Genomic DNA, 254613 nt, shown 5'->3' on the forward strand with positions numbered 1-254613 from the left:
AGATCCTGACAGAGCGGGACTAACAAAGACGGAAGAGAATCTTTCAACGTGACAGAAGTGCAGCCCTTCCGCAAATTGCTGCAGATTTCAATTCTGGGTCACCAACAAGTGTCAGCGTGTGAACCATTCAGCGATACATCATCGATATGGGCTCTCGGGAACCGAAGGCCCGCCCGTGTACCCTTGATGACTGCACGACAAAGATTTGTGTCTCCCCTGGGCCCTTCAACACCGACATTGGACTGTTGATGATTGGAAACGTGTTGCCTGGTCGGACGAGTCTCGTTTCAGTTGGACGTGTATGGTCTGGAGACAGCCTTATGAATCAATGGACCCTGCTTGTCGCCAGAGGACTTTTCAAGTTGGTGGAGGTTCTGTAATGGTGTGGGGCGTATGCAATTGGAGTGATAAGGGATCCCTGATACGTTTGGATATAACTCCGGTAGTTGACACGTACATAAGCATCCTGTCTGATCACCTGCATCCATTCATGTCAATTGTGCATCCCGACGGACTTGGGCAATTCCAGCAGGACAATGCGACACCCCACACGTACAGAATTGCTACAGAGTGGCTCCAGGAATACTCTTCTGAGTTTAAACACTTCCGCTGGCCACCAAACTCCCCAGACGTGAACATTATTGAGCATATCTGGGATGCCTTGCAACGTACTGTGCAGAAGAGATCTCCACCCTTCGTAATCTTACGGGTTTATGGACAGACCTGTAGGATTCATGGCGTCAATTCCCTCCAGCATGACTTCAGACATTAGTCGGGTCCATGCTACGTCGTGTAGCGGCACTTCTGCGTGCTCGCGGGGTACCTACACAGTATTAGCCAGGGGTGCCAGTTTCTTTGGGTTTTCAGTGTAGGTAACACACCCGCATCCCGGACGGACTAGCGTAGTCCACTGGTATCCCTTGTATTTGTACGTAATGGGGGTATCCTGCCTGTACCTCAGGCGTAAGTCGTCTGTAGATCTGATACAATTAAATTGTCCTTGAGACATATGACTCTCAACTTTATCTACAATAACGATAGAAATTGAAGAGGCGAATTCTCGTTACATTTTCTAGTTACTTGATTTTAGTTACGTTTTTGCTGTGGTAAATCAACAGCAAGTGAATTAAAAAACTACTGTTACATTAAGGCAAAGGAATTTCTCCATGCGTCTTTCACGGCGGTGGCAACACATTTTATATTTAAAATCACTTGTACAGTGACAGCTCATTTCCGGTACTAATATCGGTTTCCCGCTAGTGGTCTGTAGCTGTCGCTCTTTTTGCTCAGCTAGTTCCGTTGCTTCTCACGTCATTACTTCAAGTACGCCTTACTCGGGGCCAGCTATCTGAACAGCAGTGCCTGGGAAACACTTTTTGAGCACCGCCAGAGAACGCTTTCACACGAGGCCGCCTAGACGTGCCTCTGTGCAGCGCACCGACTGCTTACCCACTCCAAGCGGCTCCTCTGTTGTCGGAGACCGCCCCGCTGCTGTCACTTCCGCGATGCAGAGACTTATCGCAGAAGTTTTTTTACCTTAGCTCTTGCCTTGGCACTTTTTTTCCCCTGCCCTTCAAACCGCTACCCTTCGTTCGACTTCGACCCAATCTATCTCCAGATGAGCGCGTATTATTGGTTAACCTTAACCAGACGTACGCAAACATCGCACTGTCCACATCCTGCGACATCTCACTCTTGTGAAAACTCACTCTTATACAGAAATGGCAGTAGACCTTTTGAGTTCGCCATCATGCCGGTGTAGGCGTGGAGGGGCTCCACCTCCTTTTTTTACAAAAAAAATCCCTCCGTGCAGCCATATGGAGGATGCCTTTCTTTCGCTTATTCTACTGAACAAGAAGGCCAGGAAGAGCAAACTTAAAACAAGATTCTCGGCGCATCTTTTTCTACATTTCTAGAAGGAAGTATAGTTAAAGGTTTATTAAGACGGCAGCCATCAGGTTGGCAGCTATAGCTGATAAACATGCACGTGTCGTCAAGACAGCCGACAGTGGGTCGCTCTGTTAACAACTTCAAAACCTTTTTCCCCATATTAGTGCTGACCATGCGTGATTCCCACTACAGATTCATGTTTATTGATGTTGGTGCATATGGAATACTGTCAAACTCAATTGTGTTCAAGAATTCATTGCTTTAACATGAAGTTAATTGGGGGCGAAATCAAATTTTCTCGAAGCAGGCACTTGTGTGAAGCCTCTGATTATCTTCCTTTTAGAATCGTTGTGATGCAAGTTTCAGTATGTCACCGTCCTTATTGTGTCCAAAAGGGATACTGACGATTTTTGCCCGTTATCGACATTGATACTGGCAAGATGCCGGTGGATAACAAATCGCAAAAAATTTTTTCTTTCTCTGATATAATTGCAAATTAACAATTGGCTATTTTTTTCCCCTTTTCTTAAGGTATGAAAATTTTGTTCTTGCCAAATGTTTTGATGTGTGAGTTTTAAAGTGTCAAAATATGTGACATAAATAGCCGTATCTTTTGGCTGAACTGACTTAGAAGCTAACGTTTATTGTACCTCCAAGGGACCATAGTATTAGTACGTGACATAAATTTCACTTAGATACGTCAATGTATTCAATAGATAAAGGGTTCGTAACAGACGGACAGATAAACAACCGGATGTATATTCGTGTTATATAGTTACAAATTAACAATTTGCGCATTTTTCCTTTCATTCCACTTTGAAACCATGCTTATTCGCAAATTTCATGATTGTAGGTCGACGGGAAGTACCCTTTAGGTTTGATGAGTGAGTCTGCGAGTGTCAAAGTATGTGACACAAATTGCCATATCTTTTGATTTATTATACTCCAACGGACCGTAGACCTTAAAAATGTCATATAAATTTCAAGTTGATACATCCATCCGTTCCTGAGAGAAATTACTGTGCGAGACAAAAAAAATCTCATTTGAATTAAGTCGTTTTTGTTCTCAACCGCCTAATAAAAATGAAAACGTAGTACATGTCTTTTTAGTTTACCACTGTTGTCGTGACACTCACTCTTCTCTGAAGCACTTTTGCCTAACAAAGACCGGTGACTGCCTCCCTTGCTTTACCTGCTCTTCCGTTTCTCTGGATATTCCTCACACTCTGTTGCATATTATTGGATGTTTTCAACTTCGCAGATGAAATCTTCTGTACCGACGTTCATCTCTAGCTAACGGTGTGACCAATAGGATCGTACTTCCAAATAACGATGAGCAACAATCCCAGCACCAGCGAGTGACGTCATGTGAAGGCCGCGACTGGAAACAATGTTCTGCCAGTGGTGGCAGGCAGTGGTGCTTCTGCGCCACTGGTGGTGGCAGTCCACTGCTAAGCACCACGGACGCCACAGAGCCCCCACACATGACCCCATTGAGAAGCGCTGCTCGGTGGTGCTTCCGCTGGCGAAGCACTGATTTAAATGGGTGCCTTCAGACGTACAGCACCGCTGCGCTTCGGTGACGCGCAGTGGCGGACTATCGCCACCGGTGGCGCATAAGCAACGCTGCGCCACTTCCAGTCGTTCTTTGCGTAGACAGTTCGATCAGCTGGCAACCAAAGCTCGTTATTACTGTTGTTGTTGCGGTCTTCAGTCCTGAGACTGGTTTGATGCAGCTCTCCATGCTAATCTATCCTGTGCAAGCTGCTTCATCTCCCAGTACCTACTGCAACCTACATCCTTCTGAATCTGTTTAGTGTATTCGTCTCTTGGTCTCCCTCTACGATTTTTACCCTCCACGCTGCCCTCTAATACTAAATTGGTGATCCCTTGATGCCTCAGATCATGTCCTACCAACCGATCCCTTCTTCTAGTCAAGTTGTGTCACAAACTCCTCTTCTCCCCAACCCTGTTCAATACCTCCTCATTAGTTATGTGATCTACCCATCTAATCTTCAGCATTCTTCTGTAGCACCACATTTCGAAAGCTTCTATTCTCTTCTTGTCCAAACTATTTACCGTCCATGTTTCACTTCCATACATGGCTACACTCCATACAAATACTTTCAGAAACGACTCCCTGACACTTAAATCTATACTCGATGTTAACAAATTTCTCTTCTTCAGAAACGCTTTCCTTGCCATTGCTAGTCTATATTTTATATCCTACTTCGACCATCATCAGTTATTTTGCTCCCCAAATAGCAAAACTCCTTCACTACTTTAAGTGTCTCATTTCCTAATCTAATTCCCTCAGCATCATCTGACTTAATTCGACTACATTCCATTATCCTCGTTTTGCTTTTGTTGATGTTCATCTTATATCCTCCCTTCAAGACATTGTCCATTCCGTCCAACTGCTCTTCCCAGTCCTTTGCTGTCTCTGACAGAATCACAATGTCATCGACGAACCTCAAAGTTTTTATTTCTTCTCCATGAATTTTAATACCTACTCCGTATTTTTCTTTTGTTTCCTTTACTGCTTGCTCAATATACAGACTGAATACCATCGGGGATAGGCTACAACTCTGTCTCACTCCCTTCTCGTCCACTGCTTCCCTTTCATGCCCCTTGACTCTTATAAATACCCCCTGGTTTCAGTACAAATTGTAAAAGCCTTTCGCTCCGTTTATTTGACCCCGGTCGCTTCAGCATTTGAAAGAGAGTCAACAAATGCTAGAAATATAGGTTTGCCTTTCCTTAACCCATCATCTAAGATAAGTTGTAGAGTCAGTATTGCCTCGCGTGTTCCGGCATTTCTACGGAATCCAAACTGATCTTCCTCGAGGTCGGCTTCTACCAGTTTTTCCATTTTCGCGTTAGTATTTTGCAGCCGTGACTTATTAAACTGATAGTTCGGTAATTTTCACATCTGTCAACGCCTGCTTTCTTTGGGGTTGGAATTATTATATTCTTCTTGAAGTCTGAGGGTATTGAGGGTATTGCGCCTGTCTCATACATTTTGCTCAGCAGATGGTAGAGTTTTGTTATGACTGGCTCCTCCAAGGCTGTCAGTAGTTCTAATGGAATGTTGTGTACTCCCGGGGCATTGTTTCGACTTAGGTCTTTCAGTGCTCTATCAAACTCTTCACGCAGTATCGTATCTCCCATTTCATCTTCATCTACATCCTCTTCCCTTTCTATAACATTGCCCTCAAGTACATCGCCCTTGTATAGTCCCTCTATATACTCCTTCCACCTTTCTGCTTTCCCTTCTTTGCTTAGAACTGGGTTTCCATCTGAGCTCTTGATATTCATACAAGTAGTTCTTTTTTCCCCAAAGGTCTCTTTAATTTTCCTGTAGGCAGTATCTATCTTACCCCTAGTGAGATAAGCCTCTACATCCTTACATTTGTCCTCTAGCCATGCCTGCTTAGCCTTTTTGCACTTCCTGTCGATCTCATTTTTGAGACGTTTGTATTCCTTTCAGCTTGCTTCATTTACTGCATTTTTATGTTTTCTCCTTTCATCAATTATATTCAGTATTTCTTCTGTCACCCAAGGATTTCTACTAGCCCTCGTCTTTTTACCTACTTGATCCTCTGCTGCGTTCACTGGTTCATCCCTCAAAGCTACCCATTCTTCTTCTACTCTATTTCTTTCCCCCGTTCTTGCCAATTGTTCCCTTCTGCTGTCCCTGAAACTCTGTACAACCTCTGGTTTAGTCAGTTTGTCCAGGTCCCATCTCCTTAAATTCTCGTTATTAAAGTCTCTAAAATTACCTTAAAAGTATAGCTGGCCATGACACGAAACTTCCATTGTTCTCTAGCAAGAAACCACATTTCTCCTTCGAACGTACACCACGGACAGAACTATTTACAAATTTCAATCCAATAGGCCAGCTGCCTAAATGAGTTACCCGCAGATTAACAACGAGGGAAGTTGGAGGTTGTGCGCAGCCCACGGTACAAACCTCGCGAAGAGCCTGCTTCCTCTTTGTGGTCTCCTAGACGTGAGTAACCATGGGGGCACCAGTTCCCGCACATCAGCCACTTCCATTTCGATTATCCTGCTTCATCGCGCTGACGTAGTCCCAAGAAGGGAAGCGGCTCCCGTTAGCTGCTGTCTCATGCGCTATTCGTATACTGTAAGGCGTCACCCACATCGAATTCAATGTAAAATTTAAGGAGCAGCATCTCCACGACTGTTAACTGGAATGGATGAGTCAATAAGGACAGCAACCACTCACTAATTATTGCCATATACAGGGTGTTACAAAAAGGTACGGCCAAACTTTCAGGAAACATTCCTCATATACAAATAAAGAAAAGATGTTATGTGGACACGTGTCCAGAAACGCTTAATTTCCATGTTAGAGCTCCTCTTAGTTTCGTCAGTATGTACTGTACTTCCTCGATTCACCGCCAGTTGGCCCAATTGAAGAAAGGTAATGTTGACTTCGGTGCTTGTGTTGACATGTGACTCATTGTTCTACAGTACTAGCATCAAGCACATCAGTACGTAGCACCAACAGGTTAGTGTTCATCACGAACGTGGTTTTGCAGTCAGTGCAATGTTTACAAATGCGGAGTTGGCAGATGCCCATTTGATGTATGGATTAGCACGGGGCAATATCTGTGGCACGGTACGTTTGTATCGAGACAGATTTCCAGAACGAAAGTGTCCCGACAGGAAGACGTTCGAAGCAATTGATCGGCGTCTTAGGGAGCACGGAACATTCCAGCCTATGACTCGCGACTGGGGAAGACCTAGAACGACGAGGACACCTGCAATGGACGAGGCAAATCTTCGTGCAGTTGACGATAACCCTAGTGTCAGCGTCAGAGAAGTTGCTGCTGTACAAGGTAACGTTGACGACGTCACTGTATGGAGAGTGCTACGGGAGAACCAGTTGTTTCCGTACCATGTGCAGCGTGTGCAGGCACTATCAGCAGCTGATTGGTCTCCACGGGTACACTTCTGCGAATGGTTCATCCAACAATGTGTCAATCCTCATTTCAGTGCAAATGTTCTCTTTACGGATGAGGCTTCATTCCAACGTGATCAAATTGTAAATTTTCACAATCAACATGTGTGGGCTGACGAGAATCCGCACGCAATTGCGCAATCACGTCATCAACACAGATTTTCTGTGAACGTTTGGGCAGGCACTGTTGGTGATGTCTTGATTGGGCCCCATGTTCTTCCACCTACGCCCAATGGAGCACGTTATCATGATTTCATAGGGGATACTCTACTTGTGCTGCTAGAATATGTGCCTTTACAAGAACGACACAACATGTGGTTCATGCACGATGGAGCTCCTGCACATTTCAGTCGAAGTGTTCGTACGCTTCTCAACAACTGATTCGGTGACCGATGGATTGGTAGAGGCGGACCAATTCCATGGCCTCCACGCTCTCCTGACCTCAACCCTCTTGACTTTCATTTATGAGGGCATTTGAAAGCTCTTGTCTACGCAACCCCGGTACCAAATGTAGAGACTCTTCGTGCTCGTATTGTGGACTGCTGTGATACAGTACGCCATTCTCCAGGACTGCATCAGCGCATCAGGGATTACATGCGACGGAGGGTGGATGCATGTATCTTCGCTAACGGAGGACATTTTGAACATTTCCTGTAACAAAGTATTTGAAGTCACGCTGGTACGTTCTGTTGCTGTGTGTTTCCATTCCATGATTAATGTGATTTGAAGAGAAGTAATAAAATGAGCTCTAACATGGAAAGTAAGCGTTTCCGGATACATGTCCACATAACATATTTTCTTTCTTTGTGTGTGAGGAATGTTTCCTGAAAGTTTGGCCGTACCTTTTTGTAACACCCTGTATTTGTAACATTTTCTTTCGCTACGAAATAAGCGTAGTGATTTCTTTCTCTGACTGGATGACAGCACCGAGTAAACATGCTACCCGTTTGCTGCACTTTTCCAAGTTCCTAGAAATGAATCACATACTATGTATATCGCTAAAATTGGGTTGCATCTCAAGACTGTTTGTCGAAAGAAAATAAGCGATTATGAGTGTCAAGTTTATGACATCAGCTACGGTGATAAAACTCATCTTTAAATACTTCTTCAGTAGCGTAAGAAATTAAATAATGAAGTCAGGTTAAAATTTAACGTGTAGATCGCTAGAGATGCAGGCAGCACACGAATCAGTGCCACGAAGATGGATGAGAGACACACACAGAGCTGCAGCATTTAAAATCCATTGGTTGTTCCTCCAGTCGTCGTTTAGGCTCTATTCTTTTCTAATTAATTTGTCTGTCCTCACAGCTCTCTGTTTCTGAAACGGAGTATGTTTTTCTTTTTTTTTCAGCCAAATTCCAGAGATATGGAATTATGCCAGGTTGCTTCCCAAGTGGGAATATTTGAGGATGGACTTCCAGTTCCTTCCACCCAAGAGAAGTCTCCTGAAAACCGTAGTCGGAACCTGGGACTAGGAATTATTTTTAATTGATTTCTAGCACAATATCTCCCACACACTCCCCTCAGTGTTTGTGAGTGCGGATCTATGAGTGTGTATAACACTAATATGGTCACTGGTGATTGAACATTGAAATTTCAGATCAACGGCCAGTGACATTAGTCTTTAGCTTACAGATGAGTTCCACGTAATTTCTGCGTTGGAAGTATAATAAGGGCAGACGGTACTACATACATACGCTGTACGTTGCTTTGAAGCCGCCGCCGTCATGTTAGATGCTCCAAAACATCAACAGATGAGTATTTACGGTTGATTCCTGTTCTTAATTTCTGTCTTGTGCAATTAACATTTGTTTCAAATAAAAATATTTCAGTGCTTTCGTGAATGACACAGCATAAGGGAGACATTTTCAGGTGTTTTGTGGTTTTATATGTGTATGGTCCAATACTACGACATATTTCGCCTTGTCATTGAAACTTTCTTTCTTTTGTACGTTTCGAGTAATCAAGATCAGAATACTGTGATGTGGAAAGCGTGCTTTCTTAATCCAGCATTTTCCTTGATATGGACTGATGAAACTGATGTTCCGCCTATGTCCTCTTCCCGAAAATGCTGTGTTTGGTCGGTTTCCAATCTTTTCTACTCAGAGCGTTCACCCAGAGAGTTTTTCGAGATGGACTATAGAAAATCTAAAGTCAAATGACAGAAATAGAACCGCTACAATGCAAGTGAACAGCGCAACCTAAATACACGCACAAAAAGGAACTTATCGCTAGAACGAGTTCACAAAGGAATGAAATGTGATTCCTTTACAATGTAAACTATAATCAAAGTGATTATTACACACGCAGATGACGCAAACTAGAAATTTTGTGCAAGACACTTCCACCAGAAGCTAATGTTTGCAGCAATTAACATGGCGGACGTCGGCTTCAAGTTTGTGACGTCATGACAACTCTCCTTATTATACCTCCATGATTTCTACACATCTCTGTCACATCCATCATCTGACGTCAGTCTAATGACGAGGCAGAAACGAAATGTGATTTCTTCCTGCCGCATTGCAGACCTACCACGTTCACTGATCACTGCTTATACAAAGACGATGGGTTGCCTGCCCCATTGTCGTTGTTGTAAAATTGGCCTAGTTTGCGTAAGGATGTCATTCATGATGGAGAAATTAGTCACGCGCAACCCCACGTACTGATAAGAGATGTAGCCGGAGAGGGATGAGGTAAACTGTTTGGTGTACTCAGTGAGTAGGGGAAGATCTTACACCCAATAATGTACTTTGGTAGCAGAAAGCCACTGATACGACAACTACTGATGGACAAGGAGCTTGAGAACTACCATCTGAAGCCTGAGTTTCGGACTCTGTTGCATCAAGAAACTTGTAGTCTGCATAGGTCCTATGCCAGGCCGGCTGTACCCACATACTGAAGAGGACTCCACACGTATCTTCATCACTTGCATTAATCAGTGTGATGCCACAGATGCTATACTGCAAGATATACAAAATAGAAACTGCCCACATCCTTACTGATGGAAGACTACGAGATGTGCAGACTCTTTTACTCGTAGTATTCGAAGACGAATATTTCACTCTGCAGTGGAGTGTGCACTGTTTTGAAGTTTCCTGGTACATTTAAACTGTGTCAGGCTGGGACAAAAATTCAGAACTTTATCTTCTGCAAGCAAGCTCTCACCGGCTAAGCTGCACTGTTTGGATAGTTCAGTTGGTAAGAGCACGGCCTGCAGAAGACAAGGTTCTGGGTTCGATCCCCGTTCCGTCAAAAAGTTTTAATCAGCTAGCATGTTCCTCATACTGATGTCGAAGTGCATGCGGTTAATAAAATCTTGTTATTTAGAAGGGGCGTCACTTCGAGTAAAACATTCAGGCTTTCAATGGTTGTCTCCATTATCATCGTCGGGAGTAATAAACTGCCAACTCTCAGGGCTCAGACGGTATTTCACTGATAAAGGCGCTATTGGAGCGTATGAAACGTTCCATGAGAGCCGAAATGACGCATGCGCGGGAAGGCGAGCTGAAGAGCTTACAGGAGGTTCGGGTCGCCGCCGTACCGGTGGAGTCAAGTGGCGTTAGGGACCGGCGCCACGTTTGAAACTGTCGCATCCACTTGCCTACAAGCGTCAAGCTTCCGTCTCTCCTTCTTCTCGATTTATTCGAACTGATACGGTTTGTATACCGAGAAGATTTTAATCATGTCTGCCACTGCGAAAGACTCCTAGGACACAAGTGTATACGATGTTGTGTAAAGCTGGAATCAAATTGTAAACTGTTTATTTGTTTGCTTTGTACAATTAATTATCAAAATAACTCTAAGAAATTGTTTCAGATAACAAATAAAAGAACGAGACCGTGTCCTAAGAAGTGTACTATCTTCTCGAGTATTTCGTGAGTTGTGTTTCTTACCGACAATTTATTGAGTTTCAGTGTCTCAGTGACAAGGTCATAAATTATGAATCCTAAGGTGTGGGGTTCAACCCCACAGTCAACCGGAGTATTTCATGTGCTATTTAACGCCACTTTCACCTTTGCAAATTCCTTCTCAGTTGCTGCTGTCCGCCTCTGGAACAAACTACCCTGAACTCTGCGCGCAGTTATACGGCATGTTGCTTTTAGGAAGACGCGGAAATCTTTCTTCTCTTATCCTCATAACGGTTCCTGAAAATTATCATGTAATAACATTTTTGCCTCTTTAAAATAATAAATCAAGCGCTTCAGATTCGTAGCCATCACCTATTCATTGAGGCACTGAAGGTCAAAAATTTCTCGATACGAAGCATAGCTCTCCGAGTTCCACTTCTTTCTCTTGTCATTTCTCGGCAATGGCACTTTCTTCTCCCCTTTATTCATTACCCTTTCTCTCCCTTTTCTACCCCTTCTTTCATGTACATTGTTGCTAGCATTCATAATTTTAACCGACTTTCCTGTAATTTGTGTTTATCGTTGTGCTGCTCATGAGCACTGCCTTGTTTTCTGCACTACAGTAATTTCTAAATGCTGTATACTATATTACATGCAACTTAAAACGTGCTTATCGTAATGAACATCACATGAGCTATGTAAAAGGTTTGGTTTGACGTAGTGGGGCTCCTGATGGCCCTAAACTTGCCAGGATAAATAAATCAATAGATATAAATACCGATATGAAAAACATAAAGTCGTAAAGTGTGACAGAGTCCACGCTAATTTGCAGATACGCTTGTAAATGGCTGGGCGCAAACGTTTAATGTGGGTGCTACTTCTTATCCTGGCATGGATAGCCAAGAATAACGTGGGTACTGTGTTTCATCCTGTCCGCCTTAACCAAGTATAACTTTCCGTTTCGTTGTTATTGTTCTTCTGGTCTTCAGTCCAGAAACTGGTGTGATGCAGCTCTCCATGCTACTCTATCCTGTGCAAGCTTCTTCATCTCCGAGTAACTACTGCAACCTACATTCTTCTGAATCTGCATAGTGTATTCATCTATTGGTCTCCTTCTACGATTTTTAGCCTCTACGCTGCCCTGCAATACTAAATTGGTGATCCCTTGATGCCTCAGGACGTGTCCTACCAGCCGATCCCTTCTTTTAGTCAAGCTGTGCCACAAATTCCACTTCTCTCCAGCTCTGTTCAGTACCTCCTCATTAGTTACGTGATCTACCCATCTAATCTTCCAGGTCCTTTGCTGCCTCTGACACAAGTACAATGTTTTCGACAAACCTCAAAGTTTTCTTCTCCATGGATTTTAATTCCTACCGCAAAATTTTCTTTTGCTCAATATGCAGATTGAATAACATCGGGGATAGGCTACAACTCTGTCTCACTCCCTTCTCGTCCACTGCTTCCCTTTCATGCCCCTTGACTCTTATAAATACCCTCTGGTTTCAGTACAAATTGTAAAAGCCTTTCGCTCCGTTTATTTGACCCCGGTCGCTTCAGCATTTGAAAGAGAGTCAACAAATGCTAGAAACATAGGTTTGCCTTTCCTTAACCTATCATCTAAGATAAGTTGTAGAGTCAGTATTGCCTCGCGTGTTCCGGCATTTCTACGGAATCCAAACTGATCTTCCACGAGGTCGGCTTCTACCAGTTTTTCCATTCGTCTGTACAGGATTCGTGTTAGTATTTTGCAGCCGTGACTTATTAAGCTGATAGTTCGGAAATTTTCACACCTCTCACCACCTGCATTCTTCGGGATTGGAATTATTATATTCTTCTGGAAGTCTAAGGGCATTTCGCCTGTCTCATACATCTTACTCACCAGGTGGTAAAGTTTTGTCATGGCTGGCTCTCCCAAGGATGTCAGTAGTTGCCCCGCGGAGTGACAGCGCGGTTTGAAGCGCCTTGTCATGGATTGAACGGCCCTTCCCGCCGGAAGTTCAAGTCCTACCTTGGGCATGGATGTGTACGTTTCTATTACTATAAGTTAGTTTAAGTAGTGTGCAAGTCTAGGGACCGATGACCTCAGCAGTTTGATCCCTTAGATATTCACACACATTTGAATATTTGTCAGTAGTTCTAATGGAATGTTGTCTACTCCCAGGGCTTTGTTTTGACTTAGTCTTTCAGTGCTGTGTCCAATTCTTCACGCAGTATCATATCTCCCATTTCATCTTCATCTACGCCCTCTTCCATTTCCATAATATTGTCCTCAAGTACATTGTCCTTGTATAGACACTTCATATACTTCTCCACCTTTCTGCTTTCCCTTCTTTGCTTAGCACTTTTTGCTATGGCAAGTCAAGTAAACTTGTAACTTCCTGGAAAAAATGCTAATGTCCAACAGAGTTTATGTGTCTGTCTCTATTACGGAACGTGACTGCTTTTATGGATTAAATTTGACTGCAAGAGATTGTGCGGCATGCAGAACCCGTGGGCCTTCCCAAGTCGTTCTCTTGAGAATCTTCTTCGTCTGAAGAACTATGCTGCAACTGATGCAATAAAATTCGGTTCTGTGTTAAATTAAGAGGGGTTGAGCTACGATGGAGTTCTTCATCCTTTCTTGAGGTAAATTTGTAGACAAATGATTTATCCAAATAAGAGAAACTTACACTCATTCCTTTTGCCTCATCACTTATTATTTCCTCTGTTATGTTACCACACCAACTGTTATTTATTGCGCCACACGATTTAATTCTGCTGCACTATGTCAAAAATAAACTTGTTAGAGTATTTTTATATTCAGTATTCAGAAGTATTCCCCCCCTCAATATTCTGACTCAAAACTGTTAACTCCGTGACTATTTCTTCATGTAATTCGACCAAACTCCCCAATGTCGACTTATGATGTGTGATCCGAACCTCCTCTCTTCCCCAACTGCCGTCAACTGCTCTGCTTGCACCACTCTCCAAACTTATATCTTCTCGGCTGCTGCCAGTGGGTGGTGTCCTTCCGTCATACGTAATGATTTCTTCTTATTAAAACATACATCTTCACATGATTTAACGATGAATGCAATACTCTTTCAATAATTTCGATTTCTGAGTGGTGCTTTCTCCTAATAAAACTGTAACTTACTCCAGGATTTGAGTTCAGGGTTCATTAACATGTTACTTTACATAGGCAAAATTTTATTTGTTTGTCACTGGATGGAAAAAAAGGTGGCGTCGGAGATTTCCACAGATATCGTCAACTTCCAAAAGTTCGAAAGCCAGAGGAAGTCAACGAGATACCATCTGAAATACACTAAGGTGACAAAAGCCGTGGGATACCTCCCAATATCGTGTCGGATCTCCTTGTTTCTTTAGCGCAGCAACTCGACGTGGTATGGACTCAACAAGTCGTCAGAAGTCTTCTGCACAAACATTGAGCCAAGCTTCCTCTGTAGCCGACCATAATTGCGAAAGTGTTGCTGGTGCAGGAGTATCAGCACGAACTGGCCTCTCGATAAAAAAAAAATGGTTCAAATGGCTCTGAGCACTATGGGACTTAACAGCTATGGTCATCAGTCCCCTAGAACTTAGAACTACTTAAACCTAACTAACCTAAGGACATCACACAACATCCAGTCATCACGAGGCAGAGCCTCTAGATCACGTCCCATAAATGTTCGATGGGATTCGTGTGGGAGATCTGGGTGGCCAAATCATTAACTCGAATTGTGGAAAATGTTCTTGAAACCAGTCTCGAACAATTGTGGCCCCGTGACATGGAACACTGTCACCCATAAACATTCCGTGGTTGTTTGGGAACAAATGGTCTCCAGGTAACCCAACATAACCATTTCCAGTCAACGATCGGTTCAGCTGGACCAGAGGACCCAATCTGTAGCACGTAAGCACAGCCCACACCATTATGAAGCCACAGTGCCTTGTTGACAACCTGGGTCCATGGCATCATGGGATTTGCGCCACAGTATAATCCTACCATCACCCTTTACCTCCTGAAATCGGGGCTCATCTGACCAGAAAACGGTTTTCCAGCCGTCTAGGTTCCTACCGATGTGCTCACGAGCCCGAGGGAGGTGCTGTCAGCAATGGCACTCGAGTCGGTCGTCTTTTGCCAAAGGCCATTAACGCGAAATTTCGCCACACTGTCCTAACGGATAAGTTGGTCGCCCATCCCACCTTGATTTCTGCCGATATTTCATGCAGTGTTGCTTGTCTGTTAGCACCGACAACTCTACACAAACGCTGCTGCTCTCGGTCGTTAAGCGAAGGTCATCGGTCGCTGCGTTGTCCGTGGTCAGAGGTAATGCTTGAAATGTGGCATTATTGGCACACTCTTGACACTGTGGGTCTCGGGATATTGAAATTCCTGACGATTTCCGAAATGGAATGTCTCGTGCGTCTGGCTCCAAGTACCATTCAGCGTGCAGAGTCTGTTAATTCCCGTCGTGCGGCCGTAATCACGTCAGAAACCTTTTCATATGAATCACCTGACTACAAATGAGGGCTCCGCCAGTGCACTGCCCCTTTATACTTTGTGTGCGTGATACTAGCGCCGTCTGTGTGTGAACGTATCGCTATCCCTACACTGGTGTTCAAAACGATCCCTGGTTCGATTACAACTTTATTTCCTCAATGTCCCTAAACTTAAGTGTATTGTTACGGAGTGGCGGAGACTAGTCTCAATTAAAAGCTCTCAGCGAGGTCCATCGATGAGGCAGATGGTACTGACTAAGGAGGAGATAAGCTACGTACTGAACGAGGCAAAGGTGTAGCAACCGGGACGCATTCGACGACAGAAGGCAGTGGCGAAACCAGATGAGCGAATGCTAGGGGGCTGAGACTCGGTGTGGGGCCATGTTTGAGGGGAAGACAGAGGTAATGACCGCGCAGCTGGGAGTGGCTGGAAAGGAGAAGAATGAGGAAAATGGCGCAACCCGCGGCGAGAAGACGAGGAAGCAGGATGAGTCGCCTCGCCGGTGGGGCTGCTCTCTCGTATGTTTCGGCCGGTTTTGCGAGTCACGCGACTCCAGATGGAGGCAGGTCGCGGAGTAACGGGAGCAGTGCTCGAGGACCCGCGCTCGTCCTTTTGCCGTGCTCTGGTCTGCTCAGTGACGCGTAACAGGATGGCGTGGGGCCACGCCACTTCCTGCCGCATACCACGCAAAAACTCTGCCTGAGGGGTCGCCGGTCCCAAGGGCCGTTAACGTCGACTCACTCTGGATGCCAACGAAACGCAAACGATGGTGTGTTGTTATTGGAAGTAACGTCAACACAACGACGCTTCACTCAGCCCAGTACGAGAAGGCGACCGTCAGATTACTACATATCATCAACAAGCGATTGTGCCTAGTTAGATGACAGAAACAGCCAGGTTCTAGAGGAAGGGCTGGGAAAAACATTAAACATGGTTCAAATGGCTCTGAGCACTATGGGACTTAACTTCTGAGGTCATCAGTCCTCTAGAACTTAGAACTACTTAAACCTAACTAACCTAAGGACATCACACACATCCATGCCCAAGGCAGGATTCGAACCTGCGACCGTAGCGGTCGCGCGGTTCCAGACTGTAGCGCCTAGAACCGCTCGGCCGGCTGTTAAAGATCATTTTGAAGAAAAATTATTAAACTCAAAATGCCAAATGTTAAACAGGTTGGACATGATTCATAATTTCGAAAGGATAATAAAAGATCAAACACATTAATAAAGTGATAACCACTATTTTAGAGGGATTGGTCTTTAATAAATCAGAACTGAACAACCCGACGTCATATCGGGCCACTAGACCGAGCGAGGTGGCGCAGTGGTTAGCACACTGGACTCGCATTCGGGAGGACGACGGTTCAATCCCGTCTCCGGCCATCCTGATTTAGGTTTTCCGTGATTTCCCTACATCATTTCAGGCAAATGCCGGGATGGTTCCTTTGAAAGGGCACGGCCGATTTCCTTCCCAATCCTTCCCTAACCCGAGCTTGCGCTCCGTCTCTAATGACCTAGTTGTCGACGGGACGTTAAACACTAACCACCACCACCACCATCGGGCCACTAGCCCGCTGGTGGCTCAACAGAATCCAGGCGTAGACGTAGGGCACTGGACCCCCGGCGACAACAAGACAAACCAGAGTGAGTAGACCGCAACGACATGTGGAGCGAACACTCTTAAACAGTGAAAGGGTGAAACAAAATTAAAGCCTTTGGCCCTGCTCTAAAAGATATCACACTGAGAGCGGGTAAGAACTCTGGAAAATGCAAGATTCATAAATTAATTATTCTTTAAATTAATTATTCTTTTGACAAATGCAAAAGCCGCTTTCAAGTTAGTATCCACAACTCAAAAGGTTCCTTAACCCTGACTGGCTTTTTAAGTACTTCCTTCGGGTGTACAATTTCATGTGTGATTCAACAAAGATAAGCTCAGTTTGAATACCATATAAAACATTCCACTAATTCTGCTAAAGAGTAGTTGTGTGTGTGTGAGGAGGGAGATGCAGTTGGCTACAATAACCAAGTCACGGCCACTGACTAAAGTGAATCCCTTTTCTTGAGTTGAACAAAGTGGCAAGATGAAATCTAAAAGTAAAATTGAGCACAAGCCCCAAGGCCTTAAACTCAAAATCACAAGCAAAGAACAGTCTGAACTGTTACTTAAAATCGGGCGCCCGAATTCTTTTAGAAAATATACTCTAAACAGATAAGAGAATTGCCATGTGGTGAGGGGGAGGGGGAGAGGCGAGATGAGCCCATGCCAGACGCCCCTTCAAATAATCACCAATTAAATGTAAAATGCAGGGGGACGCAGCACAAACTGAAGTTGAAAAACAAGCGGAAGGCATGCTGCTTCAGACAAACTGCAGGCAAGGCAGAGAAGTTTCTGCCGAACATTACAAATGACGCTCACCAATGAACAGAAGGAGACAGTACGTGGCTCTATCCTCGACCAGAGAGGAAAAAAAAAAGTTGACTCGGTGTGCGGCAAAATCCCACGATGAAGGCATTCTGAGCGAACAGGACAGACCGGGGCACGATTCGTGGACTTCTGCAGGAGGAAACCACGCGAACTAGCACGGCCGGAACAGGGGATAGCATCGCCAACCCCGCCACGTCAACAACCGCCCCGTCTAGTACAGTAAACGCCGGCTCATGACTCTCGCACCAGAAAATCCGTACGCCAGCAATTTTAGCCAGTTGTTCACCATGAAGGACGTTCACTCCGCCGGACTCCACTGCCAACAACCATCCGTCTCGCCATCTCTCTCTCTCCCTCTCCACTCCTTCCTTCCTACCAACGAGAAAGATCAAAGATACTCGAACCGGCAAAGAAGGTACTCAACTCACCGTAGCGCACTATCCACCTCGTAGCACCGTTCAATCGCATCATAGTTAAGAAACTAGGATGGGTATAGCTTTCAATGTTTGTTTTCTGTGCAAGATGTGGTCAGTAAAGAAAGAGTTGTAACTATTGTTTGAAACAATAAATTTTGTTATGTCTAACTCTGTTTTGTAATCTTCTTTGAATTGGAACAGCACACTATTGAGTGGAAAGCTACATGTTGGTATGTTACTGGGTCTTGTGAGCATAAAGATTTTATTGTGTCTGTAGGTGTAGTTTTTCCATAAATTCTGAAACAATGTGTCTGTATATTGATGTCAATGTTTCGATTGAGCAAATTTATGGATTCGTTGCCAGTTTCCATTTCGAACTAAATATTTTTATGTTGAATGTATAAACTTTGAAAAAATTTGTTGACCTGCCTATAGTGCCTGTCCACATATATAGTACATCATGTACGTATGGGACCTATATTTAATATTTGCACTCAAAGGTTCTTTATTAAAACATCTTGTCCAAACTTTTTTGCGAATATTTAGGCCAAAAGTGCACTTACAGTGGACCCCATAGCTGATCCATCTAACTACACTACTGCCCATTAAAGTTCCTACAACAAGAACATGACGTGCCACAGACGCGAAATTTAACCGTCAGGAAGAAGAATGCTGTGATATGCAAATGATTAGCTTTTCAGAGCATTCACACAAGATTGGCGCCGGTGGTGACACCTACAACGAGCTGACATGAGGAAAGTTTCCAACCGATTTCTCATACACAAACAGCAGTTGACCGACGTTGCCTGGTGAAACGTTGTTGGGATACCTCGTGTAAGGAGGAGAAATGCGTACCATCACGTTTCCGACTTTGATAAAGGTCGGATTGTAGCCTATCGCGATTGCACTTTATCCTATCGCGACATTGCTGCTCGCGTTGGTCGAGATCCAATGACTGTTAGCAGAATATGGAATCGGTGGGTTCAGGAGGGAAATACGGAACGCCGTGCTGGATCCCGACGGCCTCGTATCACTAGCAGTCGAGATGACAGGCATCTTATACGCATGGCTGTAACGGATCGTGCAGCCACGTCTCGATCCCTGAGTTAACAGATGGGGACGTTTGCAAGACAACAACCCTCTGCACGAACAGTTCGACGACGTGTGCAGCAGCATGGACTATCAGTTCGGAGACCATGGCTGCGGTTACCCTTGACGCTGCATCACAGACAGGAGCACCTGCAATGGTGTACTCGACGACGAACCTGAATGCACGAATGGCAAAACGTCGTTTTTTCGGATGAATCCAGATCCTGTTTACAGCATCATGATAGTCGCATCCGTGTTTGGCGACATGGCGGTGAACGCACATTGGAAGCGTGTATTCGTCATCGCCATACTGACGTATCACGCGGCGTGATGGTATGGGGTGCCATTGGTTACACGTCTCGGTCACCTCTAGTTCGCACTGACGGCACTTTGAACAGTAGACGTTACATTTCAGATGTGTTACGACCCGTGGCTCTACCCTTCATTCGATCCCTGCGAAACCCTACATTTCAGCAGGATAATGCACGACCGCAAGTTGCAGGTCCTGTACGGGCCTTTGTGGATACAGAAAATGTTCGACTGCTGCCCTGGCCAGTACATTCTCCAGATCTCTCACCAATTGAAAACGTCTGATCAGTGGTGGCCGAGCAACTGGCTCGTCACTATACGCCAGTTACTACTCTTGATGAACTGTGGTATGGTGTTGAAGCTGCATGGGGACTGTACCTGTACACGCCATCCAAGCTCTGTTTGACTCAATGCCCAGGCGTATCAAGGCCGTTATTATGACCAGAGGTGGTTGTTCTGTGTACTGATTTCTCAGGATCTATGCACCCAAATTGCGTGAAAATGTAATCACATGTTAGTTCTAGTATACTATAGTTGTCCAATGAATACCCGTTTATGATCAGCATTTCTTCTTGGTGTATCAATTTTAACGGCCAGTAGTGTACTAATACTTAGTCCCTTGGCACTGGAAAGAGTTTTCTGCTAAGCATGTCTGAGTGGCCAGTCACAAATCATTCATTTCCACAGAGTTGAAGTTAGATTTGTAGACCAACTCTGTTAGAATATCATGACATTCTCTTCCAATAGCTTGGAAAATAAATTGGAGAATCAAAGGATACCGATTCAGCACTTTGTAAAATAGACAGAAAGATCTCTTATCTTATTTACAGGCCCACTGAGTTTGAAATACCAAGCTCTGATTTAAATTTTGTCTTACTTTAAATGAAAGTGTCGAGTTTACTAGCCAGTTCGTAATGTGAAACAGTGAATGACGATGCAGCTGAACTTAGGAGTCAACCTTACTTATATAGGTTTGGAAGCTCACACTGTCTAGGAAGCTCATACTTATGTTTCTGTTTAAGTTCACCATAGATTTTCTTTCTGCTATTTAATTTTTTGATTCGCGATATCTGGTCTCTTTTGTGGAAGAACACTCGTGGAAAAAATATCCGAGTCGTCATGGGATATTTTCAGTGTGTAGCGAGAACAAAGCAAACGATAAAGACTGATAAGATAGAAAAGAATAAAATACACTGCCATAACAGTAGTTAACACGGAGAGAATAGGTTTAAATTCCGATGCTAGCAGATGTCACAGCCGTCCACTCATCAACACCAACGTAAAAACTTCCTACACTAGAAATCCTGACGCTGACGTCCCGTTTCGTTGACTGTCTGTGTGAATGTCGCCATTTGATGAATGTTGTGGAATGTTTTGATGTTCTGTTCCCTTTAGCGTGAATAGCGCTTTGCCTGCCACCAGAGCGCGTGCCGTGCCTTGTGTCTCCAATGCCGCTGACGTCCGTATGTTGCAGGATCTTAATCCTAGAGCACTTTCTAAGTGCAAATATTATGACATTACTATTATATGTGTGATGTCTGTTCTTTCAGACTTTTCGGATAGTGCAGATGCACCCTAGGTCTGCCTCTTGTAGGAACCACGCGAGATGATGCGAGCAATGAGGAAAATGGACAGGGGGTCGCTACGGAGGTAGTGTACGATAAGTTGGGAGGCGTGCTCATATAGTCGAAGTGCTTAAGGCGAGCGTTCGTATCAAGTGAAAAATCCAGGTTTGAGTCCTGGTCGACTATAAATTTTCAATTGTCGCCACTGAATTACTTCAGCGCACTCATGTGTCTGATGTCAGTACGTCCCTTTCAACATTATGACGTTGTTGGAGGTAAACAAGCATCTCTCTAATAACAGCACAGATTCAGGAAATACAACTCACTTACATTACGTGCAAATGGTGTCGTGCAAACAGTCGATAGGGGCGAACAGGTGGATCCCATATGCATAGGTTTCCGAAAGGAGATCCATGGTATCATCATCATCATCATCATCATCAGTTATCTGCTATATTAGCAGGTCCTTTGCCTCTCCATTTTCTGCGATCCATTGCTTCCTTCTTAAGGCTGCTGTATGTTGTACGGTCCATCATGTCATCCAGTATCTGGAATCTCTTCCTTCCTCGCTTCCTTTTCCCTTCTACATAACCTTCTAAAACTGTTTTTATCAGTCCGTCATTCTTTCTTAATATATGCCCAATCCAATTTCTTTTTCTTCTCTTTATTACATCTAGTAACTGTCTTTTCTCTCCCACTCTTCTCAGTACCTCTTCATTTTTTACTCTGTCCATCCAACTTATTCTTTCCATCTTCCGCCATGTCCAGATCTCAAAAGCCTCCAGCCTTTCTCTGTCTTTTTTCCTCATAGTCCATGTTTCAGCGCCATATAGAAGAACACTCCATACAAGACATTTTATGAGTCTCTTTCTGAGTTCTCTGTCCAGACCGCTGCAGAAGATTCTCCTTTTCTTGTAAAACGCCTCTTTTGCCATTGCTATCCTTGTTTTAATTTCTGTGGTGCACTTCCAGTCGGTGTCTATCCTGCTTCCAAGTTACTTAAAATTTTGCACCTGTTCTAGTGTTTCTCCATTCAGCACAATTTTTATTTCCTTATTTCCTCCTATTGCCAATACTTTTGTTTTATTTGTGTTAATTTTCATTCCATATTTTTTTTCCGTTAGTTGCAATGGTGTCCACCAAATCCTGTAATTATTTTTCCCCTGTGGCTAGAAGGACCATGTCATCAGCAAATCTCAAGCACCCTACTCTTCTTCCTCCAATTTCTACTCCTTTGTCATCTAATGAGCATTGGTCAATCATATTTTCCAAGTACAGGTCGAAAAGAGTAGGTGATAAACAGCATCCTTGTCTTACTCCTTTCCCTAGTCTGATCCAGTTTGTACTTTCTCCTCTCACTTTAACTGAAACTTTTTGATTAAGGTATAATGAGTTTATAAGTCTTTTGGTTTTACAGTCTACTCTCTTTTCCCTCATAATAGTCGCCAGCTTGTCCCAAACCACATTGTCAAATGCCTTTTCTAAATCGATGAAGCACATATATAGGTCTCTTCCTTTTTCAATAAACCTTTCTCCCAAGATTCGTAGGAGCCCTATTGCATCTCTGGTGCCCGTATTCCGTCTAAAGCCAAACTGCTCCTCGCCGAGATTCTCCTCTATTACTTTTTCAAGTCTTTTATTAATTATTCTTAACATCACTTTGGCTGCATGTGAAATGAGGCTGATTGTCCTGTGCTCGCTGCATTTCTTGGTTCCTTGTTTTTTCGGTAATGGAATCATTACTGTTGTCAAAAAGTCCTCAGGCCATCCATGGTATACGAGGCAGAATGGTCTATAATTCTATATTTATAACTGGCTATTCCGGTGCATGGTTTATGGTTCATGGTTTGTGGCTCACAGTTCCAATTGCAGGTTATTCCAACCAAAAATTTGATTTTCAATATTCCACGTTATTACTGACCGAATCTAAAAATTTAAAATGCTGTCATAATGTACTCATTAAGAGGCAAAATCTTACATTAAAGGTTTACGACACAAGACAAATATTACTCTTAGACACAGTGTATACGTCTTAAGGCAGTGTAACTCGCCGCTCGCACATACCCAGGTTAAATTCTTCGAGTATTAAACAATGAGAGCACTTTATGACTGAAAACAAACTTTATACATAATTTGAAACCTATAAGGGACTTTCTCTGATTGACACCTCGTCACAAAATGACGAAAGGAAAAAAGTTTGTAGCTTACTACATTTTCGATCTTCGTGCAGTAAAACTGCCACGTGAGGTAATACGATATAATTTATTACTTCTTTGTACGAACACTATTCACACCACATTTTGTAGACAAAATCCGCACATAATGCTTAATGAACCTACGAAATTATATAACTGTACAACTTATGGTTGATGGGATGCGTTGAAAACTAGCTTTCGCTAAAAATGGAACGTAAACTACCCAGACTATATTCATCCAGCGTTTAGTAATTGGAGCACTTGGCAACAACAAGCTTGAAACGTGATTTCAAACCTTTAATAAACTTCTTGCAGCATGCGTGCGTAACATCAACTATTTAACATATCAACTGATCTGTAACTTAATCAGAGGTTTGAAGCTGTTTTATACAAGGGATTTCGATTCTTTAATATATCTGGGGTTTACTGATTAAAACTACGATCATGCGGAGTATATTGACAGATATGCGATTGCCTCGATGCATTTTAAACGACCAGGACCCACTATCTTAAAATGGACCGCAAACGTTTAATAGAAACAACGTAAAGCGTGCCTGAACGGATTATAATGGGGCATACGTAAATGGTTTAGCAGATAGCGCCAGCAACGCTAACGGACTGTTGCCTAATAGAAAATACACCTTCGCTCGGAAATTCCAGAATGAGAAAACACAGAGCCACAACAACTGCATTACTTGATCAATTCAAGATAGGTGCTTTCGGTCCCCTCCCCCGAACCAACCAACCAAGACAGGTATACACTAGTCAACCGATCACAGAAGAAGAAACGATAGTGCAGAAATAATAAGCTTAAATCCTTATAGTATAAGAAGTTAAAAGAAGTAATTTATGATGATGAATCCAACTGTTGAATGTCAAATAATTATCTGGTTTTGTAAATATGTAGCCGGCCAGTGTGGCCGAGCGGTTCTAGGAGCTTCAGTCTGGAACCGCGCTGCCGCTACGGTCGCAGGTTCGAATCCTGCCTCGGGCATGGATGTGTGTGATGTCCTTAGGTTGGTTAGGTTTAAGTAGTTCTAAGTTCTAGGGGACTGATGACTACAGGTGTTAAGTCCCATAGTGCTCAGAGCCATTTTTTATAAAATGTTGTGGCTATTGTGGTCTTCAGTCCGAAACGTGGTTTCATCCAACTGTCCATGCTAGTCTATCCTGTGCAAGGCTCTTCATCTCTAATTGCTACTAGTGGCTATATCCATTTGAACCTGCTTACTGTATTCAGTATTGGTCTACAGCTACAGTTTTAACCACCCACACTTTCCCCCACTATCAAACTGACGGTTTCTCCAAGCCTACCAATTCGATTCATTTCCATCTGATTACTTATTCGATCTACCGTCTAATCTTCAGCATTCTCCTTTAGCAGCGTATTTCAAAAACATCTGACCCCCTTTTTTTTTTTTTGCTACCAGTCCTCTGGCTGGTTTGATGCGGCCCACCACGAACTCCTCTCCTGTGCCAACCTTTCCATCTCCGAGTATCACTTGCAACATACGTCCTCAATTTTCTGTTGCATGTATCCCAATCCCAATCTCTGTCTTCCTCTGTCGTTTTTACCCTCTACAACTCCCTCTAGCACCATGGAAGTTAATCCCTGATGCCTTAACAGCTGCCTTATCACCCTGTCTCGTCTTGTTGTCACTGTCTACCATATATTACTTTCCTTGCCGATTCTGCAGAGAACCTCCTCATTCCTTGCCTTACCAGTCCAACTAATTTTCGACATTGGTTCAAATGGTTCAAATGGCTCTGAGCACTATGGGACTCAACTGCTGAGGTCATTAGTCCCCTAGAACTTAGAACTAGTTAAACCTAACTAACCTAAGGACATCACAAACATCCATGCCCGAGGCAGGATTCGAATCTGCGACCGTAGCGGTCTTGCGGTTCCAGACTGCAGCGCCTTTAACCGCACGGCCACTTTGGCCGGCAATTTTCGACATTCCTCTGTAGCATCACATCTCACAAGCTTCTATTCTCTTCCGTCCCCGGTTTGCTACAGCCCATGTCTCACTGCCGTACAATGCTGTCCTCCAAACGTATATTCTAGAAATTTATTTCTCAAATTAAGATCTATGTTTCATACTACTAGTCTTCTCTTGGCCCGGAATGCCCTTTTCGCCACTGTTAGTCTGCTTTTGATGGCCTACTTGCTCCGTCCGTCATGGCTTATTTTCCTGGCTAGGTAGCAGAGTTCATTAACTTCTCGATCACCAAATCCGATGTTAAGTTTCTCGCTGTTCTCATTTGCTACTTCTTATTACTTTCGCCTTTCTTCCTTTTACTCTTAACATGTATTTTGTACTCATTAGTCCATTCCATTCAACATTATCCTGTAATTCTTCTTCACTTTCACTGAATACAGCAGTGTCACCGGCGAATCTTAATAGTCATATCATTTCACTTGAATTTTAATCTGATTCTTGAACCTATTTGTCTGAAATGTTTACCGTACTCGTTTAACTTAACTTCCATATAATACTACGCTCCACATACATAACTTGTAAAACGACTTCCCAACACAAAATTCTATAAGACGTTAAAAAATTCCCGTTCTTAGAAATGATTTCTTGTCGTAGCCATTCTATATTTTACACTTTAAAGAAAAAATAAAACACCCTGCTCACCACAAACGAGTTATGCAAATGGGTCACAAGCTGATATTCTGCAGGTATCGACGGAAAATGCAAAATTGTAAACTTTGACGGTCGAGGGATGAATGTATGATCCTGCAGCGCAGTTTCCTGCGCTGACACATCGCTCCAGGAAAACTCAGCCGAAAGCAGAATACAAGAAAACCGTTACTCTTTCCCACACGCGTTTGCAGTTCTACTGCTTTCCCGGAACTGGTACCACTAAGTGGTTCGGAGAGCCTGAAACTGTAAATTAGCATAGTTATGCCACATGCGTGAATCATAATTAATGATTCTTGGAACAACTTCTTTGAGAAGTACGTAGTCCGCGGAAGAGATGCAGTTTGTCAAGCATGTGAAGAATGCGAACGTCTCATTTATTCGTACAATGAACCCGCTATTAAGTAACAGTGGAATTACGAGTCGCGGTACTTCTGACGTGGAACGAAGACGTCCATAAGCCAACTGTCTATCCACTACTTATTCATTTATATTTGCGGCCAGAAAGATGGAATATTCTACCGTGCCAGTTCTCTTGTATACAAGATTTGTCTGTCAGTGGTATGCAGCTCATAAGAGAGTTTCAGATCCTCAGACTGAGCATAGTTAATAATTCTAATGGTGAACTCGATTTTAAAGAAGCGCGGTAGAAATCTTCGTGCAGATTTCCTAAATTAGGCTTTTCTAAATCACATGGGTAGGGCGCCGGTATGTTTCCACAAGCTAGAGCGCCACCAGTTTCTTCCCCATTCTTGTCCAATCCAGTCGTCGTCGTCGTAGTCGTTAAACTCTACCCTCCGTCACTGCAGAGCATATGACAGTGAGCAGCCGCCTTTTCATTCTACATATGCATTTATATACATACCCCGAAAACTACCGTGAAATGCTTGACAGCTATCAACTTTAACTCGATGATATTTCTCTTCAACACATACACTCCTGGAAATTGAAATAAGAACACCGTGAATTCATTGTCCCAGGAAGGGGAAACTTTATTGACACATTCCTGGGGTCAGATACATCACATGATCACACTGACAGAACCACAGGCACATAGACACAGGCAACAGAGCATGCACAATGTCGGCACTAGTACAGTGTATATCCACCTTTCGCAGCAATGCAGGCTGCTATTCTCCCATGGAGACGATCGTAGAGATGCTGGATGTAGTCCTGTGGAACGGCTTGCCATGCCATTTCCACCTGGCGCCTCAGTTCGACCAGCGTTCGTGCTGGACGTGCAGACCGCGTGAGACGACCCTTCATCCAGTCCCAAACATGCTCAATGGGGGACAGATCCGGAGATCTTGCTGGCCAGGGTAGTTGACTTACACCTTCTAGAGCACGTTGGGTGGCACGGGATACATGCGAACGTGCATTGTCCTGTTGGAACAGCAAGTTCCCTTGCCGGTCTAGGAATGGTAGAACGATGGGTTCGATGACGGTTTGGATGTACCGTGCACTATTCAGTGTCCCCTCGACGATCACCAGTGGTGTACGGCCAGTGTAGGAGATCGCTCCCCACACCATGATGCCGGGTGTTGGCCCTGTGTGCCTCGGTCGTATGCAGTCCTGATTGTGGCGCTCACCTGCACGGCGCCAAACACGCATACGACCATCATTGGCACCAAGGCAGAAGCGACTCTCATCGCTGAAGACGACACGTCTCCATTCGTCCCTCCATTCACGCCTGTCGCGACACCACTGGATGATGATGATGATGATGTTTGGTTTGTGGGGCGCTCAACTGCGTGGTTATCAGCGCCCGTACAATTTCCCAACCTTTGCTCAGTCCAATTTCGCCACTTTCTTGGATGATGATGAAATGATGAGGACAACACAAACACCCAGTCATCTCGAGGCAGGTGAAAATCCCTGACCCCGCCGGGAATCGAACCCGGGACCCCGTGCTCGGGAAGCGAGAACGCTACCGGACACCACTGGAGGCGGGCTGCACGATGTTGGGGCGTGAGCGGAAGACGGCCTAACGGTGTGCGGGACCGTAGCCCAGCTTCATGGAGACGGTTGCGAATGGTCCTCGCCGATACCCCAGGAGCAACAGTGTCCCTAATTTGCTGGGAAGTGGCGGTGCAGTCCCCTACGGCACTGCGTAGGATCCTACGGTCTTGGCGTGCATCCGTGCGTCGCTGCGGTCCGGTCCCAGGTCGACGGGCACGTGCACCTTCCGCCGACCACTGGCGACAACATCGATGTACTGTGGAGACCTCACGCCCCACGTGTTGAGCAATTCGGCGGTACGTCCACCCGGCCTCCCGCATGCCCACTATACGCCCTCGCTCAAAGTCCGTCAACTGCACATACGGTTCACGTCCACGCTGTCGCGGTATGCTACCAGTGTTAAAGACTGCGATGGAGCTCCGTATGCCACGGCAAACTGGCTGACAATGACGGCGGCGGTGCACAAATGCTGCGCAGCTAGCGCCATTCGACGGCCAACACCGCGGTTCCTGGTGTGTCCGCTGTGCCGTGCGTGTGATCATTGCTTGTACAGCCCTCTCGCAGTGTCCGGAGCAAGTATGGTGGGTCTGACACACCGGTGTCAATGTGTTCTTTTTTCCATTTCCAGGAGTGTATTATTCTTCCTTACCAGTACTGGTTTCGAACACTTTTTTTCATCAGATGGTTGCATTGTAATTACAATGAAATGATTACACTTAGCTGCATACAGGCGTTGATATAAATCAACGGGGACAGTTGAAAATGTGTCCCCGGACCGGGACTCCAACGCGGGATCTCCTGCTTACATGGCAGACGCTCTATCGACCTGAGCCACCGAGGACACAGACGATAGTGCGACTGCAGGGACTTATCTCTGGCACGCCTCCCGTGAGACCCACATTCGCAACTTACTGTCCCGAACTATATTCATAGTTCCCCTGCCCATCATACTCATTATATATATATATATATATATATATATATGATTACATTGTGTTTGGAGAAAGAATAATCAAATAGCTGCTGAGAGCTAAAAATGCCATGGCTCCACTGAATGTGTCCTAGTTGCTCGAACGTTTGCATTTTCTTGTGCAGCTCGAAACATGGTTCAAATGGCTCTGAGCACTATGGGACTTAACTTCTGAGGTCATCAGTCCCCTAAAACTTAAAACTACTTAAACCTAACTAACCTAAGGACATCAGACACATCCATACCCGAGGAAGGATTCGAACCTGCGTCCGTAGCGGTCGCGCGGTTCCAGACTGTAGCGCCTAGAACCGCTCGGCCACTCCGGCCGGCGCAGCCCGAAATATTGTATTGATGGCGTCTCGCACAACACTATACACTGTTATTTTTTTAAAAAGTTTATTCGTGATCTTGAAAGTAATGGTTAATTTACACAAACGGCTTTTGAGTTACCTATTCTTCTCCAGAACACACCGTTTTCAGTGAAGAAAATAATGCAAATCACAAATCATTTCCGTTAGATCACACAAACCTGTATTTAAGTGTCGTAGCTTGTTAAAATTACTGTCGTCAGTCTCATTGGAAAATATTTTTAATGAATAAAGGAATCATAGTAACTGATCCCAAAATTTCAATGAACAATTACCTGTCTGCAATTACTATATAATGAGAGAGCAGTTGAATAAACTTTTACGCTAAATATTGACTACATACACTGAAATGCCAAACGTCATGGAATAGCGATATGCACATTTACAAATGGCGAGGCCGCGCGGGATTAGCCGAGCGGTCTTGGGCGCTGCAGTCATGGACTGTGGGGCTGGTCCCGGCGGAGGTTCGAGTCCTCCCTCGGGTATGGGTGTGTGTGTTTGTCCTTAGGATAATTTAGGTTAAGTAGTGTGTAAGCTTAGGGACTGATGACCTTAGCAGTTAAGTCCCATAAGATTTCACACACATTTTTTTTACAAATGGCGATAGTTTCGCGTACACAAAGTATAAAAGGTCTGTGTGTTGGCGGAGCTGTCATTTGTACTCACGTGATTCATGTGATAAGGTTTCTTACTTGACTGTGGCCGCATGACGGAAATTAACAGACTTTGCACGCGGAATGGTAGTTGGAGATAGACGCATGGGACATTCCAAGTCGTTAGGGAATTCAATATTCCGAGATACGCAGTGTCAAGAGTGTGCCGTGAATATCAAATTTCAGGCGTCGCTTCTGACCACGGACAACGCAGTGACTGATGACCTACACTTAACGACCGAGAGCAGCGGCGTTTGCATTGAGTTGTCAGTGCTAACAGGCAAGCAACACTGCGTGAAATAACCGCAGAAATCAATGTGGGACGTACGACGAATGTATCCGTTAGGGCAGTGCGGCGAAATCCGGCGTTAATGTGAGTTTCTTTGCCAACAGCACGACATCGTCTGCAACGACTCTCCTGAGCCCGTAACCATATCGGTTGGACCCTAGACAACTAGAAAACCCTGACCTGGTCAGTTGATTCCTGATTTCAGTTGGTAAGAGCTGATGGTAGGGATCGTGTGTGGCGCAGACCTCACGAAGCCATGGACCCAAGTTGTCAACAAGGCACTATGAAAGCTGGTGGTGGCTCCTTAATGATGTGGACCGTGTTTACATGGAATGGACTGGATCTTCTGGTCCAACTGAACACAGCAAGTTGTTCTCAATGGAGAGACGTCTACAGACGTTAAAGTAACCTCTGGCATGCCACAGGGGAGTGTTATGGGACCATTGCTTTTCACAATATATATAAATGACCTAGTAGATAGTGTCGGAAGTTCCATGCGGCTTTTCGCGGATGATGCTGTAGTATACAGAGAAGTTGCGGCATTAGAAAATTGTAGTGAAATGCTGGAAGATCTGCAGCGGATAGGCACTTGGTGCAGGGAGTGGAAACTGACCCTTAACATAGACAAATGTAATGTATTGCGAATACATAGAAAGAAGGATCCTTTATTGTATGATTATATGATAGCGGAACAAACACTGGTAGCAGTTACTTCTGTAAAATATCTGGGAGTATGCGTGCGGAACGATTTGAAGTGGAATGATCATATAAAATTAATTGTTGGCAAGGCGGGTACCAGGTTGAGATTCATTGGGAGAGTCCTTAGAAAATGTAGTCCATCAACAAAGGAGGTGGCTTACAAAACACTCGTTCGACCTATACTTGAGTGGGACCCGTACCAGATCGGGTTGACGGAGGAGATAGAGAAGATCCAAAGAAGAGCGGCGCGTTTCGTCACAGGGTTATTTGGTAACCGTGATAGCGTTACGGAGATGTTTAACAAACTCAAGTGGCAGACTCTGCAAGAGAGGCGTTCTGCATCGCGGTGTAGCTTGCTCGCCAGGTTTCGAGAGGGTGCGTTTCTGGATGAGGTATCGAATATATTGCTTCCCCCTACTTATACCTCCCGAGGAGATCACGAATGTAAAATTAGAGAGAATAGAGCGCGCACAGAGGCTTTCAGACAATCGTTCTTCCCGCGAACCATACGCGACTGGAACAGAAAAGGGAGGTAATGACAGTGGCACGTAAAGTGCCCTCCGCCACACACCGTTGGGTGGCTTGCGGAGTATAAATGTAGATGTAGATGTAGATCGTTGACTGCAAGCGGTTATGTTCGGCAACTTGGAGACCTTTTGCAGGCATTTATGGACTTCATGTTCCCAAACAACGATATAATGACAGCGGGTCACAATTGTTCGCGACTGGTTTGGAGACAATTTTGAAGAATTCGAGCTATTGATTTGGCCACCCAGATCGCTCGACTAATCCCATCGACCATTAATGGGACATAATTGAGAGGACAGTACGCGCACAAAGTCCTGCACTGGCAACACTTTTGCAATTATGGACGGGTATGGAGGCAGGGTGGCTTAATATTTCTGCAAGGGACTTGAAGCGCCATGTTAAGTCCATGCCACGTCGAGTTGCCGCACTCGCAGGGCAAAAGGAGGTCCGACACGATATTAGGAGCTATTCCATGACTTTATTCACCACAGTGTACTTCACTATGGGACACTAATTAAGCTGCAGGTTACGAAAATTTTCTATATGATCTGGTGTTAAGTAATGTCGAAAGTAATAAAGGAAATTAATCTTCAGCTCTACTATCCTTACTTAGATGTCCCATAGGTTTTCATAAAGGAACATGCACCTCTCATACTTTGCATACAATGAAATGCTTAAAAATAGTTTACCTTGGATGTTTGTTGAACAATCTTGTCAGAATAAAATCGCTTTGAGACTATTGGTTGACTTCTCATGAAAATCTGATTCCGTTACAACATTATACAAAAGACAGATTTGAAGGCCTTTCTAACTAAACCAAACTGTCAAATTGTTTTCGAAGATAATACAAATTTCTGATAGTCTTTTTTAATGAAATAGGACAGTTTAAATAATTACGACACTAAGGTAAATTTTGAGATTGGGGCCAGAAACCTACCACAGGCAGCGTGACAAGAGTCATAACGGTCTGTAAGTACACATTAATTAAACTACACTCTAATAAAAAAAAACGACGCACTATAAAAATTTTCCCGAGTGGAATGGAAATTAGTAGACTGAGTTACAGGTACATACAAAAAAAATGATAACAATGTCAGGAAAATTTAGTGATATATTCAAAAGAAAGAGCTTCGCTAATTCCGCAAGTCAATAATTCGTTAGTCCGCCTTTGGCTCTTTCGCAAACAGTTATTCGCTCTTATATTGATTCACAGAGTTTTTGAATGTACTCCCACGGGACATCGTGTCAAATCCTGTCCAACTGGCGCCTTAGATCGTCAAAATCTGTAGCTGCTCGGAAGGACCGGCGGATGATATTCCAAACGTTCTCATTTGGGGAGAGATCCAGCGACATTGCTGGCCAAGGTGGGTTTGACAAGCACGAAGAGAAGCAGTGGAAGCTTTCGCTGTGTGCGGGCGGCCATTATCTTGCTGGAATTTAAGCGCAAAATGGCTTGCCACGATGGGCAACAAAACACAGCGTAGAATATCGACGGCGTTCCACTGTGCTATAAAGGTGTCGCGGATGACAATCAAACGAGTCCTACTATGAAAAGATATGGTACCCACAACATCACTCCTGAATGAGATTTTCACTCTGAAGCGGAGTGTGCGCTGATATGAAACTTCCTGGCAGATTAAAACTGTGTGCCGGACCGAGACTCGAACTCGGGTCCCAAGTTCGAGTCTCGGTCCGGCACACAGATTTAATCTGCCAGGAAGTCAAACATCACTCCTGGTTGTCGGGCTATATAGCGGGCGACAGTCAGGTTGGTATGCTACAACTGTCCTGTGTGTCTCCAGACACGTCTTCGGCCAGGAATCTCATTCACTGGAGTAGAATTGTCTTCAGTGATGAGTCCCGCTTCGAACTGAGCCCCGACGACCAGAGAAGACGTGTTTGGAGACGAAACGGACGGCGGTGGGGTGCCAAAGCGACTGTGGCCCGCCTTACGGCCCGACAGCCAGGAGTGATCGTCTCAGGTCCCATTTCTTTTTATAGCAGGAACCATTTGGCTGTCATCCGTGCACCCTTTCAGCACGTGGTACATCGATGGCATTCTACGTCCCATTTTGTTGCTCTTCATAGCAACTCACCTGGGACTCACATTTCAGCAAGATAACACGCGCCGCACACGGCGAGAATTTCTACTGCTTGTCTTCGTGCTTGCCAAAGTCCGTTTTGGACGGCAAGGTCGCCGGGTCTCTCCCCAACTGAGAACTTTTGGAGAATTATGGGCAGGGCCCTCCAACCTGCTCCGGTTTTTTTCACCTGACGAGCAAATGGGGCACTATTTTTTCACGATATTCCTCAATAGGACATATACCAACTCTATGAATGAACGTCCGGCCGAATATCTGCTTATGTAAGGACAAAATGGAAATGAGCGTTTGGCGTCATTGGCCGGGAGGCCCCTTGCGGGGCAGGTCCGGCCGCCTTGGTGCAGGTCTTGGCACATGCGACGCCACGTTAGGCGACCTGCGCGCCGGAGGGAGATGAAATGATGATGAAGACAACCCAACACCCCGTCCCTGAACGGAGAAAATCTCCGGCCCAACCGGGAATCGAAGCTGGGTCCGTAGGACGGCAATCCGTCACGCTGACCACTCAGCTATCGGGGCGGACATGTAAGGACAAGAGACGGACCAACACGTTGTTGACTTGGTGTGTTTGTGATGCTCTTCCTCTTGAACAAATTATGCGATTTTTGCTGAAATTGTAATAATTTCTTTGTACGCACTTGCAAGTCACATCTACGGATTTCCGTTACATTTGAATAATTCCATCTCGGTACTTTGGTTTTCTTTTCTCTTTTTTTTCCCTTGGAGTGTATATTAATAAAAGGACGCACAATAAATACGGGCCCATGTGATTTACAATGCTAAGAAGAACAGTGCACTGCCTGTAGGCGAAAATGTGAAGCACTTCGTCGGCTTTTGAATATTATGAATTTTAAGACTCAGCGTTTACAAGGCTCACAGATCGCTCGTCTTATACTCAAACATTCCACATCTTTACTATCGGAGCCTTCCTACACAATATTTCCAAGTAACATAGATCTTAGCCTCTACTCAGTCAGCTTGCTTATTATAATAATAGTCGTCTTTCTCCTGCATGGCTCTATGTCACATTTATGTTATTGAAATTAAAACATTCTCAAAAACCTTGGAATCCCTGGGATCGACACCTTGCCGGTATCAATAACAGACAAAACTGGTCGAGATTCTCGAATGGATTATCTGTCTGTATACACAATTAAGTTCGTGCGGAACCCTCAGTGTGAGGGTGCTGCTCGTACCTGGCCAACTGTTTCATTAACACTTTTTTTATTAGGTCGTTTTCTTGTCTGTTTGTTCGGTGCATAATAGGCAACTGATTTTAAACTAATTTCCCAAAGAGTTGGAGGACTTTCAACATAGCTCAGAACTGAAGACGACGCAATAGGAACTCCCTTTGTTATCTGGTGTATGGTGGAGAGTACTTTGTGTGCCGCTGCTTTTTCCCCGTTTCCCTGTTCCAGACGAGAGTTTTTCGCGATAAAAAGGATTGCTGATAAGCCTCCATGTGAGATCGATTCTAGCCAATTTTTACCTTCGTGATCTTTTCGCGAGATAGACTCAGGAGGAAGGAGTATACTGATTGATTCAATTGAAGAGAAACTGCAGTAATCCTGACATTTACCTCATGTCTCTACATGTCTCCGTTGTTATAACTTCAAACTGTTCGGAATCGGTTAAAAAATTTTATACATAGGAGCAAAAACCAGAAATTAATTATTTAAATAAAAACTTTTTAATACAACACGCAATTAAAACAGAGTAAAAAGTAAAAAGTAATTCATCCCAGCCCCATACAGATTCCTACCACCATTCAGATATTCCTGAAAATTTGTGCTTGTGAATTTTTAATAGCTATGACAGTACTTATAACATGTATTTCACCTACGTCACTTGCAATGGTATGAACCGTTATGTGATTTTTCTCAACAGCAGCTATCTTTACACTCCTTGCTATCTTGTATTATTTTCGGTATGCTGAATTTGTTCCACCTAATTGCGCCTATACGACGGTAGGGGGTCGGCGGGGGCTGGGGGGAGGGCTATACCTGGGGGTAAGAAGTATTTTTAATATTTTAGAATTGTAAGTAGCCACAAAAATTTCCGGTTTCGACTGTGTTATAAACTTGCGTAATACCGAATTCCAAATCATTTTCATCAAAGAAAAACGCTTGTCTACTTTATATTTTTTTTTCTTTTCCTGAGTGCTAAGGGGAGGTTTGGCTGCGGCCTCCATTGCCCCCGCGTATGGGCGTCCTTGGTTCCTCCTATGATCATTTCCTTTTCGGTGTCTTCACATTTTGCCTGTAAGTATTTCGTTCTAACTGTCCTACCGTTACTATTCTACTTATTTCATTCGTGACTTACATTGCTGTGTTCCTTGCTTTTCCTAAACATTTGTATGTTTCCTTCTTTGATCGACCAAATGAGGTATACGTTCTATCGTGCATGGAGTTTTTTACACAGTGGCCTTCATTTTACCTATTCGGAGTGAATCACTTAATATTTGCACTCCAAATTCTACTGAAATAGAATGTACTATTGATGTGCTGTTTTCCACAGATATGGAGTTTGACCAAGAGCATAAAATTACAGATTTCATTCAGATTGTTATAACCATCAACATTTTTATTTCTTGTAGAAAGTCGCATTTTTGAAATGGACCAATGCCTCAGTTATTGAGATTAACAAAATAAAACTAGGGCAAATTAGGATGTGAGCAGAGCGTTTCCAGGGTGGCTTATCCAGCCCATAGTGCACGATATATTGCAGCTTTTGTTCCCCGATTGTTTGCAAATCGTTTGAGACGATACGTACCACTGCTCCCTGCGCTGAAATGTCCGATGAAATGGTACAACGTGTGCAACAGTCATAAGGTGCGAGAAGCTGGTGGTCGGCGTTTTGAATACCACCGCTGAAGACAAATTCTCATCTTCTTCTGATTCCCAGATTTATTTATTCACTTGTTTTCCTTGAGTTAGCGCTGACATACAGAGGAGAGAATTACCGGTATTTACAGTTCTCAAACTCCGGTCTCTCATGATTTACTTGTAACAGAATATTGAAAAAAGAAGAAAAGACCATTGATTTTCTCATTTAATTTATTTTCATTTTTTAATTAAAAGAAATGTGACTTTCCAGAAGAAGTATACATTCTAGAGATTATTAAAATCTATGTGCAATTGTGGACCCTTGGTTACTCTTCATTTATGAGGGAACAGCATATCAACAGCATCTTCCATTTCAAAGATGGCTGGGGTGCAGTTTTTGAATGATTCACCATGTATACCTCTGTCCAACTTCTTTTATCGTCTTTTTAGGGATGTTCTTTCTTCTTCAACTGAACTACCTGCCGAGGTGTTCAGTACCGCAATATTTACAGTTTCAAACAACTTCAGGAGCACATCATAATCCCACAACAGTTCATTATCTCACCTCCTCACACATTGTTTCTTCCAGACAATGTCCTTAAACTTTAGTCTGTATCTGCTCTTGGGTACGCCTTACAATTCAATATCTGACTGCAGAATCTCTGTCTGACTATGATGCTGGAATTTTCCCGTCACTCGGGTTCTTTTCCAAGTATACCTCCTCCTATTGTGATTTTTGAACAGTGTATTCGCTATTACTGGCTGAAATTTATTTCAGAACTGAAAGTCTTTCTCGTCTCTCATTGCTAATATCGAGCTCCTATACTTCCATACCTCTGTCTTCTATTTTTTCGCCGGCTATTGCGTTTCAATTACGCACGATTTTTTAGGATTTCATTTCTCTTTTCTTTCTGAGTTACTCTTTCAGTTCCCTCATATACTCTATCTCTTCATCTTCTGTTTTTTTCATCGGCCTCTATATCTGCAGTATTGTTGTTGAAGTTGGTTTTCTCTCTTTTCTAATGAAAACAATAACTTATCCTTCTCTCCACCTCGTAACAAAGCTTTCCCCCTTTATATCATTTTCTGCCACTGTTGATATTACTCTATATTTATTTCTCAAGGGATACTTACCATGTTCCCATTTCACGTTATTGACTCCTACTATATCCAGATTGAGTCTTTACGTTCCCTCTTCAGATTTTCTAGCATCCCTACCGTATTCAGACTTTTGATATTCCACCGTCAGATGTTTAGTATGTTTGCGAAATGCCGCTCGGCCCCGCGTAGGAGACGGGTGCCTTTATGACGAATTAAAGCATAGAAATCATTGTCTTAGTCACATATTACAAGGTGTACAACTTTGTTTCCGCCGTTTGCCGATAGGTGGTGACAACGGTAAGTAGCAGTTGAAAAAAACAGATCGAAGACGTCAGGCAGTTAGCTTGGACCTCGGTCAACATAACCTCATTCAAACATTGGTCGATTTGTGTCTGTATCATAAAGTTGTTCTTGGTTGAATATGTCAGTGTACGAGCCTAATTCTCGTCATTTGCTGGAGGTGTTACTGTTTTGTTTCAATATGAGGAAAACAGCGGCTGAGTCTCATCGAATGCTCTCAAGTACGTATGGTAAGGACGTTGTTAGTGAAAGAACCTGTCGTGAGTGGTTTCAACGCTTCAAGAACGGTGATTTTAACGTCTAGGCCGGCATAGTGGTGGAGAGAGAATGTTTCCGAAGATACAGAATTGGAGACATTGCTGAGTGAAGACTCGCGCCAGACTCAAGAAGAGTTGGCACGATTAGTGGGAGTGCCACAGCAAGACATTTCAAAACGTCTCAAGGCTATGGGCATGATTCAGAAATAATGAACTTGGGTCGCGTGTGAGGTGAAACCAAGAGACGTTGAATTGGGTTTGTGTGTTTGTGAACAGTTGCTTCAGAGGCAAAAACGGAAGGGATTTCTGCATCGCATTGAGACCGGGGACGAAAAGTGGGTTCATTACGATAACCCTCAACGAAAAAATCATGGGCCAAACCGAATATTCACGGATCCAAGATCATGCTCTGCATTTGGTGGGACCAGCTCGGCGTCGTGTACTATGAGGTGTTAAAACCAAGTGAAACAATAACAGATGCTCGTTATAGAACGCAATTAATGCGTCTGAGCAGAGCATTAAAAGACAAACGGCGCAAGTAAAGCGAGAGGCACGATAAAGTGCAACACGAGAACGCTCGACCTCACATTGCAAAAGAGGTCAAAACGTACTTGGAAACGTTAAAATTGGAAGTCCTACCCCACCCACCGTATTCTCCAGACATTGCTCCCTCTGACTATCGCCTGTTTAGATCAATGGCGCATGGCCTGGCTGACCAACACTTCCGATCTCATGAAGAAGTCATAAATTGGATCGATTCGTGGATCGCTTCAAAAGATGAACAATTTTTTCGACGCGGGATCGTACACTGACCGAAAGATGGGCGAAAGTAGTGGCCAGCGATGGAAAATACTTTGAATGACACATGTGTAACCAATTTGTTTCCTTAAAGCCTCAAATGTTGGGGAAAAAACGACGGACGCAAAGTTGTACACCTTGTAGTTTCTTAAAATTCACGACTGTTTTCGGCTTCGCAGCTGTCGTCACATCAAGTGAGCATAACAGCGACACGTAGCTATGCAGGCAACATGTACTGAATTTTAATAAACTAATATGTGACAAGTTCATTCATGATTTCTATAATTCTGTAACTTAATGTGTGTAATTTATTTTTTATTTATTTATTTTTTTTTTTTTGTCTTTTCTCACAATCGCCTCGGCTTGGCATTTCCCACCCGGAAATACAAACGGTGAAATAATTTTTAGTTTATTTTTTTAGTTTATTGTCAATTTCGGAATCACTTTTCAACTATAGGTCACATTATACGTCTTTAATACAGTGGTTTCCATTGGCCTCTGTACCATCATACCGTTGATCATGGCTTATTCTTCTGTCTTCAGGTACTGTTCCCTACCCCAAGGACAAGAGGGTATCCTGAACCTCTACCCGCTTCTCCACTCTCTTTGAAAAGGCCTTTGGGCAACTGCTTACACGTAAGTCTTCGGGCACCATTGCTGGTTACTTTTATTCAAAATCCCAGCAGTGACTGGGTTCGAACTCGGAACCGAGGACGTTTCTACTGTTACTCAAAGACACTGTCTGTACACCATAAAAACCTATGATCTGTCGGTTCAGCTGACTTTGCTCTCAGTCCTGACTTATGCTACTGTCAATACGTTCCGTGCCGATCTGAATTAGATAGTGTCAGTACCCTGTCATCCTAATCTTAGTTTTGTATCTTCGCCTCTACGAATTCTAGTTGTGTACTACTGTATTTCGTAGTAAAGTGGCTGCTTATTCGTCTCCGGGTGAGTTATTCATCTGACGTCTTTGTGATACAAACTCAAGCTTTCTGCCGGGGACTAGCTACTTAACTAAAAACTGACTCTCCGAAATGAGTACGTAGAGCCTTGCCACATATTCTGTGTGTTTCTTAAAGCACGGGTTCATATTTCCAGAAACTAGTGTGAAATTTGCTTTTATGGGAAGTTTATGCAGCGGACTGATGTCTTCCGTTTTTATTGCCACCCGCCACTCAGCCTCGAAAAATAAGCTATTTGCAGTCGCGTCTGACAAAGAAGGCAGAAGAAGTCGTCTCATCCCAAAATTTGTCGACCCAGGAAAGTTCGTTACTCGATTACCATTCCTTTCTCCATTACCACCCATCCTGGGAGGCATTTCCCTATTGACCACTGGCAGAAGAGCCCAGTTAGGGACTAACACATTCACACACGCACATAAACATGAGCATCGAGTCGAGGAAAATCTTTGATAATGTCGGGTGGTTGCAATTAAACCTTCCGTATTTAACTTGTTATAACACGGAAACTAATTACCGTACGAGGACCAAAATTGGTAGCATTAATGTCAAGGACGTAGGGAATAGAAATAATGCAGAATCAGTTCAACTGAATCACTTTTAATGTGCTGCTACGGTACATCATAAAGTTTGCTGCTACAAAATGGGCTCAATATGGTGCCCATCAGTGTCCAGAGGAGTCTGAAAGCACAGGATTGCATTCTGCACAGCAGAACGAAGCATGTCCGCAGGTATGCTGGCTACCTCTCTTGATATGCTACGCTTCAGATCAGCGCACGTGTGAATGTTCCCCTGTCCTTCAGGTAGCCCCACCAAGCATTTGGAAACGATAGGCTTTAATTCGATAATTTTCAAATGTGTTTCGGAGAAGCAGGTGAACTTCACGATCAATGTGCGTTGGGGCCCATCTTGCATGAAAACAGTTGAGTTCTCTCTGTAGGGCGGGTATAGCATGCTGGCGAATCATATCGTAGTAACGCTGGGCAGTCGCATCTACATCTATATCATACTCTGCAAGCCACCGAATGGTGTGTGGCGGAGTGTACTTTCGGTACCACTATCTGATCCCTCCAGCCCTGTTCCACTCGCGAATAGTACGCGGGAAGAATGATTGTCGCTAAGCCACTGCACTGGCTACAGTTTCTCGAATTTTCTCCTCGTGGTAAATACGCGAGATGTATGTGGGGGGAACTAATATCTTGCCTGAATCCTCCTGAAAAGTGCTGTCCCGAAATTTCAGTAGTAAATCTCTCCGTGATGCACGACGTCTCTCTTGTAACGCCTGCCAGTGGAGTTTGTTTGGCATCTCCGTAACGCTCTCTCGCCAGCTAAACGAACCCGTGACGGAACGCGCTGCTCTTCGTTGGATCTTCTCTGTCTCCTCTATCAGCCCTTCCTGATAGGGATCCCAGATAGATGAACAGTACTCAAGAATCGGGCGAACAAGCGCTTTATAAGCCACTTCTTTCGTGGATGAGTTACATTTCCTTGAGATTCTTCCGATGGATCTGAGTCATGTGTCTGCTTTTCCCACAATCCGCTTTATATGGCCGTTCCACTTAAGGTCGCTCTGGATAGTTACACCTACATATTTTACGGCAGTCGCTGTCCCCAGCTGTTTGCCATCAATAATGTAGCTGTACAGCAGTGGATTTCTTTTGCTATGTATGCGCAATATGTTACATTTATTTACATTCAGGGTCAACTGCCAGACTGCACCATTCATCAATTCTCTGCAGGTCGTTCTGCAAATTCTTACTATCTTCTGGCGTTGCTACTTTGGTACAAACAACTGTATCATGTGCATCCGACGCTTTCTACTAGGTCATTTATATATACTGTGAACAGCAAAGGTCCTATCACACTTCGCTGAGGTACTCCGAATATTACCTTTACATCTGTCGATTTTGTTCCGTTAAGAGCGACGTGTTGAATTCTACCTGCAAGAAGGTCTTGAGTTCAATCGCAGGTCTGCTCCGATACTCCGTAACCTCGTATTTTTTTCATTAAACGGCAATGTGGTACGGTGTCAAATGCCTTACTGAAATCAAGGAACACGGCATCAGCCTGACCGTCGTTGTCCACTGTGCTGCGGATCTCATGGAGGAACCGAGCGAGCTGAGTTTCGCAGGATCTCTGTTTGCAGATTTCATGTTGATTTTTATAGAGGAGCTGTTCTTTTTCCAAGAACGCCATAATTCTTGAGCATTAAACATGTTCCATAATTCTGCAACAGACTGTCGTCAAAGATATAGGTCTATAATTGTGTGGATCTGTCTTACGGCCTTTCTGAAAAACGGGAATGACCTGCGCTTTTTTCCAGTCGTTGGGTAGCTTAGGTACCTTTCGTTGCTCAGGCGCCCTGCGATAATTTACGGCTAGAAGGGGAGCAAGTTCTTTCTCATAATCTTTATAGAATCTTATAGGTATCCCATCTGGTCCCGAAGCCTTTCCGCTACTAAGCGATTGTAGCTGCTTTTCAGTTCCGCGGTCGGTTAGCTCAGTATCTACCATTTCGACGCACGCACGACGGTTGAAAGGAGGAACAGTGTTACGATCTTTCGCGGTGAAACAACTTCGGAAGACCGAATTTAGTATTTCGGCCTTTTCTCTGTTCTCTTTCGTTTCGGTGCCGGTGTGGTCGCTGAGAGGATGAATAGATGATTTGACCCACTTACTGATTTTACATACGACCAAAATCTCTTAGGGTTTTTAATCAGGTCGGTTCACAAAGTCTTACTTTCGAAATTATTGAACGCTTCTCTCATTGCTCTCCTTGCACTCATTTTCGCTTCTTTCAGCTTTTGTTTGTCAGCTAGGTTTTTACTTCCCTTGAATCTGAGATGAAGTGCTCTGTTTACGTAGCGCTTTTCTAACACAGCTATTAAACCGTGGTGGATCTTTCCCATCCCTTAAAACCTTTCTCGGAACATACTTGTCTTGGGAATATTGAACGATGCATTTTTTTCCATTTGTTCTCCACAGCTTCGTCCTCATCACAGAATATTTAATACTGACTTCTGAGATATTCTGAAAATTGTATCCTGTCACCCTTGCTGAGCAAATGTATCTTCCTACTTTTCTTAACAGTCCTTGTAGGACCCGCCGTCATAGATGCTGTCACCGCCTTATGATCACTGATACCTTCCTCTGCGTTAACTGATTAGTTCAAGTTCAAGTCTGTTTGTTGCCAGGAGGTCTAAGACGTTACCCTCATGAGTTGGTTCTGTAACTATCTGCTCAAGGTAATTTTCGGACCAGACATCCAGAAGAATGCCAAACGATTTCCTGTCTCTGGCACCAGTTTTGATGCTGTAACACTCCCAATCTATACCTGGTAAGTTGAAGTCACCCCCTATTACAACGGCATGATCAGGAAAATTACTAATGATATTCTGCAAGCTCTGTCTGAAGCGCTCTACAATTACAAAAATGGTTCAAATGGCTCTGAGCACTATGGGACTTTACATCTGAGGTCATCAGTCCCCTAGAACTTAAAACCACTAAACCTAACTAACCTAAGGACACCACACACATCCATGCCCGAGGCAGGATTCGAACCTGTGACCGTAGCGGTCGCTCGGTTCCAAACTGAAGCGCCTAGAACCGCTCGGCCACTCCAGCCGGCCTCTACAATTACAGATCCTGACCCAGGTAGTCTATAAAAGCATTCGATCGCCATTTTTGACCGTTCTTTGATACTCAATTTCACCCAGATTAATTCACATTCGGAATCCGTCATAACCTCGCTAGATTTTATCGAATTTTTTACTGCAATAAACACGCCGCCACCATTGGCGACTAACCTATCCTTACGATAAACATTCCAGTTGAACTTAGGATTTCGTTGTCAATGACGTCTGGCTTGAACCAGCTTTCTGTTCCGAATACTACCTGTGCATTATAACTTTCAATAAGTGATACTAATTCTGCGACTTCTATGTCCACACTATAACACAACAAATATTCCGTGATAACCAAATTTATTTGACCTTCTGTCACTCAAAACAAAACTTAGGTTCGACTACACAACACTTCGCTGGCTGTAGCGCCAAGGAGAAATCAGAGTCACTAGTAGAGAATACAAGTCCAATCCACTGCCAACCAGTCGATACGGAGGCGTCGCAAGTTTCCAGCCAGGGAGGCCACAGTACGGTTCGGTCGTCGTGAATCCAGCAGCCGGGTAGTGACACAGTCATCGGCGAATATTGAACTGGTTCAACGGGCTCAGGGAGCTCGCTTAAATCCGCAGGTCCAGCCAATCAGAGTGTTGGTAGATGGCGCCCTTATACGGTTGCTCACTCTGTTGGCCAGGGCAGCGCCGCCAGGGTAATCCGTATCGATAGTGGTGTGTACGCTGCCACTAACCCCGCGACGACGCGTTCACTGGCGCCAGTTGTTGACATCGTGTGCGGCGCCAGCGGTACTCGCCAGCGTGTTGTAGCACGCCGCGCCGAGTTGACGGCTGCTGTGCGGCGGCCGATACGACAGGGACCTTTCCTTGGATGCTCCTACAGTTTACTAAAATCATATTAATCTTTTCTATCTCTGATCTGCGAGGATCAAGATTCTCTGAGGTCGCTGTGGCTGATTTAACAGGCAAATCGTGTTTGCTCCCAAGGGAGGGGTCCTGTAACCTAAAAAAAGCCCCATGTCTACGCCACACGTACTCCGCTACCGCAGTAGCCGCTTCCTGCGTGTAGTGCACGCCTGACCTATTAAGAGGAACCCTACAATTCTGCACCCGATAGCGGAGGTCGAGAAATTCGCAACCGATACCGTCGCACAGACGTCTGATCCTCTGGTTTAGACCTTCCACTCTGCTCCAAATCAGAGGACCCTGTGTACGATACTTAGCCTGCACCCCGCGTCCGTTGCTAGTTGCCTTCACCAAATCAGCCAGGTGCACGCCTTTGGTCCTTGAGCGCCAATCTGTTCAAAAAAGTACGAGCCAATGATGAAGGAAGATGGTGACACGTTCATCATACAGAGGAACTTCATGCACAGTTTCAAGAGTTGAAGATCACCACACTCGGCAACTCTGTGTGTTCACCTCACCCGTCAGAGGAAATGAGCTTCGTCTGTCCATAGGATGATCCAGGGCCAGCCCTCGTCAACTTCAGTCCTTGGGAGAAAATGGAGAGCGAAGTCAACACGTCGTTGTGCGTCCTGTGGAGCAAGCTATTGTACGATATGGATCTTGTACGGATACCTTTTGAGAATGGTTCGAAACACCTTCCGTACAGTGAACCACGAGATGTTCAACTGTCGTGACACAGCATGCGCACTGCCTGACGAAGGGGAACTGCACGCAGCGTTGTCCGCCATGGCAACAGCGATTTCATCAGCCACCTGTGGTGCGACCGTTCGTCGGCGTCTTCCCGGAGCGACGCCAAGTTCTCCAGTTGATTCGATACCTTTTGAGAATGGTTCGAAACACCTTCCGTACAGTGAACCACGAGATGTTCAACTGTCGTGACACAGCATGCGCACTGCCTGACGAAGGGGAACTGCACGCAGCGTTGTCTGCCATGGCAACAGCGATTTCATCAGCCACCTGTGGTGCGACCGTTCGTCGGCGTCTTCCCGGAGCGACGCCAAGTTCTCCAGTTGATTCGATACCTTTTGAGAATGGTTCGAAACACCTTCCGTACAGTGAACCACGAGATGTTCAACTGTCGTGACACAGCATGCGCACTGCCTGACGAAGGGGAACTGCACGCAGCGTTGTCCGCCATGGCAACAGCGATTTCATCAGCCACCTGTGGTGCGACCGTTCGTCGGCGTCTTCCCGGAGCGACGCCAAGTTCTCCAGTTGATTCGATACCTTTTGAGAATGGTTCGAAACACCTTCCGTACAGTGAACCACGAGATGTTCAACTGTCGTGACACAGCATGCGCACTGCCTGACGAAGGGGAACTGCACGCAGCGTTGTCCGCCATGGCAACAGCGATTTCATCAGCCACCTGTGGTGCGACCGTTCGTCGGCGTCTTCCCGGAGCGACGCCAAGTTCTCCAGTTGATTCGATACCTTTTGAGAATGGTTCGAAACACCTTCCGTACAGTGAACCACGAGATGTTCAACTGTCGTGACACAGCATGCGCACTGCCTGACGAAGGGGAACTGCGCGCAGCGTTGTCTGCCATGGCAACAGCGATTTCATCAGCCACCTGTGGTGCGACCGTTCGTCGGCGTCTTCCCGGAGCGACGCCAAGTTCTCCAGTTGATTCGAACTTCTTCATCGTGCTCCGCACAGCGGGTGGAGAAAGAGGACCCTCCCGTCATCTTTTCAGCCGGCGATATTCTCGAACTGCAGCTGCAGCGTTACTGTTGTTTTGATAGTATAGCTTCGCCAGTAATGCCCTGCCCCTTTTGTCCAAGATCATATTGACACGTCAGGAAGAGCATTGCGGCTGGTCAGGTGGGTGAGACTACGAATCACGGTGGTGGCCATATTTGGAACCGGACGGTGGTGCTATGACACTTGGAAATCATGCACCCCATACTTTGGACATTAATGCTACCAAGTTTGGTACTCGTTCGGTAGTTAGTTTCCGTGTTATAACGTGTTAAATAATTTAGTTACAACCACCCAGTATTTGGAATGGCGTGTGGTACTCTATCGACGTTAGAGGCAAATGGAATGCGGGAGTAGGGGAGAGTTACCAGAGCTAGCAGCAACAAAAGGGGGAAAATGACGAGACCTTGAAGAAATAGAAGAAAGTAAGACAAGTCTTCAAGAAAACGGTTGTTTGCAGATTCCGCTGTCGTTTATCGACTAATAAAGTCATCAGAAGATCAAAACAAACTGCAAAACGATTTAGAAAAGATATCTGAATGATGCGAAAAGTGGCAGTTGACCTTAAATAACGAAAAGTGTGAGGTCATCCACATGAGTGCTAAAAGGAACTCGTTAAACTTCGGTTACACGATAAATCAGTCTAATCTAAAAGCCGTAAATTCAACTAAATACCTAGATATTACAACTACGAACAACTTAAATTGGAAGGAACACATAGAAAATGTTGTGGGGAAGGCTAACCAAAGACTGCGTTTTATTGGCAGGACACTTAGAAAACGTAACAGACCTACTAAGGAGACTGCCTGCACTACGCTTGTCCGACCTCTTTTAGAATACTGCTGCGCGGTGTGGGATCCGTACCAGATAGGACTGACGGAGTACATCGAAAAAGTTCAAAGAAAGGCAGCACGTTTTGTATTATCGCGAAATATGGGAGAGAGTGTCACAGAAATGATACAGGATTTGGGATGGACATCATTAATAGAAAGGTGTTTTCCGTTGCGACGGGATCTTCTCACGACATTCCAATCACCAACTTTCTCCTCCGAATGCGAAAATATTTTGTTGACACCGACCTACATAGATAGGAACGATCACCACGATAAAATAAGGGAGATCAGAGCCCGCACGGGAAGATATAGGTGTTCCTTCTCTCCGCGCGGTATACGAGATTGGTATAATAGAGGATTGTGGAGGCGGTTCAATGGTTCAAATGGCTCTGAGCACTATGGGACTTAACTTCTAAGGTCCTCAGTCCCTTAGAACTTAGAACTAGTTAAACCTAACTAACCTAAGGACATCACACACATCCATGCCCGAGGCAGGATTCGAACCTGCGACCGTAGCGGTCGCGCGGTTCCGGACTGTAGCGCCTCGAACCGCTCGGCCACTCCGGCCGGCGAGAAGGCGGTTCGATGAACCCTCTGCCAGGCACTTAAATGTGATTTGCAGAGTATCCACGTAGATGTAGAAGTAGATGAATACTTGTTAGTGATAAACTGAAACCACATTAACGCGTAACTAAACTTTTTGGTGGCAAAGTTCTAGAGAGAAGTGACAAAAGTAGAAATGGTTCAAATGGTTCTGAGCACTATGGGACTTAACATCTATGGTCAACAGTCCCCTAGAACTTAGAACTACTTAAACCTAACTAACCTAAGGACAACACACAACACCCAGTCATCACGAGGCAGAGAAAATCCCTAACCCCGCCGGGAATCGAACCCGGGAACCCGGTCGTGGGAAGCGAGAACGCTACCGCACGACCTCGAGCTGAACAAAAGTACACGAAGATACTGAAACTTTGAAGTGATGATAGGCTGCACAGGAGGCAGAAGAAAGTGGCTTATCCTACAGAAAATGAATTATGATTTGTGGAACTGGCCGAAATGATCAATATTTGTTTGACCATTCGTAGTGGCCTCATTTAAATTCGCCATTAGTGCAGCCTGTTATGAGTGAAGCAGAATTACTTGTTATTCTGACTAAAACCGTACAAAAATGTCAAATATTTTCTCTTTCTTGAACGACATTAATTTTCCCGATATCATAACAATGAAACAAAACCTTTTACTTGTTTTAATTACAACTGTAATATTTGATTGGTATATATGATATAACAAAGCGCTGCTGCTTCAAGTTATTGTGTGACGTGGCTGACTCTCGATACCATACAGTACTATATGGTAAAACTATCACAAGTTTACTTTTAGTTAGTTTAATTAAGATCTAGAGAAAAATCATTCTTTTTTAACTGCTGAGCATAATAAGAGTTCCATTAGGGACGAATGCGCTGTTTGCGACCAAATGAGCGGAAACGTGCGGAAAATTCTTGCACATAGTCACAATGCTCTGAGATTTAGTGATAGTGCTACACAACCTAGTTGCAGTTTTGTTCTCTGCAAACTGCATCACGAAGCGTGAAAGCAAGGCCAAGCCAGTACAGGGAAAAGAAACTTTATGCTAATAGAAAGGACAGGATTTTGCAGCAACGAGTAGCAAACGTTTTCAGAAGGTAAGAGAATGCGGAAACCTTGACGGTTACGTGTGTTCTAACAAGTACATTGAGTTTAATAGCACTACGCCCGTGCAGCGGGTACGATGTTGGACAAAAAACTGTACATTGTGCACTTGAGGTCTCCGCTCTTATCGTTTTGCGTGGGGAATGAATGTAGGAAATTTCTATGAAGAGCTGTCAGTCGCATCATGACTGTCCATCAGTTAGCAGATTTCATGAACTGGGAAGCAGATACATAGTAGTGTCCGGATACTTTTGATCAGCTGGTGTATAGTAATATCAGAGCACTTAAGTCTATATTACATTCTTTGGCTGATTACTGAGTACTAAGCACGGAAGTCCAAGTGCGCATGGAAGGTGTGTGTATAACATCTTCATCCCAGACAATTCAGTGTAAACATAGATTTATCGCAAAAATCTCACTACAATCAAATTCACGTTTTTGCCAGCTTTTTGTACCTTATATTGAATGAATCCCGCTATTTTTAGAGTGCTCCAAGCTCTGGGACTTTGGTGGGTGGATTTCTTCGAAACTCCTGGACTCCATCATCGAAAACGTTACATAATTGTATATAGGCTAAAGTAATTTCGGAAACGTTTCTTACAGAAGAACAAAATGGGTTTAGTATAGGAAGACCTATCGTAGACAGTGTTTTCCCAGTCCGCGTAATTATTGAAGAACACAAAGAATACAGTAATCCCAGATACATAGCCTTTTTGAGTACGAGGGAACTTTTGATAAAGTTAGCAGAGTTAAATTATGGGAAATTTTGGAACAGAATGGTATACCCCAGCAGCTAGTAATTGTAATTCATAGTATGTATATACACAACAAAATCAAAATACAAAAAGGAAGCCCGTCTGCGAGAAGCATCCCACAAGGACTGAGAGAAAAGTGTCCTTTATCACCCACATTATTTAATATATATATAGACGACGTCACAAAGGCATGGCAGAATAATGTAGTGCACCATTATAAGCTTAATAATAAAGCTATAAATACACTCCTGTTCGTAAATGATTAAATAACCTTAGCGCCGCGCCGGATTAGCCGAGCGGTCTCAGGCGCTGCAGTCATGGGCTGTGCAGCTAGTCCCGGCGGAGGTTCGAGTCCTCCCTCGGGCATGGGTGTGTGTGTGTGTCCTTAGGATAATTTAGGCTAAGTAGTGTGTAAGCTTAGGGACTGATGACCTTAGCAGTTAAGTCCCATAAGATTTCACACACATCTGAACATTTGAACAAATAACCTTAGCGGACTCAGTAGTTAAATTACAGACAGAAATATCGTCCTTGCACATGGTAGCAAATGATTATGATATGACAGTATCTAAATGTAAAACTAAGATGATGATATTCCGTTGTAAGGAGTATTTAAGAGCAAAAATAATTATTGATGATAAGCCGCTAGAATAAATAAATACTATTAAATACTTGGTATGTGAGAACTCATATATTACAGGCAGTGATCAAGAATACAAACTCCAAATATTCCAACAGTTGATAGCTACTATAACTCGCAGATTCATCAAAAAGAACAGGAAAGAGACAGTACTAAAATTTTGTAATTTTATGATAGTACCAGTTCTAATGGATGGGCGAGAGACTTGGAATCTAAACACCAATTAAAAGAAGAGGACTGAGGCAGCAGAGATATTCCTAAGACCTATAACTTGCTACAAACTCATAGATCGGATACAAAATAGTGAAATAAGGAATGAACCGAGTGTAAAAAGGATACTTCAGAAAATATAGGAGTAAGAAAGAAATGGCACGAGCACATTCAAAGGATCTCAGAAGAACGAATACCTAAATTAATATGCAAATATACATCTCAAGGAAAAAGGGATGTTGGGCGCCCTAAGAAGAGATGCAAATATTAGCTGTATCGTACTTTAAATTGCAACAGGCAAGGATGCCTAAACCAAAACCAGATATGATAATGATGATTGACGCTGGGGTAATCACACGTTACTTGGCTACATACACTGATGAATCAACTTCATATCTTTCAAAGACATTCTAAGACTGAAAATTCAAATCCTTTCTCTGGATACGTGTTTGCATGATTTTTTGTATGTTGCGTTATCATTCCTACATTTTAGCGAGGTTTTATCATATGCATACTGTTTTGAGATATCGTAATATATTACATTTTCCTTATTTTTTAGAAACTAATCTATATTACTAGGCGACTATGGTCCAAATGGCTCTGAGCACTATGCGACTTAACTTCTGAGGTCATCAGTCGCCTAGAACTTAGAACCACTTAAACCTAACTAACCTAAGGACATAACGCACATCGATGCCCGAGGCAGGATTCGAACCTGCGACCGTAGCGGTCGCTCGGTACCAGACTGTAGCGCCTAGAACCGCACGGCCACTTGGTGACTATCCTGGGATCCAGTACCATTTGCAGGTTGCCTATCTAATGGTTTCCAGGAACAAGAAAAATTTTATTGTTTTGCGTAATTACTGACCGGGTTAAAAAAATTAAGATGTCGCCATAATCTATTCATTAAGAGGTAGAATCTTACGCAAAAAGTTTAGCACTCTAAGACAAGTATTACAGTTAGAAACTGTCTGTTTGTCTTGAGGCAGTGTAAATGAAGGCGCACAAATACCCGGATTTTGCTTATCCATTATTTGAGAATGACTACACTAAGTGACGTCCAACAAACTTCACACATAATTTCAAAGATTTACGAAACCTATTCTCGCTGATACCTCCCACAAAATGAGGAATGCAAAAAAGTTTATTGTTTACTACATTTTCGCTGTTCGTGCTGTAAATATTTAGGGGCCAGGCATGAGTTTTTAATTTATCACTTCTTTACTTCGCAATCTATTCGCAACACACTTTGCTGACAGTATCTACATATAGTATTGAACGTACCTGAAAAATTTTATCATTCTACGACACGTAGTTCAGGACATATTACGCAACAGACATTGAGAGGCATGAAAAACATGCTTTCGCTTAAAATGGAGTGCGAAATACCCGGGGCTATGTTCACCCACTGTTTCATAACGAGATCATTTACCTACTTACAACAAACTTTAAGCATAGTTTCAAACCTTTTCTATGCTTTTCCACGCTTACATGCTTAACGTCAAATATTTAACATATTAACTCATTTATAATGTAATCAGAGCTTGAAGGTGTTTTCTACGTGGGAGTTCAATTTTTTAGGGAATCGGGGGCTTACTGATGAATATTCTATTTTGTATTAATGGAATGTAACTGGACCATCTTCGTTTTGCTGACTGCATTGGCCCGGTTGGTTATGGAGCAAGCAGACTTCGCCCGCTAATGGAGGAACCATAGAGCAGGTTTGAAAGTTGGCGGAAAATCAATTACGGCTACAGTAAGATTAAAATAAAATACAGATTTGTTAATAAGTACCTCCAGGATTTCAGAAGACGACCACACGAACACTGTGACAAGTATTAGTAGACAGTGTATCTCCCCTGTTCTAAGTATCAAATGGTTCAAATGGCTCTGAGGACTATGGGACTCAACATCTTAGGTCATAAGTCCCCTAGAACTTAGAACTACTTAAACCTAACTAACCTAAGGACATCACACACACCCATGCCCGAGGCAGGATTCGAACCTGCGACCGTAGCAGTCCCGCGGTTCCGGACTGCAGCGCCATAACCGCTAGACCACCGCGGCCGGCTGTTCGAAGTATCGATTCGTAATATACAGGGTGTCCCATTTACCTTGACCACTCTAAATAACTGTTTGTCCAGATGAAATTACAAAATGTTTCAAGCAAATGTTCTTCAGCCGTCAGGGGGACATCAATCAGCATGAGTGCCTTCGTTGTAGCTTTGTTTTTTACAAAGATATGAACAGCGGTATGACTTTTTTAAATGGCACCCTGTAATTTTTATTCGGTAATTCATTTCCTCTCCTAAATACCTATTCAAAAATGTATCACAGTGTACCATTCACTGAAACACAACGTTATTAATTACATAACACAACAGTGACGTTGACGCTCCCAGCGCTCAGTGCAGATACTCGGGGTAATGGAACACATCCACATGCTGACGTTGACAAAGGACAAATGTAATTATAAGTAGAATGCACACCAGTCATTCCGTCAGTTGAAGAGTTGTGTGAGTAGAATGTACACCAACGAAGAGAAGGCAGAAATGCTACTCATCTCTGGGGAATGTAAGTTGGCAGAACAGCAATTGCAATACTGTTTTGTTTTGTACGGGTACATTTAGTAAATACTATTGTGTAGACTAGGCATACAGTAAAGGCTGTCCTTCCTACAAACTGCATCGACATAACGTTTCTTCTATTGTTGCAGTTGTTGAAGGTAGGCGAAATGCTCCGCAGGCAGCGGAACTATACAGAGAGCGGTATCCTGATAAGAACCCATCTTCCCGACGGTTGTTTTCTCGTCTTGTTGCGACGTTTCAGGCAACGGGAAGTTTCAACCCACGACAACGTAATCGTCGTAGCACTCGCACAGACGAAGCTGCTGAAGTTGCTGTTCTCGCTTCCGTTGCTGTGAATCCACATGTGAGCACACGACAGCTTGAACACGAATTGGCATTCCTAAAACCAGTGTACATCGTATTCTTACACGTCACCGTTTCCATCATTACCACGTACACCTACATCAAGAATTGCATGACAATGATTTCCTGAAACGTGTACAGTTCTGTCATTGGGCACAGTAGCAAATCCTCTCCAACCCGAACTTCTTCTCTGATGTTCTATTTACCGATGAATGTTCCTTCTCAAACAAAGGACAGGTAAATACAAGGAACATGTATTATTGGTCCAGTGGCAACCCACGACGGTTTAGACAGGTGGAGAGTTAACGTCCGGTGTGGGATGCTTGGTACTACAATTATTGGTCCTTATTTCATCAATGGTAGTCTAAACGGCACAGTGTACGCCAACTTCCTCGGGGAAATTCTCCATACTCTTCTGGATGAATTGCCTCTAACAACCTGAATGCTTATGTGGGATCAACACGATGGATGTCCAGCACATAATGCCTTGCGTGCACATCGTCTTCTGAACCGAAGGTATCCTGCCAGATGGATTGATCGAGGAGGAACAGTTACTTGGCCTGATTTAAATCCTCTGGACTTTTTTCTATGGGGATACATTGAAGACGTTGTTTATTGCAATATTCCAACAACTCCAGAGGACATGCAGGAACGTATCGTGCTTGCTTGTCATTTTCTTCAGCAAGGAACACTGGAAGCAGTAAATAATTCTTTCATTCAACGAGTGTACCAGTGTATCGGTGTCCAGGGATACCACTTTGAGCACCTTTGAATGTTCTACTCCTGGGTAATGGTATAGGAGAGTCAAAGTCAATTCTGTGTTATCAAGTGGGCGAGTTTGTGATCACGGGCTCAGAGTCAATGTTGTGTTATGTAATTAATAACGTTGTGTTTCAGTGAATGGTACACTGTGATACATTTTTGAATAGGTCTTTAGGACAGGAAATGAATTACCGACTAAAAAGTTCAGGGTGCCATTTAAAAAAAATCATACCGCTGTTCATATTGTTGTAAAAAACAAAGCTACAACGAAAGCAATCATGCTGATTGATGCCCCCGTCATGACTGAAAAACATTTGCTTGAATCATTTTGTAATTTGCTTCTGGACAAACAGTTATTTAGGGTGATAAAAGATAAATGGGACACCCTGTATATCGCAACATAGTTGAAGAGCGAACCACTTGAGGGCTCCCATTCAATTAGCTCGCTCTAGCAGATACGCAACCAAATAAACGGACTGCCAAAAAGGGCTTCTGTCATTGCGTCTACTGCGACAGCGGAAGGAAGGAAGATTAGGATATAACGTTCCGTCAACTTAGAGGTCATTGGAGACGGAGCACAAGTTCGGAATGTTTCAAGGATGGGAAAGGAAATCGATCCTGGAATCTGTAAAAAGGAAGAAGGAACGTATGTCAGCTGCTCCTAGCATGGATGATACAGCTGCAAGGAGATCGAGGAAAGCATTCCCGTGGAAGTCGGAGAAATGTAGTTGGTACTTAGGGTTCTTTACAACTATACAATGTCGGTCGTTAAAGTATTGCCAGAAATCGAGGACTGGTCTGTCACTGCCGCCAAGCAGGTACTGGACGGTGTGCCCGTTAATCAACGTTACTGAGTGGGTCTTCGCTAGCGGGAACCAGTCCGCGTCCGGGAAGAGAAGCATTTGTGAGGTGATGCTGTGAGAAGTCGTGCGTAGGATGAACGTCAAAATCTGGCGGACCAAACGCCGAATATCGTTCGGCGCGTCGCAGACAAGTCGGTGGTCATCGACGTCTTGCACGCCACACATGGTACAAAATGGCGGTGCCGCCAGATGTAACCGGTGGAGACGCGACTGGTAACGTGCTTCCCATTGACCGCCACGTAGCAGGTGGCCTGCATCTGACGCAAGAATAGGGGCGCGCACTGTCCGCTACACGGCATTCCACCGGACCAAACGGTGTTTCTCTTCAATCACATTCGGCGGAAGCCGCGACTGCAGCGTGGCATACACTGTCTTGGCCTCGCCAGACGTGGAGAAAGAAGCGCGGTTCATATGTGGCTGTATTACAGAAAGAAATAGCTCAAGTAAAAAAAAAAGGGAGCTGGTTGTCCGTCAGAGGCACTGGCGCAACGAGCGAGCTCGGGCTACGGGCCCTCATCAATAGGCTGGTGAAGCAAGTAGGAGTACGCCATCCTTTCAAAGGAACCGTACCGGCGTTTTCAAGTCACAAATGGTGCTCAATCTGAGTACCTGAAATGTTATTTAAAAACTTGGAGAGGTGTTCCATCCACTGACGTCTGTTTATTTTCGATAAGTCTTGTCGTTTTCGCGCAGTATTCTTCTGAAACCTAGAAGGTAGCTACACTGAGGCGACTAAAGACATGAGGTACCTCCTAATATCGTATCGAACCTCATTTTGCCCAGCGTAGTGCAGTGCCATGGACTCAACCAAGTCGTTGGAAGCCCCCGCCAGAAATATTGAGCCATACAGGCTCTTGCAACACCTACAACGCCTCTCGGTGTTAATAAACCAAAATAGCTCCCAAATTAGCTCCCATGCCCTCTACATATAAATTCAGAAAATGTCCCAAGCCCCTCCACAAGTAGTAATTTACGAAATAGAAACAAGAGACAAATAGAGGGAAATCTATAGTAGAAAAAGAAAAGAATTTTAATCATAAATTTTGGAAACATGGGAGGGGGGGGGGGGGGAACGATAAAATGGTTAAATTATTAGTTATTCTTATATATGAGAAAATCAATATTATAGTCACAGAACGTAGGTCTTGAACACCAAAGATAGCGTTTACTGAAGTATAAATAGACGTACAATGCAATTATGATACTCCAGTCTCTATCCTCTAGTGCGTTCAAAGTCAATTAGGACGTACAACTTTAGGAAGCAACAATAGGAGCTCTATTAAACCAAGGCGCAAGAATAAATCGCGACGAGATTGTTTTTTGGGAAGCATTAATTGCAGAACAGGATTAGAACTTTTGTCATATTAGAGGAACGGGGAGGTGACTTTAACGTCACTTCGTGTGAAGATTTAAATATTTTACGGAATTAACGATTTTTGGACAGATTCGGACTTTGTATTGTGATAGTGGAAAAGCTTTACTTCACGCGACAAGTGATCATAGTTCGTGACAGTTTATGGATATTATACGAGAACAATCTTTTTACCGAAAGTGACAGAACATTGTTTAGTATCTCTGATATTGACGGGATTCCATATTAGATACTTATTCAAAGAAACCCTTTGAATGCGATCGTGTGAATGAACTCATTTATTAATAATTATTGTTAAATAAAATAACGTGTTAATTTGAAACTGACTATTCGTCTTGAACTTTACTTCGATTTAGGTTCATAAATAATTAGGTTACGTGATTTTCACCAAGAATAAACTGCAGACTAGTAACTGAAACAAGTGAACGAGAATCTATTGAAAACACTAGTATTAATTTACTTATGGTTTTTTCCTTCAGAACTGGGAAGACAATACGTGTAGTGACTCACTGGGGTTAGTTTAAGAACTAGCCGGGATAAAACAAAACCCCTCAATACCAATCAATGTGTAGATAAATTAACATTCCTACTTACATGCAAGATACGGAAGTCGCGATAGAAAAAAGGGTCGCTACACTCTGTAGCCCTCCATAATTGCGGAGGCGTTGTTGGAGCAGAATTTCATACACGAACTGACCGCTCGATTATTTCCCATAAATGGTCGATGCGATGCGACGGGTGTCGGGCGATCTGAGTGGCCAAATTATTCGCTCTAATTATCCAGAATGTTCTTCAAACCAGTTGTGAACAATTGGTGACTTGTCGCATTATCATCCATAAAAATTTCATCGTTGTTTGGGAACATGAAGTCCATGAATGGCTGCAAATGGTATCCAAGTAGCCGAACGTAAACTTTTCCAATCAATGACCGGTTCATATTGACCAGAGGGCACAGTACACTCCATGCAAACACAGCCCACACCATTATGGAGTCACCACTACCTTGCACAGTTCCTTTATTGACAACTTGGGTCCACGGCTTCATGAGGTCTGCTCCACACTCGAACGCTACCATCAGCTCTTACCAACTGAAATCGCGATTCATCTGAACAGTCGTCTACGTTCCAACCGACGTGGTCACAAGCCCAAGAGAGACGGTGGAGGCGATTTCGTGCTGTTAGGAAAGGCACTCGCGCCAGTCGTCTGCTGCTATAGCCCATTAACGCCCAGTTTCGCCGGCCAGTCCTAACGTATACGTTCGTAGTACGTCCCACATTGATTTCTGCGCTTATTTCATGCAGTGTTGCTTGTCTGTTAGCACTGACAAGTCTACGCAATCGCCGTTGCTCTCGGTCGTTAAGTGAACGCCGTCGGGCACTGCCTTCAGATAATGCCTGAAATTTGATATTTTCGGCATACCTTCGACACTGTGGATCTCGCAATACTGATTTCCGAAGAAGAATGTCCCGTGCGTCTAGCTCCTACTCCTACTCCGCGTTCAAAGTCTGTTAATTCTCATCGTGCTGCTATTATCACGTCGGAAACCTTTTCGCATGAATCACCTGAGTATAAATGACAGCTTCGCCAATGCACTGCTCTTTTTCCATTGTGTACGTGGTATTACCGACATTGGTATTGTGCATACCACTATGGCATGACTTTAGTCGCGTCAGTGAATTCATAAACCAGTGTAATCAACATATGGAAAAGAGTATCGTACACCATAACAACGAAGCTGTAGAATGGGTTGAAGTGCACATACAATAGTAATATCTTCGCCTTCACGGCATTTCATGGTATCTTCAGTGTGGATGTACCCTACCTCCGAATAGTTGCGTGAATCAAGCGAGATGCTGCGAGTATGGTGGAAAATGAACAGGGGGGTTAGTATATCGAGAGGTTGTAACAATGGAAATTGTAGTCAAATGCAGGAGGATCTGCAACGAATTGACGCATGGTGCAGGGAATGGCAATTGAATCTCATTGTGGGCAAGTGTAATGTGGTGCGAATACATAGAAAGAAAGATCCTTACCATTTAGCTACAACATAGCAGGTCAGCAACTGGAAGCACTTAATTCCATAAATTATCTGGGAGTAGCCATTAGGAGTGATTTAAAATGGAATGACCATACAAAATTAATCATCAGTAAAGCAGATGCCAGACTGAGATTCATTGAAAGAATCCTAAGGAAATGCAGTCGAAAATAAAGGAAGTACGTTACAGTACACTTGTTCGCCCACTGCTTGTATACTGCTCATCGGTGTGTGATCCGTAACAGATAGGGAAGATAGAGAAGATCCAACGGAGAGCAGCGCGCTTCGTTACAGGGCCATTCAGTAATCGCGAAAGCGTTACGGAGATGATAGATAAACTCCAGTGGAAGACTCTGCAAGAGAGACGCTCAGTAGCTCGGTACGGGCTTTTGTTGAAGTTTAGAGAACATACCTTCACCCAGGAGTCAAGCATTATATTGCTTCCTCCTACGTATATCTCGCGAAGAGACCATGAGGATAAAATCAGAGAGATTAGAGCCCACACGGAGGCATACCGACAATCCTTCTTTCCACGAACAATACGAGACTGGAATAGAAGGGAGAACCGATAGAGGTACTCAAGGTACCCTTCGCTACACACCGTCAGGTGGCTTGCGGAGTATGGATGTAGATGTAGATGTACAGAAGTAGTGTGAGGGATGTTGGGAATTTGGGTAGGACGTGAAGTGTTTTCGGATAACGGAAGCGATTAAAGCGACCGCTCGCCTAAAGCGGGAGATCCGGGTTCGAGTTTCGGCCCGGCACAAATTTTCACTTGCAGCTATTGAATTATTTCATTGGCCTCATGCGGTTGACGTCAATATTTCTTTTTCAACAAGTTGATGAGTATTTCATTTGGGAAAGTTGAAGACAGCAGCTCGATGGACAGCAGAAGAATTAAGCAGAAATCTAACAATGGCCTGGAAAGCATCTGGTAATCTATGCTGAATCTTCAAATCTAAGTTGCGAAGTGTTTTTAAGGGTTTTATTTACAATCAGTGTATGTTACCAGTTGGACTTACAGTAAAGAGACAGCCTAAATGTGGAAGTCATTGAATTACTGAGGTCTGCTAGGTGAGCAACGGGGAGATCTATCATGGGAGTTACCAGGAGAGACAGGAAGACCAACAGAAAGATGAAAGAAAAGACTGCAGTGGAAGATGTAATCACGATTGTAACCACAATGAAATGGAGTTGGGCAAGGAACGCGCACAAAGAAGTTCCTTAGAGAATTCAAAGAGAGAAGACCAAGATGACTACCTGAAGGCAGGTGGGTAATTGACACTTTAAAACAAAGAAGTATCTTAACCACGAAGTCTCTTGTAGCGTACCTATTATATCAAATGTTCTTTGTGCGCTTGTCTCGTCAGTTCTCTGTGAAAATCTGATCTTACGACCAAATTCACCATTGCCTTCGTCACTGACTATCGAAGAAGAAACGAAATCACACAGATGTAAATGATGTGGTACTACTGCCCAGTGCGACCGGAGATTAGATTGATGCCAACTATGAGACGTCACGAGCAATGTCTATGTTTGTATCACGAAGTATAATAAGGGGCGCACTGCTTAAAAAAAAATGTCGTTATTCGTGAGACTGTGCACGGTGACAGCAAATTTTTCCACATTTGTGGACTTGATACACCTCTGATGTTCGGTATAGTGGTAGGAAATGGTTCGATTAGACAATCCCATGTAGCTACTGCCACATTCAGGTATAATATTGGAATATAAACACTGGGACTCTGATGCTCTTCTTCGACAGTCGGTTTTTTCCATGGAGACATTGGTGGATATTGTTGAAAGCTCAGAGTTTGATAGGGAATTAACGTAACCGCTACACCGAGTTAACACAAAAAAGAAGAAACGTGGATACGCTGAAGTTTGTAACGCATGGGAAAGAGTAGATCAGTGTATTTGAATGGCTGATAATGAGGGCGAAGACGATGGTGGTGATGATCATGATGATGATGATGATGATGATGATACTGGCGTGAATTATCTTTTGCGACAAAGCGTGGTATCTCGTGTGATTCCCTATTTCTGTTCTCAATGAGTAGCCGATAGCTAATGGCAGGTCATACTGAGTCACTCCAACGACTGTCTTCCAGCACCATCACCTGCAGGCGTATAAGAGGCGTTGGCTTCAGTTGAAGCGGCTTTCGCTGCGCCGTGCTGCAGTTCCTTGACCTTAGACATGCTCTTTAGCGGACTCCCTCCACCGTGTCGGCCATGTCCTTGTTGGGCCCTTGCCAATTACCTCCCTGTGTGCGCAGCGCCCATACGATGCTAGCGACCTCTGCGGGCACAGTGTGTGAAACAAGAAGCGTGGTGACCACCCGTATAGTTACAAAGGACTGTCAGCGCGTTTCCTGTGCCACATCCTTACGTAAATGCTGTAACTGTCAAATACAATCTACGGTGCAGGTCTTTTTCTTCCAGATGAGACTGTGGCGCCTTGGAGAAGCTTGGGCACCACTGTCGGTTGGGACTGGTCCCCATGTGACTCTTATCACACCGGTATGAGTCAAGCTATAGTGGGCTTTGAACTACATCGTCTTATGGTCACAACTATCGGTGAAACATACCATGAACCATCTCCGCTTTGATCTTTCGTTGGACTAGTTGCCTTTAGCGCCTCTAGTAATGCGATATACATGTAGGTCTACGTATACATACATTATCTACTCAAAAGTATCCGGACAGCCGTGTGTAATGCGGAACTGACCACTGCATGTCACGAGAGACGGACCCGCAAGTATCAGAGGAGGCGGGATGTATTGCGTTCTCAGTAGAGAAGCGTAAACAACAGAATGGGTTGTTCAGGGGGCACAGTGACTTATAACGAGGATCAGTCATTGAATCAAAAGTTGTAGATATCGATTATTTATGTACCTGTCGATGGCTCTGTGAGCCACGGGCTGAGTGCTCCAGAACAGAAATGGCCGTTTAAAGAGACTACAGGGCTTCCTGTAACGCATCAGACTGTTAGCAGACATTGGCATGATGCAAATATTCATTACCGAAGACCATGGCAAGCACCACGTCGGACACCGCAAGACCATGGACTCCGTTACAGATGGGTAAAAAACCATGCGAAATGGATGTCTAGGGATTGGCGCTGAGTGTTGTTTACGGATAAAATTCGGATCTGTTTGCACCCTGATAATCGCAAATAACGTGTTTCGAGATAATGCTGTAAAACCGAATGCCTCAAACACTGTGTCCCAGATGTGCAACAAGGTGGCGATGGAGTGATGTTCTGTGCAGGCATTATATCAGACCGCAGTACAGCTCTCGTGGTCGCTATCGGCAGTCTTGCTGCTCTACGGTGCAGGGATGAGATTCCGAAACAACAGACTATATCATTAACATTTTGGTGACAATTTTATTTTCATGGAAGGAAATTTACGTGTTCAGGACTCTTTTCTCACGAACACGGTCCTTGAACATGCTAGGATCACCAGAATGGAGTGGCCTGGCTGATTCCGGACACGAACGCAATCGAACGCATGTGAGATAGATTGAAACGAGCTGTTTTTGGACGACGAGAGCTACCACACATTATGTAGAAATGCCATTGGAGAGTGGGACAGTTTGGACTAGGGCTGGCTTGACGATCTCATCGATGGTATGCCATGACAGTGTCAAGCCTGCATTCGAGCAAGGGGCCGTTCCACCAAGTACTGACGTTGCTTAGGTGTGCTGCGAAAGCTCCGCCATGAGAAACAGACGATTCCGCCGTTACAAAAATGTTTGTTTTTTGATTTGGTTATATGGTCACATTGCAGAGTCAGTTTTTGTTTTTCGTGACATTAATTTCGAAATAAAGGTGTGATGCAAAACTTTTGCTGCTACGTGTACCTCAGTGTGGTCTATTCCGATCTGGCCGGCCGCGGTGGTCTCGCGGTTCTAGGCGCGCAGTCCGGAACCGCGCGACTGCTACGGTCGCAGGTTCGAATCCTGCCTCGGGCATGGATGTGTGTGATGTCTTCAGGTTAGTTAGCTTTAAGCAGTTCTAAGTTCTAGGGGACTGATGACCACAGCTGTTAAGTCCCATAGTGCTCAGAGCCATTTGAACCATTTTATTCCGAACTATTACGATCCTAGCAGCGCGTGTCTGAATTCGTGCGATGTCTGTTGTCGTGTCTACCACGGAAAATAGCTATTCAACGATCTAAAGAAATTCATCTCATCATTGTTTGATTTGGTTACTCAAATTCTGCATTTACTTCGTCATCTTAATTCCCATGAGCAATTGTGGCAAACCCCACCAGCACAATCTTCAATGTAAAAGCGTTGGCGATTAATCGTAAGCTTTCACCCACAGAAAAATGTAATACACAAAATGAAAGCAAAGAAATACTAATAAATGCAAAGAATACTTCTAGTTGGCGTAACGCTGTAATACTTAAAAGTGCGTCAGTTATGAAACTTGAAAAGAAGAATGAAGAATACTTACAATTTTATGATAGTCATAGATTATTTTTGTAAGACTTACATTCTCTTCACATGTTTTGCCGCTGAAGGATGTTGCGTAATATTTCTCACCAGGTGCCTTCGTCCTTCACCAAGAGACGTGCTATGCTCGAACTTACGCAATAGAGGAAAAAATATATTGTGGTCCTGGCGATTCTTATGACTAAGTTTTACGTTCATAGCATTTTTTGGATTTGAATAGCTGTTCCAGGTCGCATCATAATTTGAAAAGTAGTTTTTTGATGCTGTTTAGAAAGGATTTGGTGAAGAATATGATTGATCCCGTCGCGATTAAGCCAAATGGCAAAATTTATGACCAATCTCCTTTCGTTTGCTAACGAAGCTCTATGATAAGCCGTTGTCACCACTGCGTTTGTTTTAATGACTAATCTGTGAGGCAGTCATACATGTTCTTTGTTTTCTGTTCAGTTCCACTAATCGATGCTTATTCTCACGCGTAAAACGACACACCTGCACAAATTACCGACAAAGAAGCGAAATGATCGCTATAGCATTTTTTTTAAATACAGTAACAGACCTCCAAATTCTAAGTCGTGCTTGAGACTGCAAATATCCAGTATCTTGGCAGCGCAACGTTCCTCAAATTTTCTTGCAGAAAGTGATGCAAATTTCATACCCAAACAACCTAAGCTATTGTATATTTCGTTTTGAGTTCGGAAAGTATTTTTTATCTGATTCCGTCCATAGACGCATCATAATCTAATTACGATCGGTCACAGTTAACAGGGTGTGTAACATATGAATTCAACTTGACCATGGTGGTGACTTTTCTGGAAAACCTGGGGAATCTTAAGTTCTCAGGACATTGAATTTGTTGGAAAAGTTGAGGAAATTTGAAAGACTCATAAAAGGCTGAGAAACCCTATGGGTTGTTTAACTGTTCGCTAATAAAAATAAATATTTTGAGTTATTTTGTTACTAATCACGTTCAGGTTCTTCTTCAGGAACAATCGGTTTTTGGGTCAGATAATTATGTGTGGTATCTCAGACTCCATGCCCACTTCATACGTCACAATTTGAAGTAAAACGGAATACGTATTTGTCATCTAAACTGTAAATTCGTCGTCACAAAAAGCAAAAATGGGTTTTAATGTTCTTTTATAATATATTACAGATCTATATCTCAACACGCATGCTTTACAGACCAACTCTGAATAATGAGGATTGGGTTCTTTTTTTTTAGTAACTGCTATGCAAAGTAGTACTTTGCCGACTTCATCGCAGTGTCATGTTTCAAGTCAACAATGGCCAAAGTGAGATGAAAGCTCAATTTGAAACACTCTGATTCATTATAATGTGGATTGATATTACGTTCCAGTGACAACATTTCGAAGTTGGTTTCTACGAGGATTTTTCATGTGAGACTCCACGGCAGGGACTGGTGACGGACGCTGGAAATAAGGAATTTCCAGGACAGCAGGACCTTATAAATCATAGAATTGTAGATAAAACTGTAAATCTAGCTGAATTTGGAATAATCACTAATGCGTGACGGTGCAACGCAACAAATTACTTTTGCAGCCAGAAAACTAAAGACGTTGAATTAGCTCTCACATACAACAGAAATTTACTCAGGGAAATTTGAAATTTCAACCTGGAACAACCTGGAAAACTCAGAAAAATTATTTGATCGAGCCAAGTCACCAGCCTGTTTTCTTGTATGGGGCTACTGACTAAGGACGTTAATGATATTCCAATAGTGTATTAGATCTTGATGTCTGCTGTACTAAAGAGATTTGGGGCAGATGGGAAAGGTGGTGAAGCTAAAGGAATGTTGTTATTAATCATAAGACAGTACTCTTAAAATCATGGATAACTAATTTTTATTTGACGTCATACCTATCCTAACTTTTACATTGCGCCATTTTACCAGAAAATGGCGATAAAATTGATGCATCATGTGTGGTTAAACAGCGTATTGTAACGTGTTTCATTTTTTACTTTATATAGTTTCGTTGACTTCTTAATTTAATTTTAGCTTTCTAACTGATTGGAATTAGGCTTAATCTAAAAGTAGGACACATCAAAGTGAACTGTAGAAATTAAGTCCAGTGTTGAATAAATTCAATCAGAACTTGAGAAATTCGCTGTTTGCAGAAGCATAGATTTCGAATTCATCACGCACTAAAAAAACTTATCTTTTCGAATAAGCATCCGTACCATCTATCTAGTTCAATGTCGTCACAAAAGTTAGTCAAGCCTATCTCTGATTCAGATTCAGATGTTGAAAATTCGAGATTTCTCTTATAATCTGAAAGTGTGTCTTTGCAAGACCTGCTCTCTTCTTCGCAATTTTTGTTGCTTGCGATCTTCGCACTTTCCTTCATCTTGCGTTCCACTTCTTTTGTTTTCAACAGCTGTTTGTGTGGCGTAGTCGTTAAAATTATGGCTTGTTGCTTTTTTCTGGTTGTCTTTCTAGACGTGTTACTATATTTGTAAGCGTACATTCATAATAAAAATACACATATAATACTGTTGGTTTATGTGACGCATTTGGAGTCCTGGGCACCATATTACTCCAGCGTATATTGTTTTACTAAATACATTACAAAGAATAAGTATCAGACCTGATTATCCGTTTTACCCATGCATTTAGTAACAAATTACACAGCTGGCTTTACCTGTTAAAATTCACAGTAGAACAATTACAACAAACGGTGACAAACACGTATCTTTCTCTACACCAAAACACCGGCGACTAATAGCGTTTACATCCTGTTGAGTGAGTTATATGATCAGCCAGTAGCGACTAGAGTGTAGCACCCTTCAGGAGGTAAGTACCTGCTTCCTCAGCCGAGGTAGCCAACACTCGCCTGTGCGGTGGCGCTCAATTTGGAGATAAGGCAGTTACAATCCTAATGATGGGTGAAATTTTCACCGCCAGTGTTCGGCGGACAGTGGGATGAGAGGTGATGGCGTTAAGTTTCTGACACCAATCATTCCGCCAATGTCCTGGACGGAGTTCCAAACCTCTCGGCAGTGCCTCATGAGGTGAGCGCATGAGACACTGTTGATGGTGGTCCGCCTGTTGGTTGAGGACGTCAAACTCGGCTGGTCCTTGATGTATTCGAGAGGTGTAGGCTATGTGACGGCGCCGGGTTTCACCCTTCTCTCGTCGTCATCACACAACACAAACACAACATTACACTCTACAAATACACGCACGACACAACTCTCACGTATCACAAAAAAGAGGAAGAGCAACATTCTTTTTGACATTAGGCTGAACCCAATCTGTGGGATCTCGCACCCAACGGTGTCATTCGCCATTTACATACTGCAAACATAGAAAGACCGTCCGAACAGGCCTTGAAGGCCAAACGGTACTGACCGGCCGCCGTATCACCCTCAGCTTAGGCATCACGGGATGCAGATATGATGGGGCATTTGGTCAGCACACTGCTCTCCAGGCTGTTGTCAGTTTTAATGACTGGTGCCGCTACTTCTCAGTCCAGTAGCTCCTCAATTGGCCTCACAAGGGCTGAGTGAACCCCTCTTCCCAACAGCACTCGGCAGACCCGGACGGTGACCCATCCAAGTACTAGCCAAGCCCGACAGAGCTTAACTTCGGTGATCTGACGGGAACCGGTGTTACCACTGCGGCCAGGCCGTTGGCGCCATTTATACACTGAAGGAAAAAATCGCAACACCAAGAAGAAGTTGTGCGACATAATGGAAGATGGTAGGCGTGGTTCTACATCTGGAAGATGATGTCTATCCAAATTTCTCGCCTGTCACGAAAGGGTTGCGTTAGTAGCGCTATTATGAGAATGCACTCAGGTTTCTTTTGATTACACGTTGTAACGATCGTGAGCTTTAGTTACCTTTGAGAAACGACATAATGAGTTGATGTTATGAAGGATGCCTTTAGGGGGACAAAGACGCCACTATCAATGCCTCACTGACTTTGAGCGAGGCCATGTAATAGAGCTACGATAATCTGGATGTTCCTTCTGAGATATTGCAGAAAAACTTGGCAGGAATGTAGCCACTGTACATGATTGTTGGCAGCGGTGGTCACGAGAATGTACGGTCGCAAGAATACCAGACCCCTGAAGGCCGCGTGGCTCTAAAGAGAGGGAACCATCGTGTTCGGTGTACGGCTCTGGCGCATCGAACTGCATCTCCAGCAGCAATTTTAGTAGCTGTTGGGAGGTCAATGACTCAAAGAACTGTTACAAATCGGTTACTTCAAGCACAGCTCCGAGCCAGACGCACTGTATCGTGCATTCCACTGTCACCAAAACCACCGCCATTTCTGGCTTCACTAGTGTCAAGCGAGAGCTCGTTGGATGGCAGGGTGGATGTCTGTTACGTGTTTTGACTGAAGCTGCTTCTACCTCGCTGCCAATGATGGGCGCGTGTTGGTTAGGAGCAGGCCAATTCAGGGCCTGCAATTAACCAATCTACTTGCTAGAAATACTGGACCTACATCTGAAGTTATGGTCTGGAGTGGGATTTCATATGACAGATGGAGCACTCTCGTGGTCATCCTACGTACTCTGACTGCAAATTTGAATTTCAGTCTGGCGATTCGAGCTGTTTGACATTAGTGAACAGCATTTCAGGAGGTGTTTTCCAATCTGTCGAGCACGTATGGGATATCATCTGACGACAGCTCCAACGTCATCCGTCCATGTGTTGATCGATCGTGTGCAACAGGCATGGAACCCCATTCCGCAAACTGTCATCCGTCACCTGTACAACACAACGCACGCACGTTTGCATGCTTGCATTAAACAGTTTGGCCGTTACACCGGTTATGAATGTACCAACATTTCACATTTGCAATGACGAATCTCGTTCTTATATTAACCTATCATCTTGCAATGTTAATCTCTTAAATATGTCACCTATGCAAATGAATTCTCGAAATTTCAGTGCTTTAAATTTATCGTTGTTTGGTACTGGGATCTTTTTCAAAAAATGGCTCTAAGCACTACGAGACTTCACATCTGAGGTCATCAGTCCCCTAGACTTACAACTACTTAAACCTTACTAACCGAAGAACATCACACACACCCATACCCGAGGCAGGATTCGAACCTGCGACCGTAGCAGCAGCACGGATCCGGTCTGATGCCCCTAGAACCGCCCAGCCACAGCGGCCGGCGGATCTTTTTCAGTCAGTGTATTTGTATATGTGGGGGTAGGGGGGACAGAAATATGGAATCACCGCGACAAATGCGCGCTAGAACATAAATAACATAAATGCAGATGCTAGCCAAGCCTGTAGGTTGCACTCTTGTGTTTCACGAAGAACAGTACTTGTGCAATGTTCTCAATACTTTCCAATGTCAGTCGCGGTTAGAACAGCGTTCTGTGTTATTGTGAGTGCATCATGCTATCATATAGTGGGTGCCTTCGTTAGCATGACAGGCGATGTAATTGTGTTTCAAGAGACACAATATCGAAGATTTATACCGCCTACAGGCAAAACAGAAAAACACCATCTGCTAAGTCGCAACGTGGACGAAGTATGTGGTTGAATGTTCGTGACGTATGGTGATTGAAAAGGCTTGTGATGAAAAATAAGGTACAACATCTGCAAAACTAACTGCAGAATTGAATGTCACACTCGTGAAACACATCAGCACCAAAACAACGCGAACGGAGCTCCATAAGCTGGGAATTACAGGACGAGTTGTAATGAGAAAATCACTAATCAGTAAAGCAAATGACCGAGCGAGGTGGCGCAGTGGCTAGCACACTGGACTCGCATTCGGGAGGACGACGGTTCAATCCCGCGTCCGGCCATCCTGATTTAGGTTTTCCGTGATTTCCCTAAATCGCTCCAGGCAAATGCCGGGATGGTTCCTTTGAAAGGGCACGGCCGACTTCCTTCCTCTTCCTTCCCTAATCCGATGAGACCGATGACCTCGCTGTCTGGTCTCCTCCCCCAAAAACAACCCCAAGTAAAGCACGTAACAGTAAAACGTAGTGCCGAACCCACAAAACTTGGACAAGGGAGCAATGGAAGGATGTCATTTGGTAAGATAAGTTTTGGTCCACACTGTTTCCGACTTGTGGCCATGGGCCCCATGGTCAGGCTGCATTACTGCTAAGGATTATCTGATCATTCTGGCTGATCAGGTCCATCCTATGGTACAATGTTTGTTCCCCAGTGGTGATGCCGTGTTCCAAGATAACAGTGCCCCGTTTCATACAGCCGGCGTCAACCAGGACCGGTTTTAAGAGCACGACCATCAATTGTCTCGTCTCTCCTGGCCACCAGTCACCAGATCTCAGTATCACTGAGACTTTGTTGTCTACTTTCGGGAGAAGGGTGCGCTATCGCTGTCCATCCGCATCGTCGTTACCTGAACTTGCCACTATTTTGCAGGAACGATGGTATAAGATATCCTTAAAATCCATACAGGACGTGCATTTACATATTCAGAGACCACTGGATGGTGTTTTGAATACAAACGGTTTTCCTGCACCATGTTAGGCTTGGGGGGTATTTTTGATGTTTCCATATTTTTGTCCGCTTTCTGTACGAGTTAAATGGTTTAGAAAATGATAATATACAAAGCTGAGACATATTTCCCGCCCTATCAAATACCCCTATCCTCCCATACCAACATTTTCTAGCTAAGTGCTTATATGGGGTTGTCAGCTTATGCCTATCGTTCAGTTACACCGACCTCTAGGACCGCTTGGAGGACGGAATACCCTTCGGGACAGTCGAAAACAGAAAGGAAATGGAGAAGGACGCTGTAATGGCAGTCCGCCGAGTGAAATAAAGACCGGTGAGCGCCGGGACTCCCAAAACAGTCGGCGGCGGCGCGTTTTCAGCGGAGCGCGGCTCAAGCGCAGGCGGCGTGCGCAGTGTTGCAGGATGTTGCTGGCGGTGACGGCGGTGCTGGCGGCGGCTGCTGGGGCGGCTGCGGGGGCGGCGGCGGGGGCGGCGGCGGCGTGGGGTGGCGTGTGCGGGCCCAACGTGGTAGCCATGGCGACGGTGCAAAGCACCGCTACCCCCTGTCCTGGCGCAGACCTGCTGAAACGGGGTGAGTTCTGTAACTGCAGTCTGACAGCAAGCAAAACTGTGGTGACAGTACAGTGCACGGTCCTGCTTAGTGCCTGAGCTAAAGGCGCCTGTAAACGAGCGAACATTTTGTTAAACTTCACTACTTACAAATTATTAGACTGCGTGAGGCTTTGTTTGACGTGTTTGTCAAACATAGACTGCGTCTGAGATGTTTGTGAGAAATTTTGGTAGACGATCGACTTGAGAAGATGTCGGACGTCGTTTGTGTTTTCCGGACGGAGAGGCCGTGCGGTTCTGGGCGCTACAGTCTGGAACCGAGTGACCGCCACGGTCGCAGGTTCGAATCCTGCTTCGGGCATAGATGTGTGTGATGTCCTTAGGTTAGTTAGGTTTAATTACTTCTAAATTCTAGGCGACTGATGGCCTTAGAAGTTAAGTCGCATAGTGCTCAGAGCCATTTTGTTTGTGTTTGATGTTTTGGAGCACATGTTTAGCGAGAAAGCGTTTTTATAACAATTTATCTCACTTTACCAAAAGATTGTATGAACAAAAACAAAAGAGCACTTGCAGTTACTAAAATGGTAGAGGTGTTGCGTCTTTCTTAGCCATAATTTTGGCAGGGAGACGTTAGTAAGCAAACCAGTATTTTACAGTGAACATAGCCAATAAAATCAAACAAAAAATCGAAGCCCTACGGTTCTTCCACAGGCGATGTATACGTTCCCATCTTGAGGTATTTTAATAAACCTCCTAAATCTCTTGGCAAGTTTTCAGGGGTGTATTTACCTCTCAATTTAAACCATCCCCTGAGCCACCATATTCTTTTCTTTTTCTTCTTTATACGCAATGTTAAAGTAGTGTCAAATATTACTCGACGCGATACGCACATTGTGACATTTGCGTCAAAAATGAGGTTAAATTTGATGAACTTTATTGGCTAATGTGCGCGCTTATGTACAAACCCGTGGATGGGAAACAGCGAATCTTACAAATAAGTCTGAATCGACAACCATTCCTGCAGGACTGCTAATCCTGGAAGATATGCCAGAGAACGTCTGTGAAGTTAGGAAGGTGGACATAAGATTTTGGAAGAGGTAAAGCTTTGAGGCCGGCGTTGTGAGCCGTGTTTCGATACCTCATTCGCTAGGGCACGTAGTCACGAAAGGCCAAGGTCCCAGATTCGAGTTCCTGTCTTTTCTTTGTTTGAGTCATCAGTCTTCTTCGACTGGTCTGATGCGGTCGGCCAAGAATTCCTGTCCAGTGCCCACCTCTTCATCTCAGAGTAGCACTTGAATTATTTGCTGGATGTATTCCAATCTCTGTCCATTATGATAATCCGGGCTGTTATGCCGTGGTGGTTTGATGAATTTTGTCTCAATTCCCAACGTTTCGTCTCGGTCTGCGGGAGACATCTTCAAGGGCGTCTGTAGCTCGATGGAAGGTCCAACACACCCGCTGGCTCGCTGCTGACTGAATTGAGACAAAACTCATCAACCGACCACGGCATAACAACCCGGATAATCGTAATGGACATGACATTTCCGACCGTGAAAATCTACATTTTAGTATTCCAATCTCTGTCTACCTTTACAGTTGATGCCCTCTACACCTCTCTCTAGTACCATGGAAGTCATTCCCTGATTTCGTAACAATGTCCTATCATCCCGTCCCTACTTCTTGTCACTGTTTTCTACATATTACTTTCATCTCCGATTCTGTGCAGAACTTCTTCATTCTTTGCCTTATCTGTGCACCTAATTTTCAGCATTGGTCTGTAGCCGACATCTCAAATGCTTCGATTCTCACCTCTTCCGTTTTCCCACAATCCACGTTTCACAACTATAAAATGCTGTGCTCCTGTCTAGTATACATTTTCAATCTTCCAGGAAGTTTCATATTAGCCACACTCCACTGCAGCGTGAAATTTCAGCCTGGAATGTTTGATCGTTTACAGGGTCTATAAGGAAGATGCCCTGTCTATGATCTTCACGTGGCACGCTCTCTGGATCACGGGTTCCCTGGTTCGTGGATTTTCTCTCCCGGGGACTGGGTATTTATGTTGTCCTCATTATTTCATCATCATCATCATTCGTGACAGGGGCTTGATTGTATTGCGTGAAAAATTGGACTGTGTAAAAATTGGAATTTGTTCGGGCGCTGACACGTTTGCGGACACTACTTGAGCCAACGCCGCAAAAATACGTCCTGCTTCCGCAGATCCGGATCAGCCACTCACCCATTTCCGTCATTACTGCTCGGCTGTGTATGTGATTGTAGTTTTGAGTTCTTCGTTTCTGTTGGTTTTGTTGGTAACTGTGCAATTTGGTGTATTCAAGGTGGAAAGAAATAAAGTTGGTAGGGATTACATCGTGGAAATAACAGCTCTTAATGGTTCAAATGGCTCTGAGCACTATGGGACTCAACTGCTGTGGTCATAAGTCCCCTAGAACTTAGAACTACTTAAACCTAACTAACCTAAGGACATCACACACATCCATGCCCGAGGCAGGATTCGAACCTGCGACCGTAGCGGTCGTGCGGTTCCAGACTGTAGCGCCTTTAACCGCTCGGCCACTCCGGCCGGCGGAAATAACAGCAATTACTGTTTAATGTATTGAGAAAAAATGCAAATAAGTGAGTGAAAAACTGCACACGGAACTCTATGGAGTTTATTTTCGATGATTTACGATATATCAAGAACAGCAGAAATGAGCTTAACGATAAACTTTACAACAAACTTGGGAATCATGAAGTAGACGAAGCGCAGGAGTTGTGGTACCTTGGAACAAAAATAACACGTGTCAGATGAAGCAAAGACATAAAAAGCAGACTAGCATAGACGAACAGGGTATAATTGGCTGAAACAATTCTACTAGTATCAAACATCTGCCTTAATTTTACGAAGACGTTTCTGAGAATCTACGTTTGGGGCACAGCACTGTATGGAACTGATATATGGACTATAGGCAGACTGGAAAACAAGTATGTAGATGTGGAACTATTTTGAAAATTAGGTGAAAAGTAAGAAACGAGGAGTTTCTCGGCAAAATCAGCAAGGAGAGGAATATGTGCAAAACACTGCAAAGAAGAAGGGACAGGTTGAAAGGACATGTTTTAAAACGTAGAGTAAAACTTCCACGATGGTTGAGGGTACTGTAGAGCGTAAATACTATAGGAGAAGACGGAGACTGGAACGTATCCCGCAAAGGAGCGAAATTTATGGCATCCCATATCGACCAGTCACACGATTGATGACCAAAAACAAAAAGGACGATTTTTTTTAGGATACTGGACGGAGTACTCTAATAGCACCTACGTTTTTCAGTTAAAGCATTTGATTCAGTTAATCTGTGTAATTATATTGCAAACATTCCATTTTATTTATCAGTTCAATTTTTCCCAACGTTCAATCATCTGTTCAGTTGGCAGCTTATTTGAAACTTCCTGGCAGATTAAATCTGTGTACCGGACCGATACTCGAACTCCGCACATTTGCCTCCGCAGGCAAGTGCTCTGCCAAGTGAGCTGCCGAAGCACGACTAACGCCTCTTCACAGCTTTACTACCGCCAGTACCCCGTCATCTACTTTCCAGAATTTACAGAACCTCTCCTGAGAAGGTTGCAAGACTAGCACTGCTGGAAGAAAGGATATTGCGGAGACATGGCTTAGCCACAGCCTGGGGGATGTTTCCAGAATGAAATTTTCACCATGCAGCGGAGTGTGTTCTGATATGATCCCTGGCGGAGTAAAAATGTGTGCCGGACCAAGACTCGAACTCGGGACCTTTGCCCTTCGCGGGCAAGTGGTCTACAAACTGAGCTACTAAAGTGCAACTCATGACCCATCCCAATAGCTTTGCTTCCGCAAGTCTTTTAAGTTTCGCAAGAGAGCTTCTGTGAATTTTGGAAGGAAGGAGACGGGGTACTGGCGCCAGTAAAGCTGTGAAGAGGGGGGCGCAGTTGGAAGAGCATTTGTCCTAGTGAGGCGAAGGTCCCGAGCTCGAGTCTCGGTCCGACTAACAGTTTTAATCTGCCAGGAAGTTTCATATCAGTGCACTCTCTGCTGTAGAGTGAAAATTTCATTCTTGAAGCTTATTTCGTTGTAGAAAAAAAGCTATTTTTGGAGACTATCAGCGCCATAAATCGTTTGCAACGAAATCATTCGGTCTGGAATCAGTTAAAAGAGATGATGCCTCCGTGAGTACCTGTCTCACCTTTCAGGCAGGAGATGAGCAGCTGTGCCCTGTGGTCCACTTGACATCGCTACCAGGGTAGCCCGGCACCCACCGCCAGTACTGAATAGGTCGGCAGTACAGAAGGTCTTGAATAGGGACCAATACTCAGACTGTAAAGACGCTCATCGCAAGGATTTCATAGTTTAGAGTCAACATGGTGATGTCAGTGTTCGTAGAATCCGATTACAAGAAACACTCGTTAGGTAATCTCATTATAGATGCTTAAACAATCCATTCACGGTAGGCTTTAAGTCCCCTGTAAACGATCAAACTTGCCAGTCAGATTCGCTGTTTCCTATCCACTTGCTTCTCAAACAAGGGCGCAGACGTAGCGACAAAGATTGTCAAATTTAACCTCACTTTTGAAGCGTCTGCCACGTTCTGCAAATCGTGTGACAAAATATTTTGACACTATTGAGAACTGCTACTAATGTAGACAAAGCATGTCTTGCGTTGTCTTCAGTACATCCATCAAATACAAAAAGAAAACACGATGCTGCTCATGGCTGTAGCCAAAGGGATGGTACGATGGCTAGTTGCCATGTAGCGAAATTAAAGATACTTTAATTTTCACTCTTACGACGAAAAAAAGAATCTGCACTATTGATAGTCAGCAAGGCCAACGATAGATCGGAACTATCTACATCGGCTATCGCCCGTCCCTATTTTAGCCAAGACAAGTTGTTAGCCTTGTTTGAGCTCAGTTGTTTCGTTAATCAGTTCAGTTCTTATTTGCAGTTGTGTTTAACGTTAAGTGCTACCGTTTATTGTTTCTGTGCTGTGTGCTTTTGTGATAGTTTCTAATTATGATTAAGCTTGAAACAAGAAAGAAGAGGAAAATCGATTTGCATCCGCTAGCATTATGATAACTACGCACTATTATAATACCCTAATTACCTATCTATGGCAGTTTAATGTTAGCACTGGATTCATTATTTGGAGGCTGGTAGAGATTCGGGGTTGCTGTATTTCAGTATTTCACAAGGCAACGGAGCAGTAAATGGCGTTAAAAATAATATTAAATTAAAATAAGGGCATAAAAATACACTTGGATTCGTCTGCGTCGTCCAAAACGTACTCTGATTAACAAAAATCTCGCCCAAACGGTAATGGTAGCATATCTTTAAAAAAAATCCTAAATGTTCTATCATTAGTAGCCCAAATGCCAAAATGTCGCCCAGTCTGGTCACCTGGGCGGTACTCAATTACGAAAACCAGTTTTGATACGGAACGATGGGTGATGAGCATGTGCAGAGCGGAAGAGGTACGGGATGACAGTACGCTCTATAGATCGTTCGTTTCTAAAAGATTTTTCCAGCGTGTTGCTTGAATTCGTCCGAATCGATTGTCCTCTGGATCTCTCCCTCCCCCATTAGTCCAAAATATATTTATGCTCTTGTAATACTGCAATAACTGAAACTAGCAATTCCATGTGCACTTAAATCTTAAAGTATGCATGCATTCATGCACTATCAAACGACTAAATATGCACAATTAACGGAAAAAAAGCAAAGTCAGAATTAAGTCTTTTGTTGTGCTGAATTTTATTTTATTTTAAAACAATGTACAACCAGTTTTTCCAAATTCTCCACTGACTTGAGGTAAGTCTGCGTCTTGGGTCGCTGAGCTAGCAGTCCATGGATTCAGGAGGTGAAGTGGTTTGAGCCATCTGCCAGTAACATTGAAAATGGTTTTCTATAGTTTCGCATTTTCGATTTAGACAAATATCAGGTTCAGTCCCTTACAATAGGCGCAACCAAATACTTCCGAATACCTTTCTTTTCTGAAAGATTCCAATTTCCTTAAACATGCAGACTCTCTGCTTAAATGAAAAGAGCTGCATCAAAGGCGAGCCGAAATTTTCTTTGTAGACCCCCGGCACTAAAAGCCCTATGATAAATAAATAATAATCCAAATTTTCCACATTTAGGCTCATGCACTTGTATGTAGCGACATTCATTAACGCAGAAAATGATCTTTCTTACACTGCAAGAAGAGAGAGAAGCATACTTAAATCAGGAAATTGGGGAAAGTCTAAGGTTGAATGATTCCGGATGCTTTGAGTTTTCGCCACCAAAATTTGTTCTAGCTTTTTTGTCGAAAAGAGATTTCTTTATTCCAAAAGCCCTGTCGACAACAATCACGGTTTCCCCAAAATTAGCGCTCGCCCCTTCTTGATCACTTCCTCAGCTCAAGTCCAGACTGAAAGAAGAATAATGAAAAATGGCGCTGAAGGCTGAAGGGAGACTGGAGCGTGCCTGATTCTCAGTGATTTACCAAAATACAGCATTCCTAAGTAACGAGATTATCTCTTCACTTGATGAAAAGTCCAAGATCATTGTCGAATAAAATGGTTTATCTTTCTTTATGCAAATTTTAAGAAAAAATGAAAAACAGGGGTCTTTTTAAAGCCCTCTGTAACAAACTAAATCTCCACTCCCCCATGTAAAATCCTGGCTGCGTGCTTGCGGTGCCCCAGGGAGCGATGAAATTGACAGATAAACATATCCATGAAAATCTGCTAGAGGTAACCTGATGGCATCAACTTACTCCGCACGGAGCGTCAAACATTTAATGATTAGTTAGAATTACTTCGCATTCACGTTGAAAAAGAAGACACAGTTATTCGATAATGTATCCTTTTGCACGTGGTCCTCTAATGAAAGTTTATTAAAACACCACAACGTGAGAAAATATACATCGCCCATCTAAGAACCAGAGTTTCGTCTCTTTATTTTTCCAATTTTATTACACTCTCGCCAGCATACTGTGCGTAGTCTGGGAAAGACGCAACACATCCACCATTTTCGTAATTGTCAGTGATCTTTTGTTTTTATCCTTGATCGTTATTTGCACAGTTGTGGAAACGCACTATACACTCAGATCAACTGAAACAAAGCTCTTTCTCGCTGAACGAGTGCGGCTAAACATCAACACAATAGCGTTCGATATCTTGTCTAACCAGCCGTCAATCAAAAATTCTCTCAAACACGTCAATCACAGCCCCTTTGACAAACACATCAAACAAAGCCGCTCGCTGCCAAGTAATATGACACACTAGTGATGTTTGAGAAATTGTTTGATCGTTTACAGCGGCGTTAAAAAGCGTGGCAATAAACTTACCCTGCCCACCGCTTCCTCTAACGGGCGAAACGCAAGGAAAGAGATCCTGTTTTGTGTAGCATCGGAAGAATTGTACTCCATGCTATTTACAGACGTGAATCACCTACTCATCTGTTATAATGGCCGCTCCTCACTTCTAGCGTTCATCTCGCTCGCCCCTCGTAACCCCATAGTTTCTACATAAAATATCAGAATGTACTCAGATAACAACTTTTTCAAAATTTACGAGGTGCGACAATAAAGTAATGAGACTGACGTGAAAAAATGTTGCTTACCGTTTTAGTCAAGTTTAGTGTTGTCTCCTTCAAAGTAGTTCTCTTCTGATTGCACACACATTTTCCAGCGCTTCTGCCATTGATTGTAACATTTCTTGAACTCATCTTCTGTAATATCCTCCAAGACCCTCGTCACAGCTTTTTGGACATCTTGTGTTGTTTGAAAATGGTGTTCCTTGAGCGCCGTTTTTACTCTTGCAGATAGAAAAAGGTCGCACGGAGCGATACCTGGTGAATAAGGTGGCTGTGGTAGTACTGAAATTTGTTTTGACATAGCAGTATGGGATGGCGTATTATCGTGATGCAGAATGCGAATCTTTCTCATACCAACATCTTCAGTTATTATTAGACGAACCGTTTCTCGACTGATGTCCAATTCTTCCGCAATCATTTTCACGGATAATCTTCGATCACATCGTACGAGTTCACGCACCCTGGCCAAGTTGACATCCGCCCGTGAGGTTGATGGTCGTCCACTGCGGTCTTCATCTTCAACATTCGTTCTGCCTTCACTAAATATTTTATGCCAACAAAAAACTTGAACTCTTGACATAACCTCCTCTCCAAAAGCCTTCTGAAGCTTACCGTAAGTTGTCGTCGCGTTTTCACCCAATTTAACGCAAAAAGAAATGGCATACCGTTGCACTATATTATGCGGTTCCATTTCCTTGACGAGAAACACAATCACGTGTTAAATTATTACAGCACAACTCACGACTGAGCAGTTGCATCGATGTGCTGCTTGGACTAGAAGCAGCTTATAGACCAAGGTCAAAGATATTGTGCCTAGGCAAGCCCACAGGGTTGACACATCTTGCACAGAAAATCAGTCTTATTACTTTATTGTCGCACCGCGTATGTTTTTTTAGCTGTGAAACCAAGTGATCAAGACCAGTGTATTCTTTTCCGTCTATTTCTGTGCAAAATCCTTGTTTCTTTAAATAAATGCAGATATCTGTAGCACAATATACCTCAGTTCTCGAGTCCAATACGAGTTCTTCCTGACACTGTGCTAACGATGCTGCCCTTCCTTTTCGACCACATCCCCCCTTAATTAGTTACCCAACTCTATAGCCGAAGTTACTCACGCACGTCTGTGCAGTGATGAAGGACTCGGTTTTCAGCCGTTCCGAATCCTGGTGACGGATGGTATTTACATGGCTAATAATTGGGCGGCAAGGTGAGGAGATATGGTGGCGTAAAGTTACTGATCACCAATCGCTGAGCCAAAGTCCTGGATGAAATTCCAAACCTCTGTGCAGCGTCTCATGATTTAAGGGCTCGTGACAAGATTGATGGTAATCCATGCGTCGATGGGGACGTTAAACTCGGTGGCTCCCCTTGGTACTATTCGAGAGTAGGCTATGTGGCGGTACTGGGTTTCACCCTCTGTGTTCTCTAATAATCATTATACAACACAAATAAAGCGTCACGCTACACACGCATCCATTACACTCACCTACAATCCACTATTAAACATACAGAACACCTCTCACATATCGGCAAGGAAAGGGATCAGTGTATATGGAGGAAGAATACCCTTTCCGATATTCGGCTGAACCCATCCCGTGGGATATCTCAGTCAACAATGCTAAACGATGCTGTTTTTCTTAATTAATATAACAACTCCGTACTTGAGTCAAGTCTGTAAGTAGGATGGAGTAAGATACTTTTGAGGCTACACGAATCTCTCTTTTTTTTCGCTAGCTTTCTGGTTGTTAGAGGAACTGACAGCCAGGGTAAGTGTACGGCATTCTCTCTTAGAGGAACTGACAGCCAGGGTAAGTGTACGGCATTCTCTCTTAGAGGAACTGACAGCCAGGGTAAGTGTACGGCATTCTCTCTTAGAGGAACTGACAGCCAGGGTAAGTGTACGGCATTCTCTCGAAAACCAATCTTGAATGGTGGGTGTAAGTTGTGGGGCTAGGTTTGTCATGTGAGTGGTCTGTTCCATCGGGCTCTGCGCCGTCAAATCTTGGAATGAGGTTGTTTAAAATCTGAATACAGCCCGCAGCTCAGGGCAAGACTACGCAGAATTGGTGGTGCCTTGTGCAGTGTTTCAGCTTTAATTCTCAAGCAGTGCACGGTTCCAGCCAGTGTCGGCTTACTCCCGTGTTGGCGAGCTTGTGTCAAACGGGGCACGCGACAAGGCTGAGCCCTTACTGTCGGAGAAGTGAGGTACGGTCACACCGCGAGATGTCTGATGCGTGAGCATTGATGTACACGGTAAGGCTCAGTCCCCGCTGTGGCGACACAATACGCAGAACGACACGTTTCAATAAAGGTCGCCCGACGCGATGGTCACCCATGCGACATTCGTGTTTCAACTGCGCCGATACGACCAGCAACAGACTGCACGAATTTGCCTCTGTTGCAATGATGAACATCTCTGAAGAGGACGTTATTGTTGTTTATCATTATTTACAGCTCCAAAACCCGAAAGAGAAAAGGAAGTAATGGGTGCATCAATACCATGCTCCAAATATAAAACGTAATTTGGCTGTGGTTTTTTGTGATCTCTCTCAAGATGAACACAAATTTCACGAATTCTACCAAATTAATCCAGACACAACTAGTATCAGCTATTCTGAAAAAGTATGACAAAAAATTTTGTCTTACTGTTTCTCCTTATGAGAAGCTTCTCATCACATGAAGATATTTCTACAACTGTTCAGTTTCACAAGGTAGCATATGATTCCACTTAGCTTAACGTGTATTCAGGAGAAACGTTGCTGGATCTGTGTAGCAGTGGGCGGTCAACTCTGGACAGGAGCAGACATCTACTCAGCTTGAAAGCACACACGTGAGTGAATGCTTCAGCTTGTATTGGCAGCATCAGCATGTGTGAAAGACAATCATGAGATTGCTCCACGCTCATGTTAGGTGTGTCACTGCTGATCTCATAGAGGACAACCTTCACCTGTACAGGGTGTCTGGGGTGTAAGTGCAGATATTTCCACTCATGACTGAGGACACTGTACTGAACGACGTTACATTGAAACGTCCCCTTTGAACAATTTTACACGACTGTGCTTAAACTGACACACAATATTTTTTTAGCGCAACGCAATCTGACTTTCAGAAATCCCTACAAAGGAATGGCCCTGACTAACATTAACCTGTACCTTTCACAAATCACTTACCTCACAAAAATCTTCGTTATTCAAGTTGCTGCAATACAGCGAGCGCCACTACTGCCAGCTAAATAAAAGATTCAAACTACAGAAGGCACTAACTACTGATAGTCATAGTTAGCAAATGAAAGATTTTAATAGAGAACAAACAATGTATTTACCTTAATAGTCATAATATATATAGCAGTTCATGACAAATTTCAAAACTCCGCCATCTCTCTCCCCACATCCACCACTGCTGGCGGCTCACCTCCAACTGCGCAACACTATGCGCTGTTAACATCCAGCTGCCCAACACTACAATGACGAATATTACAACAATGCCACCCGGCCACAGACTGCACACTGCACAGCCAGTGATTTTCATACAGAGCGCTATGTGGCGTTACCAATAAAAAAACCTAAACAGCCTACTTACATAGCCTACTTACAACATCAGCATTTACTTCAGTTGCAGAGTAATAATTATAGCTGTAATTAGTAGTATGCTTTTAGATTGTTTAGTAGATGTGGCACAAGCAAGCCATTAACGTTTATTTTTCCCTGAACAGCAGGTCAGTTATTGCACTGTGGATGTACAGTGAACAGTATATACTGACACATGTAGTCCACTTCACGGCGCAGTTGAGACCGTTCAGAAAACATCAGGTGGTAAATTGTGCAATGTGTTTGTAGGAAGACTGTTAGATGCATATGAAAAACAACTAGACAGTGAAGTGGGTGCATATTAAGGTTCTAATTATCACAATATCTGTACCTATACCCCTAAAACCTTGTACATCAGATCTGTACTGAAGACTGGAAAGAGGTATTTCTCTCCTTCCAGCATTAAAAATAATTTCCATCTATTAGCTACATCTCGTATGCAGCAACGTAAGATCTAAAATCCATCAAACAGAAACTGGTGATCGACTACGTTTTTCACTCCAAGCTTTTCAAAATATGCGCCACTTAATGCTGAAGTATCACCAGCGAAAGTAAATCCAGTTCATTATGGAGCTATCATAGCTCCATACTATAAAATGTGAAAAAAAATTTTTTTTTCAGTGAATAGTTTCCTTAGAACAGAATGAGAAAGAATGCATAGTGGAGAACACAAATGAACCTAAGACCAAGGGTTTTCAATTTTTTATGCAAATAGTTAAAGATTTACTGAGAGACTAAGTAGACTGATGGATATAGCTTTACTTTATTCGCAAATAGCAATCTCTTTTCAGTAAATTCGGGTTAATTAAAATTTGGTTTTCGCCTCCTCTGTCCATCCATGGTTTGACACTGTTGCATGGAGCGACCAGCACTTCATATTGCGCCGAGTGATGTGACAGAAACACATGACGGCGTTGTTTCACTGTTGTCCCAGTCTGAATCAGTCAAGTCGCTGCAATTAAGTTTCTATATGTGTTGTTTCTGCATTGTATCGCGAATCGCATCAGGTTATCATCGCATATTGTATTACTTCAGTGGAAACAGCACTTGGAGAAAAGTACCTTGTGTGCATGCGCTACATGAGGAACCGAGTCCCAGCAGCATACATCAGTTGTCTTACTTTCACTATGGTACGTAGGTCAACGTCTGCAGTTCGAGTTGCAACGTTGGCGCCATCTGACATTCTTACAATCTGCTGCAATTTCTTCTGTCGCATGTGTAGCAGATGAAACGCTACGATCGCGGAGCGAGCAGTTCCGTTACAGGAAAATCAGTCAGCACTCGGTGGAGTTAGGGTTCAAAAAATGGCTCTGAGCGCTATGGGACTTAACATCTGAGGTCATCAGTCCCCTAGAACTTAGAACTACTTCAACCTAACTAACCTAAGGACATCACACACATCTATGCCCGAGGCAGGATTCGAACCTGCGACCGTAGCGGTCGCGGGGTTCCAGACTGTAGCGCCTAGAACCGCTCGGCCACACCGGCCGGCTGGAGTTAGGGCGCTGATGAGCTCCAGAAATAGCTTGGTTTCCCCAAGTTAAAAAGTCACTTAGAGCTGAACTGTGGGGCAAATGGGACTGAGAAGTGAAGTGGTGTATTTACAATAATTGTGCAGCTTAATTGAATTAATCGTCAATTAAACACATAAACTGTCGAAAGTCAAGTCTACAGATTTTCGTTCTTAATGCTTCACTCATTTACTTGAGATTTTTCCTCAGGATATGAGCATCGGTTCCCATCCTCCCACAACGGAATTCGTACTTTCTTTACCGATTTCAGACATCAGCAAAATATTTATGAGTGCGAAGTTGCTAACAAAACTACCAGAAACTAAGAAAATGTCTCCTGCGGGTAAATAAAGAAACTCACGAAATCCACAGAAGCGTCTGCAGCGATATTTGCATATGCATAGTACCGTCTCTCTCACTGCATGCAGAGTTGTAGCGTCTGACTACTACACGGTAGTTACTCAGTGAATGTTACCAACACAGCTGGGCAGGTACCGTGTTTCGAACAGGAGCCAGCTCTTCACTGTACAGGGCACATGTCCAGGGGAAAAATCCCTGCCCATGTGGCAGAATTTATCTTGAAGAAGTTTTTAGTCTGAAAGATCTGCATACTGGACAAAATACTAGTCATCCATAGAAAACATCACTCAAATGCTGTGTAATACCGGCTGTAGCCCTCATAATGTCCTTGATTCAGCGAGGAAGAGAGCCCACAAGTTTATTCCTGTATGGCACATCCAGCTGAAGCCACTCATTAGATTCCGTAGAGCTACCAAATTGCAAGGTTATTAATTGCCATGTTAATCCTCCTTTTCAAATAGCCTCACTCTTTTTCTGTGGGATTGTGATCAGGCGACGTTGGGGGCTAGTCAGTGTGTGATAAGGTGCCTGATTGCTCGTCAAAACAATGCTTTCAGTCTTGTGAACACGACTTCTGTCGTCTTGGAAGATGGGAGTATGCACAGCATATTTATCATGCGGAAGTGGAAGTAAAGGCGACAGTTGGCCATTAATAAGGTGAACTGAACAACTCTGTTCATGTTCACGGTAATCTGAATAAGTTGACCCAAGTCACGATAAGTAAAACACCTCTCACATGAGCGACACCCTACAAAGCCTGCCTATTAAGCACCTCAGTGGCTCATTAGTGCACTCGACGCCTTGCGTTATTTGAGAAATAAAGTCATGACTCATCCAACCACAATATTCTCCTCAATTTTGTGTGTTGTCTGGCCCAGTGGAGACTTTAAGCACTATGTACCACTGTGATCAATGACCTTTTCCGAGGTACCCTGAATGTGCATTGTATTTCCATTCGTAATCTTCACTCCGAAACTGGTTGAGATGGAATTGCATTCTTTGACAGCGGTAATTTCTGTCTCGTTTGAAACTGAATGTTAGTGACAAGGCGTTGCAGTTGACTCCAGTCCCTGTCCGTCAGGATATGTTTAGGATCATATTACATGACTGTGAGTGGTAAACATTCCTTGTAGACGTACTGGACAGTCTGCGTTGAAACGGCAACAAATCGGGTATCTTGACTTTCGGTGTGGTCGTGGGCGCCCAAACAGGGTAGTTTCCTTATGCCATTCTGTCACGTGTCTAGGTCGACCCATCTTACTACACTGCTTCCACCCAACCGAATGCTAACTGCAGGCAATTTCATTGCATGATTTACGTCAGTGGTCCAGAACCACATAAAGTGTACTCTATCTGCACCAGTGGTTCCTAACCTTTCTTAGACCATTATCCTTAAATACAATCAGATACCAGCAAGCACCCGTGTCCTGCCCCTCCCCTGCCATCTGTTGACCCCCTCCCCCACTTTATCTCGTACTTTAGCACCTAACTAAATTGTAGAATGAAAGACCTTTCTTGGAAAAATTTTATTTTTAAAATGGTGAAAGATGAACGGTTTTTAGTTTTGTGTGTGTGTGTATGTGTGCCTGTGTGTGTTGGAAAGGTGATGAAGGAATTAGTCGTGCATCACAAGTGCTACTCAGAACTCTTTCTCAGAAAAGAAAGCTAACTATCCACAGCAAGGGTAGACACTTGATACAAAACATGCTTCCCCTGCATTACACATTGCGGTACTTCCTTGACCTGCACTGCAACACCATTTAACATGAAACAAGTTCAGATGTGTGCGCTATACTTACTGTTCGTAAATCACTTCATTGCTGCACTCCTTATTCTGAACTGTCAGAAATTGGACGACTTCAAGCTGTTAGTGCTTTGTGTCTAATCACTCTAATAATAATAATGATAATAATAATAATAATAATAATTTTATGTAATATAATGTATTACCAGACATAACGTCTGAGAAAGAAAAGAAATAATAATAATAATAATAATAATAATAGTATTAATGAAACTGTGTACAGCACTATAGTAGCCCTTATGTAGTTACCGCTGTGTCGTGCTGTCAATTAATTCATTTCTCTACTTCTAAGCAAGTAATGAAGCAGTTTCTAGACTACTGCAAGTACTACACTGAAGAGACAAAGAAATTGGCAAACCTGCCTAATATCGTGTAGGGCCCCCGCGAGCAGAAATGCCGCAATACGACTTGGTATTGACTCTACTAATGTCTGAAGTAGCGCTGGCGGAAATTGATACCATGAATCCTGCAGGGCTGTCCATAATTCGCTAAGACAACAAGAGAGTGGAGACCTCTCCTGAACAGCACGTTGCAAGGCATCACAGATATGCTCATTTCTGGGGAGTTTGGCAGTCAGCGGAAATACTTAAACTCAGATGAGTGTTCCTAGAGCCACTCTGTAGCAATTCTGCAGGTGAGGGGTGTCGCATTTCCCGCTGGAATTGCCCAAGTCCGTCGAAATGCACAATGGACATGAACCGATGCAGGTGATCAGACAGGATGCTTGTGTACGTGTCACCAGTCAGACTAGTGTCTAGACGTATCAGTGGTCCCATATCACTCCAGCTGCACACATCCCACACAGTTACAGAGGCTACTCCAGCTTGAACACTTCCCCACTGACATGCAGGGATCATGGATTCATGAGGTTGTCTCCATACCGACACGTTCATGCACTCGATACAATTTTAAACGAGACTTGTACGACCAGGCAACATATTTTTAGTCATCAACAGTCCAATATCGGTGTTGACGTGCCCAGGCGAGGCGTTAAGTTTTGTGTCGTGCAGTCATCAAGTATACACGAGTCGGCCTTCGGCTCCGGAAGCCCATATCTAAGATGTTTCGTTGAATGGTTCGCACGGTGATACTTGTTGATGATACAGCATTGAAATCTGCAGTAATTTGCGGAAGGGTTGCACTTCCGTCACGTAGAAAGATTCTCTTCAGTCATCGTTGGTCCCGTTCTTGCAGGATCATTTTCTGGCCGCAAATATTGGAGATTTGATGTTTGATCTGATTCCTGATATTCACGGTACAATCTTGAAATGGTCGTACTGGAACATCCCCACTTCGTCGCTACCTAGAGGATGATGTGTCCCATGACTCGTTCGCCGACTATAACACCACGTTCAAACTCACTTAAATCTTGATGACCTGCCATTGTAGCAGCAGTATCCGACCTAACAACTGCGCCATACGCTTGTTGTCTTATATAGGTGTTGCCGACCGCAGCGCCGTATTCTGCCTGTTTACATACAGGGTGTTTCAAAAATGACCGGTATATTTGAAACGGCAATAAAAACTAAACGAGCAGCGATAGAAATACACCGTTTGTTGCAATATGCTTGGAACAACAGTACATTTTCAGGCAGACAAACTTTCGAAATTACAGTAGTTACAATTGTCAACAACAGATGGCGCTGCGGTCTGGGAAACTCTATAGTACGATATTTTCCACATATCCACCATGCGTAGCAATAATATGGCGTAGTCTCTGAATGAAATTACCCGAAACCTTTGACAACGTGTCTGGCGGAATGGCTTCACATGCAGATGAGATGTACTGCTTCAGCTGTTCAATTGTTTCTGGATTCTGGCGGTACACCTGGTCTTTCAAGTGTCCCCACAGAAAGAAGTCACAGGGGTTCATGTCTGGCGAATAGGGAGGCCAATCCACTCCGCCTCCTGTATGTTTCGGATAGCCCAAAGCAATCACACGATCATCGAAATATTCATTCAGGAAATTAAAGACGTCGGCCGTGCGATGTGGCCGGGCACCATCTTGCGTAAACCACGAGGTGTTCGCAGTGTCGTCTAAGGCAGTTTGTACCGCCACAAATTCACGAAGAATGTCCAGATAGCGTGATGCAGTAATCGTTTCGGATCTGAAAAATGGTCCAATGATTCCTTTGGAAGAAATGGCGGCCCAGACCAGTACTTTTTGAGGATGCAGGGACGATGGGACTGCAACATGGGGCTTTTCGGTTCCCCATATGCGCCAGTTCTGTTTATTGACGAAGCCGTCCAGGTAAAAATAAGCTTCGTCAGTAAACCAAATGCTGCCCACATGCATATCGCCGTCATCAATCCTGTGCACTATATCGTTAGCGAATGTCTCTCGTGCAGCAATGGTAGCGGCGCTGAGGGGTTGCCGCGTTTGAATTTTGTATGGATAGAGGTGTAAACTCTGGCGCATGAGACGTTACGTGGACGTTGGCGTCATTTGGACCGCAGCTGCAACACGGCGAACGGAAACCCGAGGCCGCTGTTGGATCACCTGCTGCACTAGCTGCGCGTTGCCCTCTGTGGTTGCCGTATGCGGTCGCCCTACCTTTCCAGCACGTTCATCCGTCACGTTCCCAGTCCGTTGAAATTTTTCAAACAGATCCTTTATTGTATCGCTTTTCGGTCCTTTGGTTACATTAAACCTCCGTTGAAAACTTCGTCTTGTTGCAACAACACTGTGTTCTAGGCGGTGGAATTCCAAAACCAGAAAAATCCTCTGTTCTAAGGAATAAACCATGTTGTCTACAGCACACTTGCACGTTGTGAACAGCACACGCTTACAGCAGAAAGACGACGTACAGAATGGCGCACCCACAGACTGCGTTGTCTTCTATATCTTTCACATCACTTGCAGCGCCATCTGTTGTTGAAAATTGTAACTACTGTAATTTCGAAAGTTTGTCCGCCTGAAAATTTACTGTTGTCCCAAGCATATTGCAACAAACGGTGTATTTCTATCGCTGCTCGTTTAGTTTTTATTGCCGTTTCAAATATACCGGTCATTTTTGAAACACCCTGTATCTCTGTATTTGAATACGCATGTCTATAACAGTTTCTTTGGCGTGTCAGTGTATATGTCTCACTTTTATCATCATCGGTATGCTGCACGCAGCACAGCATATGTGTTTAATGGACGGACTATATGAGGAAGCTGTAACCTCCATAGTATTAATTGGGAAAAACTAATTATTGCTAACTTATATAATCAATATTAGAGTCTTACAAAATGGTGATAATAGCAGCGATATTTTGAAAATAATTTAGTTTCGTGAGTGAAACAGAAACGAATCGTTTAGCTTTTATCCCTCGGAAAATTTCATTTTAGCCCTCAGGGGGTTATTATCCCCATATTGGGAACAACTGATCCACAGCGACAGGTGTGCTCTTTCAAGGGAATGGCTGTGCCGAGTCCGGTGAGCTTATGTTGACATTCTGTTGAGAGTTACGATTGCAGCAAGTTGTTCGTTTCCTGTACGTGCAGCTGACGTGGAGAAGCTGTCGCGGCTGGCATGGACTGACGAAGAGGAGCCCGAGGACGCGGTGGCGGCGCGGTCTGCGGCAAGCTCGGGCACTGCTGACGGTCTGGTGTTTGCCGGCCACCAGGCGCTGCCCGACTCCCCGGAGGTGCGGCAGCTGCTGCAGCGCGCCGCCAACATCAGGAGGCGAGCCAGGCAGCTGGTCGCCCACATCTCCAGCCTGTGAGTGTACATACCTGCCTCTCACAAGCCACTTCTTACTAACGCTTTTTCAGTCTCCACAGCAGCTCTTGCTCCAAGCTGTTCCTAGAATCAAGTTACCTCTGAGAGTAACTTTCAGGCCTAATAACGGTGCAGATTCACCGAATGCTAGTTCGAGACATCCAACCTGACACCCAATGTTTGTCATACATTCACGAACATATTGGCCTCAACTTTTCAAAAAATAATTCAGTTTCCAGTCCTGATGAAAAATGTCAGAGCCGTCTGTACAAGGTAGTCAAAGATACAGTTCTGACACTGGAAAGAAGAAGAAAAACATAGACTTCACCTAATTCCTAGTACAGTTTCTAATGTTTGCAACTTGGAGGCGACTATATGACTCATATCGTTTTATGCATGGAACACATTGTAATTTGGAAATGGACGAGAAAAACGTTAGTCGTTATCACCAGAACTGTGCCTGGACGTACTTTCCAATGCAGCACACGATTCTTACAGTTGGTTGTCCAGACACTTCCCTGGTTTTGGTAACTAGCCAGGCACTGACCAACAAGTGGGCGGCAGCACCCAGTGCTTGCCATGGCGTGATGGTGTGCCAGTGTATTGCTGCAAATATCCTTTATACGGCATCGAGCCTTCTTCGCGCTATTAAACATGCAACAGGCTTAGTAATGTAAGAGCATTTTCGTACAGCGTGCCATTCGTTGATATGCAGAGAGCTGAAGTGATTCGCTTTGCATGTGACCGTATACATCCCTTCCGAGATACACAGATAAGTTTAAAAAATAGGCGGGACAAGGACCTAAAGGTTGGAACATTAAAAAAAGACATAAATTTTCAGTTATTGGGTAAGTATTTCCGTATAATATATTAAGAACAACGTAGATACACTGATACATCTGCAGTCAGAAGAAATGTTCTGCTCATCAAATGTACCAACTCTGGGCTGGTAAATTACAAATATGCTTCAATAAAATAATAACTGGCGTGACAAGACACTTAACGGCCTCATTCGATGGACGACAAGGGGGGGGGGGGGAGGAAAATCGAAAAACAGTTCAGAAAGCAGCAGTGTGGTGGTAATACACAACAATGAAGGTCACAGGATGAGTATTTTCGAAGTGTACAGCTTGGACATGCGCTAGGTGACCCTGTGGTTTATCAGCTAATCGGAACCTACTGGCACATCATATTCTGTCTTACTTGCGCTATCAGAAACTCATTTCGGAACTTTCATGTCGATTACCATTTCTGGAGCGACATTTATAATCAATAATGGGAGAACAGCTGACTTACATGATGCAGAGTTTCTATACAGAGTAAAAATTAATAAACTCGACAAACTGTAGGCACGGATACATGACTGTAACTGGAGGAAGAAAGGTTCCCAAAATGCATTGTTGCCACGATAGATGGCGCTGACGAATGACAGTTTCTCTGACCACGTGCCCTGTGTTCCTTGTGTGTTGCAAGCTGTGTGATTGACGTAGCCTACTGTAAGCAGCAGAATGGTCCGGTATTTATGTCGGGGACAAGCCGAGTTGGTGTTGCGTACGACTAAGCACATGCAGACGGCCGAGACGCAGCACGGCTATATAGAAGCAACTACTCTGACGGACTCCAACCGCATTACACAACATTTCAAGCTCTTTCCGGACGTTCGTGCGATAATGGATCCTTGCAGACAGACGAATGTGCAGAGAGGCGGCGCACTTTGCGAACAACAGATTTGTAGGACTGGGTTCTACAGGATGTTAAGACGAAGCCTTCTGAGAGTTACAGCCACGTGGCCCGCCAACATGATGTGAGCCACAGTGCGATTATGTGTATCCTGCTACAATCCCTACCACCTGAAGTCCCGTGGAGGCCCTTTGATCGTCTGTTGTGACTTGGATGCAGTGCTGCTCTGTACTGTGTTCTGGGACGATTTGTTGTTGTAGCACGCATACCGTCCATTTCTGGACACATCTTCACAAGACCACCTTTCCTCCATTTCCAGTCAGGAATTCCTACCTGCAGTTTGTCAGTTTAGTCAATGTTCGCCTGGATGGGCTCGTAATGGATATGACAACGGTCATGAAAATAATTATGGAAGTTTCTTAGAAGCACTTTGTTGAGTACCGCTGGTCGTGTATAATGTCATCTGGGGATGCACATTTCTGAAAATAAATTTAAATTTCTTCGAGTAGGTTCATTCTTTTACCTTTGTTGGCCAAGTGAAGCACTTGTAGATTGTGTGCTATGTCTGTCACTTAACGTTCGTCTTCAGCTACATATAATGCAAATGTGGACTTGCTTAAGTTCCTTAAAGTGAAGAGCATCCATGTATTATCAGAATCGTATACTGAAATTTCTTCCTGTTTGGCCAATGTATATCTTCGAAGATGAAATGAAGTTAAGTTTGTGTATTTCTGATAGATCGTATGACTTACTGTTATTGTTAATATTACGAATAGCTTTGTCCTTTATTTCGTTATGTGTGCAAAAGCTGATTCTGATATTTGTTCCTCAGATGAAGTTTGCTACTTTATACGAGTTTTCCTAAAAAGTGCCTGCTCACATATTTGGATGTTAGCTGAGCTGTGGTGTTATTTAGTTTAGTTTCTCTTTGTGATTGGTTATGTGAGAACTCATTTCAGTACTTAGCTCATCTATTTATTTTGAACTGTAGTTGTTATTGTAAGCAATTGACACTATTAAATATTAGTTCATCAATTTGGTCAGCGGTTTATCATAAGATCTGTGCTTTCTTTTGAGCATTGCTGTATATGAAGCCAATTAGTATTTAGCTGAGTGGCATGAGGTTTTATTGATTGTGGTATCTGTGTATGTTGGTTTCCTGTAGACTAGAAATTTATATCTGTTATTGAAGCTACTTTGGAAATCCAGGAAATTTAAATCTTTGACTGCCTGGTGTTCCTACATGAAGATAATATTCTGTTTTATCTTATTCATTTCTTTTGCAAGGCCCTCAATTTTTTCTGTTGCGTCACAAAATAAAATTAATGTCTGATCTACATATCCTTTATAATATATCACCTTTATTAACTATCTGGCGGTTTTCTTTAAATAACTTCCTTTTAAGTTGTTTATGAAAATGTCAGCAAGTAAACTAGCGTGGCAGTTGCCCATAGCTAGGCCATCTTTCTGCTGGTAAATGAAAAGTAGGTATGTGATAGTACTAGTGTTAACAAGTCGATGTACTCAAATATTTCTAGTAAAGTCAAGATTTGTGCTTAAGCAAGTCATTGTTAATAATTTCTATTGTTTCCTTGACAGTTACATTTGTGTAAAGGTTAGTGATGTCAAATAATGCGAACTTAGTTGTCTTTGGAATCTGCATGTCCTTTATACCATTCATTAGTTCATTTTGTACTGACTGTGTCTCTTCAAGTCTGTACATGTTGCTATAAACCAAATTCAGTTTCTTGCTGATATTGTAAGTTGGGCTGCTCTGAGAACTTACAATAGGTCGCATCAGGCAACTCTGTCTGTTGATTTTAGGTTATGTTCACAACTGTGGTGCTGAAGGATTCATAACAGTGCAACCGATCGGTTACGGAAGAGGTGGTATCTGGTTGGGAAAGCAGAATAATAGTCACAGAGAGCGGTGAAGCTTGACCAGAATTTATACGTACCTACCACTACATATTGTAAATTAAAGCCATCCCCCCACTGGGTTTTTCTTCTGAGTATGTGAAAGTTAACTGATATACTGATTGACAAGGAAGATTTATAAATATTTTGTGCAAATTGACTGAACGCAGATGAATTCAAGTCTGTATGTCAAGTCTAATCTCAGCACATACTGCAGGGATTTTGATGCATTTTCCACTAGCAGATACACTGATTAACAAAGAAGGTTTGTGTGTAACTAAAAAAATATTTCATAGAAAATGGGTAAACTCTGAGGAATTAAACACTCGCCGCCTTTTTCTGTCGGAATATAAAGACCAATCGCATGAACTACTGTAGGGATTTTGATGCAGCTTTCATTAACAGACAGACTGATTTTCGAGGAAGGTTAGAATCTATAATTTATTACTACTACACCAGACAAGTCGTATGGCTATAAATACTTACTGCTACCTGTGCAAAGCAGGGTAAATCGTCAGCAGTTAATATTTTATTTGAACACTGAAGGAAGTGTTCTCCATTATTACTCTTAAAAGGTGAAATATCAGAAAATTTTTCAATTTGGACCCAAACAGAATGAAGGTGTACACCCTTCCTTCCCCCACTGCCCCGCTCACTTCGCAAAATCTTTCTTATAAAAGTTTCCATTGGCAAGATGTTTTAGGCTATGTGATTTCGCGATCTGACAGGTCCCTTACAGACTCTGAAAATGATTCTCAATGATTCACGCTTTTGCAGTTATGAAGATCAAAAGTGCTGGATTGATTTCGTCGCATGTAATCGTGTATATGAGTCGTATGGACCTTCAGATGTTTCCTGAAGACAAGAAAGGCAAAAATCCAAATCTAAACCAACTTGTACTTTAGAAAAATTCTTAGTTGGAAGTGATGTAAAAATCTTAAAGTATTTCTGTTAAATTCCACAACTGCAGGGTGTTGCTGGGAACATTGAACTTGGACATACCTTCCAAGCTTGGTGTTTGCTTGCTAAATATTGTTAAATATCACTTGTTAAATATTGTATTTTAACGTACATGTAGCAAAATAAGAGCAAATAGTGAAAAGTTCAGGAAGGAGCATAAGCTCGTTTTTAGATATAAGTAAACTTCAAGAGGCACAAAGGAAAAGCACAAATAAAATTAAAATATGAAGTGTGTGTGTGGAATGTTAACAGCAAAATAAAACCTCTGCAAACCTGTGGTTTTTTATTTGTCCCTTTTTGCGCTTTTTTATACGAAAATTACGATTAGTTTGATATAATCAGAAATATCATTGTATATTTTCTACATACTTTTTGCAATAAATACTCGTTGCTGTTTTCCCAAACTTCGTTCTGATTTTTAAATTATGGGGTCAGCTAGACCCCACGAACGTAGCAGTGGACTTCAAAGCCAGCATAGTTTAAATGGAACCTGGATAAACGGACTAGCATTTCAAGTACTCTCCTCTGAATACTAATTACTGAATTAACTTCTGTGACACCTCTCACAATTTCATAGGACATTATCGACAAGTTCAGAATAATGCTGATCATTATTTATTATTGTTATTAATGGTATGTTTTCGGGTGTACAGCAGACTCAATTTCATGCACGTTTCGACGACCAGCCCAGTCGTCTTCTGCAGGTGCCGCAAGCTGTGTTGTTACGCATACTCGCTGAGTGGACTCCAACCAGATTGTGAAGTACTGTTGGTGTCGAGCCGAAATTTATAGACGAATTAGGGTACCCGCACCCGTTACGAAGTTTGATATTCTTTTGCTACTCATAGAGCACACTTTTATTTCCATGAGACATATATTTGCATTCTCTTAGCGTTTTCCAGCTTTGTTGGATGGGATAGCCTTGGTGATGTTAGTAAAGTGAGTGCTGGACCCAAAGTCTTGTTTAAATCTAAACCTACGTTATGATTTAATATATTTAACGACTCCTATATTTCGACAGACTCCTTAATTGCGTTGTCCCGGAAGCTGGAAGTATTATGCTGTGATACTCGTCTCGTTGTGTTCAGTTTTGATTGTGTTTGTGTCAGTGCTCAGGCAGAACTGGTTTGCTTGATTGTTTTAGTCGGGTGTGTCGCTAATGTTCTGTGTGCGTCTCCTAGAGTGCTGCAATAGCCTGCCCAACGTAAGGCATGCCGTTGCGTCAGTTGTCGAAATATTGTGCATAAAATTGAACCACAACGATGCCCCAAAGCACACGATTAATCAATCGTGTTAAGGAAACCCAAGAACTAATAATAATAATAATAATAATAATAATTATTATTATTATTATTATTATGGATAAGTAAGTCAACAAATCACTTGGGCGTTCCATTATAAAATATTGCTCAAGTGTGTGGACCCATACCACATAGGACTATCAGGGGATATGGAATGTATACAAAGTCGGGCAGCAGGAACGATGACAGTTTGTTTCACTCAAGGCAGATTGTCATGGAAATGTTGAAAAACCTGAATTACTAGATCCCTGAAAGGAAAGGCAAAAATACTGTGAAGTCTTCTTACAAAGTTTCAAGAACCAGTACTAAATTAGGACACAGATATTCTTCAGCCCACTATTTATTGCTCCTGTTACTATTACGGACACTAAATTAGATTAATTACAGCACGCACAGAGGCGTTAAAGTAGTCATTCTTCAATATCTGACTGGAGCATAAAGGAAACCTAACATGTGGTACAATTCTAAGTGCTCTCTGCCATGAACTTCTTAATGGTTAGCAGAGTTGGTGCACTAGGAGTCAAAACGTTATAACCACCCGTTTAATACTGTGCTGCTCCGTCTTTGCTGAGTAATACAGCGCCATTCTGTGTGACATGGATTCGACAAGTCCTTTCTAGATTTCCAGTTGTATGTGGCACCACATAACTAACTACGCCCAGGTCACGCAATTCCTGTAAATTACGAACCAGTGGTTTGTAGGTGCTGAGCTGGCTCCCAATAGCGTTCAGATGCGTTCCTTCGCGTCCAGAGCAGGCGAATTTGATGGAAAGAGACCAACGTAAATTCACTATCTCACTTCTCAAACCAAGAGTGCAACAAGGTGATGATGTGTCTCTGTAGCTATGCAAGAGCACTGATGAAAGCGTAGCACTAACATGACGGTCAAAACTAATATACATATAACAGGGGAAATACCGATATATCTTTTGACTTACTTCAGTTACTCGTTAAGTTAGTGTGGCACAGTTATTCCACTGCTTTGATGATTTAAAATAGTTTTGTGTTGTCAGTAATCACAATTTTATACTCAACCTATCTGTTTAGAATGCTTTTCTAACAAGAACTTATAAGTAAGGGGGCCTACAGACGCTGCTTTCCATGACGCACTTCACACTTTTCTATTTTTTAATTTCCTCTTCTCTTGTTACATGACAATGGAAATTGTACATAATACACCTATATTTAACAAAATATTACAAATGAAGAAAATGGACCTTTGCCTAGACCTGGAGTAAACAATCTATTGTTAGGGGACAAAATTCCGCATAAAAATAAATTATTATAACTATAACAGACTAAAGGAGAATTACAGTATTTGTCAAGTTACTGCCATTATTAACATGTATAATGTTTTACTATAGCAAAATCATCACAGTCATCATCATCATCATCATTGTTTCCATTATCGTGCTCCTATTCAGTATCTAAACATAGCACTATCATTAATTTTAATACAACGCATTTAACATAAGGAAACACATTGTATTATTATTTTTATTTGGCCTTTTCGTGCCACCATTTTCTGCAGTTTTTCCGGTACAGTCCTTATTTCTGTTTCGTCTTCATTATAGACTTGATGTGGCGGAAAATTATATTTAGATTGCAAAGTTTCCAAGTTGCTGAAAGAGGTTCCGTTTTTGTTTTATTGAAACCGACTGTCCTCCCGATACTTATTTTCTCTGGCTGTGTCAAAATTAAATTATGACAAGCGATGAATGAGAGAGCCCAGTCGTCCCCTGCCTCTTGGGTTTCTATATTCAGTGGGTGTTTAACGTCATTTGTTTCGACAGACTGGTATGCTAAATGTTGGAAGCGTTTAAACGTAAGGCCATAGTACACAGAATCCAGACTGATACAGCGCTCCGCCAGTTTAGTTTCCCCTGTAAAAAAAACTGAATCGGACAATGTTGAAATAGTGAACTATAAATTAAGGTCCATTAAAAATATCAAATAAACCTACCCATTCAATATTAAAACCAAAGAAGTAAAAGAAAAACGTTTTCAGGCAAAGGTACACGTGTGGGCATTTGCCCTGTGGCGCTGATGTCTGAACTTCTAGTATCAGCTGCCACATATGGCAACTCGCCGAACTAACAAGAAGCTTAAAGCGTGAGCTAGGCTATATGTTTAAATACGAGGTGTTGGCGAATCTTTGGGATTTTGTTATAGCAGATACCCATCAATTACATTGTAAATACTTAGATCGAAAGCTCCAAAACTCTAACTCACATCATATCCCGAAAGCTTCAAAGCACCTGACACTTCCACAATAAAAGCTCCCAACTGAAGTTTCAGAGCTGCCACACTACACTTGCATGTAGGATAAACACTAGATTTGGATGTTTGCCCCATGTACGCCTTTGCCCCCTCTTACCCCTAAAAAAAATTTTTTAGAATGTAGTTAGTACTCAAGATGAATGATTGAAACTACTATTTTTAATTAATCACCTATGTGTTAAAATGGTTATGGTTGTAAGCTTTTTTACCTACTGTATATAATTTATGTGAAGGGTAGCGAAAAGATATTTTCATTAGTTAGCAGAAGTTTTCACGGTTCAGTTACAAATTTCTGAGTTCACTTACTCATTTTCTAGAATCTGTGGTAATGTTATTATAGTTTTATTTTGTTGCTTATTCTTACAGGCACACATAAATGCTGAGCAGTTAATTAAATCTGTTGTTTGGTAACTGCTAAACAATACAACGAAATTCAGCATGACATTTTATTTTCTCATACAGAAATTACTGAAATGCCTGACTCTAAATAGTAGATGAGGAAGACAACATGATTTTTGTAACGTTAAAGAGGAGTAATAAAGCATTTGCGTAATGTCACTTGCAGAGCCTCAAGAATGAACTTGGAGTAAGGAATCTGGATGTTGTACTGCCCCTTTGTGTCACCCTCGTAGGAACCATGAAGACAATGTTAGACTAATTACAACACACACAAAGGCTTTTAAGCAATGATTTTTCCCATACTCCATAAGTGGATGTACGAGGGTCACTCCAAAAGAAATGCACACTATTTTTGTAAAAATACAGTTTTCGCTCTGCATGTGTGAAAGTTTTACAGTGTGTAGATACATCCTTCCCGCTTGTTTTCAACTTAGTTCAATCTGTTCCCGTGAGTGGCGCCGTCACAGCATGTCTTCAAGATGGCTGCTACACTTGTTCGTCAGAAGCAACGTGCTGTCATAGAATTCCTGTGCTGTGAAAACGAGACAGTGAGAAATATCCACAAGAGATTGAAAAATGTGTATGGAGATGCTGCTGTCGGTCGCAGTACAGTTAGTCGTCGGGCAAGCAGGTCACGTGATGAAAACGGGCACGGCAATATTGAGGATTGTTCTTGCAGCGGCAGGCCTCGTACTGCACACACTCCAGACAATGTGGAGAGAGTTAAAGAATTGGTAACTGCTGACAGACGCATCACAGTGAACGAATTGTCATTCTACGTTGGGATAGGGGAAGGAAGTGTTTGCAGAATACTGAAAGTGTTAGCGTTAAAAAAGGTTTGTGTCAGGTGGGTTCCCAGGATGTTGATAGTGGCTCACAAAGAAACAAGAAAAACAACAAAAAACACTGAAACACCCGCCTTACAGTCCTGACCTGGCTCAAAGTGACTATCATCCCTTTGGTAAACTGAAAGACTCTCTTCGTGGAACAAGGTTTGAAGATGATGATTCCCTTGTGAACGCTGCCAAACAGTGGCTCCAACAGGTTGGTCCAGAATTTTACCGTGCGGGTATACAGGCGCTGGTTCCAAGACGGTGTAAGGCAGTTGATAGGGATGGAAATTATGTGGAGAAATGAAAATATTGTTCCTAAAGGCTGTATCTACACCCTGTAAGACTTTCATACATGTACAATAAAAGATGGATTTTAAAAAAAATAGTATGGATTTCCTTTGGAGTGACCCTCGTAATAGGAAAAAGTGCTAAAAGATGAGTCCTCAGCGGCACACTTCGTATCAGTTTTCAGACAGTAGTTATAGATGTAGAAGATGTAGATGTAAATGTGGCTGTATTCCACAGACGATGGGCTTCAAATTTTAAAGTATCGCAATAAGCAATGTTAGCTTTAGCAACTGGCGCCCACCGTGTGATCGCGTGGTGTGGTGCAGCGCGCCTCGTCCACCCCTTGAGCGGTGTGCCGTGTGCTGCAGGTGGCCTGCCCCTCTGCCCCTGGCTGGGTCGCTGCTGGGGGCGCTCAACTTGAGCTCCGTGCCCGCCGCCGACTGCCAGTACGACCGCCGGCCCAGCTGCAGGCGCAGCCTCCGCTACCGCACGCTGGACGGCACCTGCAACAACCCGCTCAACCCCGTGTGGGGCGCCGCCAACACCCCCTACACGCGACTCCTGCCGCCTGTCTACAGCGACGGTGAGTACCAACTCAGCCGCGTACTTAACAGTTGTTGTACAGCCAAACTGATGGACTTCATAACTGGGAAATCCCAATAGGTAGATTCAGCCACCTTGCGAGGTGCCGGGGCTAGCAGTGTATTTAACACTCAATTATTCTAGAATCTACATATGTACATGATGCTCTAAGCCCCCCCTATTCTAACTCCAACTTTTGCTGTTGCACAAGGATAAAAAAAATACGCGAACTGACTCTAATCAACCCTGCCAGTGGAGTAGAAGAGAGTTTTGCACCTGCAATAATTTAATTTGATAAATAAGTTAGATAAACGAAGGTTTCATTAACATAGTGAGGAATGATGGGGTTGCTCTACCGATTAACAGAATGAAAGTTCTGTCCAAAATAACAATATGATTTATTAAGACTAAACACAAAATAATAAACAAAAACACATGAAACATTTATAATACATCAAATTGGCTCAAATTGGAGTCTCAAACAAATGCTGTGAATGTGAAGTTGTCCCTAAACTACACTCCTGGAAATGGAAAAAAGAACACATTGACACCGGTGTGTCAGACCCACCATACTTGCTCCAGACACTGCGAGAGGGCTGTACAAGCAATGATCACACGCACGGCACAGCGGACACACCAGGAACCGCGGTGTTGGCCGTCGAATGGCGCTAGCTGCGCAGCATTTGTGCACCGCCGCCGTCAGTGTCAGCCATTTTGCCGCGGCATACGGAGCTCCATCGCAGTCTTTAACACTGGTAGCATGCCGCGACAGCGTGGACGTGAACCGTATGTGCAGTTGACGGACTTTGAGCGAGGGCATATAGTGGGCATGCGGGAGGCCGGGTGGACGTACCGCCGAATTGCTCAACACGTGGGGCGTGAGGTCTCCACAGTACATCGATGTTGTCGCCAGTGGTCGGCGGAAGGTGCACGTGCCCGTCGACCTGGGACCGGACCGCAGCGACGCACGGATGCACGCCAAGACCGTAGGATCCTACGCAGTGCCGTACGGGACCACACCGCCACTTCCCAGCAAATTAGGGACACTGTTGCTCCTGGGGTATCGGCGAGGACCATTCGCAACCGTCTCCATGAAGCTGGGCTACGGTCCCGCACACCGTTAGGCCGTCTTCCGCTCACGCCCCAACATCGTGCAGCCCGCCTCCAGTGGTGTCACGACAGGCGTGAATGGAGGGACGAATGGAGACGTGTCGTCTTCAGCGATGAGAGTCGCTTCTGCCTTGGTGCCAATGATGGTCGTATGCGTGTTTGGCGCCGTGCAGGTGAGCGACACAATCAGGACTGCATACGACCGAGGCACACAGGGCCAACACCCGGCATCATGGTGTGGGGAGCGATCTCCTACACTGGCCGTACACCACTGGTGATCGTCGAGGGGACACTGAATAGTGCACGGTACATCCAAACCGTCATCGAACCCATCGTTCTACCATTCCTAGACCGGCAAGGGAACTTGCTGTTCCAACAGGACAATGCACGTCCGCATGTATCCCGTGCCACCCAACGTGCTCTAGAAGGTGTAAGTCAACTACCCTGGCCAGCAAGATCTCCGGATCTGTCCCCCATTGAGCATGTTTGGGACTGGATGAAGCGTCGTCTCACGCGGTCTGCACGTCCAGCACGAACGCTGGTCCAACTGAGGCGCCAGGTGGAAATGGCATGGCAAGCCGTTCCACAGGACTACATCCAGCATCTCTACGATCGTCTCCATGGGAGAATAGCAGCCTGCATTGCTGCGAAAGGTGGATATAGACTGTACTAGTGCCGACATTGTGCATGCTCTGTTGACTGTGTCTATGTGCCTGTGGTTCTGTCAGTGTGATCATGTGATGTATCTGACCCCAGGAATGTGTCAATAAAGTTTCCCCTTCCTGGGACAATGAATTCACGGTGTTCTTTTTTCAATTTCCAGGAGTGTAGATTGTGAGGATTATGACGAAGTGGTATGTGCAGCCAATTCCTTGCAACTCAAATCTTAGAGAAAACACATAGCCAACCCAACATTAATTGCTGCTACCCAAGACAGAACAAAGTTAGAAAAAGACGAACAGGCGCGTTCTGCTGAGCTCTGATTATCACCTAGGAAAATCCCTGTCTGCCGGTGCTGCGGACACACCTTACCAAACTGTCTTCTAACTGCCAGAACACGATCTGGCGTACCGGAGCCGATGGCTGGTTGCTTCGACGTCCTCGACCGAAAGGCGAGAGCCGACTACCCACAAGAGCACCCATACAAAACCGAACACAGAACATTCCCGCCGCCATCACAGTGGCCGTGGTTAAACGTTCCAATCAGCAACTCGAAAACCGGCGGAAAATTCCACTCCATTGCCGGAACACTACCATTCAACCAATGGAGATTCTTGGCGCCAATTTCTGCGCCGATCTTGCTACGTCACGGAGCTATGCCCTGAGCAAGCCAATCACAGTTACTATTTTGCAGAAAGCGCGGGAATTTTCCCGCCACAGCTGCCTGGGTACACAAGTCATTCCCACGCCTCGCTGGTAGCCCGCCAGAAAGTGTTTTCGCTAAGTTTCTGCGAAGTAACGGAACCTCTAGCCCAGTCGCTACTTCAGACCTCTCCGGGCGTGCCTCTTGACAATGTCGGCGTCTGGAAAGCATTCACTCGACTCCCTCACACCTGTCGGCTTACCCTTTCAAAGTCAACAGAGCCTGCCTGTCACTGGACCACCCGGGTGACGAGAGACGCTGCGTGGGAAGTCCGCGTGTGAAGGAATAGCAACTTTCCACCGCATGCAATTAGAGAGGAGAATCGTAAGATAGAAATATGAGAGGGGGCTCATGCCACCTCTCAACCTAATTCAAAAGGTTTTTTTGCCTTTGGAAAGAGCCAAAGTCGTCTCATAGTTGTATAAGTTGAGTATCGACATGACATTTTTGTGTTGTATGAGGATGACAGAAGGAACACTGTGCCAGCATATGTCACTGTGTTGCACATTGTGACGTCTCGTTTTGTCTCAGTTCGATGGTGACGGTTGTTCCAGTCGAGATGACGTGGAACGACGCACGTCGATCACGACAATGCCAGTCTGTAAATGTTACAAAAACAAACTCCTCGCACGGTTTGGTTAGTTTTCAGATACTGCATCTCAAAACTGATATCAACGTCTCGATGGAGCAGCGCACTGGAGTGTGTGCGCCGCCCTTGATTGTAATTGAATCAGTGGTGCTCGATGTCTATCGGCCTTCTCCACATATAAATATAGCGACTGCACCACTCAATAACGCGATGACTCCCTTGATCTGAAATTATAACCAAAAGTCCTTTGGGTGTTCGCGTCAGACTTTTCAGTTTACGCGAACTTGCTGACTGTAGTTCCTATGCTCAGTTTGAGAATGGGTATCCAAACGTTGAGAATATAAGGTCATGAATCATCAATCCATCACCCAAGCCGATGTCACATTATGATTTTTGCGAGAATATTGAGTTGTTAATTATTATTCCGTCGTCAAGGCGTCACTACGTGGTGTACTCGACAACTACACAACGTAGTTCCAGAAATAACATACCCTCGAGCAATGTTCAGAATGCGTCGTATTTCGATGTAAACTTATTGCTGTTTACAGTTAAATTGTCACTAAATCACTTTTCGCTTTTATGTTATCCGAAGAATCAGTTAATTTCACAAATACACTTTAAAGGTCCATTAAATGATGTACGTGACACGAAGAATTAAAGATGAATTAAAGTTTATTGTTCTTCATAATTATTTGTCCCTACACTGAGCCCACACATCGATTTTTCATTCAGGGAATTGCGTCTGCCAGCAGCAGCAATTCTCACTTTGACGATAGCTTCTCACAACACGGCGCAATCGTAAGTACTTCGTGATAGTCTTTATCTGTTGCCTACTCAAGTCTAATAACTGAGTTTATGTCGACGATCAGTCTCTTTCTGTGTCATTTGATGTTCGTGTCTATTAAGTATCACGAAGGCTAAGTCGAATCACAAATCAGAATCACAAGAGTTATTTTTCTGTCTCATATATCAACTATCCCGTTATCTGTCTAAACCGTGAAGATGATTTTATTTCAGTGCGACTTCTGACTAATTCTTCCAACCGTAAGACTTTTAAACAATCTCTTAGCGCTTAACATGCATACTACTATTGCAAGAGTACAAGAGAGAAGTGAAGTTAACATCTTCATTACCGAGTTAAATTATAGTCACAGCGAACTTACAGCTTGATGCGGCTACAACTCTCTTCTAGGATAAATGTTATCTTTGGTCAACTTATGGTCTGGGCTTCAACCTTCGTAAATAATAATTTTTTGAATTCTTTCTTTAAAGTTTCTGTTTCATATCATATGTTATTATTTCATTCAGTCCTTTCCTTATGATAAGCATTAGTATTTACTTAACATTCTTGTTAATAAAACAGTCAAGAATGTAAATTTTGTTGTCAGTAGCTGTCATCACTGTCAGGATGACTGATTTTTCTATTTCTTTTTGCAACAAAAGGGTGTTCATTATGGGTTATATAATTGGGGTGTTACGACATCCCCAATTCACGAGACCATGCAGATGGTTTTGAAATTTAATTCAAGACATTGGCGTGAGGTCTGTTGCTTCCCACAATATTTACTCCTTATTTAAAAATATGGTATATAATAAATCTCTTTTTCGAGCCGAGAATTCAGTTCATGGAATTAATGCTAGAAATAAGAATAACTTTCATAAAGATCTATAGTTACTTGCTTTGGTCCACATGTACTAGTTTGATGATATTTCAGGGAAAAAACCAAGTCTGTTCAATGATAATTGACAACAGAAAAAACTGAACTAAACTCTATCTGAACAGGCCTCGCAAGGCCCAGCGGTGCCGACTGACCACCATGTCATCCTCTGCTGACAGGCGTCACGGGGTGCGGATATGGAGAGGCATGTGATCAGCACACCACTCTCCCATCCGTCATCAGGTTTCGTGACCAGAGCCGCTACTTCTGAATCAGACAGTTCCTCAATTGGCCTCACAGGGGCTGGGTGCACTTTGCTTGTCAGCAGTTGGAAGACCTGGATGGTGACTCATCAAGTGCTAGCCAAGCCAAACAGCGTATAACTTTGGTGATTTGACGGGAAGCGGTGTTACTACATCTGCAGAGGCGTTGGCATATTTCACAACAGGAGACGTATACAAAAAATCTCTTATTTCTACTGCCTAGGAACAGACAGAAGTTACAATAAACGTAGAGCTGCAGACACGAAGATTCAGAGTTTTCAAGACATGTACTACTATAAACCAAACGTAGAATAATAAGACCTGGAACGCCACCGAAGGCAAGTGTTCTAGCAGGGGAGGCAAGGTGACGTGCAGGAAGTACAGATATGTCTCGTCTGTGAAGAATTGTAACAGTATGACTTGTCCCACGAGGCGGCCACCAATCATGCCTGCGCACGCATTGAGGCTGAACGAGTGCCCATGGTTTGCTGCCATCATACTATGGCGACTGTCCATTCGGCAAGGGAGGGTGCTGTGAAGGTAGGCGATACCGCACCTCGTAAAGTCAACCTCATCTGTGAATAGGATGGTTGACAGAAATCTCAGCACCTTGGTGGCCTGAGCGACGAACCAGCGACAAAACCGTCGCCACAGGGGTTGTCCGTAGGTAGTAAGACCTGCACGCGTTGCAACTGGTGTACACGTGCACATACCAGGAGCCGAAAGCTCGGACAGGTAGAGGCTGGAGTGCCACAAGGCTCCGTAATGGGCCCAGTCTTCTACTCTGTTTACACACCACATCAAAGAGGAGGAAGTTGTAGTGGCGAATGCTCGACACGGTCGTCTGGCTTACCATATGCTCGCGGCCCACCTGACTGTTGTCGACTGGGGCACTGTCAGAGATCTTTAATCTCCATCCTCTAGTGGGTGCAGCTCTCCTGCAAACATTTCCGTACGACGTTTCCTCCTCCTCATCCTCTGAGGGTCGTTTCGTGCAGTTTGTCCCCGCTTTAGCAAAATCACCCTATGTACTATACATGACTTCCATATTTTTTACCTGATGTTTGTTGGAGTCAAGAGACTTTAGAGTGGAAGTCCATCACTACAGAGACTGTCTGGATGGTTCAAATGGCTCTGAACACTATGGGACTTAACTTCTGAGGTCATCAGTCCCCTAGAACTTTTTTAAAAAAAATCTTTATTACAAACCATAATAATTATACAATATTAACCCACTTCATTATCTGATTAGTAGGTCATAATAATTATACAACTGGTAATTATGTTGCAGCTAATTATAATTATCAAGTGAGCTACAGTTAGTATTACATACAATGGGCATTTAATGTCTAGTACCTAGTACTTATATCTGTTTCTTATAACTAGTACCTATCGCCTGCAGCGTCACATGTGTGCCACTGAGATATAAACCTACTTTGATAGCCTTGCTCATAGAGCTAACCCTGAAGAGCGTGCCCCTGGCACTGGACAGGACACTATGTCGATTCGCTGCAGTTCCCTAGCATAATTTTCCTAAACTAAGTCCTACAAACTAACTTATCCTACGTTATATCCGGTGTATGTCCTTATCGGTAGCATTGACCGCCCCACTCCCCCTAATCCTGCACGTGGCGGATTCAAACTATGATGGAAAGTCGGCCAGTCCACGCACAGGCGGTATGGGAACAGGGCTCTGGATGCAATCAGTGTTGGTTGTCAAAGCTATTTAGTAAATGTCCCTCAAGTATTCTGTTATAACTTTCTGTGATACCTCGCTGGCCAATGTGTTTAGCAGTTGGAAGGTGTCCTCGCGCCTAAGCAGTCGATGTGTGTCGTGGTTTGGAAGTCTGTCTCGAAATGTAGTCGCAACATCATTGAAGAGGGGGCACTCGTAAACCACATGGTCGGGAGTACCCTCTGACACGCCACAGTCACACGCGGTTGTAGCCCTCTTCCCAAATCGACATAAGTATGTCGGGTAGGGTCCATGGCCAGTGAGAAAATGGATCAGTCCTCGTATTGGCTCAAAATATTTCATGTCCAAGTGCTCCCTCACATTAGGTATGAACTGGAAAGTTCTACGTCCAGTTTCTTCTACCTCCCAAGACCCCTGCCAAAGTTCCTCCCCTCTTTTCCTTATTTCCCTTTTGTCCTCCACCCTGACACCCACGATGTCTACAATTTTCTCATAATTCCCCTTTTTTGCCCAGTACCAAGCCGCTTCCCTTATTTTGATGTCCAGAGGGCAGAGCCCAATTATGACTAATAGCCCCCCCCCCCCCCCCCGGAGACGTTCTGTAGGCCCCCACATATCTCAATACCATACTTCTCTGGACCCTTTTCACTGTCATGGCGGGCACAAGCCTCGTGAGCCTGTGCGCCCAGACTCCCGAATCGTAACCCACAACTGAGGTTAGGATGCCGTTATGGTAAAGTTTAATAAGGTGTGGGGGGGGGGGGGGATGGAATCTTTTGTGTCCTATCGAGATGAGATTGTTTGATATCTGCAGAGCATTCTGGGTTACGGTGTCAATGTGTTTTCCGAAGTTCCACCTCTCATCTATTATGACTCCTAGGTAGCGTGTCTCACGTCGCCGGAGAATTAGTGAGCCGTTAATTCTGACAGTGAGATTTCTAATTAGATGTCCTTTTAACAGCAGGTATGTGGGTTTGCTGGGTGAGATTGTCATTTTAGTCATGTGGCACCATTGTTGGGGTTTCTCTATGGCTCTCTCAATTTTTGGTTCTGTCTTCCCGGCTGCGGCCGCCGGCCAACAGGAGGAGGCCATCTGCGTAAGCTATCACCTATAACACAACTTCGCTTTGTTGTAAACTTTCTAGTAGTGGCTCCATGTGGATGTCCCAGAAGAGGGGTCCTAAAACGGATCCTTGGGGGCATCCTTTAGTGATTGCTTTTCCAACTCTCTCGCTAGGGGATGATAGCCAGACCTCCCGATCCTCACAATAGCTCTTCAGGCAACCCTGGACACTCTTCCTCCCGCAAGCAGGAGAAGAGCGAAGGCCACCAAAGGTTGTCGAAGGCGCCACTGATATCCACCATGATGCCAACCACGTACTTGTGCGGGGTCGAGCCACAGACCTCGGCCGCCAGGGCGATTGCATCAGATGCCGACCACCCCGGCCTGAAGCCGAACTACCTGCTGCTCATCCCGCACAACACTCGGTGTGCTGCCAATCTGTCAACCAGCAATTTCTCCAGTATCTTTTCAAACAGATCTAACAAGCAATCCCCTAGAACTTAGACGTACTTAAACCTAACTAACCTAAGGACATGACACAGATCCATGCCCGAGGCAGGATTCGAACGTGCGGCCGTGGCGGTCGCGCGGTTCCAGACTGTAGCGCCTAGAACCGCTCGGCCACCCCGGCCGGCGACTGTCTGGAGATAGTACTTGTCACGATAAGGTTTTAACTTACGACGTTAAACGTTTGGTTCGAGTTGACCTTCCAGAGCGGCGCCGGTGTTGCAGGGGTGCACGCGCCGCGCCGGTCCGCGCGCGGCGGCCCGCTGCCCACGGCGCGGCTGCTGAGCGCGCAGCTGTTCCGCGAGCGGCCGGGCCCGGCGTCCAGGGACGAGGTGCTGACGCTGGCGCACATGCAGTGGGGGCAGCTGCTCGCCCACGACACGGCCTTCTCCGCCATCCCCACCGCCGACGGTGAGTACTGACCCACACACGCAAACCCAGCACCCTCGAGCACTAAAAGATGATACACAAAACATTTTGTGTATTGATGAATCGTTTCAGCTCTGATTAGTCCTTTATTTTTACACTGAACAGCCAAAGAAACTGGTACACCTGCCTAATATCGTGGAGGGTCCCCGCGAACACGCAGAAGTTCCGCAGCACGACGTGGCATGGACTCGACTAATGTCCGAACATTAACACCGTTAATCCTGCAGGGCTGTCCATAAATGCGTAAGAGAACGAGGGGGTGGAGATCTCTTCTGAACAGCCCGTTGCAAGGCATCCCAGATATGCTCAATAATGTTCGTGTCTGGGGAGTATGGTGTCCAGCGGAAGTCCACAAACTCGGAAGAATGTTCCTGGAGACACTCTTTAGCAATTCTGGACGTGTGGGGCGTCGCATTGTCCTGCTGGAATTGCCGAAGTCCGTCGGAATGTAAAATGGACATGAACGGATTTTGCAACAAACATGTTTTTTTACATTGTAAACTAAACTCTAGGCAACAGACATTATTATACACAATAATTAGAACACAAAGTCCTACATTATCATAAGATATGTGGTCATGACGCCATATTTGAGTAGTAGCAACTTATATTGAGAAACAAATATGTTTTACTTAGTTAATAACATTTTATGCAATGGTCAATATTGAACATAGTACATACTTACAATATACAGTATTAAATTATTACAGGTTATATTGTTGAAGTCTGTGGGGCAAGGAATAGAAAAGTCTATTATGTTTTAGTTTTGTGTATCAGTATGTGTCACAGTGACCGTTTGTGTGTGTGCGGTAGTTGATGGCATCAACTGAAGCTTAAAAGTGGGGATCTACTCAACTGTAATAGATCATTTAGAACCAGCTACGTATTTTGAGCTAGATGTCAGTTTATCTCAAGTGCTTCTAATAAGTCTTAGTTTTTTCCCTTTTTGACTACATGTAGTACTTCCGTGGGGATACGGTTTTTGTGTCCTTTCTTCAGCGCATCTTCGGCAAAGGTGGAGTCTGACTTATGCAATCTGCAGCTGCGTTTGTGTTCAGTGAGCCTAGTTGTTATGGCCCTGCCTGTTTGACCAATATGCAGTCTGTTGCAGTCACTGGAAGTGATTTTGTAAATACAACAGTTAATATACCTGCTCTTTCCTTACTGTTGATTAGGATATGGGCTGTAGTGTCTCTTATGCACATTGTATTAATCAGAACCTATCACAGTCATTTGCTAGCTTTACTTATTGATTCCCTGAGACAAATGTACGACTGGCAATCAAACCATAAGTCCAGTGGGGAACAGAACCCCCTGCTAACGAGTTAGCACCTGCGACTGGGCCACACTGATACGTGCAGCAAAGCTTTATATTATTATTAAATTAATTTTCACAAATCATTTTCGTGACGTAGATCAGTTTCAACTAGTGCTGTTTTAGAGAAAATACACTCCTGGAAATTGAAATAAGAACACCGTGAATTCATTGTCCCAGGAAGGGGAAACTTTATTGACACATTCCTGGGGTCAGATACACCACATGATCACACTGACAGAACCACAGGCACATAGACACAGGCAACAGAGCATGCACAATGTCGGCACTAGTACAGTGTATATCCACCTTTCGCAGCAATGCAGGCTGCTATTTTCCCATGGAGACGATCGTAGAGATGCTGGATGTAGTCCTGTGGAACGGCTTGCCATGCCATTTCCACCTGGCGCCTCAGTTGGACCAGCGTTCGTGCTGGACGTGCAGACCGCATGAGACGACGCTTCATCCAGTCCCAAACATGCTCAATGGGGGACAGATCCGGAGATCTTGCTGGCCAGGGTAGTTGACTTACACCTTCAAGAGCACGTTGGGTGGCACGGGATACATGCGGACGTGCATTGTCCTGTTGGAACAGCAAGTTCCCTTGCCGGTCTAGGAATGGTAGAACGATGGGTTCGATGACGGTTTGGATGTACCGTGCACTATTCAGTGTCCCCTCGACGATCACCAGTGGTGTACGGCCAGTGTAGGAGATCGCTCCCCACACCATGATGCCGGGTGTTGGCCCTGTGTGCCTCGGTCGTATGCAGTCCTGATTGTGGCGCTCACCTGCACGGCGCCAAACACGCATACGACCATCATTGGCACCAAGGCAGAAGCGACTCTCATCGCTGAAGACGACACGTCTCCATTCGTCCCTCCATTCACGCCTGTCGCGACACCACTGGAGGCGGGCTGCACGATGTTGGGGCGTGAGCGGAAGACGGCCTAACGGTGTGCGGGACCGTAGCCCAGCTTCATGGAGATGGTTGCGAATGGTCCTCGCCGATACCCCAAGAACAACAGTGTCCCTAATTTGCTGGGAAGTGGCGGTGCGGTCCCCTACGGCACTGCGTAGGATCCTACGGTCTTGGCGTGCATCCGTGCGTCGCTGCGGTCCGGTCCCAGGTCGACGGGCACGTGCACCTTCCGCCGACCACTGGCGACAACATCGATGTACTGTGGAGACCTCACGCCCCACGTGTTGAGCAATTCGGCGGTACGTCCACCCGGCCTCCCGCATGCCCACCCAACGCCCTCGCTCAAAGTCCGTCAACTGCACATACGGTTCACGTCCACGCTGTCGCGGCATGCTACCAGTGTTAAAGACTGCGATGGAGCTCCGTATGCCACGGCAAACTGGCTGACACTGACGGCGGCGGTGCACAAATGCTGCGCAGCTAGCGCCATTCGACGGCCAACACCGCGGTTCCTGGTGTGTCCGCTGTGCCGTGCGTGTGATCATTGCTTGTACAGCCCTCTCGCAGTGTCCGGAGCAAGTATGGTGGGTCTGACACACCGGTGTCAATGTGTTCTTTTTTCCATTTCCAGGAGTGTATGTCCATGAAGCTGCCATGACAGGAAATTATGCTAAAATTTGTGCACGAATATGAGTCGGGCCCATACAAGACTTTCTGATTTACTTATATTGATAAATCTTCTCTAACTTGACGTTGCCTTCTGTTCTGCTAATGATCATTGCACTCGGGATCAATGTAACGAACAAATTCCGATCTGCAGGGAAGTCTGTTGCAAACGCTAGCACTCAAGCGGCACCACTAGGAGCGATTTCTATGGTTATGTCCATGCACGTAATTGGCCAGCCCAGGTTATTAATCTCACCAATAGAATTACTTCACATACACTTCCGTAGTTGTGTAATGTCCCTTTTTTTCCCCCACGCTAAAAAGGGACACACACAGACACACACAAATACAAAGATTCTCGTTTAGAGCATTCCTCTACTGTTGTGGATTATGTTTCCTGGGAAACCTCTAAATCTCCTAATTTGTCCGTTTGAAACCTCTGTTCGAAAACAGTTTGCTGCGGTGTACATATCTGGGTCCCTGTAGCTCCAAGTCTGGTCTCCACATAGACATACAGCAGTGCTTCGGGGTGGCCTGCGGGACTTAAGCTTGGCGCTCCGTTTTGTCTACCTAATAGCATCCTTTCGCCTTCATCGTCCTAGGTTAGTCACAATCAACCACACCGACTCATGGATCTTTCACCTGCTACGAAAATAGATACGTTATCTGTCGTGTTCCCTCTCCTATATTTTCTGTACATTATAGATACTCCTAAACTCCACCTCCCATCTGTCTCCTCCGAAACGTTGAGACACCACTTACCTAGCTGCGCATCACCCCCCCCCCCCCTCCCCCAACTCCCAAATGCCTTCATGTCTTCCTTCAGCGTAAACTCAGTCTCCTTGTAGAGAGGTGCCACAAGTGGAAATTCGTTATACACAAAGGTAATTTGTTACAGACTCTCTACGTCCTCGTATAGACAACTCTGAACACTTGGGCATACTCAAAAACGCCTCACACTACATCTACTCCCTTATGATGGTCATCGTGAACAAGCAATAACATCTCGAAAACTACGGTAATATTCATAAATATGATACTTCAGCAAGAAGTAACTTAAGGTCGATTAACACTAGTTGTCAACGCAACGGAATGGAATGGTACGCGACGACAGGTTATAATACCAGGAGTTTTATTAAGAACTGCAATACGTCCTAAAACACAGGAAAACTGCTTTTTATGAAGCCAGTATTCGTTTTAGTGCACAAACTTTACTATAATTTCCATCAAATATGGAACTTTTTCACCGCGGTATAATGTACATGAAACTGTAAAGCATCACTAACTGAAAGTAATCTATGCCTAGAAGAAGATTTAAGGAAATGAATTTAACATTCATATGTGGCTCTGTTTTATTTGCATGAAATTATCATCTTTAGAGGCTCATCAATTGGTATGTAATGCCACGGTACGGACACAGTCACGTTAGATGTATACGGAGGCGACAAAAGTCATGGGATACCTACTAATATCGTGTCCGACAGCTTGTTGCCGGCGTAATACAGCACCTCGCCATGATAGAGGATGTAGGATCATTGTGCAAGGGTTTTACAAAGCCGGATCATGTTGCAGTAGTGGATGGGGCGGGAAACAGTATTGATAGGGATCAGGGTTATAATATTGAGTGTGACCTGGTAAAAATAGCATCTGCAATGAACTGTACAAATGTTGGCTTCGTTCCTGCTTTCATGCGGTATGATCGGCCCCAATTGAATAGCTCTGTTTGGAGGGTCAATATGGGGCTAGATCATCTGCGTCAGGCGGCTAGTGTGTCAGCCATAGGTTTGTTTCCTGTTGATGGTATTGGTAGGTGGGACGTCACAAGACATGGCCTGCATCTCAGTATGAAAGGGAAGGGTAAACTGGTTGTGATGATAGCAGAATCTTCAGGGGTGGGGCACAGAAACTCATGGGAGTATTTTTCGGTTAAGATCACTGTCCAATCATCCTACATTGATTGAAATTAAGCTTAATGAGAAGTTCAGAAAGCAGGGACTAGCGATGTGAAAATATCACAAGATTCTCATAACCATACAGTGAAAAATGATGTTACTATGTCACAAGATTCACATAAAAGCACAGTGGAAAATAAAGTTAATATATTGCATCAGAATATCAGGGGATTAAAAAAAAAAAGTCGATGAGCTTCTTGTTTGTTTAGAAGATTTAGAAAGTGATGGTGGAATAGATGTACTATGCCTGTCTGAACATCATAGAGACACAGGTATGTAGATGGTAAATGCAACTGGATATAAGCTTTCAGCACATGTAAGTAGAGACACTATGGACAGGGGAGGAATTGCCATATATGTTAAAATCTGTCATAGTGTGAAAAATTTAGAAACTAAAAAAAATTTGCATACAGAAACATATAGAAGCATGTGCATGTGAGCTTAAACTAAATAATAGCACTTTTATAATTGTAGCCATGTATAGGTCCCTATTGGGAAATATTCAACTATTTTTGAAAAACTAGGATTCTTTGTTGCGCTTTCTGTCAGCCAGAGGAAAGCAAATTCTGAAAGAGTCCAATAGATAGCTTGACCTTAAAGTATTACTTGGATCTTTCAGTTTGACATCAGTTATTGATTTCCCTACTCAGTTGGTACAGGAAAGAAGCACACTGATAATGTTTTCACAGACCAAGATAAAGTAAATCAAATAAAAACTTTTCCTGTTAAGAATGGTCTGTCTGATCATGATGCAAAGCTAGTTACAGTATATGATTTAGCTCTATAGAGTAATGCAAAACAATCTTCCAACATAGAGCGCTCAATTAATAATTTAACAATTCAAAATTTTAGGGCAAGCTTGCAACAGTTAGACTGGGATCAGGTGTACAAGGAACATAATGCTGATTTAAAATTTAACCTATTTCGTGGTACCTTTTTGAGTATATTTGAAAACAGTTTCCCTAAGAAAACAGTGAAATATAATTGTAAGAAACCATGTAAAAATCCATGGCTTACTAAAAGGATAAAAAGTCTCATAAACAGAAAAGGGAAATGTATCTTATAGCTACGAGGAGTAATGATCCAGAAACAGTGAAACATTATAAAAACTACTGCACTATAGTAAGAAAAGTTATAAAAAAGTCCAGAAGTATGTGCATTGGTCTGAGATTAACACATCTGATAATAAAACAATTTGGAATACTGTTAAAAGGGAAAGAGGGCAACTGAGAGCAAAGGAAGACTGTATTTCTATCAAACACTATACAGAGTTTGTTAACGAAACGTCAGAAGTAGAAAACATTTTTAATAATCGTTTTTAAGTATTGTAGAGAAAACAGGATCCAGCTATTCAATAGAAAATGCAAGGCAGTATTTGGAAGAGGCAGTACCTATGCAATTTGATAAAATTGAAATTCAACCCACCTCTCTGACTGAAATTAGAAAAACAATAAAGTCACTCAAAACTAAAAGCTTGCATGGAATTGATGGCGTTTCGAGCAGACTACTAAAAGCTTGTTCCCAACAAATAAGTAGGATTCTCAGCGACATATGTAGTAGCTCACTGAAACAGGGCATTTTTCCGAATAGACTGAAATACACAGTAGTTAAACCATTACATAAAAAGGGGATAGATCTGATGCTAACAACTAGTGCCCAATCTCACTTCTGAGAGCATTTTCCAAGATTCTTGAAAAAGTAATGTATTCAAGAGTAACATCATATATATGTAAAAATGAAATACTAACAAAATGTCAATTTGGTTTTCAGGAAGGCTTTTCAACAGAAAATGCTATATATGTTTTGACTGATCAAATATTAAATGCATTGAATAAGTGAACATCACTCATTGGAATATCTTGTGATCTCTCAAAGACTTTTGATTGTGTGAATCATGAAATTCTTCTAGATTAGCATAAATATTGATGTTTGAATGGGACAGTGCACAAATGGTTTAATTCATACTTAACTGGAAGAATGCAGAAGGTTGAAATTAACAGTACAGATAGTCTGCAAAAACCAGCAGAGTCCTCTAACTGGGGAGGTATCAAGAACAGTGTCCCATAGGGTTGAGTCTTGGGCCCCTTACTGTTCTTGTTATATATTAACGGTTTTCCACTCTTTATTCATGATGATGCAAAGCTAGTTCTTTTTGGTGATAATGCAAGTATGTTGATCACATCTAAGAAGCAAGAATCAGCTGAGGAAATTGCAAACGATGTCTTTCAGAAAATTATTAAGTGGTTTTCTGCAAATGGACTTTCCCTAAATTTTGAGAAAACACAGTTTATACAATTCTGTACAGTAAATGGCGTAACGCCATTGATAAATATAGACTATGAACGGAAGTCTGTTGCTAAGGTAGAATACTCAAAATTTCTGGGTGTGTGCATTGAAGAGAAATTGAATTGGGAGAAACACATCGATGATCTGCTGAAAAGGTTTGGTTCAGCTACTTATGCTATTAGGGTTATTGCAAATTTTGGTGATAAACATATCAGTAAATTAGCCTACTATGCCTATTTTCATTCACTGCTTTCATATGGCATCATATTTTGGGGCAATTCGTCATTAAGAAAGTACTCATTGCACAAAAGCATGTAATCAGAAATAAAGCTGGAGCCCACCCAAGATCACCTTGCAGACATTCATTTGAGGAACTCAGAATATTCACAGTACCTTCGCAATACATATACTCTCTTATGAAATTTGCCATTAACAACCCATCCCAATTCAAAAATAACAGTGAAGTGCATAGCTATAACACTGGAAGAAAGGATGATCTTCACAATTCTGGATTAAATCTCACTTTGGGATAGAAAGGGGTGAACTATGCTGGCACAAAAATCTTTGGTCATTTTCCAAATAGTACTAAAAGTCTGACAGATAGCCAACCAACATTTAAAAGCAAATTAAAAGCATTTCTGAATGACAACTCCTTCTACTCCATAGATATGAAGTGGTAACTGTAAAAAAAAATTAGTTACTTTGTGTAAATAAAACTTATTTTAAAGTGAGACGTTCCACATCATTGCGAAATTTCATATTTATGATCTATGGAACAAGGATTAATGTATGTATGTATGTATCTACATAGGCTCAACAAGTTGTTGGAAGCCCCTGTAGAAATATTGAACCATGTTGCCTCTATAGCCGTTCATAATTGCGAAAGTGTTGCCGATCCAGGATGTTGTGCACGATCTGAGCTCTCGATTATGTTCCATAAATGTTCTATGAGATTCATGTCGGGCGACAATGTAGCCAAAATATTCGCTCGAACTGTCCACCATATTCTGGCCTGAAATATTGTCAGCTATAAAAATGTCATCGTAGTTTGCGAATATGAAGTCCATGAACGGTTGAAAATCCTCTCTAGGTAGCCGAACATCACCATTTCCAGTTAATGATCGGTTCAGTTGCACGAGAGGATGCAGTATATTCCAAGTAAGCACAGCCCACACCACTATGGAGCCGCCACTAGATTGCACAGTGCCTTGTTGACAACTTAGGTCTGTGTATTCGTGGGGTCTGCGCCACATTCCAGTCGTACCACAAGCTCTTACCATCTGAAATCGGGACTCATCTGGCTAAGCCACGGTTTTCCAGGTGTCTAGGGTCCAACCGATATGGTCAAGAGCCTAAGCAAGGCGCTGCAGGCGATGTCGTTCCGTCAGCAAAGGCACTCGCATCTCAATCTGCTGCCATAGCCCATTAACGCGAAATTTCGCTGCACTCTCCTAACGGATACATTCTTCGTACGTTCCAAATTGCTTTCTGCTGCTAATCACGCAGTTTTTCCTGTCTGTTACCACTGACAACTTTACGCAAACGCCGTTAAGAGAAGGCAATCGGCGACTGCGTTGTCCGTGGTGAGAGTTAATGCCTGAAATTTGGTATTCTCGCACATTCTTGAGACTGTAGACCTCGGAATATTGAATTCCCTAACGATTTTCGAAATGGAATCTCTCTTGCGTCTAGCTCCAGCTTCCACCCCGCGTTCAAAGTCTGTTAATTCCTGTCGTACGGCCATAATCACGTTGGAAACCTTTTCACACGAATCAGATGAGAACAAATGACAGCTCCGCCAATGCACTGCCCTTGTATACCTTGTGTACGCTGTACTACCGCCATCTGTCTATGTGCATATCGCTGTCCTATCACTTTTGTCACCTCAGTGTACACCACCTGTCAAAAAAGAAAAAGTTAAGCACTCAGAAATAGAGGAGGAAATGAAATGAAACTTCACGGGTTGAGAGAAAGTGTGTGGTGTTATTTCAGTGATAAAAATTACGAGTCAGATTTACAAAGAACTTGGCAAAAGGTGTCCACTTATCTGTATGAAGCTGGACTCCCTCTAGCGTAGATGCATCAATGAGTCGGTTGTCTGTAGTATCGTAGAGCTGTTGTAACCTCTCCTAATGTACACTGACCCACAATTGTTGAACCTGGTCTTTGATATCCTGGATATTTTGAATGGGCCGGTGTTTTGATCCAACCTGGTCCTGCCAGATATGTTCTGTCGGGGACAGGTCTGTGGATCTTGCTGGCCGAATGAGTACCCAACAACACGGAGGCAGTTTTTAGCGACGTGTGTGGACAAACGTCGGACTACACGGCACTGTCGGATGAGGGGCAACATCTGAGAACTCAGTGTGCACGTTGAAATGTTGTGCTGTCAGAATTCACTTAGTCACTACCAGCCATAACCTGAAGTCATACCCAATGTGTCCCCTAAACATGACGCCCCAAGAGTAAACACTGCTGTGTCTCTCCAAAACATTAGAAGAACGAGAGCTCTCCCCAAGTGGCCATCATACTTCGCAACGAAGACCAACATCCGGGATAATGAAGAACCGCAATTCGTTGTTGAACACAATGCCACGCCATTCATCAGCAATCCATGTTTCCCGGTCACGGCACCATTCCGAATACAGTTTTTTTCTGTCGTGTTGTTAGCGGCAGCCTGCACGTGGGAGTCTGGCTGATGATAGTCTCAAACCAGAATGTCTGAGAGAGTCCATTACTTCTCCTCTGATCTCAGACGCAGATTTGAAGGGGTTATGATGTATTTGGTGCATGAAAGGGCGATCCTCCGTTGTGGTAGTCAGACGTGGTCGACCGGAATCTTGATGACGATCAAACCTGCCCTCACACTGCCTTGCAATCCAGCAGTGGGCCGTTGTCACAATGGAATGCCCCACAAATCTGGATATTTGTGCGACTGGACCGGCCGGGCAAATGAAGACTTACAACGATGCCCCTTTGACAGTCTGTCAGGTTGAAATGGTTCAAATGGCACCAAACACTATGGGACTTAACATCTGAGGTCATCAGTCCCCTAGACTTAGAACTACTTCGACCTAACTAACCTAAGGACATCACACACATCCATGCCCGAGGCAGGATTCGAACCTGCGACAGTAGCAGTAGCGCTGTTCCGGACGGAAGAGCCTAGAACCGCTCGGTCACAGTGGCCAGCTTCTGTCAGGTGCTGATAACGCTGTCACGAGTATAATTACTAAACTTCTGACGCTATTCACGCTCCTTTTGTGCCCTACCAGGACCAGTAACTGCACAGAACACGAAAAACATTAAAGCGCTCTAGTGACCGTTCTTCCTGTCACAGAGAATTACAACTCTAATCATTTACAGACCCGCTGATGGTAAGTATCTAAACGGAGTTACATTGGTATTGAACCTTGTCTTGTGGATGCTTCGCTGTTTTAATCAGGCAATGTACTTCGGAAAACTCTGCCAGTTCAGCAACATTCGCGACTGAAGTGGACTGTGCCGCCAGCGAGCAAGTTGTACTCATAAAACTTGTTGCACATGTATCAGTTCGTTTTTGTTTGTCGAGGACACTGTTTTCGACTCCGTGAAGCTTTCGATTTAGCCAGTCAGCGCTAGCTGCTGTCGTGTGGTGTCCACAGAGCAGGGCCGGCCCATCAGCTGCTGCTCGGAGACGGGCCAGCTGCTGGAGGAGCCGCCCGACACGTGCATCGCCATCCAGATCCCGCGGGACGACGCCTTCTACTCGCAGTACGGCCGCCGCTGCATGACCCTCGTCAGGACGCTCACCGCCGCCGACTGCACGCTGGCGCCATCCGACCAGGTCGGTACGCCGCACCGCTGGCGGCTGTCCTCAGCGCTGCTTATCCAAGTCGCCCAACTGGCGCCAAATACAAAAACTTGCAACAGATGGCCGAACTACTGCAGACGGGGGTATCCCGGTCAAAAATGCGATAATTCTTTTTCTTTTCTTTCTACTCTACATGTGTGGAAAATCGTACCCTGGTCTCTCGGTTAGTATCATACTCTGTACGACCTGAAATGTCACGGCACGACAAAGCCGTTGTAACAAATGTACCAGACGCCACCTGTCGGTAATACACTACTGGCCATTAAAATTTCTACACCGAGAAGAAATGCAGATGATAAACGGGTATTCATTGGACAAATATACACTCCTGGAAATTGAAATAAGAACACCGTGAATTCATTGTCCCAGGAAGGGGAAACTTTATTGACACATTCCTGGGGTCAGATACATCACATGATCACACTGACAGAACCACAGGCACATAGACACAGGCAACAGAGCATGTACAATGTCGGCACTAGTACAGTGTATATCCACCTTTCGCAGCAATGCAGGCTGCTATTCTCCCATGGAGACGATCGTAGAGATGCTGGATGTAGTCCTGTGGAACGGCTTGCCATGCCATTTCCACCTGGCGCCTCAGTTGGACCAGCGTTCGTGCTGGACGTGCAGACCGCGTGAGACGACGCTTCATCCAGTCCCAAACATGCTCAATGGGGGACAGATCCGGAGATCTTGCTGGCCAGGGTAGTTGACTTACACCTTCTAGAGCACGTTGGGTGGCACGGGATACATGCGGACGTGCATTGTCCTGTTGGAACAGCAAGTTCCCTTGCCGGTCTAGGAATGGTAGAACGATGGGTTCGATGACGGTTTGGATGTACCGTGCACTATTCAGTGTCCCCTCGACGATCACCAGTGGTGTACGGCCAGTGTAGGAGATCGCTCCCCACACCATGATGCCGGGTGTTGGCCCTGTGTGCCTCGGTCGTATGCAGTCCTGATTGTGGCGCTCACCTGCACGGCGCCAAACACGCATACGACCATCATTGGTACCAAGGCAGAAGCGACTCTCATCGCTGAAGACGACACGTCTCCATTCGTCCCTCCATTCACGCCTGTCGCGACACCACTGGAGGCGGGCTGCACGATGTTGGGGCGTGAGCGGAAGACGGCCTAACGGTGTGCGGGACCGTAGCCCAGCTTCATGGAGACGGTTGCGAATGGTCCTCGCCGATACCGCAGGAGCAACAGTGTCCCTAATTTGCTGGGAAGTGGCGGTGGGGTCCCCTACGGCACTGCGTAGGATCCTACGGTCTTGGCGTGCATCCGTGCGCCGCTGCGGTCCGGTCCCAGGTCGACGGGGACGTGCACCTTCCGCCGACCACTGGCGACAACATCGATGTACTGTGGAGACCTCACGCCCCACGTGTTGAGCAATTCCACCCGGCCTCCCGCATGCCCACTATACGCCCTCGCTCAAAGTCCGTCAACTGCACATACGGTCCACGCTGTCGCGGTATGCTACCAGTGTTAAAGACTTTTTTTTTTTTTTTTTTTTTTTTTTTTTTTTTTTTTTTTTTTCACTTGCCGCCCTGATTTTACGACCCACCACCTAAGTGCTTAAGGTGGGTCTATTTTGACCACTTGGCCGCTACGACCGGTGTGCGGACCCTGATGTAGTTGATGAAACTCACACCAGTTCCCGCATCCGGTCGCACCGTTGCCCGTGCCCGCCACGTGGAGGCGGGTCTGTGCTTTTTTTTTTTTTTTTTTTTTTTTCTTATTTCTTTCTTTACTTTGGCAGCTTTCCCAAAACCGATTTAACAAAATTTTTACAAAAATAAATTTTGAATTAGAAGAAGGAAATACAAGGAATAGTTTAGACTGAAGAGGAGAAAAGACGATAGGAAAGGAAGAGATGATAGTCCCACCACCGTAGGGGACTGAGGATGAGCGCCTTGGGATTTATCTTCAAGCCTCTGATCCTCAGTCCCCTCACCTTAGCCTAGGAAGTTCTATTCTATTCTATTTATGGCGTTTAATATCTCTATTTATGTTCTATCTGGTTACTTGTATACAGGTTTAGAGTGCCGTGGTAGCTGATGGCAATTGCGACGGTGCGCCGACACTGTTTATGTCTAATTTTATACATTAATCTATTGTCAGTTTTAGGTCTACTTATGTAAGTCTATTGCATGTCAGTTGTTTTATATTGAGACTTAGTTTAGTTCTTCCACACTATGGTGTCTGTCTGGGTGCTGCATATAGGTTTATTATCTGTGTGGTCTTCTGTTCCTGTACTCTTTGTGGCATTCGTCAGAAATTTTGTCTGTTAGTGCGTTCATTATGTCCCAAAGTTCAGGTGTTCTGATCGCATCGTATATGTGTTCCTCTGTCTGTAGGTGTTGTATCCCAGGTGTGTTCCTGTGCTGTCTGTATTTCCCGCAGAATAGGATTGTGTGTTCGGGGGTTCCCATACCTCCACATGTACACGTTGATGTGTCTCTAAGACTCACGCGATTTAAGTGCGTGGGATAAGGTCCGTGGCCAGTCAAGAAATGCACCATGCCGCGGCTAGGATCGGCATGTTTCATTCTTAATCTTTCCGTTATGTTCGGAAAAAATGTATAGACTCTCCGTCCCTTATCACTTGTGCCCCATTCCTGTTGCCATGTGTCGATTTTCCATTTTTTGAGGTCCCGCTTATTGTTCAGCGGGGAACCAGTCAATATGTTGACCTGGTCTAGTCTACCCATCTTTAACCAGTACAGAGCGGCCCGATATTTGATTGTGATATCTATCGGGAAGATTCCTAGCACAACACACAGTGCTTCAACTGATGTAGTGCCGAAGGCTCCCGATAGTCGCAGAAGGACGCTTCTCTGCCCTCGCCTAACCGCTGTTCTGTTTGTGACGAGGTTGAGTCTGTGCGCCCATGTACTGGCCGCAAAGCTTAGCACTGATTCGAAGAGTGCGCAGTGGTAAGTTCGTGTGACTGACAGAGGAAGTCTGTATTGTCCTGAATTAATCCTTGCCAGTTTATGTAGTACTTTTTCTGCCTTGTTTGTTGTTATTCTGATGTGTTCATGGAAGTTCAGCTTCTCATCTATGTATACGCCCAAGTAGCGGGTTACCGTCATTCTCTTTATGTTGTTGTTCTGTATTTTAATAGATGGATTGCGTCTGAGTTGCCCTTTGAGCAGTGTGTATGTTGTTTTGTTGCCCGCTATCTTGAGCTTGTTTGTGTTGCACCATTGTGTTATTGTTTGCAGTATGCCACTCGCCTTCTCCTCTAGCTGGGCTCTTGTGTTTGCTGAGATAACCACCAATAGGTCATCTGCATAGGCGACAGCACCGTCTGTCCTCATATCCTCCTCCAGCAGTTGCAGGAGAGGTTCAAAAATTATGTCCCAGAAGATGGGTCCACAGATCGATCCCTGCGGACATCCCTTGGTAATTTTCCTTATTACCTTCCGGTTGCCCACGCGCCATTCCACTATTCTGTCTCTACAGTAGTCTAAAAGACTGTTGTATAGGGCTGCGGGTACTTCCATCTGGCGTAACCTCAGAAACAGTGCTGGCCACCACAGGTTGTCAAATGCTCCTGCGATGTCTATCATGATTGCCAAAGAGTATGTTTTATCTGTGTTTTGTGTAATTTCTAAAGCTCTGTTTATTGCATCATCGATGCTTTTCCCTTTCCGAAATCCAAACTGGTGGGGATTCATTCCAAGTAGGGTTCTGTGAGCCTGCAGGCGGTCACACAGTAGCCTCTCTTGGATTTTTGCCATGGTGTTTATGAGGCATATTGGTCTGTAGGATTTCGGATCTGATTGGTCTCTGTCTGATGATTTTCGTATGATGACTGCATTTGAGGTTTTCCAGACTGTCGGTACACGGCCTAGCCTTAAGGCGTCGTTTAGTAGTTCTGTTAAGTATGGGGTGATCTGTGGTGCTAGCCTCTTAAGCACTTCTGCATGGATCCTGTCGGGTCCAGGTGCTTTTTTATTCTTTAGCTCTTTTATCGCTACCGCAACTTCCTCGTGCGCGAAGGGACAGGTGACGGCGTCGGTGTTATACTGTTCATGAAGTTCTTGTCTGAGTGTGATCTGTTCCTGTGTGTCTGAGTCTGTGGCATCTTCCGGGAGGAGTTTGTTCAGCAGATATTGTGCTGTGTTTCTCCACCCCACTGTCATTGTGCCGTCATCCTGCCGTAGCGTGCTTAATGCCAATGGGGTCTTTATTTTTTCTGTCAGGATCTTGTATTGTTCCCCCCAGATATTCTGTTGTGTGTGTGAGGTCAAGTAGCTCTCCCAATGTTGTTTCCTGGTCTGAAATAATGTCTTTTTGAAGAGTTCTTTGGCTTCCCTATATGCAGCTAGTCTTAGTAGTTTGTCTCTTTGTATCCATGTCCTCTGGTATAGTTTTCGTTTCCTTGTCATGTCACGTTTGAGTCTGGTTAATTCGTCTGACCATGGTGTTTCCCGTTGTTTGCTATGTGTGTGCGTAGGTATTGCTGTTTCTTGTGCTGTTTGGATGATTTGTGTCAGTTTGTGTGCTCTGTAGTCCACGCTTCCCTGTATGTTGTATATATTCTCATTTTGAACAATTTGTTGTAGTCTGTCCCAATTCGCTCTTTTAAAGTTGAAGTGTGTTGTATTGTGTGTGGTGCGGTAATTGTTTGTTGTGAGACTTATTTCTATTATGTTGTGATCACTTGTGGTCAGAGAGTCGTGTATGGTCCATCTTTGCAGTCGTCCTAATGTTCTGTCATTCGCCAGAGTAATATCGATTTTGGTGGCAGATCCGTCTGCACCTCTGTATGTAGGTGTAGGTCCGTCTTCATTTATAATATGTAGTTGTGTCTCCTGTATGACGTCGTTGACTTTCCGTCCTCTGTCGTCCGTTCTGTTCGAGTGCCATAGTGTGGATTTAGCGTTGATATCTGCACATATAATTAGGTTCTTATTTCTAGAATACTCAGCAATGTCTTGTATCATATGTAGGTATGGCTCTATATTGTCACTGTACTGTGCGTATAGTGATGAGACCACCCATGTGTCTCGACCCTTAGTTATTTCTGCCGTGGCCAGATGACTGTTACATAGCTGCGTAATCTTAGTGATATTTAAAGTTTTGTTGAGGACAACTATGGCAGCCTTGTAGTTTCGTCTGTCTGAGATTGTGACAGCGTCCCAGGGTAGGTTAGTTAAGTTCCCCTGGGTTGTCACGTAAGGTTCTTGCAGGCAGAGAATATCCGCCTGCAAGTCCAGAGCTACTCGCGGCAGTTCTGCACTAACGAGTGTGCTTCTATTAGCATTAAGTTGTATTATTTTCATGGGTGTTTCACATGAAGATAGAATTTGTGTCCTGTTTGCGAGTAGTCAAAGTCAGTTCTGCCATGTGCCCTCACTTGGTCCTTGTACACTTGGTGTGGGTTATATGTTTCCCCCCTCCGACTACACGCTAGTATGACTAATTTTTCTAGCTCTGCTGGGTCTGTAGGTATGTTTGCGGTCTTTAAAGTCATTCTGTCAGATTGTTCAGTGGTCGGGAAGCATACATAGCTGCCTAGTGGGTGAAGTAGTCTGGTTAGCAGTCTTTGTGCTGTGATGAATGTGTCCTTATATTCTAGCCTACTTAGTCTTAAGTTTAGTTCTACATTGTTGTAGTCAGCATGCCATGGTGTTTGGCCGACTTTTCCCTTCTGCTCTTTTTCTACATATGGGATGATTCCGCTATATTTATCTCGAAGTGCAGATGTCACCGGTGTGGTGTCTTGTTCCGTCTTCAATGGTGGTGAGGCTGATGAGCTGCTACCTGCGGCTCTTCTTCTTTCACCTTTACTTTTTCTTATGTTTACACTACCTATTGCACTGTCGTCACCTTTCTTTTTGCTATCACTATCTGTACACTCATCGTCACTATCGTGATCACCCGTAAGTAGGTTTGTGTCAAGGACTACTACCTTTTTCCTATATGTCTCGTTACATCCGGTCATCTGTTGTGTTTCATTATGTTGTTGAGGTGTTATGCGTTGTTGTGTATGATCTGCAGGGTTAATTATCCCTCCAGATACAAAATTCACTGGTTTTATATATCCTGTACATCTTTTTGTATTATACCTTTTTGGTGTGTTGTCGTTTATTCTTTCTTCGCTGCTAGCTTTGGCATAGTCAGGTGTTGCGTGAGATTTCTGTGTATTGTCCATTTGTTCGTTTTCCGTGTGTTTGTTTAGGTTTACAGACTTGTCTGTGTTCGTGTTTGTTTGTGTGCTATAGTTTTGTATTTGATCGGTGTTGCCGTGTGCATTGTATAGCACTTCAAATTCCAGCTCGTCAATTCTCGCCTGCAGTGATTGCTGGTAGCTGACCCAGTATTGCATCTGTTTTTTAAGTTGTTTGGCTATGTTATAATGTATAGCTCCATTAAGTACCATGTCGTCGATGAAGTCCATGGTATTTATATAACTGTCATGTAATGCGTGCATGCCTTGAAGAGACGGGATATCGTCTGTGTGTGTGGGGTGAGTGGGAAGCAGTCCCATCTGCCTGCGCCAGCTTATAGCTCTTTGATGGTTTCGATTAATGGTCGATGGTGATTTATAGTTCGTTTTTTGCATTCTTGATTGGGGCAGTGTTGGGCTGCTTTCATTCTCCATAATCGAAGCTCTGTAGCAGTCGATCTTGGAGGAATTTATGTGTTTGACACTCAAGACCTCTTCGTCTGGCACACAATTTGCCTCGGATTCTGCAGGGGATGCAGATGTCTTGTTCTGCTAGTTTGCACTGATTTCTTATGTGGCCCTTCCCTTTGCAATTGGAGCACGTGATTTCGGTGTCTTTACACTGCTTTGTGGTGTGTCCAATATCACAGCACTTGTAGCAGGTGGGGACTTGGGCGAAATTTTTGACAGTTAGAGACTGGAAATCTATATAGACTCTATCCCGTTTTGTCAAAATTTTGTGCAGATTCGGTGTGACTTCAATAACTTGATGATTGTATCCCCGCCCTCTTGGTCCTGTTCGGAATTTGATTTTTGTCTCTTTCAGGAAAGCCTCTTTCTCAACTTCCTCACTAAGGTTCAGTTCATAGAGGCTTTCAAGAAAGTCTTTGTCACTGATTGTGTCTGGCACGTGGTGTATGATCACTAGCGGTCGTCTCTTCCGTGGTGGCTCGCACCTGATCGTGTTAATGTTCTTTGCTGACTCGAGCAGTTTTTTACAGTCGTCCTGTGTTGCAGTCTCAACTATGACAGCTGTTGCTGTAGTTTTGACTGCCTTAATTTTTATCTTGTCCTTTTTTGGGTCAAGTTTCTGTGTAAGGGTTTGTCGCACAGTTTTTGGGTCCTTATTTTCTGTCGAGGTGATGAAGAGTGTTGTCGCTTGTTTTGCTTTGGCGTGTTCTATTTTTAGTGTTTCTTTGGATTTCGGTTGGGATTTGGCGATACTGGCGAAAGTTGGTATTGCTGGGAGTATTGTCTCTGGTTTATTTGTTTTTGCCTCATCCAGTTCTTTCTGTAGTTCTTGGTTGTCTCTTTTTAGAGTAAAATTTTCTATCCTGATACTCCTCTACTTGGACGGACAGCTTGTTATTCTCGTCTTTGAGAATATCAATCTGGCCCTCCAGTCTCGCATGTATGAGCGAGTCTGTTGCTTCAAGGTCATGTCTGGCTGCTGCGATTGTTTGTATTTCTACTTGTTGTCTTAGTCTTGCGTTTTCTTTTTCTAGGGCCTGAATTTGTCCCTCTAACCTAGCTTGTGTCACTGCGTTGCCGATTAGCTTATTTCTAAATGCTGACAGTATGGTCAGTGACACTTTTTTTGCTTTTAGTTCTGTTTGTATTTCAGCAATGAAGGTGTCGATGGCATCGACCTTTTCCTCGTCAATTTTATTGGGCTGATCCTCCATGTTTGCACATTGTCGAGGAGTCCCCGGCGTGCTGGAGGCGTTGCTGGCTCTTCTCCTTACAGAAGCCAGCTTGACAGCCGCCGAATCGGCCTGTCCCGCGCTTCGCTCCAGTTTTCGCACTTAGTGCGAAAGTGGAACGTTGCGCAGTGTGCAGGCTGGCACAAGCATCAAGCTTCCTTGGTATCAAGGGAGTTGAGCCTATACCAGCTTAGAGCCTAGTAGCGGCTGTCTCCGTTGTTCTTCTCGCCCGCAGCGGCCAGCTGGAACTGCGCTCCACGTTCGCGCTTTGCGCTGCAGCCGGCCACGCAACTCGCGCACAGATGGCGGCCGAGTTGCCCCCGTGCGCTGCTGCCTCCCGCGGTTGGGCGTGGTACTACGTGTCGCGCTTAGCAACACGGGCACGCGTCGTCCGTCGCGTCCTACTTATGGGACTTCGCACGGCTCGCACTGCCAGCGTTACTCAACCTACTTAGCGGACTTTGCGCTATGTCGCTTTTGTGGCGTATCGCTTTCAGTTATCAAGCAATCAAGCAACCAGGAGTTTTTGATCTGGAATTTTTATAAACGTTAGCCTTCACTGCTGCGCAGCTGTGCTGTGATTTCGGTAGAGTGTTATTGTCCTGTACCGGAGAAAAAACCTACCATATGTTGTGGTTTTTGGTTCGTCACACGAGATATTTTGTAGTCAACGTACTTTGGGCACTTCACAAACAGCGATAGTGGTGTTAGTAATGTTAATACTATCTGGGGTTCCTAGGGGTGTTAGTAGTGTTTTTCAAGTGTTAGTTGTCGTTTAGTACCTTTGTTGAGGTCCAGTTCCGTGCGTGCAGTCTCGAACTCACTGTGCACCGTTTTCTCACATAAAAACGCTTTTAACACTGTGTCACTACACACTGCACTGAAGATAGTCACTGTTGCTCACTATTTATGTTCAGTTTGGCGCGATTGCACCAATGTAACCGACGCGAAAACTATATAAGCAAGAGCGCGCGCGCGACACGTCCGCTCTGCTCGGCGACTTAACTTCTGAGTGTTAAAGACTGCGATGGAGCTCCGTATGCCACGACAAACTGGCTGACACTGTCGGCGGCGGTGCACAAATGCTGCGCAGCTAGCGCCATTCGACGGCCAACACCGCGGTTCCTGGTGTGTCCGCTGTGCCGTGCGTGTGATCATTGCTTGTACAGCCCTCTCGCAGTGTCCGGAGCAAGTATGGTGGGTCTGACACACCGGTGTCAATGTGTTCTTTTTTCCATTTCCAGGAGTGTATTATACTAGAACTGACATGTGATTACATTTTCACGCAATTTGGGTGCGTAGATCCTGAAAAATCAGTACCCAGAAAAACCACCTCTGGCCGTAATAACGGCCTTGATGCGCCTGGGCATTGAGTCAAACAGAGCTTGGATAGCGTGTACAGGTACATCTGCCCATGCAGCTTCAACACGATACCACAGTTCATCAAGAGTAGTGACTGGCGTATTGTGACGAGCCAGTTGCTCGGCCACCATTGACCAGACGTTTTCAATAGGTGACAGATCTGGGGAATGTGTTGGCCAGGGCAGCAGTCGAACATTTTCTGTATCCAGAAAGGCCCGTACAGGACCTGCAACATGCGGTCGTGCATTATCCTGCTCAAATGTAGGGTTTCGTAGGGATCGAATTAAGGGTAGAGCCACGGGTCGTAACACATCTGAAATGTAACGTCCACTGTTCCAAAGGCCGTCAGTGCAAACAAGAGTTGACCGAGACGTGTAACCAATGGCACCCCATACCATCACGCCGGGTGATAAGCCAGTATGGCGATGACGAATACACGCTTCCAATGTGCGTTCACTGCCATGTCGCCAAACACGGATGCGACCATCGTGATGCTGTAAACAGAAACTGGATTCATCCGAAAAAATGACGTTTTGCCATTCGTGCACCCAGGTTGGTCGTTGAGTACACCATCGCAGGCGCTCCTGTCTGTGATGCAGCGGCAAGGGTAACCACAACCATGGTCTCCGAACTCATAGTCTATGCTGCAAACACCGTCGAACTGTTCGTGCAGATGGTTGTTGTCTTGCAAACGTCCCCATCTGTTGACTCAGGGATCGAGACGTGGCTGCACGAAGCGTTACAGCCATGCGGATAAGATGCCTGTCATGTCGACTGCTAGTGGTACGAGGCCGTTAGGATCCAGCACGGCGTTCCGTATTACCCTCCTGAATCCACCGATTCCATATTCTGCTTACAGTCATTGGATCTCGACCAAAGGGAGCAGCAATGTCGCGATACGATAAACCGCAATTGCGATAGGCTACAATCCGACCTTTATCAAAGTCGGAAACGTGATGGTACGCATTTCTCCTCCTTACACGAGGCATCACAACAACGTTTCACCAGGCAATGCCGGTCAACTGCCGTTTGTATATGAGAAATCGGTTGGAAACTTTCCTCATGTCAGCACGTTGTAGGCGTCGCCACCGGCGCCAACCTTGTGCGAATGCTCAGAAAAGCTAATCATTTGCATATCACAGCATCTTCTTTCTGTCGGTTAAATTTCGCGTCTGTAGCACGTCATCTTCGTGGTGTAGCAATTTTAAAGGCCAGTAGCGTAGTTTTATAAATGACGTGGATTCTGCTAACCAATTTTATGTGACGCAGCATGTGAAGATTGCTGTGTGTGGACGGGTTACTCCTGTAAACGAAATTGCAGGTTCGTTCTGGTGCATTTGATGTTGACCGGCCAAGATAAAAAAAGGTTTGCATTTGTGAAATAGTAAATCAGTCATAGTATGAAGGCTTTCACGACCGGATGACATATCTTCTGGTAAACCTTCCGGGATGTAAGGTCGTGGTCCATGAAACTCTTCAGCTCCTAACGTTTCGTCCAGAGCTGCGCTGGACATCTTCAGAGGGGTGTTTCTCCTCCGGTGAGTCTTGCCGACTGTATTCGTTTCAGATCTGAAGATTGTTCTAGAGGAACCGAAACCGGTTATGTGAATGAACATTTTTGCAATCAAGACGGATTATAAGTAACATTAAATACGGAAACAACAACTTGACTAAACGCCTGGAAGCTAACCATTAAGCAGTCCCGCAAAGAAAGCCTAAGAGATCACAGAAAACGGTATCAGTGATGGTCTTGCCAAAATGACTCTACGTACATGCAAAATCGAGCCGCAGTTCGTGGCCAGCCCATCGGTACTCCGCGACCACGGTGTCATCTTCTGCCAGTTTGATGTTCTAGGAAGGAGCGTGGGGTGAGCACACCGCTCTCCCGGCCGTTGTCAGTTTTCGTGAGTTGGTGCCGCTGCTGCTCTCCAAGCAGCTCCTCAACTGGCATTACGAGGCTGAGCGAACCCCGTCCCTTTCTCACCAGCAAAAAATCCCCTGGCAGTACCGGGAATCGAACTCGGGTCCTCCGCATGTGAGTGAGCTGTGCTGACTACTCAGCTATGGAGGCCGACAAACTGACTGGACGAGCAACGTGAAAGAACTCGCGGTACTGGCCCAGTAGCAAATACGCCACTTAGTGACTATAAAACAACACGACTACGCGCCTGCGCAACTGAAAAAGTTTTATCAAAGTTTTTCTTCTTCTTCTTCTTTAGTTTTCGACCCTGATGTTGGTTTGCATCTGTACCCCATTCAACTCTTCTACCTTATTTCCCCATGATTTCCTCATATGTAACATAGTCTACATCAGTCACACTCCGCTGCATGTATCACATCCTCGGTCTTCCTTGCGATTCCTTATTCTGCTAGTGTTGTAATGATGTTGTTGTGTCCTATGAGTTCTTCTTCTCTTATTTGGGTGTGCATTTACAAAGATCTGGCTACCTATATTCTTATCAGCACCTCTTCACGGGTAGTTCTTACTCTCTTTCTGGCCTCTTAGAACCAAATATCCAAGGCTTCTAGCCGTGTTCTCTCTTTTTTCCTATTGTCCCAATTTCACAATCTTATAGGATCACACACCAATTAAATGCTTTCATAGCCTCTTTCTGGATTTCCAGACTGATGTTCTTGCTAGTAAATTCTTTTCCAAATTAAATGAAATTTTGGAATGTTGCACTCTGTTCACAATTCTCCTTCTGGTTTCTACCATTCCTTGTCATCCTGCTTCCAAAATAGCCAGATTCCTGCAGTACTTCTAACTGCTCTCTTCCAGTTCTCATTCTTAGAGGTTCATATCCTTCTTCAGCACTTTCTTTTGTTAATTCTCATGCCATACTGTTTACGGGAAATCCTTCACATTATTCTGAGGACCTTCCCTAGTACTTTTTCGTCTCCGCGACCAGAGGACTACGAATATCTTCTGCATATAGCATGAAGTCTGTCTTCCGTCCATTAATTTTGATACTCATCTCAGTCGTTTCCCAAACTTAGTCTATAGTTTCATATATACAATTATTAAATATAAGAGGAGAGAAAACACGTCCTTGTCTTGCGCCTTTCCTAATTTTTTGTTCTTGTTCCTTATGAATATTCCTAGTCACAGTCACTTCGTCGTTGTAGAATCCAGGTAACTTTCTCATGTTTTTGTATTTTACACGTGCTTTCTTCAGCATTCTGATCAGCTTCTGCCAGATAACATTATCAAATGTCTTTTCCAGGCCTGCAATAATAAGTTGGTTCATTTTTCTGCAATTGCTACTCGATAGGATGACGATGAGTTTGGCTTTAGATAAAGGTAAAAGCATCAGAGAGGAAATTCTGACGTTGCGGTTGATAATGGAAGCAAGACTAAAGAAGAATCACACGTTCGTAGGATTTGTCGATCTGGATAAAGCATTCGACAATGTAACAAGGTGCAAGATGTTAAAAATTCTGACAAAAATAGGGATAGGGTATAGGGAGAGACAGATAATATAATATATGTACAAGTGCCAAGAGGGAATAATAAGAGTGGACGACCAAGAACGATGAGCTCGGTTACAACGGGTGTAAGGTAGTGATGTAGTCGACCACCCCTACTGTTCAATCTGTATATCAAACAAGCAATGATGGAAATAAAAGTAAGGTTCAAGGGTGGGATTAAAATTCAAGGTGAAAGGATGTCTATGATACGATTCACAGGTGACATTGCAATCGTAAGTAAAAGTGAAGAAGAATTAAAGGATATGCTGAAGGGAATGAACAGTCTAATGAGTATAGAAAGAAGAATTAAAGGATATGCTGAAGGGAATGAACAGTCTAATGAGTATAGAATAAGGATTGAGAGTAACTCGAAGAAAGACGAAAGTAATGAGAAACACCAGAAATGAGAACAACGAGAAACTTGACATCAGGACTGATGGTCACGGAGTAGACGAATTTAAGGAATTCTACTACCTAGGCCGTAAAATAACCAATGGCGGGTGGAGCAAGGAGGACATTAAAAGCAGACTAGCGTAGGCAAAAACGGCATTCCTGGCCAAGAGAAATCTACAAGTATCAAACACAGGCCTTAACTTGAGGAAATTGTATTTGGAACACAGCTTTAAATGGTAGTGAAACATGGACTGTGAGAAAACCGGAACAGAATACAAAAGAAGCATTTGAGATGTGGTGCTACAGACGAATGTTGAAAATTAGATGGACTGATAAGATAAGGAATGAGGAGATTCTGCAGAGGATCAGAGAGGAAAAGAATGTGTGGAAAACACTGACAAAAAGGAACAGGGTGATAGGACATTGGTTAAGACATGAGGGAATGACTTCCGTGGTACTAGAGGGAGCTGTAGAGAGCAAAAACTGTAGAGGAAGACGGAGACGGAAATAGGTGCAGCAAGTAATTGAGGGCGTAGGTTGTAAGTGCTGCTCTGGGATGAAGGTATTGGCACAAGAGAGGAATTAGCGGAGGATTGAATCAAACCAGTCAGAAGACTGATGGATCAAAAAAAAAAGTGTGAAAAAGTGGTGCAAATGGCTCTGAGAACTATGGGACTTAACATCTGAGGTCATCAGTCCCCTAGAACTTAGAACTACTTAAACCTAACTAACCTAAGGACATCACACACATCCATGCCCGAGGCAGGATTCGAACCTGCGACCGTAGCTGTCGCGCGGTTCCAAACTGAAGCACCTAGAACCGCTCGGTCACAGCGGCCGGCCAGTGTCACCTGTCTTGTTCCTAATCTCATTTTGATTGAAAACGATTAAAGGTAGTGAGGATATTTTCCTTTTCACGTACCTATCTCAAGACTTCTGAGCTTCCAGTATGCATGCGTATGCGGGAAGGAGCCGATATTGTTGAACTGGCATAGCATGAATGAATGCTGGTATTATTGCATATGTGATAGGTAAGCTAATGGCTGTGGTTGTTTGCCAAAACTGTTAGCAATTAACAATCGGATCCTTACAGACATGGCCGTTTTGTTCCAGAACATGAGAATGGTTGGAATGAAAGCACAGCAGAAATAAGAGAACACCAGTACAGCAGTTTCAACAAAATAACGTAATAAGAAGGCAGACATATGGAAAACAACAATGTTGAAGTGTTCAATAAATAATGAAATTTGTGCAGAGAGGGTGTCGCTGACAATATACAGTACTGACAACTGTACAAAGCAGCTACTGCAGCGTAATGCTTCATAGGAATCGTTAGCAAAAATTTTAAACGACTGTTTAAAATAGGGTCTGTCCCAATCGCAAGGAAGGTAGTGAACTCAGCCATCATTGGCTGTGCCTCAAGCCTACTACTGATATGAGGAACACAACTTAAGATTAATATCAAAGCCAGAAGTATTGATAAATGGTTGGAAAGAGCAAGGGAGCCGTAGCAAGGATGAGAACTCTTGTGAAGAAGTGATCTCCCGACACGGTTTGTTTCCCTGACTTGGCTGCGAGTTATCACTAGTAAGCGGCAATATCTGACGATGCGGCAGCTACGGTGACGGTCAATTACTAATAACAACGCGTCACGGTTGGTGAAATTAATATTCCGTAAAACACAGCTTAATGCACTGAGGATTGCTTCGTTTCTTGGGCTAGACAACACTTGCTAAACACGCGCTCCAGTCTGTATAGGAAGACAGACCAAGACGGACGCCCCAGGCTAAGGGCTGTTCAACTAATGGTCCATCTTCTTTGCCCTGCGTGAGACATGATCTGAACGAAGAGCAGGAAAAGAGTGAGAGTGAGACTAAGTGTGCTTGCAGTTTTATTTGTTCGATTTCCGAAAAACAGAAGAACGCCTACGTGTGCTTGTTATCAATCCTCTAGCGATGGACGCGCGCCTATAAGCACCATCTGGAACTGGGAGGAACTGGTGGAATGGCATTCGGCAGGCACCTGTTGTACCTAGTAGAGAGGAGCTTCTAAGTGGGGAAACTCCTCATCGCAACCCCCTCAGATTTAGTGGTAAGATGGCCCAGTAGATAGACTGTCAAAAACTGAACACAGATCAAGCAAAAAAAAAAAAAAAAAAAAAAAACAGGGAGAAGGTGTATACATTGGTTATAGAATATGAGTCTGTGGTAAGAATACGTTACCGTAGCAAGTAAAGGTGACGAATAGTGCCAGCAGGCGAGATACCACATACACGTCCAAAAGAAATGAAAACAACAAATAAACGGGTGTGAACTATCTTACAACAAAGGAATTCAAGTCTACATCTACATCTACATCTACATCTGCTTGGTTACTCTGCAATACACACTTAAGTGCCTGGCAACGAACCATTTTCATACTACTTCTCTACCATTCCACTCTCGAATGGCGCGTGGGAAAAAGGAACACATAAATCTTTTCGTTCGAGCTCTGATTTCTCTTATTTTGTTATGATGATCATTTCTCCCTACGTAGGTGGACGTCAACAAGAAAACCGCAGCAAAGAAAACCGCCTTTGTTTCAGTGACTGCCACCCCAACACGCGTATCATATCAGTGACAATTTCACCCCTATTCCGCGATAACACGAAACGAGCTGCCCTTCTTTGCTCTTTTTTGATGTCCTCCATCAATCTTACCTGGTAAGGATCCCACACCGCGCAGCAATATTCCAGCAGAGGACGGACAAGTGTAATGTAGGCTTTCTCTTTAGTGGGTTTGTAGCATCTTCTAAGTATTCTGCGAACAAAGCGCAGTCTTTGTTTCGCCCTCCCCACAATATTAACTATGTGGTCTTTCCAATTTAAGTTGCTCGTAATTGTAATTCCTAGAACTTCCAAAAAGAGAAACTATTTAATTGTGAAACTGTTGCAGTCATTTGTTGCAGCTTGTTTGACAAACTATTTTGTTTTCCTCATTTCCTTGGGAGTGGTCACATTCACATACAAATGAATACCTAAATCGGGCAAGACGCCAAATCTCACTGACTTACCAGGCGTCCTTTTAGGTGTGCCGGTAGGAGACTCCTATCATATGACACACATACTGTCACTAATTCCGCGTGTGACACACCAAACGCGTTTTCTGGTAGTCTCGTCGTCTTGTCATCAAACGTTTGCGGTTGCCATTCGAAAGCCACCTGCTTACCGCTGCTAATAGAGAAGCTGTGCGGAATCAACTAACATTATGAATCCCTTCCTTGCATATTAGTGTTGCAAATGGACGTTACACCTCAACACAGACACAAATTTGAATGCAGCAAACAGGGAGAAAAGGTGACACAACAGAGGTTTGAACGCGGATCATCCGTTTGCCAGTTCAACACCGTGATCATTTTTTTTTTCTTTACTAGGAGCACAAGTGGGGAATAAACCACGACACCGTTGCTCTTCCCGGTTGCACTATATTGCACTTTTTGTCCTCTGACCGTTCACTCTTTCTACTTAGCCCTTTTTCACAGTTAAGTGCACCTTCTTCCTCTTCTCATGCCTGATCTTTGTTCAGGTTTTGACGGGCTATCCACTACGCACTCTTACCAGTAAATCTGAGGATGGTGCGATAGGGAATTTTCCTCGCAAGTAGCCGAGTTCAAAGTGTGCAACGGCTGTTTCTCACTAGTCGCCATCTGTGGATTGTAATTAAACAATTAACGACTACTGCATCAAACTGAAACTTTGTATACAAGGTGTAAATTTTAAGTTGACAAATCAGAATAACTCGAAAAATAAGCTTCACACGAAAAAATGTGTAGAATCCAACGTTGATTATTTTCGAGGGGGACACCTGCTGGTGTTGAAATTAACCCGCCACCCCAGCCCCCTGGGGATGGGGTGGGAGGCAACTTTAAAATATCGAATGGGAACCCCCATTTTTCATTGCAGAATCAGATTATACATAAAAAACTACGTACATTTTGTCTTAAACATCTGTTTTGATTCTTGGTAGTTGGCCCGGTTATCCAAGAAAATCCATGTTCTCATTTTTGCGTGGAAAGTGGTTACGGATAAATAAAAAATACTGATTTACTTCGTAAATTTTGATTTGCTACAACTAAAACTCTCCCTCTCTCCCCATAGGGTGGGGCTTGAGAGAGAGGAATTAGAGTTTTACAAGTGTTGAGCCAAATATTAATTTTTTCCTCAGATTCAGATAAGTTTTGTTTGTTTTGTGGTCATGAGGCCACACAACTTCATATTTGGGTCAATATTTGTAAAATGGGGAGAGTGGGACAGTTTTAGTTTTAGCGAATCAAAATTTACGAAGTAAATAAGTAGTTTTTATTTATCCGTAACCATTTTCGACGCAAAAGTGAGAACATGGGTTTTCTTGAATTCCAGTGTCAACTACCAAGAATCAAAACAGATGTTTAAGACAAAATGTACGTAGTTTTTTTATGTATAATCTGATTCTGCAATAAAAAATGACGGTTCCCATCTGAAATTTTAAAGTGCCTCTCACCCTACCCCCATGGGGATGGGTTGGCTGGCTAATTTCAGCACCAGCAGATGTCTCCCTCGAAAATAATCAACTTTGGATTCTACACATTTTTGGTGTTAAGCTTATTTTTCGAGTCATTCTGTTTTGTCAACTTAAAATTTACACCCTGTATAGTGACTACTGTACCTGGGGACGTTATTGATCGCTCTCCTTGCTCAGTCATACGTAATTAAACATATAAAATTCGACCGTAAAATTTTAATGAATCCAAACCAATCACCATATTAAGATAAAAATTACGTTACTACCTTGCTTTAATTGTTACTGATGAAATGATATTAACATTGTAAGGGATATTGAGGAGCTACACGGGGTGTGAGTAAGGTGCGGCGTGTGTGGCCGGCAGATGAACCGGATGAGCTCGTTTCTGGACCTGTCCATGATGTACGGCGCCGACGAGGCGGCGTCGCAGCGGCAGCGGCTGCGCCAGCGTCGCGGCGGCCTGCTGACGTCACAGCGAGACGGGCGCGGCCGCGAGTTCCCGCCGCCGAGCGCGCGCCCCGACCAGGAGTGCTTCCTGCAGGCGCAGAACGACACCTGCTACACCTCCTGTACGTACCGCCGACTGGCCGACAGCGCTTCTCTCAAATAGTCACAGTTTACGGGCATTCGTCACTCTTAAAGAGATATTCGCATAACACAGCGGCGCGTTTCGAGGATCGACGGTCTCACAGTCAGGCTGTCATTGTCCAAACCATCGCTCGAAAGATATTAAAATGTAGAGCAACTGTCGTAATATAAAATTTCTTGAGGAAGACTGATGTTGACGAGTACTGTGATTCGGTACACTTTGAAATAACTCACAGTACAGCAGCTGAAATAGTTTGTAGCCCCTAAAAGACCAACAGACGCCAAAACAGAACAAGACAGTTTCCAATACACTGTGGCGACAAATAGCGATATACACGTATATACAGTAGTTGGCGATATTATTGCATGCATAAGGTGTAAAAAGACAGTGCTTCGACAGAGCTGTCATTTGTACTCGGTCAGATGACGTGAAAAGATTTCTGACATGATTATGGCCTCACGACGTGAATTAACAGACTTCTAACGCGGAGTGGTAGTTCGAGCTAGGCGAATGGGATATTCCATTTCGGGAAACGTTGGGGAATTCAATATTCCCAGATCCACAATGTCAAGAATGTGCCGAGAATACCAAATTTCAGGCATTACCTCTCACCACGAACAATGCAGTGACCGACAGCCATCACTCAACAACAGAGTGCGGCGGCAATTGCTTATACCACATTTCAGGCATTACCTCTCGCTACGGACAACGCATTGGCCGATGGCTTCCTCTTAAGGACCTTGAGTAGTGACTTTTTCGTAGACTTGTCAGTGCTTACCGTCAAGGAATACCGCAGAAATTAATTTAGGGTGTTGAACGAACATGTTCTTTAAGATAGTGCGGCGAAATTCGGCGTTAATGGGCAATAGCAACAGATTGCCGACGCGATTGCATTTGCTAGCAGCACGACATCGCCTGCAGCGTCTCCCCTGGGCTCTTGAGCATATCCATTGCACCCTGGGCGACTGGAAAACCGTGGTTTGGTCAGATGAGTCCTGATTTCAGACGGTAAGAGCTAATGGTAGGGTTCGAGCGTGGCGCAGACACCACAAAGCCATGGACTCAAGTTGTCAACAAGGCGCTGTGCAAGCTGGTGGTGACTCCATAACGCTGCGGAATGTGTTTACATGTAATGGAATGGATCCTCTGGATGACTATTTTCAGACCTTCGTGGATTTATGTTCCCAAACAACGATGGAACTTTTGTTGATTACAATGCGCCATGTCTCGGGCCACAATTGTCCACGATTGGCTTGAAGAACATCCTGGTCAGTTCTATCGAATGATTTGGCCACTCATCGAACATTTATGGGACATGACTGAGAGGTCAGTTCACGAATAAAATCCTGTATTAGCAACATTGCATGTACACACATAAATTTGAGTTTTTAAGGCAGTATTTACAAACATGGAAACCAGACGAAGTTTTGTATGTGTACCTTTTCACCACATGTTGCGGTTTTCCTGGATTTTTATGTCTTCTGTTGCAGTTGTGTTCTTTCACAGTTTGTCCTTTGCAGCCACATAGAACTTATCGTATAACAGTTATTTACTTCGAAATTTCATGACAGGAAATATTATGGTTAAGCCTAACGTTAAGTAATTCTATGTGGAAGATTGTGTGTGTGTGTTTTCGCAATATACTTTATTTACTTTTTCAGGTTCCCCGTTATCTTCACTTTGCACCTTTTATTGAAGATAATCGTGAAATCTGAAAAAGTTAGTGAAACATATAGCAAAGCAAACACATACACACGCACACAGTCTTCCACACAAAATTACTTAATGTTAGCTATAACCATAGTGTTCCCAGACGTAAAATTTCGAAGTAAATTATTTTTCTACATGAAGTGCTATACTGTTGCAGATGACAAACTATAAAATAAAACAACTGCAATAAAAAACATCAAAACGCATGAAAACCACAATATGTGGTAAAAAAGTATATATACAAAACTTTGTCTGTTTTCCAATTTGTAAATAGTGTTTCAAAACTCAAATTTATGTTGTGCGTTCAAGTAGTAATGAGCATTCCTCCAGCTTTATAGGAAGATGATAAAACGCCACTGACGATGCTGGAACTTCAGAGAAACATGTCTGGAAAATAACAGAAAAGATAAAACTTGTGTTTTGCTCAAGGCGGATCGTCTCCCCCCCCCCCCCCCCAAAAAAAAAAAAAATCGATTTGCGAGGAAGCGCGGACAAAGGAGCTCCAACCTCAAGAAGGTTATCTACAGCCTGTACAGAACCCACTTTGCAGCTATGAGAGCCGAATGACATAAACAGGATTGTAATTACTAATGAAAATCACCTCAGTTGTGTAATTATACATTTATTGTCCTATGACCGCTTTGGTTCTTAAAAGATCTGTATTGATGTTCTAAGAACAAAACCGTTTCTAGCATAATAAACGGTTATTATACAGCTGAAGTGGTTTTCATTAATCATTAAAATCTGTCAGCTTCGGTGCTCAATATGATCAGGATTATTAATGAAAAGGAAGCAGTGGCTGAGAAGAGAGTGAAACTGGATTGTAAACTACGGGTGATTTTATTCAGTCTGTACACTGAACAAGTATCAAGCGAATGACAAATTTGGAGAAGGAATTTAAGTTCAGAGAAACTGAACAAAACTGTTGAGATTTGCCAATGACATAGTAATTTTGACAGAAATTTCAAATTACTTGGAAGATTAGCTGAACGAAATGGATAGTGTCTTGAAAAGATGTTATAAGATGGAATTGAACAAAACTAAAGCAAGGGTAATGGAATGCAATTGAGCGAGATCAGGTGATGCAGAGGAAATCAGATTACAGAATAAAACACTAAGAGTAGTTTTATTATTTGGGCAGCAACATAACTGACCATGGGCGGAGTAGGAACGATATAAAACGAAGACTATCATTAGTAAAGAAAACGCTTCTAACAACAGGAAATTTATTGACATCGAATATAAATTTACGTGTCAGAAAATACACTGAAGCGCCAAAGAAATTGATATAGGCACGCGTATTCAAATACAGAGATATGTAAACAGGCAGAATGACGGTGTTAGAGCTGCACCTTTTTTAGATTGCAGTCAGCTGACAGGTATACCTGCTTAAGGGAAGTCCCTCTAACTAAGGGCTCGCCTTCTGAGGATGAAATGTTTGCAAGTAGAGAAGAAATTAGCAGATTTCATCAAAATATAAGAGGCATTAGAGATAAAGTTGGTGAACTGCTTGTAGATGTTGACTCTGAAATTATTGGTATGTCGGAGCATCACTTAAATAATTTGACATTTCAGAGGCAGCATACGGATTACCTAGATGTTTCTCAACGAGTTCCTTGTGGGGTAGGGGAGTGGCTATGTACGTAAAATACAGTATTCCATTTGAGCCCGTAGATGTATCACGGCACTGCACTGAACAGGGGCAACTGAATTTAACGAAAATGAACTTATAATTGTTGTTGTTTATATGTCCCCTAACACTGACTTCAGAGAATTTCTGCTATTAGTTACATGTGGTGACTTCAGTATAAATTTTACTTATGAGCGTGCAAGAAAAAGGATGTTGGTAGATCTCCTAAATTCATATGATCTGATGCAAACTGTGTTTTTTTCAACTAGGGTGCAGGGGAACAGTAGCATAGCCACAGACAATATTTCTATTCATTCTTCATTACTAGATGGGCATTCTGTTAGTAAAAGAGTGACTGGCCTTTAAGACGATGATGCACAAATTTCAACACTTAAAGGCTTAAGTACTCAAACAAATGTCACATTTAATTACAAACTATGTAGGAAAGTTAATCCAACAGCAATAGAAAGTTTTTTAAACCTTATCAATGAACAAAAGTAGCAGAATGTTTATAGTGCCGATAACATAATTGATAAATATAATGCTTTCCTTAACACATTTCTCATGTTGGTTGAGAGTTACTTTCCGTTAGAACGTTCTGAACAGGGTTCTAGCAGTAATAGGCAGCCCGGGTGGCTGACTAGTGGGATAAGGATATCTTGCAGAAAAAAATAGGGATTATATCTGAAAGTTGGAAGTAGTCACAATCAAGCTTTGTAAGGTGCTTAAAAATGTTATTAGGAAGGCAAAAAGTTTATGATATGCAAATAGAATAGCGAATTCACAAGGTAAAATTAAAACCATACGGTCAGTTGAGAAGGAAGTGTCTGGTCAGCAACACAAGGTCGACAATATAAAGTCAGTTTGCAGTAAAAATATTTCTGTTACTGATAAGTCAGATATATGTGCAGTATTTAACAATTATTTTCTGAGCACTGCTGGCGAATTAAATAAAAATTTAGTTTCTACAGTGAACCAAATAACTTTCTTGGCAAATGCCTTTCTGAGATTGATGTCTGCAATACTACTCTATGATATAGACAAGAGGGAGATTGAGTCAATAATTAAATCACTGAAGACTAAAGGATCTTATGGCTATGATGGAGTGCCTAGCAGAATATTAAAGTACTGTGCTGCACATGTTGGCCCTGTATTTCGGCTCATTTGTAATTTTTCCTTCAGCATTGATCAGTTCCCTGAACGATTAAAGTACTCAGTAGTAAAGCCGCTTTATAAAAGGGACAAAGGGATAATGTTGATAATTTAAGACCTGTATCTATGTTATCAGTGTTTGCAAAAGTTTTTGAAAAGCCTGTTTATGTAAGGATAATTGATCATTTTATATCACACGATTTGCTATCAAATGTACAGTTCGGCTTTAGAAGTGGTTTAACTACTGAGAATGGCATATTCTCTTTTCTCTGTGAGGTACTGGATGGATTAAACAAAAGGTTTCGAACGCTTGGCATATTTTTTTATTTAAATAAGGCTTTTTTGTGTTGATCACAAAATATTGCTCCAGAAGTTGGACCATTATGGAATACGGGGAGTAACTCACAACTGATTCACCTCTTACTTTAAATACAGACAGCAAAAGGTCATTATCCATAGTGCTGAGAATGGCTGTGATGTGGGGCCTGAGTCGGGTGCAATCAAATCAGGAGTCCCCAGGGATCAATGCTGGGGTCGGGGTTACTCCTGTTTCTTATTTATATAAATGATATGCCCTCTATAATTACGGGTAACTTTAAAATATCTCTGTTTGCTGATGACACTAGCTTGGTAGTAAAGTATGTTGTGTGCAACATTGGCTCTGTTTCAAATATTGTAGCTCATGACCCAAGTCCATGGCTTGTAGAAAATAAACTAACGCTAAATCACAGTAAGACTCAGTTTTTACAGTTTCTAACACACAATTCAACGAAACCTGACGTTTTAGTTTCACAGAATGGTCATATGATTAGTGAAACTGAACACTTCAAATTTCTAGGTGTTCAGATAGATGGTAAGCTGTCGTGCAAAGCCCTCGTTCAGGATCTTGTTCAAAGACATAATGCTGCCATTTTTACTATTCGATCGGTATCTGAAGTGAGTGATCGTTCGATGCGAAATGTAGTCTACTTTCTATATTTTCATTCGCTTATGTCGTATGGTATTATATTTTGGGGTAATTCTTCCCATTCTAAAAGGATATTTTTGACTCAGAATCTGGCGGTTCGAGCAATAAGTGGTGTAAGTTCACGAACCTCTTGTCGACCTCTGTTTAAGAATCTGGGTATTTTGACATTGGCCTCTCAATATATATATTCCTTACTGTCATTTCTTGCTAACAATATTAGCTTATTCCCAAGAATAAACAGCTTTCACTCAGTTAATAGTCGGCAGAAATCAAAACTGCATTTGGATCGAACTTCCTTATCTCTTGTGCTGAAAGGTGTGCAGTATACTGCTGCATTCGTTTTCAATAAGCTACCACTCAAAATCAAAAATCTTAGCAGTAATCTATGCACTTTAAAATCGAAACTGAAGAGTTTCTTCGTGGGTCACTCCTTCTATTCAGTCGAGGAGTTCCTTTAAAAGTTAAGCTGATTCTTGTTGTGTTGTTGATTGCGTTTACTTAAACTAATGACTGACTTTTTTCGGGTTCATAAACATTTATCTTTATTGTTATTACTTTTATGTTTTAATTTCATGTAATGACACGTTCCATGATCTTGGAGATTTGCTCCTCAATTTGGACCTCCAGAACTTGTCGTGTAAATAAATTAAAAAAAAACAGTATTCTGTCTGAAGACCACAACCATATTTATTTATCGTGTGGTTTTTAAGCACAGTACTAAACATAATATAAACAATGACATATATAATCATCTGTTGGGATATTCTGTAACTATGTGAGGAGTGGTTTGCCTGGCTGCTCCACAATTGCAATTTGGAGAAGGAGTCTTACTCCAGGTATTAAAAGTGTCCATGCTTCTGCCATGATTGGTGTCTATTCTGTTAAACATCGTCTGTGTTCTGCGCAGTTGTTCAAAGACAGGGGCATTCTTTATTATGCAGATCAGGTTCTGGCAATGTGAAAGTCAAACCTCTGTCTAGTCTCGTTCCCACGAGTCTGTTAAGTTGAACTGAAACATATATCGTTCCATCAATGGATGTTTTCATTGATAGTTTTCTTGATTGAAATCGATTTCTGTCTGGCGTACCAACAGTCGTTCCTCTTGAGCACCATTCATTACTGGAGCCAGAAAGGTAGAAGTAATAATGATAAATGAACTATCCAGTGTGACACACCATAAGGTGGCTTGTGGAGTCTTGATGTATTTGCGGATTGTTCGTTCTTTAAATGCAGTGTAGCCATCAGATGATGTTTTTTTTTTTTTTTTTTTTTTTTTGAGTCATCAGTCTTCTGACTGGTCTGATGCTGCCCGCCACAAATTCCTCTCCTGTGCCAACGTCTTCACCTCAGAGTAGGACTTGCAACCTATGTCCTCAATTATTTGCTGGATGTATTCCAACCTCTACCTTTCTCTACATTTTTTGCCCTCTACAGCTCCCTCTAGTACCATGGAAGTCATTCCCTGATGTCTTAACAGACACCATATCGTCCTGTCGCTTCTCCTTGTCAGTGTTTTCCACATATTCCTTCCCTCTCCGATCCTGCGCAGAACCTCAACATTATTTACCTTACCAGACCATCCAATTTTAACATTCGTCTGTAGCACCACATCTTCTGTTCCAGTTTACCAACAGTCCATGTTTCACTTCCATAAAATGCTGTGCTTCAAACGCATATTCTCAAAAATTTCTTCCTCAAATTAAGGCCTATATTTGATACTAGTAGACTTCTCTTGGACAGGAATGCCCTTTTTGCCAATGCTAGTCTGCTTTTGATGTCCTCCTTGTTCCATCCGTCATTTGTTATTTTCCTGCGTAGGTAGTAGAATTCCGTAATTTCATCTAATTCGTGACCATCAGTCCTGAAGTAAAGTTTCTCGCTGTTCTCATTTCTGTTACTTCTCAATACTTTCGCCTTTCTTCGATTTACTGTCAATCCATATTCTGTACCCATTAGACTGTTCACTCCATTCAGGAGATTATATAATTATTCTTCACTTTCACTGAGGATAGCAATGTCATCAGCAAATCGTATCATTGACCTCCTTTCATCTTGAATTTTAATTCCACTCCTGAACCTTTCTTTTTTATTCCATCATTGCTTTTTAGACATACAGATTGAACAGTTGGAGCGGAGGACTACATCCCTGTCTTACATACCTTCTAATCCGATGATGAATTAACTGTTCGAAACCGCTTATGGCACTAAACATTGACACATTTCATTAGTTTAGTGGTTGTTAAGTATTTTAAAACTTAGCAAGCAATCACAATACCATCACAATTTTTGTCGGTGTTTTATAATATATCTTGGCATACAACTACGGTGCATAAAATTTCATTTACTGACCAAGTAGCCTTAGCTTCGCTGCGCTGTTGTTAATATCTCATATGGGCGTCCAGAGGGCCCTGTGCCGGCGTCCAGCTGTCTGTTTACGAGCAGCCTTGGGCGAGGTCGTCGCTAGGTCGGTCACCCTAACGGGACGTACTGAGCAGGGCAGGTTATGCTAATGTGCGACCAGCCGGCGGACTGGTTAGCGAACTGCAGCCCAAGACATGGGACCGCGCCCTGCTCTCCTAGGTCACGGCCGCAGCCACAGCTGGGGCATGCGAGAACGCTGAGTCAGCTGCCGGGACAACCTGTAAGAGCAATTCCTAGCCGCTTACTGCCGCTCGCTCGCACCGCAACCTCCCCCTCCCGTCATTAGCGAAGTGCTCCCTCCTCCGTCGTAGGCAGCCCGCTACGCACATGCTAGTGGTATAGGTGCGAGCGTTGTCAAAACAAGACGTTCCTTCGCAGAATGTCTTCAAGAAAGAAAACAAAACAGTTTAGTGTCTGATTGCAGGAGTACTAGTGAACATCTTGAACATATCCGGAGTGGCCGTGCGGTTCTAGGCACTACAGTCTGGAACCGAGCGACCACTACGGTCGCAGGTTCGAATCCTGCCTCGGGCATGGATGTGTGTGATGTCCTTAAGTTACTTAGGTTTAAGTAGTTCTAAGTTCTAGGCGACTGTTGACCTCAGAAGTTAAGTCGCATAGTGCTCAGAGCCATTTTTTTGAACATATCACGTCGTATTATATTCAACAACATGAAATGGGACGATCATGGTAAATAACACAATTTTAAAGGTTGTCCATTCATCTAAATACCTAGGGATTATATAATAATTTATTACGCCCGAAATCGCTTAAAAATAACATTCTTCACATTACCGATTTCGGTACCTGATTGCCATTTTCAGATACGATTAATATGCTCTGTCAGTCTCTTTTAATGAGTGACAATGTGGTATATATTCATTGACAACTATTCTACTACATAAATTTAAGTCGTCGTTTAACTTTCTTACCAAAAAATTCGAATCCTTATTGACCGACTCTCTTCAGCTTTTTACACGATACTCTAATAAACGTTCGGATGGACAGGGGCTACATATATTTTTTGAATATGTATAAAGAAAAAAAAGCTGTTCTCAAAAATCTCGAAAAGAGTTTGCCCTGTTGATCGATATACTTCAAATTTTTACACGACACTCTACTAAACAGATGGGCAAAGCCTACATTCCCTTTTAATATATGTAGTACATACATATAAAAAATCTATACTACTATACAATGACAAATCGTTCTTTAACGTTGTTACCAAAAATTTCGAAAAGTTCTTGACCGATTTACTTTAAGTTTCTACACGATACTCTAATGAACTTTCGGATGGCCATGTACAGTATTTTAATATATGTAATACATGAAGGGGAAACCTTCTTTCCTAAAGTCTCGAAAAGTTCATTATCTGTTTTCTTCCCATTATTACCTGGTTCATTAATATATACTGTGTGTATATATATACACTCCTGGAAATTGAAATAAGAACACCGTGAATTCATTGTCCCAGGAAGGGGAAACTTTATTGACACATTCCTGGGGTCAGATACATCACATTATCACACTGACAGAACCACAGGCACATAGACACAGGCAACAGAGCATGCACAATGTCGGCACTAGTACAGTGTATATCCACCTTTCGCAGCAATGCAGGCTGCTATTCTCCCATGGAGACGATCGTAGAGATACTGGATGTAGTCCTGTGGAACGGCTTGCCATGCCATTTCCACCTGGCGCCTCAGTTGGACCAGCGTTCGTGCTGGACGTGCAGACCGCGTGAGACGACGCTTCATCCAGTCCCAAACATGCTCAATGGGGGACAGATCCGGAGATCTTGCTGGCCAGGGTAGTTGACTTACACCTTCTAGAGCACGTTGGGTGGCACGGGATACATGCGGACGTGCATTGTCCTGTTGGAACAGCAAGTTCCCTTGCCGGTCTAGGAATGGTAGAACGATGGGTTCGATGACGGTTTGGATGTACCGTGCACTATTCAGTGTCCCCTCGACGATCACCAGTGGTGTACGGCCAGTGTAGGAGATCGCTCCCCACACCATGATGCCGGGTGTTGGCCCTGTGTGCCTCGGTCACACACCGCGGTTCCTGGTGTGTCCGCTGTGCCGTGCGTGTGATCATTGCTTGTACAGCCCTCTCGCGGTGTCCGGAGCAAGTATGGTGGGTCTGGCACACCGGTGTCAATGTGTTCTTTTTTCCATTTCCAGGAGTATATATATAAAGGAAAAACGTCGTTGCCAAGTATATCGAAAAGTTCTTGACAGATTTACTTCAAAATTTTACATTACACCCCAAAGCACATTAGTACAGACATATGCTATATATTTTACTGTATATAATATATAAATATATATTTAATACAGTAATGGAAACGTTGTTAGCAAAAATATGGAAAAGTTATTGACGGATTTCCTCCAAACCAAATTAAGCCTTCAAAATCTGGATGAAGACACCCACCCATGGATGGCATTACCCGATCCCTATGGCGATGGATTTGCCGGTTCATGTTCCTGAAGTGGTGGAGATAATGTCACGATGAACCAACGCAATATACTGAGATATTACGTGGCAATAAAACCTAAATGCCACGAAACACAAACGACATATTGGCGCAATGTAGCATGTTGCTGTGGTGTATATCCCCAAATTTGTCCGCCATTTTCAGATATTGTTTGCGCACGTTAGAAAATCGAACGTGAATTTTTGGATGCTTGAAAACATGCTCTTTCCAACTGAGATTAGTTTGAAACCTATTGTGGAAAACATATTTTGTAAAAGCAAAATGAATATGATCTGTTTTCGGAGTTTATACGTAAATGACGTCTGAGCTGATTTTGCAAAAATGTACAAAGCAGTACGTGAATGGTATTTTATATTAGAAAATCTAATGTTGCTTAGTTGGTGTATTCAATGTTTCATGTTTATCATGCCCATAATGAACGAGATATAAGAAGCAAAAGTTAAAATTTACTCGTAACGTGTTTTTTCCTGCGAATTTGCCTCAGTTTATGTAGCATTGTTAGGCCATGTTGGTGGGGGGGGAGGGGTGTCGCCTTAAACATGTTGTTTAGAATGAGACTGGTTTTCAAGCTTTAATAGGAAACAGTATTTGTAAAGGAAGTATGTAATATATCTTATTTAATAAAAGTTATCATCACCTTGCCGGATTTGTAGATTATCGGAAAATAGTAGGTAAATGATGTAATGTGATGTTTTTATCCACTTGATATCTTGTGTGCGAGGTCAGCGTAAAATAAACATGTTTTACAAGAAAATGGTTTTAAGACCTGAAGATGACAGTATAGTATGTTGAAACCGGCTGTCTTAAATAAAAAAAAAAAAAAAAAAAAATTATCCGATGTTGGCTGTTGAATGAATTTCAGCAATTAAACAAATCGCTCTTTAGCTCTCTCAAAATGAGATAGTGTAGTATAGGTCTTCAAAATATAGGTGTGAGATTGCAAAGCAGTGTTCAAAGCAAACAGGAACAGAATGTGCACAATTGACTTAAGCAACATTTTCGCATTCAACATGCCTTCTATGTTCAAGCGTAACGTGCCTTTTCCAAACATGTAGTAACAAGTGTTTGTATTTCGTTGCAGGAAGTTCATTCTATAAGCCACGACATGAAAATATGTTTTCACTTCATCCATCCTTACTCTGAGGGATGCCAGGACAACAGCCGATATAAATATAACCAAAAATAAATATACCAGCAGCTATAGACTCATCTCTGATTTATTCCAGAGGCAAGTGGCCCTATGAACAACATGTTAACAGCAATGAAACACCTGTGGGAGAAAAAAATTGTGGGTAACAAACTTAATATGAATTATACATAACCATTATACATAATTACATTAAGAAGCCTATGACATTGTTCCACAACAAGGAGCTTGTTTCTTCTCAGATGTACTGCGTTTATTTTATACACATTATTTTGGTTATATGTACTCCGCGGCCTGCGGATACATACAAATATTATCGAGAGATTGATCCTTAGTCCCTTTACACCATAAAATACATTGATCGGCAAGAACATTATCACTAACTACCGAACAGGTGGTATGTCCACCTCTAACAGAGATAACAGCGCCGACGCGCTTGGAACCAATGAGGCCTTGGTATGTCGCTCGAGGAAGTTGGCACCGCGCCTGCACGCACAAGTCACCTAATTCCCTTAAATTCTGGATTGGGGGGGGGGGATGAGGGCATGAGCTCTGATGCCACGTCCAATCACATCCCAGATGTGTTCGATCAGGTTCAGATCTGGCGGATTGGGGAACCAGGACATCAGTTGGGACTCGCGACTGTGTTCCTCGAAACACTCCTTTCACACTTCTGATCTTGTGACATGGCGCATTATCTTGTTGAAAAATACCACTGCAGTCGGGAAACATTATCCTCATGAAGGGGTGTACGTAGTCTGCAACCAGTGTACGATACATCTTGGCCGTCATGGTGCCCTGCACGAGCTCCACTGGACCCATGGATCCCCACGTGAATGTTCCTCAGAGTATAATGGAGCCGCTGGCAGGTTGTCGCTGGTCGCTGTCCCGCAGTTCAGGTGTCAAAGAGCTGTTCCCCTGGGAGGCGACGGTTTCGCGCCCTCTCATCGGAATTCGTCAGACCGTGAAACGCTCTGCCACTGCACCAGTGTCCAGTGCCGATGGTCACGTGCCCATTTCAGCCTTAGTTGCCGATTTCGTTTTGTTAACATTGGCACATGGATGGGTCGTCGGCTGCGAAGGCCCGTTGTTAGAAGCGTTCGGTGCACTGCGTGTTCAAACACTCTTGTAATCTGCCCAGCATTAAAGTCTGAGGTTAGTTCCACCACAATTCGCCGCCTGTTCTGTTTTACCAGTCTGCCCAGCCTACGACGTCCGACAGCTGTAACGAGGGGTAGCAACCCAACCCCACGACGCCTGGATATGTTTTCACCTCGGTTTCGCCAGGTATTGAAGACACGCAACACAGTACTCCTCGAACACCCGACAAGCGCTGAGCCTCGGGGCCATCACAATCCACGCTCCGTCACTCTCAGACAGATCACACACCTTCCCTATTCTACAGACGGATGTCATGCTCACTGGTGCGACATGCACTATGCGTGTGTCTGATAGCAGTCATTCCTCGTTAGGTGAGGCTGTTAGCGCCTGGACAGATCTGTATCGATACTAAGTCGCTAGTCATAATGTTCTGGCTGATAAGTGTATTTCTGGTGTTTCTATTGTTTCTGAGAAGTTTTGATAGGGGGATTTTTACCCTGTACGACTTCTGCCTGCTACTTTGTGGTACTGAGCAGTCTCGCTAACTGTTCGACTTAGCTGTTACGTCCTACACGTAAGCAAATGTTCACGGAATTAAGAATCGACTTTGTTCGTTTTTGTGCAATTGATTTCGTTGGCAGGGTGTTAACACACCAGTATTCTTGTGCTCGTGTAGAGTGTGTATCCGATCAGGATCTTCTTTGCTTTGACACCACACACTACGTTTCAGACGAAGCTTTATCTGTTACACACTGCATATTCTATTTTTTCAGCGTGGCATTGTGTATCTGTGTCTCTTATTGGTTACCCACACAGCTATTTTTTTCTGTTGCGCTGCCTTTGTTGGTCCAGATTTTAGGATGATAGTTTTATTTTATTCATACCTTATTTTATTTCCTTCAGTAAGTAACATTTGGATTCTGCACATATTGCTATGATGAAGTAGTACTTTTTTTAAATTTCGCTATGCCACATTGTTACATTTAGTTTTAGGGTCATTACGGGAAGTATGAATAGCCAAATTCTTGAAAAATTTAAATTTCTTATGTGAGAACGTTATTTGGGATTTGATAATAAATTAATTTGGTTTAATTAGATGTGTAGATCTTTTTAGGATTTCATAAACCATTGCACAGTTAAAAATTAGTACCTCAAGAACGCTAAGGTCTAGAAGCGAGTGGTATGATTTAAATTCAAGTGGAAACCTAGCTACATAAGTTTGCAGGACTGGCATGAGCCGAACGGAGTGGCCAAGCGGTTCTAGGCGCTACAGTCTGGAACCGCGCGACTGCTACGGTCGCAGGTTCGAATCCTGCCTCGGGCATGGATGTGTGTGATGTCCTTAGGTTAGTTAGGTTTAAGTAGTTCTAAGTTCTAGGGGACCTTAGATGTTAAGTCCCTTAGTGCTCAGAGCCATTTGAACCATTTGACTGGCATGACAGCTATCGTCCTTGTTTACGTCGTGCATGCAATATTCTTGGTATAACAGAGGGAGCAGAGCTGTCTGACGGCAAGACTATCAGGAGTCATCTATTAGACAATAGCATCTATCAGCACACATCCATGCCCGAGGCAGGACTCGAACCTGCGACCGTAGCGGTAGCTCGGTTCCAGGCTGTAGCGCCTAGAACCGCACGGCCACTCCGGCCGGCTCTATTGAGAATAAATGCCTGGCAGGGAAAACACAAAATGTGAATGAGTCATTCAGAAATGTAGTGTGAACAAGAACACCTGAAAACGTGTTTGTGGAATTCCATAGATTGAAGCTTGGTGTATATGATACTGTCATCACATTTAATGATGATAATACTGGTAGACTGGAAGTATTGGAACTGGAAGTGAAGACTGGTTGGAATACGCAAACCGTACTGGACAGGGAGTGAGTTGCCAAAGCTGAGCTACGAGCCAAAAAAGTGTCCATGGAGGCAAGATCTCACAAGAGGGGGGAGACGATGCATTCAACAGTCTACATGATGAAGACTACAATGATTCAGCTTTTTAATTGTTGTTTCTATTACAACGTGAATTTCAGTTTAAAATGATGTGTTATTGCAATTTCTGAAAATCTAAGTTTTCTCAGGCAAATGAACCGTTTTCTCAGGAAGTATAGGACTAGACTTTTGATTTTTTTGCAGTTAATCTATAATACACCTGTGATACTACATCTCTAGAATGGTAGATGCTGCCTGTATATGTCCAGTATAAAGCACAAAAATTTGTAGAAAAAATATAACAAAAAAGATACAAAAGAAAAAAGTTATATCCTAAATGTGAATGTATGCTTTCCCGGCGTATACAGCTGGCGAAGAGTTCTCGGGCTTCCAGCCGGGTGGCGGTGTCTTCAAACTGCGACGTTTCGCCAGAAGGTGATGAGTATGTCACTCGTCGAAACGTCGCAGTTTGAAGACACCGCCACCCGGCTGGAAGCCCGAGAACTCTTCGCCTAACTCCTGCCCCACTGCAGACTCCTAAGGTACGAGCATATGGGATTGGTTCCCAAATATGTGAGTGGCTCGAAGACTTCTTAAGTAATAGAACCCAGTACGTTGTCCTCGATGGTGAGTGTTCAGCGGAGGTGGGGGTATCATCTGGAATGCCCCAGGGAAGTGTGGTAAGTCCGCTGTTATTTTCTATCTACATAAATGATCTTTTAGATAGGGTGGATAGCAATGTGCGGCTGTTTGCCGATGATGATGCGGTGTACGGGAAGGTGTCGTCGTTGAGTGACTGTAGGGGGATACAAGATGACTTGGACAGGATTTGTGATCGGTGTAAAGAATGGCAGCTAACTCTAAATATAGATAAATGTAAATTAATGCAGATGAATAGGAAAAAGAATCCCGTAATGTTTGAATACTCCATTAGTAGTGTAGCGCTTGACACAGTCACGTCGGTTAAATATTTGGGCGTAACACTGCACAGAGATATGAAGTGGGACAAGCATGTAATGGCAGTTGTGGGGAAGGCGGATAGTCGTCTTCGGTTCATTGGTAGAATTTAGGAAGATGTGGTTCATCTGTAAAGGAGACCGCTTATAAAACACTAATACGACCTATTCTCGAGTACTGCTCGAGCGTTTGGGATCCCTATCAGGTCGGATTGAGGGAGGACATAGAAGCAATTCAGAGGCGGGCTGCTAGATTTGCTACTGGTAGGTTTGATCATCACGCGAGTGTTACGGAAATGCTTCAGGAACTCGGGTGGGAGTCTCTAGGGGAAAGGAGGCGTTACTGAGGAAATTTAGAGAACCAGCGCTACTAAGGAAATTTAGAGAACCAGCATTAGAGGCTGACTGCAGTACAATTTTACTGCCGCCAACTTATATTTCGCGGAAAGACCACAAAGATAAGATAAGAGAGATTAGGGCTCGTACAGAGGCATATAGGTTGTCATTTTTTCTTCGTTCTGTTTTGGAGTGGAACAGGAAGAGAAGATGCTAGTTGTGGTACGAGGTACCCTCCGCCACGCACCGTATGGTGGATTGCGGAGTATGTATGTAGATGTAGATGTAGATATATACTAAGCCAAGTTAGAGGACTAAGTACACGAAGCATATATAAGTAACCTACAAAAATTTCATTAACTTGCGTGATATACTTCTTGAGAAAATGTGTCATTAAATTGGCAAATTTGACATACTCGCCTTAATATAATTATGTTTAATGTTAATGTATAAATCATATGAAGTTTGCTACCCACAACTTTATGTCGCCTCAGGTGTTTCATTGATGTTACTATGTTGTTCATAGGGCCTGATGATGGAATGATGAAATAACGAAAGTTGTTGCTTCTGGAATAACTCAGAGATGAAAATACAGCTGTTGTTTTATTTGTTGCTGGTGATGTTAAGAAATGTGTGCTTTTCGTCCCATTATATCGATTTTTTTTCTCCGCGTTATCAAACTTCCTCTCTTAGATCTTGTATAGGCGATTAGTCAAACGCCTCTCCTGGTAAGAGGTGCAGTTTTATATGTGAATTTTTCGTACCATTGTCTTTGTGATGAGCGACTTACGAGTATATTCAGAGGACATGTTTGTGCCGTTTTGAGCGTTCGAAGTCACGCACTTGCCTTGCAAGTGCCACGGGAATCGTAAAGCAGGGTGGTCCGACGGTAACATGAACCCCACTGCTCGAGCATAAGAGCTGTGTTTGTGAGTCGTCTAGCTGTGTTCCTGCAGGGGCAGCACGCGGTCAGGGTCAACGCGCGGGGTTGGTGCCACCTGCAGAGGTGGGAGCAGCGCGATTGTCCTCTCGCCAGGACATGCAACACGAGTACTCCCACACCGGCCGCCGTCACGACCCGTTACCTCGCCTGGGCTGTGGGTAGTCGAGAGCGGTCGCGGAAATGCCGGCGCGACGGCTGCAATTGATTCACCAGCAGACGGCCGGATCCAGGTGTGGCGGTAACGGGACCGCTGCTCTGGTGACACGGCACATCGCTAGCACATCCTGCTTACTGCGCCGTTTCACTGCTCCGCCGTTTACGATTTGGGAAATGGTCGACTGGTGTAAGCTCACGCGAAAGTGCATCGTGTTGACTCCTATTTTCACACGGAGTCCGCCCCTCTTAGCTGAGTGGTCAGCGTGGCGGAATGCCAAGCCAAGGGACCAGGGTTCGATTCCAGGCTGGGGTAGGAGATTTCCTCCACGCAGTGACTGGGTGTTGTGTTGTCCTCAGCATCATTTCATCCCCATCTCCGACGCGCAAGTCACCCAGTGTGGCATCGAATGCAATAAGTACTTGCCCTCGGCGGCCGAACTTCCCCGAATGGGGGACTCCCGGTCCACATTGCCGTACGCTCATTTCCATGTTCACACGGAGATCTTTGGCATAGTGTCGATGTCCTAAGAAACAGTCAGACGTCTAGGCTATAGCTATAGTTAGTGTGCAGCGTGACGCGTTGTGACGTAATCACATTGAGGGTCACAGCTATTTGTGGTGTCACCGCCAGACACCACACTTGCTAGGTGGTAGCTTTAAATCGGCCGCGGTCCATTAGTACATGTCGGACCCGCGTGTCGCCACTGTCAGTAATTGTAGACCGAGCGCCACCACACGGCAGGTCTAGAGAGACGTACTAGCACTCGCCCCAGTTGTACGACGACTTTGCTAGCGACTACAATGACGAAGCCTTTCTCTCATTTGCCGAGAGATAGTTAGAATAGCCTTCAGCTAAGTCCATGGCTACGACCTAGCAAGGCGCCATTAACCATTTCTAGAGACAGTCTCACTTGTATCATCAAGAACGCTGTATACAAATGATGGATTAAAGTTAAGTATTCCAGCAGCTACGTACTTTTCTTTATAGCATTCATTACGTATCCTGTTTCAGACCTAACGCCAGCCGGCGTGTGTAAACGCGTGCCTTTCGGTTACCCGTCACTGTGGACTGGCTGTCTTGTCAGTCCAATACACTATTAATTAAATTTTTCAAAATTCTTTGGTTGCAAAAATGTTTCTTCACTCTATTACTGGTTTCGATCGAGGAACCCATCATCAGATATGTCTAAAACAAGCGAAAAGAATCTACATGATTACCTTTGATACAGAGTAGTACTGGAACTGGTAAAGGATGGCGCACGAAAAACCGGTCGCGATTATTAAATTGCTCACTGTCGCCTGCCAGCTGTCGTCTAACGTTTTGAAGTTATTGTTTACATTAGTTTATTTGTAATTCCCTTATAAACTAATTGTTTACATTTATTTTTTATTGTATGTGCTCGTGGCGGACAACATTTCGTCTGTGATTGGCGAGCAGTCTGTACTCGGAGCCAGATTTTCGTGCGCCACCCTGTGTTCAAGTAAATGACTTGACAAGCAGTTATAAGTCGCCAAAGGGCAACACACTTGTGTTCCTAAATTACGAGGGGCGTTCAATAAACAATGCAACACTTTTTTCTCTCGGCCAGTTTCGGTCGAAAAAATACGGAATTTCTTGTGGTAGATCGTGGAATATTCCCGCTTCAGCTCCTATAGCTTCATGAAGTTCCGATAGGTGGCGGAGCTCTAAGTAGCCTTCAAAATGGCATCTTTAATGGAGGTGTGTTCCAAGCAGAGATTTGTCATTCAATTGCTTTTGGCGGAAACTAGAGCATCGCAGATATTCACAGGCACTTGCGGAATGTCAACGGAGACCTGGCAGTGAACAGAAGCACGGTGAGTCGTTGGGTGAGGCGTCTGTCATCATCGAAACAAGGTCGCGCAAACCAGTCCGATATCCCGCATGCTGGCCGGCCGCACTCAGCTGTACTAACCTCATCAGTTGAAGAAACAACTTCAGCATGTTCTTCGCCACAAAAGTACAAAAGAACTTCTCCTTCTCCACGACAACGTAAGAATTCACGTACATCTGCGCACCCGAAAGAGCTCACAAAACTTCATTGGACTCTTCTTCCTCATCCACCCTGCTGCCTGGATCTCCCATCATCCGGGTTCCATGTGCTTGGCCGTATGAAGGACGCATTCCGCGGGAAGCAGTACGTGGGTGACGGGGATGTTATTGATGCAGAAAGACGTTGCGTCCTACATCGACCAGTAGAGTGGTACCATATGCACTTACAGGGCCTCCCAGTAAGGTGGCGTAATGCATTGGCATTGAACGAAGATTTTGTTGAAAAATGGGGTTTTGTAGCCAAAAAGCGTGGGAAATGATTTGGTGTATTGGAATCCTGAATAAAACCAACCTGCTTTCAGAAAAAAGTGTTGCATTGCTTATTAAATGTAGTATATAACTTGCAACCCACCCCAGCTTCACGTGGGTAGAACTATCTATGAACGGACATATCTGACGTAGCGGTAATAACCTGCCTTCTGAAAATTTATAACATGTATAGATGATACGTAAGGATATATAGAGACAGCAGTCCACAAGCAGGAACACTTACCATCTCCCCTAGAATCTGGAATATAGAGTTTTTATTCATTAAATTCGTTACTATATTGTTATTCACTTCTAGAATCCCTTGGGATGTAATCAGTTTTTTTGTTTTATCTATAAAATTTAGTTATTATGGTCCGATATGTCTCGAGACTGAACAACTCATTTACGCAAAAAGCTGCAGGTCTTCCACCCCCCACCCCCCGCCGGATAAACTTCTGCTGACGCCCACGTATATAGATGTCGGTCAACCATTGTCAGTCACTCTCTAGAGTTACGGCGGCTGTTTACTTTACTGCTTTCCCTCCAGATACTACCTTCTCTGTAGCTGGCCAATTTGAAGCTCTCATCGTTGACACGAGATGTCACTCCAAATGCCAATTAAATATGGAACAGATAACAATATATACATTACACACTTATCATTAACCATAATTATTATAAATCGTATACGTAAGTCTTCCTCGTGGTTCAGTCCATCTATTAATCAAAACTGTATCAAAATTCCTACAGCAGTTCCCGACATTAGTCTCCAGATTCAGACATAAAAACGTAGCGGTTGATTTTAATTGAGGATTGTATATAGACATCTAAAAAACTGGAGCTAAGATGGGCACTGTTAAATGATGTAAAACATAATAAAACATTATATGAGGTACCTCAAAACGATTCATGCGATATGACAAGACTATTTTCTAGATGAACGAAGATAGTGACTAGGACTAAACCTACGGATAGGACTCCAAAGGTTTTTGTTTTCAAAAGAACAATCCTATTTTAGAAGGTGCAACTTTCACACGTATCGACATACAACCATGGAGTTCTTTATACAACCAAGTTTACAATCAAAGTTTTCACTTACCTTTCAATGGTCAACGTGCCTTCTATCGTCTCATACTTCTGGGAGCATTTCTGAAGTCTGTGGATTTATTATTCTTGCTATGTGCCGTCACAGTTCACCCAAACTTCTTAGTAGGGGAGGTACTTGGACCAAGTCTCTCACAAATCTCGACAATAAATAATCACATGCCATGAGGTCAAACGGCCTTAGGCACTGACGTGGCAGTCAACGCCATCGTCGAGTGATCTGGGCTCCACAAGGTAGGGTGCCGCAATCTAGACGAAAATCACGTCGCGCAACTGAATCTGAGCTGCACCTGTTGAAACGTAGAATGTAAAACACCTTTGGCTGCTGTGTCATTGCCATCACGACTCGGCCTCCGTCGGGTATTGAACGAGCGAAAGAGCTGGGTGCACCAGTGGGATCCTTATACCGGCAATCAAAAGAACTGACAACTTGCAATGAGCCAAGCTAAACTTATAGTTTCGATGAGTAAGTTAAGACTCATCCAAACTCATACCTTCATTCGTTTAGAAGTGGTAGTATTGTGAAACCGGATAAAGTTTTTAAATCTCCTGCATTTATTCAGTGCGTTCTTTTTGTTGTGATCTTTAGACCGGAAACGGATGCCCTCCACGCTGGTCAATCTTGTGCAATCCTGTTCATTTCTGAGTAACTACTGCAACCTATATCTATTTTCACCTGCTTGAAGTATTTACATTTTGGAAAATTTGTGGTAATGTCTTACGGGTCCAAACTGCTGCGGTCATCGGCCCCTATGCTTAAGCACTACTTAATCTAACTTAAACTAACTCACGCTAAGGACAACACACACACCCGTGCCCGAGGGAGGACTCGAACCTCCGACGGGGAGAGCCGCGCGGCCCGTGAGAAGGCGCCTTGACCGCCCGGCCAGTATCACTCTTAACAATTTTTTACTCATCTCCCCCTTCCCGCTCCCCAGACGCACATTTCCCTGCGCCATCGTCCTTGATTCCTCAGTATGTGTCCTATCAACCAAGTCCTTCCTTTAGTGAAGTTATTCAGTAAATTTCTTTTTTCTTCAGTTCCACTCACTACTTCGGTATTATTTATTTGATGTGTCCATCTGATCTTCAGGATTCTTCTGTAGCACCACATTTCAAACGCTACTGTTGTCTTTTTGGCTGAACAGCTTATCGTCCACACTTCACTTCCGTACAAGGCTATACTCCATGCAAGTACTTTCAGAAGAGATTTTCTTACACTTAAATTTATATTAGGTGTTAACAAATTCCTGTTTCTCAGAAGTCTGTTCTTGCTGTTGCTACTCTGGATTTCATATCCTCTCTACTTTCGCTATTGTCATTTACTTTGCTTCCCAAACAGCAAAATTCATCAACGACTTTTGGTATCTAATTTCCTAATATAATATAATTCCCTCAGCATCGCCTGATTTAAACGACTACATTCCTTTACTCTTGTTCTATTTTTGTAGATGTTTATCATACAATATTATAACAAGACGCTATTCATTCCGTTCAACTTCCCTTATAAGTCATTCGAGCTCTCCATTTTTCTGAGGGAATGTCGTCTACTCTAGGGGCCTTGTTTTCACAAACTCCTTTAATCTGCTGTCAAATTCTTCTCGTACCATCGTACCTTCCATCTTGTCGTCACCTACTTCCTCTTCTCCTTGTATCATATTGTCCTCAGGTTTGTTTGGCTTGAATAGTCTCTCGATAGATTCTTTCCACCTTTGAGATTTATCTTCTTTGGTTAGTATCAGTTTGCCATCTCAGCCCTTACTATTCGTACAGCTACTTCTCTTATCTCCAAAGAGCTCTACAAATTTCCTGCAGGCGGTATCAATCTTTCCGCTAGTCAAGTATGTTTCTGCCGCGTTGCATTTGTCCTCTAGCCATTCATGCTGTCACTTTGCATTTCCGGTTAATTTTATATTTCAGACGTTTGTATTTGCTTTTGCCTGCTTTATTTGCGTCATCGCCATACAGTACACAGTAACGCGATGCCAACACAAAGCTACGCGTTTCGAGTACCACGCTTATCGCATCTGACTGTGTATAACTCTTTCATCTTTTACTTTTTTTCGGAGTAAAAATTTACTTTCTTATCAATTATGTTGTATTTGCGTCTCAAAAAAGAAGAATGAAATATCTCCAGGAAAATACATTTCAGGTTAGGAAACCAGAAATAATTCCAGTAGACGTGATAGCGACAGGGTAACGTGATTGGGAAAGCAAGAAACCTCCTAAACACTATTGTTTTACTGTTACAGACTGACTGACAATAGGTGTAAAGGATAACTGTTCACAACGTACCATAGTGGTGTAGCTGAAGCTGAGACGAACAAATTGACACCGGACATTTGTGGACTGGCAAGTCGCGAAACAGCATCAAGCTGACCTGCAAAAGCCATTTGAGCTGCAGCGCATGCGCACCGCCCGAGATATTAGCTCAAATCATCGTTGAATGTTAAAAGTAACTTGTTCTTGCACCCACAAAATCTAAATTTTACGTTTATGTAAATCTGACCTAAAATACTGACAGTTTAACAGCATTTAATTGGCAATTAAAAATTTTGTTTGTCTGGCCGTCTTAGACCTAGTACCAAATTTCTGCATTTGCAGGGGACAAGTTTAGATCGAATTATAAAGGTAACTAGTTTCTGTATAACGTTTAGAAAAGTCTTTTTTTCTTCCATTACGCTAGTGGAAAAGTTTAAATTAATAATGTTAACGAAATAGCCAAGACATAGATATTAGAGAGGGAAAGGATTTCGAAAATTTCACGCAGCTTTTGTAGGCCGATTTCAGATGGTTTCTCGCTTCAAATGTCCTGAATAAAATTCTTTGTGTGGACTCTTCCCAGACCGCTGTGGTAACTTATAAACAGTAACCCTGTCTTGCTTACTAGCAACATATAATCGTCCGCCATTTTCGATGGGCTCTTGACTGTAATGCTCTGATATAACGTGAATTACTTTACTGCCAAACCATTCAAATAACGTGATGTTGCTTGTCTGTTATACTGAAAAGAGAATCAACCAAATTCTTTCAAGGAATCATTTCTTTCGATAGGTCACCCTCCCATCAGTACCTCCTTACAATTCACTCTACAAATACAAGCTCGTGTCTAGCGAGGAGTCAGGGCAGGGCAATGCCCCTCCCCCACCGTCCCAAGAAAGTTCGCAAATAGTATTGCACACAGACAGATCTATTTATCATTATAGTAGCAGTCTCGAGAAGGTCAGAAACGTAATGGATATTGTCTAGAAGCAAGTGTACGTAGCACAATTTAGCGTGAAATCTCGAAGCTATTTCGCCAGAGTTCTTCTCGTAACTGGAAATGCGAGATGGGTCTGGATTCTAACACCTTCCAATAGCGAGGTATCATCAACTAGCGATAATTTTTGGTGTAACAAGTCAATGTCAAAAAGTTCTAAAATGATAATATATAAAGTATTCGTATGTGTCTTAACGCCATCTCCCTCGCAGCTGTAAGGATGGGATGAGCGAGACAGTAGGGGATTTTACTTTATTATATGAGCTATCAAACGGTAACTTCATTTTTCTTGTTACGGCCAAGCCTCGGCCGGCAGCGTCGGCTGCCTGTAAATTTTCTCGTCCCACGGTCTAGCAACATGAAGTCAGCACCTAGGCAGGCAATCTCAATCACATGCCTCCCTCGTGAGCTGACGAAGTAACGCCGTCCCAGGCGTCGCTGACCAAGCCACGCTCTGGAAAGTTCCATTGCCGCCCTCACGGGTTTCTCGGTCCTGACCAGTCAGGGCGGAGGAAGCCGCGTGGCGGTGCTGGAAGTACTCGGCCGCCAGCCACTGGGCCCTCGTTCTTGGACGCGCACCCTGTAGCAGTGAATATCTTCCTCTTCTCCCGGTGCTGCGGCGCCGTAGACTTACACTACTGGCCATTAAAATTCCTACACCACGAAGATGACGTGCTACAGACGCGAAATTTAACCGAGAGGAAGAAGATGCTGTGATACGCACATTATTAGTTTTTCGGAGCATTCACATATGGTTGGCGCCGGTGGCGACACCTACAACGTGCTGACATGACGAAAGTTTCCAACCTATTTCTCATACACAAACAGCAGTTGAGCACGTTGCCTGCTGAAACGTGGTTGTGATGCATCGTGTAAGGAGGAGAAATGCGTTCCATCACGTTTCCGACGTTGATAAAGGTCGGATTGTAGCCTATCGCGAGTGCCATTTATCGTATCGCGACATTGCTTCTCGTGTTGTTCGAGATCCAATGACTGTTATCAGAATATGGAATAGGTGGGTTCAGGAGGGTAATACGAAACGCAATCCACATGGCTGTAATGGATCGTGCTGCCACGTCTCGATCCCTGAGTCAACAGATGGGGACGTTTGCAAGACAACAACCATCTGCACGAACAGTTCGACGACGTTTGCAGCAGCATGGCGTATCAGCTCGGAGACCATGGCTGCGGTTACCCTTGACGCTGCATCACAGACATGAGCGCCTGCGATGGTGTACTCAACGACCAACCTGGGTGCGCGAATGGAAAAACGTCATTTTTTCGGTTGAATCTGGGTTCTGTTTACAGCATCATGAAGGTCGCATCCGTGTTTTGCGACATCGCGGTGAACGCACATTCGAAGCGTGTATTCGTCATCGCCATACTGGCGTCTCACCCGGCGTTGTGGTATGGGGTGCCATTGGTAACACGTCTCGATCACCTCTTGTTCGCATTGGCGGCATTTTGAACAGTGGACGTTACATTTCAGATGTGTTGAGACCCGTGGCTCTACCCTTCATTCGATCCCTGCGAAACCATACATTTCAGCAGGATAGTGCACGACCGCATGTTGCAGGTCCTGTACGGGTCTTTCTGGATAGAGAAAATGTTCGACTGCTGCCCTGGTCAGCACATTCTCCAGATCTCTCACCAATTGGAAACGTCTGGTCAATGGTGGCCGAGCAACTGGTTCGCCACAATACGCCAGTCACTACTCTTGATGAACTGTGGTACCGTGTTGAAGCTGCATGGGCAGCTGTACTTGTACACGCCATCCAAGGTCTGTTTGACTTAATGCCCAGGCGTATCGAGGCCGTTATTACGGTCAGAGGTGGTTGTTCTGGGTACTGATTTCTCAGGATCTATGCACCCAAATTGCGTGAAAATGTAATCACATGTGAGTTCTAGTATAATATATTTGTCCAATGAAAACCCGTTTATCATCTGCATTTCTTCTTGGTGTAGCAATTTTAATGGCCATACTTTACGTTCTGGCTCACCCTCACCTCCGTTGGCCCGACAATGTATTCCCTACTAGCGCAGCTATTGCCAATAAATGGCCTTTGTCTAAATATTAGCCTGATGATTTAATTACGTCCTCCGCATTCCCATCCGCCAATCCTCTACACAGCAGAATAACATGAACAAATCCCATAGAAACTATATTCTCTAAGTAAAGTACATTTTACACAGTAGGTACTTATTGCAAAGTGGCAACATTGGTTTGCTTTCGTGATTTATTTCATAAACATGATAGTTCAACAGTTTTGAATTTTATTTTGTAAGGAATTGTGCTTCGCTTCTTCTATCGCGATTTCCTTCCCTTTGCGCAAAACTAATATAAGATGCCCTATTTTGAAAGGACCTGGCAGATTGTTCATCGATGAGCCAAAACATTATCACCACATGCTTATTAGCGTGCTGGTTCATCTTTGGATCCGTGTGGCATGGATTCGACAACTCCATGGCAGTTTTCCGGATGTATGTAGCGCCACATGTCTATGCCAGGTCACGCAATTCCCTTAAATTACGGACTGGTGGTTTGTGGGCGTAGTATTATGCTCTGGGGAACATCCTATGCCCCCCCCCCCCCCCCCCCTGTGGCGGCTGAGAGCGGCCTGGGTGTGTTCCACTGCGTTCAGATGAGGCGAGTCTGATGGCAATTACATCAGCGTGGCTTCACTGTCCCTCTCCAAAAATTGCGATTGTGGCTTTGTGATATATATCATCACCGTCGGGGAAGACATCAGACCCGTAGCGACGCAGGTGGTCCACTATAATGATCACGTGGTCCACAGTTATCATAGCGCCTGCGGTTACTATCACAGGTCCCACGGGGCCCCAGAGGATGTCTCCCAACCGGCCGGAGTGGCCGAGTGGTTCTAGGCGCTTCAGTCTGGAACCGCGCGACCGCTACGGTCGCAGGTTCGAATCCTGCCTCGGGCATGGATGTGTATGATGTCCTTAGGTTAGTTAGATTTAAGGTCTAGGGGACTGATGACCTCCGCTGTTAAGTCCCATAGTGCTCAGAGCCATTTGAACCATTTTTGATGTCTCCAATAGAATAATACTGCCCCGCCAGCCTGGGTCCGTGGCATTTTGGATGTTACGTGCAGTCATTCGCTGGATGACGGCGTATAGGTACATGACCATCGACCTGGTTTAAGAAGAAAAGTGATTCATCGGACCAGGTGATCTGTAGTCAAATCTCGATGATCCCGTGATCACTACAATCGTAATCGACGGTGTTGTTGGGTCAACGTGGGTACACGTAGGCTTCTTCTGCTGCGGAGCTTCATGTTCTACAATGGCTACTGAAAGATGTGCTTCCCAGCAATTGTGCCTTCACAAGCATTGCATTCGGTCGTCAGTTCTGCCAAAGGGCGGGAAAGCTTTCGTCTTTCACGTTCTGTGTGAAGAGTTGACATCCAACACCTTGCCTGCTGGTGGTTCCACCGGTCTACAACAAATTTCCGTAGATGCTCACGACAGATGTACGTGAAAACACGACCAGCTTCTCCGTTTCCGAGACGTTCCCAGTACGCCGTCGCATAACACTCTATCCTTTGTCAAAGTTGCTTGTGCCAGTCCTCATTTGCGTCTCTTATTGGTTGTTAGAATGATTCCCCACTCCTCTCCACTCCCGCCAAGACTGAATAGAACGTCTGAACTGCTTTCTGTTAAATTCGTGTAGAGCTAGTAAGTACGGAAGTCCGGCGGGCAGCTGCAGTGGACACTGCGCTGCCTCCTCAACGTGACCGCTCCACTCTCTGCTTGAAGGGCATCACTGTCCCACGAAGGAACGGCAGTCATTTATGCGCGGTCAGGAAACTCGTGATTGTACGGAACGACCGACAAGCCTCACTAAAAATCGGGGAAGAGTATTTAGGGGAGAGAAGCATTAGGTGTCCTGTGGGGTGATGGTTTAAGCATAAGGGTACATTGGGTTGTACCTATGGCGATGAGGGTAGCTGCTGGTGTGGACGCTGATAATACAGAAAGATAGTAAGAGGTTGAAACAGGGCTAAAGTATGAAGAGGTAAGGGACAGCAAAGGATTTAGAGGAAAGAAGGAACTTTGATGTGGGGTGTGACAGATAGAGATAGAGTTATAGTAAATAGGATGTAGGGGCAGATTACATTGTCCGAGATGGACTTTTCGTTGCGGGAGGATATGGAATGTGAGTAGGTTTAGGGTTGGTAGAATCTGTCGGTACAGACGTGGAAGCGTGTAAGGACTGGAAAACGGAGGAGAGAGAATAGGATTGTTGTAGTCATGCAGAGTGCATAGCGTAACTCTAGGATATGTAGCTGTGTTCAGAGTGCACGAGGAGAGATAGGAATATGACGAACCGGTAAAGGATCCTTGTGGTTAAGAAAAAAGGGGGATTCAAGTATCAATTCTTTACATGGATTTAATTTCAAGAAGGTTCGCTACGAAGCACTAATTTTGTTTGTAAAACACTGCCTGAAAATATGAAATGAAGCTGTCAGCAAGGGAATAGGAAATGAAACGAAACTTCATGCTATGAGGGGGCATATAGTGATATTTCGATCACTACAAAACCGAGTCTAATTCACGAAGAACTACTTATCAATATGAGATTACTTATCAGTATGACATTGCGCTGCCCCTGGCCCTGATGCATGCATTGTTTTGTTTGGGAAGGGTACCAGAAAGCCGTTGTATCCTCTCATGTGGCAAGTTGACCCACAACTGGTTCTCAATATCCTGGATATTGGCGCTTGAATGGAGATGATGTCCGGACTGGTCGCCCACATTTAGGACAGATCTTGCTGGCCACGCAAGAACATTACCATCATGCAGTCAGGTCATAGAAACAAGTGCTATAGTAGACGACCATCAACCTATCGAAAAATGCAACCACGACAATGTTGCTGCTGCAGCTCGCTAGGCGTTTAAGGATACTAAACATCTAATGTCATCAGTCTCCTATTCACCCCCCGCCGCCTTCCTCCAGGACGGAATCACTGTAACCCATATGTTTGCGTTTAGAGTAAAATGAAAGTGTGAGACCAAGTGTTGTAACTGTTTGCGTAGCGTATATCTTAGGCGGGACGTGTGTTCCAGCCCGGTATTAATGTAGATTGATGTAGGGAACCTCTTGAAGCCAACATCCAGACTGGCCGGCACACCGGCTCTCGTCGTAAATCAGAACTGGGACCGGCGGGCCTACCCGTTCCGGAAGTGGGCGCTTCAACGCTCAACCACAGTTCTCTCGTATGGGAGGTAACACTTGAGGACACACGATGTCCATCACGTACCATTGTGTCTTGAGCGTTCCCTCATTCGCTATCAGCTGTGACCTGAAATCATACCCGATCGCTTTGCACACCGAGACGCTAGGAGTAACACCGCTGCGCCTCTTCAAAACATTTGATAAATGGGACGTCTCTCCATGTCCCCGCCATACTCGCCCACTGTGGTCACCTGGGGTAGGGGAGAACCGCGGTTCATCGCTGAACACTGTACGACGACATTCATGAGCAGTCCATGCATCTCGATTAAGGCACCCCTGCAAACGCAGTTTTTTTTTTTACTGTCGTTTAACCGGCAGCCTAGGCATGGGTCAGCAATTCCCAATTCCGCCTTCTGCTAGTCTCTGACTAATAGTGTGGGAGAACACGAAATTATCCAGGGGGTCCATTACTTGTTCTCGGATGGCAGGGGCAGATGTGAAAGAGTTAAGATGTACTTGATGCACAGAACGGTACGCAACAACTTCCACCGCCATGCCTTAGCGAAAAGTCTTGCTGAGAGCCCGAGAAAATTCTATCATACGTAAACTCATTAAGAGCGTCGAAGGCCTCTACCCAGTTACTTATCGACCAGTCTGGGGGGCAATAAAAGACAGCAGAAGGAAAGCAGAAGTCTTAAAATTTCATGTTTAAGAAATTATTCTCGCAGGAGGATCGTACAAACGTACCGTCGTTTGACTGTCGTACAGATACCCACGTGGATGACACAGAAATAGGCATCCGTGGCGCACAGAAAGAGCTGAAAACAAATAAGCTGCCAGGTCCAGATGCACTCCCAGTTTGGTTTTACTGAGAGTAGTACTCTGCAACATTCGCCACTTATCTAGCATGTATTTATCCCGAATCTCTCGCCCAGAGCAAAGTCCCACGTGGATGGTAAAAAGTGCAGGTAACTCCTGCATACAAGAAAGGTCAAATAACGGATCCACATAACTCCAGACCAATATGCTTAACATCGGTTTGCAGCAGAATTCTTAAACAAATTTTCAGTGCGAATATAATAAATTTCCTTGCGAGAGGAAAGCTTATGTCCACAAATCAGCAAGGATGTAGAAATCATCGCTTGTGCAAAACTCAGACTGTTCTTTTCTCACATAATATGCTAGAAACCATGAATGGAGGAAAACAGGCAGATTCCATATTCCTACATTTCCGGAATGCGTTTGAAACGGTGCCTCACTGCAAAATGTTGACGAAGATCCGAACATACGGTTTAGATTCGCAGATTTTTGAGTGGTTCGAAATCTTTTTAAGCGATAAAACACAGTTCGTTGTCCTTGACGGCGAGTGTACGTCAGAGACAAGCGTATTGTGAGGAGTGCCCCAGGGAAGTGTGATAGGACCACTCTTGCTGACCATACAGGCTGAATCACCTAAAAATTTCACCGCAGATATTGTGAAAATGGAAAGTGCTGTAATTGTGCGCTTTTAACAGAATGGATTGATAGCCAGGGGTTCGTATTTTTAGCCGATAAACTCTCTCTTTTTTTTCACTATGGGACTTAACAGCTATGGTCATCAGTCCCCTAGAACTTAGAACTACTTAAACCTAACTAACCTAAGGACAGCACACAACACCCAGCCATCACGAGGCAGAGAAAATCCCTGACCCCGCCGGGAATCGAACCCGGGAACCCGGGCGTGGGAAGCGAGAACGCTACCGCACGACCACGAGATGCGGGCGAGCCGATAAACAGATTCTAATAAAACTTAGAAAGTGTATTTTGTGCAAACATACACTTTTTTAGATGGAACAATGCCTGCTGATATTAACGGACTAAAAGTAAGGGAAAGCAGAATGTCAGTGCCGTTTGCGGCAGGATTATAGTGCGCGTCACTTACGAGATATCGTATTTCGAAAATCTGCAGCGTCGATACTTGTTTGTTTGTTTACAGTGCGCTTGTATGTTCCATGAGTATATTTCGACTTGCCAGTCAATTAGTGTGTGGCAGTCCAAACAATAGGTCGTGAGTGGACGTTGAGATTTACCAGTGTAGAAAAAGCCGACATGTTCATGGTGTATGGAGAGTGTAGGAAGATTGCTTTTCGTTCTTGTACGGCAAGATATCCCAATAGACGTCAACCATCTAGGCAGTTGTTCATCAAACTCTTCAAACAGTTGCGTGAAAGTGATAGTGCAACACCTAGACAACGTAACAGAAGGAAACGATTCACGACAGGAGAGGGGAAATTAATGTTCTTGCCGTTGTAACAGTTGATTCGCACGTTAGCGCCGGCGGAATCGCACGACGAAGTGGCATGGTTCAGGCAGATGTCCTATGCAGTCTCCATCGACATAGATTCCATCCCTATCACATCTCTCTCCATCAAGAGCGGCACGGAGACGATTATGAGAATCGTGTCAACTTCTGCCATAGGCGTTAAGACAAGATACTCCAAATATATCATTTATCTTGTTTGGTGATAATACCACATTTACCAATCATGGGCAGGTAAACTGCCGGAACATGCGCTACTGGTCTGCTGACAATCACTTTACTGTAAATATGTGGTGTGGGATAGTGAACTATCAGCTCATAGGCCCGTTTTTTCTAGACGGAACACTGAACTCGCACAAGTATCGCAGTCTCCTAACCGGTCATCTTCCACGGATGCTAGAAGACATTTCTCCGCATACTAGGAGGAACCTGTTGTACTAACATGATGGTTGTGCAGCCCCTTAGTGCATGAAGTACTACAGCGTGTCTTCACGAATTATTTCCAAATCTTTGTATTGGACACAGAGGACCCGTACCTTGGGTGGCACGTTCCCCGAATTTGACACCTGTAGAGTTTCTTCTGTGGGGGAAGCTAAAAGACGATCTCTAAAAGGACGTACCAACTGCACCCTGTGGTGTGCAATGACATATTACTGCAGCCTGCTCGAACATCGTTGCAATGCTAGCACGTATGTGCCAGTCGTTCCATACCAGACTGGAAGCGTTTATTTAGAACAAAATTGTCTTGTTACTGGACAGAACCCACATAACTGGAGTATGTACTTGCGTTGTTCTTAAGTATCTGCTACCACAGCTATTGTACAAGTGTCAGCGTGGGAACTTTTCAAAATATGAGATCTCGTAAATGCCTCGCATTAGAGTCCTGCAAGAAACACCACTGACATCCTAATTTACCCTACTTTTAGTTTGGTATTGTCAATAGGCTTTTTCCATTTAAAAAGTGTATGTTTGCACAAAAAACACTTTCTAAGCATTATTACGGTCTGTTTACTGGCTAACAATACGAGCCCCTGACTAGCAGTCCATTCCGTGAAAACCGCACATAAATAGCACATTCCATTTCCGCAATATTTGCAGTGCAAGTTTTAGGAGAATCACCCTGTATAACCAAATGATTTGACGGACAGAGACGGCGACAATTTGCTGCTGTTTGCTGATGACGCTGTGGTGTACGGGAAGGTGTCGTCGCTGTGTGTCTGAAAGAGTACAGGAGATGACTTAGACAAAATTTCTACATCTACATCTACATGGGTACTCTGCAAATCACATTTAAGTGCCTGGCAGAGGGTTCATTGAACCACCTTCACAACTCTCTATTATTCCAATCTCGTGGTGTGGCCAAGAGGTTCTACATGCTCCAGTCTGGAACCACGCGACCGCTACGGTCGCAGGTTCGAATCCTGCCTCGGGCATGGATGTGTGTGATGTCCTTGGGTTAGTTAGGTTTGAGGTACTTCTAAGCTCTAGGGGACTGATGACCTCAGATGTTAAGTCCCATAGTGCTCAGAGCCATTTGAAGTATTTGAAGCAATCTCGTATAGCGCGTGGAAAGAACGAACACCTATATCTTTCCGTACGAGCTCTGATTTCCCTTATTTTATCGCTGTGATTGTTTCTTCCTATGTAGGTCTGTGTCAACAAAATATTTTTGCATTCGGAGGAGAAAGTTGGTGATTGGAATTTCGTAAGAAGATTCCGTCGCAACGAAAAACGCCTTTCTTTTAATGATGTCCAACCCAAATCCTATATCATTTCTGTGACACTCTCTCCCATATTTCTCGTTAATACAAAACTTTTTCGATGTACTCCATCAGTCCTATCTGGTAAGGAACCCACACCGCGCAGCAGTATTGTAAAAGAGGCCGGACAAGCGTAGTGTAGGCAGTCTCCTTAGTAGATCTGTTACATTTTCTAAGTGTCCTGCCAATAAAACATAGTCTTTGCTTAGTCTTTCCCACAACATTATCTATGTGTTCCTTCCAATTTAAGTTGGTCGTAATTGTAATACCTACGTATTTAGTTGAATATACGGCTTTTAGAAGAGACTGATTTTTATCGTGTAACCGAAGTTTAACGAATTCCTGTTAGTACTCATGTGGATGACCTCACACTTTACGCCGGACTTTAGGCCGGACAAGCGTAGTGTAGGCAGTCTCCTTAGTAGATCTGTTACATTTTCTAAGTGTCCTGCCAATAAAACACAGTCTTTGCTTAGTCTTTCCCACAACATTATCTATGTGTTCCTTCCAATTTAAGTTGGTCGTAATTGTAATACCTACGTATTTAGTTGAATATACGGCTTTTAGAAGAGACTGATTTTTATCGTGTAACCGAAGTTTAACGAATTCCTGTTAGTACTCATGTGGATGACCTCACACTTTTCGTTATTTAAGGTCAACTGCAAATTTTCAGACATCTTTTGTAAATCGTTTTGCAATTTGTTTTGATCTTCTGATGACCTTATTAGTCGATAAATGACAACGTCATCTGCAAACAACCTTAGACGGCTGCTCACATTGTCTCCCAAATCGTTTATATAGATAAGGAACAGCAAAGGGCCTATAACACTACCATGGGGAACGTCAGGGCCTATAACACCACCTTGGAGAACGTCATATATCACTCCTGTTTTACTCGATACCTTTCCGCCAGTTACTACGAACTGCGACCTCTGTGACAGGAAATCACAAGTCCGGTCACATAATTGAGACGATATTCCATAAGCATGCAATTTCACTACAAACTGCTTATGTGGTACAGTGTCAAAAGCCTTCCGGAAATCCAGAAATACGGAATCGATCTGAAATCCCCTGTCAATACCACTCAACAATTCAATTGAATAAAGAGCTAGTTGTGTTTCACAGGAAAGTTTTTTTTTCTAAACCCATGTTGACTGTGTGTCAATAGAGAGTTTTCTTCGAGGTAATGCATAATGTTTGAACACAATATATGTTCTAAAATCCCGCTGCATATCGACGTTAATGTTATGGGCCTGCAATTTAGTGGATTACTCCTACTATCTTTCTTGAATATTGGTGTGACCCGTGCAACTTTCCAGTCTTTGGGTGCGGATCTTTCGTCGAGCGAACGGTTGTATATGATTGTTAAGTATGGAGCTAACGCATCAGCATACTCCGAAAGGAACCTAATTGGTATACAGTCTGGACCAGAAGACTTGGTTTTGTTAAGTGATTTAAGTTGCTTCGCTACTCCGAGGATATTTACTTCCACGTTACTCAAGTTGGCAGCTGTTCCCGATTCGAATTCTGGAATATTTACTTCGTCTTCTTTTGTGAAGGCATTTCTAGTTGGTTTGCTAAATGACAGCTAGCTCTAAATATTAAAAAAAATTAAGTTAATGCAGATGAATAGGGAAACCAAACCTGTGACATTCGAATACAGCATTAGTAGTGCTCTGCTTGACACAGTCAGATGGATTAAATTTCTAGGCGTAGCATTGCAAAGCGATACGAAACGGAATGAGCACGTCAGGTTGGTAATAGGGAAAATGAGTGCTCGACTTATTGGAAGAGTCCATGTGAGAGATGGCTTGTAGAACGCTAGTGCAACCCTTTCTGGAGTACTGTTGGAGTAAGATTAAAGGAAAACATCGAAACAATTCAGATATGTGTAGCCAGATTTGTTACCAGTAGGTTCGATAAGCAAGCAAGTATTCCGGGTATGCATCGTGAACTCAAATGGTAATCGCTGGTGGGAAGACGATGCTCTTTCCGCATGGTACTACTGCGGAAATTTATAAAACCGGCATTTGTGACTGACTGCAGAACGATTCTACTGCCGCCAGCGTACTTTTCCCGTAAGGACCACAAAGTAAAGATGCGAGAAATTAGAGCTCGTACGAAAGCTTTTAGACATTCCCCTCGCTCTATTTGCGAGTGAAACAGGAAAGGTTCAAATGGTTCTGAGCACTCTGGGACTTAACATCTGAGTTCATCTGCCCCCTAGAACTTAGAACTACTTAAACCTAACTAACCTAAGGACATCACACACATCCAAGCCCGAGGCAGGATTCGAACCTGCAACCGTAGCGGTCGCTTGGTTCCAAACTGAAGCGCCTAGAACCACTCGGCCAAACTGGCCGGCTAAAACAGGAAAGAAAATGAATAGTATTGGTACGCGGTACCCTCCGCCATACACCGCACGGTGGCTTGTGTAGTATCTATGTAGATGTAGATAAGGCGATCCATCCTTGTGATGGTCCAATGTGATTGACCGGAATCTTGACGACTACTAAGCCTGCTCTCACATTCCCAGACATTCCAATATCGATTCATTGTCACATCTGAATGCCCCATACATCTGGATATTGCTCGGGTCAAATGGAGACCCACAATGGCGTCCCTTTCAATCCCTCTCAGGACTTAAGACGCTGTCTAACGCGAGTAGGCAGCTTCTCTGTATTCTTCACGGTGATCATTTAATATCTGAAGCTGTTCAGGCTCCTTATATGCCCTGTCAGTCCTCGAAACAACACTAAACATCAACAACAGTAACGCACTCTGGTGGCCGTTCTGCTTGCCTCAAGTCGTAGTCATATCGACGACCGGCCGTGGCTTCTGGATGCTTCTTTCTTTTTCCCAACCATTGTATTCTTAGAGCAGACTCACCTACTTCAAAGAAAAATTATAAGCCTGGAAATACCGGTGCAGAATCTGCCAGTGGTCGCTATCCACAAGAAGCGCAGCCTGTTGTTGATGACACTGAGCGGCCGAGACCGCTTGCTTGGATCCTACGCTTTATTGTCGGACCTTCACGCAAATCGTGACCTCCTGCCGGTTTTGTTGATTACTCGGCATCATTCAAGGAGCCCGTAAAGCTGTAAACAGGGCGCGCCGTGTTGTAATCCCAGCACTGGGAATTACCACGAGTCTTGCCGGTCTCTCCGTATATTCTCGAGTTTCCCGGACCGTAAATACGACTGCCCTTCCTTGCCGGATCAGCGACGCCCTTTCATTCCCACAGAGAGCGCGGCGGTCACCTTGAGGAGGCTGCGGAGAGTCCGCTCCGTTGGCACTAGGTGCGCGTCAATCTAACCAGCAGTCGTTCAGACGCTCTCGACAATTTTGGCAGGTTCACACGGGGATTCTGGTCAACAGAATGACTGCCGTTATCACTTCCCGTTTTTGTAGCGACAGTTTTTGTTTTGGAACGAAGAGTAACAACATCTCAACATGCGATTACTTGGTGATTTCATCACCTGTCTGGCAATCTACATAAGTACTCTGCAAACCACCTGACGATGTGCGGCGGATGGTATTTCCGGTACCGCTAACTGATCCCCTCTACCCTATTCCACTCGCGAATAGAAACTGGGAAGAATGATTGTCGGTAAGCCTCTGAATTTTTTGGTCGTGACTATTTCGTGAGATGTAGGTGGGAGGAAGTAATATGCTGCACCACTCTTCCCGTGAATTGCTCCCTCGGAATTTCAGTGGTAAACCGCTTCGTGATGTACAACGACTCTCTCGTAACATCAGCCACTGGAGTTTGTTGGGCATCTCTGTAACGCTCTCGTGCCGACCAAACGATACCGTGACGAACCGCCCCGCTCTTCACTGGATCTTCTCTATATCACTCTTAACTGGTAAGGATCCCATAGTGATGAACAACACTCAAGAATCAGTGGAACAAGCGCCTTGTAAGCCACTTCTGTAATGGATGAGTTACGTTTCCTTTCTTCTTATGACTACGTCTGGCATCTGCTTTTCTTACTATTCGTTTTATGTAGTCATTCCTGATAAGGTCGCTCTCTATAGTTGCTCCTAGATATTTTACGGCAGGTACAGTCCTCAGCAATTTTTCATCAATAGTGTACTTGTACATTACTGGCTTTCTTTTTCTATGTATGCTTAGTACGTTACATTTATTTACATTCAGGATCAACAACCGGAGCCTGTGCCGTTCATAAATCCTCTGCAGGTCGTGCTACAAACTCATATTGTCTTCTGGCGTTGCTACTTCCTTATGTACCATAATATCATCTGTTCTAGCTCTTTATTCACATGAAGTGCTCAGTGCTATTGACAAGGGGTTTCACGTCGATTCCGTATTCCTGGATTTCCGGAAGGCTTTTGACACTGTACCACACAAGCGGTTCGTAGTGAAGTTGCGTGCTTATGGAATATCGTCTCAGTTATGTGACTGGATTTGCGATTTCCTGTCAGAGAGGTCAAAGTTCATAGTAACTGACGGAAAGTCATCGAGTAAAACAGAAGTGATTTCTGGCGTTCCCTAAGGTAGTGTTATAAGCCCTTTGCTGTTCCTTGTCTATATAAACGATTTGGGAGACAATCTGAGCATCCAAAATGGTTCAAATGGCTCTGAGCACTATGGGACTCAACTGCTGTGGTCATTTTCCCCTAGAACTTAGAACTACTTAAACCTAACTAAACTAAGGACAGCACACAACACCCAGCCATCACGAGGCAGAGAAAATCCCTGACCCCGCCGGGAATCGAACCCGGGAACCCGGGCGTGGGAAGCGAGAACGCTACCGCACGACCACGAGATGCGGGCTCTGAGCATCCGTCTTCGGTTGTTTGTAGATGACACTGTCGTTTACCTACTAATAAAGTCATAAGAAGATCAAAACAAACTGTAAAACGATTTAGAAAAAAATATCTGAATGGTGTGAAAATTGGCAGTTGATCCTAAATAACGAAAAGCGCGAGGTCATCCAGATGAGTGCTAAAAGGAACTCGTTAAACTTCGGTTACACGATAAATCAGTCTAATCTAAAAGCCGTATATTCAACTAAGTACCTAGGTATTACAATGACGAACAACTTAAATTGGAAAGAACACATAGAAAATGTTGTGGGGAAGGCTAACCAAAGGCTGCGTTTTATTGGCAGGGCACTTAGAAAATGTAACAGAGCTACTGAGGAAACTGTCTATACTAGGCTTCTTCGTCCTCTTTTAGAATACTGCTGCGCGATGTGGGAGGAACGATCACCACGATAAAATAAGGGAAATCAGAGCTCGTACGGAAAGATATAGGTGTTCATTCTTTCCGCGCGCTATACGAGATTGGAATAATAGAGAATTGAGAATGTGGTTCGATGAACTCTCTGCCAGGCACTTAAATGTGATTTGCAGAGTATCCATGTAGATGTAGATGTAGATATGAAGAGTCATAACGAGCTTTCGAAGCTTTCTACTAGATCATTTAAATACACTGTAAACAGGAACAGTTCTACTCACTTTCTTGAGGTGCCCTGGAATTTATCTATACATCTGTCGTTTTTGTTCCTTTAAGGTTGATGTGTTAAGTTCTGTCTGCAAGTAAGTCTTGAATCTACTCGCAAATCTGGACCGATACTGAATAAGCTCGTATTTTTTCACCAAACGGCAGTCAAATGTCTTCCTGAACTCAAGGAACACGGCATCAATCTGAGCGCCGTTGTCTACGGCGTCATAGATCTCATGAAGGAAAAGAGCGGGCTGAGTTTCGCAAAAATCTCTGTTTGCAGTATCCATGTTTACTTTTATAGACGAGATTTTCGTTCTCCTAAACCGTCAAATTCTTGAGCATAAAACATGTTCCATAATTCTACAACAGACTGACATCAACGTTATAGGCCTATAGATACGTCCATCTATCATACGACTCGTCTGGAAAACGGGAATGACCTGCGCTTTTTTTCAGTCGCTAGATACACTGCGTTGTTCTAGCGAACTACGATAAACTGCTGGCAGAAGGGCAGCAAGTTCTTCCGCATAATCTTTGTAGAATTTTATAGGTATCTCATCTGGTACTGATGCGTTTCCACTACTAAGCGGTTGTAGTTGATTTTCTATTCCGCGACCGATTATCTAAATATCCGCCATTTCGACATTTCTGCGATTATTGAACGAAGGGACCGTATTAAGATCTTCCGCGATGAAAAACCGAATTCGGTATTTGGGTCTTCTGTTTTTACCTTGCGTTTCGGTGCCAGTACGGTTACTGAGTGATTCAAGGGGTGATTTCGAACCAGTTACGATTTTACGTAAAACCAAAACGTCTTAGCGTTTTTAGTCAGATCGATTGACAAAGTTTTACTTTCAAAGTCATTTGACGCCTCTCTCATTGCTCTCCTTACTCTCATATTCAATTTTTCAGATTTTGTTTGCCAACTATGTTTTGACTTCTCTTGACTCTGTGATGGAGCTCTATTTATATGGAAACGGAACGTGCTATTACGATTTATTTGATCGCAGCTGGCTGATGTTGGGCAGTATCTCGTTTCAGGCACTGCTTTTGCTATTCCGGTTGATATCATTTTCCGCACTCTCTGTTACTGTTAAGATTATTTAATTATTTGGTTCTCGCCAACTTACGGCCATTTAGTAACTTAAAAGGCAAATAGTTGACGTATATTACAAAACATAAATTGATCAGTAATAGCGGTACAAGTATAACAAAGGACTTTAGAAGCTAACTGTGATTAACATGCACGTAATATATTTTAGAATAGGTTTTGGTATTTTAAAGGAAAAAATAGAAGAACAATATTACAACATTAACAATTATCTGTGTTGTTGGGAGACAAATACTCGTATAAATATACACAAATGCATTTAACAATGATTTGAACATGCTGCGTAAAAATTTTACACGGCTATTTACCAGAGTTAATAGTTCTGGCAACATAAGTTAATAAACAAAACGAAAACAATAGGAGCACTAGGAGTACAAATGGTCAGAGGCTAAATCGAAATATTATAAACGTATAAAATACATATTAGCATGAAAAGATGGAACACGTAAAACAAAAACTGTTACGAAAATATTATCTTGATGAAATCTTTCCATGTTGTCACCGGTGTCGTGGGGTCGTCCTGGCGCTGCAGACCTATAGGGTTCAACACTATCGGACGTGCGGGTGCTCCCTCTTTGTGTATATTCGGACAGCCCTAAATCCGTGGTGGTACCAGTGCTCTGGGATACAGCATTCTGCACATATCCTTAATTCGATTTACTGAACTGTTGTTGTTGCCTAGCATTATCTGCAGATACATAACAAAATAAAACTTTTATCCATTATCGATGTGGAACACTGCGACTGTGATGAATAAAGGTTTCCAGAAATTAATGTACCAAGTCGTCTTCTGTGTTATTTTTCAATTTTTGTTTTCTATTACTGGTTTCGAATCACCTAGCGGTTCATTATCAGAAGGTGCATATTTATTGCTTGTTTTTAGCATTGTGGGGGACGTTTAGCTGTGGCAAGATGTAAAAGCGACACATGAAAACGCTGAATGTGGCGAGATTTATTCACATTATAACATCGATTTAGTTGCATTACTTAGAGTTGTTAGTATCTGTTGGTCTGTTCTTGGTACACATAATGAGTGTTTTCCAATAACGTCAATTTTACATCACTTCACAAACTTAGCCACTGTAAACAACTTCCACATGCTTCACAAAACGTAAATAAACCAAAGGTTAAGACTAAATTTATGTTCAGGTACTCCTCCGACCGGGTGACGGCTTTCCACTCGTTTATGGCCACGAGCCCAGAAGAGGCGGTGCAGGTGAAGTGGTGCTGTTCGCAAAGGCACTCTCGCCGGTCGTCTGCTGCCATTGCTCATTAACGCCAAATTTCACAGCGCTGTCCTTATGGAAACATTCGTCGCACGTCTCACATTAATTTCTGTGGTTATTTCTCGCATTATTGCTTGTCTATTAGCACTGAAAACTCTCAGCAAACGTCGCTGCTCCCGGTCGTTAAGTGAAGGTTGTCAGTCAGCGCGTTGCCTGTGGACAGAGGTGTAGACCTGAAAAGTGGTACTCTCGGCACACTCTTGACACTGTGGCTGCTGGAATATCGAATTTCCTAACGGTTTCGAAATGGAATGTTCCACACAGCTAGTACATTTCCATCTATTCTTCCGCGTTCAAAATTTGTTAATTCCCGTTGTGTGGTCATAATCACTTTGGAAACCTTTTCACACGAATGACCTGAGTGGAAATGAGAGCTCCGCCAGTTGAGCGCCCTTTTGTGCTTCGTGTACTCGATACTACCGCCATCTCTATATGTGCATATCGCAGTCCCAAGACTTTAATCACCTCAGTGTGTGACACAGTTGGTGGTGATCCGTCCATCGCATGGCGACGTTAAGCTCGGCAGCCTTATTGGTGCTATTCCAAAGGAACAGGTTGTGTGCCAGCACACGGTTTCACCATGTCCCTTTATCCATAACAATAAAAACCCAACACTACACTGTATAGCCACTATCACAGTCATCCATAGGACACAAATGTCACACACACAAGTCAGAGGAAGGCAACGGCAAACTACTTCGGCTATGACGTTACCTAGAACGGCAATGCAGTATTCCTGCATCTGTTCCCCTCCAATCATTCCAAATGTGTGGGAACGCTTTGACTTTGATCCACCATTAAGTTCACGGAGCGACTGAAAGATATGGCACCGAAAAAATTGAAGAGGCGGCTCGGAGCGCATGGTTCTGTATGCGATGGCGCAGTGGTAATACAGGGTGTCCAAAAAGAATGACCCGATTTTAAGTAGACTTATTTATTAGGAAGAAGGGCTTACAACCAACAAATTGCATACTACATTACTCACAAAACACAGAAGTTAATAAAAACCCACCATAAATGTTCAATATATCCTCAATTGCAGGCTCATCCGAGAATTGCGCCCGGCGGGCGCGGCCGCAAGGCAGTGTAGTTCAGCGCCCCGTCCGCGACCGTGTGTCGCTAGTGTCGGCATAGGAGCGAGAGAGACAACTGAAAAGCGAGTGAGACCGCACAGCACTGCTCTCCGCTGGACTGTCCCGCGTCAGATCCAACGTAAACAAAATAATAGAGGAAGCGCACCTCTGTAAAAGAGGTCCATGAGCGGTAAAACAAGCAAACCATTTACTGTTTAGGTAACAACTAGTGTTCGTGTGGCGGAGTTACTACGCAAAGCTATGGAAAACAATATCCAAAACAAGAATCGAAGAATAACTTAGTAGTTTTCTGACCCACAGGTTGATTCTATTAGTACTGCACATGCACACTCGTCATACGTACCATAGGCGTCTTCTGAAAAACATATCAGTTTCTTAAATGAACGAGTCATAAATATTCTATTTTAGAAATAACTTTATGTAAGGGATATAGAGTCTCATTCTTACTGTTAATAGTTACAAGTAAATATTTTTTGTTGTACTTCGTGCTACAGCTTTTTGTATCCCTTCTCAAAGTTTAGAAATCGGATGCTTAGTTTGCTATTTTGTACGTAATAATTTTAACTGACCAAGTTTTAAAACTTATTAAAAGATAAAATTAAGGTTATAAAGCTCGTTAATTCTTACAGTCAACATTGCTAAAGAAGACAATTAACATTTTACACGTTTTTCTTTTTCGAGGAAACGATTTGTCTAGGTTTGGTACAACATTCTGTGAGCCTGCTCACCTCAAAGATATAGTCAAATTTTTATCGCCAAGTAATGAACGGTTCTTAGTTTTAGCAAGCTTTAAAAGAGAAAAAGCGCTCACAAATATACGTGGCCGCGTGCTTGTGCAAAAGACGATATTTCTCTCGTGGAAGACAGCTGTAAAAGCCATCCAGAGTTTTACACATAAGAAAGCGGTTCTTCAGGCGGATATCCCAATGCAGGTCAATCAACTCTAGTTGGAACACTTGTCAGACGTCCTCTGCCCGAAGGGAAAACGGGCGAACAAATATATCTAAGGCCGGTTGAAGCTCACTAATCTCCAAAAATTTGTTTTCAAACTGTTCTTGTAATTCGCAAATGATTTGAACATAATCTGAAAAATCCATATCTTCTTTAGCGCAGTCTAATGCAGGAAAGTGTCCATAATTTTTCTCGCGCCACTGTTTTTCTCACAAAATAAGTTTTTTTTTTTAAATGCTTTAATCGTCTGCAATAAATCAACAACAGAGTGATTTTCGCCCTGGAGTGAAATGTTCAAAGTATTTAAATGACGAGTAAGGTCACTCAAAAAAGCCAAATTCGCCACCCACTTAGGATCACAAAGTAATTCTTCTGGACGTCCTTTCATTTCCCAAAAAGTATTTATTTCGCCCCTCAAGGAGAAAAACGGATGAAGCACCTTTCCTCTGCTCAGCCATCTTACTTCTGCGTGGTATGGGATGTCCGGGTATTCCGCTTCGATATCAGCCAGAAATTCTTTAAACTGGCGATGTGTGAGTCCATGCGATCGAAGATAATTAACCGTTCGAAGAACTGTGTCCATAACATTTTTTATGTTGACAATCTTCCACAAAGTGCCTCCTGGTGTATCAGACAATGGGCTGCCGCGAATAAGGAACAGCCAACTTCAGCCATTCTCGACCTGACGCAACTCAGAAATCCAGTGCGTATCGAGGTAGCGCAGGGGCTTCATCCGCTGTTACACTGGTCAGGCGTTCCCATTTTAAACCCACTGATTCGAACACGTTTTCCACGGCTAGAAAAATATCCAAACCGTGATTGTGTCTTTTAAGGTCGAGAAATTCTTCTGTGACACGTAGATTGTCGATGACACCGCGAATGAATATGACGAGCTGAGATCTGTCCGAAACGCCGCGGACTCATCAAGAGCGATAGAAAATGAAGTTTGCCGTTCTTTCCATTAATTGCTGCTCCATATCTGAGGACATATCTTCGACTCGGCGAGCAACAGTTTAAGGCGAAAGAGCTAGTTTTTCAAATTTTTCCGTGAGGTCTGTTGGACAAATACAAGCCGTCGAGTCGACCAGGCAATCCTTGATGAGATTCCCAGCCGAAAAGGGTTTCCCTGCTTTCGCAATTTTCAGCGAGCATTTGTAACTTGAGCGCAAATTTTGCCCACCTGTTTCCTGCGCCTCCCACCGCAAAAAAGAACATACAATTAATTTTGTACAATGCTGTTTTTTAAAACACTTTTAGCATTTTAACAATTAATTGTTTCATACATTGAAACTCAAATAAAAACTAAAAAAAATATTGGTTTTAGGTGCGTTCTCCCCCAGTTCCTCTGAAATGCGGCCTTAGACGCTAACAAGGACAGCGAAATGTGGTCGTAAAATAATTTTGTATCTGTTGGAATATATGCGTTTTAATTAATTGCAAACATAGATAGATATGTTTTCCCATACATAAAAACACAAATATACAAAATCAAAGAATGACTCTTAATGACACTTTGCTGCTCGAGAGAGCGTTTGTGATGGCTTTTCAGAAAGTGGCAAAAAATAACGCACCTGAAACTTTTTCTTATGTCTGTGTGACGCGATTTAATGCAACCCAAATATAAAAATTAACCGAAAAGAAATGTTCCTTGTTGCTGACAATCTGATATTCGACAGCTGGCACATTGTTAAGTGACATATCACGTTATAAAATATAGTTTTATTTATCATCTTTATAAATAATAAAGAGGTATTACTTCACTGTAATGCTGCTTGAAATTTTCTTTCAGTTCTTCAAGCTTTGACTGGCGTTCCTCTTGCGACAAACTTTCGAAATGATATTTGTGACAGGTATTGAAGTGCCGTTCAATCGAGTACTTTTTTAAATACATGAGGTTCCGATGACATACTAAACATTTGGCATGATTTTCGACAGCAGTACAAAGGAAATTAATTTCCCACTCGGGTTTAAATAGTGCGGACGCACAGCTCCTCTTTCTTTTTGTCTGCTGCTGTTGACCATCCATCTCGATCCACTGTAGCCTGTAGTCTGTTTACTAACGGCTTTGTGTCGTATCAATGCTTCTGACCGCTGCTGACGCGGAAGTGTGTCTTCCGTACGAGGCGCGGTGGGGCGGGGCGGGGCGGGGCGGGGCGGGCAGTCCGCTCTGCCAGCTGAGCGACTAGAGATGGGGGATCCGCTCTTGAACTAATTCATAGAGTTCAATCTTTCAAAGGAGTGAACAATCAGTGATTCAGAAAAAAAGAACGGTAGCTCCAAACGTTTCCCACGGCAGAGAGAGAGAGAGAGAGAGAGAGAGAGAGAGAGAGAGAGAGAGAGAGACGGAGCATATCAGCAGCGCCTCTGCTGGTCACAGCACAGTGCACGCCACACAACACAGCCAGCGCCGGCCTCTGCCCTGCTTCTACCTTGGCTGCCTGCATTGCGCAGTGCCCCATTGGATTTTGTGTTTTACATATGCCGTGGCGTCTCTGTGCGTCGTCTCCCGCGCAGTGTCTGCCGCAGCGTAACTTCGCATCTCACCTGTCGGCGATCGTTTCAGTCGCACGTCCTGCCCTCTGGGCAGTTTATGCGAGCAACAGGACAGAGAGCCACCTAGCGGATAACATAGGAACTACTTGCAAAAACCCGCTCGCAAGGGAACGAACTATTTGTCTCGGAGCGGGTGAGTTCACTGCTACCCCCTCCCTCGGAACTCGCCCGCTCAACGCTCGCCCCACCGTCTCGACTCTAGCCAGAGCGTCGAGCAAAGCGACTCAGGTGTCACTGTGGTCTCTGCGGTCTCAGCTCACGCTGCAATACAGCTCGCGGCTCGACCTGCTCGACTCAGCGCCTCTGCATCGGAGTTCGTCCCCACTGGATATTGTTCTTCGTAGTAATGCCGCTATGTATATTACATTATTATGTTATGTATACATCAATTGTTTTTATTTTATTTTTATTTGTTTAAACTGATTAGATTAGGTTCCTGATGACTCCTCTTACTATAGGATTTTTATTATAGACACTCGAATTTACGCTTTAATTACGAGCGAACCGATAAACGTATCGCAAAATGTGATGCACCAATATTTTCCTTGTTTTATTCTGCGTAAGGCTATATGCAGCACTTTCGTTTTACAGTCAAATTTATATATTTTTTTCTTATTCTGGTACGGATTTTGCGATTTTAGACGTCTTCGAAAGGAAACGTTCACTTTAAAAATATATGGCTTGCGATGTATTTGTATGAGGTTAATGAAATTTTAATACGTTATAGCCAAATATAGTGTTAATGTAAATCTCAAGTTACAACATTTTCCGATCACCCAAAAAACCACGATAGTGCAAAATAAATCAATAATCAAAAACTTTGTCATATCGTGGAAATTTCAATAAACAATACAGAATTCTTACTCATTATCTGTGTTACTTCAAAATAGGATCAAATAAGATCAAAATACAGGTATAGTACTGGAATAAACCAAGTTTAAAGGGCAATGTACCTTCCATTTATTTTATATTGTAAATGAGTGGTGAGTCATGAAAAAGAGATAATTCATTTCAGGGAGTGAACAGTTCTGATCCAATCTCTGAAAAGAACAGTTTTGCCCATCTCTATGAGCGACACGGTTCGGCCACTGCGACAACATACGAATTCGCCAGGGGCGCTGGCGCCCAAGGGGCACAGTTTGGACGAGCTTGCCACATTGGCTGCACGGACATCTAGCCATAGCCGATTCATCCCAATCTGAGCGTAAGGTGTCTTCTGTCACTGAAGCTACAGCAGCTGACATCATCAATGTCATGAGGTAAGGGAGGAAGGTTTTAGCACGAAATCGAATATGAAACGCCCGCTGAATTGCGATCACTGATTGAGTACGACTAAATTCAATAACACAATGCGCCTTCCGTTGCGCGGACGCCATATTGCGCGAGACTGGCTGCACGCTCCGGGTCAGCGCTCGTAGTGACATCTAGCGGATTTTTTCTGAAACTCTAGACCATGCGCTTTTTCAGTTACCTAGTGACATTTGTCTCAATATTATTATAAGTTAAAATCAGGTCATTCTTTTTGGCACACCCTGTAGTCTGAAACGCCGAGATGGAGCCGCACACGGATTCCAATCCGAAATTTACCTCTAATTCATTGGGTAATCAATTCGTGTAAATTGTTTTCCGAATGAATAGGAGTTCGGATTCGAGTCTGCGTGCGGTAGAATGTTGTAGTGTGCCCGGAAGTGTGACGAGCTGATTTGCCTCGCCGAGAGCGTAACGAGCTCGTCTGCGTGCGCGTGTTGCAGCGGACCTGCGGCTGAACCAGAACGTGCAGCTGGCGTCGCTGCACACGGTGCTGATCCGCGAGCACAACCGCCTGGCCAGGGGGCTGGCTGAGCTGAACCCGCGCTGGGACGACGAGAGACTCTTCCAGGAGGCCCGCCGCATACTCATCGCCCAGTACCAGCACATCTCGTACGCCCACTACCTGCCGCCCATACTGGGTGCGTAGCAACACGTCCGGCAGCTGTCAGTCACACAGCTGTCTACTGTAGCTCTACACTATCACATCTACATGACTACTCTGCATTTCACATTTAAGTGCTTGGAGAAGATTAGTTAGTTAGTTACATACATTTTCCATAGATCGTTTCCACGACTCTTTTATCGAAATTACGTGGAACTAGTTACAAAATACACTCCTGGAAATTGAAATAAGAACACCGTGAATTCATTGTCCCAGGAAGGGGAAACTTTATTGACACATTCCTGGGGTCAGATACATCACATGATCACACTGACAGAACCACAGGCACATAGACACAGGCAACAGAGCATGCACAATGTCGGCACTAGTACAGTGTATATCCACCTTTCGCAGCAATGCAGGCTGCTATTCTCCCATGGAGACGATCGTAGAGATGCTGGATGTAGTCCTGTGGAACGGCTTGCCATGCCATTTCCACCTGGCGCCTCAGTTGGACCAGCGTTCGTGCTGGACGTGCAGACCGCGTGAGACGACGCTTCATCCAGTCCCAAACATGCTCAATGGGGGACAGATACGGAGATCTTGCTGGCCAGGGTAGTTGACTTACACCTTCTAGAGCACGTTGGGTGGCACGGGATACATGCGGACGTGCATTGTCCTGTTGGAACAGCAAGTTCCCTTGCCGGTCTAGGAATGGTAGAACGATGGGTTCGATGACGGTTTGGATGTACCGTGCACTATTCAGTGTCCCCTCGACGATCACCAGTGGTGTACGGCCAGTGTAGGAGATCGCTCCCCACACCATGATGCCGGGTGTTGGCCCTGTGTGCCTCGGTCGTATGCAGTCCTGATTGTGGCGCTCACCTGCACGGCGCCAAACACGCATACGACCATCCTTGGCATCAAGGCAGAAGCGACTCTCATCGCTGAAGACGACACGTCTCCATTCGTCCCTCCATTCACGCCTGTCGCGACACCACTGGAGGCGGGCTGCACGATGTTGGGGCGTGAGCGGAAGACGGCCTAACGGTGTGCGGGATCGTAGCCCAGCTTCATGGAGACGGTTGCGAATGGTCCTCGCCGATACCCCAGGAGCAACAGTGTCCCTAATTTGCTGGGAAGTGGCGGTGCGGTCCCCTACGGCACTGCGTAGGATCCTACGGTCTTGGCGTGCATCCGTGCGTCGCTGCGGTCCGGTCCCAGGTCGACGGGCACGTGCACCTTCCGCTGACCACTGGCGACAACATCGATGTACTGTGGAGACCTCACGCCCCACGTGTTGAGCAATTCGGCGGTACGTCCACCCGGCCTCCCGCATGCCCACTATACGCCCTCGCTCAAAGTCCGTCAACTGCACATACGGTTCACGTCCACGCTGTAGCGGCATGCTACCAGTGTTAAAGACTGCGATGGAGCTCCGTATGCCACGGCAAACTGGCTGACACTGACGGCGGCGGTGCACAAATGCTGCGCAGCTAGCGCCATTCGACGGCCAACACCGCGGTTCCTGGTGTGTCCGCTGTGCCGTGCGTGTGATCATTGCTTGTACAGCCCTCTCGCAGTGTCCGGAGCAAGTATGGTGGGTCTGACACACCGGTGTCAATGTGTTCTTTTTTCCATTTCCAGGAGTGTATGTACATGTGATTAGTGGCAACATTAATAAACACACGTCATTTTTTAGTTCTACTCAAGCAACTACACTAAAAACTAGCTCCTTTCTCTCTTTCTCTACCTGTCTCTCTCTCTCTCTGTGTCTGTCTCCCTCTCTCTTTTTAGAAAAAAAAGAGTCCCAACAGTTTTTAAATCGAAATTTGTCCACGGAGTAGAAGCAATTGTGCAGGACAAATGATTTTATGTTAGGTTGGATTTAAAGTTTTTTGTTACTGGGCTGCAAACTGAACCAGCTTCTGAACCTCTAGCAGATTTAATAGTGGGTAGTGAAGGTTATTTTTCCTTCTAGAGTTGCACTTATGGCCCTCACTGTTCTCTCCTAAATTGTCCTGAACTGTTTATCACGAATTTCATTGCAATATATGTATTGTATGTTAACCGGGAGCCTAAAAACGACGGAGAGGCTCCGTCCCCGCCGCAAACGCAGTGGTCCACAACCCCACGACTGCTGCAGTCCACTTCACCCACCCGCCGCCCCACACCGAACCTCTCTTCCAGGGTTATTGTGCAGTTCGGCCCCCGGTGGACCCCCAGGGAACGTCTCACACCAGACGAGTGAAACCCCTATGTTTGCGTGGTAGAGTAATGGTGGTGTACGCGTACGTGGACAATTTGTTTGAGCAGCAATCGCCGACATGGTGTAGCTGAACCCGAATAAGGGAACCAGCCCGCATTCGCTAAGGCACATGGAAAACCGCCTAAAAACCATCCACAGACTGGCCGGCTCACCGGACCTCGACTAAAAGTCCGCCGGGCGGATTCGTACCCGCGGACCAGGCTCTCCTTCCCAGACCGGAAACGCGTACGTTAGACCGCACGGCTAACCGGGCGGGCTAATATATGTATTTTGACGACGTTGTTAAAATACCTAGCTCCTTGGAGAGGTACCTACATAACAAGGTTCATTGAACCACTTTCAGGCTCTTTCATGACCGTTGTCCTCTCGAATAGCACATAAATTTTTCCGTGGGAGCTCTGTTTTGTCTCATCTCCATGATCACTTCTCCCTATGTAGGTGAGAGTCAAAGAAATATTTTCGCATTCGGAGTACAAAGCTGGTAATTGAAATTTCGTGAAAAGATCTGGCTGCAGCGAAATACGCTTTTCTTTTCATGACAGCCACTCAAAATCGCGTATCATATCCGTAACACTCTCACCCCTATTTCGCTTTGAAGTTTCTCAGTGTGATTCGTCGCTGCTAGCTGTGAAGATCCCATACCACGCAGCATTACTCTAGCAAAGGACGCAAAAAAGCGTAGTGTGGCTAGTTCCTGTAGTAGATCTTCAGAGAGTTCTGCCAATAAAACTCAGTCTTTGGTTCGCCTGCCCCTCAACATTATATATGTGATCGATCCAACTTCAGCTGTCCGTAATTGCAATCCTTTGCTATTTAGTTGAATCGACGTTCTTTAAATTCCACTGATTTATCGTATAATCTAAAATTGTTTTTTTTTTTTTTTAGTACTGGTGTGGAGCACATCTTACTTTTTATTGTTCAGCGTCAGTTGCCACTTTTCGCACCATGCATATGTCTTGTGTAAATCATTTTGTAATTCATATCGATATTCGGGCGAATTTACTAGACGGTAAACGATAGCATCAGCTGCAAACAGTCTTAGAGGGCTGTTCGTATCGTCCCCTAAATCGTGTAAATACAAGGTGTGTCTGAAAAGTTCCGTAAATGGTCTCAGAAAATAAAGGAACCAAAAGCTACAAACAAAATACCTTTAGAGGCCTTCAAAATAATCACCGTTAATTACAGTACACTTCTGACATCGATTGTAAGGCTGCTGCAAACTGTTAGCAAAACGCTTTCCGTGCAATCGCTCGAAGCACCGCGGCCACACAATGTGAAATATCCGCATCATTACAAGAAATGACACCGGGTGCTACTAATACGATCTGGTGACCAAGCGATAGTTACGGGGAGCCGGAGGTGGTCAAATCCAAAAAATTACGATTTTCTTTTTTTTTGCTACCGAAACTTAATTGGAACATTCCTCTTTAATGTAAACTTTGAATTATTGTTCTACTCGCCCTAGAAGTGGAGTTATTACCAATTTCCCCCACGCCTGCAGAGGAAATGGGCGATCGCTGAATGCATCTAACACCCTCTCGTGACTTCCTGGCGAACTGCTTGGGACTTTCTCGGCCTGTTACGCATACAGCGCCTTATGTTACGCATACAGCGAGTGTGCAAGGGTTGGATCATGGAGGTAAGAATAAGGGGAGATGGCGCTACGTATCCCAGCCGTACTACGTTTTGAAGCCATGGGGGCGTGGCTCGCTACCATGACACTCTGACCAAAACATTGCCAGTGTGCTATAGCGCTGCGTGTATTATAGTCGCTAATTGCACCATATACGCATGTAACGTCATCAGATTGGTTGTTTCAAAGTTTTTGTTTAAAATAAAATCTCGTAAAGGCGAAATTCCGCGTTTCTTCTGATTAAAAATAGTTTTTAATGTAATATTACGAATAGCTAGCCTTCAATGTAAACGATACAATTTTGTTAATTCAGTAATAAACGTGTATCACAAACTAAATAATAGAAACTGAAAACTAAGTTAGCTATACCCTCCCTCCAAAGCCCCATAAATACATCTTGTTTGTAATACGTACTGGGACATTTCAGTTACGTTACACTACTGGGAAACACTGTTCATTACCACCATTATTTACTGAAATACGGTACGTAGAATGGCAAATCTACACAGTGTCCTGTTTAGGCCTATACTTTACGCCAGTTAATGTAGTGTTAGCTTTTAATTTGGTACATGATGAAGACAAAAAAGTTACTCAACACTTCGATTATCGACGATACGTACGTATTATACTGAAACGTGAACTTGAAAACTAAGAATTTAATTCTTTGAATTAACATACCTTTTGCAAATGTTTTGGGTGTGTAGGGAAAACTGATGGTACAGCATTTTCTCGGAGCGTTGCAGTTGAAAGGTAAGTTCGGTCTATGTCCTCTTCTCGGAAATGCTGAGAACGTATAGTGCTCCATTTAGACGCACGCCAATTATTCCTCCTCACGGCTTTCTCCCACAGAGCTTTCCGACTTTCATTTTTAGGAAATCTAAATTCATACAGGAGAAAAACACGCTATAGTACAAATACCGATGTAGCACACGTTCATTCACAACGAAGATGTAAAATCACACTTAACGAGACAACTTACACATGAAACGTTATTCCCTTCGATTTCGCATCACAATCAGAACGATTCGTACATCCGAACACTACACAAGTCACCATAATAGCGCAAAATCCTTCCAAAAGCGAGCGACAAGCCTATGCACACAAGTTTACAGCAGCAATGTTTTGGTCGGATTGAGATGGCTACCCTCGGCTTCACATAGCTTCACAGCTGTGACGTCACGGCGTCTCCCTCTATTCTTACCTCCATGGGTTGGATACATTGTTTTCTGTGACAAATATTACCCTATTTCCTTACAGCTTACTCCTATTTTCCTCAGAATTTCGAACATCTTGCTCCATTTAATATTGTCGTACACTTTTGTTCTGGTTACGACGCCACGTTTTAGTAACCGTGTATATAAGAAGAGGAAGAACGTAGGGAAAAGAAAATTAACACTAATACCAAGTTGCGATACTACAATGAATAAGAGCGTGGAACATTGTCTGTTTGCTGTTTACCGTTTCGAATTAGTTCAGTGTTGCGCCTGTTGTTGGTAGTATTATACTTCTTGTATAAAGCGGGTAATATGCAGTATGTACAAGAATCAGGAGGGAACAATAAAACCAATTTTACATGACTTAGCACAGCCAGAGTTGTTACACAAATGTCTACACGGAAAGACGCAGAATCCTAACGAGAGCGTAAACAATTTGATTTGGAAAGTGATTCCTAAAAGGATGTTTGTAAGCATAAAAACACTGCACTTTGGCATTTATGATGCAATAGCAACCTACAACCAAGGGAACAGTGTGAAGTGTGAAGTTCTGAAAGCATTAGGATTTACAGCTGGGGTGAACACTGTACGAGCACTAAGAAATATTGACAGAGAAAGGATAAGAGGAGCAGAAAGAAGAGAAAGGCATATGAAGTATGATGGAACAACAAGCCAGAAAATAAGACAGAAGAGGAAGCTTTTGGAGGATGAAGAAGAAGACCCTGATAATCCATCCTATAGTGCAGGAATGTATTGAGAAACTTTGATAGCCATTTCCCGTAAATTAGAATTTTTCGAATATAAGGAACATTTACTCAAAATCCACTCAAGCTAGAGAGATGAAATTTTTATACAGCACTCCTAGTGGTAAAACGTACATTGTAACACAGCCATTTGGCAGTATGTTCAGTAGTTTCATTTCAGTTTAATTATAAAGCAATTATTTGTAAAAAAATTTGGGTCATTAATAAAAAAATAATTGGAAGGAAACTAGAAAAGATACTCCAAAATCCCTGTGTCATAACTGCAATACTAAACCACTCTATATGTAAAAAAAAATCAAATTTTTCTATTTGGTAGTTTATTCATAAATGTTCCTAAAACTTAGTGATTTTAACATGGGCAGCGCCGGCCGGTGTGGCCGTGCGATTAAAGGCGCTTCAGTCTGGAACCGCGTGACCGCTACGGTCGCAGGTTCGAATCCTGCCTCGGGCATGGATGTGTGTGATGTCCTTAGGTTAGTTAGGTTTAATTAGTTCTAAGTTCTAGGCGACTGATGACCTCAGAAGTTAAGTCGCATAGAGCTCAGAGCCATTTTGAACATGGGCAGCATAGGCACCTCCGGCTCCCCTTAAGTGGCTTGGTGTTCATCGTCTTGCCTGCCTCTCACAGAAAGACAGCTGACAAAATCCAAAATTAAGACGATGTTGATTGTCTTTTTCGACAACAAGGGTTTAATCCGTAATGAATTCTATCCGAGGAAAACGAGGAATACGATGAACACTGTACCACTGACTGTCGGTTGGTCTCCATATCGTATTGCTAGCACCCCGTCTCGTCTCCAGCAAAACGTGACCACGAGCCATCCCAGAAGAGTGGTTCGCGTTACAACCGATGTCAGAAGTTTGTTGCAGCTCATGGTGATTACTTTGAAAGTCAGTAAATGTATCTTGTCTGTAAGCCTTGTTTTATTTTCTGTAACCATTCACCAAACTTTTCAGACGCACCTCGTGGATCAAGAATAGCATATGGCCTATAATACCCTTCTTGGAGAACCCCAGACGTCATTTCTGTTTCACTGTATGACTTCCAGCCCGTTACTCCGAAGTGTGACCTTTGTGACAGGAAATCACGAATCCACTCGCACTCGCACAACGAAGACGACACCCTGTGGCCACGCAAATTCTCTAGAGAACGTTGGTGAGGAGCGGTGTCAAAAACTTCTGGAAACCTAGAAAAAATGGAATCAGCTGAAGCTTTCCTGTCGACAGCACTCATTACTCAATATTTCATTGACGGAACCTTAAAAGGGATTACGCAAACTCCCTCATTAATTAAACTTGTAACTTTCTTTAATAATATAACTTAGTGTTATTCAAATTTACTGTGTGATGAGTTGTTGAGCCAATAGTGTGCTCCAAGGAAAAATTAAACAACTTAATCTGGAAAACCAGTATGTAATGCCAATAACGAAATTAATACCTCTGAAATTTACTCAGTCTCGTGAGCACCGAGCTCTATGGCCCTGTGCAATAAACTTATAATATTCCCAATGCAAATAAACAATGAAATACAATTTTCTTAGCTCTTGAGTTGTAACGGATGTAATCTTGGTATTCTGTTCTCCCACAGTAGGCAGACAAGATATTCAATCTTGGCTCAGCGAATTGCAATGCGGGCGTAAAATAGCTTCATACAAAGAATGTCACACGACATGCTGGAGGATAAGTAAATGTAAATGACGTGTGACCAGGGCTTCCCGTCGGGTCGACAGTTAGCTGGGTGCAAGTCTTCCAAGTTGACGCCACTCCGGCGACTTGCGCGTCGATGGGGATGAAATGAGGATGATTAGGACAACACAGCACACAGTCCCTGAGCGGAGAAAGCTCTCCAACCCAGCCGGGAATCGAACCCGGGCCCGTAAGACTGACAGTCTGTCGCGCTGACCACTTTTTTTTCTTTTTTTTTTTTTTGGTTCGATATACACTCCTGGAAATTGAAATAAGAACACCGTGAATTCATTGTCCCAGGAAGGGGAAACTTTATTGACACATTCCTGGGGTCAGATACATCACATGATCACACTGACAGAACCACAGGCACATAGACACAGGCAACAGAGCATGCACAATGTCCGCACTAGTACAGTGTATATCCACCTTTCGCAGCAATTCAGGCTGCTATTCTCCCATGGAGACGATCGTAGAGATGCTGGATGTAGTCCTGTGGAACAGCTTGCCATGCCATTTCCACCTGGCGCCTCAGTTGGACCAGCGTTCGTGCTGGACGTGCAGACCGCGTGAGACGACGCTTCATCCAGTCCCAAACATGCTCAATGGGGGACAGATCCGGAGATCTTGCTGGCCAGGGTAGTTGACTTACACCTTCTAGAGCACGTTGGGTGGCACAGGATACATGCGGACGTGCATTGTCCTGTTGGAACAGTAAGTTCCCTTGCCGGTCTAGGAATGGTAGAACGATGGGTTCGATGACGGTTTGGATGTACCGTGCACTATTCAGTGTCCCCTCGACGATCACCAGTGGTGTACGGCCAGTGTAGGAGATCGCTCCCCACACCATGATGCCGGGTATTGGCCCAGTGTGCCTCGGTCGTATGCAGTCCTGATTGTGGCGCTCACCTGCACGGCGCCAAACACGCATACGACCATCATTGGCACCAAGGCAGAAGCGACTCTCATCGCTGAAGACGACACGTCTCCATTCGTCCCTCCATTCACGCCTGTCGCGACACCACTGGAGGCGGGCTGCACGATGTTGGGGCGTGAGCGGAAGACGGCCTAACGGTGTGCGGGACCGTAGCCCAGCTTCATGGAGACGGTTGCGAATGGTCCTCGCCGATACCCCAGGAGCAACAGTGTCCCTAATTTGCTGGGAAGTGGCGGTGCGGTCCCCTACGGCACTGCGTAGGATCCTACGGTCTTGGCGTGCATCCGTGCGTCGCTGCGGTCCGGTCCCAGGTCGACGGGCACGTGCACCTTCCGCCGACCACTGGCGACAACATCGATGTACTGTGGAGACCTCACGCCCCACGTGTTGAGCAATTCGGCGGTACGTCCACCCGGCCTCCCGCATGCCCACTATACGCCCTCGCTCAAAGTCCGTCAACTGCACATACGGTTCACGTCCACGCTGTTGCAGCATGCTACTAGTGTTAAAGACTGCGACGGAGCTCCGTATGCCACGGCAAACTGGCTGACACTGACGGCGGCGGTGCACAAATGCTGAGCAGCTAGCGCCATTCGACGGCCAACACCGCGGTTCCTGGTGTGTCCGCTGTGCCGTGCGTGTGATCATTGCTTGTACAGCCCTCTCGCAGTGTCCGGAGCAAGTATGGTGGGTCTGACACACCGGTGTCAATGTGTTCTTTTTTCCATTTCCAGGAGTGTAGTTCGTTGCTTTTGGTCTGGGCGGACGTCACGAAACATCCGTTCAAGTTGATCCTTGATTCCTTGACTCAGTTTCTTTTTATTACGGAGAGCACGCAGCCCTCTGACCGAACACGCTGAGCTACGGTGCCGGCGTCTACTCAGCTACCGGAATCGCCCCCTCATTGCCCCTGTCATGGCTGATACAGATAATTCGCAATGTAGATAACGCGACTAGTTACAGTTGCCGCATGAAAGTTATCTCCCCCGTCTGTAAACATATATTTGATAAGTCGCTGACACACCAAACTGAGTGGAAATCATTCAGAATCTTTGATTGGTATATCACGAATATATCAAGTGAATCTCGCGAGCTAAGTCTCTGTCATCCCAGGAATTAACAAAACTATCACATCGTCACCAGAAATATTCCACTATGTTATCACGATCCTATCATAGTCGTAGTAGGACGATTACGGTTATACAGCAATGTCTTTCTTTAGTGGGCTAACAATTTAGAAGTGCATCTTGTGCATCAATGATGCAGCTGCTTAATTACTTTTCCTACCATGGCATGAGGAGTTTTCTAGTATTTATGGTGAGGCACGGGGATGGAAAGTTGCACAGACCACCAGCTTGCAGGTTGCTGGAAATCAGGCCCTATCGTCAGGTCATCAATCAAACCGCACCCTAGTGTCATAATTCAAAACAAACGTAATCCACTGAATTCATAGCCATTTTATTGACGGTGACATTTAGCACGACACGAGAACCAATACTTTGTTTCGCCGTTGTGAAATACCCCGAAAGACATTACCTATCGACATCAAACCAACATGGATTTGGAAAGCATCACTCTTGTGAGAGACAGCTGGCACTTTATTCGCAAGACGTACTGACTACAGGGGCTCTCAAATTGATTCAGTATTTATAGAGTTCCAAAAAGGCTTTTGATATTATTTCTCACAAGCGGCTTCCAACCACATTGCTTTCCAGTCCGAATTACATAAGAGTGTCCGCGCCCTTCTGATAAGATAGCGCACGCCCCTATCCTCATCTTGTTCCTCACGAAATTCTCTAAACTCGTCAAAGTGTGTCGGTGTATGTTTGTTATGCCCTGTAGTTCATGTTTCTGTACACGGAGGGCCTTGTGTTGCAGGAGAGCGCGCGATGCGGCAGCTGGGCCTCCGCCCCCAGCGCCAGGGCTACACGTACGACTACGACGTGTCGCTGCACCCCGCCACCATCAACGGCTTCAACGCCGCCGCCTTCCGCGCCTTCCACAGCATGATCGAGGGCAACCTCACGTGAGTACCCACATCTTCCCACATATCAAAGTCGCTAGAGCCAATCAGCGACAAATTTGCGTGAAGGGTGGTTGCGACTAGTGACACGGTATCGAACGATAAGTATCGATCCTTATTCATCAGTGGTATCGTCAGAGGTGTCGTACTCATAAATATATCGAAATAAAAGTATCGATATTTAGAGACATCGATACGCTCTTTGATAAAAATGTTCTAATAGCTACTGTCTATTATTTGTAATTACTCCACTCTTCTTCTTTTTCTTCTTCTTCTTCTTTTTTTGTGTTAAGGCCTTCTGCGGATCTTCCAATTTCAGTTCTTAATCCTGTGTTGTTCTTTCCTTTTCTTCCAGTATTCCTATAATCCTCTTTCCTGTCCTCGGATCACTTCGCGCCAGTTTTTCTTTCCCCTCTTGCCGCTGAATCCTTCCAGTTTTAAAACTTGTTGCTAAAAATCTCTGTTTCTGATTTTTCTTCTCCTCGTACGTTATTCCTTTCCTGGTCTTTTTGAATCCACGTTGTTGTTGATTTTCTTTTCTGAGATATCTGAAGATCTTCTTGCTCAGTTAATTGTCATCCCGTCCAAAATATGTCCATAAAATAGTAATTTCCACTTCTTTATTGTTTCTGGTACGTTTTATATGTTTTGATGAATGTAATAGTTACTTCCTAATTTCGAAAATTATGCGTTTTTCTGTGGACTTAATATTTTCAGTGTAATTATTCTTTCTTATATTTGGTTGGTTGGTTGGTTTGGGGGAGGAACCAAACAGCGATGTCATCGGTCCCATCGGTTTAGGAAAGGATGGGGAAGGAAGTCGGACGTGCCCTTTCAAAGGAACCTTCCCAGCATTTACCTGAAGCGATTCAGGAATACCACGGGAAACCTAAATCAGGATGGCTGGAAAAGGGTTTGAAAAGTCCTCCCGAATTCGAGTCCAGTGTGCTAACCACTGCACCACCTCGCTCCTCGGTATTAGCGCGGCAACTGGCTATTGCAGTCTGTGGATGATGGAGAGGCTGATGCGGAAATGCCCTTTGCTTTCGATGAAGCACGGCCGCGTTCGTTGCGGTACGTGTAGCAGGATAATCGACAATGGAGTTCGGAAAATCATCATCATTTACATCAGGAGACTCTGCATGATGTGAAAATAGGACTACGCCGTGCAGTTGGAGGAGCACAGATCTTTTTCCACCAAACTGTAAACTCTGCTAAGTATATGAACACGTACTGCAATCTATCTTGAGAGTGCTTACAATAAATGAAGCTTTACGGTTATTTCGTGAGGACAAAGCAAGGGCATTCATCGCCGTTGCCTTCGGGACTATAATACAGCTCTTTTTGATTATAGGAACCATTCTGCTTCAGGAGTCTGAAATGTTAGACAGGACAAGGGCTAATTTCCAGAATGAATTTTCAATCTGCAGCTGAGTGAGTGCTGATTTGATACTTCGTGGCAGATTAAAACTGTGTGCCGCATGGGACTGGAACCTATACAGTTGCTTTTCATGGTCAAGTGTACTACCGACTGAACTATCGAAGCACGACTTACGATCAGCCCTCGCAGCTTTACTTCCGCCAGTATCCTTTCATCCACGTTCTTCCACATTCGCATACAAGTCCCGAAATGAAGTACCAGTCATCGGAATGGCATCCCTCTTGGAACGAAGGATGTTGTGGAGAAATTAATTAGTTACACTGCTTCATTCTGGAAACAATCCCCTGTGGCTATGTCATTTCACCACAATATCGTTTCTGCTAGGTGTGCTAGTCCTGCAAGGTATGCAGAAAGGCTTTTCTGAAGTTTGAAAGGCAGGAGAAGAGGTACTGGCGGAAGTAAAGCTTTGAGGTTGGGTCGTGAGTCGTGACCCGGTAGAATCCTTCCCCGCGAAAGGAAAAGGTTGCAACATGGAGTCCTGTCCGGCACATAGTTTTAATGTACCAGGAAGATTCAACTACACTACTGGCCATTAAAATTGCTACACCACGAAGATGACGTGCTACAGACGCGAAATTTAACCGACAGGAAGAAGATGCTCTGATATGCAAATGATTAGCTTTTCAGAGCATTCACACAAGCTTGGCGCCGGTGGCGACACCTACAACGTGTTGACATGACGAAAGTTTCCAACCGATTCATACACAAACAACAGTTGACCGGCGTTGCCTGGTGAAACGTTGTTGTGATGCCTCGTGTAAGGAGGAGAAATGCCTACCATCACGTTTCCGACTTTGATAAAGGTCGGATTGGAGCCTATCACGATTGCGGTTTATCGTATCGCGGCATTGCTGCTCGCGTTGGTCGAGACCCAATGACTGTTAGAAGAATATGGAATCGTTCGGTTCAAGAGGGCAATACGGAACGCCGTGTTGGATCCCAACGGCCTCGTATCATAGCAGTTATGATGACAGGCATCTTATCCTCATGGCTGTAACAGATCGTGCAGCCACGTCCCGATCCCTGAGTCAACAGATGGGGACGTTTGCAAGGCAACAACCATCTGCACGAACAGTTCGACGACGTTTGCAGCAGCATGGACTATAAGCTCGGAGATCATGGCTGCGGTTACCCTTGACGCTGCATCACAGACAGGAGCGCCTGCGATGGTGTACTCAACGACGAACCTGGGTGCACGAATGGCAAAACGTCATTTTTTCGGACGAATCCAGGTTCTGTTTACAGCATCATGATGGTCGCATCCGTGTTTGGCGACATCGCGGTGAGCGCACATTTGAAGCGTGTATTCGTCATCGCCATACTGGCGTATCACCCGGCGTGATGGTATGGGGTGCCATTGGTTACAGGTCTCGGTCACCTCTTGTTCGCACTGACGGCACTTTGAACAGTGGACGTTACATTTCAGTTGTGTTATGACGCGTGGCTCTACCCTTCATTCTGTCTCTGCGAAACCTTACTTTTCAGCAGGATAATGCACGACCGCATGTTGCAGGTCCTGTACGGGCCTTTCTAGATACAAAAAATGTTCGACTGCTGACCTGGCCAGCACATTCTCCAGATCTCTCACCAACTGAAACGTCTGGTCAATGGTGGCCGAGCAACTGGCTCGTCACAATACGGCAGTCACTACTCTCGATGAACTGTGGTATCGTGTTGAAGCTGCTTGGGCAGCTGTACGTGTACACGCCATGCAAGCTCTGTTTGACTCAATGCCCAGGCGTATCAAGCCCGTTATTACGGCCAGAGGTGGTTGTTCTGGGTACTGATTTCTCATGATCTATGCACCCAAATTGCGTGAAAGTGTAATCACATGTCAGTTCTATTATAATATATTTGTCCAATGAATACCCGTTTATCATCTGAATTTCTTCTTGGTGAAGCAATTTTGATGCCCAGTAGTGTAGTTTAGTTTACTTTTGGCTGAAATCGATATACGACCTGCCACACTGTCTGAGCAACGGGTCAGAGCATCATGTGCTAATTGGTGCCGGTTTATGGGAGTACTGTTTCCCTCTCAATGCTGAAGTCCGTGCTTTCGTTGAATATGAAACAACCTATATGAAGTAGACAGGTAGCCGTACTTCCTATATTGCAGTTCAGGTTTGCAGAACTCTAAAGTTCGGGAGGACGACGGTTCAATCCCGCGTCCGGCCATCCTGATTTAGGTTTTCCGTGATTTCCCTAAATCACTCCAGGCAAATGCCGGGATGGTTCCTCTGAAAGGGCACGGCCGACTTCCTTCCCCATCCTTCCCTAATTCGATGAGACCGATGACCACGCTGTCTGGTCTCCTTCCCCAAACAACCAACCAACCAAAGAACTCTAAAGCAATTCTGGTGTTTTTAGTGCATTAATGTATGCAAAGCTTGTATGTTCTTAATGCACACCAGTGCGGCGCTTAGTGACGCTTGCCGGTGTTTGCCGTCAGGCTGGTGGACGGAGCGCGGTGCCCGGTCCGTCACTACCGGTACAGCGACGGCTACTTCCGGCCGGCGGCGGTGCAGCGCGAGGACAACCTGGACCTGCTGCTCAACGGCATGGCCCACCAGCCGGCGCAGAAGCTCGACGACTCCTTCACCACCGAGGTACGCCCCAGCCGCTCACCCTAATCCTCTAGCGACGGCGACTCTAAAAAGAAAAAAACTTTTGTTACCCCGCACTTTAGGATATTGTAAGAAAAATTATGCTACAACATATATTGATATCTTGGCTATTTTTCTACGGAGTCGCCGTTCAGATTCAAACATCTGTCGTACCGTTCACAAGTTTTCCTGTGCCTCCTCCATACTCAGTTGCTACGAAGTTGTTGAACCAGTCAGAACCCACTTTCAGTTCGTTGTCACTTCCGCTCAAAAAAGCCTTCAGTTTGGGAAGAAACGTGGTAATCACTCGGAGGTAAATCGGGGCTATAAGGTGGATGTTCAAGAATGTCTCATTAAACTGTCGTAGAAAACTGCCGTCAACGCAATAGAATACAGGCGAGCGTTATGGTGAAGAAGGCTAATGCCTTTTGTTTTGAATGACGCTACGTACACGGTGAATGGTCTGGAAGCTCACCACCACGTTATGCTCTCTCCTGTAGGTGCAAAACCGATAAGTAGGATGTCCTTTTGATCCTAAGCTACAGGACTGCCAGGTACTGTTCAATACGTTGACTGTAGGCGCGTTACTCACCCTTGGGGATTTCGGAATAGGTCCTTTACTATTAAATGGCGACGCAATTTCCGTGTTTAGTCATCAGTGAAAGGGTGAGAGGGTTACAGAAATCTGTCAGTGGTGGATCGGAAGGAAGCTGGAGGACTGCAGGTAGTATTCCATACGTAGAATGTAGCCGCATTACTCACCCCTGGAGTTGACAGCATAGTTCCTTTACAACTGAATTGCGACGGTAATTCTGTGTTTAGTAGTCAATGTAAAATGGCAGTTTTGCATCGGAAAGAAGCTACAGGACTCTCAGGTAGTGTTCCATACGTAGACTGTCCGCGCGTTACTCGCCGTCAGAAATGACAGCATGGGTCCTTTACTATTGAACAGCGACGCAATTTCTGTGCTTAATGATCAGTGGAAGGGAGTGAGGGTTACAGTAAACTGGCAGTGGGTCATCTGAAAGAAGTTACAGGACTCCCAGATAGTGTTCCATACGTTGAATATAGGCGCGTTACGCACCCTTAATGATGTCGGCATGGGTCCTTTACTATGGAATAGCCACGCAATTTCTGTGTCTAATCGTCAATGTAAGGGTGTGAGGGCTACAGTAATCTGACATTGGTCCATCGGAAAGAAGCTGCAGGATGCCCAGGTAGCGTTCCATTCGTTGACTGTACGCGCGTTACTCGCCCTTGGAGATGACAGCATGGGTCCTTCATTATTGAATAGCGACGCACTTTCTATGGTTAATCGTCAATTTAAGGGTTTCAGAGTTACGGTAATCTACACTCCTGGAAACTGAAATAAGAACACCGTGAATTCATTGTCCCAGGAAGGGGAAACTTTATTGACACATTCCTGGGGTCAGATACATCACATGATCACACTGACAGAACCACAGGCACATAGACACAGGCAACAGAGCATGCACAATGTCGGCACTAGTACAGTGTATTTCCACCTTTCGCAGCAATGCAGGCTGCTATTCTCCCATGGAGACGATCGTAGAGACGCTGGATGTAGTCCTGTGGAACGGCTTGCCATGCCATTTCCACCTGGCGCCTCAGTTGGACCAGCGTTCGTGCTGGACGTGCAGACCGCGTGAGACGACGCTTCATCCAGTCCCAAACATGCTCAATGGGGAACAGATCCGGAGATCTTGCTGGCCAGGGTAGTTGACTTACACCTTCTAGAGCACGTTGGGTGGCCCGGGATACATGCGGACGTGCATTGTCCTGTTGGAACAGCAAGTTCCCTTGCCGGTCTAGGAACGGTAGAACGATGGGTTCGATGACGGTTTGGATGTACCGTGCACTATTCAGCGTCCCCTCGACGATCACCAGTGGTGTACGGCCAGTGTAGGAGATCGCTCCCCACACCATGATGCCGGGTGTTGGCCCTGTGTGCCTCGGTCGTATGCAGTCCTGATTGTGGCGCTCACCTGCACGGCGCCAAACACGCATACGACCATCATTGGCACCAAGGCAGAAGCGACTCTCATCGCTGAAGACGACACGTCTCCATTCGTCCCTCCATTCACGCCTGTCGCGACACCACTGGAGGCGGGCTGCACGATCTTGGGGCGTGAGCGGAAGACGGCCTAACGGTGTGCGGGACCGTAGCCCAGCTTCATGGAGACGGTTGCGAATGGTCCTCGCCGATACCCCAGGAGCAACAGTGTCCCTAATTTGCTGGGAAGTGGCGGTGCGGTCCCCTACGGCACTGCGTAGGATCCTACGGTCTTGGCGTGCATCCGTGCGTCGCTGCGGTCCGGTCCCAGGTCGACGGGCACGTGCACCTTCCGCCGACCACTGGCGACAACATCGATGTACTGTGGAGACCTCACGCCCCACGTGTTGAGCAATTCGGCGGTACGTCCACCCGGCCTCCCGCATGCCCACTATACGCCCTCGCTCAAAGTCCGTCAACTGCACATTCGGTTCACGTCCACGCTGTCGCGACATGCTACCAGTGTTAAAGACTGCGATGGAGCTCCGTATGCCACGGCAAACTGGCTGACACTGACGGCGGCGGTGCACAAATGCTGCGCAGCTAGCGCCATTCGACGGCCAACACCGCGGTTCCTGGTGTGTCCGCTGTGCCGTGCGTGTGATCATTGCTTGTACAGCCCTCTCGCAGTGTCCGGAGCAAGTATGGTGGGTCTGACACACCGGTGTCAATGTGTTCTTTTTTCCATTTCCAGGAGTGTATTAGTGGTGCATCGGAAGGAAGCTACAGGACTGTCAGGTTGTGTTCCATACATTGATGTAGGTGCGTTACACGCCCTTGCAGATGTCGGTATAGGCACTTTCCCATTGAATAGCGACGCATTTCCTGTGTTTAATAGTCAATGTAAGGGTGGGAGGATTACAGTAAACGGTCAGTAGTTCATCGGCCATAACCTTTTTGGTGCTCAGAATTTGTTTGGCTCTTTTCGGTTTCGTTGGGCATTGTGATGTCATTCCAGTGACTGGCGCTTTATTTCAGTGTCGGTATTGTTCAGATGTACTCACTAATTCGCTTTTTGTACGATTACTCACGCCGAGAACTGTGCCAGGCAATAGGACCTCGCCCCCTTTCCAATCAAATGCTCAGGAAACATCTCACGGGGAAATATGGTAACGTCCCGATGACAGTGGGAGCAAGGGAGGGACACCATCCCGCTGGAAAATGACATCTGGAGGCATCTGTAGAACCGTAAAATTCGCCAACATGTCGAGACAGGTGTGCCCTGGCACTGGTGCACATTCTCCACGCAGTTCAGCGCTGTTTGTGAAATGGTGAGGATCACACCTTGGAGAGTGCCTCTACCGATTGCGTATCTACCGAACAACATAAAATGTACATTGTTGCAAGTTAATGTTTAGCTTTTCGCCCAATAATACCAATTTTATGACTCCTGTGATTCGGCCGACCACAAGTGTTCCTTGAACAGCGTTGTTTCTTCAATGACTTGTGCTTCTATAGTCTTTAGAAGCGCCAGCCTTCAGACATTGATTGCACACAGACGTAGAATTTTGAGGGTAAAGAATCATGGTGGGTAGTGGAACAGCCACAAATCCTTATTCTAAAATAATTTTTATTCGGTTTTAGCTGTTAGGCTTTCAGATAATCAGCGCATGATGTAAAGATTGCTTACTCTCAAATAAATGTAATGAAATGAGCCTGAGTAGGCGAAGCGATCCAATATTTTCTGAACGTGTTCCCGCATCTCGGTACTCCTTTCCACCGCTGCGACTTCTGTATGTAGGACACTAGCATCCGCAAATTGTCTCATTAAGCTTACGGTGTTACCCATTGGTTCATTTACATACGTTAATAAGCCAAATCGTTATGACCACCTGTTGAAATTGCGTGTTACTGCCCAATACGGCAGCGATTCTGCTTGGCATGGATTCAGCAAGCGATTGGTAGATTACCGAAAATACCTGCCATCTGATTTCTACGTACAAGTCACGCAATTCCCGTAAATTGCTAGCCGGTTGACTGGGCGCGAAGCGGCGACCGATATTTCTCCACACGTGTTCCCTCGGAATCAGGTTAGGCGAATCTGATGGCCAAAGGACGAACATGATTTCACTACCATGCTTCTCAGTCTACTATAGTACGATGCTCGCCTAGTGAAAGGGCCAGTTATCCTGATGGAAGATACCGTAGCCATTGGAGAAGACAGCAAGCATGAAGTGATGAAGAGAGTCCGCAACAAGTCCACGTAGTGCACAGCTCGTGGTGCCTTCGATTACTACCACACGTCTCATGAAGGTCCAGATGAATGTTCCCATAGCATAAACTACCACCACGACATGCGTCTGTGAGCTAGTGGATCTTTCGAGCAAACGTTTGCTTGGATGATGGCGTATCCCGACACGACCACAGACAGCGTGTAACAAGGAACGTGATTCATCCCACAAGTTGACACGTTTCCATAGATCCACAGTGAAACTTAGATGCCGTCTTGCCCAGCTCAGTCGTAATTTACGATGTTGAATGTGCTCTGAAAGGTGCGCTCCGAAAGAGTTGTGCTTGCACCCAATACCTGCACCAACCTCTGTCGTCCAATCTGCCACAAATCGCCGCCTTTCCTGTTTTAAGGAGCGGGCAAGCTTCGCCCCCCCCCCCCTCCCCGTCCACGTACTGTGATGACGCGTGGACGTCGAACATCTTGTTGCCTACTCGTAGTTTCACCGTTCCCAGACGTCGGGCCATAAGTAACTGACCCTTTTCTAAGTCTCTTATCTGAGTGGATTTGCCCATTTGCGGCCAGTATCGACGCTAGAGTGGTTCCACACGCGTCTCTCCACTGTTTATACCCTTTCCTGACCGCATCACGTACCCATAGCGTTACAAATTGGTATTCAGTATCGCGGTGGACAGTGGTCATAATGTTCCGTCTCATCAGCATCTATTGTGAACAGCAGTGGTCCATTGTGGTAAGTGCAGAGTTAGTACTACGTCTGATGATTTTTTAAACTATTCCCTAGGATCTCAGCCCACGCTCATAGTTGGTCTGACATTCGCTATTGTCGTATATTGTCGATTAGCTGACAGTAGTTCATAATTACATAGGACACCTCTGGAAGTCAAAGAACGTGACATTAACGTCGGCGTGCCGCATGTTTGCTTTCTGTGTCTCGTGCCCGAACAGCGTGAGCTGGATTCTGAAAGACTGTTATTTCCAAAATCCATGTCGTTCCTGCGGACTGGGTTTCGTTCTCCAGAAAGTTCATAACTTGTTAGCATGAGCCTTAGATCGGAAGGTGCCACATAGCCACACAAAACAAACAAACTGCGAGAGTCATTCTCAAAATTAAAAAGAATTTTGATCTGACGAGCTGCGCAATGTCCACCCCCTCCCGCCCCCCTCCCGCGTCCACTCACGCCCCCGTCTCGCAGACGTAACTAATCGTTGGAGCAAGCATAACAAACAACGCTAACAGTGGCCACGAACGCTCGTATGCAGTTTATTTGTGAGAGTTTAAAATATGTGAGAAAATTGGCGGGTCCGTCAGTTGTGAGGTTCCTAGTGTAATACCGTTTCTGAATTCAAGAAAAGTCCCCCCCACCCCCTATCGGAACTTACAAAAAATGGTTCAAATGGCTCTGAGCACTATGGGTCTTAACATCTGAGGCCATCAGTCACATAGAACTTAGAACTAGTTAAACCCAACTAACTTAAGGACAGCGCACACATCCATGCCCGAGGCGGTCGCGCGGTTCCAGACTGTAGCGCCTAGAACAGCTCGGCCACTCGGGCCGGCTCGGAACTTACAATCAGATAGCAAAAGTGTATAGAAATGTAATGAACGAAAGTTCATTTACTAGATGAACGAATATTCTTGAATAATCAGATCGACCATCGACTGAAAGAGTGATGAAAAAATTCAAAATTTAACTATTCATACACTGACCTTGTGCTCCATTAAAATTCCACGGTCAGTCCTTTATGAAATTATTGGTGAATATTTCGGCTATATAAAAGTGTGGATTTCTCGTCTTTTAACAGGAGAACACAAAAAACTACGAATGGGAACTCCACTACCTTTTCTCACTCGGTACGACAACAATGGCTATCATTTTTTGAACTACATTGTTACTGACGATAAGACCTGGGTTTGGGACCGATGACCGTAGCAGTCTGTTCCCTTCAATCCCAGAAACTAACACCGACACGCACATCGTACTCGAGATGGAATATGCTGTGGCCAGAAAGCATGCTTGTAAAACCGAGATCTCTTTCAAGTCATCCATGCTGTTGCTGTGGTCTCCAGGTCTCCATTCCGAAGACTGGTTTGATACTGCTCTATCCTATGCAAACCTCTTCATCTGCGAATAACTACTGCTACTCACATCCTTCTGAATCTGCTTACTACATTCATATCTCTTGCTCTTTTTCCATGATTTTTACCCCTCCCACACTTTCCTCCAGTACTAACTGGTGATCCCTTCATGTCTCAAAATGTGTCAACCGATTTCTTCTTCTTGTCAGGTTGCGCCATATGTTTCTTTCCTCCCCAGTTCTATTCAGTGCGTCCTCATTAGTTACATGATATACCTATTTAATCTTCATTATTCATCTGTAGCGTCATCCATCATTGAGAAAAATGCAATACATTGAGCGACGAGTTTGTAGAGGAGTAACTCTATCACGAGCACTCATGGTCACAGCTTTATTTTTCAAAGTGACGGAACTTTATGACTACCCTCACATCTGTTGTGGATGCAGCTGTTAGTTTATGCCCTATCGCGGAAGGGTGGGTGGAGTACCTTAATTGGAATATTTAATTAAATATCTCAATTTCGCCCTTTATATGTGACGCGAGCAAATCATTACATCAAAACAATGATAAAGGAATTCATCTGACTATGAAATAAGAGAAAGACCTCTATAAACTCATTTTATTGCAGATGTACATAATTAAATTGATAATAAAGAAATGGAATGAACGTTAAAAGTGAGAAGACTAATACCTTGGTAATTGGAAAGGGGATCTTGAATGTGATTCAACTGAAAACCTACCTGGACAAAACATTTACATTTGCGAGAGACGTAATGTGATTGCCGAAGATTACTACATAGAGACAGAAAATAGTGCAGAAGGAGAGGCGTGTGCATCCATTGCCGGATTTGAAAGCAGATTGAACCTGTCATCGCAAAAAAGTATTTTTAATTTCTTTAATAATTTGGTATTGCGGCACCTGGACGCAGTGTTGGCCTTCAAAGTGGCCCTAAACTTTCTGTTCTCATTCCTCTTTCTAAGATGTTACCCTGAGATCTCGCGTTTTTCAGCGAATTTCGCCCGCTGTTACTCTCGACAATGGCGGTCCTTCTTGGATTCTGCCGTTAAGCGGCATGCATCCAGTGACTATACAGCTTGCTCAAAGCAATCTCTGTTGTCCCTGCATGTACTGGAGATGTAGTGTGCACTGCGTGACTTCGGACGGTCGGTGCCAGGGCAGCCTCCTTTCAAAACACAGCCCGGTCTGTCTCTGTACCTGCCTGGCGCGTTCCGCAGCACGGGGGCCAATGCTTGTTCTGTGAGTAGGGCTGAGGGACTGTCTCCCTGCAGTTTAGGCCCCTACTGCGTATTCCACGTTCTCTGCGGAGTCCACCTTGCTTTCATAGTGACTTCTCGTTTACCTGTGGATCCAATTTAAACAGGAAATTTTAATCGAAGGAGCTAGGTATTGGCAATCATTGGTACTGATTCACACTTCTTTACCCGGCGAGGATTAATTTATTAGAATTACATTTCATCTCCCTTACTGGTTTTTGCATAGGTTACGGGGCAGTTTGGAAAAAGCAGTAATGTAACTCAGTATGGTGATGATTCATCTACACGAGACCCCATTTGCTGTACCACTAGTCTGGGAGTAGTCTGCAGAGTAGGATTGTGCCTGCCCGTGTTAGAGCTCGTGCGCTGGCGCCTGGACAGTGGTGAGTTGTGGGCGTGTGCAGGTGACGCAGCAGCTGTTCCGCGCCGAGGACGCTGCGTTCGGCATGGACGGCGAGAGCCTGGACATCACGCGCGGCCGCGACCACGGGCTGCCGCCGTACCCCGCCTTCCGCGAGCTGTGCGGCCTGCCACCCGCCAACACCTGGAGGGACCTCGCCAACACGCTGGGCCACAACGTGAGTCGCATTTGCCGAGCTATTTTCCCAGCTGAGTTCCTGGCCCATTTACTCCAGTATATTTTACATGTCGGACACCTGAAGAGCACAAGTGGATAACGCTATAACGAGAGGACCATCAGACCTTTAAATCACGGATTTTCATGAGTCTTATATGTACACTACTGGCCATTAAAATTGCTACACCAAGAAGAAATGCAGATGATAAACGGGTATTCATTGGACAAATATATTATACTAGAACTGACATGCGATTACAATTTCACGCAATTTGGGTGCATAGATCCTGAGAAATCAGTACTCAGAACAAACACCTCTAGCCGTAATAACGACTTTGATACGCCTGGGCATTGAGTCAAACAGAGCTTGCATGGCGTGTACAGGTACAGCTGCCCATGCAGCTTCAACACGATACCACAGTTCATCAAGAGTAGTGACTGGCGTATTGTGACGAGCCAGTTGCTCGGCCACCATTGCCAGACGTTTTCAATTGGGGAGAGATCTGGAGAATGTGCTGGCCAGAGCAGCAGTCGAACATTTTCTGTATCCAGAAAGGCCCGTACAGGACCTGTAACATGCGGTCGTGTATTATCCTGCTGAAATGTGGGGTTTCGCAGGGATCGAATGAAGGGTAGAGCCACGGGTTGTAACACATCTGAAATGTAACGTCCACTGTTCAAAGTACCGTCAGTGCGAACAAGAGGTAACCGAGACTTGTAACCAATGACACCCCCATACCGTCACGCCGGGTGATACGCCTGTATGGGGATGACGAATACGCACTTCCAATGTGCGTACACCGCAGTGTCGCCAAACACGGTTGCGACCATCATGATGCTCTAAATAGAACCTGGATTCGTCCGAAAAAATGACGTTTTGCCATTCGTGCACCCAGGTTCGTTGTTGAGTACACCATCGCAGGCGCTCCTGTCTGTGATGCAGCGTCAAGGGTAAAAGCAGCCATGGTCTCCGAGCTGATAGTCCATGCTGCTGCAAACGTCGTCGAACTGTTCGTGCAGATGGCTGTTGTCTTCCAAACGTTCCCATCTGTTGACTCAGGAATCGAGACGTGGCTGCACGATTCGTTACAGCCATTCGGATAAGATGCCTGTCATCTAGACTGCTAGTCATACGAGGCCTTTGGGATCCGGCACGGCGTTCCGTATTACCCTCCTGAACCCACCGATTCCATATTCTACTAACAGTCATTGGATCTCGACCAACGCGGGCAGTAATGTCGCGATACGATAAACCGCAATCGCGATAGGCTGCAATCCGACCTTTATCAAAGTCGGAAACGCGGTGATACGCATTTCTCCTCCTTACAAGAGGCATCACGACAACGTTTCACCAGGCAACGCCGGTGAACTGCTGTTTGTGTATGAGAAATCGGTTGGAAACTTTCGTCATGTCAGCGCGTTGTAGGTGTCGCCACCGACGCCAACCTTGTGTGAATGCTCTGAAAAGCTAGTCATTTGCATATCAGAGCATCTTCTTCCTGTCGCTTAAATTTCGCGTCCGTAGCACGTCATCTTCGTGGTGTAGCAATTTTAGTGGCCAGTAGTGTAGTTACTATGCTGGCGGTACTGGTTCAATCCTGATCAAATACTTTTTTTTTTCAATTTAATCGTAGAGAATATCGCTATACAGTATATGTCACGTAGATCGGTACATCTGGTGATGTTAATGAGTCCGCCCGTCGATTGCTCGTCACAATTCTCTACTTCTGACGGATTTTCTTGTTGCTGTCCTGCTGTAGAAACGCTTGCGCGTTCCATTTCACTGTACTGTTTTGACACGCACTGCACTGACGATGCATTGCGAACACCTGATGCTAACGAAAGATGCCTGATGGCGGTTTACACCGCCCGGGAAATCCGTAACCGCCCGACGGCAATAAAGGTTATTTTTGAATAATTTTGCATGACTTATAGTATTTAATGACATTCTGTTTGATAAACTTGAAAAAATATATTATACAGGGGCAGGATTTGAAGCCTTATAGCCAGCATGGTAACCATGAAACTTAGCCGCTGGCCTACGCTCGCTTGGTCGAAACATGACCAAAGCTGCACAGATAGGAGACACGCATAAAACTTCAGTATCGATTTTCTCGGAAACTGGGGGACTTCTCACAAAAAGCTGCTTCCCAGGTACTGGACAGGTCCTCTACTAAGACTCTACAGAATCCGAGATTAACAGGTCTGATGGTCCCCTTAACAGTGCCAAATCCGACATTCGTCACCAGAATGATCAACAATGTATTTGCAGAGTGAATTTTTCATTGTGCAACGGAGTGTGTGCTTGTATGAAACTTCCTGGCAGATTAAAACTATGTGCTGGACCGGGACTCGAACACGAGACCTTTACCCTTCCCGGGAAAGTGCTCTACCGACTTTTTAGTGGAAGGATTGAGTCGGAGGGCACAATGTGCAGGGGTCGTCTCGAGGCCTGGCTACGGTGACTTCGCACCGAAGGGAAAAAGGAGGGAAAGGTAGGTTCAGGACAAAAAGAAAAAGCTAAACGCTATCCACAAGCAGGATTTTTTTATTTATTTTATTTGCATGTATACAAAGTCACGTTGTGCCATGAAGAAAGAAAAGGAAAGAGAGGTCCATCCTCCGACTGACTAAAATAAACATTCACTCTCCTAATAATTGCTAAGCAGAGTCGTCGCGTTGCCAGATCATTCTAGTGTATTTTCTAGTGTCTTTTGTTGAATTACTGCTCGCCATGGATGATGCAGCTGCGCAACGGGTTTTGTAGTGCACTCCAGATGTAGTTCGAAAAATATTGTCTATATTTGTGGTTCCTAACTATCGCGCAATGCCGTTCCTGCACGTATTTTCAAAAATCGAGTACATTCTTTGGACCGTCACTGAATAAGTAATGGACTGCATGGCCTCGTATCCACGTGAAGGCATTGGTCTTGGCCATCGGACACTACGTCTATGATGACAAATGTCGGACTTGGCACTTACAAGGTACCATCAGGCCTGTTAATGTTCTGAAGAGTTTCAGTGATGTAGAGAACCTTCATAGGATTTGTCGACCTGGAAAAAGCGTCCGACTATGTACAATGGTGCAAGATGTTCGAAATTCTTAGATAAATAGGGGTTAACGTATAGGAATAGACGGGTAATATACAGTATATACAAGAGCCAAGAAGGAATAATAAGAGTTAACGACGAAGAACGAAGTGCTCGGATTTGAAAGACTGTATGGCAAGAGCACCCTCGATGACGCATCGCAAAGTAAGCGGATCACCACTTCGATAGAGCGGTCCAGGTACCACATGCTCCGGAGAACAGCATTGAAGAATGAGTAATCAACTAGGTCAAACGGTTGATAACGTCGATAGATGCCTGCCCACTTGGTATTCATCGAACCTTCGCCAGCGTTATTACGTCCCTATATCGGCAGAGAGCTACACGTATGTTTTGGGGACCCGCCAACAATGCTTGAATCTGCGAAACACCGTACTGTATTGTCCTCTCGAAACGTGTAGCCATCAATCCGGTGAAAAATTTTATGTCACTATTCAGCAGCGTCAAGAGCTGGCAATCATGGACACGGGACCCACCATTCGATATATGAATAGGCACTGTCAGTCCTTCTATGTGACAATAAAAAAGTATTTAGAAGTTGATCCTCGCAGAGAAGAAAACATCAACCAGCTACTGTCAGTAACTTTATTTATTTACACAAACAGGGCCGTTACCAGTTACGTACCGCCAAGTTCACCATCAAAGGGCTGTGTTTTAGATTTGTTGTTGTTTGCATTAGTTGTTGGCTGGTTTTTTCAACAACTAATGTAAACAACATCAGATGTAATATAAACGTGAACACCCTCTGACGATAAACCTTTCGGTTCGAGACTGATAGCAGTGCTATTTGTATGAATAAATGCCATTATAAACGGTGGCTGGTTGCTGCTTTCTTCTTTGCAAGGATCAACTTGTATTTTCTATACAGCAACTGCCTCAAAAATGTCATTTTTCCACAAAATAGCAGGAAGAAAGACTTTGCTACGATACAAATACCGTTAATACTGACGCACAACGTTTCATTTGTGATGATACGAGCACAGACACATAACATTAGGTTTTTAACTAGCAGAACTGTAATCAACAAACACCACTTCTCATGTATTTTATATTTTGGAGCTGTAGATGGACGCACACCTTGACTCGAATACCATGTGCCCTCTACCTCTACTAACACATGTTTCAAACACTTTCTTCATGGTTTAGCCCCACATCAAGTATGGGAACATACAACAGAGTACCAAGAACACAATAGCACTGGAGACGCGTTTTATGAAAACAATGACACTTACAACGTTTTCTGTACCTCCACCGATGGATAACTATCCATTTAGTACTTTTACGATATACCACTTTGATACCTAAATGATTTGCGTATTTCAATATTGCTTACAATCTTTTCATATTCAGCAACCTGAAGTTCTATCGTCATAATATTACACACAGAGTAAGAAGTATCTTACGAAATACGGTTGGAAAATATTCACAAAAAAATCGATATTCCAGTTATGTAAGCAGTACCATATCGCGGGCAGGGTGAGATATTGGCCTCTGGTGAAGGCGCAGCGACAGAAGGGGCTTAAAAACTGACTGAAAAAGACAGTCAAGAAAGAAAAACCTACTAGAAGAACCTTTACCCTCGGCCCACGATGGAAACGCACGCTGTTGCCACAGTATTATTCCGTCCAAGTGGCGTCGATGATGAATTGAACTTCTGACAGGTGATATAAAGTATCAACTTTTGAATTGTCTGCGAAGTGATGCATTCTCTACATAATTTCAGAACGATCTCTACTTATTACCTTTCGTAGGAATGTTCGAAAAACGGTGAATCGTAGGACCGGTAGAAATTTATACGTGGGAGTTTCATGTTGGCATCCATTGATTCAAACGTTTGGAATCCATTGTCGTTTGTGTAGCATTTATACTTATTTGTCCATTGATTTGTTGAAATATTTAATGTGACAAAAAGTCCATAAAAATCTTCGATTTTGTTTCTGCACATTTTCATCACTTTGGCACGTTGGCACTCATAAAACGCACAAGGTTCTGCTTGTTGCCTCAAGGGTCAAACCACGTACTTTGATCAAACATCAGCTGAAGTCTCACTTTCGGATGATGGCAATCGTATTACACGGTGACGTTTACGTGGTAAAAATAACGCATTCGATTAATCACTGTGTGCTCTTTGCGATATTTTTGCTATTACGGGCAACAAAGCTTTTTGAAAGTAATCCATGTGAACTGGTCCCTTTCTCAAACTGGACGTCTCTTGGAGGTTGTCTTCTTACCATGCCACGCCCATTTATACTCCAGCTGAACAATCGTCGAGTGGTGCAGTTACATTTTGTTTACTTGCCCTGTTCGGCGGCAGCTGCCGAGCGAATTTTTTCGAGGGCAACGCCTGTGTGCCATTGGCACATACTGCGTGTCCGTAAGACGGGTTGCAGGCCTGCAGGCGCACCATTACGCGATCGTTTAGCTCAACACATGTCAAGTGGTCACCGGCACGCGGGACTGCCGCCTCAATGAAAAGCGCAATAAAATCGGCTCCTCGCTCAACGTGTTAAACAATGATACTTAAATATCATCTTAGAGCAAAGTGATCAACAACTAAAAAGTGAACTAATTCATACAAATTTAAGTTGGCCTGTCATCTCCCTAATAGTGAAAAGGTAAAAATCGGCAGAAGTTGGAAGGGTTCGACCAGTAGTCATTTATTTTTTGTTAGATGATCAGATAGCGCTGTGTCAGCCAGCCATTGTTGACTGTTGTGTTACTGTATTGAACTTGGCTGTATTTCGTAGTGACATGGAGTTTCCTTTCCTCGTGATAAGTGTAGGGAATTGTTGCAGTTAGGATCTTCGTTAAATATTAGATGACAAGCTCGGCATTGTCCAGGTAGTGATTTTGCCAATTTTATACTAGAAATGGTAATATCGAAAGAATTTCATTTACATTCATTCGTGGAAACATCTTTTAAATTATGAAACAGTTTCTGTACGCTGGGAGCACCTGTTTCGCTTGTCTACAGTGCCTCTATGGTAACGCCCCTTCATAGCTCTACAGACAGCTATTATTTTCGCCTGCAGCCGTTTGCGCTTCGCAGTTGAAAGCCGTAAAAAGCGCTGCAACGTGTCAGGGATTTTCTTAGATTGACTCTATGACAGGAGTGTCTTAGTAATGAAGATAAATGTACTAAAACTTCATGCATGATGCGGTATTTTCTCAAGCGTCTCTGATTATGATGTCATGTCTCCTGATCTATGTGTCATACAATGGCATAATTTTATAAGTACGCAAGTACATATAGCGGCATATGTGAATACTGTCTGCAAAATGTGTTGCCGCTAGAGTTGGTAGCAAAGAAGTAATACATTTAAATTACATGCACAATGCGGCAGCTTTTCACGCATCTAAGTGTTTAGAATGTCATATCTCCTGAACTATGTGTGGCGTCATGACATACGAGGGCGAGTCAAATGAAAACCTTAAATATTTTTAAAATGTTATTTATTGTGCAGAAGTGGTGCAAAGCTGTATCACTTTTCAACATAGTCTCCCCCACGCTCAATGCAAGTCCTCCAGCGCTTACAAAGTGCATAAATTCCTTTGGAAAAAAATTCTTTTGGTAGTCCGCACAGCCACTCATGCACCGCGTGGCGTACCTCTTCATCAGAACGGAACTTCTTTCCTCCCATTGCGTCTTTGAGTGGTCCAAACATATGTAAATCACTTGGGGAAAGTTCTAGTGAGTATGGTGGATGAGGAAGGCACTCAAAATGTAGGTCTGTGATCGTTGCCACTGTTGTACGGGCAGTGTGGGGTCTTGCATTGTCATGTTGCAAAAGGACACCTGCTGACAACAATCCACGTCGCTTTGATTTGGCTGCCAGCCGAATATGACTTTTTAGGAGATCTGTGTATGATGTACTGGTAACAGTGGTCCCTCTAGGCATGTAATTCTCCAAAATTACGCCTTTTCCGTCCCAAAAGAGAGTCAGATGGTTCTGTTCGAAACTTCTTTGGTTATTCCTTGCTCGTTCTCTTCTTTTCCGGTTGGTGGAAGTGAACGCAGGTTTCGTCCCCAGTAACGATTCTTGCAAGGAAGCCATCACCTTCTCTTTCAAAGCGCCAAGGGAGTTCTTCACAAGCATCAACACGTCGTTCTCTCATTTCAGGAATCAACTGCCGTGGCACCCATCTTGCAGACACTTTGTGAAACTGGAGCACATCATGCACAATGTGGTGTGCTGACCCATGACTAATCTCTAAACATGCTGCAATGTCATTCTGTGTCACTCGGGGGTTTTCCTTCACTATGGCTTCAACCGCTCCAATGTTCTGTGGAATCACAACTAGTTGTGCCTGACCTGGACGAGGAGCATCTTCCACTACAGTCACACCATTTGCGAACTTCCTACACTATTCGTAGACTTGCTGCTGTGACAAACATGCATCACCGTACTGAACCTTCATTCGTCGATGAATTTCAATAGGTTTCACACCTTCACTACGCAAAAACCGAATAACAGAACGATGTTCTTCCCTGGTGCAAGTCGCAAGTGGGGCAGCCATCTTTATACTGTTTCTGCGACGGTATGTGTGCATCTCCACTATGCTGCCACCCACAGGCCATTCTGCACACTGTTTGTAGCACGCATACCAACTTACAGGATAACGGCGCGAAATTTCGATTTGTTATTACAAATTTAAGGTTTTCATTTGACTCACCCTCGTAATTTTGTAGGTGCATTTAGCAGCATATGTGGATACCGTCTTGAAATTTAATACGAATAAGAATTATTAGTACAGAAGTAATACATTTACCGTCACGCATGAAGCGACAGCTTTTCACACATTTCATTGTTTATGATGTCGTATGTCCTAAACTGTGATATGTAAGTGGTTCTTACCCCCACAGCGACGGAGCGAGGTGGCGCAGTGGTTAGCACACTGGACTCGCATTCGGGAGGACGACGGTCCAAACCCGCGTCCGGCCATCCTGATTTAGGTTTTCCGTGATTTCCCTCAATCGCTTCAGACAAATCCCGGGATGGTTTCTTTGAAAGGGCACGGCCGACTTCCTTCCCCATCCCTCCCTCATCCAATGAAACCGATGACCTCGCTGCCTGATCCCTTCCCCCAACAAACCATCCCCCACAGCGATTGTTGCGTAACAGTAAGAGACAGGTTTACCAAGTCTGGTTGAAGTCGGTTAGGAGGAGATATGAAACCGCTCACACACAAACACACATCCATCATTATGACATGTGCGGATCTCAAAACATGAGACGATTTCAATTTTGATCATGCCACCATTTAAGCGTTTCTTACCACCTTGCGTGGCTTCTGCTTTTGAGAACGCATGAAGCATAGGGTTAAGGTGCCAGTACTGCAGGCGACAAGGAGGCAAGTGTGTCCTGTCCCCCCTTCCTCCCCACCCCCTCTCCGCACGGATTCTTACGGTGTAGCAGTCTGTGTGGGTCAGGCATTCTTCCATCGCTTCCTGCAATCCTCTGAGGCATTAGCCAACTTATAGTTAACACACCGAGTTCACATTGCTTCAGTGATCGCTATTTTTACACAAACGCTTTACGCACCACACACAGTACACATACCCTAAATTACAAAGACACATTTTCATGCAACATTAGGACCATGACGATTGTATTGTATTGTATGTTAACCGGGGGGCTAGAAACGACGGAGAGGCTGCGTCCCCGCCGCAGCCGCAGCAGTCCACAACCCCACGACGAGTACCGCAGTCTACTTGACCCCTTCGCCGCCCCACACCGAACCACTCTTTCAGGGTTGTTGTGCGGTTCTGCCCCCGGTGGAACCCCCCCCCCCCCCCCCCCATGGTACGCCTCACACCAGACGAGTGTAACCCCTATGTTTGCGTGGTAGAGTAATGGTGGTGAACGCGTAAGTGGAGAACTTGAATGCGCAGCACTCACCGACATAATGTAGCTGAGGCGGAATAACGGAAACAAGCCGGCATTCGCCGAGGCAGATGGAAAACCGCTTAAAAACCAATTTCAGAATGGCCAGCTCACCGGACCTCGACACAAGTCCGCGGGGCGGATTCTTGCTGTGGACCAGGCGCTCCTTCCCACTACTGAAAGGCGTACCATGACGATAGTCCTGCCTTTTTGTTGTGCACTTTCTATCTTCCCGTCTGTCTGGAAAGATAAGTTCCTTTTCAGTTACCTGTCTTCTGACTGGTTTGCTGCATCTCACCACAACGTCCTTTCCTATTGCAGTCTTTTCATTTCAGAGTAGCACTCATCTATTTGTTGTGTATAAGGTGTTCGGAAATTCCCGGTACAAACTTCTAGGACTTGTAGAGGTGTATGAGTACATAATGTTTTGAATGGGACTCGCCGGCCGTGGTGGCCAAGCGGTTAAAGGCGCTACAGTCTGTAACCGCGCGGCAGCTACGGTCGCAGGTTCGAATCCTGCCTCGGGGATGGATGTGTGTGATGTCCTTAGGTTAGTTAGGTTTAAGTAGTTCTAAGTTCTAGGGGACTGATGACCTTAGAAGTTAAGTCCCATAGTGCTCAGAGCCATTTGAACCATTTTTGAATGGGACTCCATGTCCGCATACTTACCGTTTCCATTATACGAAAGTTTCAATTCAGGTGTGTAACGCGCCCACTCCTGCTGGAGGGAAAGAGAAAAGTCTCATAATTGGGCTCGTATGCAAAGTGTAATTTGCGAGACTCCCGCAGCGTCAGAGGAAAATATGCTGGCACGAATTATGGTTGCTGTACAAGAATTGGAAGAGACATCGGCTATGACGGAGAATGCGTACAGAACATGCTTCGTAGGTACAATGTCTGTAACAATGTTGATGGTCGCCATATGTGGCCGCTGTTGTAATCTATCAATGCTGTTTGTACGTACAATGTACTGGGTTCTTTTTTGATTTGGAATAATGTAAATACGTAATGTTTAAGTGTTAATACAAACTGATGTGCTTAGGTGGAAAATGGATGATTCGTTATGTGTCCTTCCTAACTGTTATCTAATACTTGTAGTTCGTCACACCTGATTCAGTTCCTCGGATAGTACTGGATGAGCAGGTCAGTGTGTCCTCAGCGTGGTGTTATCTTCAATCAGTTTACGTAACGTAAGCCTGTAATGAATACTTGCAGACACGCCTGAACTATACTTCATTGTGCGAACGTGTTTATGACTCGAAACCGTGATATTGGCACCCCATTCTGTACCGTCCCGTTCCTATCACCTGCCCTTAACAGCTTGTGTGAATGCCACCATTCTAAATGCATTGTTAAGTGTTTTGATGGCTGCGTACAGTGTGAACCGACCTTAAGATATCCCAGATCCTTTGAGAGACAGTGAATATATGAAAAGTGCAATGTAAGATGTAAGAGCGTGTTACACTTTTTTGCGTGGTTTTCCACAGTCGGCGCGGCGGCTGTCGCAGCTGTACGACAGCCCTCAGGACGTGGACGTGTTCGTAGGCGGCCTGCTGGAGCCTCCAGTGACCGGCAGCCTGCTGGGGCCCACGTTCCGCTGCCTGGTGGCCGAGCAGTTCCACCGCTGGAAGCGCGGAGACCGCTTCTACTACGAGATGGGACAGCTGCCGCACTCCTTCAGCCCAGGTAACGCCGAACCACGAGCTGCTTCACTCACACCTGACCAGCTGCCTGACCTCAGGCTGAACAGCAGCTGGCTGAGCAGGCACTGATCGACGTTTCGTTTCAGAAAAGGAGGGTCACACGTTGTCACTGTCTACTCCCCCTCCCCTCTACTCCCTCCATATATTCTCGCCGCTACCCTTACATTTAACACGCCACAGGTGCTTATGGTTTAATAAATATAGACAGTAAAATACTAAAAAGTTCTTATTTATTAATAATAAGCAATCCAAAACATAGCGGGTGGTAGATGCCCAAAGTTATCCCACAGAAATCAGTATTGACCCACTGGTAACTACATAGTCTACATGCAGAAAATGAATAACATAACTTTATACCAAACAAGAATGAATTTGAGACGCAAGGAAGAAGACAGGCCCGAAGTGAAAAGTTGTGGAATTTTTCTGAAGATAAAAAGAACAAGTAATCGTTGCACACGCTCCACGGAGGCCGAAAAGAAATATATAATAATAACTAAATATAATAGAATATATACAGTATTTTAATACAATAATAATAATAATAATTTCTTGTTGTAAATGTATATTTATAAAAACAAATCTAAAACACTACACCACAGTGTTAAGACCAGAATGTTTATATTGATCTGAATGCCTAACAATGAACTATAAGATGGACAAACTAGAGGTACTGGAAAGAAGGATTATTAGAAAAATAATGGGTGCAATGAAAACTGCAAATGGTTGGAAAGTAAGAAGTAATGAGGAGATGTACAAAAATATAGAGAAAATATCTGAACTAACGGCCAAACGAAATTAACGATTTTTGGACATCTCTACCGAATGGATGGAAATACATAACAAAACAAATACTCCTATATTTCTGGAAGAAGAAATCGACAATAGCGTGGATTACAGAAGTAAGAAAAGATCTTGAAAGAAACAACACCAAAGAATCAGCAACAGCAGAAGGAAAAAAATACTAAATTTGGAAGGCTTTCAAAGCAGAAGAAATAAAAAAACGGGAACAACATGGACAGAAGAAAGGAAAAGACTTCATGGGGAGCAAATGAGGGAATACTGGAAAAATAGGAAACAACAACAAAAGAAGAAGAGGAACTGAAGTTGTTAACGTGATCCTAGTTGGTCAATACGATTGTAAAAAAAATAATAATAATAGTTTCACTTTAGCGATTAGTACAGTGTTTTAACAAACGTCCTATAATTTACAAATGACTCTGACCGACTTAACTTCTGAGGTCATCATTCGCCACGAACTTAGAACTAATTAAACCTAACTAACCTGAGGACATCACAAACATCAATGCCCGAGGCAGGATGCGAACCTGCGACCATAGCGGTCGCTCGGTTCCAGACTGTAGCGCCTAGAACCGCATGGCCACACCGTCCGGCTATAATTTACACTTCAGAGATACAGCATTTGAGAAGCACCACTACTATATTTGACAAGTACATCTCCCATGGATTTAATTAACTATATTAATAGTAGCAACAAACTCTCACAATTTTGACAACACCATAATTGACAATATATAAAATTGAAGTTTCACCTGTGTTCAGGATATCAGTCTGTGCCAGTTCTTGCTAGTAGACTCAAGAAAACGGATATATTGTTAAGAGGAGGTACAGAGAGATTGTAAATGGGCGCTTTTAGCTGGCTGGAATGTTAACTGGCAGGCCACAAGCCCATCCATAAGTACAGTCCCTCCCGCAGCAAATGAAGAAGTATCCTGTGTTAAGCATAGCTTCTGATTCCTAGAATTCCTGACGTTTCAGAGACTCTTAGTTTTCATACTCCTTTACGAAATTTAGGTTAGTTCGAAATTTGTAAACTGACATATTTAAAATACAAATACTTCTACCATTAATATTTTCTGCATAGTCACACACTTAAATATTCTCATACGTAATGGCTTTCATAGTTAGTTTAAAAGTGAAGTATCTCTAGAAGAAAAAGAACTTTTCTGCTGTCTCCACGATCATGAATGGATAAAAGTTACCTAATGCCCCCCCCTTGTATTTTTTGTTGCCTATGTAGGTCGTATGTATACAGGGTGTTACAAAAAGGTACGACCAAACTTTCAGGAAACATTCCTCACACACAAATAAAGAAAAGATGTTATGTGGAAATGTGTCCGGAAACGATTAATTTCCATGTTAGAGCTCATTTTAATTTCGTCAGTATGTACTGTACTTCATCGATTCACCGCCAGTTGGCCCAATTGAAGGAAGGTAATGTTGACTTCGGTGCTGCAATGGACGAGGCAATTCTTCATGCAGTTGACGATAACTCTAATGTCAGCGTCAGAGAAGTTGCTGCTGTACAAGGTAACGTTGACCACGTCACTGTATGAAGAGTGCTACGAGAGAACCAGTTGTTTCCGTACCATGTAGAGCGTGTGCAGGCACTATCAGCAGCTGATTGGCCTCCACGGGTACACTTCTGCAAATGGTTCACCCAACAATGTGTCAATCCTCATTTCAGAGCAAATGTTCTCTTTACGGATGAGGCTTCATTCCAACGTGATCAAATTGTAAATTTTCACAATCAATATGTGTGGGCTGACGAGAATCCGCAAGCAATTGTGCAATCACGTCATCAACACAGATTTTCTGTGAACGTTTGGGCAGGCATTGTTGGTGATGTCTTGGTTGGGCCCCATGTTCTTCCACCTACGCTCAATGGAGCACGTTATCATGATTTCATACGGGATACTCTACCTGTGCTGGTAGAACATGTGCCTTTACAAGTACGACACAACATGTGGTTCATGCACGATGGAGCTCCTGCACATTTCAGTCGAAGTGTTCATACGCTTCTCAACAACAGATTCGGTGACCGATGGATTGGTAGAGGCGGACCAATTCCATGGCCTCCACGCTCTCCTGACCTCAACCCTCTTGACTTTCATTTATGGGGGCATTTGAAGGCTCTTGTCTACGCAACCCCGGTACCAAATGTAGAGACTCTTCGTGCTCGTATTGTGGACGGCTGTGATACAATACGCCATTCTCCAGGGCTGCATCAGCGCATCAGGGATTCCATGCGACAGAGGGTGGATGCATGTATCCTCGCTAACGGAGTTCATTTTAAACATTTCCTGTAACAAAGTGTTTGACGTCACGCTGTTACGTTCTGTTGCTGTGTGTTTCCATTCCATGATTGATGTGATTTGAAGAGAAGTAATAAAATGAGCTGTAACATGTAAAGTAAGCGTTTCCGGACACATGTCCACATAACATATTTTCTTTCTTTGTGTGTGAGGCATGTTTCCTGAAAGTTTGGCCATACCTTTTTGTAACACCCTGTATAATATGCATCAAAATACTCGTCGGAGACGTATACAATTGAATTTCCCTTGAAGTTTTATTTTTCATGACGTAAAGTGCATAAAATAGGACAAAGTGAATTTAAAGATGACCCTAACATAAACGTTATGCTATGCTTCCACTTAGTCCCAAACTGCAACCTTTATTTTGCATTCGCTTTCATTTGTTGCACCAACTTACACCAAATTATCGCCGTCCAACAAAACGTAGACCTCGCCCTTGTGTGTCGGACCGAGACTCGATCTCGAGAGCTTTGCCTTTCGCAGGCAAGTGCTGTAAGGAGTCAGATACACAAGCACAACTCTGTCTCACGAATGTATTACACCAGATGTTTCACACACCTGCAGGATTAGAAACTGAACTGTTTCAAACGTGAGCTGCTGTGAATGCACAATGTAGGTAGCTGGACAATGTAGCTGTGCATATGTATTTATGTATTTATAGCTCTGAATTAGGATTCATCCGAAAACTGAAAAGGTATTCAGTAGTGTTTATGTCCCTGTCAATGAATCCACACCTCAACACTTATTTAATTTTTGCTTACACTACTTCTAAAATTTATATTTCACTAAGGACATTCCATTACCAAATAAAAAATAACAACAATATGTACAGGTAGATAGACTGGTGCTCATGTGATTTTCAAACTTATTGTAGACCCTTAGGAATTAAAATAATGAATTTGACAACAGTGTGCATAGCCTGGACAATTCTCATGGATTCAGTGATGACTCATGTCTCCCTTCCAGCTCTTGTTCCAGAGTGACAATTGCCTTATACAGGAGAGAACTCAGTGTTGTGTGTTGCGTTTACAAGGTCTGATACCAGTTGTTGACATCAGGAGATACTGCTTTAGAGCTCAAGTATGTGAAAAATGTGTATCAACAGTGAGGAAGAAACTGGAGTTCAGCACCTCATTGAGACTTATGTCAGTGATGTTGGAGTACATGCTGGATCAGGAAACGAAGCAAGCATGGTCTATTTAAGGAATCGGTCTAGGAATGAGTTAGAGCCACCACAAAAACTTAAACCCTCGCTCTCTCCCACCCAAAACCGTAAAAGAATCGTGAAAGAAACACCCAGTCTACTTCCTTAACCACTCTGAAATAGGTTCAATAAAATAGGGCTCTCTAACACTGAATTCATAAGTGCAGGATGATTTAATCGTGTATGAAGGAAATGTGCTAAGCATATCCTGCAATTTCCCCCATTACAAGCTGTTCAGTTTATCATTGAATATCTGGTATTCAATTATTTTGGTGAAAATTTTGTAGGCCTATCAGCACACGTTGGAAGCACTCAAAACATCCATGTAAGTGCCTGAGTAAATTACAGTTACTAATGTCTCCATTAAGAGGCTAGCATTCATTGCTGCATCTCCTTATCCTGACTGTTTTATATGTAATATTGCTGCAGTTAGGAAAGAAATATTCTGATAAACTGAGACTAAAATCCAAAATCACTCACAAACATTTGAAAATAAGGAAATATAATATTTTATTGAGCACAAGTAAATCTCGAGTAATATGTATATGTTGAAGAAAAAAAGACATGAATTAAATTGTAGTAGTCGCAAACCAATGAAATGTTTATGGATAGGATAAACTGGCAAAGGATGGAAAGTGATCAAGTATGCATGTGGGAAAAGTGGATTACAGACTGAAATACATTAGAAAGATTGTAGTAAGATATGCCTATACAATAGTGCCTACAAAAACTTCTCTCGTCTATGCTCTAGCAGGGTGAGCTGTGGATTATCTCGCAATGTATTCTTTTGTAAATTTGTTTCTGAGCAACATGAGCTTATGTAATTGTCTGTATGTTGCAGCCCAATTGAAGCAGATACGAAAAGCATCACTTTCTCGGATGTTATGCGACAATGGTGACAATATCACTATGGTTCAACCTGATGCTTTCCGCCTTGTTTCTGAAAAGTAAGTTGTATTTCTCTGAATAATGTAGAATTCTGTCTGTTTAATAGGCCTCTCTTTGTTGTAGTGGTGTATCACTTCGTATTCCAATAATGTGACTGTTTTAATTCTTGGGGCTCCCTTCCTATTGTTTTGTGCCCCCTGGCCCTTTTTTTAGAGAAATTTGAAGTTTTTTGAATTATTGGTAAATATTTTGAAATATTGAACAGTTCTTTTGCTTTTATTTGTCTTCTGTGACTTAATTATCTGTAAAGTTAGCAGTATTCTTTATATTTGCAGTATTTTATGTTGTCTTTCAAGTTACTCACCCACTTTTAGTGTGTAACTTTGTATTATCATGATGTTTGTATTTTTGCAGGAACCCACTGAAACCATGTGATAGTCCAGCAATTCCAAAGCTAGATCTTGGCCCATGGAAACAGTGATTCATTATCACAAGAAATTTATTATATTACTTTCATATGAAAATTTGTCACCAAAGGAAATCTTGTGATTTACCTAACAGCTCTATGTCAATTAAAAATGTTCACATTTTCATCTTCTTAGGTAATAAGCAGCATATGTTGGTACAGAAATCGTAATAATTTGGGAAAAGAATACAATTTTGTATTGTGGTTGTGAGGCATATTTAATTCAGTTTTAAGAAAAGAAAAATGCCAGATTGTTTTCATGTAATAAAGGCCAAGGCCTTTAATCATGCTGACATACTAGACTGCACCTACAGAAATAAGTTTTTAACTTAGTAGTGAGCCACAAGTGCAGCCCTTTACACTAACTTTCATTCCCGCAGAACTTCTCTGAAGTGATGAAACAGCTATTCATCAGCATTTCAGAAGAGTTTTTTAGATCATAACCATTTTGTTTACTGCAAAGTGAGGATGGGTGTAACCATGCATATCATTTAAAAATGGATTTATGGATTCATTCCACATTACAGATAATATCTCTGTAGTGGACTTCTTTTGTGATAAGCCCTGGTAACAGCCGTGCCTTCTCCTCTTAGGATGCTAGCAAGCGCCCTTGAAAGGCCTTTAGCTCTGCAAGTGCATCTTCCAGTTTCTGTATCACCTTTGTAATTTTTGTGTTGGAGTACTATGGTGTTTGTTTTCTGGGCTGCATTTTTACATCATATGATTGAAAGCAAATAGAAGAAGAGGTACACTTCTAGGTTTTTCACACAAATCTCCAACTCAGTGTTCCATAAATTGATAACAAAAGCGAAGTTACCTTTCTTCCCACGATTTTCATGTAATTGTTCTGCACACCTCTGTACTACATTTCCCTTACTAAATTTGACACTTTGAGTCATAGCGAAATATTTTTGAATTTTTTTCATCCCATCAATCAGACTCAGTTTACAGGAACATGCATACTATATATGACATTTAATGCCATATTTAAAAGAAAATTGTACAGATATCTAATCGTAACTTTTGCTTGTTAGTGCAAACTTTTTCAGCATGAAAGAGTATAAGGATCCATCATCTAAGCAATATATGTAACAAAAGGTGCTACATGATGCAAGATGAAAATTTAAGCTGTGCATGTTCTTGACAGTGAAATAGGTGTTGCTCTAAATTTTAAACATTGCCTTGATTTGTGTCAGAAGAACCCACAGAACTGATTATTTAGGTGTTTGTTGCATTTTTATTGATTTCTTTCAAAGGAGCTAGGGTAACCAGAAAAAGTAATCTGCACCCAGCACATAAACCGCCAATTTGCACTTTGTGCCAAGCACCTACAAAAACAGAAGTTAACCTATGTTTCACTAATTATTATAACCCTCTTCTCAAAAGAGTTGTAAGTGGTGCCCACGTGGACCTGAAATTGCTTCATCTCTCATTTTTAAACAAACAAACTGACAACATAGCATAACATACATTTCATCCACCTATGATGCTACAAACACAGTACTGCTACTATTAGATATGCAAGATTGGCAGTGGCTGGACACAAAACACTAATGTTCTGAAGCTTTGTTTTGAAGCCTTATAGCTTATACAACTTAATAAGTAGGACTCTCAGTGATCAAGATAAGTTTCGAAAATAGTATGTGCATGTGGGTTCCACATTTGTAATGCATATCCTTTATATATAAATGCCTGTCTTCCAAAGACTGCACAATCAACTGTACTGTGAAACTAAAATAATGATGGAAAAAGTATTATAGATAAACATCACAACTGACAGTCATATCATTTGACATTTTTGCCAGTTCTCAGGAAATAAATGCAGATAGGTTATTTTGTAGCTGTACTATGTACTAGATATGTCATGAATATTAAGTTGATACTAAGAGGCAACACTTTGTACTTGTCACTGTTCATAGCTATGGAACAATTAATCATTAACTTATTGAAATAAATTTATGTGATATTTGTGATTTTTAAACTAAGTTTTTATGTATGTTCAATTCTTGAACAACCAGATGTCAGATCTTTGTATCTGTTAGAGTAATGAATCAATATGTTTGTAGTTATTTATTTTTATTTAAGACTGGGTTCTAAAGAGGCTACTTTTATATTACCAAATATGTAAAATGATCATTTTTCAATAAATGTTTCTTTTTTTTACGCTATAAGTTTTATGATAACTTATTTGAAAGTATTTGATTAAATCAATGTCAGTTAGTTTTTCTGAAGATGAGAATCCTTACAGAGGGGAATGATGCAGTGATTACTCATATTGAGTAGGAACAGGATCTAAATCACTGCTGTGATCTTGATTTTAATTTCCCATTGTTCTTCTGCATTGCTATTCTGATAGTTTCAGGAGGCTTCCTACCTTTATGATTCCTTCAATTGCACCACAAACAATTACTCCTCCCCTTCCAGTTTTTTCATCTTTAGTAACCCTGATATTGACAGACATTTTAGCACTAATCTTTCCTTGGTTTTCGTACTAAACTTTTGGTATTTAGATGAAACCTGGAATATTCAGCAATTCTACCATGAACGTTTTGCTGACAGACAGATTAATTGCTAAAATGATGTGCTGATCACAAGTATTGTGTGAAATAAGACGACTACAAATGATGAGATGCATTCTGAATGCATAGATGTAAATTCATAAGAGAAGGGGACAAAGATGTTACTTTATCTCTGTGGTGAGCACTGAAGGCTGAAAGGACACTTGGAAATCTCAACTGGAATTATCATGGGCCATCATTCCTTATGCAAGGTTAGCGCAACAAACTCCGACTTTATGAGAAAGCTGAGTATTTCATAATTACTTAGCTTACTTCACATTGTTCTCATCAATGTCGAAACTATGTAGTTGTCTACTCCAGGATCATTTTCTGAACCGATGAGCTCTAGATAACAGTTCTATGTTGTTACCAATTAAACACTGGCCTTATATTTAGTTGTAATCATGTATTTATTAAAACATCAGGTTTACTTTAACTCAAGGTAATAAAATATTTCAGCATAATAAACATTATTGCACAACGTAATGAAATAAAATCACGTCTTTCATCTCTCACATGCAAATGACAAGCCACCAGCAAGGCTGAACCACCTGAAGACGTCGGACAGTTGCTCCGAGGAAATATTGTGGAATTTGCACAACATGATCCGTTGGCAGACTCATGAACAGTATTTACAATTTTGCCTTCGTTATGATGTGTAGTCACATCTTCAATTCCAGATTAATTATGAGCAGGCCATCGAAAAATACCAATGTTTGTACCAGAACTCCAAGTAAAAATTACAGCTGAATCTCGTTCCCACATAATTTCTTTATAATCTTTGAAAAACCCACCAAATATTTCTAAAGGATAAAGTATTTCATTTTTCTTAAATTTTATCTTCCCATTATTAAGGGCATGACCCTCCATGGTTAACTCGCTGGCTAGAGATGCAGTCAATCTCATAAGGACAGATGAAGAAGTAACAGGATGCTCTGTTCTACACAAAAAAATGTTTCCTTCTTCAGCTACGCCACATAGTTAGCGATTAAATGTTTGTTGGATATTCTATCATATGTTGCATAAACTGAACCATCAGTTCCAGTAATACTAAAGCTTGTATACAGTTGAGCATGATTAGGTTGAATCCAACCCTCCCCAATTTCTGTATCCTCTTAGGGAAGATTTAGATTATTTTTAGTCTTCTCATTCACAGGGAATGAGTAAATCTGGTGGCTGCCAATCTTATTCATTTAATAAGGCTAAACTTTAATTAACACATTTTAAAACAATTGTCACACAAGGACTGTTGAAGACAATAAAATAATCATTTTCATCAGTAATAGTTATTTCTAAATCCTGTATAGTATCAATAATTTGTATATATACAGGATAATGTGGCTCATGAATTAGTGGTACACCAAATTCAGTATTAGGCTTGAACTAAGCAATGATAGTTTCTCAATGAAAATGACTGGTATGCTTCACAAAAATTCCATCAACGAAATTGAAATTTTTATCAATCAACTCAAATGGAATAATTTTAGGAACGTTGTTAGCAACAGTTTTTTTGCTAGCTTCAATAGTCTGACTCCTAAATCCAAGCACACTTCCAGTATGATTTCTGTATCCACATATAATTTGACATTGCTCTCAATATAACTCTATTTAAAATTTCATCTACTTTAAAGCGAAAATTAGACTTTCTTGCGTTAGTAAATTGTTTCAAACTTTTCAAGCTGTATTGACTAACAGGAATATACATCGTTCCTCCATCAGAATACAATTAATTATTTTTCGTGTAATATTTACAGAGTATATATAAAACCAACTAGTGCAACATTGCAATATTACAACACTGAAGAGCCAAAGACACTCATACACCTGCATAATACCGTGTACAGCTCCCACGAGTACGCAGACGTGCTGCAACATGATGTGGCATAGACTCAACTAATGCCTGAAGCACTGCTACAGAGAACTGACACCATGAATCCTGCAGTGCTGTCCATGATTCCATCAGAGCACAAAGGGGTGGAGATCTCTTCCGAACAGCATGTTGCCGGCCGGGGTGGCTGAGCGGTTCTAGGCGCTACAGTCTGGAACCGCGCGACCGCTACAGTCGCAGGTTCGAATCCTGCCTCGGGCATGGATGTGTGTGATGTCCTTCGGTTAGTTAGGTTTATGTAGTTCTAAGTTAAGCAGTTAAGCCCCATAGTGCTCAGAGCCATTTGAACAGCACGTTGCAAGGCATCCCAGATATTCTCAATAGTGTTCATGTCTGGGGAGTTTGCTGGCCAGCAGAAGTGTTTAAACTCAGAAGAGTGTTCCTGGAGCCACTCTGTAGATATTTGGACGTGTGGGTTGTTGCATTGTTCTGCTGGCATTGCCGAAATCCGTCGGAATGCACTATGAACATAAATGGATGCAGGTGATCAGACAGAATGCTTATGTACGAGTCACCTATCAGATTCGTATCTTGATGTATCAAGGGTTCCATATCACTCCAACTGCACGTGCATCACACCATTAAAGAGCCTCCACCAGTCCCATGCTGACATGCGGGGTATGTAGATCTGTGAGGTTGTCTCTATACCTGTATTCATCCACCCACTCGATACAATTTGAAACAAGACTCATCTGACCCGGAAATATGTTTTCACTCATTAACATTCCAATGTTGGTGTTAATGGGTCCAGGTGAGGCATAAAGCTCTGTGTTAGGGTACAAGAGTGGGCCTTCAGCTCTGAAAGCTCATATCCATGATGTTTCATTGAATGGTTCATATGCTGACACTTTCAATGGCCCAGCATTGAAACCTGCAGCAACTGGCGGAATGGTTGCACTTCTCTCATGTCGAATGATTCTCTTCAGTTGTCGTTGGTCCCATTCTTCCAGGATCTTTTCCTGGCCACAGCAGTGTCAGAGATTTGAAGTTTTACCAGATTCCTGATGTTCACAGTACACTCGTGAAATGGTCATATGAGAAGATCCCTTCTTCATCGCTACCTTGGAGATACTGTGTCCCATTTCTCATGTGCCAACTATAACACCATCTTCAAACTCACTTAAATCTTGATAACCTGCCACTGTAGCCACAATAACTAATGTAACAATTGTGCCAGACACTTGTTGTCTTATGTAGGTGTTGTGGACTGCAGTGCCGTGTTTTGCCTGTTTACATGTCTCTGTATATACCAGTTTCTTTGGTGCTTTGGTGTATAACTGTCTTGTACAGGCACAGTCAATCTTGTTTTGAGAACAGATGAATTACCACTCAGTTGAAAAAGATGACTCATTTAACACTAACAAAAATTATATAATAAAATGACTTTCTGGGAACGAGAAATTCTACATCTACATCTACATTTATACTCTGTATGCCACCCAACGGTGTGTCGTGGAGAGCACTTTACGTGCCACTGTTAGTACCTCCCTTTCCTGTTCCAGTCGCGTATGGTTCACGGAAAGAACGACTGCCGGAAAACCTCCGTGCACGCGCGAATCTCTCTAATTTTACATTCGTGATTTCCTTGGAAGGTATAAGTAGGGGGAAGCCATATATTCGATACCTCATCCAGACACGCACCCTCTCGAAACCTGAACAGCAAGCTACACCGTGATGCGGAGCGCCTCTCTCGCAGAGTCTGCCACTTGAGTTTGCTAAACATCTCCGTAACGCTATCACGCTTACCAAATAACCCTGTGACGAAACGCGCCGCTCTTCTTTGGATCTTCTCTATCTCCTCTGTCAACCCGACCTGGTACGGATCCCACACTGATGAGCAATACTCAGCTATAGGTCGAACGAGTATTTTGTAAGCCACCTCCTTTGTTGATGGAGTACATTTTCTAAGGACTCTCCCAATGAATCACAACCTGGCACCCGCCTTATCAACAATTAATTTTATATGATCATTCCACTTCAAATCGTTCCGCACGCATACTCCCAGATATTTTACAGAAGTAACTGCTGCCAGTATTTGTTCCACTATCATATAATCATACAATAAAGGATCCTTCTTTCTATGTATTCGCAATACATTACATTTGTCTATGTTAAGGATCAGTTGCCACTCCCTGGACCAAGTGCCTATCCGCTGCAGATCTTCCTGCATTTCGCTACAATTTTCTAATGCTGCAACTTCTCTGTATACTACAGCATCATCCGCGAAAAGCCGCATGGAACTTCCCACACTACCTACTAGGTCATTTTTATATATTGTGAAAAGCAATGGTCCCATAGCATTCCCCTGTGGCACGCCAGAGGTTACTTTAATGTCTGTAAACGTCTCTCCATTGGGAACAACATGCTGTGTTCTGTTTGCTAAAAACTCTTCAAACTAGCCACACAGCTAGTCTGATATTCCGTAGGCTCTTACTTTGTTTATCAGGTGACAGTGCGGAAATGTATCGAACGCCTTTCGGAAGTCAAGGAAAATAGCATCTACCTGGGAGCCTATATCTAATATTTTCTGGGTCTCATGAACTAATAAAGCGAGTTGGGTCTCACACGATCGCTATTTCCGGAATCCATGTTGACTCCTACATAGTAGATTCTGGGTTTCCAGAAATGACGTGATGCGCGAGCAAAAAACATGTTCTAAAATTCTACTAAAGATCGATGTCAGAGATATAGGCCTATAGTTTGCGTATCTGCTCGACGACCCTTCTTGAAAAGTGGAACTATCTGCGCTCTTTTCCAATCATTTGGAACTTTCTTTTCCTCTAGAGACTTCAGCGGTACACGGCTGTTAGAAGGGGGGAAGTGTAGAATCGAATTGGTATCCCGTCAGGTCCAGTGGACTTTCCTCTGTTGAGTGATTTCAGTTGCTTTTCTATTCCTTGGACACTTTTTTCGATGTCAGCCATTTTTTCGTTCGAGCGAGGATTTAGAGAAGGAACAGCAGTGCGGTCTTCCTCTGTGACACAGATTTGGAAAAAGGTGTTTAGTATTTCAGCTTTACGCGTGTCATCCTCTGTTTCAATGCCATCATCCCAGAGTGTCTGGATATGCTGTTTCGATCCACTTACTGATTTAACGTAAGACCAGAACTTCCTAGGATTTTCTGTCAAGTCGGTATATAGAATTTTACTTTCGAATTCACTGAACGCTTCACGCATAGCCCTCCTTACGCTAACTTTGACATCGTTTAGCTTCTGTTTGTCTGAGAGGTTCTGGCTGCGTTTAAATTTGCAGTGAAGCTCTCACAGTAGTTTCCTAACTTTTTTGTTAACCACGGTGGGTTTTTCCGGTCCCTCACAGTTTTACTCGGCACGTACTGTCTAATTTACGATTGCCTTGAACTTTTTCCATAAACACTCAACATTGTCAGTGTCGGAAGAGAAATTTTCGGTTTGATCTGTTAGGTAGCCTGAAGTCTGCGTCCTATTATTCTTGTTAAATAGATAAACCTTCCTCCATTTTTTTAAATTCCTATTTACTTCCACATTCAGGGATGCTGCAACGGCCTTATGATAACTGATTCCCTGTTCTGCGCTTACAGAGTAGAAAAGTTCGGGTCTGTTTGTTATCAGTAGGTCCAAGATGTTATCTCCACCAGTCAGTTCTCTGTTTAATTGCTCGAGGTAATTTTCGGATAGTGCACTCAGTATAATGTCACTCGATGCTCTGTCCCTACCACCCATCCTAAACATCTGAGTGTCCCAGTCTATACCTGGTAAATTGAAATTTCCACCTAAGACTATAACATGCTGAGGAAATTTATGTGAAATGTATTCCAGATTTTCTCTCAGTTGTTCCAGAGAAGAAATAAAAATATAAACATGGTAAGCTTTCAATGAATTCGATTCAGTGTGTAATCATAGAAAAATTGAATGTGGAAAAATAACACTAATGAATGACACTTATATTTTGGCTCCAGGACAGTTAAATTGGAATAAAATCATACTCAGGATTTATGAAAAAGTGCAAATTCGGAAGATAAAAATAACGACAAAATTGCTTCTTTTATTCAAAATAACGATGAAATTGTACCCTGTATCAATGACAACCTAATTTGTTTGTAGTATTCGCCGATTTCATTCTCAAAAATGAGGATGTTGTAAGAGAATATTTTACCAGAGGTAGACATATAGGAACAGATTGTTTTTGTTAGGTCAAATATATTAAAAAAACGAAAACAATTAGTAAGAGATACTTTAAATTTTTTAAATAGTTTTAGACAAACTTAAATTACATTTATCATGAGATTGTTGCTGGTGATTTAAAATCTGATGATTTTAAGGAGATTTGTAGTATATGTTGGAAAAAGGATCAGTTTGGTTCTTTCTACAGTAGACATGACAAGGAAGCAAAGTGAAGGTAGGTACAGATATCAAATACAAGATTTTTGACATCTTCATAAACATTACCGTAAATGCCAATGTAAACACAAAAGTTAAACATGTTAAACACAACTATAAAATACAAATCTTCAAAATTTTTTATCTTTAACAAATGTTTGTATTGTATGACACAGAGGTTGTTAAAATAGCTAAGCAAAATAGAAAGAAAAAGGGAGATTTAGGAGAAAAATTTAAAAATTAAAGAAGCAACCACAAATGGAATATGACAAATGTAAAAAAAGACGACCACTCTATTATTAATACAATCGAACATGTTAAACAAAGAATGAAAGGCTTAGGTGATAATGATTTGAAAGTTATTGAAAGAAACAAAGAAGTAAAAAAAATATGGGTCCTTATACTCGCCATCATTTACAAGAATCTAAAGATTTACCCCAATTAAAGGATACCAAAGACCACAATGTGATTGCATGCTAAGTGAATCAGGATTTTAAGATGCATTGAAGAAGCATGAAGAGGATAAACATATAAAAATGATTCATCAAGCTCAGGGCTCTGTTAAGAAAAAAAGAAGTATGATGCTAGAAAAATAAATATAAGTGAAAGACCGTTAAAGTATATCAACATTGGTGAAGACACCGTTTTTGGATTGAAAATGTCTTCACAAATAAATGTGTTGGTGAATTAGCAGTGACATTTGATGGAGGTAAGTTAACAATCTACGGAAAGAAATATGAAGGTTAAGATAGACTTACGAAACTTTTAACTAAAAAACAGATACTAAAAATGGTATGGTCATTAAATTTGATTCAGTTTATTTATCAAATTATGTGCATATATTATTTTATTCAGCAGCATTAAATTATGATAATAATCCAAATAAAATAAAATTGAGAAGAGGTAAAAATTACAGTAAATTGATAAAATAAACTGTTGATATCTGTTTCCCAAGACTAAGACTATCACAATGAAATACAGATGATTTATCAGATTATTCTGCAAATGAAATTATTGATACCACTTACCCAAAATTAACATATTCATATTCTTCAGATGAAAATTTGGTGAATGTTTAATAAAGAAATGTACAGAAAAGCCAAGGGAATATATTTGAATGAATAGCATGAGAGAATTAATTAACAGATTAGCAGCAATCCATGGAGAAGAACTGACTGGAAATAAAAATTATCATAATGGAAAAGTTGGCATAACACAAATGTTGACAAATAAATTTAATGTTTTTGTAATCAGCAATCCAAAAGAGATTTTCTATTTGATTAGATTTCTCAACAACATTCCTCACAAATTTTAGAAAAGTGATAAATATGGTAAATGTGAAGTAAACAGTTTGATTAACAAACTTCCATTCGAAATGCATCTTCCTGGCGATAGACTAAATGGTCCATGACCAAGGTAGATGAAAGTTAAGCCAGAGGAAATCAAGGAATAAATGCACTAGATGAATTTTTAAAAAACATAATATTGCCTATAGAGATAATAAAGATTCAGAAAAAAGACGTTAAGCAGATAAAGATCTTCAGTTAGATGCAACAGGAAGAATGCATAAATCTGATGCTTTAGTAGAAAAATTATCAGCTGCAGTAGTCAGAGGAATAATGTATGGAAAAAAAAGGGTACAGGCATTTAACTTGATGAAAACAAGTGGGGTTTATAAAAATTTCAATATTCATTTTATACATTTTTTATCTATACAGGGTGTTACAAAAAGGTCCGGCCAAACTTTCAGGAAACATTCCTCACACACAAATAAATAAAAGATGTTATGTGGACATGTGTCTGGAAACGCTTAATTTCCATGTTAGAGCTCATTTTAGTTTCGTCAGTATGTACTGTACTTCCTTGATTCACCGCCAGTTGGCCCAATTGAAGGAAGGTAATGTGGACTTCGGTGCTTGTGTTGACATGCGACTCAGTGCTCTACAGTACTAGCATCAAGCACATCAGTACGTAGCATCAACAAGTTAGTGTTCATCACGAACGTGATTTTGCAGTCAGAGCAGTGTTTACAAATGCGGAGTTGGCAGAAGCTCATTTGATGTATGGATTAGCACGGGGCAATAGCCGTGGCGCGGTACGTTTGTATCGAGACAGATTTCCAGAACGAAGGTTTCCCGACAGGAAGACTTTCGAAGTAATTGATCGGCGTCTTAGGGAGCACGGAACATTCCAGCCTATGACTCGCGTCAGCGTCAGAGAAGTTGCTGCTGTACAAGGTAACGTTGACCACATCACTGTATGGAGAGTGCTACGAGAGAACCAGTTGTTTCCGTACCATGTACAGCGTGTGCAGGCACCATCAGCAGCTGATTGGCCTCCACAGATACACTTCTGCGAATGGTTCATCCAACAATGTGTCAGTCCTCATTTCAGTGCAAATGTTCTCTTTACGGAAGAGGCTTCATTCCAACGTGATCAAATTGTAAATGTTCACAATCAATATGTGTGGGCTGACGAGAATCCGCACGCAATTGTGCAATCACGTCATCAACACAGATTTTCTGTGAACGTTTGGGCAGGCACTGTTGGTGATGTCTTGTTTGGGCCCCATGTTCTTCCACCTACGCCCAATGGAGCACGTTATCATGATTTCATACGGGATACTCTACTTGTGCTGCTAGAATATGTGCCTTTACAAGTACGACACAACATGTGGTTCATGCACGATGGAGCTCCTGCACATTTCAGTCGAAGTGTTCGTACGCTTCTCAACAACTGATTCGGTGACCGATGGATTGGTAGAGGCGGACCAATTCCATGGCCTCCACGCTCTCCTGACCTCAACCCTCTTGACTTTCATTTATGGGGGCATTTGAAAGCTCTTGTCTACGCAACCCCGGTACCAAATGTAGAGGCTCTTCGTACTCGTATTGTGGACTTCTGTGATACAATACGCCATTCTCCAGGGCTGCATCAGCGCATCAGGGATTCCATGCGACAGAGGGTGGATGCATGTATCCTCGCTAACGGAGTTCATTTTGAACATTTCCTGTAACAAAGTGTTTGACGTCACGCTGTTACGTTCTGTTGCTGTGTGTTTCCATTCCATGATTAATGTGAATTGAAGAGAAGTAATAAAATGAGCTCTAACATGGGAATTAAGTGTTTCTGGACACATGCCCACATAACGTATTTTCTTTCTTTGTGTGTGAGAAATGTTTCCTGAAAGTTTGGCCGTACCTTTTTGTAACACCCTGTATAAATGAATAACTTCAGAATTGATTGTGCATTGTTACCTAGTGGAAAAACTAAAGCTAAACCAATTAAAATTAATCTCATTAATGATCGGCAACACGGCATCCATAATTTTTTCAGTGATGTACAAAAAACTAGAGCTAACAAAAAATGAAGAAGATAAAGGGTTAACAACACAGTAAGTGCATTTCTTCCAGTGCTATTGGCTGCATTATCGTATTTAACTGCTCTTGGAGCAGTTGGTTCATTAGCAGGTGAAATAGCTGGTATTGAAAAAGCAGTTCGTGACAAACAAAAAGAATCATGAAGAGTTAGCAGAACAAAAAAAAGAAAAAAAGTAATCTAGCAATGGAGAAGAAAGGAACTGGACTAGAAAAGTTCAAAAAATAATTGATAAGTATCTTAGTGTATTAAGAAATTTTGATGTAGAAAATCTTGTTAAACAAATAAAAATTGAGCACTTTTATGAAGTATATATGATTGCTGAATTACCTAACAGACCAAGTAATAATGAATGTGGTATACTAAATTTAGATACATCAGATCATTTTGGCACTCACAGGATATGCTATTGTAAGAATAATGATAAAAAATTGTTTTTAAGTCAGTTGGAGGAATTATTCCTTAAGACCTGGTTAGATGTCTCGATTCAAATCATATGTTCTATGATGGACAACGAATATAACAATTTAATGAAATAATAAGAAGTCATTTGTGTCTATCCATTTTAAAATTGTTTTCAGAAATTTATTAGGCTAATGATACTTTCAATTTAATAAATGGACTTTTTGGAAATATGTTGTAGCCAAAAGATGGTATAAATAATGGAAAAATAAGCTGGAATGAATTAGAAGCAAGCAATGATTCAAAAATCGAAAATTTAATCACATATTTTTATAAAGAATTACATACCATTTTAAAACAAACTATAGGTTATATTAGTATTAAAGATAGGAGATTAGTAGATTTAAAAGATCCAATAAGTAGTTATGATGCAGTTACTAAAGAATACTGAGAAAAAGAATATGTTGCAGAACCTGAATCCACAAGTATTCTAACACAATGAAACAATTCAACAAATTGCTTTACAAGAAATGAGATTCAAAAAGATTTTACAGATTATTTCTCAAAGGCAGATTTGCCACCATACCTAAGTCATTTAAGTGATCTTCAAAAAAGAATGTGTGACAGACATAAATTAAAATTTAATTTTATCACTGGTGATAAAATATTGATATGTACATTTTAGAATGATGTAAAAATCGAGAAAACTGTTCTTTTATAGCCAATATTGATAGTGATCCATCACCTACATATTTTAAAATAGAAATAAAGAGATATAACGTTGTTGAACTGAAAATTTTGTAACAGACACAGCTCAATAATCTATCATTTGAAATTAAAATGAAGGAAAAATTTGTATATTTCGTAATCAATCTGTTAAAACTGTACCTGTTTCAGGTGAATTACTCATATTTGGTGAACTGACATTAGAATCAAATGATGATAATGTGTGTTCACTTGGTATAGATGATGTATGGCACGCTGATCTAGCAGAAACAGATTCTGGCAAGTTGAAAAAAATATCAAAATAAATAAAGGATATAAACATTTATTACCTGTTATTCATGTGTTTTCAAAATGTTCTTAGACTACACCAGTTAAGGATAAAACTAGCAAGAATGTAGATGATGCATTTGAAAAATGTTTAAAGTAAGAAATCTAAGAAACTTACAAACAGATAACGGTACAGAATTTTAAAATAAATATTTCAAGAACAGGCGAAGAAACGCAATATTAACCATTACTCAACTTTTACTGAATTAAAAGCATTCACAGTAGAAAGATGTAACTGAACAATAAAAAAGAAATGTGGAAGAGATTTGCTCTTCAAGGAAATTGTAAATGGGTAAAATGGTTTCAAAAGCAGCTGGTGAAAACAACAACACAAAACATGCAACAATTGATGACTTGTTTCCGGTAAGACCAGTGAAGAATCCTGTGGACAAATCACAAGACAGGCAGAAAGTTATCAATGTGAAACAATGGTACACACCTGAGCTCAGTAAAATGAAGTGTATTGTAACAATGTGTAAGGACCGAATGAAATCAGCTTTTGACATTCCAGCTAAGGAATTACATCATCACAACTACCTAAAAGCCAAAAAAGCTTATAGGAAGGCAGTAGTGGTAGCAAAAAAGGAATATAATGATACATACATTACAGAGGCCCAAAATCCTTGTAAAGCTGTCTGGAATCTTGTAAATGAGAACAGACAGAAGACTACATCCTGCTTAAATTCATGTAGCCCTGATGACTTCAATGAATATTTTATCAGAATAGTGGAAAAGACAGTGAGTGAAATTCCACACTCTGACCTAGATCTGACTGCAAACTTAAGAAATGCAGACAGTTGCAGTATTCAAAACTGGAAGGAAGTACACTCTGAAGACATGATAAAAATTGTGAACTCCCGCAAACATTCAGAAAATGTAGACATCTATGGCATGTCCTGCACACTGCTAAAGAAAATTATTGCAGAATTATCTCAGCCACTAGCCATAGCAACAAACAAATGTCTATCTTCTGGTGTCTTCCCAGACTTCCTTAAACTGGCGAGCACAGTACCATATATAAGAAGGGTACTGAATTACAATGAGGAAAACAACTTATTTCAAAACACACAGCTCGGATTCCGCAAAGGGAGATCAAAAGTGACAGCCACACTGCACTTATTAAAAACGATTCGACAGAGTTTCGAGGAGAGAGACAGTGTGGCACTGACACTCTGTGACCTCAGCAAAGCCTTTGATTGCATATCACACACAACACTAATAGCCAAGTTAAGATGCTATGATGTTGGAGGTGTTGTTCTATCAACACTCCAATCTTATTTCGAAAACCAAAAGCAGGTAGTATCAGTGCATGGAGCAACTTCTCTTGAACAAAAACTGGAACATGGAGTGCCCCAAGGATCAGTCATAGGACCTCTCCTATTCCTCATATATGTCAATGATAGGAGCTGTAATAGTCAAATGTTGCAGTTTGCAGATGACACTAACCTTATTGCCAAAGGACATACAGCTGCAGAAGCTCTTGGTGCATGAAATTTGATGTTTGAAGAAATAAAAGAATGGTTTGTCACAAATAAAATGAAGATCAATGAAGAAAAAGCCCAACATTTGACATGCAGTCTAACCAACATTGAAGAGCAAGAAAACATGGAGACTGTTAGACTACTGGGCTTCAAGATTGACAGCAAACTCTCCATGAATGATCACACTGCATATGTATGCACCAAACTTTCTCGTGTGATATACCTCCTGAGGAAGCTGAAGAGGGTAATAACTGACCAGTTTCTCACAATAGTCTACCATGCACTCTTCCACAGCCACATTAGCTATGGACTGTTGTTGTGGGGACACTCCTCAGGCTGCAAAGATGTGTTGCTGTTACAAAAAAAAAAAGCCATCAGGATCATATCCTCTAGCAAAGGACTGGACCACTGTAAGCCTATTTACACCAGGCTACGCATAATGACTGTTTTTAGCCATTATGTGTATTTCTGCCTCATTTCTATAAAAGAAAAACAAAGGAATTTTGGCATTAGACAAGAAATACATAATCATGACACTCGCTGTAAGAGGAACATTGAAGTGCCAAGGTGTCGCCTATCAAGTACACAGGACAGTTTTCCAACAGTCACCCTAAAAATGTACAATCAACTGCCTCCAGAAGAGAAATCTCTGCCACCTGAATTATTTCGGAAAAAAGTTGCTAAGGAGTTGAAACAACATCCACTATATTCCTTGAAGAGTTTTTCAACAGTGGTTCTAGTGAATGGACAAAATAATAAATATTGTTATGTTTTATATATAATTTTGCCAGAATTTAATTTTCTTTTTATATTCTCAGTTAACTGCACATTTAATTTTGTGTTTTACTTAAAGTACATATTTTGCCAAAACAAAACTTTATATGTGTGATCTACATGGTTTTGTAAACATTTGCTTTATGATATTCTCATTTGCTGCTATGAAATTTTTCTTTCCTGTTTGGTTATATTTCATTTTCTCTATGTTCTATGTGTTTTTGTGCACTGCATAAATAGTTTCTTTTATTTGTAATATAAATTTTGTATATGGTGTTGTATAAATGTTAGTTGATAAACATTGTATTTGTGACGCAGTCTGTCCAGCCACGGCTGGTAAATGACGAAGATATAGTAATAAAAATGAAACCAGCAGAAGTTAACAAAAAATTCTAGGCCAGCTCATATTGCAGCTAATGATAAACTCAATTATGACAGTGGCTGATAAAGTGAGAATCAGAAAAGTGAAAGAAATTTTTGAAGAAGAATGTACAGCTAACTAGTCAGCAGATACTTTTGAAATTGAAAGTGTTATTCATTCTGACCTGATCACACATAATTTAAGAGATTTACATTGAGTGAAATGTAAGGAAATTTTTAAGAGCATGAATTACAGAAAACTAATGATCTTGATATATATCTTGAAAAAGATTTAAGAAAGAAAGGAAATCTATCTTTGAACAAGTAAATGCTTAGGCAGTCTTCAGACTGTGTCTGCATCCTTCCAAAACATTTCTTACATCTTGTAAAAGTTCTGGTTCAGTGTATCCAATAAATAACGAAAAATAATTTATGTAAAAATTAATTTTTTGAAATACTTCTTCCTTCATTTTATTGTAAAAGTTAATCAAGTTTGGACTATACTCTGTCTCATAATTTCTTCACATTTTTAATGTCTGTCTTCAAGTACATATAACTGTGTTTGAAGCTTTCTTCTTTACACAAAATTACATAGTAATCATAGTTAAATTCGTTATCAAATAATTTTAAAATAATAAACATAATTCTTAAATCAAATACCATTTGTTACACTATCAAAATTCTTTCTGGTTGCACATCCACGTTGAAAGAGACACCAAAAAATTTATACTTCACCCAGGGAGAATTTTATTGCGATACGGCATAATCTTTTGGGGAAGTGTATCCACCAGGGAAAGTTGTTTTATTTGACAAAAGAGAATTGTAAGAGCCATAGAAAATGCTACCACAAGAAGCTCAAGCAAGCCCTTATTTAAGAAACTTCACGTCCTTCCACTACCCTGTCTATACATCTTAGAAGCAATATTTGTTAGGAAAACCTTAGAAAATAGCAACAGTCTTGTATCGACTAACCAGAGTATCCATATGTATAACAGAAGGACAAAGCAGGATATACATGTTCAACATGCATACACAACACTGAATCAGAATGGACCAGTGCAAACAGAAAACAGATTGTACAACAGGCTACCTAATAACTTTAAAACAATAAAAGACACTTCAAAATTGAAAACTGCTGTCCATAATTATTTATTGCAAAAGTGTTGTTATACTGTAGATGAATATCTTGAAACATAAAAATTTGTCTGTCAATGTTCTGTACTTTGTATGTTAACCTGAACACCTTAATAAAGAAGTGTTTCACCTTACTGTTTTACTTTTTTAATGTATATAGTACTTTTCAATTCCATGTTATTTGCTTATATAATTCTTTCCCTTAATAATGAGCACTTATTTAGAAATAGTGTGTGATTCTGACTTTTTCACAAAATATCCATGTATACACTTTTCTGTTTCTTGGCATTACACATATATTATATGAACACTTGTATCATTATAAGATAAATGACATAATCATTTTAACCACATATCATCTCCATTTTTGACTTGTTCTATTTCATCATGTGCTTCTCTGCACGCAATGTATGATCCACAGGATCAATAAAATTACAATTACAATTACAATATTTTCAGTTGGTACAACAATTGGTGGATGAATTTCTGTTATTCACTTTACAAGCACTTCTTCCCATCTTTTCTTCAGAAGACAAATAGCCCTTTCTTTATCAGTTTGTAAATCTTCAATTTGTGCTTATAAATTTTCAATTGTTGATTGTAGCTTGTATGCACCATGTTTTTGAACTGAATGTGATACTTCATCTGTTACACAGTCTTGGAAATCTTCTGCTTGCTTCATATTAGGTTTCATATTTAATGAATATAAGCCTTAATCATTGATAAATGTAGTGCGTGGCTGTATTTTTGAGGGGGGTAACGACTTGCAACACTTGATATTAAATTGCTTCTCTTGTATTCTTAAATTCCAAACTTTCAACATCATCTTTAGCTTTAAACCAATGATTATTCCCTTTATCAAATATCAGTAATACTTCTTTATTGTTATAAACAATATAGTTGTTATTCTGAAATACACTCTTGGAAATGGAAAAAAGAACACATTGACACCGGTGTGTCAGACCCACCATACTTGCTCCGGACACTGCGAGAGGGCTGTACAAGCAATGATCACACACACGGCACAGTGGACACACCAGGAACCGCGGTGTTGGCCGTCGAATGGTGCTAGCTGCGCAGCATTTGTGCACCGCCGCCGTCAGTGTCAGCCAGTTTGCCGTGGCATACGGAGCTCCATCGCAGTCTTTAACACTGGTAGCATGCCGCGACAGCGTGGACGTGAACCGTATGTGCAGTTGACGGACTTTGAGCGAGGGCGTATAGTGGGCATGCGGGAGGCCGGGTGGACGTACCGCCGAATTGCTCAACACGTGGGGCGTGAGGTCTCCACAGTACATCGATGTTGTCGCCAGTGGTCGGCGGAAGGTGCACGTGCCCGTCGACCTGGGACCGGACCGCAGCGACGCACAGATGCACGCCAAGACCGTAGGATCCTACACAGTGCCGTAGGGGACCGCACCGCCACTTCCCAGCAAATTAGGGACACTGTTGCTCCTGGGGTATCGGCGAGGACCATTCCAAACCGTCTCCATGAAGCTGGGCTACGGTCCCGCACACTGTTAGGCCGTCTTCCGCTCACGCCCCAACATCGTGCAGCCCGCCTCCAGTGGTGTCGCGACAGGCGTGAATGGAGGGACGAATGGAGACGTGTCGCCTTCAGCGATGAGAGTCGCTTCTGCCTTGGTGCCAATGATGGTCGTATGCGTGTTTGGCGCCGTGCAGGTGAGCGCCACAATCAGGACTGCATACGACCGAGGCACACAGGGCCAACACCCGGCATTATGGTGTGGGGAGCGATCTCCTACACTGGCCGTACACCACTGGTGATCGTCGAGGGGACACTGAATAGTGCACGGTACATCCAAACCGTCATCGAACCCATCGTTCTACCATTCCTAGACTGGCAAGGGAAGGTGTAAGTCAACTACCCTGGCCAGCAAGATCTCCGGATCTGTCCCCCATTGAGCATGTTTGGGACTGGATGAAGCATCGTCTCACACGGTCTGCACGTCCAGCACGAATGCTGGTCCAACTGAGGCGCCAGGTGGAAATGGCGTGGCAAGCCGTTCCACAGGACTACATCCAGCATCTCTACGATCTCCATGGGAGAATAGCAGCCTGCATTGCTGCGAAAGGTGGATATACACTGTACTAGTGCCGACATTGTGCATGCTCTGTTGCCTGTGTCTATGTGCCTGTGGTTCTGTCAGTGTGATCATGTGATGTATCTCACCCCAGGAATGTGTCAATAAAGTTTCCCCTTCCTGGGACAATGAATTCACGGTGTTCTTATTTCAATTTCCAGGAGTGTATATTCATTAAGGACATTTCAGTAATTGATGTGCTTCTGATTGATGACATTAATAAACTTATTTATTATAAATATTCTTTTTACATTTGTCAGCTGTTTTAATGATTATAAGCTAAACCCAGTATTTTTCTGCATCTATGACTTTATTCACTATGAATGAAAGAATTAACATTTTTATTTTTTAAAACTGTTTTATCCTGGTGATGAAGATATGTTTGCTACATCCATAGATCAATGAACTGATGAGAATGTGAATTATTTGTACAATTTAATAAAGAAGACATTTGTATTGTTTATGAATATGCTTAGATCAGATTACTTGTACATAATGTTCATTTTTTTTAGTTTTGCAGGGTCTGGCTTCATAGACCCTGCAATTCCATAGCAGGCTCTGGTTTTCCAGGCCCTGGAATTCCACAGTGAATAAAGCTTAAAATATCATTAGTTATTAATATGGTACAAAAATACAGTAGTTGTTTTTGTATTATCTGCTTAGTTATTCACCTTCTCTTGTTTTACTGTATGGGTATGTATTCTATTAACAATAACATAAATATTAAACTTTCCCTCATCAGGATTAATGTGAATAAATTTACAATTCAATTGCTGTTCTATGAATTTCTGTCTTTTAATTTCTACTCTTAATTTTCGATCATTATGATCGTTTTCATCATGCTGAACTGCAGTACTATATTCTGTGAGGTATAGATCAATCCTGTACTTTCCAACAGAGAACTGTGTTTCAAATTTCCATCATTGAAATGCTTCATGATGATGCCAACAAATTATTGTTGTTTTATTGAGACACCAAATCTAGTTTCAAATCAAATTTACTTAAAAGATTTTTGTTGTTGTGATTGTCCTGTGTTTCTGTACAATTGAAGTAATGCCAATTTTGTTGATGAAGACTATGTGAGGAAGCATCTTTTATGGATATCTAAACTGATTTTTAACTCTTTAAAAGTTTTCTTGTCGTTTTTTCCCACATGGTCATGAATTGCTTTCTAAGGGTTAGTATATTCAAATATTTTTGTAATATTCTTAGTTTCAAACCATGGGATATTCTCTATACCAGTTATATCAAACACTTGCTCATTATTAAATGTAAGCTTATTGTTGCTGATGACTAGAAATGACTTGTTTAGAAGTAAACAATTATGTCAGTATTTTTAATTTACTCTTAGCTTCTTATTTTTGAAAAGATTTTTGAGAGTTTTTTTCCTTATAAAAATAAATCTAATAAATGGAAAGCTTAAAAACAAGTGAATTAAATGCTAGGGCAAAAGGAACCGGGAATTAAAGTATATTCCAAACTGAGTAAAAATAACCTATTTATCTTAATAATAAGAATAACAACAATACAAATGAACTAACAACTACCGAAAAGCAAATTATTAAAATGATTCATATTTTGTTTGAAAATTTAACTTTTGAACAATTATATTATTTGTATACAACAAATTAACCATACAGAGATATTTTTTTCGACTCTTACAAAAAAAGAAAAATTCATTTCCTGAATTCATGGGAAATATCCACTATCTGTAAACTGCATAAAAGAGTCAAGATGGAATAGGTGGGCAGTAATTCCACACAGCCAAAAATTGTCTGAAGGCTCTGTAAGAGAATTTCAAGACAAATTAGTTTGGGTTACTTTGTCAATGTTCCAACCATTACCTAAAGATTTGGTGAGAGGATATCAATACAAAATCGATTGGCTTGATATATCAAGTGCACAAGTATTGTCTGAAGATTTTGGAATACAATTTGAAGATAAACTGAATTGGAATAGCATTTGGAAATGTCAAAAGTTACCAGTGTCATTCATACAAAAAGTAATAATCACTTATGAAATAATAGATTCTTCAAGGCAGATTAATCAAAATCTTAAATTTAAAAAAAAAATATAACTATGTGGTTCATAAAGAATATGTTCAAAATGGTTAGCAGATAATTATTTTTGTCCATTGTGTAGATATGTTGTGCAAAAATACATTTAAAATTTGGAGGTTGACAAATATTTCAAGCCCTGTTTATTCTTTGTAAATCAACTGTTTTGATGAAGAGTGAATATGTCATTAATCAGTTCTCCTTGAGCCTAATTATTCAAAATATTGAAGTAATTATGATAGCAAACAACTGGTAAATTTTCTCTCATTTTCTGGTACAAGTTCATTGAGTTTGGATTATAGTTAAGTCTTAACATTTCTGCAAAATCTGGATCTATTCCTCTAATAATATTTAATTGTTTTTGTAGATTTCTTCTTTTGATGTTATGACATATTAATTATATTCGTAGTCAAACGACCTTAAAGAACCAAAGTTGTTCTTAAATTCTGATCAGTTGTTTGAGGAACAACATGAGGTAATAATCTACTTCTCTGTTTATCTCTAATACTATTTCTAAAGCTTCATTAACTTACTCAGTTAAATACTGTATATGGTAACCTATAAAATGTCAGTTAGCATGTTTTCCACCTGAGCCCCTCATTAGACACTGTTATTCTCTCATGAGTACCACTTCATTGTCATTAGATCTATCTAACATAAATAGCCCATTGGTACAAAACTACATGGAAATTTTTTCCATGCAGATTTATGTACACTGTAGAGCCAAAGAAACTGGTACACCTGCCTCATATCATGTAGGGCTTCCATGAGCACACGTAAATGCAACAATACAATGTGGCATGGACTCAACTAATGTCTGAAATAGTGCTGATGGGAGCTAACACCATATATCCTGCAGGGCTGTCCATAGATCCATAAGAGTACAAAGAGGTGGAGATTTCTTCTGAACAGCACATTGTGAGGCATCCCAGATATCCTCGATAATGTTCATGTCTGTGGAGATGGTGGCCAACAGAAGTGTTTAAACTCAGAAGAGTGTTCCTGAAACCACTCTAGCAATTCTGGACATGTAGGATGTTGCATTGTCCTGTTGGCATTGTCCAAGTCCATCAGAATGCACGGTGGACTTAATGGATGCAGGTGTCACTCATCAGAGTCATATATAGACGTATCAGGGGTGCCATATCACTCCAATTGCAGACGCCCCACACCATTACAGAGCTCCCACCAGCTTGAGCAGTCCTCTGCTGACATGCAGAGCCCGTCAATTCATCAGGTTGTCTCCACGCCCATACATCTACATCTACATCTACATACATGCTCCACAATCCACCATACGGTGCGTGGCAGAGGGTACCTCGTACCACAACTAGCATCTTCTCTCCCTGTTCCACTCCCAAACAGAACGAAGAAAAAATGACAACCTATATGCCTCTGTACGAGCCCTAATCTCTCTTATCTTATCTTTGTGGTCTTTCCGCAAAATATAAGTTGGCGGCAGTAAAATTGTACTGCAGTCAGCCTCTAATGCTGGTTCTCTAAATTTCCTCAGTAGCGATTCACGAAAAAAATGCCTCCTTTCCCATAGAGACTCCCACCCGAGTTCCTGAAGCATTTCCGTAACACTCGCATGATGATCAAACCTACCAGTAGCAAATCTAGCAGCCCGCCTCTGAATTGCTTCTTGTCCTCCCTCAATCCGACCTGATAGGGATCCCAAACGCTCGAGCAGTACTCGAGAATAGGTCATATTAGTGTTGTATAAGCGGTCTCCTTTACAGATGAACCACATCTTCCTAAATTCTACCAATGAACCGAAGACGACTATCCGCCTTCCCCACAACTGCCATTACATGCTTGTCCCACTTCATATCTCTGTGCAGTGTTACGCCCACATATTTAACCGACGTGACTGTGTCAAGTGCTACACTACTAATGGAGTATTCAAACATTACGGGATTCTTTTCCCTATTCATCTGCATTAATTTACATTTATCTATATTTAGAGTAAGCTGCCATTCTTTACACCAATCACAAATCCTGTCCAAGTCATCTTGTGTCCTCCTACAGTCATTCAATGACGACACCTTCCCGTACACCACAGCATCATCAGCAAACAGCCGCACATTGCTATCCACCCTATCCAAAAGATCATTTATGTTGATAGAAAACAACAGCGGACCTACCACACTTCCCTGGGGCACTCCAGATGATACCCTCACCTCCGCTGAACACTCACCATCGAGGACTACGTACTGGGCTCTATTACTTAAGAAGTCTTCGAGCCACTCACATATTTGGGAACCAATCCCATATGCTCGTACCTTAGTTAGGAGTCTGCAGTGGGGCACTGAGTCAAACACTTTCTGTAAGTCAAGGAATATGGCATCCATCTGATACCCTTCATCCATGGTTCGCAAGATATCATGTGAAAAAAGGGCGAGTTGCAACTTCTCTGTCTCAAGGAAATTCATTATATTCGAACTGATAATATGTTCACGAATCCTGCAACAAACCAATGTTCTACCCTTCTTATATACAGGCGTCACCTGCGATTTTTTTCCAGTCGCTTGGGACTTTACTTTGGGCAAGAGATTCACAATAAATGCAAGCTAAGTAAGGAGCCAATGCAGTAGAGTACTTTCTGTAAAACAGAATTGGAATCCCATCAGGACAGGGCAATTTATTTATTTTCAACCTATTCAGCTGCTTCACAACCCCAGGGATGTCTATCACTAAGTCCTCCATACGGGAATCTCTACGAGACTCGAACGGCAGTATGTTTATACGATCCTCCTGCGTGAAAGATTTCTCAAATGCTAAATTTAGAATTTCAGCTTTCACTTTGCTGTCTTCCATTGCCAGGCCAGACCGATCAGTGAGTGCCTGGATGGAAGCCTTCGACTCGCTTACCGATTTTACATAAGACCATTCTCCAGATCTTTCTTGTAACGCGAGTGCAACTGTCTTTGCTTCCTGAGCATTCTCCGAATTGCGCTGTTACACCACGGTGGGTCTTCTCCATCCATAACCCACTTTGACCCGCTTACCAATTTTACATAAGACCATTCTCCCGATCTTTCTTGTATTGCGAGTGCAACTGTCTTTGCTTCCTGAGCATTCTCCGAGTTGCGCTGTTAAACCACGGTGGGTCTTTTCCATCCGTAACCCACTTTTTCTGCACATACTTCTCCAATGTGTGATTTACAATGTGTTTAAAATTTGCCCATAATTCTTCCACGTCCATCGTACCGGAAGTAAATGAAGTTGATTCATTTACTAAGTGGGATGCTAACAACTGCTTATCTCCTCTTTCTAGTAAGAATACTCTCCTAGCCTTCTTGACCGACTTTTTAACTTTTGTAACCATAGTCATAATGACAAAATCATAATTAGTAATCCCTGTCTCAACACTGACACTGTCGATGAGGTCTGGTCTGTTCGTGGCTACCAAATCTAAAATATTTCCATTACGCGTTGGCTGTCGATTTAGTTGCTCAAGACAGTTTTCGGATAATGTGTTCAAAAGCAATTCACACGATGGCTTGTCTGTACCACCTGTAATGAATCCATAGACATCCCAGTCTATACTAGGTAGGCTGAAGTCGCCTCCAACTAATATAGCATGATCTGGGTACTTCTGCGATACAGAGTGTAGACTCCTTTTGAATGATTCTAGAACTGTCACGGTGGAACCTGGTGGCTGGTAATAACACCCAACAATTAACTTTATTTCTCCTAGCCCTGTTAAAAAGTGTCCAGATAACTTCACAATCACACTCTACTTCGACCTCAGTAGACACAATATTATTGTCAACTGCAACGAAGACACCACCTCCTACAGTGTCTAATCTGTCTTTCCGATACATGTTCCAACCCTCACTAAATATTTCAGAACTTCCTATCTCAGATTTCAGCCAGGTCTCAGTCCCGAGAATAATTTGCATGCCACACGCTTCCTGGAGGGCAGTAAATTCAGGAACTTTATTCCGAACACTCTGAAAATTTACTGCTAATATCTTGATAGCTGAAGTCTCTTTACACTGAGTGCATCCTGATTTCCCTGCTTGCATGTCAACTGGTGAGTGTTCAACAGGACACCCCGCACTACCGCCTAGCCTAAAAAAACCCCATGTGCATGCCACAAGTACTCTGCTACCCGAGTAGCCGCTTCCTTTATGTAGGGCACCCCTGACCTATCGAGGGGCGTCCTACAATTCCCTACCCAATAGCGCAAGTCTAGAAATCTGCAGCCAAGACCGTCACAGAGTCGACGAAGCCTCTGGTTGAGACCCTCCACTTGGCTCCAATCCAAAGGACCCCGATCCACTCTGGGAACGATGCTGCTCAATATAACTTGAAATGACACTCACCTGACCAAGCAACATGTTTCCAGTCATCAACAGTCCAATGACGTTGTTGACAGGACCAGGCGAAGTGTAAAGCTATGTGCCATGCAGTCATCAAGGTACATGAGTGGGCTCTCGCCTCCAAAGGCCCATATCGAAGATATTTCATTGAATGGTTCACATGCTGACACTTGTTGGTGGCCTAGCTTTAAAATCTGAAGCAGTCTGCGGAAGAATTGCAGTTCTATCATGCTAAATGATTCTCTTCAGTCGTCATTGGTCCATTCTTGCAGGATCTTTTTTTGGTCCCAAGAGTGTCAGAGATTTGACGTTTTATGAGATTCCTGATATTCATGATACACTTGTGAAATAGTCGAACAAGAAAATACCCACTTCATCACTATCTTGGAGATGATGTGTCCCATCGCTTGTGCGCTGACTATAACTCCACATTCAAAATCACTTTTATCTTGATAATCTGCCACTGTAGCAGCAGTAATCAGTCTAACAACTGCACCAGACAATGTCTAATTCACTTTTAAAAAAATTTATAATCACCATCCTTCGTACTACAGTCACTTTTAGTGCTAATTGTTGTAATGTTATGAGAACTATGTAATATGAAGTAATGACTATCATTTTTAGTGTGAAAAAAATTTTTAGAGTTAAGTTAGGAGAAAAAGTAAGTGTACTAGAGTAGGATACTTTGTCCAATTTTTCCTGTACTGTGGTGGGGGAGAACCACATCGAAGGGAACTGACTCCAGTGCATTTCCTTGCTAACTGTCACTTGGACCTGTTGAAGGTGTGGACTACTTGGTGAGAAATTATGTTAATGCTCATTAAAAGTGTGAAAGTGCTTGTGAAAAATAATAAACATTAAGTAAGTGAAATTTTCTGTCTAAGCAGTGAACTTCAATGCACAGTGTAATTTAACTTTTTGCAACCCATGAGGATTTATTTTCTGAAGCAAGACAGGACTTGTATCAAGTGATATGTATCTTAGAATGTAATATTTGTTTACCCAAAAAGGACATCACTTATGGTGAAGATGCATAATTTTTGATAAAAGTATAACTTGTGGATATTTTGTGTGATTGTACATTACACTACATGTAAGTATTTTGTATGGAGATTTACATATGGCCAATTCATATAAGTATAAAATTGACAAAACATATGTTCTGTAGTTTTAATAAGATTTTGTATGTAATATTTTTGTGTGTGTAGATTGTTAAACCCAATTTCTGGGATCACTTGTGGTCACTGAATTTTCCAGTTAGCTATTTGCAATATCTATTTGGTCCGTCCAATGAGGGGGTGATGTGATGAAGCAAGCTGGGAAACTTTCTTATAGGGTGAAATCAGTGATTGTTTTTTAACTTAAATTCTGTTGTTGACATATAAACAAATACAACTTCTGTACTAATTATAAACATTTGGACAAACGACTAATAGTATTCTTAAAGGATCTTTTTGGATCTATTCGAAAACATGTTAGCAAAGACAGCCCTTAATTAATTACAAAGTAATTAACAGTTTTGTCAAAAGTATTGTTTGTGTAAAGATAATTGTTAATTTCATGATTTAAACAAATAATTTGGCTTAACCCTTGTAGTAGAAGGAACTGTTAAAAAGAATCAATTTTTCAATGTATTCAGTTAATTTAATGAGTTAAGTTTTGATTGTAATTTCTGTAAACTTAACTTCGAACAATGTGTTGTTTCAGTACCTATTATTGTGAGGATATATAGGGGCCCGATTTTTGATCCAGAGACAGTCAGTCCATGGCTGAGTTTCAGACAAGGAACCTGTATTGGTTAGATCAACAACAATGCATCCACTAACTGTGAAATAAGTGTTACACCGAGAGGCCATGTGTTAAAACAAAGGCAGTGTCTGTTAAATACATACCTTCTTATTCTTCAAGAACTGTGTGGTTAAGTTTATACTGCTTGTAAATGTACAACAGTGAACTATTGAAGCAGTATGTGGATGATCACTTGCAACCTATTAATTAGACTTATCTAAAATTAAACAATAGTGCACTAGTCATATAACTGTGTACTATTGGGGGTTGGTGAACAGTGAAAGTAAACACCCCATTAAATTTCGGGCATGCAGCCGCGCAAATAAAATTTCTTCTACTGATATTTCGGCCGCGTATCGTCCGGCCATCTTCAGAGCGAGTCACAAGACTGATGACAAGGTGCCAAGCGCGGCCTTATATGCTCCACCGCGGCGGTACTGCGCATGCGGGTCACAGATGCTGCGCCGCCTGTGGCGAAAGCGTACGGACGTTCGATGTGCTTATCGATGTTTGATTGGCGGCGATGACACGGTGACGACTTCTCTGCAATTTAATTAGTCCAAGAGCCGGATTCCATGCTTTGTCCAAATTGAAACCTTTATCTCTGTTTATTAAATTGTTGGCTAATCGAATTTCTATGGCTTCCTTGAATACAGAATCCCAAAAAGAAGAGGTAGATGTTAAAATCTTCACATCACTGTAATTCATGGAATGACCCGTATCAATACAGTGTTCGGCCACAGCTGACTTGTCTGGTTGTAATAGGCGTGTGTATCTTCGGTGCTCCACGCACCTTTCATGAACGGTGCGTGTTGTTTGACCTATGTATGACTGCTCACAATTTCCGCAAGGAATCTGGTACACACCCGCCTTACGAAGCAATAAATCGTCCTTTACAGAGCCGAGTAAAGCCGCAATTTTCGTGGGGGGCCGGAAGGTCACCTTAACACAGTGTTTCTCTAGAATACGGCCTATCTTTGAAGAAAGAGCACCCACATAAGGCAGAAACGCCCTAGATCTGAAGAAATTACTATCCTCTTCCGCATCGTATACCTTCTTTTTAGGTTTTACATCGAATGCTCTACGAATTTGTTGCGGAGAATATCCATTCGATTTAAAAATACTCTTGAGGTATGTTAGCTCTCCTTGCAAATTGTCTTCATCGGATACACAGTGCGCCCGATGCACTAAGGTCTTAAGGACACCCATGCTCTGAGAAGGGTGATGGCAGCTACTGGCATGAAGGTATAGATTTGTATGCGTTGGTTTCCGATGTACGGCATGTCCTAATGTGCCATCACTTTTACGGCGAACGACAACATCCAGAAAGGGGAGGCACCCGTCTTTTTCTATTTCCATGGTAAATTTAATACTAGCATGGATAGAATTCAAATGCTGAAGAAATCGATGTAATTCATCCATACCATGGGGCCATACCACGAATGTGTCGTCCACGTACCTCCAGAAGACCGTGGGTTTAAAACGTGCTGAGTCCAGTGCCTTGTCCTCAAAGTCTTCCATGAATAAATTAGCTACCAGAAGGGAGAGGGGGCTTCCCATGGCAACACCGTCAATTTGCTCATAAAATTCACCATCAAACTGAAAATAAGATGATAAAAGCACATGTTCAAATAAGGCCGTAATGTTCTTATCAAAATGTTGGTTGATAAGAGCTAAAGAGTCCTTTAAAGGTACCTTGGTGTATAATGATACTACGTCAAAACTAACAAGAACATCCATACTATTTAGCCTGACATTGCTAAGTCTCTGAATAAAATCCATAGAATTACGAATGTGGTGACTACATTTTCCTACCAATGGTTTTAATAAGGAAGCTAAATATTTGGCAGAAAAATATGTTGGTGAACCAATAGTGCTCGTTATAGGTCTCATAGACAAGTCCTCTAGACGCTCATCCTTACCCATCTTGTGAACTTTAGGAAGACCATAAAATCTCGGTGGTACTGCACCTCGTACTTTTAAACTTCTTATGACTTCCTTCGGTAGTGATGAAGCGTTCAGCAACAGTCCTTATTGTCACCTTGTTAGTAGGATCTTTGTTAATCTTCCGGTATGCACCAGAACTAAGTAGACCACATATCTTTTGAATTACAGTGATGTGAAGATTTTAACATCTACCTCTTCTTTGTGGGATTCTGTATTCAAGGAAGCCATAGAAATTCGATTAGCCAACAATTTAATAAACAGAGATAAAGGTTTCAATTTGGACAAAGCATGGAATCCGGCTCTTGGACTAATTAAATTGCAGAGAAGTCGTCACCGTGTCATCGCCGCCGATCAAACATCGATAAGCACATCGAACGTCCGTACGCTTTCGCCACAGGCGGCGCAGCATCTGTGACCCGCATGCGCAGTACCGCCGCGGTGGAGCATATAAGGCCGCGCTTGGCACCTTGTCATCAGTCTTGTGACTCGCTCTGAAGATGGCCGGACGATACGCGGCCGAAATATCAGTAGAAGAAATTTTATTTGCGCGGCTGCATGCCCGAAATTTAATGGAGTATTCATTACGCCGCGAGAAGTTGAAAATGCAGTGAAAGTAAACATTTGTGAAATGCAGATGTGAACCTGTTGGATACATCATTTACAGTAGACAGTACTGCTCTTCCACCCCCTATTATTTCAGCCAGTGTAGCAATGCAGTATGTCGACACCGAGGACAATCACCGAAGAAATAAAGTGGGCAAACTGTCACAGTTGTAAAATTGGTCATTTTCATATGCTGAATGTGAATAACAGCATCACCAGAACCATCATAACCAATGTGCAAAGCAAGTTTAATAATCTTTTGTATTTATTAACATTATTATTTTTTGCAACACTACTTTTGTCAAACATTGTATTTCTGCATACATCCTTATGTCTTCCAGAAATAACCACTGACATCCTATTTCTTAAGAACATTAGGTTTAATAAACCAGTTTCTGACATAAATTCTCTCTCTCCAATATGTATTACTTGCTTGCTATTTCTGTTAACTGCTGACACTTAGTGTTCTGTCTAAGTGCCCAGCTCGGGGTGTTTAATAAAATACTCAATTGTATCATCATACTCACAGTCAATTGTTTTGTTATTAGCTGCTTCTGAAACTTATTCAGTGGTTTCAGTAACATCCTTACTCTGCTGCTCTGTTCTCAGCAACTGTAACTGTTGATAAATGGTTTTACATACTGCAATAATTTTCTGATTTGTCTGTCAACAAGTTGTCACACACTACTGCTTATGCTGGATTTTTTTCAGTTTTTTTCTTCATCTAATCATCTGATTAGTTTTTATGTTGAACACCTTGTGCATGTTATTTGTCACACACTAAAATCTGTAATACATTCTTCAGTCACTGTAAGTTTTATGTCAAGACATAAACAAAAATTTTGTTTCCACGCTCTCTCACATATTGTATGGGAACTTCTTGCAAATTCATCCATACTGTGATGTACTGACACTTTTTCCTCATTTGCACATATGAGGGGGTGGGAGGGAGGGGGGGAGACAGGGGGGGGGGGGTAGACCGCAGTGCTCCAAGTGGCAATTTCAAGGGGTACAAAATTCATATTCTTGAAGGAAAACACCTTGCTTCACATTGTTTTATGGATTATTAATGTGATTTTAGTGTGCATCCCAGTTGGTTTTTGAACATTTTTGAACACATTCCAAGTTGAGTTTTTAACAAATCATAACTTGATTTTTGAATGTGTGTGTAGTGTACGTGATGTCTCTGCCAAGGGAATCCCCGTTGCATATAGAAACAAAAAACTTACAGAAAGTTATTAGCTAACAGGCAATAAAGAATGCAAATTTTCTGAAGACTTCTTATTCTCCCAGTCACAAATAATCCCACCCAGTATTATTTGGAATTTTTTTGAGGGGAGGGTAGGATGTCAGACTGGCTGAGTGGGATCAGGAGAGGCACCACAGAATATTGTAATTTCCTGAATATATGTTTGATGGCTTCCATTACATAATATACACGTTTGAATTCCACTGAGTGAAATGCAGTGATGTGATAGAAGAATGCTGAGTAAAGAGGTGTGGCACTGCAATTTGGCACAGTTAAGACCGAATAACATGTCTTACATGTCTCATAATAATAATAATAATAATAATAATAATAATATAAAGGAAAAAGCATATGACCCTACTCCCAAATTCCACGATAAAATTAAAAAGTTACTTCAAAACTGCAACTTCTTGTTGACACCATTAGAAGCAAAACACTGTACAGTGATGAACCCAT

General features: G+C 43.2%; 1 protein-coding gene and 1 pseudogene across 1 annotated transcript; one reads left to right on the forward strand and one right to left on the reverse strand.

Moving 5' to 3' along the window:
- Positions 1 to 66063: 66063 nt before the first annotated feature.
- On the reverse strand, positions 66064 to 66182 carry LOC126102486 (5S ribosomal RNA; annotated as a pseudogene).
- Positions 66183 to 69489: 3307 nt separating this feature from the next.
- On the forward strand, positions 69490 to 224798 carry LOC126191099 (peroxidase-like). Its single transcript, XM_049931873.1, has 13 exons — positions 69490 to 69576; positions 87916 to 88132; positions 98159 to 98373; positions 106847 to 107032; positions 117834 to 118015; positions 136133 to 136265; positions 183400 to 183597; positions 193942 to 194089; positions 197977 to 198133; positions 206152 to 206325; positions 216805 to 217003; positions 222179 to 222284; positions 222640 to 224798. The coding sequence occupies exons 1-13, from the start codon at positions 69519 to 69521 to the stop codon at positions 222704 to 222706; spliced, it is 2040 nt and encodes a 679-aa protein (XP_049787830.1). The 5' UTR covers positions 69490 to 69518; the 3' UTR covers positions 222707 to 224798.
- Positions 224799 to 254613: the final 29815 nt, after the last annotated feature.

Source organism: Schistocerca cancellata, chromosome 1 (assembly GCF_023864275.1).
Source record: "Schistocerca cancellata isolate TAMUIC-IGC-003103 chromosome 1, iqSchCanc2.1, whole genome shotgun sequence".
NCBI classification, from domain to species: domain Eukaryota; kingdom Metazoa; phylum Arthropoda; class Insecta; order Orthoptera; family Acrididae; genus Schistocerca; species Schistocerca cancellata.

Bases quoted from the DNA above. Each gene is read 5' to 3' on its own strand.
- LOC126191099 (XM_049931873.1), top strand. From the start codon at position 69,519: ATGGCGACGGTGCAAAGCACCGCTACCCCCTGTCCTGGCGCAGACCTG. The intron at 118,016-136,132 runs GTCGGTACGCCG...TCGCAGCGGCAG, and splicing joins CGCTGGCGCCATCCGACCAG to CGGCTGCGCCAGCGTCGCGG. The intron at 222,285-222,639 runs GTAAGTTGTATT...GTATTTTTGCAG, and splicing joins TTCCGCCTTGTTTCTGAAAA to GAACCCACTGAAACCATGTG.